The sequence below is a fragment of the Cylas formicarius genome, unplaced genomic scaffold, assembly GCF_029955315.1.
Source record: "Cylas formicarius isolate icCylForm1 unplaced genomic scaffold, icCylForm1.1 PGA_scaffold_10__41_contigs__length_53128322, whole genome shotgun sequence".
Classification (NCBI taxonomy): Eukaryota; Metazoa; Arthropoda; class Insecta; order Coleoptera; family Brentidae; genus Cylas; species Cylas formicarius.
Window position 1 is genome coordinate 43,675,625 of NW_026844214.1, and position 212,184 is coordinate 43,887,808.

The 212,184-nt window shown below is 35.0% G+C and overlaps 10 protein-coding genes across 18 annotated transcripts; 5 read left to right on the forward strand and 5 right to left on the reverse strand.

Annotated features, from left to right (window-relative positions):
* Positions 1-63,427: 63,427 nt before the first annotated feature.
* LOC132700383 (uncharacterized) lies at positions 63,428-144,815 on the forward strand. Of its 2 annotated transcripts, none has more exons than XM_060667667.1 (7): positions 63,428-63,776; positions 110,522-110,811; positions 121,042-121,295; positions 132,742-132,958; positions 135,343-135,544; positions 136,489-137,103; positions 137,686-144,815. In XM_060667667.1, the coding sequence occupies exons 2-7, from the start codon at positions 110,546-110,548 to the stop codon at positions 137,974-137,976; spliced, it is 1,845 nt and encodes a 614-aa protein (XP_060523650.1). In that variant the 5' UTR covers positions 63,428-63,776; positions 110,522-110,545; the 3' UTR covers positions 137,977-144,815. The 2 variants fall into 2 exon arrangements, with proteins under 2 accessions (XP_060523650.1, XP_060523642.1); XM_060667659.1 differs by having other exon boundaries at positions 63,428-63,718.
* Positions 144,816-145,979: 1,164 nt separating this feature from the next.
* On the reverse strand, positions 145,980-147,369 carry LOC132697940 (small ribosomal subunit protein uS17). Of its 2 annotated transcripts, none has more exons than XM_060663730.1 (4): positions 147,249-147,369; positions 146,747-146,863; positions 146,181-146,386; positions 145,980-146,127 (listed from the first exon to the last, which is right to left on the reverse strand). In XM_060663730.1, the coding sequence occupies exons 1-4, from the start codon at positions 147,300-147,302 to the stop codon at positions 146,004-146,006; spliced, it is 501 nt and encodes a 166-aa protein (XP_060519713.1). In that variant the 5' UTR covers positions 147,303-147,369; the 3' UTR covers positions 145,980-146,003. The 2 variants fall into 2 exon arrangements, with proteins under 2 accessions (XP_060519713.1, XP_060519704.1); XM_060663721.1 differs by lacking the exon at positions 146,747-146,863 and adding an exon at positions 146,908-147,033 and having other exon boundaries at positions 147,249-147,347.
* Positions 147,370-147,503: 134 nt separating this feature from the next.
* Positions 147,504-159,410, forward strand: LOC132697133 (ATP-dependent RNA helicase DHX30-like). The gene is made up of 11 exons (XM_060662429.1): positions 147,504-148,127; positions 148,266-148,993; positions 149,330-149,546; positions 150,584-151,006; positions 151,782-152,079; positions 153,082-153,452; positions 155,663-155,936; positions 156,368-156,560; positions 156,815-157,004; positions 158,892-158,974; positions 159,029-159,410. The coding sequence occupies exons 1-11, from the start codon at positions 147,600-147,602 to the stop codon at positions 159,192-159,194; spliced, it is 3,471 nt and encodes a 1,156-aa protein (XP_060518412.1). The 5' UTR covers positions 147,504-147,599; the 3' UTR covers positions 159,195-159,410.
* Positions 156,464-165,644, reverse strand: LOC132697145 (transcription factor IIIB 90 kDa subunit). 3 transcript variants are annotated; one of them, XM_060662447.1, is made up of 3 exons: positions 163,324-165,644; positions 160,141-161,416; positions 156,464-156,596 (listed from the first exon to the last, which is right to left on the reverse strand). In XM_060662447.1, the coding sequence occupies exons 1-2, from the start codon at positions 163,930-163,932 to the stop codon at positions 160,175-160,177; spliced, it is 1,851 nt and encodes a 616-aa protein (XP_060518430.1). In that variant the 5' UTR covers positions 163,933-165,644; the 3' UTR covers positions 156,464-156,596; positions 160,141-160,174. The 3 variants fall into 3 exon arrangements, with proteins under 3 accessions (XP_060518430.1, XP_060518438.1, XP_060518423.1); XM_060662455.1 differs by having other exon boundaries at positions 156,585-156,608; XM_060662440.1 differs by lacking the exon at positions 156,464-156,596 and having other exon boundaries at positions 159,984-161,416.
* Positions 165,645-165,877: 233 nt separating this feature from the next.
* Positions 165,878-167,381, reverse strand: LOC132702087 (glycosaminoglycan xylosylkinase homolog). The gene is made up of 4 exons (XM_060670549.1): positions 166,929-167,381; positions 166,449-166,876; positions 166,189-166,389; positions 165,878-166,136 (listed from the first exon to the last, which is right to left on the reverse strand). Exons 1-4 carry the CDS (start codon positions 167,337-167,339, stop codon positions 165,878-165,880), a joined length of 1,299 nt encoding a protein of 432 aa, XP_060526532.1. The 5' UTR covers positions 167,340-167,381.
* Positions 167,382-167,606: 225 nt separating this feature from the next.
* Positions 167,607-173,396, forward strand: LOC132707978 (transmembrane protein 214). Of its 2 annotated transcripts, XM_060680029.1 has the most exons (10): positions 167,607-167,683; positions 167,738-167,893; positions 167,965-168,137; positions 168,199-168,366; positions 168,426-168,729; positions 170,147-170,569; positions 170,877-171,019; positions 172,558-172,917; positions 172,972-173,090; positions 173,168-173,396. In XM_060680029.1, the coding sequence occupies exons 2-10, from the start codon at positions 167,758-167,760 to the stop codon at positions 173,286-173,288; spliced, it is 1,947 nt and encodes a 648-aa protein (XP_060536012.1). In that variant the 5' UTR covers positions 167,607-167,683; positions 167,738-167,757; the 3' UTR covers positions 173,289-173,396. The 2 variants fall into 2 exon arrangements, with proteins under 2 accessions (XP_060536012.1, XP_060536011.1); XM_060680028.1 differs by having other exon boundaries at positions 167,628-167,893.
* A 51-nt stretch (positions 173,397-173,447) lies between these two features.
* LOC132703293 (deoxyribonuclease TATDN1) lies at positions 173,448-174,953 on the reverse strand. The gene is made up of 6 exons (XM_060672454.1): positions 174,812-174,953; positions 174,583-174,762; positions 174,337-174,529; positions 174,087-174,281; positions 173,830-174,039; positions 173,448-173,564 (listed from the first exon to the last, which is right to left on the reverse strand). Exons 1-6 carry the CDS (start codon positions 174,834-174,836, stop codon positions 173,468-173,470), a joined length of 900 nt encoding a protein of 299 aa, XP_060528437.1. The 5' UTR covers positions 174,837-174,953; the 3' UTR covers positions 173,448-173,467.
* A 453-nt stretch (positions 174,954-175,406) lies between these two features.
* On the forward strand, positions 175,407-180,365 carry LOC132705750 (ubiquitin-conjugating enzyme E2 R2). Its single transcript, XM_060676621.1, has 4 exons — positions 175,407-175,850; positions 176,098-176,184; positions 176,246-176,478; positions 179,603-180,365. Exons 1-4 carry the CDS (start codon positions 175,671-175,673, stop codon positions 179,826-179,828), a joined length of 726 nt encoding a protein of 241 aa, XP_060532604.1. The 5' UTR covers positions 175,407-175,670; the 3' UTR covers positions 179,829-180,365.
* Positions 180,277-182,575, reverse strand: LOC132705745 (m-AAA protease-interacting protein 1, mitochondrial). The gene is made up of 3 exons (XM_060676608.1): positions 182,143-182,575; positions 181,922-182,086; positions 180,277-181,867 (listed from the first exon to the last, which is right to left on the reverse strand). The coding sequence occupies exons 1-3, from the start codon at positions 182,518-182,520 to the stop codon at positions 181,607-181,609; spliced, it is 804 nt and encodes a 267-aa protein (XP_060532591.1). The 5' UTR covers positions 182,521-182,575; the 3' UTR covers positions 180,277-181,606.
* A 453-nt stretch (positions 182,576-183,028) lies between these two features.
* LOC132704341 (CREB-regulated transcription coactivator 1) lies at positions 183,029-211,493 on the forward strand. 4 transcript variants are annotated; one of them, XM_060674287.1, is made up of 13 exons: positions 183,029-183,179; positions 190,956-191,117; positions 192,064-192,264; positions 192,645-192,778; positions 195,238-195,385; positions 195,442-195,543; positions 195,796-195,846; positions 196,294-196,407; positions 199,738-199,917; positions 202,162-202,224; positions 206,743-206,953; positions 207,101-207,263; positions 208,595-211,493. In XM_060674287.1, exons 1-12 carry the CDS (start codon positions 183,072-183,074, stop codon positions 207,256-207,258), a joined length of 1,632 nt encoding a protein of 543 aa, XP_060530270.1. In that variant the 5' UTR covers positions 183,029-183,071; the 3' UTR covers positions 207,259-207,263; positions 208,595-211,493. The 4 variants fall into 4 exon arrangements, with proteins under 4 accessions (XP_060530270.1, XP_060530286.1, XP_060530278.1 ...); XM_060674303.1 differs by lacking the exon at positions 202,162-202,224; XM_060674295.1 differs by lacking the exon at positions 195,796-195,846.
* Positions 211,494-212,184: the final 691 nt, after the last annotated feature.

The following is a 212,184-nucleotide window of genomic DNA, read 5'->3' on the forward strand; positions in this document are numbered from 1 at the left end:
AAGGAATTGAATATTTTGTTTTTTGCCATCCACACTGTCAAAGAAAAGCGAATTTATCTTTCAAATAACTATTATTGTATTTGAAATCGGTTAAAGACAGAATATTTCTATCTTATTTCAAATCTTTTTGACCGTGACCATGAATAAGGGTGAGGTTAAATTTAGGGTCAGCAAGTTTCTCTGGAGTGTCTAAAATATTTGTGAGGGGCTGTGGGTATTTTCTAATGATTGGTAAAAATGGAACGGGCAGTTTATAAAAGTTATCATTCTAAATAAAGAATCTTTTAGCGAATTCCCTTGGGACAATTAGTGCACACTTTCCGGCTCTGTTGTTGTGTATTAGATAATAGAGGATAAGATACACTTATTTAAGAGTCTCTGGATCTCCTACTTTTGTAGTGTCAAGTTCTGGATCTAGGTGGACCGACCTTCGGTTTTGGTTACTTCAGGTTTTGACAAATTCAAATTATGTACAAACCTGACAAGCTTTACTAAAGGCTATTGTGTAAAAATGTATTTTAAAAAGGCGTATTAGATCGCTCTTTGTTCCGTTTTTTTTATCTTCAACTATACCATAATTACTACATATTATAGCAGATGGTAATAATTAAAGGTACAAGATCAGGTACAGATCACCGGTAAGTCACATAGGCAGTGATTTCAAGATCGTTGTTGCCTCATCAACCCGGAACTATAGCCCGGGTCGCCATTTAAAAACGGAGATGATCTAAACGCGTCTTCTTCTTCGAGGTGTCTTCCATCCATTTAGTCGCCTTTGACAAGGTCACCCGGGTCTATAAATAGAAGGGGTGTTACGAGGCGGCGGAGAAAAGAAGTACCGACGACGAACTAAACAACCGGCAGATATCTACTGAGTGATGCAACGTTTATCTCGTGAAAGAAAACTGACATCGGCACGATCCGTATTTACGTGAATAATGACCTCATTTGAATACGAGGCGGCCGCGTCTACTTGGGAATCGGCCTTTTTTTTTTTCTCTCTCGATATCCTCGACGTCGGGGATGTTGTCCGTGAGCAGTTTTTTTCCTTGTCGTTCGAGCATCGAGAACGCGAGTATTTTAAACCGAGGTTTACTATACTGCGGCGAGGTTAATATGAGCTCATGAGGCAAAAATACCAAACTCTTTATAAAAACAATAATTTAAATTGTCTTCTTAGTTATTAGCGAAAATTATGGGCTTTACGCTGCGTTTAAGGACAATTAACTTTTTGGTTGGTGACATTTTGGGCAAATTAAGTGCTTTATTATTGTAATTTTACCAGGATTTGGTTTAATAAACATTACAGGTTTGATTTAGCACAATCGGAATCCAGAATGCGTGGCTAAAATTTACCGAAAACACCCGATCGCTTCCAAACCCGTGACTAAAGTGTCAAAATGTCCGCAGTGCCTCGGGACAATTTCCGCACTCCTGATCTATACATAATTTCGTATTTTAGAGAAAAAAAAATTTTTTAAATATTTTTTTTTTGCAGTAGTTAAGTGTTTTTATTGAAATCTTTTTTTTTTTGCAGTCCCTATAAATAAGGATTGTGAGGGTATTTTTTGAAATTGTTAACTGTTCTTTAATGTTAATGTTCCTTCTATGACAGAAATTTGCACTAATAAAAAATAAATGTGAGTTTTCAACAAAACAAGAGAAACAAACGATAATCTGGCTTGACCGTACAATGGAATATTTAGCGACAATATATCTGGTTTTGCTCGCAGGTTCCTCTTGTGGTTACAGAAAATTGTTTGACTGTAACGCAGCCAATATATTTATTAAAGTGTGTGCATAATAAAAAAATCAAGTATGGTAATGGATTATAATTAATGTTTTATTGTGGTTAATTTTCAATTTGCCATCGTCTTTACTTTTGAGCTTCAATGAGTTTTGGCTGCTATATATATTTAACAATATGTATTTCTCATTCATCATTTTCCGGAAATTTTCAGAAACCTAATTGTAAAACGCCATGTTTTTTTTCGAAAACTCATACAGAATGACGACATCGACTTAATAATTATTTAATGTGTTTTTTTAATATTTATATTAATATGCAAACATATGGTGTAATTAGCAGTCAGGAAATTTGCAAAGCCTTATTTCAGTTTTTTCTACAGTATTGCACATAAAGTGAAAAACAGACCTATAAGGAATAAAGCCCATAAATTATTTCGCTTAAAGCTTTGCAAATATTACGTGATATTTATGAAATTATGCTATAAAGTCTAGCTGCCGCAAGCACTTTAAAAATGCTGTAATTCTTTGGCTTTAGGTAGAGATTAACTTAACGCTAATCAACAATTAACAACATTTTTTTTATTTGAGCAATATTTTTTTTTATATAGTTAATTTAAGACTCACTAACCACTGACAAATTTTATATCTGTGACTCGGGTGACAATGAGTATGAAAACGGCGAATCTCAGGGTTCTTTTAGTTAAAGTTTGATTCCTTGAACTCGAGAAACCTGGCCGAATCATCTGGGCAGTCGGGTCAAAATATGAAGAAAAATAATTTTTAAAACTGTCTATGCATTTTTGTATTGTGCATTCGTAGATAAAGAGTCAAATTCCGTCTAATGTGCTGGCAACGTGATTCGAATGTGAACTAAATTTTCCCGCCAAAATATGAATTTGCGGGAATTCTAATAGCAGTTAAATTTGTTTTTTACTCCCATCTGTAAAATATATAATTATAATTTGGGAGCAATCGCACGTTTTCGGAGATATTACCGCAGGGCTTGAATTTTTTGCATTTGTCTTTTCTGACGGTCATGTCGTGTTGTCTTGCTAAGTCGCATGTCCCGGGACATGTGGAGGATATTCTTAGGATATACGTTAGCATATATACTAAGGATATACAGTAAAATACATCCCAGGGATATCCTCGCAATGGATAGCTTGCGGATTTACTGTACACGATATACCACAGACATCCTCGAAATAGATGGCCTGAGGATATTAGAATAGAAACATAAAAAGTTACATTTTGATCAACTGAGAAGGTGGTGGTATTTTGAGAGATATTTTATTGGCAACGTTTTTGTGCACATCTACATCAGCGTCAGTGTTGGCAAGGCCTAAAAAAAACGGAATCAAACCGTTAAAATCAACTTGTTTTTATTATTTTTGGACAACAACGAGACAAAAAACGCTATTTTAATAAAAATACTACAGAAAATACGGATTCATCTAAATGAAAAATTTACCAAAACGTAAAAATAATATATACTGTTGTTCGGCTGCAACCAATGACGCAACTACTCGCGGTCGTGCCGTGCCGGTCTCGCTCGAGTCTCGTCGTCCGCCATCTTTTCAGCCTTATTTTGGTTGGCGGTACACGGCGACTTGGCGTCTATTATGAGTATTTTGTGCTTATTGCTTTCAGTGCTTTCATTTCGGTGATTTTTTTGTGGTATTATGATTACTGAAGAACTAATAATTCTTATTCTGTCGTTTAACACATAATATGCATAATATACCATTTTTCGTAATATATGTAATAAAATAACTAGCATTTTCAACATTAATATGAGCTAAGCAACTTGACGTTGTCAAGTGGTGGTTTTCTTCTGTATAAGGGCCATTTGCTAAAATTGTAATTAATATAGTTTCAATAAAAATTGTACAGATTAGTCATAACAGAACAATTAACAAACAATTTAAAACAATTTTTATTAAAGACATTATTTACTTTACTAGAATCACTTCCTGATTCAATTATTAAGAGTTGCTTTGGGTTCATAATTTTAAACTCTGGGGATATTAAAGTTTTTGCAAAAAAAGTGATATCAATGTTGTTATTTTATTCCTGCGAAACGATTTTCTCATGCACGATAATTCTCGTAATTCTATTCTGAATCCAGCATGTTTATAAATTAAAGTACAATGACAAAAATCTTCCCTAGTTTCAGGAAGTGGCGTATGAGTGAACAGAACAACTTTTTGCAAGGTTGGTTCTTATTACAGATTCAACCACAATGTTCTTTATAATAGTCTTCTGTAAAATTGTCTAATTTGATATTGGCCATTTTTTAAAAATAGGACGAAAGATTCACAAGAAATTTGTGATATCTGCACTCATCTACTAGCTTACCCGTTTAAAAATACATAGTGTTAAATTTATAGTGGTCAGAAGCACATTGTATGATTAAATATTATAATCAGATTACCGTATATACTTGATTTTTTTATTATAGAATAATTTTGATTAATAGCTGCTATGTTAAAACCAAATACGGTTAACCACAAGAGATGCCATCAGAACCAGAGATTCTTTTTCGAAGAAACTTCCACAGGAGAGCTGTGCTATATAACCCAACACTTCAGCTTTCCGTGTTGCTATTGGCGATGAGAACAGCACAGTATCCTTTCAAGGACGCCGTTCTAATGGCTGACAGTTTTTTTTCAGCCGGATTTATAGCAGGAAAAAAAACGCGCACCTCCGAAGCAACATTAACGCATCGATTATGGTGTAATCTTCGCATCACCAAAACGAATTAACCGATCAAGGATTACCTACTAATTTGATAATTATTAGATCATACATCTCCGTATACCTGCGAGTATAACTATTTATAAACGCCAAACGGGGCGGGAAAAAAATCCGAAAAATAAAAAGTGACCTTCCCGTTTAACGTGGAGATTAGCGATTTAAAATCACGATTAGTTATTAATAACCATCTTGCGGATAATAATAATATGCGGCGCGAGGCTCGAAAAAAACACCGTTGTCAATCACCTCGCTTGAAATTATACAAATTACGAACACTTTGGAGCGAAGGAATAAAAGCTCTACTATGTTACAAAATGTTTTATTGGTTTTCATTTACCGCGAGTTTTTCCTTGCGTAAATTTTCGTTTAGTTGCCCTTTTTACTGTGCTTTTTTAGACAATTCTTTTAGCCGTTTCTAGTTAATTCAAGTTGATCGTAAATCACGACCAATTTTTTTTACCAGCATAAGGACATTATCTCGTGTACCTCAAGGAAGTATTCCGGGACTCCTACTGTACTTAAACATTTAAAAAATTATCTATATGCGGTCTTCCGGAAGGAAACTTTGATGAGTATTAAAACTAACGCCCAGGGCTCAGACAATATTGATATAAAAATGATTCTTTTGTCGATCATATCAATTTCCTTGTTAACAAGTGTCTTTTGTCTGCGGTTTTTCTGACTCTTGAAAGCAAGCTAAAGTTCCAAAGAAATAGTGTAAAAGTGTCATTCATGATTTTAGAAAAACCAGTTTGATCCTCGCCATCTCGAAGGTGGTTGAAAAAATTGCGGCTAAACAACTTCGTCACTTCCTATGCGATAACGAAGTTCTCCCAGACACTCATTCAGGTTTTCGACCTCTTCACAGCACTACTTCCGCTTCGCTTCATGTTACTGATGATTTGTTAAAAGCAGCTGATTCTAAATTAACATCTTGTCTCATACTCTGGGACTACAGTAAAGCGTTCGACTCGTTGGATCACTCCCTTCTCTTAGCTAAACTGAAATACTTTGTTATAAAAGCTACAGCTCTTTCATAAAAAAAAAAATGCTTTTTTAAAGATACCAATATGGATTCAATCTCAGGCAAGATAGAACCACCGAAACAATCGTATTCCATAGTAGTTTTACTTCCCTTTTTAGATCTTCCTATTTGTTAAGTTGTTCATGATATTGGGCCTATATGTTACAATTGTTTGTTACAGTTTATGTTTGTAGTACAGCTTATTGTTATCCTACACGATTTCAGATTTCATAAGTAGCTCTATATACCGTATTGTAGCGATCTGATTATGTCGTTCCAGGTATTTGCTCTCAGCTGGAGCTGGAGCTGGATTTGCTCTACGGATTTCTATTGAATTTCTGTATTAATCAGTGAGTATTCCCTCTCTTAAAATATCTAGCTCCTAATTTCTGGTTATTATAATTTGATCTTGTATACCAACCATAAAACATTCAGTTTCAGGGAGAAAACTTTCCGCCGTTAGCGAATTGGGTTTGATCAATTGTGTCCTTTTTTAGTTCATGCAGCCCATGCAGCTCTTCAGAGTCCCAGTTTTCTGTCTTCTCTTCGTCTATATTTATTTTTAATAGTTGCTAGTTTTCTGCACTCAGATTTAGTGGTGTGTAACCTGTGTCGACCTCTCTTATCCCTCTGCGTCATTTTTCTCTCGGTAGAGTAACTCTTCCATGCTTGGGTGATGTTTTCTTTACTGCATAAGAACAAATACGACACTATCAAAAGACCTAATTATTTCGAATATGGTTCCGAATAGGTATGAGCAACCCTAATGCAGTTTGATGGAAAAATTAATCTTGGACTTGACAACATTTAAAGTTACAGAGTGTTCCAACTTACGACGATGTTCAAAGTTGGTTAAGCTAGAAGCACAATTGCTTTTTCGACGCCAAATATTTCAAAAACGTTTAGGTATACATCAAAATATATTTAGAATTTCACACAAATCAAAATGTAATAATATCAATCAAGTTGAAGTTGAAATATTATAAAAAAGAAGTACATTTTACACTTACTTTAACCTCAAAAATTAATAGGTATTTCTAATTACATTTCAATAAATTTTTAATGAAGGGGTTAGGTATTTTTGTATAATTAATACTACCTTTATTTTATTACCTTTTCACAATGTTTTCTAAACATATCTAATCTTTATTCTAAATTATTGCTCTCAGTTTAATAATAATAAGATAAACGTCAACTCAAGCTCATCGAAACTGGTCTCTCTTGAATATCAAAGGTATAGTTTATCTCAATCTCAATCGTTATCAAAATAAATAAGAACAGATTTTCACAAAATTATATATTTTTACAGGACAATTGTTTCGACAACACCGTGTCTTTATCAAATGTAATATTTACAAACTACCTGCTACTATATATACCAAAAAATGACCATAAAACCTTAATTAATATTGTTGTGAGAATTTAAGTTCAATAAAGGAGAGGTACTTAAATCTAATTAATTAATACATTCACCTCCGTGGCTTCCAATAAATTTAATTTTGTACTTTTTGTGGCTATATGTAAAATATCAAAATTGTCGTCAAAAATGTGTTATTCTGTGTTTAAGTGTGTAGCATAATTAGAATCTAGACTATTGTTCTTAAACGCTCTTTTATGTTCGTTAATGCGTTTCTTGAAGGATCTACCTGGTTGTCCAATATAAATTTTAGGACAAGATCCGCATTTCAACCTGTAGACACCAGATTTTTGAGATTTTGGACATTTCATATGTGATTTTCAAACTCACCGTATAGACAATAGTGATCATGACAATAAGAAGGAAAATATATTGCTTTTATCAAAGCGAACTTGTTCTTACCTTAGATAAACTGTAAAAGAAGCTAAAAGAAGATGAAACCAATATAAATATAAGCTGTGCTACCCTCCACAGAGTTGTTTGTAAAATGCTATTTAAATACAGCAAAATAGACAACAGGCAAGTAGTAATTTAATCACGCAGTTACAAAAAAACGCACTTTTGGAAGTACTAAATTCATATGTAATTAAAAAAGAATAAGTATGCGATAATTTGCCTGAACACGCTGGGCATATTATTTTACGTCTTCATCCATGTCATTGTATGTTTAGCCACATAGAGCATGTGTGCAACCAAGTAAAATCAAAGATCGAAGTGTTATAAATTTGATGAAATATGTGTAATTAATAACATACCCATTGAGAGCTGGAATAATTCAGTACAACACGTTATAAAAATCGAGGACTCTTACATTTCTATACAAAGCAAACATAAATGCTATTATAAATAATCTCAATAACGACTCAGATAGTGAAACAGAATTAGATTTAGACATTTAGAATAAAAATGTAATTATGAATACCTATGAATTTATCGTATATATTTAACGCCATTGGTTTTTCTAAGTGTAATTAATTAAGATTATAAACATCCAAAATAAACAACAAAAAATTATATTATTACCAAAGCCTTTGAGAGTGCGTCCCCCCAGAGTTTTATTGCCGTCGGCAGGTAACTTCCATAATTGCGGGCGAACAGACTATATATGATTTGATATATTAAATGGTTTTCCGAAGAATTCAAAATGTATTATTGTTGATTATTATGTATTATTTTATATATAGTTATTTAAAAAAAAGAAAGTTGTTGGGTTTGTCTCTAGTTTTTTAGAAATTTTTAACAGATTTTGAGATAAAGCCTCATCCGATATCATCCGAGGGTGAATAATAAAACAGACTATACCGACAAGTTTGGGTTCGTTTTTCTCTGACATAACTCTACCGTTGACTTTCCGCTTTTGCCAGATGGCGCGAACAACATTGCCGGTAACGTCAAATTAAATAAAATCTCCGTTACGGCGGCAATAAATACCCGAACGACTTTTTGATTTTTCGCGGTCTCTCCGTCGTTATGCAAACACGTGTTCCCCCCTCCCCGGTCCCCCGGCGGATCGAATCGCTTGAACCCGGCGGCCCGACCCCATCGAAATAAATTAGAAATTACTGCCCGACGATTTTTGCGCGCCACGCTAAAATTCACAGATGAATGCAACGCTAATGATGTGGGTATTAAAGGTGCGACCCCGCGACCGAAAGGAATTACGTATACACATAGTTTACGTAGTGTGTGTGTGCCGTTATTTGATTTTGCCTCTCTGCCGCGCGCGCCTTTACGTGCATTATTCTTACTTTTACTTGCGTAATATAGGGGTCGACCTCGCGCGGAGACAAAAGAAAAATCCGGTCGAGTTATTTATTTAAAAGTCGCCACCGTCGTCGTTGCATTTTTCATGAAAATGTATAAGTGTACCGGTTTTGCGTGTAGATATTATGGTTACGCAGTTATTAATTTTTTTCGCCAGACACTCACACACACACACACACATTCTGAACGATCTGGAAAATAAGCTGTTTCTTGAAATTAACACTCTACAGTTACCATTTTTTTAGCATCTTTAAACAAATTTACCACATACACATTACATTATTACATGAATTTCTACCTTCCCCTCGAAGTTACCATGTTATAAGATGTATACAGTGTGTTCCACTTAAAAACTTTACTCCCTTGTAAAATCGTTGTTTATGGTTCGATTTTGATAATTTTTTGTTTGTTGGATACCCAACTATACCAATTTCTATAATGTTTCAATACAGGGTGTTTGAAATATCGTTTGCGCCCCATTTTTTATTGGATAGGTTTCTCAAAAACGCACGTGTTTCTTATTAAATCAACCTAAAGTCATGGCTAACTGGGACGAATGTTTGATGTCAAATATCGAGAAGTATCAACGAATGTTTATTCAGGACTACATAAAACCTAACCATACTAATTTCCAAGAAGTTCGAATACAGGGTTAAGCATTACTCCTGGAGAAAGTTTATTTATGGCTCAATTTAAAGAGATAGAGGTTAAAGCCATAAGTTTACCAAAACAAACGCTCTGCGCCGATTTACAAGCACAATTTGGTGGTAGACACTTTGTTATATTTTCATGAAAAAATACAAGCAAAAATACCTACATGTAGAAATTGCATCGATTCTACTGGGCTTAAGAATGGCTGTGCCGACGCCACATGGCGAAAAAGAACGATCGAGCACTACAGAAACGTCACTATTTTGGCTTAGTATGCGTTTGGCAAATCAATATTTGTCAGGTCTCAGGTCTAAGTTTTTCTAATAAGAAACGAAATAATAAAATAAATTAAAAAGATAGTTTATTATTTGAAACAATTTGAATAAAATATATATAATATATTTCTATAAAAATATATACTTTTTATGATATTCAATAAGTGCTTCAATTTTTTTACTATTCGTTTTAAACAGTGTTTTCTATGGATTTTTAACTATATATGATATAGATATGATTTTGATAAAATTAGTATCATTTCTAGACATTAAACAAATTTTTTTTTGTTAAAAACCTAATTACCAAGCATCCTGACTTACAAAAAACTTTTTTAGCCAGATATGACTGTAACGATTTCTTTATTTACATTTTTATTGTTAGCTTCCGGCCACCCCCTGTATTTATTTATTTTTAAAATATCAGAACATACTACTAGAGTGGATCCCTATAAGGAAATCAATCCGAAATATCAACAAAGACTTTAAGTAAAAAAAAAATCCAAAATTTCTCAGAAGCGGAAAAATGTTTAAAGTAAGAAAGTTGTTACTAATCCATGAAAATTCAATCACCCTTTATATATGGCAATATATTTTTTTAAAATTATAAGTGAATCCAAACATGTCTTTAGGTTTTTATGATATATTTTACAAGTTCGAAGATACAATTTCATAATTAAGGTACATTTTCAGTTCCTCGTACGTTAAATAAGTTTTGGTGGCAGGTGGAAAATAAAAAAAATCTATAAAAATAGTTCAAACCAGTCCCAATTTCAAAGTTGCTTCTTGATGATTTTGATGAATTTTTTAAATTTTTTATTGATTTCTCAGAAACGATGCTCATTTTTATTCAAATTTGAGCATATACGGAGTGCAACAATGAGACAAAGTTTTTTTTTCAAAAATTTGGAACACCTGCATCAGCGGTTGTAAACTTGAATCAAATTGGAACATGATATTTTCTGAAAGTTTTGTTTTTTTAGTCACCTGATGTGGCGCTCTGGTGCCAAACTGACTTGATCCATAAGGTAACAAATTCTTGTGCAATCCCACCAAATACAATTCACGGATCACAGGTAAAACAGGTCGGCGGCGAATGCATTTATGGATGTAGTTGAGGTATCATCAGTTGAAAAGAACTTTTTATATTATTTGTTGATTAATTGCGTTATAATTAATACAAATTGATTAATAAAACAATCTGTAGAGAACAAAAATAAAAACAAGCCTTTTAACGCACATTAACGCATATTATTATTATTTGACAAAAAAATACTAAAATAATAAATTTCATCAACTTTAAAAAAAATCAAACGTCAAATTGTAGAAAAAAAGGATTCTTACCCGAAAAGTCTCCGTAAATTTTGAGAGCGTTACACGATTTCAACGAAATTTTAATTTGCATATTAAAAGCGATTGTCGATTTTTTTTGTATTGTCTAAAACACCCAAATGTTAAATTTTATAGCCATGGAATAAAACAAACAACGACGTCAGTAATACAATAAAACGTGTAATAAAATATCGACTGTTCAACTTAAAATTTCCGTCGATTTCGGGTGGATCTGACAACGTCGCGTTGGTTAAAATATGTCTAAAAAATGGATCACCCGTATACTAAATAAAAATAATTTCTTTTAATAGGACACCATGTATACGAGCGTATATCTCATAACTAGATAGATACGGCGGCGTGGATCGGATTTCACGGGGGGTCATCACGATCTGACGGCGTTCGACAAGGTCCGCGGTTCACATATTTCACCCGGGGGCATCGCGCCATTTTTCCGCATCTGCGCGATATTTTTGTTACCCACTGGCATGGTAACACATTTTCGAGGGTGAAAAATCGTGTAGGCGGGGACGGGTCAGTCGACCGACCTGTAGCTCTTCCTCTCCCCACTCCCCTTCCATCAAACCGTTGATGGCTATCGAAATCGGTATAGCGTGCCACAAAGTACGAGGGCAGCGCCAAAATTTCCCGGCCTGAATATGAGAGAAACAAAGTAGAGTAACAATTTTTTATTATTTTTCAATATAATCCCCCTTAACTTCAATACACTTATTACATCTCTTTATTAACAACTCAATCCTTTAAAAAAATATATTCTTTTGGTTTGTCTGAGCTAAAACAGCTTCTTTTAACTCAACTTCGTCGTTAAACCGCCGTCCACGTAAGTCCTTTTTCAAATATCGAAAAAAAAAACAATAGTCGGACTATAGGGAGAATGATCTATCTGTTGGAACCCACACTCTAAAATGGCAGCTTGTGCAACACCAGCAGTATGGACAGGCGCATTATCGTGCAAAAGACGCACGCCTCTAGTCAGTTTTCCTCGACCTTTTACACGTATAGAGTCTCGCAATTTATGTAATAATGTTGCGTAATATTTACCATTGATAGTGGTAATAGTTTCTTTAAAATTTATTAAAAGAATTCCTTCACAATCCCACAAGATCGTGGCCATCACCTTTTTTGTTGACTGGCAGACTCTGAATTCTCTTGGAGGTGCTTCACCGTTACGACGCCACTCCATTGATTCTATTTGCGATAGAGGGTCATAATAGAGAACCATAGTTTTATCTCCCGTCAAAATAGTTTCTATCACAGGCTTCGGTTCCGACCCACAGAGTTCCAAAAAAGACCGCGCACACTCGACACGGCGTCGTTTTTGAATTTCCGAAAGGTTTTTAGGAACCCATTGTTAGGGACAAATCGCACGTTCCGGCAACGTCGCCTACAGCCGACACCGCAGCATCACAGCTGAGATGAACTGTCTAATTTTGTGTTCTGTGTTCGACCCGGGTCCATGCCCATATATGGTCAAGAAAAAATCTCGCAATGTCAACACGTGTGTGTTTGATTTCTACTCAAAAAATCACAAGAAATTAAGCTACGAATTTAGAGTTGTAACATTAAACGGCTCAACATTGGTCCTTCGATTACGGATATCAATCAGTGAAGCAAGAAATTCATCAAAAACAATCAAGAAACGAAGCCAACAAACAGGCGATTCCGAAGATCTCGTATGCACATCCGAGGGGATACAAAGCTTAATCCATTCAGGTTAGTGCGTTCCTTCAAGGTGTTCCTACCAATCCAAACGTTTTAGTCGATTACCAGTGAGCAAGCATGAATGAAAATCAAACAAATCTTCAAACATTGAAAAACAAACGTCGAAACATCAAATCGCAGTTAACAAGATTCAATACATTTTTCGAAAAGCTAAAAATCCAGGTACCTCCAGATTTAGTTGAAGTTGAAGTTCGCTTTACAGACATTCAAGACATTTTGGATAATTTTTGTCAAATTCAAACCCAAATTGAAAATTGTGACCATGAAACAGGTTTTGAAGTACATAATCAGGAAAGAACAAATTTCGAGGACTCTTATTACAGTATAATAAGTCAGGCTAAAGCATTTTTATCAAGTAAACAGCAAGTTAACCACCCAGAGATGGAAGATCTCTCGGGAGGGGTACACAGTAACATTGCACCAAATTCTCAAGTCGGCTACAATGCTAATATAAAATTACCGCCCATACCTCTTCCCTGTTTTGAGGGAGAATATGAACAATGGCCATTTTTCAGAGATACATTTTCTTCACTTATATGTGATAATGACTCAATACCGAACATACAAAAATGTCATTATTTACGTTTATCGCTTAAAGGACAAGCGGCTTCACTTTTAAGCTCTCTCGAAACATCTTCAGGAAATTACACAGTAGCGTGGAAACTTTTGTGTGACAGATATGAAAATAAATAAATTTTAGTCGGAAACCACATTAATGCAATTCTTGAACTTGAATCTCTAACTAAGGAAAATCATACAAATTTAAGAAAATTACTTGATGGTATGACACGGCATTTAAGAGCGTTAGAGGCACTAGGCCAACAAATAAATACTTGGGATGCGTTGATTTTACAAATCATGTCCTTGAAACTTGACTCATCAACTCGGCGTCAGTGGGAAAATGAATGCGTAAAACATGACAAGGTAACTAAAGACATTTTTACAAATTTTCTTGAACAAAAATGTAAGGTCCTTGAAAATTTAGATTTTGGAAACAACAATCATCAAATGAAATCAAAACCTCAGAAATTAGTAAAGGCTTATGTGGCATCGCAAACAGCAATCTGTAACTTTTGCAGCAAGGATCATTTAATTTTTAATTGTCCTGGTTTTATAGCGCTAAATCCAAATGCGAGATACACTGAAGCTAAACGACTAAAGCTATGTCTGAATTGTTTGTGTAACAATCATACATCTGATAAATGTAGATCTGTGCCTTGTAAAAAATGTGAAAAGAGACACAACACTTTACTACATTTTGAAAATAATAAGAAAATGAAAACACACCAACTAAACCATTGCCGATAGTTGATCACTCAAAAAATTCAGAAAGCAATCAAAATGACAACATTAAATCAAGCCATTTTAGCAATGTTAGTTTAGGTACAGTATTACTTTCTACTGCGTTAGTGAATACATTTGACAAACTTGGAAACTCACATCAAATTCGAGTACTTCTAGACAATGCAAGTGAATCAAGCTTTGTAACACAATCATTGTGCAAGAAATTGCAACTTCCCAAATCACAGGCAACTTGCCAGCTTTCACTATTGACACATCTTTCCTACAGATTCCTCCAAATCTTGTATTAGCTGATCCTACCTACAACAGGTCTAGTGAAATTGACCTATTAATAGGGGCTGATCATTTTTGGGAAATTATATGTGTAGGACAAATTAAGCTTGGGAAAAAACTACCAACATTACAAAAAACATCTTTAGGTTGGATAGTTTCTGGAACAGTGTTTCCTCGAAAATATTCTACTACTCACAATGAAATTTCTTGCAATCTTAGTATTGCACATGATCCAGATTCTCAATTGACAAGGTTTTGGCAACTAGAAGAGATTAATAATGATCAAAGGATTCTATCACCCGAACAACAATTTTGTGGAGATTCTATTGAAGAAGTCATTGAACTCAAAAATCAAATAATTGACATACTCAAACAAGGTGGCTTCGAACTTAGAAAACTTATGTCAAACAAAATGGAAGTAATCGAAAATTCTGCTCCAATGGAATTTCTTTCAATTGGAGACTCACAAAATAAAGCTCTCGGTCTATTGTGGGATTCACGACAAGATATTTTACGTTTTTCCATTAATATATTCACACACCATCCTTCAACTAAACGTGGTATTTTATCTTGTATTGCACGCATCTATGACCCACTTCGTCTTCTAGCACCTGTTGTTATAGTCACTAAAGTCATTATTCAAGAATTGTGGCAATGCAAAATCGACTGGGATGAGTCCATACCACTTGATTAATTTACAAAATGGAAACAGCTTCAAGATCAACTTCACCTTTTAAATGAACTTAAGGTTTTTTCGCCCCATACAGTTTCCATTGAAATTCACGGTTTTTCTGATGCCAGTGAGATCACGTATGGAGCTTGCATTTACATAAGATGTCTAGACAATTTTGGTAATTATTGCACCCAGTTGCTTTGTGCAAAATCCAAGGTTGCGCCCTTAAAAACTATTACCATTCCTCGTCTCGAATTATGTGGAGCTTTACTGTTAGCAGAACTCGTTGACAAGGCAAAACGGGCTCTGAACATAAATTTTGACAAATGCTACTACTGGTGTGATTCAACAATCACCCTTGCTTGGATTAAAGGCTCGCCACATCAGTGAAAAATATTCGTCTCAAACAGAGTGACCCAAATTAAAAACTTGACTGAAACTAATTCATGGCAGTACGTCAATACTCTAGAAAACCCAGCTGTTTTTCTATCTAGAGGATTAAGTTCAATCGATTTTCTCAAAAATAAATTATGGTTCAATGGACCAAACTGGCTATCTAAACCGACCGAAGAGTGGCCTATTTTTACGACAAATACACATTCATATTCAGACGTACCTGAAAAACGAGTTACTAGATCATTCACCCTTGTTTCGACTGCAAACAACTTTGATTTAATGAATAAATACTCAGAATTAACAAAATTACAGAGAATAACTTGTTATTGTCTAAGATTCATTCAGAATTGTCGTCTTCCCCAAAATCAACGTAATTACGCATCTCTTTCAACAGCTGAATTAAACAATGCGCTAATGACACTCATTAAATTGTTACAATATCAAGAATTTGCAGCTGATATTAAGGATGTTTCCAAATCAAGACAAATTAAAGCAAGTAGCAAACTGATAAAACTCAGTCCCTTTTTGGATTCATTCGGCACTTTAAGAGTCGACGGGAGATTAAAGCATTCCAATTTCAACTCCGACCAAAAATACCCCGCAATTCTGCCATCCAATCATCACCTAACAAAACTTATCGCAATGTATGAACATGGCAGATTGTTACATGCTGGTCCGCAAACAGTACTAGCATCACTGCGCGACAGATTTTGGCCCATATCTGGAACAAACATTATAAAGAGGGTAACACGAGAATGTATTCAATGCTTTGGAAGTGATCCAATTCCAACCCAATATTTGATGGGCAATTTACCGCAAGTTCGTTTAACACCAAACAGGCCTTTTCAAAACAGTGGCGTAGATTATTGTGGTCCATTTTTGTTAAAGGACAGAACAAACAAAAATTTCAAGGTAATTAAATCTTGGATTTGCTTATCTGTCTGTTTGTCCACAAAGGTAATCCACCTAGAACTGGTTACAGAATTGTCAACCAACTGTTTTCTTGCTGCTTTGCAAAGATTTTTTTCACGCCGTGGTATAAGCTCTCAATTATTTTCTGATCATGGCACTAATTTTGTAGGAGCAAAAAATGAATTAGAAAAATTAATCATTAAAAATAAAGACGAAATTCAAAGACAATTAAGTGTTAACGAAACTACCTGGCATTTTATCCCCCCTAAAGCACCTCATTTCGGTGGCCTCTGGGAGGCTGGAGTTCGTTCGACAAAACATCATTTAAAACGATTGTTAAGGGACACACCTTTAGCGTATGAAGAATTCTCAACGATTTTATGCCAAATTGAAGCTTGTTTAAATTCCCAGTCATTAACTCCTCTCAGTTCAGACCCCAATGATCCTCAAGCCTTGACACCTTCGCACTTCCTGATTGGAGAAAGGGTGACAAAAATTCTCCAACCAGACTTCACACCGATACCAGAAAACCGTTTATCGAAGTTTCAATTATGTCAACGTCTAGTACAACACTTCTGGAAGCGTTGGTCCAAGGAATTTGTTTCGGAAATGCAGCAAAGGCAGAAGTGGACTAAATGCTATCCGAAATTGCTAAAGCCAGGTTCCTTAGTTATCATCAAGGAGGACGATTTGCCCCCATTGAAATGGAAGCTTGGAATCGTACAAGATGTTCATCCAGGAAGTGACGCAATAGTTCGTGCAGCAACTGTAAAGACACCATACACAACTGTAAAGCGACCAGCAGTCAAACTTTGTCTCCTTCCGAATGATGACAATCAACCATCCGTTGAAGCCTAGCGGCTGTCAAGGCGGCCGGCTTGTCAGCTGAGATGAACTGTCTAATTGTGTGTTCTGTGTTCGACCCGGGTCCATGCCCATATATGGTCAAGAATAAAATCTCGCAATGACAACACGTGTGTGTTTGATTTCTACTCAAACAATCACAAGAAATTAAGCTACGAATTTAGAGTTGTAACATTAAACGACTCAACAGCCATCTTGCACTTGTATCAGAAAGCTTAGTAATTTCTGAGATCTTGACCTTTAAACGTCGATCACTCAATACCACTTCTTACACAATCGCAACAATATCTTCCGTTATGACCTCCACTGGTCGACCAGTTCTTGAATCATCTTCAAGGGCCTCCTGCTCCATTCGAAAACGTTTTGACTATCCTTTCACCACAAAATACGAACGAGAACTTTGGCTGTACACACCATCCAGCCTTTGGATGCTAACCCTTCTTTTGTGATAAACTCTATGGCTGCTTTATACTCAATTTACGTTATTTGCGACATTTTTTCGGACACGCCTTGTTTAAAATGCTGTTAATAAAAAACTGTTTGACGCAAGACTTCAATTTTCTTTTCGCAGTCTAGTATTTTTTTTTTAAACTGTATTTGTTTACGCAGTTTTAAATGAATGTTTTCTTCAAGTAATAAAAGAGTCAATTTCAATAGTTCTCTTCTATGAAACAAAACTTACCTACACAGAACACTACATAGAACTTAAAAACTTTAAATAATTTTCCTTTCATTATAAAACTATATAAACACAAACATTATGCGTTTTCATTTCATTTTTGCAGCTGCTTTAGTTCTATAAACAATAATAAAAATATATAAGAGATGACCAATAAACATAAAATGGAAACATATTGATGTAACACTTCCAAAAGTTTCACAAATAAATAAAATAAGCATTGCTTACATAACAACACAAAAAAAGTAACAAAAAATAAATAAAATAAGTAATACCTACATATTAAAATCAGATTAAAAAATCGCGAAAACAGTAAAATATTAAGCATAGCGCTGATATTTATATATAAATTGTTTATACTTTTCTTTTCAGTATTAAAGATTTCTTCTTCTTCCTAGCCGTCACATCTGTTTCATTTGTTTTTTGCTTTAGCTACCTCTTTTATTCCATTTCCTACTATATACATTTCTGGTCGTTGTTTACAAATGAAATTACTAGAAATAGCTCTTTTATCACCTAAAACATAAGCACACATAATATTGCAATACTAACCAACCAAAACTAACTATATTCATTTCTGGGGACACTAAAAACTTTTGAACGCAACACAATTCAGGAAGTGACTGTGATTGGGACTTTTTACTTCTGAGTTTTTTGTATAAATGATTATTAATTATCTTAGTCAAACTTGTTTGAACGCACGAAAATTAAAAATACTTACTGAAAATCAAGTGATAAGGAGACACGACAATTATTCACTCATCTTAATCGGTAGCCAATATTAAAAGAAAAACATTTATGAATGATCTGGTTGCCATGACAGAAGGGACTTTCTATGATTTGGTTAAGACAATCGTTCTACGTTCTGTTCGGCAGGTCAAAGCTTATCAAGTTTAAGTTCTGCTATGTCACCATAGGTGAAATTCTGAAATTAAGATGAATGCAACTCGATATCCCACGCACTAAACTAACTAACTAAAGTAACCAAAACCATTTTAATTAATTAGCTATATAGCTAGTAGATAATATAGCGGCCCTAGCATAGTAAAAATTGATGCGCCTCGGGGGCTATATTTTCCTATCGTTTTCACCCACGAACATTCACTTTGCACCATTTTTTTTCTAAATAGTGATCTCCACACCCATTTCACTAGATCCTAACGAGAACCTATTGAAGGCCGTTATGTCTTACTGGTTGAAAACGAGATTTCAAATGACCGCGCGCATATAATTTTTCATCGTCATAAAATTTCTCTGTTATCAGCATAGGCAAGGTGTCTATATCTTTAGCAACTATATGATATTTACAAACAAAACAATTCTCAAATTGCGAAATCGATTCGATATGTCAAAAATCGCAAAGCATCTGAACGTGATTAGGATATTATCCTAGCGTCGGCATGGAAATATTAAGTGTTTGTAGATATAATGTCTTCGGTACAGTTTCCAATAACCAGCTGCCGAAGTTCGTTCCTTCCTAAACATCGCGGAATACCATCTGGTATCGGCCCATCAGCAACACCATCGCGTTAAATAAAAATCGATACCCGGCGACGCGGATTACATTTGAAGCGGCCTAACGAACTCGGGTCGCACCTCTCAATTTCCTTAATGGCGATATTAATAAAATTAACAGTTAGCCAGGAACGTTCATTTTTCCATTTACGGAGGCTCCCTGTCCCCTCCTACGCCCGACGCCACCACGGGCTCGAGCCCGGTGCATCGCAACCAGCATTTCAAAGACATAACGTTCCTTTACGACTTTCCGGTCGGTATTGAGTCGAATACAAAAAGCAGAACGTTTGACGGAATATTAATGCATTTACAGCCCCGCATTAAGAGCCAGGAAGTTGGGGATCCCGATTATCGATCATGGTCGTGGTTATAATCTACATCTTAAGGAGAACTAATAGAGAACCTTTCCTAATGTGATGAATTTCGAAAGCGCTGAAAGGTCACCAAAAATTGAAAATGAAAAAAATTTGAAGTTCTGAAAAACTGAATTTAAGACAAAAATTCATGAAAAAAACGCAGAATTTAATTTTTCAAAGAATCTTCCACAAGCTACTGTAATACTTTTCATAAAACTTCTGGATTCCTCCTGAGTCGGTTTTTGTTGAATCGAACTAGCTAACGTTTCGCCAATCATCCTGTTGGTTTCTTCAGAGCTTGACTGAAACTGGCTCGCATTTTACTCTATACCTGCTTATATATTGTTTGAGGGGGCTGAACTAAATGACGGGAATCAACACCGTCTCGGATGACTGATTGCTATATTGGTGACAGGTAAAGACCTGAGCCGCTGTTAAGATTGTTAAGTTGGTTATGGATTTGTATAGACGTTCAGATTTTTCGTTGGTAGAAGAATTGATTACATGCTGTTAGTTTTATCGAATAAAATTTTATGTCCGATTTCATTATTGTGTTCGGCAACTGGTGTCTTAGTCTTAAGGCTCTTTCATGTTAGTTTAACCTAGTTAATATTTTTCGTCCGGAGTGGAATTTTGTCTTTGACGAGAGATTTTTGGACAAGTGGTAAATCTGGTTTTGATGTTATATTTCTTTAGAGCTTTTGATATGTGGTCAGTGATGTTTTGAATATAAGGAAGGACAACAGTGGCAAGTGTGGGATTGCTGTCGGTTTCACTGCTATTGGATGGTTGTGGTGAAGTGTATTTTGTGATAGAACGCTTAATATCTTTAATGTGGAAATTATTAGAGAGAACAGCAGAGTTAAGGTGTTTTAATTCTGGGTTCAATCCGAAAATCTGGAACCAAACCTTCTCACCTTAATTGAAAAATGCTTGTCTAGAACATATTTTTCTTACAACGGTTACATTTTTGAACAAACGTAGGGAACGGCCATGGGTTCTCCACTATCACCAGTCATCTCGAATATATTTATGGAACCCTTTGAGAAGAAAGCTCTCGACACCTTCCATCTAAAACCAAAATTATGGAAACACTAAGTCGATGATACTTTTGTTATTTGGCCTCGTACGTTTTTACTATTGAAATAGAAATAAAAACTAATACCATTTTTCTTAGACATTTGAACCCTAACATACGTTTTACCATTGATTTGGAAACTAATAATAACCTTCCATTCTTAGATATTCTTATCAATAGAAAATCAGACCTAACATTGGGTCATTGTGTTTACAGAAAACCTACGCACACAGGTGCATTGTCACATTACCATTCGGCCCAAAAATCATCGGTTATCAACTCATCTTTGCCCTTCTCACATATCAAAAGGTCTAAAGAAATAAGACGTCAAAACCTAGACTCAAGGAACATGAAAGAGCCTTAAGTCATCAGCAATGGCCGAACACAATCACGAAACTGGATATAAAATTCTATTCGATAAAACTAAAATTCTTGCATATAATCAGTTCTTCTACCAATGCAAAATCCGAGAGTCTATCTGTATGCAACCGCGACTCGGGTTTTTACCTGTCACCAATATGGGAATCAGTCACCCGAGACGGTGTTTATGCCCCTCATTTAGCTCCGCCCCCTCAAACAAAATAAAAGCAGGTAGAGGTAAAATGCGAGCCAGTTTCAGTCAAGCTCTGAAGAAGCCAATAGGATGATTGGCGAAACATTAGCTAGTTCGACTCAACAAAATGCAACACAGGAGGAATTCAGAAGTTTTATAAAAAGTATTTCTGACTTTAAGTTATAATTCAGATTACAATAAGATTCACTTTACTATGCAAAAGGATAGCTAGTTTTGTTCAGTTTATAATGTATAGTTCTACAAAAGCTACAAAAGCTCTCCAGCCTGCATTCAAACCTACAGTTCCATTATCTTCCACATATTCGCTCCCTCCCCAAGAAGAGTTCTTTACTCTTCAGGAAGTACAGCTCGTTTTGCATAGGGACTTTGTTGTCGTGCGTAGTTGGTTAGAAAATCAATTGGAGTTTCCATCTTATGAACACAGTCTACATGTACTATCGGCTCATGAGGAAAATTCCGATAACTCAGAAAAATAGAATGAAGAAATATCATTATTCTGTAAGTGTAGAAGTGTGAGTGAGTGAAGTGTTGAGTGGTTTGCAACACAGCACTTCAACGATCAAAGAATCGTCCCCCAAATATTGTTATTATTTAGGCTATGGCTTTAAGACACAATCACAACAACAAAAAATATCAGCGAATATAATTACAAACCAACATATGTCCCACCTGTTATAGGGCAGTTTTCTATTATGTCTTTCAATATTACAAGCATAGCAGTTTTACAGCAAAATTTGATTCTTTTGTATTGTTAACCTTTGACGTACCATTTGTTGTTTTTGTGACGTATCTGAATGGCCAATAAATTCTATTCTATTCTATTCTATTCTATTACTATTATTATTATTATTATTATTATTATTATTATTATTATTATTATGATAATAATTATTATTATGTCTATATACCCATAATTTATTATATGTGGTAAATACACTTTAGCGTAAAGTTTAGCCATTTAATTATAATTTTAGAACAAGAAAAACTACATTTATTAGGTGTCAAAAATAAAAAATAATCTTTGAAAAGCAAAATTCGGCAAAGTAATCAAACTTAATTTCAAAGAAAAGTAATGATTTTTAAAAGCCATTTTTATGTGATAAAAATACATGTATGTAAAAAAATTGCATGGTGTCTGTCGGGCTTTAAGTGCTCTTTTAGGGGTTATGTTGGAAACGACGTAAAGCGGAGTGACATCTTTTAATTTAATTAATATTTTTTTAATTTAACCTAACTAACCAAAGGTATTGTTTTTTGAATCATTGCATTTATGATTGATGAATATCGTGAACCTATACATTTTTGTCAGCATGTTATTGTTCTTATTATTATTACTCTTTCTGGGTTAGTTTTCGATTTGAAGAACATATCTTATAAGTAATTACTAAAAAACTGCCCATGTCCAAAACACGCTCAAAAAAACCGTCGAAAACTCGGACGATAACGATGAAATCTTTTTTTATCTTCCACCGGCACGCGATACGAAAATGCAAATATGTAAGATGGTCGGACGCGGTGAGCGAGAGGGGGGACAGTTTTGTATCGAAATAATAATCGAAGCCTCCCGCGGAATACAATAACAATTACGCTCACGAAGACAGCCTTGGAAACAAAAGAAAACAAAAGAAGAAGCGCGCTAGGCGCTGTTTTGTCACGGGGCACGGATATTTGATGCCGATGCTCAAATGTCGAGCGAAGACCTTTAGCGTATTTTCTGGGTTCGAACGCTGTGTCTACGCAACGTTAATTTTATAGTTGCCAAAGACCGTATAGCCGGTTTGAGGTTAAAAGATGCATTACAAACTTGGAAATTTTAGGAGGTTTTTTTCCGATTGATGTAGAAAAAGTAAATCTTACCAAATATATATACATAGGGCCTAACATTTGCTCATTTGCGAAATCATTTTCTTTGATACTCAAGTCCTTTTATCCGAAGACTGTACCTTACCACTAGTAAACTTGTTTTAGAAAATGCGTGGGAACGTTAAGAGTAGACGATAATTTAGTAAAAAACAAATAAACATAATGTTTCAAGAGGATGGTGAATTAAATTCAAGACTTTATCGTCCTTTATTTTAAGATTCCCGAGGTGGAATTATACATTTAGGTCGTTTAGTTAGCAACCGTTAATGTCATTATTGTAAATAATAAAATTTATCCGTTGTCTTCATATAATGTTTATGACTTTTTAATAAAATTTTCGATTACTGAGATTCGGAGACTTAATAATCTTTGTGACGATTTTTACAATAAAATGCAGTCATTAAATTATTATTGGTAGAATGATAGTCAAAGCATTAAACATGTTCCCCAAGATCCAATTTTTTTTAGCGTTATTTTCTTTTTTCTTTATTTCTTTTATTTTAGGTTAGAGTAAAGATATTGAGATGCGGTTCTCGCTTGATTTTTGGGCTCTTATTTGACTATTTAATGACTTTAAATAAATTATATCATTGCATTTATTCTTTTTTCAGGAAATTATTTTTTTGCGATTGTAACCAAACGCCATCTACTAAACTAAATGTTCGAACATCTTCGCGACTTTTTTAGAGTAGAGCAAACAAATTAAAGGAAAAAGTTTTGAATTTGTCTCCAGCTTAAAAATCTGTACTGTGGTTAACATTAAACATTTTTGTAGAAACCGAGTTTTAAAATTCATGATAACAATTAACATAAATATAAAAAAGTTTTATGAAAAATGTTTTTCCAATTAACAAATATAAAATAAATGATTTTACTATATCCATAAACTCATTTGAAAAACAAATCGAAATAAATAAATAATATATTTATAATTATATTATTTATTTATTTCGATGGTCTTTCACTAATGTAGGTAACAAAACATCTTTCTGTTCTCTTTTTTAACATTTCTCGTTTCTTTCTTTTCTCCTTATTTCTAATTGCTGTATTTCTTCTCTTGAGCCTTTAATGTTGATTTAATGTTTGGAATAATAGAGTTTATTATTATTATTGTTACGCTGACAGAAATTGACAGTCAAAGGTCCAATAAACAATTAATCACAAGGGTCACAGAACAGCCGAAGCACTCCCAGTGTCATTTGCTGGGAAAATCAAAACAAGACGTTAAGAGAGAGTCCGCCATAAAAATATTGATTGAAATACCTTTTGCAAACTGATAAAAGAAGTCCATAAAAAACCTTTGAGCAACATTTTTTTTGGATTATTTATTGACCAAAATCTGACATGGACATGTTAGTTATCTAGTAGGCAAATTGGGCTCACATTATTTCTATTAAAAAATATAAGAGACACAGTATGGATATGTTATCACTGTTATCAATCAATGTTATTTTATCACTTAATGTTTTGCGGAAGCTGAAGAGATTCTGGGAAAATATTTATTTTACATTGTGTGACATTTTGTGTGTTCATTTTTAAATACTAAGTTTTCCAAGTTGTAGTTCAGAGGAATTACTAAACGCTTACTTATTTACGCCCCATGGTGGCCATTTCCGAGACTCGAAAATAATTTCCAGCATTTTCTATTCGCCAATTTGCTTAATAAAAAAATTCTCTAACACAGTGCATCGTTGCCCGTACTGGAACACCCGGTATAGGTTATAGGTTAGTGTGTGAAATGTAGATGTATGCTCGTAAATGTCGTAGCCGCTTGGGATGCAACAATTTTACAGTCTTTATGACCCCTAAATTATCTAATAGCTATATGTTTCAAATACAAGCGGATTCTAAAATGTTACTCTATATACTTTTTTTCGTTTATTTTCGTTTGGGTTTAATTAAAAAACAGACACATACACACATAGACCTCCGGGTTGGATATTATGAGGATCGTAGACGAAACCCAAATGTAGTCCAAGAACGTTGAATGACTCGAACCAAGACGATCCTCTTTTCATTATTGTAAATCTAACGGGGAGCGGCTCGAGCGATTCAGGGTGTGAACGTCGTAATGTCACTCACAAAAATCATTATCGAACGTCGACCGTCGCCGCCGTCCAATTTTCTACCGTTATCGCGCTGACCTCTCGTTTTATTAATTGCCCGAAAATATCAAACGTCACAAATCAATTTTGACGAATGGCGCGGTCGCCGAGGCTGAGCTCGCTGCGGGCGTAGTTTCGTTGGGGCGAGGCCCCAGGCCATATACCGGGCGATACGGAATAGATGAACTCTAAATAGCAACTATACCGCGTACGTAGTAGAGAATCTGGTCTCTTCGGATCTAAAAGCTGGAGCTGGACTCGATTAAAGTCTATTTGAGAAAGGTGTCGGGTAATAAAACCGCCTTGAAGGTATGCAAAGGGACCACAAAGTGACCCAACGAATATTTAAGTCACTTTCATTGTTTTATCGAGTGCAGTACCACCCGGATTTGTTTCAATTTATGGGTTTTGGTTAGTCCCTGTCCCCTCGTAAAGAGTTTTATTTTATAATTATGCATTAAGTACTCCCATTTTTTATTAAACATTATACAAATAAATTAAGATACGATATATAGGGTGGATATTTCGTTGTAAAAATGAAAAGGTGAACTTTTCTTCTAATTAACACTTTTTTTTGTCTTCCGCAGACATCCAACCAAAAGAAACCGCAAAAGTCATTCATAAAATGAGTGTTATTGTGATTCAAATGTAGGAATTTAGGCAAGGGACCAGTGAAATTATAATTTAATAATATAAAAAATCTCATAATGACATTATAAATCCTTAAAACTTTTAGAGCCAACGCATACCGCATCCGATACATTTGAGCGTTCTTTGGAAATCTACAATAGATAGCACAAATACACAAAACAAGAAAGAAGTACAACCGCCATGGAACAAGTCTTCGATTTGTTTACATGCAGCCGTTCATTGCAAACTTCGTAAACACATTTTCACATTCAAAGAATTTCTTTTCTCATTCAAAAACAAAGAAAAACAAACGTGGTATAAAGTACACGTGAACTCGAGATTAACAACCCTACATAAACCGACCCTTAAACCCCTATATTGAGTGAGCGCTTATTCGTTGACATTATATTAACGTATATTGAGTTAAATTTCTAATTTACCTATACTTTTGAAAGCATAAAATATATGGGGATCTCCAGCACTGTCAACAATGTCTCATTTGATTATATATTTAGGGGTGTATTGATTAAGAAGTTTTACTGAATTAGGGAATGTAAGTAAGACACTTTGTTGTATAGTCTCAAAATATACATATCGTCTTGGTGCCTCACATCAGTTATCGAAATAACTTACCGATGGCAATTAAACACTTGACCAGTCACTATTGTAGGACAGCACCTCAGAAACGGACTCCTATCTTAATATAAATATAATAAAATCACATTAGAATAGTAATAGAAAACATGAGTTATCCATTATAATGACACTGTTGTTGCACTATACTTGGATGTTATAGCTATTAGAGATATAGTGGGCCTGCCTATAGTGGTACAGCAACTTGTGAAGCAACTACAAAAAAAAAATGAGAAGGTCCATTCAACATTCAGATGCTGGAGATTTAAAACTTAATTTTTAACCAATGACCTTGCTACATTAAACAACCAACTAACCAACCAACCGCTAAGAGATCATCAATAAGTTTAAAAGCATTCTTGCGGCAGTATTTTCTCAAAATATACGTAGATCTCGTTTAATGTTCCGAGAAAACGACTTAAGTTTGTGCATATCGATGTTTAGAAAGAAAATGGCCCAAAGTGCAGGTTCATGGGTGCAATGTGAATCATGTGCGGAAAATAATTATGGTCTGTTCATAGATATAAGAAAGTGACCAATTGCTTTTGAATGGGATTATCATAGGGTGGTCATTAACATACAATGCAACAAGATTATTACCTAAAGTTTCGGAATTTAAATTCAGGTAAAATTGTGGTGCGAGCAAGCAAGGATCTTTAGAAGAAACGGCCACATTGACGAAAATTCCAACATCAATTGTATGTAAAATTGTGAATAATCCCATTTCAGCGAGTGTAGATGAAAGTGATCAAGATATAATACGGTGTAAAATTTACCAGTTATACGAGGAACACAGCGTGCCTACATTAGATATGTTAATTAGGAGGCTTGAAAAAGATGAGATCGGTGTTAAATGTGGCAGAACTACCTTATGGAAGTGTATTCAACACACGGGTTTTAGATTTAAAAAAATTGACAAAAGGCAAATTTTAATGGAATCTTTTAAAAATCGGAAATGGCGACTGGAATATCTAGAAAAAAATTAGGATTTACAGAGAACAACGAAGGCTAATTATTTACTTGGATGAAACCTGGTTCGACACTTATGATACCCCGGAAAAGGGTTGGGTTGACTCAACTGATAAGTGTAAAACAAACGCGCCATCAAAAAGCGGTAAAAGAATAGCTATTTTGTATTTGCATGTATCTTTCCTAACAAAACCCCAAATAATTAAATTCTAAGCACAGTACGGACCCTTTCGGCCATATTTCATTCTTACAGCTTGCCCGGGTCTTTCCTTAATTCGTATCGGTTAGTCACTTCCTTATATCTATGAAGAGACTTTACCTTTTATACGAAAATGTCAATGCCGCCTGCGACCCATCAATTTTTACCGTAGTAAAGCCACTTTAACATCCAACAGTTGGATGACTTGTATCTTTATGATAGTCCAAGCTAGTGTCGTGTGTGTTGAACCAAACTCCATCAAGGTAAGTTATACATGTTTTCGGATTTTTACTTTTTAAATTCCAGGAGGTAATTAAATCGCCAAGAGCGCAATTTTCGCTAATAATTATATTGATTTCATGTTCTAGCTTCCTTTTTAGTTTATCCGAAGTTGGAATAATTTGATTTTGATAAAAGGAATATAATTTCTCTTTTATCATGTCTTGTTCAATATTATCTGGAAAATCACTAAGTTTTTTGTTTCATTCTATAATTCACTTTTAACAATATTCTTTAACGAGGTTCTTGGCGCTTTTGTACGTAAATAAGTCTCTTTTAAAGCTTCTTGTTTAATAAATTTTCTACTTATTAAACATGCATACACAATTTTTGCTCCTTGCCCCAAGGTGGCCGCTTTGCCCCACCCTCCCGTACTCGTAAGCGTTTTCGAACATTCTAAGTTTCCAAAAATGACGCACAATTTAATATATTTTCTAATTTTTGAAACAAACAAGTTTTACGTCATATTATTTTGATCTTATCTTTATTTTAGTCAAATTGAAATGTGTCACTACTCTCCAAAAACTTTACACATGAGGCAATCAAAACAAACTCCAAAATCTGAATGCGCATGCGTTGGTATTCCGAATATGTTCACTTCAGTTAGACAACAAAACCAAAAAATCATTTTTGGATATTTTTATGGACACATTCAAGCTTAGTAAAATCTCACTTGTTAAAATACCGGCTCCTCGAGAGCAATTGTGGCTAATGATTTGTAAACGTGCTCTTTCGATTAGAGCTGGTTTTTTTATTTTAATTTTCATGTGCGATAAAGATAGCGCAACTCTCGCGGCAAAATTATTACGTCATTGGTGCCATATAAGTACCTATCGAAAAAAACGTGGATACCGGCCAACTCGACAAATCGCATCATATCCGAGTACGCGCCGTTTCAAATCGGTTATTTTCTCATGCGTCTACCAAGCTCTCTCTCTCTCTCTCACTCTGCGTCCACGTTTTTACGAGTCCCCTTGTCATTTCCATATAATAACGTGCCAGTATATAATATATCTCGCCCGTTCTACGATTCTCACACTTTTGAGAAACGGTACCGTAATAGCCTTAACGTCCGTCTAGTTTACGAACCGATTTACTACTGCGATAAAACGTTATCTAATTTATATCTCTGTCCGGAGGTCATTTGGGTACCCTTACACATTGTTACGTTTTGTAAGCTGTCCCGGTGACAAAAGCCTATGGGCCTATGGGATACGACCCGATCGCCGCCGCTAGTACCGAGTGTTCGGCAAAAATCTACGTTACTATCTCAAAAAATATTAGGTTACGAAACTAATGGATCCCTTGCGTTTTGGGTCGTCCTAGATCATCTCCGACATCCCTGGATTAATCCACCTGCAGAAAATATACAAAAAATATTTCGCCTTGCCACGGTGAATTTGTCTGTTTATCCATAAATAAAGGAGGATATCCTACACCACAGCACTTAGGCCCCAGCAGGTCCATTGCGCTTACTCCTGGACAGAACACCAAGGCAAGTGACTCCAGCATCGCTTTACACCCAGCGAAACGTTCGTTTTTCTGGTCATTGTCGGGTATTGTGTCGCTGCTATTTCGTTTGAATGGTTCAATAGCTTTCCAGCTAGCCAACAGCCAACAGTTTCTACTCATTTTTATAAAAAGTGTTTCCGGGAGTTTAATTTACTACCTATTTATTGACTGACGTGGCCCTCCTGACCAGGAAGTCAACGGAATTTCCTCTGGATCATCAATTATCCAAGAAAACTCATTTTAACACGAGAAATTTTACTAAGCTTGAATGTGTTCATAAAAATACCTAAAAATGAGTTGAAATAATGATTCCACGGAAACTAATTACTAAGGAGATGAGAAAATTCAAAATGCATTTTTTTGCTTTTTTGCATTTTTTGTCTGTTTTGAACAAAACATGGATTTTTTTTACAATAATAGAGAATCTATTGCATTTTGTTGCCAAATAAAGACCCTGTCCGCCGTTTTCAACGCAGCACGTATTTATTAGTTTATTAGTAATCAGTAATAAATTACTACATTACAATGGGGCCTAGTTAGGTAGTTTACTGCTTTCTTATATATAAGTAGTTTCATAGAATCAGCCAGGGTAAACCAACCCTATAGGGTATTCAAAGTAAAAACTAAAGTTCGCTGTTCAATTATTGAAATAAAATTGCAAACAGAATCCGATTGTTCCAAGGTGTGGCAATTTTCAATATCTTTGATATCGTCTTTCTTATACGTTCTCAGGTGCCTTGCTTGTTCCGAAAATTTGACGTATATACCCCAGGTTGCAGTATACAGTCAAAAAAGAAAGACATATGTTTTTGGTATATAAGAAAATTTCGACTTTTATAAATTACGTATTCAAGCACATTATTGGTAGTTAATGATAACAATTTTAAAATATCTATAAAAATTTTATACTCATTTATTTTATAATAAAGGAAGAAAGATGTATTTTCAAAAATTTTCATGTCAAATATTTGGTAGAAATAAGACAGATTTTTTTAAACTTGTTTTTTTTTCGAATGTAAACCCAAATTCATTATTCCTTTTTTGGATTTTACAAATTCGTAGAAATAAAAAATCATTGTGGATCAGCATGTCAAATCAGTAAAACACCAGCTAAAAGGGCAAAAATTGCAACGATGGGAACTTTCCCAGCAACTATGGTTGATGAAACCACTGACTCATGTGGGAGATATATTGGACATACGCATTGATTGCAGTCTTGGGGGGAAAGCAATTCATCCAATGATTATTGAAGATCTTATTTAATTGCCTCTATGGAAAAAAATCAGCAATTTCAGTGTACTCACATTTGTCCAAAAAACATTAACCACCTTTTTATGCTCAACAGCGCTCACATTGCTTTTATCGAATTATGCACCCTATATGGTTAAGGTAGCACTAAATTTAAAAATATTTTATTTTAGGTTTTCTGTTTGGATAATGGTATCAGTAGGGTAGCATAATGTATAAGAGACCAGCTTCCATTGGTAAATGATTTAAGTATTTAAGTAAAAACAGGATTTCTAAAAGCACCTTGACTTGTTCAATTACGAAAATTTTGAAACACATTTTGTTATCGACTCTTTTTATAACTGCAAAGAATAGTTTGCTTATCTAATATATTATTATTGTTGAATTATTAATTTTATTATTTTTTTATAATGGCAAATAAATTTTGTCACTGTAAACGTGTAACAATGTATCAATGAATAAAAAACTTTTATTACGATTTTTTTGTTTCGTTTATATTTATTCAAATGGGGCTGTAGTATAACTAAATAATTATAGGATTTCTGAAGAACGGGTTTAATTATAAAGACATTGTTCTGGCATTATTTAAAATAACATTAATGTTCATAATTATCAATATAAAATAAATGAATATTTGTAATTTTTGTTTATTTCCATGCATATATTCCGAAAATTTTATGCATATATTGAGCGATTTTGCTTGCATTTTTTTCGCTCCTTACTAATCACTATACTGTGTGTAGGAAGATTTTAGGCACGAATTTATGCAAACCCTTTGTTTGGTGTTGCATTGCTTTATTTGAAATATATATCAACCAAACACCAACCGAAACGTTGCGATTTCATTCAAATAACAGGAATAGAAGTCCAAACACGCCGTTTTTAATCACTCTACGTTAAAAACACTCCCACAAAAGTTAATAATACTCGATATTTTTGAACGATCGCAACATATCTGAAAGCGTGGAGGAGCAAACCTACACCATGTTTGCAACGCTTGCTTCCAATCTTAGGGCATCCTTCAAATATTACCTGGCAACATTTGAGAGACATCATGGAGTATGAAAAAATTTCGAAAATCAATATGAAACTTTTTTTAGTTGAAGACAACCTAGGGATGTTGTACCCTACTACTGCATAAGTAACCGCGGCGGATTGTAGACAACAAAGCGTCGGACGAAATTTTTGCGCCTTGCGTTATAATAGTTAATACTCCAGATGATGCGGTGACATTTATTGTCGGGTAACTTTCACCACTAAAAGCGTTGACTAGAAAAAAAAATACAAGTAGAAACAAAATCCAATTTGATCACATGAGGATTTTAATTAAGTCGACGCAATGCGACATTAAGGAACATCAAAAATATATATACGATGTGATGTGGTTTATATCGTCATAAATGCATTGATTCTAGAACAGGAAGTAAACTATTAGAAAAATGTATGGGAAGATTGGAGGACCACAAGAAATAAATTTTGTCGAGGGCAAACCGTCGACAGTTCGTTGAAATTGAGGGGTTTAGATCGTTTCAACTTTTGAGGTGCTTCAAGGTTCTAACCTTGGACCACTTCCGTTCAATATATTTATAGACGGGCTCATATCTTTGATCATCGCGACAAGATTGCCAATGCGGATGACCTAAAACTATATCACTGCATTAAAACCGGCACATGACCCTACATGACTCTCCAGGACATCAATATTGTCAGTTAGTGGTGTACTTAAAATTAATTGCATCGTAACGTACTTCCACCGCACAAAAACATCTATAGTCTTTAATTACAATATGGATGATACTATCCTAACTAGACTTGGCACTGTAAATGACGTTCTCTTTTGTACCTCACATTACTAAAATGGTTTCCAGTGCAGTGCAAAGTTTAGGATTCATAATAAGCAATTGTAGGTATTTTCGTAGCTTAGCTACTGTTAAATTGTTATTTAACTGTTAGCGAAAAGGGAAAAAAGTGAAAAACCGTAAAACAAAAAGAAACCTAAAAAGTTAAATTTGGAGACATTTTATTTGCAACGTTTTTGTGCACATCTACATCGACGTCAGTGTTGGCAAGTCCTAAACCGGAATCAAATCTTTAAAATCAACTTGTTCAACGTGCCGAACTCGCTCGAGTCTCGTAGGCTCCTCCTCCGTCATGTAAGTAAAGCTTTATGGTAATATATAACAGAAGATTTGATAAATTCTAACCTGAACTAACCATTGTTGTGTAGTCTAATAACATCATGCCTAGTTTTTTATTATTTTGCTAGGTCAATGAGATAGCAAGATCAGGCGGCGGCTGCATTTGGGAGTGTGTAAAACAAGCTATGACCCCGCTGATTTCAAATGAACTTGCAATGAAATTCAATTGGTTGTGCATGAAGAAAAAGGAGAAATTTTCAAAATTAAAATTGGCCAAATTAATATTTGGTAACAAGATATTGTTTTTTAAAAATAAATAAAGTACAAGAAATATAATTTAATAAAATATATTATGGCGATGGCTTAGTTGATAGATTTTTTAAGGAGTCGATTGCAGCACCGAGTTAAGATAAAGCAGTGTTAGAGAAAATCTCCCAGAACAAAATTATATTGTTAACTATACAGTACAGTTAGTATATTTTTTTCTTAAAATAGATGCAAGAATCAGCCCCCAAAAACAAAGTATTAATTTTAGGAATCACCCTGCATGAAGTATAATTTTCACATTAAAATGGTTGTTGGGTTAATTCATGAAAACGTTATTCCTATTTTTTAAAGCTTGTTTTCATGATGATAGTAGGTATCATCACGAGCAAAAAAAATTAGGACAATTTTTAGGTTGACAAAAAATATTGCAAAAATAGGTTTTTACTGTCAAACTGAAAAGTCATATTTGTTCTAGTGTTTTTTGTGGCCGGTGAACCTGCTCTCATGAAAGAGATTTTACCGATGAGAGTTTAATGAGTTTGTATTTAATAAAATGAAATACATAAACGTATATATAGTTCTTGTCCTCGTTCCTTTTATTTTTTTTATTAAGTACAGATATATGTAACCTGTCTTTCTTAAAACTAACATATTTTCAAATGCTGATAAGAAGGCAAACACATCACAAACATCAAAAGAATGTGAGAATTCAATTGCTGCTTGGCTGAAAAGAGCTACTTTCACCAAAGAATGACCTGTCAAATATTAGTTATTCTTTCAGAGTTTAGTTCAAGATATAGTACCTTACTCTATTTTTAAGATACTTTAGGTTAGGTTGTTCATATCCCCAATAGAAAAAAATTTGTATAAAATATGTTTTATTAATGGTATCAATCGACAGTCCACTTTTACTATCAAAAGCAAAATTAAAGATTAAATATTAATTGGATAAAACTTGTGCATTTCAAATATTGCCAGCTATTCCAGTGATGACTTCACCAACCATACGCAATGCGCGACTATCAAATACTGGGATACAATTTTTGTAGTCGCACAACCAATTGGACTACCGTTCCAGTATTTCTCATAGGCTGTTGGAAATAACCTATTAAGTAAAGTGCATTGGTATATCTATATAAGATCATATATCCTCACAGTCGGATATACTAACGACTTCTAACTGGGATATCTTTAGTATGTTCTAACAATCATCCTACAGACATACGTATCTGGTATACTGTGGACGTTTTAAGGATTTCCCTTAGCTGAAACAGTATATCCCTAGAATATATCAGATATCAAGAGGACGTTTCACGAACGTCCTTGTTCTTGGGGATCACCAATATATAACTGCCACGCTCAGTCCATTGAGAGTATGCAGAGAAGGTTATTGCAGTATCTAATGTTCAGGGAGGAAGCTTCCTATTCTGACAGGGGAGTTAATCATGATCTTCTGCTGGAAAGGTTTCCTGTTCTGTCTCTGAGCTGGCACAAAGACTTGCAATGTGTTTTATTTCTCTACAAGTTAGTGTATTACGGAGTCGATTGTCCGTTTCCTCTGGAATTACGTTTTCATGTGCCCGGGTTCGAAGGGAGACATCAATCAACTATCTTACGGCAGTTACCCAGGTTCAATATCTATTTTCAAAACCCAATTTATAATTACCTTCAACAAACTATCATCGCGCTGTGATTTATCTTATGATGGTCTCCAAGCGATACTTCGGCAACTTCGATTGGCGTTGGGTTATCCGTACTGACAAATCCTTATCCTTTTCTTTCACCATTCTTTATGTCTTTTGTTTTCTATTTTTAGTTATAACATTAGTTTTTACGTCCCCTGTGTATATATATTGTATGATTTATATTTAGTATTCCCTGTAATTGGGTCATGTTATTATATTATATTATAATATAAAAGTTTACAAAATAATATATATGTGAAGTTGCTTCGCTCAAGACGGCGAACGAGACAAGATACCTCCTTCCCCGCACCGCTGTTGTTACAGGGGGGAAGCGCAATCCGTACAGAGAGGGTTTTATTTCTCGTAGTTTGGTTCACGCAATTATATAGTGGGTGCGCGCAAATAAATAGTGTGTTTCCTGGATCAAATGTTACAAAACCATATAGGGAGTTATTGTATTTTCGATACTTTCAGAAGGGTATTGCTCTCTAATGATTTTCTAAAAAATGTTGAGCAAATATTTAAACAATATTTCAAAATAGTCCCTTTTATTTTTCCTTGCGACATTTTTCCAGTTCATTATTTCGTATCATTATACACACGAGTTCGAATTTGCTATTCTTTGAATTTTATTGCATACAAACTTAAAGCTGTCTATATTACAACACGTTCCATTTTAATTAAAAAACCCTGGGTTGTATAAAGATATAATAAAAATGGTATTATTAATAAATTTACATGTTCTCCTAAAAATAGTTACTTTTACAACATAATCTTTTTCTAATCCGTTATTAAATATCTTAACCGCTTTGGTAAAAGTTCTCACATCAAGTTATTGAGCAAGAAGAATGCCAACAATTAGTTTTAAAACACCGAATCTTAAACACAGGGTAAGTCAACGATAGCGTTAAGTTCATTATACTAGTTTTCACACTTGCAAACGAATCACGATAGCGCCATTATTTTTGATGCTAGCGTTATTCGAAGATGACGTAAAATATATATGAAACGGAATTTGAACTAGATGCTACAGGGCGTTCATAATAGTTGGATACATTTGGATCCTTAAATTAAAAAATCTCAATTTTCTTAAATATCACATCTTATATATTATTCAGAAAGATCTTACAAAAACCTACAAATTTTTTTAAGTAATATAGGTACCTGTTTCCAATACTCTGCGATTTGTTTTAACTTTACCACTATTTACCCTCCTTTATGTCTGATTATATATATATATATATATATATATATATATATATATATATATATATATATATATATATATATATATATATATATATATATATATATATATATATGCTATAATATTAGTTGACCATGACAAAAGTATTAGCCAACAGGGCTCTGTTACGATTAAAAACTTAACAGGAGAAAGGACTTTGTTGGAGCCGTAGTTAACGAAACAGACAATTATTAGCAATTTTGGTTACGTAACGACCAAATTTTAATTTTAAGGAAAAATAAATAATAATAAATACATATGACTACAAACTAACTTATCTTATTATACCCTTCTACTTGGCTACATATGTGTAGTCTTTTTTGTATATTTTCTTGGACGTTCCTTAGCATAAACGGTGTTATTCTCCTGCACGCGTCCCGAATCCTATTTTCCATATCTTCTAGTGTTGTAGGAGGATTCACAGAAACACGATCAGTAACCCCACAAAAAGAAATCTAGTGTTAAGGCACATGATCAAGGGAGTCATCCAATGATTTCACTTCTACCGGTCCATGTCTGTGGGTAATGATTATTTACAAACTCTAGAACTTCTGCATGCTAAGGTGGAGGAGCTCCATCTTGCTGAAACCACATTTGTCGAATCCCAATATTATTAAGTTTTTGAAATAGTTGAGGTAAATCATTCTGCAAAAATTTAAATATCTAGATTCGTTAAGTGGTTCGCGAAAAAAATATAGTCCAATAACTTTAAAGTGTTTTATTCCACACGGCACATTAAGTGGCCAATGGTTTTGGTTTCGCACTTGTCGTACCCAGAATGGATTAACTGCTGAATAATCGTGCATGTTACGACGACTGACTGCACCATTAATTGGAAAACATTATTTTCGATAAAAAATATGGTTCGGCCTCTATTTCTTAATTTACAACGTTGCAGAAATTCACGCTTTGTCCAAAATCACGGTCTAAAAGCTCTTGGTGTAATTTCTTATGGAGAGATGAAATTTATATTTCCTAGTGATGCGATTAACAGATATATCACATAAGCTAGCTACTTGACGGCCACCGACCTGGGAATTATCTTGAACCTGAAGCAAAATTTCCAATTAATTTTCCTCATTGGTAGCATTCCGTATCAAACCGTTCCATTAAACACTGAAGGGATTGTCAAGTTGGTATACGTCTGTCAGGAAATTTATACTTGTAAAGTATTACTGCCAAAAAATTTTTCTTTTTCTCATCACCAAGTATATAAATCTTATAAATTAATTGAGTTTTAGGAAAATCCACCGATCCAAAATTCACCCAAAAAACTAACGGTCGTAGATGCAACAGGATTGGAAACATTTTTAAGTCACTCGTTTAACACTCGTTCCGCTGCGCTCCGCTCGTGCCAAATAAACTCGTGACTCAAATGCCGTTTAACGCACTTGTATTATAATACACTACTTTAATGTTGGCATCCGATTTAAATGAGTGAATAATTGTGGTGTCGTGTCTTCTTGTCACTTGCTCATAAGTACGTATTTTTAATTTTCCGTGAATATCTGCTATGGGAGGCGGATCATTTTCATCCCTCACGATCCTTACTCAGTCCTCTAATCATTCTTCATCTTCCGCTACCATTACGTTAATTGGTAATTATTTTACGATAACTACCACAACACGCACAAACAGGTTAATAGGGTCAATGCGCTAGTTCGCGATCAATTCTCGATCATTTAACATTTAACCGCAAATAATAACAATACTCATATCGTGCGTTCAAACAAGATAATCTTTTATACAAAAAATCACTTAGAAATAAAAAGTTTTAAGTGACGCCAGAAATGAATATAGTTAGTTTTGGTTAGTATTATAATATTATATGTATATATGGTTTAGGTGATAAAAGAGGCTTATCTAGTAATTTCATTTATAAACAACGATCAGAAATATATATAGTGGGAAACATAAATAAAACAGATGTGAATTGCTACGAAGAACAAAATTTTTAATACTGAGAAAAAAAACGTACCCAATTCATATATAAATATCAGTGCTATGCTTAATATTTTACTGTTTTCAAAATTTTAACCTCATTGTAATATGTAGGAGCTTCCTAATTTATTTATTTTGTGTTATTTTTGGACTCTGGTGACCTCTCTTACATATTTTTATAATTGTCCCACGAAATCCGAGCTCGTTAGGACATTTCGGGGATATTACCGTACAGGTTTGGCAGCAATCAGATGTTTTCGAAAATTTTACTACATAGCTTGAATTTTGACGTCTGTCAATTCTGACGGTTTTGTTCAAGTATTCAGGTAGTTTTGCAAAAAAGTACCCAAAATCTAACGGTCGTAGAAAAAGTACAGTATGCAACATGTTTGTTAAATTTTTTAGTCGCTCCGTTCGTGCCAAATAAACTAGTGACTCAAATGCCATTTACCACACTTGTTGCATAATATATCACTATTTAGGCAGTCCTCGGGAAAATTTTTGACGTCATTTTGTCATGGTCAACTAAATATTTGTGAGATATGTTTTGTAAGATCTTTCCGCAAAAAAAAAATTGAGTGCCACTTTTTTAGAAAAATTAAAATTTTGGAAAAGCTATTAGGTTTAGGTATCTGTTATTATTAATAAAAAAAGTTGAAAAATTTTAAAAGGATTTCAGAAAATATATATAAAAATAAGGTGATCCAATTAAAAAAATGTACCCTGTATACTTTCAAATAATTTCAAATTCTGCATCCTAACAATCTTTACAATTTTTGTATTAACATTTTCTTACAACTTTTGAAATCCACGAGATAATGAACTTTACTCCATCGTTGACTTACCTCGTACATTTATATTTTTAAAATATTTCACTTTACTATATAACCAAAACTAATATACCTCGGATCCGAGACGCCCGACAATATGGAATATCGCCTGTACCAGGCAGATATTATGTAAACTCTTATAATATAATGCACAGAACGGTCCAACTAAAATACAGACCATATGTGATGCAAATATAGGCATCTAAACAAGAAATGTAAGGAAAGTAAAGGAAGGTAACCACGTAAGTTGGGTGAAGATAATTCCCGAGAGGGCAATAAATCATTGTCGTGTGAAATTATAATGTTTCAAAAATAAAATTTTCATAATTATATTATAAATGGCCAACTTAAACGAATTTGACACACTTTTAGAGATAATGCAAACCATATCCGATGCATTTGAACATTCATTGGAAATTTGCAATAAATTATACAAAGCAAATATACCTAAAACAACAAAAAAGTACACCCGTTTATGAAATAAATCTATTTATTTACATAGACATGAAATGATACTGGAATTAGAACCTCAAGTTCATTGGAAACTTCATAGTTTTGCAGCATTTCTGCTATCAGTCTCCGTAACAGCAATTGCCAAAAACACTTTTTCATTTTCAAAAAATCATTTTTCTCAAAAAAATTGATAATGTTCAACAAAATATTAGCAAGACATTTTGTTAACGTATAATGAGTTAAATTTTTAATATATCTATGCTTCCGAATATATAAAAGTACATAATAGTATATTATGCAACAAGTGTGGTAAACGGCATTTGACTCACGAGTTTATATGACACGAGCGGAGCGAGTGTTTAATAAACGAGTGACATAAAAAGTTTACCGAACGTGTTGCATACTATTCTTCTTCTACGACTGTTACTTTTTGGGACCATTTTCGCAAAACAACACGAATGCATTCACTGACATGACCGTCAGAATTGACAAACGTCAAAATTCAAAACGTGGGAAAAATCTCCGAAAACATCCGATTGCTCCCAAACCCGTGCTTTAAAATCCCGGAAATGTCCGAAGTGGCTCGGATCCGGGGGAAACGAAACTGACTCGGTGAAATCACGCTTGCCGCACGCTAGATCGGTGTGTAATTAGGCATTTTATAGGTGGGAGTAGAAAAAGTATAGTATGCAACAAGTTTGGTAGACTTTTTAAGTCGTTTATAAAAAAATCGATCCGCTCGAGCAAAATAAATTCGTGACTCAAATGCCGTTTATCACACTTGTTGCATAATATGCTATATTGCCCTTCTTGCGAATTATTTTCTCCCTCGCTGCTCATATTCAGGCAACACTTCTCATCCTACTCGGTCGTTTTCTAAATACCCATTCTTGCATGCGAACCAAATCGTAAAAACCATTCTATCGTCACACAGGTTCCATCCTCATTTCCTCCACGCCATATAATACGCTGTGATGGATTCGTATGATTTTCAGTTTTTCGTGCACCCAAATGTATCCCTCCCCCACCACGGTATGTGCGCTTGTCGTGTGACGAAACGATCGGGTTCATTTGTCAACGTTCCCAAACGGTCCATAATCGATTAATAATTATTTACAGTTATGCATTACGGCCGCCGCGTTATAATCTAAATTTGCAATATGAGAGAACGGACGCAATACAATATAATGGGAGTGCCAACTGAAACCATTATACGTATGTATATAGACGAATAGAAAATGAACCTTTGTCTTTTGGCCGACGTCGGTGAAAACTGCAGCCGTTCAGGCGGCTGCGACGTTGAAAAATCCGTAATAAATTATTTTATTTCTTATACATTGGCAGCTGCGCTTAAGTTCTGTTAAAAATCTCGAGACAAGCAAAAAAATGTGTACAAGGTCCTCCCCGTGTTATACACGCCTTGTTGTTCGATTGCATAACGATAGTTGGGAAATAAGAGCGCAAACTATAGTTGACGTTGACGATCTTAATCTAGATGGAGTGCCAGTCGATCTCACTAGACTCGAGAATGTATAGGTGAAATATTTCCCGGTCTCGTTAAAGTATTGAAAAAATGTTGAAATTATAGATAATTTTATAACGGATGATTCAATAAGAGTTTCCACATTACAATCTGAAATATTTTTGAAACGCCACTGCATTTGTTTATTATCATATGAGATTTCTAACCTCAAAACATAAACAAAATTAGTCATGGAGCAATATATGACTGAACAACGTATAAAAATTGCGCAAGCCTATTATGAAAATGGTCGATCAAGAAAACATGCATTTCGGGCTCTACGTGAATTTTTCGGCGCGCAAAGTCGACCTTCTGCGAGGACAATTTGGACTGTGGTTCAAAAATTTGAGCAAACTGGATCTATAACTAACCTCAAAGTCCCTCAACGTGCTCGTGCAGGTCGCTCAGATCAAAATATTGTCATTGTTCGCGAAAGTGTAGTCGAAGATCCAAACATATCGATCGCAGCAATCTACATCCATATAAAGTACAAATAACTCAGGAGTTGAAACCTCGAGATCATCAACAGCGCCGCGTGTTTGCAGAATGGATACGAGAACAAAGGGTTCATTTTTCAACGAAAATCATCTTTAGCGATGAGATACATGTTCACGTTGGTGGCTTTGTAAACAAACAATGCTCGTTTTTGGGGATTAGAAAATCCAAGAGAGATTGTTCAAAAAGCAATGCATCCTCAAAAAGTGACTGTTTGGTGCGGAGGAATAATTGGCCCTTTTTTTTCCACGATAATGCGGAGAACAGTGTTACGGTTAATGGTTAATGGTTAATGATATCTGATCTTTTCTGGGAGCAGTTGGAAGGTATGGACATTGAAGATTTGTGGTTCCAACAGGATGGAGCCACTTGCCACACATCCAGAGAAACGATGCAATTGCTGCGGGGCAAGTTTCCTGGTCGGATTATCTCACGTAACGGCGATATCAATTGGCCGCCGCGATCATGTGATCTAACTCCCCTAGATTTTTTTCTTGGGTATCTAAAACGCAGAGTGTATAGAAATAAACCAAACACTATTCCAGAGCTGAAACAGGAGATTAGACGCGAAATAACCGGCATAGAACCTAAATTGTGTCAAAAAGTGATAGGAAATTTCAATAAACGAATTACGTCATGCCACATGAGTCGCGGGGGACATTTGAATGACATCATCTTTCATACCTAATTGTAATGCACTAATCTAAAATAGCAAATAAAAATGTTTGTATATTTTTATATCCTTCCGAGTTTTTTTTATTACTTTAATGTTGAAATCATTATTGAATCGCACTTTATAAACTAAAGCATTTCGGATAACTAAATTTGATTTAAAAAAGCCACTGCCTTATAGTAAAATATACAGCGATAATAACGTATAAAAAAGCTTAATTTAGTTAAAATTCAGTTAAGCACGGTGATTGTATTTTTTTTTAACCTGCCTGCTACCAAATTAGCTTTTTTTACTTGAAAATCGGCGATAGTTTTCACAAACCTCAATAAATTTGTAGTATATAAAAAAATAAATTAGGTAGATCCCACTACCTTTACAAATTTTTTGTAACTATTAGGAAAACTGATTAAGTACAATCGCTACAATGTTCAAGAAGCAAAAGTCAGCAATCTCATCAAATTGATTCCAATTAGTACAGAAAAAATTAATAATTTAGAATTAAATGTTTTTCTCATCCAACCTGGATATCGATGTGAATTCCAAATGAACAATTTGTTGATTTGAAAAAACTGTAGGACTATACAAAATAACATTAAACATTAATGCACAATTCAAAGCAGATGCCAACTCAAAAATATTACATAGAATCTACGAAACACATCAATATTTATATTATTTTTAGTTGTTGGAATATCAAAAGAGTTCAAAACAACCCTCAAAGACAGAAAAGCTCGAAAACAAAACATTTTACTTGAAAAAACTACAGCGTGTCTAACACCAACATTTTTACCATTTAAAAATTTTTGCATTGTAGAAGCAATTTTTATCTGCAAAAACTAAATTCATAAAAATACGTGTAAACATGTAAAAATTAAAATCGTTCCTATAGCATTGCAATATACTAGCTCCTTCCAAATGTTTTTTTTATTTGCCCACTGCAAAATTGGACAACTGGGATAGCTTCCAACAAGTTTTTATACAAAAAAAATTACTTCAATACGAAAAGGTAACTAACTTATTGGACCCTCAAAAGCGTGAAGATAATCTTTCATAGAGATAAAAATTAAAAACAAAAAAGGGTGACAAAGCATAAATATTTGTAGTAGTACATTCAAGCTGGGTTGAAGTGGATAAAGTGGAGTCGGAAAATTAGCGTTAACAAATAAACTTAGAAATAGACAATATGAAACTTGCAAAATTCCTTCAACACATGAGTCAGGTAAACACAAACACCAATCTGGGTAGGCTTAACACCTTTACGACTCGATGGGCAGGCGAACAGTAGTGGTTACTTATACAGAGTGTTACTGAAATTACATCATATCATTTAATGTATGAATACTTGTTAGACCGATTTCAGTCTGATATTCTGCAAAAAATTGTGCAATGTCTTATAAAATGCTTGCCATGCCACTAATGACAGCGATAAATTAACTCCAACTGATTTGCAAACTCACGAACGCGTTTACTGTTTTGCCTCCTCGACCAAACTCTTTCAATCAAAAAATAACCCTAATAATTGCCATCTAAACAAAATTGCCACTGGCATCTCAACAGTAATTTTTAACATAATTACCCCTATTATGGCGTCTTTGTGGTGTTATTAACTGGATCTAATGTCAGATATATTGAAGTTCAGAATCATGTGAATATAGGCGTTACTCAAGGTTCAATATTAGGGCTTGTAAGTTTTCTGATATACATAAAAGACCTGCCCCTTGCTGACCTCCATTCCAAGTATTCATTATTTGCTGACGATATAACCCGGTAGAGCTCATTCTCTGGAGGTCTCATTGGAAAGAATCTCGGTTTTTTCCGCAGCAGAACTTGACAAGGCCAACTCCGAGACAGCAAATCGCTGGGTGTTCATCTAGATCCTAGGATTGATTGGAACTTTCACATCCAGCATGTTGCTTCTAGGCTTCTTCGTAACCTGAATACGTTTATATACATACCACTCATATCGATCGACTTTTTGCCTTACATTGCACTTCGGAAACGGAGGCTGTGAGGATAATGGGATAGGGGTTTGGGGGCAAATGCAGGGACGCTTTCATATCTCCACGTAAATTTACCTGCCTCCGATGTATGTTCTGGAGAACTTAAAATTTGTTGACTATAATACAAGTTAGAAAACACAACTGATGGTGCCTAGCAAAATCTGTCACACTGGTGGTTCTGGGCAGCGAAATTATTCATGTGAATAAATAATGCATTAACTTGAATACATCTATCTATCTATCTAACCAAGATTTCATTGAAGAAGATCATATTGATTTTATTCGTTAGACCGATTTAAGCTAACCAACATTAAATGTTTCGAGAGTTCTATCTATTTACTTTTGTTGTTCTTGTGATTTAGTCAGTCCCATGCTATTATTTGACCTTTTTGTTCCTATTGAAAAAACTTTCGTTGTTCATTTGTTTATATGTTTATGGTGCAAGGTGTTATAAGTGAACACCGAGATACTACTGACATTAGGATATTGCATTGGGTAAACAAAACATAACCCGAATCATAACAAAACACATAAATGGTATTGCTGTTTAGTTCTCTATCACAACTATGTACCATGTGAAAGATAAATAGTCTAAATACGTTTTGCAGCTTATATATCGAAATTAACATGAAATATTTACCTGTTCCGATCATTTGACAAGGTTCGATCATTTGCCTATGCGATTATCAGTCTGGCAGTGAGATGTTAAGTTGCTGTAGTATCCCTTTTTTATAAAATTTAAATCGAAAAAAGTTGCAAAACTTAAAGATCAAATAACGTGCTGTGCAGAAAACTAAAAAATTCCACCACTACCGAAGATACACCAAAAAAACGGAATTTGCCAATTTGGTTTTATTGTCTCCTGGTGTTATTTAAAGAGAAAAATGATTTTTATTAATTTTTCAATGTTTTAGTGTAGTACGGGCTGACAATTAAAAAAAAATGAAGATGAAATGCTAAATAGGCAGATCAGGTCACATTTTAATTCACACAAATTATTTAAAAAGAACTACAAAAAAAAAAACAAATTATAAAGAATGTTCAAACATGTACTCATTATTTTGCGAACGCAGATAACACCTTGTAACTGTTGAATTTACTTTCTCAAAGCAGTTGTAATGTTTTGTAAGGCTTCAAGAATTAGTCTTCTCAGTTGACCGTCAGTCGCAAAACTCGCTGATAAACATAATTTTTGCAAAAATTGAACTGAGGAGGCTTTTACTTGATGAAAATCCATTTATCAAAATAAATAAGAACTAAAAGTTCCGATTTTCACGAAATTATATATTTTGACATGACAATTGTTTCGACAACACCGTGTCTTTATGAAATGTAATATTTACAAACTACCTGCTACTATATATACCGAAAAATGACCATAAAACCGTAATTAATGTTGTTGCGACAATTTAAGTTCAATAAAGTAGAGGTATTTAAATCTAATTGATCGTTAAGCAATACGTTTGAATGTCTCATTTTGTTAATCTCCATGGCTTCCAATAAATTTAATTTTCTACTTTTTGTGGCTGTATGTAATATAACAAAATTGTCGTCAAAAATGTGTTTTTCTGTGTTTAAGTGTGTAGCATAATTAGAATCTAGACTATTGTTTTTAAACGCTCTTATATGTTCGTTAATGCGTTTCTTGAAGGATCTACCTGTTTGTCCAATATAAATTTTAAGACAAGATCCACATTTCAACCTGTAGACACCTGATTTTTGGGATTTTGGACATTTCGATTTATTGTTTTTTAAATATTTTCCTGTTGTGTTGTTAGTTCTGAAAACTATTTTTAAACCACATTTTGACAAATGTTTTGAAAGTTTTTCACTAGGTTCTCCTATGTATGTAATTGTTTTAAATTGTTCGTGTTCTGTATGTACAGATTTAAAAAACAATAAATCGAAATGTCCAAAATCCCAAAAATCAGGTGTCTACAGGTTGAAATGTGGATCTTGTCCTAAAATTTATATTGGTCAAACAGGTAGAAACGCATTAACGAACATATAAGAGCGTTTATAAACAATAGTCTAGATTCTAATTATGCTACCTACTTAAACACAGAAAAACACATTTTTGACGTCAATTTTGATATATTACATACAGCCACAAAAAGTAGAAAATTAAATTTATTGGAAGCCATGGAGATTAACAAAATGAGACATTCCAACGTATTGCTTAACGATCAATTAGATTTAAATACCTCTACTATATTGAACTTAAATTGTCGCGACAACATTAATTAAGGTTTTATGGTCATTTTTCGGTATATATAGTAGCAGGTAGTTTGTAAATATTACATTTGATAAAGACACGGTGTTGTCGAAACAATTGTCATGTCAAAATATATAATTTAGTGAAAATCTGAACTTTTAGTTCTTATTTATTGTGATAATTTTTGCAATATCCCTATTTAAAAAAATCGAGTGGAGTGAGGTCCGCCGAACGAGGGGGCCACGAAACTGCTGAAACCAACAGTTTCTAACTTTCGCAAGCGGTAAGTTGTCTAAAGCTTCTTCAATGTCAAACCGTTATAAAAAAGGACCTATTAAATGTTTTGCAAAAATCACATCCCAAAACGATATTGATATCGATGGATATTCGATATTAGATAATATATACCATACTTTATGGGGAAAATGTACATCTTTCTGACACTTCCTAGTATATCATTCGTCAAATGTTCCTTGTCTTTCTTCAAGGTCTGAGTGTTTGACAAATTCTAAGTTCATTTTCTCAAAATGAAATGAGCAGTAGATTTGGCGATTCCAGTTCCATTTTTCTAACAGATTTTTAGTTACAGCTAACAATACATTATCTACTTTTGCTTTATTGCAGGGTTTATTTCTGGATAAAACTGCTTAACATTTATAGTCATCTCTCTGGGTAACAGGATGATTGGCGAAACGTTACCAAGTTTGAATCAATAAAGACCGACGCAGGAGGAATCGAGAAGTTTTGTAAAAAGTAGAAAAAATGCTATTTAATGGTGTTTTTTTCGTGAACCATATTGAAACATAGAGTTGATGACGATTGCAATATCGCCATGATAGACATCCTTACCTTGGACACACTGTATATCAATTCCGCATCAGGGTGGAATCACTAATGATTTTTCATAATGTCAATAAAATAAAACCCCGTCCTCTAGCATTTTTTCGTTTCATTTGAAAGAATGCTAAACGCCGCAGCCATCGGAGCCTAAATAATATCAATATCGGATCTAATCGACAAGTTAAAAACGTTGAACGCCCATTACTTATCGCGAATGCGTTTCCTGCTCGCACCCGGTCGTTTTGGGCCGAACGAAGGAAACGGCGAAACGGTCGCAATTAGACGTAACATCGTTTCGCACTATACCGATCGGCCGCATTACCATTTCGCGGCGATAAGCCCTGCCCGATCTCCCGGTAAACGTTACCTTATCAAATTATGTAGAGTAACGAACGCTACTAGAATTATCTTCATGCGGGCACATCCGCTTAGCGGTAAAATCCCTCCCCCCGAACCACCGGGCGAAACACCCAAGTAATTTTGGCAGGCCGGACAAAAAAAATAATTTCCAGTGGCGTTATGGTCCCAGCTTCGTATTGGTAGGTTGGTACTAATGATAACTAATGACAGTGAACTCGCTCTAAACTGGAATAGGTTCGGTAACAATAATAATAACGTTTATTATCCCAAATTATAGTATGTACTTGGGAAGTTATATGAAGCTATACAAAGGAATAATGGACCTTGACGCAGCTTCCTTCCCAAAGGAACGTGCCCTTGAAGCCAACTAAACTTATAACAAAGAAATAATACCTATAACATTTCATATTAGCCTTTAATATAATAATTGAAGTTTACCTTGTGTGGAGAACGGTACAGAAGAATGACAGGATGCAAAGAAATAGAAAAGAAAGAAGAAAGACAGGGCTACAGGAAAAGAGAAAAAAATATATTTATTTATTTAAGCAAAAGGCTTGGTTAATTAGTTAAATTTTTAAATGTTATATTAATTAAGTGTAAACGCAATCTGATAGGAGAGGCACTTTTTGAAAATTTCTTTTTTTGTGAATAGGTATAACAAACGTTGTCTACGAATATTTATGTTGCGAACTTGTGTTACTTTTTCATGAAGATAAGGAGGACATTTTGACTTAATTATTTTATAATACAGACAAACCGAATGCAAAGCACGTCGCTGAACCATGGAAAGCCATCCCAACTCTTCAAGCTTTGCCTCGGCTGAATTCCCAATATTAGCCTTATACAATAATTTTGGACTTTATGTATCCTTTTAATGTCAACAGAATTGAGAACGCAGAAGTGACTTAGTAAAGTGACGAGTAACTTTAACACTGAAAATGCTCCCCTCGTACATACAGTTATGTGTTTGCACTATTCCCCAAACTGAATTTTTTTTTAAGTAAATTATATATCTCCCATTTTCAAAAAAATAAAAAATATTTGTACCTGAAGCCTTTTTTGAGACATTACCCCTGAAAAAATGAACACGAAAAATTTTTTCAAACATTAAAAAGGACTTAATCATTTTGCATATCTTATATCGTATATATGTTTTTCGGAGGTGTTTTACTGAGAGATTATTATAAATTCCCCCACTTATATAACTGAGGAATAACACTGGGTAATTTTTTAAAGAAACTTCCACAGGTTTCTGTATACTATTTACAAATCTTCTGGATTTCTCCTGTGTCGGTTCGTCGACATATTCTCTAGCAAAATATCTAGTTTCTATATTAAAACTCATTACAGGGAAAACTGATAGTTTCTGGTTAATCTCGACGTAGAAACCCTCTTTACTAAAGTCCCTATTCGTGAAACCCTCGACATTATTTTTGAAATCTTCCTATATTAATTGAAAAATGCTTATCTGAAACATATTTTTCTTGTAACGGTCAAATCTATGAGCAAACGTCAGGAACAGCTCTGATTTGAGCTTTTGAGAAGAAAGATCTCTACACCTTCCATCTAAAACCAAAATTATGGAAACGCTATGTTGATGTTATGGTCAAGAGTCTCTCCGAAGTATTCTTACCCATTTAACCTCAAAAAACACTGACATACTTTTTACCATTGAACTAGAAACTAATAATAATCTCCCATTGTTAGATATTCTTATTAAAAGAAAATCAGAGCTAACATCCGGATAAAAAATCATCAGCTATCAACTTTAATGTGCTATGTCATGTTATCTCAACCCGAGTCACTGAACCCAGAATTAAAACACATTATACTGCTCTTCTCTCAAATAATTTTCAGATTAGAGATATTAAGCGTTCCATTAAAAAATACACTTGACCACAACCTTCCAAAGACAATGACTCCGAAAGTAACCCCACACTTGCCACTATTGTCGTTCCTTACATTGAAAACATTACGACCACATAACAAAAGTTCTTAAGAAATATAACTTTAAAAAGATGCAAGACAAAATTCCGTTCGATGAGGAGTTTACAGAATTCAGTGTATATGAGGCAAAGGATAGGTTGGCGAAACGGGACGAAAAATTTCAATTAGGCTAAAAGAAAATGAAAAAGAATTAAAATAAATATAAATATATAAATATAATACATAATAAATATAAATCTTATTCGATAAAACTAATATTCTACTGCAAAGAAAAATCCCAAATTGCATAGAAATCTGTTAGGAACCTAACCAATATGACTCGGAAATCAGTCATCTGAAACAATGTTTATATTCCTCCTTTAGCTCTGTTAAGCTCTAAAGAAGAAAACAATGATTTGCGAAACGTCAGCAATTTTGATTTATTTTCAAGTGCTAACCTCACGAGTTTTACTAATTTTAACCATATAGCTGACATTCTAAACCTTTTGAACTATTCTTGCCTAATTTAGTAAGACACGTAAAAATATTTTTCGACTCCCGTCTGTAAAATACCTAATTACACACCGATCTAGCGTGCGGGAAGCGTCACCGCATCAGTTACGTTTCCCACGGATCCGAGCCACTTCGGACATTTCCGGGATTTTACCGCGCGGACGTTTTCCCACGCTTTAAATTTTGACGTTTGTCAATTCTGACGGTCATGTCAGTGAATTTATTCGTGTTGCTTTGCAAAAACCGCACTTGTTGCATAATATACTATTTCCTACCAATTCGTGAAAAAAAATTGAATATTTACAAATTACTCTTAGGCTTTTTATTAATTCTATTTAACTTATTATTACCTTATCAGTTTTCGCCGTATGCATAAATTTAGTGGAAAGAGGTAAAGTTATGAAATTTACGATTTGAACGTCTCCTTGAGCAGTTAGTTGGTGTAATAAAATATCGTAGTCATAACAAAAATTTCGAAAAAATCCCTTCTAAAAAAAAGTAGTAGCTGAAGTCGAAATGTAACACGAATTTTTCGTTTCCACCACCCCATATTATTTGTCTCGCCGTTGGCACCCCAAATGGTATGCTGGAAGCATTTACATCCACACCCTCGCACTCACACCCGCGGGCGCGCAATTCACACGTCGTCGCCGTATGCTCACACGCATCGTCATCATCGCAGTAAGCATCAGGCGACATCCACAACCTTGTCTGACCCCTCTGTTTGCCATCGACCACGAATCCTTTACCTAAGGAAGGAAACTCGTCTTTACCGTTATCACAGGCGGATACGGCTCAGTGCCGTTGGACCCGGTAGGGCCAGGGTACAGGGCGTTCTTCCAAGGACCACTCATACGAGCTTCATTTTGATTTTTTTTTGCTACTAACTAGCTCATCGTAGTAGATATTTGGTAGAGGTGCAAAAAAACAATCGAAATGTTTCCTTGTTTCTAACACATAGTTTAGTTTAATACCTTGGTTTGAAATTACAGCTCGTATATTAAACTGGACCCCCAAAAAACGGACTGAAGATGCAAAAATAGTTGGTCCTTTAATATGATAGTACATAGAAATACAGCAAAAAACCAGTGTCACTTTACAAACACCGTTTTCCGTTCTTGCATAGCGAAATAAGCACGTTGACATTGACATGGACATGATATGTTGATAAGTAATTTATTGCGATTTTCAGATGCTGCAAAACAAAACTTCTCCGAAAGTGAAATATTTCAATCAAAACCGCGTATTTTCTAAAAATTCCCTTAAAAAATCTAAATTACATCTAATAAATTCATTCATTCACCAAGTATTGTTTCTGATTTAAATGTTATTTTTTCTACTCCCATCTGTAAAATGCCTAATTACACACCGATCTAGCGTGCGGGAAGCGTCACTTTACCAAGCCAGTTTCGTTTCCCACAGATTCGAGCCACTTCGGACATTTCCGGGATTTTACCGCACGGGTTTGGGAGCAATCGGATATTTTCGTTGATATTTCCCACACTTTGAATTTTGACGTTTCTTAATTGTGAAGGTCATATCAGTGAATGTATTCGTGTTGTTTTGCGAAAATCTAACGGTCGTAGAAAAAGTATAGTATGCTATACCTTCGGTAAACTTTTTAAGTCTCTCGTTTATTAAACAATCTCGTGTCAAATAACCTCTCGAATCAAATGACATGTACCTCACTTGTTGCATAATATACTATTATAACATTGTTCTTCTGCAATAGTCACATGCTCACAAATCTTTATACTGTGTTCGAATGAAAAGATATAATGCAAATGCAAAATGTTTGAGTGTATTGGGCCCTTATAACCGGAACGAAGAATTGTCAATTGGCCTAATATACTATTATTTTGTCCGGGAAATATTTAGTTGTAACAAATGAGCGGCACGGCACTGTGTAAACGCCGGGCGATAAGCGGGTGTCGTTCACAAAAATCGTGTCCGATTGTCGAACTGTACCGAATGCCGGAAGAAGAATTATGAACTTTTACAAAGGCCTTATAAACGTGTTGTTGATTTTAATTCAACATTTCATTACCGGTACCGCTATAATATAGTATAAAAAGCAGTTTCGGTCACGTTGTGCGTTAGCTAATAAACGTTAAAATAAGGTGTTCCACAGGGCACGTCCGCGTCGAGCTATAATATATACAGGGTGTCCCCGGGACCTTTTTTTTCCGTCTTTCTACAGTACACGATTCGGTTATGTGCTACATTTCAAATTATTATTATTATAGTTTACTTTTTGCACTAATATTCTAACATATCCGGTTATAATCAACTGGTGCGAAAACAGTTCAATTCCTTCCACTTAGTTTATGAATTTGCAGAATAGATGGCAGGTTTGCAGTAAGCCTTTTTGTCCGTACGTAGGTGCTTAATGCTATGGTTTTCAGAGGGAAGAAAGGTATAGAAATATCTATTTCCATTCCATTCTTTCTTCGTTTGTCAATGAGCACTAAAAAGTCCGGTCTTTTGTTATAAGACGGTCCGAGTAAAACTCCGCTGTGGGAGCCTCCAACACAGCCAAGGTTGGTATTTATAATAAGGGGGCATGTCTGTAGCAATCCATTTTTAAGTGTCAGTTTGCTGATGTATTATCTTAGCCAGTTGATTATGACCACCAAGATATGCATGTTCGATGGACTCTCCAGGCTCACCACACTTTCTACTCTCTTCGACATTGAGCCCTAGGCAATACTTTTCACAGTTTCTTATTCTAATAACTCAATTTTGCATAGCAACAAGCAACCCTTCGGTCTCAGCATAGAGTTGACCAGATGTAAACCATCTCAGAGATGTTTCATATCGATATTGTTGGTGTCTTTTATTACGTATTGCCTGCTCTGACCAATCAGCATATTCTTGTGATCTTCTTCTGCTGTCAACTGCATAAGTATATTGTTCAACTGGAGAAATTACGATCTCGTATTCTGTTCTTGCAAACGACAACTTTCTTCATCTTTGTCTTGGTGGTAGATATAAGCGTCTTACTGACGCGGTGAGATATAAGCAATGAAGTTTCGTTGTTGTTGGTCATATTAATCGTTCGATTTCGTTTAAGTCTGCGTCAGACGATTTCAGAAACGTATGAGTTAATACAGAAACAGCCCAGGCTTTGATGGCGGTGATCAATTTTTTTTTTCAGAAAGCTTGGTGTTCATAATTTTGGACTATACTTTTCTCCTTATTTGAAACTATGAGTGGCAATTGTACAAGTTTTCCCAGTAAAATCTGACGCTGCAAAATGTGCCTAGCGGTTTATTGTGGGTGATCGATTTTCCGTCCTTTAGTCAGCTATCTCAACATAATTAAAAATGTGCTTGACTTCGGAAAAGTTAAGTCATATTTTCATAGATTTGGAACCATGAGTACCATTTGGACAAGCTTTATCTCTAAGCTTTCTGTCGCGATTCATAAAATTGGTAAAAAATGTACTCACTAGCAAAATAGTGTTCATACTTATAAATGCGCGACGTCACATTTTCGCTGATTGAAAAATATCAGTGTCATCTAGGCAACAAAGCTATTTCAGACCTTTCTAAAGCAGTTTACAAAATGAGTGAAACATGTATATACTAATGCAATAATAATATCGCAGGCCTCCTCTATTTCTTGGTCCGCCATGTACATGTAGTTATCGATTTGTTTGTTTAAACTCTTCCTTTCTAATTAACAATCTCGCTGTAGCGGCGACGATTTTATTACGTGAAACGAGTTAAAAAGCCATTAGCTTTTTTTTTACTTGCTCCTTGACTTCCCTCGAGAAGGCGTCGTTAATTTTGTATTTTTGTAATTATTGTGCAGCATCGGCATCGACTACGTTGGAAATAGCTGTTATCGATATATCCGATGGCACAACTATATCTAAACTAGGCAACTTGAAATCAATTAGACTAATTTTTAATAATATAGGATGTTTAACATGCTGATGTATAAGGATATGAAAATAGTTAAATGAATTTACCAAAAAAAGAGTTAAAATAAACTCGAAATGTTGAAACTGTCAACATATTGAACAATTACATTACATTACATTAGATACAGAAGATATTCTGGTTAGTTTCGACGTAGAATCCCTCTTTGCTAAAGTTCCTATTCCTGAAACTCTCGTTGGAAATAGGTATGGATTCTCCACTATCGTCAGTTATAGCGAATATACTTATGGAAGCCTTTGAGAAGAAAGCTCTCGACACCTTCCATCTAAAACCAAAATTATGGAAACGCTACGTCGATGATACTTTTGTTATTTGGCCTCATGGTCAAGAATCCCTAGTAGGTTTTCTTAGACATTTAAAATCTATACACCCTAACATACGTTTTACCACTGAATTAGAAACTAATAACAGCCTCCCATTCTTAGATATTCTTATCAATAAAAAATCATACTTAACATTGGGTCATTGTGTTTACAGAAAACAGACCGATACCTTAATACATTGTCACATCACCATCCAGCTCAAAAATCATCGGTTATCAACCATCTTGTGTGCAAAGTCGTAAAACTATCTCAGCCCGAGTCACTGAACCCAGAATTAAAACACCATACTTCTGCTCTTCCCTCTAATAATTTCCACATTAAAGGTATCAGGCGTTCCATCACAAAATACACTTCACCACAACGTTCCCATAGCAATGAAGCTCAAAGCAATCTCACACTTGCAACTGTTGTCCATCCTTATATTCAAAACATCACTGACCACATATCAGAAGTTCTAAAGAAATATAACGTCAAAACCAGATTTACCACTTGTCCAAAACATCTTCGATCCGTCAAAGACAAAATTCCATTTAGGATGCCAAGAATTTAGAGCACATATATATATATATATATATATATATATATATATATATATATATATATATATATATATATATATATATATATATATATATATATATATATATATATATATATAACAACTAGGCTCAAAGAACATGAAAAACAAGTAAACTCATCAGTAGTTGCGGAACACAATCACGAAACCGGACATAAAATTTTATTCGATAAAACTAAAACTCTTGCATCAATTCTTCTACCAACGAAAAATCCGAGAGTCTATAGAAATCTATAAACTAACAATCTTAACCGCGACTGAGGTCTTTACCTGTCATCTGAGACGGTGTTTATTCCCTACATTTAACTCCGCCCCCCTCAAGCAATATATAAGCAGGTACAGAGTAAAATACGAGCCAGTTTCAGTCAAGCTCTGAATAAGCCAACAGGATGATTCGTGAAACGTTAGCAAGTTTGAGTCAACAAAAATCAACACAGGAGGAATCCTGAAGTTTTATAAAAAGTATTACCTGTAGAAATTTCTTTGAAAAATATTAAATAATTAAAAATATTAGTTAATCATTTATATTGTATTTACCTTGAACCTTGTGACAACTTCATAATGTCGATTACGTAGATAAACAGATTTCATGAAAAATTCCAATCGTTTAAAGATAATAGAAAAAAGAAAAAAGCAGAGTCTACAAGAGCGATAAGACGGTCTTTGGGACCATGCTTATTGAATTTTGAGATACTGAGACCATTTGACTTATTTGGTAAGTTTCTTAAAGCAGCTGCATGTCTAGTAACAAAATGATATTTCATATTGTCATGTCCTAAATGAACACTACAGCCATCATGCTTAAAATTTATTTTTTGGGAAAGTATCGTAGAAATAAATTGATTATACAAGACAAGTCAAAAAGCACGCGCTTAGCTGTAGATTCATCATCCAAAAAAAAGTTTTTGCCTAGTTTCCAAAGATACGAAGGTGGTAAATATTTAAAAACATAAAGAGCTAATTTTGCTTTAACCGGATTGAAATTGTGAAAGGCAGTGCCGTCTGAGTATGTGTGTTAACAAATAGTATCATCAAAGAGATAGATGCCACTGACTTTTCGCAGTTTTTGTTATTTTGAATAAGACAGGAGAAGTACGACTTTTTTGACTCTTGAGTTGTTTTCGTATCTTCGTTTTCGAACAAAACAAAAAAAAAGAAAATTGACAGAACATTTATTTTTAAATCATTCGTTACACTAAGAATTACGTAAGAATTTTCGCACTCTGTTATAAAAGTTTTTTTAAAAATATTTAACTCCCCTTGCTTGGAAAGTGAAAACCTACGTTTACATGAACGCGCATGTCTTTTGAAACATAGTGACAGACGATGGAGAGCCGTTCAAGTCACGGCTCTACCATATTTTCTAATTTAACCAATTAGCCGTCATGGACGGTCAAACATAAACTGTGACAGATCCAAGCCTTCGAATAACATTTTTGTCGGTTAATCATTCAACGCATCCCATGTATTATATATGAGTTTTAAGATTAGTAAACGTCCTTTTGATGCAATTGTCAACATGTTTTGTAAATCTTAACTCGTCGTCCATTACCAAATTACTCGCATTTGCAAATGGAGTGAATGTTTTTTAACTGCACATCCAAACAATAACAACTGACATTTTTTGACTTTTGCATTTTATAGATTTTTTAAGAATGTTATTCCAGAGTTCTTTCCTTTTGTACAAGTTCTTTGGTAAAATCCCGCTAAAAAAAAGTATTTTTGGTTAGTTCTATTGTAGATAAAATAAAACACCTTGGAAAAAACAATAAGGCCAAGAAAATAATGTTTTTAGCGTTGCTGGCTCGAATTAACTTTAATGATAATCAGTATTGCGCATAAAAAAATACATCAAAATCGCAAGCCGACTACCTGATTTAAAATTTCATTTACAAAAAAAGAATTTACCTTTCTTGGCTGCTTGGTTAGCTTTGAGTCGTATTACAACATGGCTAGTTTTGAAATCAAATTTCACTCGACCGGCTAAAAACGCCGGTTACCCCATCTGCCGAACGAAGAAAATGAAGATACCCGAAGCGAAATGATATGCAAACGGCTGTTCGTATTTCGACGCTACGGGCTGCGAGTTCGCCTGATTGGGCACTTTTTTTGTACACCAACAGGCCGAGCGGCTTTTTTTTCACAAAATTCGAAGAATTCCTACGTAACTTTTATCTTTGAAGGTATCCTAGTCGTCGTATTTGCGTAAGCGGTTCACCAGTTATTGGGTGCACTACTAGAAGTCCCTTATCTCGGCAATATTTCAGTCACTCAATTGATGAAGCACGTCATTGAAAAAGGACCTAAAAAGAGAAACTTCCATCTCCTCCCGTCGACAAATTGCGAATGGTAAGCCTCCTCACTCTTCTCGAGGTAGAGTGAGTTTCACAACGTGGAGGGAATGGAAGTGGACCATTTTTTTTTGAATTTTCAAAAATTGAAGACCTTCAAACCTAAACGTCAATATATCAATAAGGTGACGACACAATCTACTGAGGGTTATTCGTATGGAGGGCTGCTTATATATTGTTTGAGGAAAATTTGTCTTTGAGAGATCGAAGATGTTCAGCGATTTTTGAAAAGGTGGTAAATCTGGTTTTAAATTTATCTTTCTTAAGAACTTTTGATATGTGGTCAGTGATGCATTGAATGCACGAAAAGTCAACAGTGGCAATTGTGGAGAGAAGAGTAGAGGTAAGGTGTTTTAATTCTGGGTTCAGTGACTCGAGTTGAGATAGTTTTACGGCTCTGTAAAGAAGAGAGTTGATAACCGATGATTTTTGGACCGGAGGGTAATGTGACAATGCTTTAAGGTGTCAGACATTTTAGAGGACTGTCGCGGGGATCGCGGGGTCATGGGCATGCCGAGTGACGTCATGATCCCCGAGATGACCTTCATTGATAAATTGACTTTTCTCTTTCCATCAAGGGAAGATTGGAGAGAGGGCAGAGTCGGCTCCTGGGATGGACTTGTCTGGTACACGGACGGGTCCAGAATGGGAGATCTGGCCGGAGCTGGAGCGTACTGCGAGACAACGGGATCAAGCTTGTCGGTCCCTCTGGGTCAGTACTGCACTGTGTTTCAGGCGGAAATTTTCGCTTTATTGATGGCGACCAGAGAGGTGCTTCGGCTCAACTACGGAAGCAGGAGAGTCTTCTTCTGCTCGGATAGTAGGGCTGCACTCATGGCGCTGAAGTCAGTGCGTACGCGCTCCTTGTTGATAAAGGAGTGAAAAGGGGTACTGAGGAGGGTGGCTGAGGAGAGAAAGGTCACGTTGGTCTGGGTCCCGGGTCACACCGGTATCCGGGGCAATGAGGCAGCGGACGCCTTAGCCAGGGAGGGCTCCTCGCATAGGCATATAGGGCCAGAGCCCCGCTTGAGGATCGCTCCGTGTATGAGGCGGGGGGCTCTCGAAGCCTGGGCGAGAGACCGGGCCGCGGGGGGCTGGAGAGTTGCTCCGGGAATGAGGCAGGCGAGGCTTATGATGGATGGGCCCGCCCTTCCTCGGACCAGGGAGCTGCTTAGACTGACCAGGAGGGAGTGTAGAGCACTAACAGGGGCCTACACAGGACATTGCAGGCTTAGGAGGCATCTCTGCTTGCTAGGCATTGGAGACGACCCGGAGTGTAGGTGGTGCATGGAAGGGGAGGAGACCCCGTATCATCTGCTCACCGAGTGCCCTGCCTTGACATGGGTAAGATTGGGAGTATTCGGAACGGCCTTGATCGATCCGGACTCAGTGCACGGTATTGGGCTAAAGGAGTTGCTGACCTTCTATAGGAGGGGCGGCATTCTGGACGCCCTCTAGAGCAGCCTGGGGGCACAACGGGCCCATCTGGTGGCCTAAGTGCTTGGACGCCCGCGAGGGCGCCCCCCTTTAATACCAATACCAATACCAATACCAAGGTGTCAGACTGTGTGCGTAGGTTTTCTGTAAACATAATGACCCAATGTTAGGTCCAGGGGCAAGTTACAAAACAACAAATAAAATATTTTTTTTTATCAACAAAAAAATTCATAATATTTCGCATTCCCATAGTCATAATGAATAAAAAACTGCAATGGAAACAATAATAATGGAGTGCTTATTTTTTTATGTGTTTCTGATAATTCATATTCACTGTGAACTAATTTCATAATTGTGAAGAGATTTTTTAAATATTCATTAATTAAAAGCAAAAGCTAGGGCCATTGCCAAATGTTATCATGCAAAAAGCTGGTGTATAAAGAGGGAAAAGTTATACACGGAAATTTAGTAAAGAGATTTACTCAAAAAATGGATTTGTGGATGTAACAAAAAAGGTTCTATATTGTTTTCGCCGTTCTAGAGCCTTTAAGTTTGAAAATAGAAAAACGTGAATGTTAGGGTCTAATTAGATTCTGCCTTTTGGGTAAATATACAATAAAAATGTGTTAAAGAGTGTCGCAAATTTTGCCGAGGTTTTGAATTGTCTCTTCGGGGACATGATGAGAGCGAAACTTCCGAGAATCCCTGAATATTTCGTAAACTTTAGAATTAAATGCAATTCTGTGAGTGAGCACCAAAGAAATTCGGAATAACCTAATCACTATGTTATCATGTTTGGAATTTGTCCCGCGAGCCGCCACTGGTTCGGTCTGATGTTTTATTAATAAGAATTTCTAGAAATGAGAAATCACTATTAGTTTATAATTCAATGGTCAAACGTATGTTAGGCTGTATAGAGTTTAAATGGCTATGAAAACTTCGAAGGGGGATTCCTGATCATGACGCCAAATTAGAAATATATCATCAAGGCAGCGTTTCCATAATTTTGGTGTTAGATGGAAAGTGTCGAGGGCTTTCTTCTCAAAGGCTTCCATGTATGTGAGATTATTTGGAGATATTTTAAAACACAAAATAGGTAAAAGTAAATAAACAAAAACGTGTATTGCGTAGCTCATTATTTTCTTTAAAAAGTATGTGTAATCAATGCCTTGTTTACCCCTTGAACATTGTCTTTTTCTTTGTAGGTAATTAAATAATTTAGATATAGATTTGTAATTACTCCTCCTATTCGTCAAAGCCTTTCGTTACCAAGTATCGAAACCGTGTAACAAAGCACTTTTACAAAAATCAACTTTATTCAGTTATAATTTTAAATTATAAGGGGTGTTTTTTTTTTTCGATGTATAGAACTTTAAATTGCAATAAAACAACGAAGGATTATTCGATTGACATAAATTTCATTTATCCGAAAGAAAATCTTGTGGCATTACATTTTAAATATGATTTCTGGCATATGACCGCCACGGCTGGCGCAGATGTAGTCCATTCTGGAGGTCCAATTTTCGATGACTTTTTCCAACATTTGTGCCCGCATATCGGCAATAACACGGCGAATGTTATCTTCCAAATGGTCAAGCGTTTGTGGCTTTTCCGCATAAACCAATGACTTTACATAGTCCCACAGAAAGTAGTCTAGCGGTGTTAAATCACAAGATCTTGGAGCCCAATTCAAAGGTCCAAAACGTGAAATTAGGCGGTCACCAAACGTGTCTTTCAATAAATCGATTGTGGCACGAGCTGTGTGACATGTTGCGCCGTTTTGTTGAAACCACATCTCCTGGACATCATAGTTATGCAATGTAGGAATGAAAGAGTTAGTAATCATAGTTCTATATCGATCACCATTGACTGTAACGTTCTGGCCATCATCGTTTTTGAAGAAGTACGGACCAATGATTCCACCAGCCCATAAAGCGCACCAAACAGTCAGTTTTTTTGGATGTAACGGTGTTTCGACATACACTTGAGGATTAGCTTCACTCCAAATGCGGTAGTTTTGTTTGTTGACGTAGCCATTCAACCAGAAGTGCGCTTCATCGCTAAACAAAATTCGCTTATGAAAATCAGAAACAACGGCAATCTCGTTTTGGGCCCATTTGCAAGCGTTGTTCAGGCGTGAGTCTATTCATGTTGAATTGCCAAACCAAACTGAGAATATATCACTTGACAGCTGTTAAATCGGTCGCCATCTTGACCAGTAATGCCAACTTCAAGTTCTATACAATGACAAAAAAACACCCATTATATTAGCAAGATCCTTTGAGGCTGATGCTTAAAGCGCCTCTTCACGTCACGGCGGGCATCTCACTGTATAATATATGCATATCTATTTGTTTGATGATATGTATATGTTGATTCGCCATATTTGAAGCATTGCTTGTACTGTAAACAAGTCAAGTTTTGTCAGGTTGCCTCACAAATCACATACAAACCTTATTTGTCAGCAATATTTATAAATGACCTTTAAAAAACCGTAATTAGGAATGCCATAGGTACCTATAGAAAATACCGAATAGATTATTCATAATTTAAGTATTATCTCTAAATAATGACGCATAATTAACAATATAATGTTTACTTGCATTGAAATGATCTTCACAAAAGAAAAGGCATCATCAGTATAGCATAACTCACCAAAAACTCGAATCAGTATTCCATGGTTGATGTTTATTTAGTGTCTTATGGCGCCACTCAGGGAAGATACCGTTTTTCTCGGTTTGAAAGCCAATTTTTATTTGCTTTGTTCTTCAAAATAAGTAAGAGGAATTAAAATCATCGTCACTCCTTCCCGACTTATGTCAAATACCCTATATTCTTGACATGTGCATTTCGAATGTGACTTTGTGATTGGTGGCTATATTTTCCATGTTACCGTCTTTCTTTGCTTCTCTTTGGATCGGCAGGGAACGAAGAGACTCCTTCCCGTCGTGATGCAATACCGCAGGAAAATTTTCGCAGGATCCGAAGACTACAAACCAAAGTATACAATTTCGACCAGTTAGTCCGTCGCGAATACAAACGTCCGAGTTCAAGGTTCTTGAGAATAGTACGAGCGCGGACGTACCAACGTTGGCTATAAATTTAAAATGTTTTTGAGCGACCGTCACATCGACTTTCCGCTGCAACCAGCCGGTCTACAAACATTATTTGTGAAAAACAACAACCAAATGAAACTTTTGACTTTTGAAGTCTCGTTAGGTCATATTTTAGCTTCAATAATTTCAAGTGGCATGTGTTTCGCATATTTTCGAAACACAAGTATAACTCTACATAGTGCAACTTCGAAAAATGTCTTAGAAAAATAAAAAAAAAATCAAACCACAGCGGGAATTATTTTTCAAATAACATAAAACTAATAAGACTCTGAATTTTCAACATTGGCTTCACTGCCTTTAAAGCCAATTATTGAAGACTGTTAGCGACAAGAAATGAGATAACCATTCGACGTGACCCGGTATCATAAGATCAAGACCGAAACAGAACATGGCGGATACATCGGGAAACGGACTAAAACGCATTCTTAGTTGGTGACGGGCGTTCTGTATTCGCTGGCGGCCACTATTGAATTTTGGCTCGCCAAGTCAACTCTTCTGCTTGCCGAACTCAGCTGAAACAACGGCCGCCCGAAGCCTACTAAATGGCAGGCCTGGTCGTTTTCCCAACTTTGCGTTGCCATTTATATATTTATATTTGTTAGGAAATGGGGTAGGAAGGAGAAGGTTGGAGTTGGAAGGCCTCAGCGACTCAAAACAATGATACGCCTGTTTAGGCTATTTTTTGCATATTTTCAGCTTTCCCTTCTAGGTAGAAAAATATGACGGTAACATTGCGAATCGAGGTCTTTTCCATATACCAAATTTTGGAAAGTTAAAAATAGAACATAATTAAGACGGAGTTGCATTTTATTATTTGGAATCTTGAAATTAGAATGTTTTTTTTTTCATTTGAGCAATTTTTTTTGTCTATACCTATACAGAGTGTTTGCGTCAGTAAATTTTTAGTGTATTCATTGTAGGTCGGATCCCGAATTATAAAAGCTATGACAAAGATACATTAAGAAGAAGAAAAAGAGAAGTACGGAAAGAAATTGTTACAAAATTTATTCAATTAAATAGATTAAGATGTTTCTGATAGTATTTTTCATATATCAGTACTAGCACTTGATATACTTTGTGGATACTTAATCTCGGACCCATGTATTCAATTCTGGGAGTCCCTCAAAAGTAAAGCAATGCCGAAAAAAATGAATATTACGCGTAAAACCACAAACTCCAAAAGAAAAATACAAGAAACATTTACATTTACATCGTTAATTGATAATTGTTCCAGATTCCCTTGTGTACCCAAATGATCATTAAATAATGAACACTTTCGATAAATTAGCCATATTAAAGCATAGTATTTACAAATTGTAAACTAGAATAAGTAGATCCCAGAACAGTAAGCGTGTTAAAAAAAAAGTAAAATTGTGCAGTTCTTTAAATTGATTCTCCAAGCCTCAAAAAGCCATTTTTTTTTTATTTTAAGGTGTTGACAAGTAAAAATATCCTTTCTGATATATTTATGAAAAAAAAATGGGCGTTAGGCAGCCCAAATGGACCGCTTAAATTTAGGTATCAACTATAATGAGTTAGGGCCGACGAAAGCCTCCCTTAGCCAAAATTTAGGTTTCACCTACCCCTAAAAAAAGTTGGTGAAACAGCCGAATCCCCACAAGCCGTGGGTCTTACGTAATACGCTTACGCACCGCGCGATACACACGGAAAACAGGCTGGTTCAAGCCGCATATCTCTAGTCGGTCTTCGCTTACCTGTCCAGCGACAACTTGAAACTGGAGAACGGAGAGCCGCCGTGGCCTCAGCTTAGTCAGTTTAAAACGCGACACCGTGGGGTTGAGACGCGCGAACCAAAAGGTATTAATCGCCGCCGTTGCCGCGTCCAAACACCATAGAAAAAATCAAGCCGGGCCAAAACTCCCAGTTGCTTTTTTTTATTGTGACCCGCGTGTGCGAACCGTCCACCACGTTCTTCAGGTGCCATAATTCTTCAGGGATGCCATGATGAGTGGTTAAGGGAGGCATTTTTTTCTATTGGTTGGTGCGCGTATTAGTGACATCACGGTGACTCGAGACTGCACGCAAAGGGGTGTTATTAATGGATATAACATGTTCACGGCAAGTTTCGGAAACGTAAGTGCTCGAAAACATTGGGTTCCGACTGGTGGAGGGTTAATTTTAGTAAGAAAAGGTTTGTATTGTTCAAAAATGTTAGTTTCTCCATCCTCCAAAGACATCCTCTTCACTCTTCGTTGAAGGCGTGGACAATTTCAAGCATTTGGTGTTTGAGGCTCCAGTGTCCGGTATACATCCCTATCAGCGTTTTCAAGTTGGTGTTATGAATTTAATGGTGTCGTTTATTCGCTTTTATCAATAATGTAATATAATAGTGTAACCCAGAAATGCTGGCTAGCTGCTCTTCAGGAATCGATTGCATGTCTAACCGATCGCCAGTGGTTCTATCGGTGATATTGCTGCTCCTCTCTTTGATAGAGGCCACTCGATATTAGACTTGGCTTATTTCGCCTTCCTTTCAAAGCTAGCTTCCTGTGGGAGCCTTCACAGGATTGGCGGGTCAGTTCTACTTGGCTGCATTTCCGTCTGGAATATGCAGGGATTAACGCTAATTGGTAAGAAACAAACATAGAATATGCCGAGTGTGTATATATACAGCGATGTATTTGCTGCAAAAACCACAACACCCAGAAAAGTGAATCCAGTAGTCATGGTAGATGCGAGTTGAGTAGACGTGGTAATAAGAGATACAGTTGAATCAAAGCCGTGCATACCAACTGCAAGACAGGATCTCAAAAGGGTTAAAGAAATAGTCTTATAGACCTTATTAATCAAGTATGTAACCCAGACAACAAATAAAATTGATAAACAGTTCAAAGATTGTAAGCTCAGTTTGAAAGCAAGTTGCACTGTTCAAACTAGAGATATGAAGAAACCCTTTGTTGTTTTTCATATTTTTGAAGTTTGCAGGACAACTTTAAATTGTACGTTTGCCGGCATTTTTTGAGCCTTTACGATTCCAACAGTCATTCTGAGTCAACTGATTTATAATGATACACGATGGCATCACTATAAATGGGAAAACTCAATTTCATGCGTAATTTGTAGTTAGGTGCTTCTTTGGTTGCCTTTAGTTTGGCACTGATCGTCCAAATTTTAGTCAAACTGTCGTAAGACATTATTATTTCGTCCAATTTCATTTCGTTTCCCATCGCAACGAGCTTAGATACGCTGCGCGTCTATTAGAACAGAATAATTTCGAGTCGTTACGTTACCCCAACCTTAGGACTCGAATAAAATAAGTAAAAGTCATGTTCAGTCCGCACAAGAATTCAATATGTAACGTGAGCGCACTATCGGCTAAAAAAAACACCACGCCGTCAGATGTTATCTGATACCAGCCGCACAGCCATATGGACTTTTATTTCGACCTAATTGGCACGATATTAAACCATTATGTTACATATTTTCGCATTGTAATAAAATTATCTTTTAGAACTGGGACAGCAAATTGGAGGTCGTTAAACAAATGAAAGTGTTCTGGTGCTACGCGAGTATATACGAATTATGTGATTGCCGTTGCTGAACTAACTGGAGAAAATCTAATCGGTAGATTTTCTTCTGCTATATTTTTACTGCGTCATCGACTGAACTAGTGATGGAACAATATCACTTTTCTTCCCAGACAATTTATCGTCCAATATCGATATCTCGATGCGTTAGTGAAGTAAGGAACAGTGGTTCCATTTGTCGTAATTTTAAGAGAATATTTATCACATCCAAAGAATGACCAAACTTTGCTAGTGTTGATGCAATTAAGGCAGAATGTAGAAGACGACTTGGCGATGTATTCCAACGAAAAAATCTGTATTTCGCTAGTTTATCAAAAAAGATATTAAAGAGCAAATTAAACGTTGTGTAAAAAATGTAATAAAAAGGCAATGGACACTATCTATATCTTCAGAAGAATACAATAATATTCTTTTAAGCCGTTTACAACAAAATAGCAAGAATATATTTTCAACAAACTATATTGCGTGTTAGGACCTGTTTCAGAGTTTGAGTAAAAATATTACTCGTTAAATATTTTTTAATTCTTTTATAAAGAGTTTCATTTATGTAATGAAAAGAAAAGAAATTGCAACAACTGCCGATGTGCCTATATGTCGCTATCAATCGATATTGTTCTATCCCTAGTGATAAACTCTTGTACAAGTGGATGAAGTTAATTTTTTTAACGCGCCCCGTATAAAATGCGTATTTATAATCGTTGGAAATTTCGATTGAATCGATCTTTTGCCATAGTTTAAATAAAAGAAAATGTTTTTCTTCCGGAATGAACATATCCTGGATTTTGATAAGCACCTCGCGCACCATGTAAAAAACACGAATCTGAAGTAGAATGTTGTATGTTCAGTTTTTTCTATGAAATTTTCAATCTATTCTTTTATACGATTAGATACTGAGGTTACATACGTTTCTTTGGTAAGCTTTCTTCCCTTTAAACAAGCGCCTACGTTACACCGAGTCCACTGAAAAATCCAAGCAACTTTATCTGTGATATACGGTTTTATGATCCACCTTATATAAGCACGACGTAATCATGACTTCGTCGTGTAAGGCGATATTTACGAATTTTACGATGCAATAAGGGGGGGCACCCTTCGCCCACAACGCCAAACAAGGGCAGGACTTAGAAATTGTTTGCTTGGCTATTATATAGCTCGTGTTTACTGTTTGCAGAGGGTTACGTAACACCACAGGTTCACCAGACATCCAGTTCAAGTCTTGAACGGTTAATGGAATCCGTGTATCACATTAAATTCTATTATCGAATTAGATTTGTTAAATGTTATGCGAACGTGTCGAAACACTCTGCGTAACTCTACCTTTTGGCCGAATGATGCTGGCATTCTTGGCCAATAGCAATAAAAAAAATCCTACTTTTCACTCTTGTCTTTTTATTTGTACCATATCAAAGCATTTTTTGTGTGTTTATTCTGTGACCGTTACCTTTGTAGCGGGAAATACCAAGGAAATATTGTTTTTCATACCAAACTTTATTCTACAGACCATCCGAAAATTACAATAAGTTAGGTTTTTCTTGAGCAGAACGACAATAAACGAGCGCCTCGGCTGAAGGAGTTTAGCAACATGTTGCATTTCGTACTTTTTTTAGGATTAATGAAGTCGACATATTAAAGTGACTTATTTGTTCTTTTCTTATGGTGAGGTGTTTATCAATACGAAAATCTCCTTTATCAGAATATGGAATATTCTGACAAAGGAGCAAAGCAAGCAAAGGGGTGTCGCTTAAAATAAAATGTTTGTTGACTAAAATAACTTTAAATGCAGCCTAAAGTTATAAAACAATTATTAATTTAGAATCTCAATTTCAATCTGTATTACTAACTAGCTAAACACATTTTTTTGCAAGTGTTAACGGAATAATAAAAGAAATACAAAGAAAATAGAATAATCCTTAAAAAAAATTATTTCAAGGCTTGATTCTCCATTTATCATATCATAAATAATATATGCAACAATATGCAAGATCTAGAGGCCTAAATGTGCAAATATCGTATTTTCATTAATTTAATTTGTTTACTTATATATATATTATATATATATATATATATATATATATATATATATATATATATATATATATATATATATATATATATATATATATATATATATATATATATATATATATATATATATATATATACATATATATATGACACTATATTCCGGGATATCATCCGTTCGCTCGTTGAACTCCGACTGGAATCCTGCATCCGACTGGAATCCTGCAGACGTTTCGCCAAAATCTCACTTGGCATCTTCAATGCTCGCGCTCCGTGTTCGAATATGTATTTTCATTAATTTAATTTGTTTACTTAATAATATATATATATATATATATATATATATATATATATATATATATATATATATATATATATATATATATATATATATATATATATATATATATATATAATTTTTTTAGTATTATAATACTGTACAAACGATATGTATTAATTACATGCTAATATAATTTATTAAGGAGATAATGCATAAACGGCATTAAAATATAATTTTTGTGTTACAATCGTGCAGCAAAATAAAACACATGAAAAATTTACATTTTTTGCCAGCATTTTATTCACGAAACACATTGCGTACATTACCTACATTACAAGTGGAATTCGAGAAAATTCTGACGCTTTTTGGTGGAAACAGAAAACTGTAGAAACTTGGCAGTACCTTCATATATATATATATATATATATATATATATATATATATATATATATATATATATATATATATATATATATATATATATATATATATATTGTATTGTTATTGCATTATTTATTCAAATGGTATATCAAGTGTACTTAGTGTATGTTTGAATTAATTCACAGAGATAAAAAAAAATCACTTGGTAAAATATCGTATAATCACTATCGATTTGTGAAAGCTTTCGCGATTATAATGTGACATAATATCGAAACAAATGGTAAACCGTCTCCCAAAAATTGAATAAATATTTTCTTATGGGAATATATAGACAATATATAAAATTTAAATATATTTCATTATCGGTTTTGAGCCAATTGTCTCTCTGATCTGCGATAAAATCAACTTTATTTTGTTTATTTAGTTTGAAAACAGCGAAACCATATTAATTTTGGGTTTAGAGTTTACCAAAAAACGACTTTTCTGAATATTGGCATATTTGCAGTAAACTGAAACATTTTCCAATAAAATTTGTCGACATTTTTATAAATGAATTAATTTTCAAATATTTGTTATAAAAAATATGAGTTTTTTTATTTTTACCAATTTACCCGAAAATGGATATGTATTATATTATTCGGGTTTTAAATTTCTGCTTGTTTGAGCAAAATTTGAAATGAAAATCTAATGTTATTCTCAGATGTTTCCAATGTTTCTGTATGTCACTATATATTTCTCAATATTTCCCCATATTTCCCTAAGTATTTACTAGGTGGCTTAAAACAAGACGACGGACTATCGCCACTACTAATAAAACTGGAAGTGTTCTCAGACCAAGGCCCGAGAATGATACTAGCCTATGCAGATGACGTTGACACTGTGGGAAATAGTACAATCAAAATTAAGGAAATGTTTACAAGAATTGAGAAAGAAACAAAAAAGTGGGGTTAAACATCAACGAAGAGAAAACCAAATATATGTATGTCAACCGAAGAGCAGGTAGAGACCGAATTGGACACTATGGACACATACAATTTTGAGTGTGTTAAAGAATTTCAACACCTGGGAGCCATTATAACGCAGGGCAACGAGGTAACGGAAGAAATTCTGGTAAGGATGCAAAAAGGCAATAGTGGATACAGTGGATGAGGAAACAGGGCAAAACCGAATTAGAACCAACGAAGAACTGGAAAACTTGTACAGCGAGCCATCCATCATAAATGTTATTAAAGCACACAGGCTAAGATGGTTAGGACATGTCCACAGATCCCGAAACGAACGTCTTATTAGACGTAAGACCTCTAGGGAGGTCTAGACTGAGATGGAGAGACAATATTACCAAAAACCTGCACACCCTGGGAGTAGAGAATTGGAGAGAAGAGGTCACGGACAGAGACAAGTGGAGAGAGGCAGCACTTGCAGCAAAGACCAGCAAGGGTTTGTGAGCTACAGAAGAAGATTTACTAGGTGGTCTCCACTTCGTATGGAAATATGCAGGATGGAAAGGAAAATATAGTGCAATATTTATAAATATATGAAAAGGCGGGAAATATTTGTTTAAAACAAGCAATTATAGTTCAGACATTTTGCAGCGCATGAACTTTATTAACATTAAATAATATCCGGAGTATACTCTTTGCCTTTAGTTTAGTGACGTACTTGTGTATTCAGGACGATTCCCACGCGTAATCGCACAAATCGACCCCTTATTAGGTCGTCCTAATTGGATTCAGATCCGCGAGACATTTGAATCGAAACGATCGGGTTATGTCGGCAATTACCACGAAAAGTAACACCTTGACGTCCGTCGGCCGCTCCGGCATACATTTTTAAACAAATAGAAACTACTTATTATACTAATAGGCAAAAAGGTCAAGAACGAGTTAATATTGTTTTGATGTTCGCTGCCGGGCGCGCGGGCGTCTCTAACGGTTTTGGGAGTCAGTCCGGCTTTTTTTTTTCTTTTTTTTTTAATAGCACACAAATCGGAATTTTACTTGCGGAGGCGGTTTTATGAATATTACACAAACAGCGCGCAGCGGCGTTCGTCTGCAAGGATTGGTCAGCTGCTGCGCCTTCCCGGAAAATTATTTCAATAGTGTTAATGAAATTATCAGCCTCCCGTTAACAGGGATTAATAGCGGGATGAGTAAACAGGGTTCCCAGAAACTCGGAAGACCTGATATACCCGGAAAAGTGAAGGTACTGCCAAGTTTCTACAGTTTTCTGTTTTGTTTCCACCAAAAAGCGTCAGAATTTTCTCGAATTCCACTTGTAATGTAGGTAATGTACGCAATGTGTTTCGTGAATAAAATGCTGGCAAAAAATGTAAATTTTTCATGTGTTTTATTTTGCTGCACGATTGTAACACAAAAATTATATTTTAATGCCGTTTATGCATTATCTCCTTAATAAATTATATTAGCATGTAATTAATACATATCGTTTGTACAGTATTATAATACTAAAAAAATTATATATATATATATATATATATATATATATATATATATATATATATATATATATATATATATATATATATATATATATATATATATATATATATATATATATATATATATATATATATATATATATATATATATATATATATATATGATGACACTATATTCCGGGATATCATCCGTTCGCTCGTTGAACTCCTTCTGGAATCCTGCATCCGACTGGAATCCTGCAAATCCTGCATCCGACTGGAATCCTGCAGACGTTTCGCCAAAATCTCACTTGGCATCTTCAATGCTCGCGCTCCGAAAACACTTCGAACACTCACTAATTATTACTGACAACAAATTGGTTTATTAAATTTAGATAAGGATGTATCCATAAAGCAAAACGTTGAATAAGCAATACAATTCAATCTTATAAATATTTTTTTAAAGATTTTACATTAAATTAGTGTGAACGAGGACAAGGATGTTTCTTTTCTCTTATAAATATGTTTTCACGCAATAGCTTTTACCATTTACTATCAAACAAACCAAAACTATTTATTTTTACCATATGAAAACGATATTAATTTGATTAATTTGTTTGTTGCTACAGATCTTGTAATGGTAATATTGGGATATTCTTTGAGCAGCTGGAGTTATTGTTGAACCATTTTCTCTCGTTTAACACCAGAGTGGTTATTGTGGGTGACTTCAATATAAATGTGAATGTTTCATCTAACGCTGTCTCCGAATTTTTAAGTATTATAAATAGTTTTGGATTGAGGTTAACTATTTCCGAAAACACTAGAATTGCGCGCTCTTCTGCTACTTGCATTGATAATATAATAACAAACTTGAATGAAGACGTTTATGAGGTGGGAGTTCTTGACCCTGGCATGTCAGACCACAGAGGCCAGTTTATTAAACTTAGCATAGGTAGGGCGGATAGAGTCAGAACTAAAAAAACTAGAACTATTGCCAAATCAGGTATTGTGAATATATATTGGAATATTTGCCTTGGTTCTAACGATGTCAACTTTATCTTCATTTATATCGGACAAAGTTCAAGACTTGATCAAACAAAATTTTTCTGTTAAAAACGTTCCTCATAAAAAATCCCCGGTCAACTGGTTTGATAAAGATCTTGTAGCTCTTAGAAACAGAGTGTCAGTTGTTAAAACTCTCAGTAAAGTCTCACTGAACTCTCTATATACAGAAGTGTATAAATCACTAAATGAGGAATATAAACAAAAAATTCAACAAACCAAAAAAGCTGCCTTTGATGGCTTTGTCGAAAAATCAACCAATAAAAACAAAGATGTCTGGAAAATCGTTAACTATGAAAGAAATTGTCTTGGGAGATGTGATAAAGAATCTGATTTATCAGAAAACGATCTTAACAGTTTTTTTAGTTCTGTCTCGAGTAATATTATAAAGATCTTAACGGTGAATCACAATGTACAGAATGCGTGTGTTGAAGGGATTCCATTAGAGGAAACTACTTTTTTTTGCATCCGATAACTTGTGAGGATACGTACCGAGCCATACTAAGATTAAAAAAATGTTATTCTAGCCATGCTTATGATATCAATAGTGTCTTGGTGAAGGGACTGATTACACTGCCATTAACCACTTTATTTAATAAATGTATTGACACAGGTGTATTTCCGTAGCTGTTTAGGATTTCGAAAGTAGTTCAAATCCATAAGGCAGATGATATAAATAATGCTAACAACTATAGGCCGATTTCAATCGTGCCTTTGTTCGGAAAAAATTTTGAGATCTTACTAAAAGATCAGCTAACTTCTTATATTAATAAGATCGAATGTCTTTGTGCTGGTCAGTTTGGATTTAGGGGAAGGTGTTCGACGATCCAAGCAGTGTCTAAAGTTGTGAGTGGGATAGTTGAGGGCCTCGAGGGGGGTGAATTAGTTGGTTTGACCTTGTGTGATCTCTCCAGGGCCTTCGACTGTGTTTCTCACCAACTTCTTATTAAAAAGCTATATAGATATGGTATACGAGGTCTGCCCTTAGATCTTATAGCGTCCTACTTGCCGACAGCAGTTTGTAGAATACCAGGATGACCGTTCATCACTTGAATCAGTATTAGATGTATGAGATGTATACGTTGTGAAAAGTTGGTGTTTTATCATATCAAACCCAAGGATTGAACGCAATTTTGTTTGGAAAAAATAATTTCTTTTTCTGTGTAAAGCAGAACACCGACTTTTGAAAGTTTTCCAATTACAGGATTTGCAGGAATTGGCTGTGGAAACTTCCATTTCCGTCGCACGTAACCAATTTTCACCGACGAATTTCGCGCAGAAGTTCTAAACAGCTGATGATCTTTGGCGGAGATAGCTCGGAATTGTAAATGCTAAATTCGTGCACGGACCGCAATAGCAGGCCGTATTTTGTAAAAGTCTTGCCCGTTACACACACACACAGAGATAGATAAGCCATTTTCATGTTTAACGGTAATTACACACGAGCACAGATCCGAATACGTAGTAGATGTTATTTTTGAATGTTGCCGCCTCGTAGATACAAGGATAATAATTACCGGTTGCAAATGTCATTTGTCCCCCGCACCCAACCGCCACCGCCTAAGGAGAAAGAGGGTTAAAAAATCAAATACGCCAAGCCACAGGCGAGACCAATGACATTATAATCAGACCCGAGATTCAGATTTAGATAAATTATTATTCAAATCGGTAAAACATAGAAAATTGTATAGAAATCTGTGAAATCTTTATATAGAATCAGTGAAATCTGAATTCCTTTATAATCTTCTTGAAATGCGTGAAATGTGCGAAATTACATCGTTGCGTGAAATCTGGTATACGAATTTTGAATTGTGATTTGCCCCTCGTATATCGTTTGCTCTCTTTAGAATTCTGCGATGTTCAGAGTGTACGTCCAATACAAAATTAACAAAAAAAAAATTTTTTCGAATTTAATACTCTGTTAAATATCAGATATTCTGAAGAATAAGCGCTTTCAATTTTCATCACATCTTTCTATATCCAAGGTTTTCTAACATTTAAAAATATAATGTGGGAATATATGCCCGAATATTGATAGTGATAAGATATACATATACGTAACTTTGGAAAAAACTTTCACTATCAACTGCTATTTGTTTCTGTTTATTTTGATAAACAATGTGCCACAGATTCGCTTCTCTATACAGGGATCTCCATTCCTATTGTACCTCCAGCAGACGTTAAATGGGGAAAGTTTTTGAGGAAACTTAGTGCATTTGATAAGCGGCTTCCGATTTAAGATCGGTGTGGGAAATATCGACAAAAATCCTAAAATGGCACATTTCTGCCAGTAAATCCAAAACGGTTAAATTGGCAGCTGTCAAAATGTGACATTATTCAAAGACTTTTTTAAGGTATATATATATATATATATATATATATATATATATATATATATATATATATATATATATATATATATATATATATATATATATTTACATCCGTAATGATATAGCTCGTCCACATGTGGCGCAGCAATAGGTCTTCTCCCAGAAGGAGAGTGTATATTTAAATTTTTTGCACGTATACTGGATAATTGGGAACTATACAAACGTGTTCTACAAAATAATTGACTATTTATTTTTTCAATTTTCACATATTTTCCAGCGGATGCGTCTTCCTTATCCAACACAGTCAAGAATCCTCCTCATGTATAAATGGATTACATATTACGCAATATTGGTCTTCCGAGTATATTTAAATATTACAGATTACGGTGGATAAGTTCACCACCCGCGTTGCCAAATGTCTCAGAATTTGGAACCGTTTATTAGAGCATCGAAGGCGGTTACTTCTGTTTGAAGCTGTGTGCGTCCTTTAATTTTCACGTGTTTTTACGGTTCTGTGCATGTTTCGTAGTAGGAAAATTGTTAGGTAAGTAATTAAAATTTGAGATTGTGATCTCCATTTAGGCATTGCAAATTTGCTATTTTTTGTTGAATGATTTTAATTAAGTAAAAAATATTAATGGGATACTTATTTCAGCATGGCGCGAAGGTTATTTCCTGAAGAATACGCAAGTATTACATTATTGTTAAATATCCATATCTAAATATAACTTTTTATAGTATGCAGTTTGTGGTGCAAACTCAATAAAGAAAAAAAATAGGTGGTTTTGTAACAAACCCCTGGACGAACCATCACCTCTTACACCGAATGCCGTTTCAAAAGATCTAAACACAAATGATTTTGAAAGTGTAAGTGTACGTTTTGAAGAGATAGGAAATTGCAGATATTTTTATAAATTCGTATTTAAAGTTTTTGAAAATATTGTTAGATTTAGAAACAATTAAGAAGTTTTAGCAACTATTTAAATATTCTTAAACATTCTCACCGATTGTTTAAAACCACATCTCATAGTGAAACGCAAGTGAACGTTGAATACGTTCTTCCACTATAGCTTCCAATTTTCAGATAAAATTTTAAGGATGGATATTGCTTTGCTTTCTCTTCCGATACACAGTATGTTTTTATTTATATTTGCGTCTAAGCGATTACTTTTGCTATAGTGTGAAGAAAGTAGATTATCAAACCAGCAACCAATGCAGGATTTTGGAGCTTCATTTTCATTTAAGGCAAACATCAATGACGTAAGTTGTCCTATTCGTAAATTTATTATATATATTCAAAAGAGAATATGTTTTTAGGAAAACGAATCCTCTTCTAATTCTTTGCCTTCAAATAATTCCAAAGCAGATCCAGAATATCTTCCTAGTGATAATGAGTCGGTTAGTAACTTATGCTACTTGAAAAACAAAAGGCATGAAATGATATAAATTACTAAAATAAAAAAAAAACATATTTTATTTCTTGAAGTTATATGCGCATCTCTACAAATTTTACTTAAAAACTAAGTTACCATCTTCGGAGGAAGATTTATGATATGTTCAACCTTATATAATTAATCTGTTCAGACTTATGTTTCTCCGCTTTTGTTAAAATGGAAACATTTTTTAATGTAATAGGCGCCTTGATTCATTTCTCTACAATAAATAAGCCACGTTGGAGAGCGTTTACTAGAAATACACATTAGACAGAGAGCGATAAGAAAATACTGGGAACAATTTTTAATTTGACGTATGAATTTTTTTACTTTTATTGTTGTTTTCTAATAGACCACATCAATTCTCGTAGATGAAATTTTCCTTTTTGCTGGGATATCTAATAAATTTTCTATAATTTCACTAAAATAATTTCACCAAATCCTTCATCTGCGTGAATATTCTCAGAGTGATTATAAATATTCACCAAACTAGCCTGCATACCCTGCTTCCCCGGAGTAATCTGTTACGTTAGATTATTCTGCACTAAAGAAAGTTTTCCTACATCTTTTACAAACAATCAGTTTTATTTAATATTTAAATATTGAAGAATATTGACGTGGAATATTAAGGTTTATTTATACTAAGGCTTGATTAGAAACATAAAATTTGATAGCGCAACATAGTTTCGAGATAGTGGCCGGTAATGAACGCAGAGGTGGGAATTTGTATGTACTTTTGCTCTTCTTGTCTCCAACTAAAATCTGACTAATTTGTCAATTTGTTTTTGAAGCCACAAGAATCGAATGATTTATGGTGGTACTATAAATTGTCGAATAAATAATATTCATAATTATTCAATCATACTTGGATAATAACTTGTCTCTCTTCTTAAACAAATTCCGAATTCCTTTTTTTTACTATGCTGATCTGGTTGTAAAACTTGTCGTTCCTACATCTATTTCAGATTTTAAAATGTTAAGAAGGCGTTTATTATTTCACAAAAAATGTTATCTCATTAAATATAAAAGTATAAAAAGTATAAAAGGGAACGTCTGAACAAATTAATTGCAAAAATAAAATCTTCAATAAAGTAAAAAAATATTTGCAGTATAAAATAAAACCATCCCACGCAATTCATGGTAACCTATAACCCAAGTATCTTCATTTTAGAAAATCTTATGTATTTCATGAAAATACCAGCTCAATCCTCTTTCGGTCCTAAACTAATTTTTACCAAATTTTTAGGCAGCATTAGTAATAATAAGTTGTAAGAAAAATCAAATGAATGTTTTTTCAGGAAATATTTTCTAACGTTAGTTCCCCTTTAATCTGCTGCACGCCACCCGACAGTCCCTTAATCTGCGAAGATTTGAATTTAGATAAGGATATTAGCAATACGACTCCAACTACTGTAACAACTTCTAAAAAATTACCTGCAGAGTAGGAGCGATATCAGTAAACCAGTTAGAAAAGGTAATGAAGATACAAATTATTTACCATGCGTACATTTCCTAGGATATTATTCGTCTAAAAATTTATGGAGACACCGCAAAAATTGCAGCGAAAATCCAAATAAAGGATACTCTATGAGAAATTCTCAGGCTGAAGCTCAAAACTTTCTAATTCGGAATTTAAAAGTGGACTCTCAACTAAAAATTAATGTTTTCCCAAGAATGAGGGCCGATAAGATATCGCTAATTGCTAAGAAGGATCCCTTAATATGTGCATTTGCATCTAGATATTTAAAAATTCACAGAGAGAACCATTTCATTCTAGTGGCTTCAAGAAAAATGAGAGAATTAGCCAGATTATTATTGGAGATAAAAAAAATAAAACCCACTATTAAGGGCCTCTTTGAGGCCCTTAAACCGGATAACTACGATATTTTAGTCTCGGCAACTAAAGCTGCATCTCGATTTGACAAGGATTCCAAAACATATCAAGCTCCAACATTTGCATTAAATATGGGCACTACATTGAAACAGTGTTGCGATATCGCACTAGTATACAGCTTTAAAAAATCTGATTACCTTGCATCTACATATTCTGCAACACAAGAGGCTGACCTTAAAACTCTAATACAGTTAATAAATGGTAACTGGAAATTTGATGTTTCCAACCAAGCTTCTAGTGATCTTAATATAAATAAATGGAATAAAGTCACTCTAGTACCCCTTGCCACTGATCTTAAACTACTAAAAGATTACTTGATAAAAAAAGCTGATGATGCACTCTACAAATTGCAAGAAAACTCCAGTGATGAAAAATCATATACTACTTTAATAGAAACCATCTACTGCAGAATAATTTTACTGAATAGACGACGTCCGGGAGAGTTGCAGAGACTTTTAGCAAACACTTACAAATCAATAATTCATCATGAGAATTCTCAGGCATATGAAGAATTTGGCGAAGTTATTTCAGAAACTGAAAAAATTCTAATGAGCAGTTTTAAGCGTATTGTCATAAGAGGTAAAAGGGGAAGGGGAGTGCCAATATTAATTAGCAAGGATGTACAAGAACACTTAAACATAGTTTTAAGGTGTAGAAGTAAGATTCTGAAAATGTCCAATATTTACTTATTCGCAAATCCTAAGTCATCTGAGCCAATTGTGGGTTATAAAGCATTAAGAAAACACGCTTCACTCTGTGGAGCTAAAAACTCGGATGCTCTAACCTGTACCCGACTTCGAAAATATTTGGCAACTTTAACTCAATTATTTAACATGTCTGAAAACGACATGGAGCAATTGGCCTCATTTATGGGTCACACTTTGGATATACATCGACAGTCGTATCGCCTACCCGACGATATTTATCAAACTTCTAGAATTTCCAAATTACTTATACTTATGGAAAATGGTGAAGCTGGTCATTTTAAAGGCAAATCGCTAGATGAGATTGAGATAAATTTGGAAGAAAATTTAATGGATATGTCTGATAAAAAAAAATCAAAAGAAAATGAGCATGGAAACGAAAATTGGGAGGCTACTGAAAAACAAAATGACGAGACACATCTAGACACGTCAAATGCACAGGATCTACTTGAAAATTCTGAAAAAAGTAAGCTGGATTCGGACAGTATTCAAAAACCAAAAATTCGAAAGCTAGTTCCATGGACAACAGAGCAGAAAAATTTAGTTATGAATTTTTTTAAAGGTCACATTAAAATGAAATGTCCTCCTAAAAAAGGTGAATGTCTAAATCTTATTTCTAGAAATCCTAAAATTCTGCACAATAAAAACTGGTTAAAAATAAAGGTTTTCATTCAGAATCAATATAAAAAAAGTAATCTATAAACCCATTAATTTAGAGGAATTTTTCATTTCAACAGTACTTATGTTAAGTTCTGCAATTTTTTTAATATATGGCCTCAGTTTAACTATTCTCTCGGTATATTGTATATGTGTTGTATTTGGATTATATGGCATATTATAGGTACTTTTATTATATACCATACCCTAGCCACCAAAAAATCCAAAAGGATATCTGTATTTTATTTTTTATTGTGTTACAAAGACAAATTCTAAATAAAGATTCGTTTATTTTAGATGTTAGTTCATTTTATTTCGTCTCTAAACTTTAAATAACAATATACCTACCAATAAAAATTTGAAAAAATGTAAATAACAAATACAAAAGATGCATATTTAAGTATAACTCGTCAAACAGTGTTGTCACTTTTATGGAGGAGTAACATACTGTAAAACGACAATTTTGTATACATGGGAGGACCTATTCACCGAAGTGTAGTTATAACATATACGCATGAAAATATACGAGCGCCGCTAGCGACGATCGTCGAGGTGTCAAACCGCTGAACTAATATATACAAAATAGCCGAAAAACAGCTAAAACTCATCCCTCTCAAATTTTGGTAAACGAACCAGATCGATGTTTCGGTTGTTTTAACGTAGGATGCGTTAGGTCTTCCGTATACGGAGGACTTAACGCAACCGGAGGAGCTATTCAATGTAAAAGGTCTATTGAAGGAAGACTTAATATATATATATATATATATATATATATATATATATATATATATATATATATATATATATATATATATATATATATATATATATATATATATATATATATATATATATATATATTAGATTTTCCTATTTTTGGAACGTACATAAAATTTCCATTTCAGTGATGTCTCACAAGTGCAAAAAAGATTTTATCACACTTCATAAAGTTAGATTTTAATTATTGTCACGTTTTTATATCTAAGGAGGGCTCTGAGTTTGACGTTAAAGAATTCAAACTTTCAAAGTTGCATTCTAATAACTCTAAAGACCATTGAGACAAGTCATATATAGTCGTATTAAAAGTGTCAGAATAACCCATTTTTCGATTTACTGGCGATATTCCCCAAACCAATTTACAGATGATAAATTTGAAACCGGTCGTCAAAGCCAATAAGTTTCCTCTAAAACTTTTCCTATTGAACCTTGGCTGTTAGTATAATAGGAGCTTAAATCCCTGTATAAGGTAGCGAACCTGGAACACATTGTACGAGGGTCACTTGAAAAGTTTCCGACATAACAATGATACAAGATTTTTTCTCTTTTCTTTTGTTATTTCTCAACATAACCTCCTTATAACTCTATAATACACTTCTCCTAGCGATGCTCCCATCATTCTAACCTGTCCAAATAGTACCCAGCGTTTTTCTCAGTGAAATAATTGTTCACGAAGGTGATTGCCTCCTCATTTGACGAAAATCTTTGTCCTCCGAGCGCAGTTTTCAGATAGGAGAACAAAAAGAAGTCGCTTGGGGCTAGACCTGGTGAGTAAGGTGGATGGTCAAGCAGTTTAAAAAGTAAGTCGTGGATTTTCGCCGTGGTAACCGCTGAGAGAGATTGTGCGTTGTCTTGGTGAAACAGGATTTTTTTTGCAATTCCGCAATTTCTGGTCTCAGTTTGTCAAGCGGACAGCTTTCTCATGTTTAAATCTTAATTTAAAATGTGACATTTAGCAATATTATCATCTCTTAAGCTCTTACGTTTAAATTCAACCGCCCAAAATTTCAATGTGGTAAATGACGGTGCAGAGTCCCCAAACACCTACATCGACTCACTCGAACGACTCTCAACTAAAAACCATGCGACCAAAATCTCTGAAATTTTGGTAAGTAAGAGATGCACAACTATCACCAGCTTTTAGTAACCAGTGCCGCTATCGACAGGGTGAGGTAGAAAACTTTCCAAGTAACCCTCGTATAAAACCAAAAAGTTACAGCGAATTTAAGTAAAGATGAATCGGACGCAATATCTAACCAAAAAGCGGGAATAAGCAGTCTAATCACTTGTCAATGCAACCGCGAGTAAATTTGAAACACAGAGCAATTTAAAGCGGTAACTAGGGAATTTAATAACAATATCTCACCACGTCTACAACATCGGCGAAAGGGCAATTATATCGCGAAACTTTCAATTCGACTGCGTTTAGCGAATCGGACGAATAACTCGGTAAGACGGGCAGAGTTAAAAAAAAGTCGCGGAAAGTGACAGAACTCGGCGGGCTCGAACAACCGCAAGTCGACGCGACGTTGCGTAATTTACATTGATTTATATAGAGTGATTGATTTCAAGTATTATTACCGGTTCCGTAAACCTAGGAAATTTTTTCAAATTTAGTATAGGACAATATTAAGAGATGCATATTTCATATGAAGAGGTGTTAAGTCTAAAGCGTTTTGTGCCTCCAATTACTGGTTTACCATGGAACCAGGAAAATATTTTTTTCAAAAAATTGAGGCTTCAAAAAGTTTAGAATTCGGATTTTAACGATTTTTCTTAGAGGTTTATTCTACTCTCCGATTACGATGTAGTTATAGTAAAGTTCTTCCCTTGGGAAATTTTGCCAACCCCCAAAAAAAAGTCGTTCGATTGCAATTGTAGATTACATGGATTGTCAACCAATTCTTAAGAAGTTGGTAATTTGTGGTATATATATATATATATATATATATATATATATATATATATATATATATATATATATATATATATATATATATATATATATATATATATATATATATATATATATATTAGATGAAAATATACTAAAATACCACATTAAAAAAACTGTCAACATTTTTTTTAAAGACGCTACTGCTTCCACTCGGTTGTTAAAGAAATGAGTGTGAAGGGAGAGACCACTTAGTGACTTTCGATGTTGTTTTCTTTGTAGTGCTTTCATAGAAAGATATTTGTAGCTTTACACAATTTTTTGGTTTCTATGTATGCGATATAGATTGTGAATCTTTAGGACGTGGCCAATACATTCTATCTATTCTATCAAAATGGTATAATTTTTAGTGTACAAATTTTCATGCCAAAAAAAATTGTTATTATTATTGTTGTAACGAATTGCGCCCTATAGCAATTTTATTTCAAACTATCGAGTACCAGTGGACACGGTATTTGAGAATAATTGCAGTTTTCTGTCAAACAAGCCTGATCAACTATGACAAGTGGTTTATATATTCGGGAGGTTCTCCCATTTTGTTAATAAGTTAGAGTTATTGCTTAATTTAAGAATTCTGGAGAAACCTTTTTTTATGATTTTGTGATCCGCCCTATCAATTTAACATAACTGTATTGTTTTTTGTACACTTAATAACGAGTAGTTATGTAAGATTAAAAATTAAAGACAAACTTAAAGAGATCTCTCTAGTATCTCTTGGTATTTCTATTTGTTGAAATTTTAGTGACGTCGATCTAATATATAGCCACAACGTTTATTATTTAAATTAGAGAACCAATTATTTTACCAATTTGCTAATATGCTGTGCACTTGTTTCCCTAGTGTTTTTTGTCAAATGGAATACACTATTAATTATCAAATATTCTGGACAGATAACAAAAAGCGCTTTCAATTTATATGTATTATTTTGACATACTTCTAATGGTATGACATGATACATGTATTTATGAAGAACTAACAATTGTCGTTGCTTTACAAGCAAATGTTTTATTAACGCCAATTAAAAAGAGAAGTGAAGCAAGTTGTCCCAAAACGTCTGATGTTCTAATATACACAGGCCATTCCATTTACAAATGTATAATGTATATGTTCCAAAAAAAAAAAGAATTTATTCTTTTTATATGAGACTTTGAAAAAAAAACTTTGCTAATAACCCAATACTATCTCGAAATATTAAACCAAAAAAAGTCAGCGAATCAAATTTTTGCGAAGGTAAATTGTTAAAGTTCGCTTTTTTCAATTCTCCGCAACTTTTAAATCGCTCGTCGTGAATCGTCCGGTATAATTACGCCTGCGGGTGCGTATATGCACGCGGGCGTTTTTGAGAAATGCGCGGAAGAAAGTCGTACCGTACCTAATTAGCCGTAACAATATACATACGTTGACCTCGATCGTACCCGTCGCGTACCCCACGCGTACTACGCAACCTTATAGGCTTAACCGAATTTGACGTATAGGAAATGTCTCGGAATTTTTCGTGAGGCGGGTCCGCCAATGTCGCGCAATCGACTCCGGCCAATGCGAATGCATAATTCATGCGTTCGCGTAATCTAGTCGCCTTGTGCGTGCGGTCCAGTTTCTCGCCAATGACACCGTATTGAAATCCCCAAAATCGCTAAAAACCGTCGACCGACGTAAACGGAGCAGTGAACTTGATCTAAACTGGCATGGTAAAGACGTAAAGCAAATTTTACAATAGAAAAATGCTATATCAGAACAGTGTAGAGCAATAAAATGGGAAATTCTTTCCAGTTCCGCTTAATTTCGGTGTCGGTTTTGTTTACCATCTTGCCCTTCATTATTACTTTACTATGGAGTAAAGCGAATGACACTTTGATAGATGTTTTTGGAGGCTGTTTTGATGTCAATCAGTGACGTGAAAATGAGGTCTGACCAAAGCACCTCTAATTTACTTTAAACCGAACCTTAAAAATTGAATATAGAATAATAAATGTGGGTTTGTTTATCACTAGTCCAAGCGGATGATGAAATAAATACAGTCCGACGTTGTGGAAAATTACGCAAAACTGTATTTTGTCTTATTTACACTGGACCTCGTACAACAAATTCGTCGTCATTTGGCATACAGACAATAATAATTAGTCTACGACGGGCCTTTCGTCTTTTTAAAGAAAAAGAGTAAGCGGCACGGCTTTCCGCGTTACCCACGTCTTTTACGTCTTTTTGGTCTAGCCGTCTAATATCTAATGCCCGTGGTCAAGCGGTACGCATCAAAAACTAGTCCCAAACTCAAGGAACCACCGTAAAGCGGCAAATAAATATTGCACTTGCGAAAACTAAATTAAAGGATATGATATTTTATCTATATAAATAATAAATACAGAAATGCTTCGGAGCCACTCCATACGAAGATAGTAAACTTTACTACGTTATAAATGTTGTCTTTATGTGATTTTAATTTATGTACTCTTTTTCTGTTTATCATAAAAGAGCTACAGGGAGCCCTGCCTGACCATATAAATCCTCTTACAAAAAATTACAGCAATGCAGTTTTTAATTTCGCAGAATTTTTAAAATCCTGTGATGTAAGTTGTTACACTACGCAAAACAGGTCCCGTCTCTTATACTGATTTAAAAATGCTTGCCTCTAAACCAATTACTATTTGTTGCCAAAGTAAGGGTTATGTAATAATCCAGCGTGATAATAATCGCCAGTTCTAAGTCGCAAGGCATCTCTTCAACTCATCATGAATAAGAATGTTTCTAATGTATTTTTGTACCATTTGTCTCGTCTGTAATAATGAAAGGCACAAAAATAACATTTGTTCTGGCTGAATCAATAGTAGTTATGGAAGCAATTTTAAAAATACTGTTTTAATTTATTTTTTTTTTTAACAGTTTTGTTTACTGTTTAAAAGGTGTGAAAACTGCAATATACACTAACAAGTTCGAGTTTAATTTTGAAATTCCAAGGCAAGTAAAAAAGAAAACAGCTTCTCTAATTTTTTTACATTTTATTTAGTTGGTAAGACTTTGGCCATCTTTTAAACTGATAAACTCCCGATCGCCGCTGGTTTTTACTTTCTTCTTGTGTAGTGTGCGAATATCATAAAATGGCAAATTTAAAAATTAAAAAATATCTTATTGCATGTCCATTTTTCATAAAAATATTTTTTATCATTCGTCATAAAAATCACTTAACATCGTACAAAAAAATTACAAATATCTGTTGAAAGTGACCAACTCCAGCTCGGATGCAGTGCAATGCAATACATTTTATAAAGTTGCCTTAACGCGACTGCTTAATTTTTATGTAGTTGGAACCAAGTGAATTAATTTTAAAAAATATTAAAAAAAAACTTTAACATCCTGTATCTTGGAAACGGTGCATTTCCGGACCTACTTTTATAGGAACTTTTTTTCATAAAATGACCTGAGAAATCACTCCCTTAAATATTGCCGCTTGTTTTTCAAACACCCTGTATACGTTTTTGCCATTTTAAAAAATGCACATCAACACCAGCACGAAATTGTTGTTATCATTAAAAATAGTAAGACCATATCCCAACAACTTGTTTCGAATAAGGATAAGTGATAATTTTACAAAATATCCTCTGGTAAACGATTTACCAAAACAGAAATATTGAAAAATAAACAATCTTGCATTAGAGTTTATCTGCCATTAGTACAATCGTCATTACTACCCGCCTCGCCTTAAATAAAATTTGCATCGCCATATTGTTACAGGGTATTTCCCGGTCGATAGTACCTTTACGTTTACGGCAAGCCGCTTCTTCGAAAAAGCAGCAACAACATTGAAATTTTAAATGGGATCCGTTAATGCTCTATGATTGAATGTTAAGATCAAATCATTTATCCCTCTTTTTAATATTTGAAGGTATTTTGCAGCATTCATCGTAAACTAAAGAACTAACTTTATCTTCTTCAAACAAGAAAACGTACTAACTACAACTAAATTTTCTTTGAAATCGCATTCCTTTTGTGGCATGACGAATGTCGACAGACCAAAAGTGGTCATTCCTTCAATTAAAAACACCCTCTGAAAATTTTGCTTCGTCGGCCACCTAAAAGATGAATTATGACGAAGTAATAGAATTTTCAGAGAAACTTGCTTCTGAAACCAACCGATTTGGGTATAGGGATATGATACACCATTTCAAAAGGAATTTAATTTGCTCTTAGAGTATTGTGTTCCATTAAAAAAAAAAGATTTCACCAATTTTGTATCTCGTATACAAATCATTAGTTTTGACGCTCCCTGTATGATACAGAAGTAATTTCGATATTAAGAAATAATGTATCGTGCGTTCAATTTGTGTTGATAACGTTTTAATTGGCTGTAACTTTTTTGTTTTTAGAGAAATCAAGATAAACAAAAAACACAATGTAGGATTAGTAGTCAATTTTTTTTTCAAAATGACGTATAAAACAAAAGACTATCAATTTTCTGACATAAAAGTCTACATCATATTTTTTGTAATGGAGCACTCTGTATATTAGATATGTGTTTGATAGAATATCTTATTTCGATTACAATGATGCAACACACTTTATATTTTAGTTCGCTCGTTTTTGACAAATCGGCAAAAATAGGAAATTTTTATATAATTTCAGGGTGCCCTGACTGAATAATAAAAGTGCAATCGCAGCTCGTCGTCAGTATATTAGACTTTATGCAGAGCGCCAAGTTTCTTCGAAACAAAAATCAAACAATTTTCCAAAATATTAAATGCTAAAAAGATATGGCGGAATCATAATGTTTTTAATGAAGAAAATAAGGCAAACATATTAGGATTCTATAAAGCATGTCCAATATAATGCATTTAACTTTCGTAAAACTCAAAAACTAAGGAAAGAACAATGTCTAAGGACGATGCAGTTTTGGTTGGATTTTTTAAATAGACATGATGAGAATAATAATTTTTTGAAAAACATTTTATGGACCGATGAAAGTTCGTACACTACAAGAAAAGGTTGTAATAGTTTACTGAAGATTATTATTTGCATTGATAAAGCACCAAATAGAACAATATATAGAAGATTTACCCCCTAATATATCAACGCTGATTATATGGTAGCTAGACGCTGCCTCTCCTCACAATGTTGTGCAAGTTAAATATTTTGTTAACATGGAAATATCTCAGCGTTTGGATGGGGAACGACGGAATTATCAGGCAACAGCCCCGACTTAAATTTAATGGATTTCATCTTTTGGGGACACATAAAAAATCATAACTCCTGGTAATAATGTCGTGGAACTTCGGCAGAGGCAATCAAACAGTTAATAGACAATCCGGAAACGTTACTAAATTCAACTAACTCAATTCAATCATACTATTAGAGTGTATGTAAATGTGTTCAGGATAATGGTGGTCACATACAGAAATATTTGGTTTAAGCATTTTTTACTTTAATATGTTTCGTTATTTTTAGTGTTTTTGTTCTAATTTAATTTGTAAATAATTATTGTTGTTGCAGTCAGTCACGGCATTCTTTGAGATTATATAAAAATTTCCTATTTTTGAAGATTTGTCAAAAACACATACATAATATACAAGGTGTTCCATTTCAAAAAATATGATGGAGACATATATGTCAAAAAATTGATAGTGTTTTGTTTTATACGTCTCTTGGCTACTAACCCTACATTTTGTTTTTATGTTTACCTTGATATCTGTAAAATCAAAAAAGTTACGGCCAATTAAAATTTTATCGAGATAAATTGAACGCACGGTACAGTACCTCCCTAAGCTACCTCCAAAATTTTAACCGTCTACTGGCTCCAGTATCGTAGTAATAAAAATTGATACGAAGCTATATTTTGTCAAAAAAAAAATTAATATCACGAAAACCACTAAAAAATGATATAGGAAGGCATTATTCAAAAACAATCATAAACGATGATAGTGTCCGATTTATAATTTCAATAGAATGCGACTTTTTCGAAGACGCGGCAACGTCGCAGCATTAAAAATTAGATCGCTTACGGAACTAACCAAATTTTTGCAGAACAATCTAATATACCGTTCGCCGTAAACGTCCAAGGTACCTTCAACCGTGTAACACCCCATATAAAACTATAAATATAAATTAAACGACCTACTAAACTAATTCGCGCGTTTTGTTTAAACGTTTATTTAATAAGCAGTTCAGCTATCGTATTGTAAAAATCAACTTCAAAACACGCGTTCGAAATATCTAAGACACCCTCGTATGCTAATGAGAACTTTAGAAAGGAAATTTGCGTTAACGTGTTAACTACAACTCTCTCATTTTTACTGAATAAGTTAAATGCCTGACGTATGTGCCCCTGCGTAGGAACGTTTCACTGGGCTGGTGCGGACGATTTCTCGGTGCCGAAAACAACGTTAAATTAAACGAACGGCATTCCGCGCGTTTAAAAGCGAAATGTGACTCACATGTCGGGCATGATGCGATATTCGTTATCGAAAACCGGCTCCGTATCATCGATGAATTTTCCAAACCGGCCGTTTGCCGAGAACCCGACCACCTCTGTTAATTGCCTAATTATTATCCGACAAAGAGGTTCGATTATGAGCGACCGTCTGACGAATATGAACTCGGCTGTGGTATACCGCGTGTCACACAGAATTCGACAATAATGTAGTAATTTATTTGTCTAGTTGTTAATAACAGTTACACCATTGGAATTCTAATGGGATAGAACAAGAGTAACAAAATAAAAAAAAATGTTGCCGCAATGCAACAACTAACCGCTTTTAGATCCTGATATTTTTATCAGCTCTAATTTTTGAGATACAGGTTAAATTTGATATTCATTCAGATAAAGGATCCAACCTTCCTAACATCGCGCGCACATCGCGTTGATTCCAAATTGATAAAGTTCCTCCTTGGACGTCAGAGCTGAAAATGGGCAATGGGTTAACAAAAATTGGCCTTCAAGGGATGTCATAATTCAACCAAAACGGGATCAACGAACACTTTGGTTTCAACGGAAAAGATCTTAGTTCCGCCCTTGCATAGCTGGCTGGGTTTTATGAAGCAATTTGTTGAGGTTTTTAAGTTGAGATGGAAATCGTTTTGGTTACTTGTCACGTAAATTTTCCTAGGATTGTCCGGGAGAAATTAAAAGCTGGTATATTTGATGGTTCTCAAACAAGGCAACATGTTCAAGATCCACAACTCAAAATTGTTCAAGTAGTACTAACTAAGTATAAAAGTTTATTACCTCCTCAATCACCTAGATCGCTTTCCAGAAAACTCAGGTGATTGTAGTGAAGGACAGGTGAAAAGAAGATCGTTATCAAGAGCGATCTGATACCCACATGATGGCCAACTAGGTACTACTGGAGTCTTCAGCTGCCTTATTAAAATCGATTTCATGAAGTAGTATAAAAGAATTTTTTTAAGTGACTAATGTATGTAGATCTAGTTTTTGTAACAAATACTTAAATCCATGTGTTTTTTTTAACTGGCGATAGTAATAAAACCTACCTCAAACTAAATCTGATAGACAAAAACTGCACCCAAAAATTACTCAGGAACTGAGGAGTCGGAAGCACCAAAATATCTGTTGGTCTATGTAATTATTGATACTTACAAGAACTTAACTAACTAAACTAAATACATCGAACATGCTATAGACTATTTTTAAAAAATTAAACAAAAATCTGCATTTTTAGAGTATTTAAATGTACTAAGTTTAATCAGAGCATTGTAATCTGTATGATTATAAACTTGAGTCCTTTTAATCTGCTGGAAATACTCTGCTCGCTCCTCATCAATAGAAAGGAGATGAAACCTGGATAGCATATTGCAATACTGAACGGTAAAAATACATTACAAAATCTCTGTTTTAAGTGGATTCTCATAGAATGCTTCAGAATATTATCTGAGAAAAATGCTTCAGTTCATGTTTCGAGCACTCAGCTAGCGCCTAAAATAACATATTTAGAGATTCGAGGGATTAACTAACCAAGCAGTAAGCCTTACTTATAAGATAGAGCAGAAACTGTTAACTAAAGTTATTCAAAGAAACTTCCACAGTCTCCTCCTTCGGTTACTTTTTACAAAACGTCTGGATTTCTCCTGCGTCGGTTTTTGCTTAGTCGAACTTGCTGACGTTTCGCCAATATAGTAATAGTAATATAAAATTTTATTTATAGTTTAAAATGTATTTCCAAAAGTCAAAATCAAATTCGTATTCAATTTATTAGAGATCACATATACTTAAAATCGTGTTCTAAAATGAAGGAATGTACAACATTACAATATTATAATATAAAAATATTAACAAAAAAAAGTAAATGTATGTGGAACAATACAGATTAATATATAGCTATTCGTTTTCCGTCTTGGTTAAATATGTAAAGAAACAATTGAAATTACCAAGTACAGCTAAAAGCAAACTATACTCACAACAAGGATGATTGTCCCTGTTAATATATTCATTTTTAAATTACTATTCTGATCTTTCTAACCGCAGGGTATCGTATACATAATTGGAAGGAAAAACGACTACAAATAAAACTTTTTATTTTGAGAGAGCTCTTAAAAGCTAAAATAATTAACTTGCCCAACTGTACAACCGATCTTCGAGATTATATGTTAAAAAAACACTCATTCAGGTTTTCAATATCTGTTCTCCTATTTAGGTAATTAGGATTCTTTTTAAAATATATCATCTCATCTAAAATTATTTTGTTTACTTACAATGGAACCTTTATCAAAACCAAATGTATAAAGAGTATCGGATGCAGTATAGTCTGTATCAATTTTCATCGTGCTGACGTTTGCCCGCAATTATGAAAGTTACCTGCCAACGCCACTAAAACTCGGGTCCGGCAAGTATTAAATAACAGACCATTAGGGAAGGATTCTCAAAGGTTTTGGTAATAATACAATTTTTTTTTAATTTATTTAGGTGGGTATAATCTTATCAAATTACACTAAAAAAAAATGACATTAAATATATACAATAAATTCATAGCTAGGAATATATATATACATAATTACATTTTTATTCTAAATGTTTAGATCTAATTCTGTTTCACTATCACGGTCGTTATTGAGATTAATTAAAATATGTATAGAAATGTAAGAGTTTTTATAATGTATTGTACCCAATTTTTCCAGCTCTCAATTGGTATGTTATTAATTACATTTTTTATGAAATTTATAACACTGGGACTTAAAGTAGGAGCAACATTTTCTGTTCTGACCTTTGATTTTACTTGACTCCGCAAATGCTCTATAACGGTATGCCCAGCCTCTTCAGCCATGGGTACTGTTTTCCACATACATATGAATTTGGGACTTCCAAAAGTTGCAATTCTTTATAGTTGATTTAAAAATTAATATCATTTTCTAACAAATATTCCTGGATTTCGGGTATCGAAATTGATGAGGCTAGTGCTCTGTGTAGCTGACGACTGTGGTAGCTTGCGTTATCCATGACACTAACGTTGTTATTGGGAATATTTTTTAGAAGATTGTTTTGAAACCAATCAAACCATCCTCCATCATGGTATCTATATCTTTTAATTTCTTGAAGGTAATTAAATCTCCAAGTGCGTATTCTGCGTGATTCCATAACTACTTGTCTGTTGTCTATTTTGCGATACTTAAATCCCATTTTACAAATCACTCTACGGAGGCTAGCACGGTTTATATTCTTTTTCTTCAATTCTTCACTATTAATAATATCTCTTTTCGACGAGATTGGCGTTTTTGTAGACAGGTTTCTTTTAAAGCTTCTCGTTGAATAAGTCCCTCTACTAATTAAAGTTTCATACACATTTTTCACAACCTGTTGTGGATCAACCGATAAATGATTTCGACGTGACGTTGTTATATTGTCGTAAAATAACCTTTTTCGAAACGCATAGTAAAAACCATTATTCAACACTGGCACAAGTGGTCAACAGTCAAGAAATATATCAGAAAGAAAGAAATATACCTGGCCCACCCCTACCTTGTCACTCAAGCAAGAATAAATTTTTTTGTTAACGGCTTTACCCAATAACAATAGGTAATAGAATCGGTTTATTGGGGAGGGTCCGTCAACAGCCAACAAGATAAAGATTGAGACAGACTATCTCATTTATGTTCTAACGGTTTTGTTTTAAAGTCTTTACCAGGTTGTCCAATTTAAATTGATTGGTATTGCTCACACGGTGTTTAGTAAACGAGGGTTTTACCTTAGTTTTGGTGAAAAACTTTTTTGTACGGATTTCTTACATTTCAATGAAATTTTTGTAGTTGCTGTGGTTAAGACACGACTTACTTGTTCAGAAAGACCTTTATTATATGGATTTTTGTTGTATTGAATGGTAGTATTACTACGTTCAGCAGCTGAAGTTTTTGTGTTGTCCTATTGACATAAGAGATTGTTAATCATATTAGGAGAGTTGTTTTTAATTAAGTACTGTTTTGTCTAGATTAGTTAGTTTTGGTTAGTTTTGCGAAGATAGCTTTTAGGTTTTGTTCAATATTGATGTTCTAGGAAAACAAACGATGTGAAAGTAATTTAGGTGAAGCTTGTTCATAAATATAAGAAAGTGACTAACTGATACGAATAAAAGAAAGACTTAAGAAAGAATTAAGGAAAGACCTGGACAAGCTGTAAGAATGAAATATGGCTGAACGGGTCCTTACTTTGCATGGAATTTAATGATTTGGGGTTTTGTTAGGAAATATACTAAACCATTTATTTATGTATGTATTTATGTCAAAATCTAAAATAAAATTACAAATTATTTTTATTACCTACTTAAATTACTTAAAATTATTCATATAATATATCAGTATCTCTATCGCTATCATCGCCTGTTCTAATTATTATTTGTTCTATATTATTTGCAATATGCATATACGATTGTTCTATATGTTTAGAGAATTTGCCCAATCTTGGTGGAGGGATGTTAAAAACTTCGGTTTCTATAAGTTTGAGGACATTGGAGTTAACACGGGGAAAAACATTGTTACGAATCGCAGATTTCAGTTGGTGCCAAACATGTTCAATGGGAATAAATATACAGTGGTAAGGTGGAAGCCTTAAAACTGTATGCCCTAGATTTTTTGCATAATTATCACAGATGTATTCCTTTTGTAGGTTCAAGCTTTGTAGAACTTCAATTAATTGCTTTTTGGTATAATCTTCGTGAAGATAAATGTCGTTATTATACATGTAGTTTTGGTCACATGAGGAAGGGGTTTTAGTCATCTGTCTACTGTGATAACTTGCATTGTCCATTACAATTACGCTATTAGGAGGAATGTTTGGAACTATAAGGTTGTTCGGAAAGTCATTTCGTTTTTTCCCGTCAGAGGACTTAATTACGTTTTTTCGAAACCAACTTCACACTTAAGCCGCATAACCATTATATGTCTTGAGAGCTGATATTGCAAGGCTTGTGTGTGAAAAAGTTCTATTAATTCTACGCAGTAGTTTTTCGTTGGTGCCCTTTTAAATATGGAGAGCAATAAGCAGCATTTTCGTCATATTTTACTTTTTTACTTCAGAAAAGGTAAAAATGCTGTCCAAGCGAGAAAAAAATTGACGGATGTGTATGGAGAAGGCGTGTTAACAGTACGCCAGTGCCAGAACTGGTTTGCAAAATTTCGATCCGGCAATTTTGATGTCGAAGATGCACCACGGTCTGGAAGGCCGGTCGAAGCTGACAAAGATGCGATAAAGGCATTAGTTGATGCAAATCGGCGAATAACCACACGAGAGATCGGTGAGAGATTAAATTTGTCGAATTCGACTGTTTATAGCCATTTGAAAGGCATGGGCTTAACCTCGAAGCTCGATGTGTGGGTGTCCCATGTCCTTACGGAGCGAAATTTGTGTCGTCGCGTTGACGTGTGTGATTCGCTCCTCAAACGTCAAGAAAATGATCCATTTTTGAAGCGGATTATTACTGGGGACGAAAAATGGGTTGTATACAACAATGTTAAACGCAAGAGGTCATGGAGCAGAAAAGATGAACCGGCTCAAAGCGTGTCAAAAGCCAACATTCACCAAAAAAGGTGATGCTCTCCGTTTGGTGGGATGTCAAAGGAATCGTTTTTTTTGAGCTTTTGCCGGACAATACAACGATTAATTCAGAAGTCTATTGTCATCACCTGGACAAATTGAATGATTCACTTAAAGAGAAGAGGCCCGAATTAATTAACAGGAAGGGTGTAGTGTTCCACCAGGATAATGCGAGACCTCACACAAGTTTGGTCACTCGCCAAAAAGTTTTACAGCTTGAACGGGACGTACTGCAACATGCACCATATTCTCCAGATCTGGCGCCTTCCGACTACTATTTGTTCCGGTCCCTGCAAAATTTTTTGGATGGCAAAACCTTTACCTCAAATGAAGATGTCAAAAACCACCTGAACCAGTTTTTTGCCAGCAAGGACCAAAACTTTTATGAGAGGGGAATTATGTTACTGCCAGAAAGATGGCAAAAGGTGTTGGACCAGAATGGCCTATATATAATTTAATAAAATATTTATTCATTATACGAAAACTGTCTTTCATGTTCCCCAAAAAAAACGAAATGACTTTCCGAACAACCCAATAGTTTGTTTTTAAACCAACTTTCAAATAAATTAGCGGTGGTGTCTTGGTGGTAATCCAGAGAAGAATATTTAATATTTTTCGCAGACAGAGAAAGTCCATTTGGAATCAACCATCTTTATAGCCAGCATGCAAAATAGTTATTCTTTTAACTCTTTTTGATGGCGCGTTTGTTTTACACTTATCAATCAACCCAACCCTCTTCCGGGTATCATAAGTGTCGAACCAGGTTTCATCCAAGCAAATAATTGGCCTTTGTTGTTCTCTGTAAATCCTAATTTTTTCTAGATATTCCAGTCGCCATTTCCGAATTCTAATAGATTCCATTAAAACTTGCCTTTTGTCAATGTTTTTAAATCTAAAACCCATGTGTTGAATACCCTTTCATAAGGTAATTCTGCCACATTTAACACCGGTTTCATCTTTTTCAAGCCTCCTGATTAAGATATCTAATGTAAGCACTTTCATCTACACTCGAGAAAATGTCAGCATCGCTTCTTTTTTTCCTCGCTGAAATGGGATTATTCACAATTTTCCATACAGTTGATGTTGGAATTTTCATCAATGTGGCCGTTTCTTCTAAAGATGCTTGCTTGCTGGCACCACGTTCAATGAGAGTCAAATAAACATTGTTTATAACTTCCTTATTGTCAATAGAATAGTGTTTTCTACATTTGGGCGGGAGCATCTCCTGAGATACACTAGACTCGCACATATTTTGCATAATTCGCACAAGAATTATTACTAATAAACTTAAACTAAGTAGTATACCAAACCAAAGAATATTAAACATAGGTACGGACAACAATTTTACCTGAATTTAAATTCCGAAACTTTAGGTAATAATCTTGTTGCATTGTATGTTAATGACCACTCTATGAACAGACCATACCTTTCTGAAGAGGTTAGGTTATGATACAAATCTGTAATAATAGCGTTATTCCCTATAGTTACCAACACGTCTAAAAGCAGATGCTTTTTTTTTTCGTCGTAAATTGTAATCTTTTAAATTAATTTGATCTAGTGGTGCCGCTTTAAAAATATCTTCAACATGTCGTTAGTATATCGGAACAGTAGACAGCGTACAAGAAGTGGGAAGCCTGCTATAACAATGTGAGAATAACATGATATTTTTTCTCGATCATTGAAATCATGAAGTATTAAAGACCTGAAGTCATTTGCAAATTCAAAAGAATTCCTTTAAAGAAGATTTATTTAAGATATTTTGCAATAGTCAGTTTTTGTAAACGTGAGCCAACGAAGTTTTTAGAGGCATAAAAAAAACTTCTCGAAACGTCGTCCACATAAAAATTTGATATTTCATAAACCCAGCCCAGGATTCTGGATTAGATTACGCGGTTTTACCTGTGGAAAATAAGACAAAAATTTATCTGTCTTGGTTTTAACTTGTATATGTCGTGCTCCGTCGTCATCGATTTTTTTTTGTCACGTAAAACGCTTATTTTGCGACCGAAAGCCGGCCGAACCGTTTCGTTCGATTATCGTTTCGATTTCTAGCGCCAATCGAATCAGAATCCGTACCATTGTATAAAGGCGAACAGAACGAAGATTCGTTCCAAATTGTTCCGTTCGCGCCGAATAGTCATTACAAAGAAAACAGTTAAACAAGTAATAACTAATAATAGTCCAGGTAATAATAGGTAAATTCCGTTTGCTTATTAGTCATTACGGGTTACACGCCGTATTTTACAACGAAAACGGATCGAGCGGGTATAATTTATAAAATATCGTGCGAATGCGATAAACTTTTGAGCCGACGACTGCGGACGGCTTCCTGATAACGTACCGTTTCGAAAAAGGATTTTTTTTGCGTTTTGCGAACTTATTATAGAGGAAGGAATGTCGTGCGTAAGTGTACGCATTGATGGGCACTCGACTAAGTATGTATTACGTATAATCTAAGCTAAACTTGGGTCGATATCGATACCGGATCGACACTTAGCTCGGACAGCGAACTGCTCTTCACTCTCTATTTGCCCATTGTTGCGATTACATAAAAAATTGCTAGTAAATCCGAAGCTGCCAACTAACCAAAACTCACATATAATTTTATAATCCGACTTTATTATCACTTTTAAAAAACTTTATTGTAAAATAAATATTCGATTTGAAAATTTTAACAAGAATGTGTTTTAGAATGCACTTTTAATTTTTTTTATAGTGCTATCTTGTTCAAATTGTTTACAGACATGCTTTTTAATTAAAACAATAAGCATTTAAACCGTTTAAATTACTTATTTTCTGAGGTTTGTAAATATTTAAAGCAGATACGCTCCAATAATGTAACAAAGTCTTTTTTAAAGAAAATCATTAGTTAAAATTAGTTTCAATTCTTAAAAATTAATAAATAATTTATTTTATTTGTTTATTTTATTTTAAAATTGAATTTAAAACAAACAATTTGACAAAATATATAAGGCAAAAGGAGTGGCCATTAAATAATAATTAGTTCTGTGCTTATTGTACGAATTGTTATAACTCTAGACATAATCTGTCACATTTTTCGGTATCACTTATTCTATTAGCTACGTATTTTACTTATTTAAGTTAAATGTATAAAAAACCACTCATTTCCGCCAGGTATTGTAAACTATTAAAGGTTGGGCATGTTTGAAATGCGCCATTTTAGTCACGAGTTTGAATCGAGTGCTTAAAAAAAACAGTGACTGAGAAAAATTATTAACGTGTTGGCATATTATAGTTTTTCTACGACCATTACTTTTTGTGCACATATGACGTGAACATCAAAACTGACAATCGTCAAAACAATATAAGTGGCTAAAATCTCTCGGAAACATCTGATTGCTACCAAACCTGTCAATTGCAATTGCAAAATCCTGTTTTCCATAATTATAATAATTTCAAGATTTTGAGAATGTTAAATTGTTCAATATTTGGGTAAAATTACGGCTTTTGGATAATTTTTGCGGCGATAAATTTAAATACTATTGAATTAAATCACGTACTTGTTCACTGTGTTCAGTAAACCCAGGAGTTGTTAGTTGCGAACCTCAATCGCAGAATTACGTTTGCATACACATTTCTATGTAGCTACTAGGTGTATAGAGGCCTTGCCTATGCTATGATAATACCTGCAGGCACGCCCGAATTATTTAAAATGTCGTTTTCGATCAAGTCAATTCGACAGTTTTCAGTCTAGATGTGGCTTAGATGGTATCTTATCGAAATGTGAGTAAATCATATTAAATTTTCAAGGAAAAAACAAGTAAGGTATCTAGAGATCGCTGTTTAAACCAAAACTTCAGGTTGGTGTGTAAAATTTAGAGACATACGCGGAAGGTAGCGAAAATATCATAGGGAACTTGAACACAATTTTAATTTGAAAAATATTGCGTGTAAAAGTAAGTTTACACTATTATATGAACCAGAACAGTTCACAAAAAAATATTTTGGTAGTTCTATTTAATTTAAATCCTCTTAGAAACGCGCTGTAATTGGCTGTGACCGGTTGTGACGTCAATTCGCTAGTTTGAGACCGACAACGCGTTCGCCTTGGTGGTTTTAATTTTAATTTTAGTCTTTATCCTGTCGCTTGTTTTGTGTTTAGTATCAAAAAGAAAGTTTTCAAAATACCTTTAGTGGATATGTTTATTGTGACATTATTCAGCAAAAAAAAACAAAAAGGATTTCTTGTAAACTAGTGGAAACCTAAATACTGATTTTATATTATTATATATTGGCATTGATAATTTTAAGTGTTCTATATTTTATATAGATCAGAAAGCATGATGCAAGTTCGAAGATTTAAAAATGTTTGCTCGGTTAAGGCTAAAGTGACACCTAAACATAATGTTAACAAAAAACGACGGCTTTTAGTTTCTGGTAGACGAATGAAAAGTTTATCTGGCGTTTTACGGGTTGTACTCAAACACGATGGCACGTTTCGTAATATTGTTTTTGTATTGCTTCCATTATAATCATGTAAAGTACAAATACAAAGTGGCGTAGATTAAATACAAACACACCTTTACACGAGCCAAAAATAAACATAAATGATATAATTTTTGAACCATAACCTGAGAATAAGACTATAACATGTCACCGTAACGATGGAAAGGCAGCGGTATGACGTCACAATCATTCTCGCGCGTTTTGTTTCGTTTAAAAGGTGTTACAACTTGAATTATTTATTGTAACTGGGTTTTGAGTTTTGATATTTATAGAATTAAATAAATAAAAAACAATGTTCAAGTTCCCTATTTTGCGGTGCCTACTTGCGGCTCGTATTTTTCCGAATATGCAATTTTCTAAATGAGATTGTTTCACGACGAGTCTCCTACCCTCCTGCCGAAGCCAAGGCGATTCACGCACGACCTGATGCGATCTCCAGCATAAAAACGCAAAACGCGAAAATATTACGGACGACGGAAAAATTACGGTCAGCTGCCGTGACAAAAAAATTATTCTGGTTTGTTAAATTCATCGTTTTATTGCGGCGAAACGCATTTGACTTAAGCACCGTGACGTTTATTAATACAAAAACCGCACGGATATAGCCTTCGCAAACTATTCGTCCCCCAATGAAGGTGAGAGAGAGGAGGCTAGAGCTCCGATTACTATCGTCCCTATTTTTTTGCGCAACCTTCGGGTGAAGCTTTCGATAAGCGGCTCCAAACAGCACAACCGCACGCATACACAGGTTGTTATTTAATAATTGTCTGATACTTCACAGAGCGATTTCTCAAGTAAAACGTTACTGTAAACGGGTTAAAATTTTATTTGTATTTTTTCTGCATATTGTCTTAAAGAAAATTGTTTCCTGAGAGTTTTTTGCCATGAGAAATTGTTTTCATTTAGCTTTTATTTGAAGGAGGCAATGCCTGCATATTTTTTCTCATTTTCAAGGCCTGATGGGTTTTTGTACAAGCTTGTATTAATTTTTTGTGGCCAAAAATGAATTCCGCAATCCTATTTACCTGAAATAGGTCCTCTTATTAGGTATGGCTAGAAGCAACCGTTTTAGAAAGACTTTTGGTAGAAAATGTTAGTAAAATTGTATTTTTAAAATAAAATAAATTTTACTAATGCCAAAGTTTTCCGTCTTTAACATAGACGCCAATATTTTTAGTGGCCAACTGGCGCTAGATAATATCTAAATTAAGGTTAGGGAAGACTTTGGCGTGCTAGAGAGAAATTTTACTAGTCCGCTAAAAGTTTAATATTATCGTAAGTAAATGATAATAAAAATGTTACAATTAAATTATGTGGTAGTTCTTTAATACCCAGCAAAATTTTGTTGCTAAAGAAATATCACTGGTCCCTGAAATTTTACTGGTCCGTTTGAGAAACGCTGTACTACTAAAGTCAGTATAGTGAATACCTAAATTTGAGTGAAGAACGGACATCCAATTTTAGCTAAATCTAAACCACAAAATTATGTTTAAAATGTACGAGAAAACAGTCATTTGCTTGCCAATACACTAAAATGAACATGGAGCTTGGTATTTGCAAGATTATCTCTAATTATTAAAACTATTCAAAGAGTTCCTCGGAGGATTTACCAATGAACCACTTCAATGAAATTGAACATTTCACATTTCTTAACACTTGTAATGTTCTGCGATCCACATATTACGTTTTATACATTCTTTAGGAGGCTTGCGAAGTGTGAGCTAAATGAGCATTGGAAATGTATGCTTTAATATGACTAGTGTTAGCGAACGTGTCAGTAATAATTAATGATCGTTTGGGTACAGAATGGAAGAAAAGAAATGAACATAACGTAATTTAGAAAAAAACTTACACTTACGTTGTTAGACATTTAATGTTGATATCTTCATATGTTGATAATGAGATTTTTAGTTATAAAGAAGTGTAAATAAATTACATATATCATTCGATATAGGTCAACAAAATGGCGTATTTTCTTTTGTCCTGTTGGATTTGTGACTTATGATTTCCATTTACATTATCTGCACTTACAGCAAACATATTTTTTAGTTATGTTAATGAAATTTTATCATGTATTCGGGGTTTCATTAAATAACCAGCGAACTTTAATGTCACGAAGAAAAAATGGTTTCTTAGGAACTCTTAATTCTATTTTTAAAAAATCTGAAAAGATATACTCACCTATAAACTACCACAAGATCATTTTTAGGGGCAATTTGAAGTTCTTATTTCTGGTGAATTCCCAAATTCAGGAGTCACAAACAAGGAATGCCGTTAATTTGAAAAATATTACCATATTGACAACCTCCTATCACACAATAACCATAAGTGAAAATAATGAGCATTTGGAAGAATATGACATTTACAAAACATATCAAGAAAGAATAAAAGAAAAAATTGACAAATATGATTTTTTTAATTCTATATTTTATGTAGAAGGTATTAAAAAAATATGTTGCTTGCTTAAAATGTTTAGAAAAATTTATAAATTTAATTAAAGCATCAGAGGTTGTAAATAAAATGTGAAACTGCCGAGAATTTGTTTTTGTTTTTACAAAAAAGTAAATGGAATTTTGTGCAAGAAATGCGACACACTGCTGGCTTTCCCAATTGTACCCACATTACTAATGTTGTATCCACAATATTAAATAAATTTAGTAATCATTTGAATGACCACGATCCCATTGAAGGTCATGGTCTAAGTTTGATCACATTAATTTTAATATTCATATTCATTACGAAACAAAAAAAGAAACGATATTCTAAAAGATAATAAAATTTGAAGCCTCAACACAAAAAAAACATAATTTTTAGGTTAATTATTGCAATAATCTGATTGTGATTTTAGCAAATTTTTCCCAAAAATTCATTTTTATAACAAATTAGCCTGAGCGATATTTCATATAAAAATAAAATAATTATGAATTTGATAATTTATATCTGGCACCCCACTGATTCCTGGACCCTTTCAGGAATTATTTTCGCCCACCTTCCATAGTTACCATAGCAACCATTCATTTTTAGGCAGCACCCCCGCACTCGCCTAAATGTATATATTGTCATCATAACAATGGCAATTTTATGAATACCCTTAGTTGGACGTCTGTGGTTTACATATACACGAAATGACCCTTCCGTATAAACCATCAAGTTCATTGCAAACTTCACAGTGTTACGGCTTTTTTGCCATTAGCAAGACATTTAATACGTAAAAATATTATTCTGTGTATGGTGTCCCGATTAAGCGATGTCCAGCACTGGCAACATTGTCTCAACCCGTCAAGATATTCGTATCATGGTAAAATCGTTGTATATCTACGGTTAGATTTTGTTGCTGGTTTGCCATATTGGCATCGTCAAACTAAAGGTTCTGTATAGAGTTAAAGGCAAAAATACGGCGGCTGCAGAACAGACGTTCGTAAAAGCGGGAGTGCGCGGCGTGTTAACCCACGTCTGCGTGTATACACCGAAGATCATCGACCAGCGGAGCAAAGCGACGCGTTGCAAAGATGGACGACCTTGGGCTGGTCACACTTCTGGTCAGTAATGGACAAGGTCCGGCCGGTGAAAATGTGGCCTTGACTTCGACGATGAGTTTAAACTGACGCCCGATCGCACTTTCTAAACGCAACGCTATCGCTAATTCTACACGAGTCCGCCAGATGGCGACTCGCGCGTCTAGGATTCTGGGAAATTAATCCATTACGATAACATCTAAATGGTTAAAGTCTGTTCATAGATATAAGAAAGTGACTAACTGATACGAATTAAGGAAAGACCCGGGCAAGCTGTAAGAATGAAATATGGCCGAACAGGTCCGTACTTTGCTTAGGATTTAATTATTTGGGGTTTTGTTAGGAAAGATACTAAACAATATTTATTTATTTATGTATGTATTTATGTCAAAATCTAAAATAAAATTACAAATTATTTTTATTACCTACTTAAATTACTTAAAATTATTCACATAATATATCAGTATCACTATCGCTATCATTGCCTGTTCTATATTATTTGCAATATGGATATACGATTGTTCTGTTTTTTCTATATGTTTGGCAGAATTTGCCCAACTTAGTGGAGGGATGTTGGAGTTAACACGGGGAAAAGCATTGTTACGACGAATGGCAGATTTCAGTTGGTGCCAAACATGTTCAATGGGATTAAATATACAGTGGTAAGGTGGAAGCCTTAAAACTGTATGCCCTATATTTTTTGCATAATTATCACAGACGTATTCCTTTTGTAGGTTCAAGCTTTGTAGAACCTCAATTAATTGCGTTTTGGTATAATCTTCGTGAAAATAAATGTTGTTATTATACATGTAGTTTTGGATTGTTGCTTTTGTGTCACATGAGGAAGGGCTTTTAGTCAACTGTCTACTGTGATAACTTGCATTGTCCATTACAATGACGCTATTAAGAGGAATGTTTGGAACTAGTTTGTTTTTAAATCAACTCTCAAATAAATCAGCGGTGGTGCCTTCATGGTAATCCAGAGAAGAATCTTTAATATTTTTCGCAGACCGAGAAAGTCCATTTGGAAACCAACTATCTTTAGAGCCAGCATGCAAAATAGATAACTATTTTGCATGCTGGCTCTAAACCTCTTTTTGATGGCGCGTTTGTTTTACACTTATCAGTTGAGTCAACCCAACCCTTTTCCGGGGTATCATAAGTGTCGAACCAGGTTTCATCCAAGTAAATAATTGGCCTTTGTTGTTCTCTGTAATTTTTTCTAGATATTCCTGTCGCCATTTCCGAATTCTAAAAGAATCCATTAAAACGTGCCTTTTGTCAATTTTTTTAAATCTAAAACCCTTGTGTTGAATACATTTCCATATGGTAGTTCTGCCACATTTAACACCGGTTTCATCTTTTTCAAGCCTCCTAATTAAGATATCTAATGTAGGCACGCTTTGTTCATCGTATAACTGGTAAATTTTACTCTGTATTATATCTAGATCACTTTCATCTACACTCGAGAAAATGTTAGAACCGCTTCTTTTTTTCCTCGCTGAAATGGGATTATTCACAATTTTCCATAGAGTTGATGTTGGAATTTTCGTTAATGTGGCCGTTTCTTCTAAAGATGCTTGCTTGCTGGGATCACGTTCAATCAGAGGTAAATAAACATTGTTTATAACTTCCTTAGTCTCAATAGAACAGTGTTTTCTACATTTAGGCTGGAGCATCCACTGAGATATACTAGACTCGCACATATTTTGCATAATTCGTACACGAATCAACCAACACACGCTGTATTACACACGAAATAAGAATGATTACTAATAAACTTAAACTAAGTAGTATACCAAACCAAAGAATATTAAACACAGATACCTGAATTTAAATTCTGAAACTTTATGTAATAATCTTGTTGTATGTTATTGACCACTTTCTTATATCTATGAACAGACCATACCCCTTTAGCCATTCATTGGTGCAAATTTACTGCTTTTTCCTGTGTTTCGAATTTGACTCACAACACGACTAACTTGGAAACGGTGCGGGATATAGTGCGGCTTAAATAGGTGCGTACCACTGAGCCCGGTAATATTCTGTTAAAAAATTAGGCGCTCTCGTAACTACGGCGGTTTTCCGGAATTTTTCTAACTTTTTTTTTATTTTCCTCTTTTGTACAAGTAAAAATTTTTTCTTATACTTAGTTGCCATATTGGGCTTATTACCTAGTGAATTCTAGTGACAAATTCGAAATATTAAAGAAAAATATATATAAACAACAATTTGATAGATTATGTCGTTAGAAATGCATTGTACAAAATACTGAACTACTTATTCAAAAAACGTCATCGAATTAATCGGATAGAAATATCGCAGAGTTTGGTTCGTTATTACGTGAGTAAAATTGAAATCGAAAAATAAGAATGACTCATAAAAAATTACCATAATGATGACTGATGAATATATTATTAACAATAAATCGTAACAACATAAAACTCTTCTTCCTAATCTGCGGTATTACTTTGGTCTACGTTCTCGATCTTAGAAACATTTTTCCAAAAGTCTGTTTTTCAGTTGTAGGCGCAATTCTTGTTACAAAATTTCAACATGCCGTTAGAAAAATCCTTAAATAAACTTAATTTTACACTATATTCCCAGTGGCGGATTTACATAAGGACTTGCAGCAAGCTGAAGCACGGAGTATTAAAAAAAATATGTATATTTATTTTATTTTTTTCTATTTTCTTTTCTGCCCTGCATTTGATTTTAGAGCCAAGCAAAGCCATTTCTGCCCATACCATTTAAAATTTCAAGGATGTATAATCGCAGCTTATTTTCCACGTAAAAACAAACCATCGCATTTTGCTTCTTAACGGCAAAAAATATTTGAATCGTTTCACTTTTTACCACTCAAAGAATCACCTCCTGTTTGGCCGCGTTTACTTATATTCATACATAAATAAAAAATAAATTTATAAATACATATAAATTGTTCTTTTTTTTGGGTCACCGTGTTACGGCGCTTTCCTAAAAATCCAAAAGAGTTGAAAGCTAGCGTTAAATCGAGACGACATCGCGACGACGGAGTGTGTGCACACAGGATGTTCGATTACCGCAAGGCCTCTTGAATACATTAATGAACGCGTCCAAGTTTAATGTCCCGTCATTACAAAGAATTTGTCCTTGCCGCGTCGTCGACAATTAGCAAATATAGTAGTAACACTCGAAATTACTACGAAACGAGCAGTTTGTTAAACCCGTCGCTATACCGTACGGAGCGACCATTGTTTTCATTTATTGACCTCGCGGCCGATATCGTTTCTAACGCACTCCGATGGCTCATGGGGCCGCGTTAGAAAAACCGCAATTTGGTATCGTGGTCTGCGCCGAGATTTACACACCTGGCAGTCCTAGAATACTGAAAAATCTCTTTATAACAGCTTTTGTCTCTTTTTACGGTTAAAACACTTCTTCTTACTTTTTACAAAACTTCTGGATTCCTCCTGCGTCGGTTTTTGCTGAGTCGAACTTGCTGACGTTTCGCCAATCATCCTGTTGGTTTCTTCAGAGCTTAACCAATCCTTCTCACCTTAATCGAAAAATGCTTGCCTGGAACATATTTTTCTTATAACGGTCAAAATTTTGAACAAACGTCGGGAACAGCTATGGGTTCTGCCCTATCACCAGTCATCGCGAATATATTTATGGAAGCCTTTGAGAAGAAAGTTCTCGACATCTTTCATCTAAAACCAAAATTATGGAAACGCTACGTCGATGATACCTTCGTTATTTGGCCACATGGTCAAGAAACCCTAGTAGACTTTCTTAGACATTTAAACTCTATACACCCTAACTTACGTTTGGAACATAGTTGGAAACTAATCTTATCAATAGACCATCAGACCAACATTGGATCATCAACTATGTCAGCCCGACTCACTGAACCCAGAATTAAAACACTTTACCTTTGCTCTTCTTTCTAATAATTTCCACATTAAAGATATTAAGCGGTCCCACTTACACACTTCACCACAACCTTCCAATAGCAATGAGGCCGAAAGCAATCCTACACTTGCCAGTTCCTTACATTCAAAATATCAATCACTACATATCAAAAGTTCTAAAGAAGTATAATGTCAAAAACCAGGTTTACCACTTGTCCAAAAATCTCTCAACATCTTCGGTACGTCAAAGACAAAATTCCATTTGAGATGCCAGGAGTTTACAGCATTCCACGCATATGCGGCACAGAATACATTGTTGAGACCGGACTAAAAATATTAACTCATCCGAGAGGGTGATTATTCCTTCCATTTAGCTGCGCCGCCTCAAACAATACATAAACAGGTACAGAGTAAAATGCGAGCCAGTTTCAGTCAAATTCTGAAGAAACCAACAGGATAATTGATGAAACGTCAGCAAGTTCGACTCAGCAGCAGGAATCCAGAAGTTTTGTAAAAAGTATTACAGTAGTCTGCGGAAGTTTCTTTGAAAAATTAACAAAACTTCTTCTTTTTTTTTCCTATTTAAAATCTCGTGATCTGTTATTTGGTAAGTTCCTCCGTATCAGTTCCTGGGGCTTCTCTTAGGTGGTCTTCCGGGTGCTCTTTTCCCTATTGGTTTCCTTTCAAGTGCAATGCGTGGCAGTCTCATCTCTTTCACTCTTCTCACGTGTCTTGCACCTCACATCGATCCCTGATATCAGCGTTCCTAATTCGGTCTCTCCTTGTTTTTCCCACTATAGTCCTGAGCGTTTCCATTTCGGCTACTCGAAGCATGGTTTTCGTTTTGTTGGATTCTTCTCTGGTTTCTATTCCGTATGTCGTGATTGGCTTGTTACTTGTCTTATAAATCCTAACCTTGCTATCCTTTCGCATGTATCCGTTCGCCCCTATTATCTGCCTTAAGCAGTCCGAGATGGCAGTGGCTTTGTTTATCTGGCTTCACTGGGTCGTGATAACTCGACAGATCCATACCCAGATATTTAGATTGTACCAACTTACATCTTACGGGCTCTTTAGCAAAGGTCATGTTTTTCGTTTTTTTCTGTAGATATGGCCATGTTCATAACTTGGCTGACCTGGCAGAATTTGTGTAGTTGTCTCTGTAAATCGTCCTCCGTTTCCGTGAAAAGGGCTACATTATCATACCATATACCATGCTGATTCTTTTATTCTCTCCCATTCGATATCCCATATTCAGTGGTGATACTTCCTCTATATTTCTGTTCATTAAGAGATTGAACAGACATGGCCTAAGGCTGTCACCTTGTCTGATGCCTCCTGGTGTCGGTATCTCTTCCGTATAAGTGTCTCCGGCCTTTACTTTAGTCATGTTTTTGATATTGAGATTGCGGACTGCTCTTAGGATTGTGTCTGGCGTTTCTGTCGCTATCATTATATGTCGGAGATGCGAACCCTATCAAATGCCTTGGTCAAATCGATGAAGTAGACATACGCTGGCGTATTATATTCGATTGACCTTTCTTTTAGTTGTTTGATAATGAAACCTTGTTGTTCCTCTCTGTTTGTTATTTCTGTCTCAAATGTTTCCTTCATAAAGAGTTTCGTGTTTATGTTCAACAGAGTTATGCCCCTGTAGTTGTCTGGATGCGTCTTCTAAGTATACTTTTATGCCATTCCGTAGGTATTTCCGGTGTTTCTAAAATTTTCTTGTAGAGCATTTTTAGATGTTTTCCTAGCTCAGATCCGGAGTATTTTAATGTGCGTGTGTGATGCGGTCTGTTCCGGGAGCTTTTCGGTTTTTCAATTTTTTGATGTTTGCCATTAGCTCTTCTTCGTTCAGTGATGTTTAAAACACAAACAATTTTATTTATGTAGGAAGTACCATCATCATACTTATTTTTTTTTAATTTAGCTCTTTTTAAATCTTGTTGAAATCCACTAAACTCTGATCACTTTGAAAACAGATGCTCGAGAGACTCCTCGGGGTTTTCCGTTTTTAATATAAAGGCCATTTAGAGCGAATTAATTTTCTATATCCGTATGCGCTACGAAAGCAAGTCAAAATGAATGTGTTAAATCGCAATTTCTTCAATAGGACTGGTCTTTGGTTTAACTTCTAGATAGCGACGACATCGTCCAAGAATATGCACGATTCGGTTTCCAGATGAATATGCAAATAAAACTAAATGTTTTTATATTTGTTTTGTATAAAGGAAGGCACAGATTCCCATAAGGTCAACTACTACTTTTATTTTTATTTGCTTATGTAAATCCAGCTTTAAGCTCTTTTGTGGTAAAGTAACCTGTATTTTAGACCCTGGAATAAAGCTTCTGTCCACTTTTTGTTTACTTCTTTTCATTTGCGATCTATTTAAAACGTTAAATTTTTCAGAATTTGTGTTTGACAACATCGATTTAAAATCACTTGACGCTCCACACACAGGAAAATTTAGCCATTATAAAACATACAAACAAGAGTATGAATTTTCTTATATAGAGTTTTTGTAAATCATGTATTTCTTTTATTTATTTATTTATTTATTACTAGCTTGTATTTTTTTATGGAATACCATCAAGGAAAGAACAATTCAATATTCAATTCATGTGGTAAGACGTGAGGGATACGAATTACTTTTGTTGATGATAGAGGGAAAAGTACAGGGAAAAAGAGCAATAGAAAGACTTGGCTACAGAAATTTTTCGTGCTACAGTTTCAAAAGTTATAATCTCAGGGAGAGGGTGTGAATTGAAGAAGAAGCCTTATTTACAGTTTGAAATCTATTACTGCTGGAATAAATTTTATACTAATTTTGCAAACAATGTGTGGGCATTTTAACTGGTAATTGGTACTAACGGTACTTTTAGTGGTAAAAGTCCTGTAGCATTTTAATCTTTATACCGAACTCAATGTTGATTGTCAAAGGCTAGATGATTAATGATTTTAAAAAGAGACAGTAAGTGAGTCACAACTTTTCTGTTGTGCAATATTAACATTTTTTGAGTATCTAAGTTGTTGACACAAGCATCAGGCTCTCTTTGTAATAAAAAATATTTCTATTTTTAAGCTGATCATTAACTCATTAATTACTGCAACTATCGGGGATCAGTCCTTACAAAAGAAAATGGTCACGAAATATTTGTTTACCCAAATTTAAAAATGAATATTCATGAACCCAAGTACAAAAACAGTTTGTACATCGCTTTTCTCTTTTTATAATCGCTTCTCCGATCCATACACACAATATTTTTACTTGAAACTTCCCGCTTTCAAAAGTTAATACACCCTGTACTATTGATTGCGTTTCCGTCGCAATCGATATGCCCCAATTATCGGAAAATTTTCGAAGCGAAGCCAAAAACGGACGAGTTTACGAATTCCATTTCTAACTCGTCATGATTTGTTCCGGATGCAACACCGGAATACGAAACACCCAATCGCATTCAGTCACCGGGAAGTAAATTAGGTTCGTATATAACGGGTTCTCCCATCTAATCGACAAAAATATTTGTTCGAGTCAAACAACACGCTGCAATCTCGGAAACACTGAAAACATTTCCCGCTAATTTGGCCTTGGCATTGTTCAAAAAAATCTGTGTCACACGCAGGCCGATAATTAAAGTAAATTGGTTCGATTGCCACGTTCCCCAGTGTCGGGTTTGGCCGTTTTCTTTTCAATAACGAAAGGGGTTCGCGAATGAACTGGAGATCTTTGCGTATTGTTTTTTTTAAATACGCAAGACAGCCAATTTGATGAATGTATTAAACCCTCAAAGGATGGGTCCGTGAGAAGGGAGTGATATATCCTGTCATCTCTCGCCAATCCCTATAGAGTTCGAAATCAAAACCAAAGAAAGGGTGCTAACTTCAATTTCAAACCACATGTTTCCAAAAATCGAGAAATATTTGTAGCTTTATTTTGAGATGGGGGTCACCAAATCACCACAATCACAAATGGGTAGGCGAGCAGCAACTTACGTTACTTCTGAGGAGGCTACTAACTAACTTGTGAAAACAAGGCTTAGTAGGAGACGTATCAAAGTGTGAACTATTATGACGCGTTAAGCCTTCCAACACAGGCAAAGATAATTTGCAAATATTTTTAAGGGCCCTTCGGGAGTCCGAAATAATAATTTCTTAGTTGATGTTACCGAAATCAGTCCAACTTGGTTCTAAACCAACACTAAAAGTCTCCACTCAACAAATAGATGCTTTTACACGATGTCCTTGAGCAACCCAAATGTCGTTTCTACTGCTGAAAATTGCAATGATGACTCGACCGTCCTCATTTTTCGTTAAATCTGCTGGTGGAAAATTCTCCGGAATTGGTATGATTTTTACTCGGCTGAAAATCGTGTAGATGCAGTGAAGTCAAAAGTATGGAGAGGCATGGAAACACACAGTATCAGAACAGTTCTAGGATAGCAACCAAACCAACTTCTGCTCATAAAACGGAACGTATTAGCCTAAACTTTTGCTTAGGTCTTGGTCTGAACCTTCATTGTAGACTGTCCAACATGTGTTCATTTGCGTTCTATTTTTTGTACATCGCATTAAAAAGAGGACGGAAATAATAAATCATATTACTATGCCTGTTATGAGAGTTTTTCCTTTTCACAATTAGTTTAGGAAGACTACTTAAAAACAACAGTGTTGTGTGTTTTTTTTTTCGCCAATAAATTAGTTTCTTCGGCTTTAAAACTCATATATTAATTTTCCGAGCGAGATGTAAATAGAATCAGAACTTAATTGGTAATGATTACCGTTAAGAACAAATTGAAATAATTAAAACAACCTCCAACCGAGTGTTCAGTTTACCAGATTTTACACGCGTCCATATTTATTATACGCACCGCTATTTATCAATTTTTGTTTTAGTTCTTTTGGCACCGCGTTACTATAATTTAATAAATTACGCCTTTACACGTGTCTCTGCCGATTACCGATAAATTTTAACGATTTAGGAACAAGGTTATGTAGATAATTCCGACATTTTGGTTCGTTAACAAGACTTACGACGTTGCTAAATTTCGGTTAGTTTGCTTCTTAACAAACGCACAAAAAGTAACATCAACTAAAACCAATCGCAGCTTTCAATTACAATACATTGCGAGTGTACGTACAGTGCGTTCCGTCCTGATTAAAATCAAGATCAGATGAGAACTGTCCAACCACTTTACAGACGCGAAAACAATTCATTCCAAACCATTTACTAACGTATTAATACTGTGCTTAATTATAAGAGAATTTTAAAAATGAACGTGGCCGCTTGATCTTCCTTCGTACTTCCTTAACTATCATTTGTACGTTGCGAGTGTACAACATTGTATCGGTAGCTCGCTGCGTTTACATTCAACACCCAACGCGGTGTTGCCGTATAATCGATTTCCTTACAGTGGCGTTCGCGAACATTATTTTGCCATTCTGCTCTATGACACTTTTATCAGTACCATTCGATATTTAGTGACTATTGACAATGATTTTCTGATTTCTTTCCAGAGATGAAACACGAGTAATGTCAAGATGGCGGCAACCGACGGTCAGATCACAGTGGCTGCTGCCCGATGGGCGGACGAGGGAAACTATCTGCGCGAATACGTCACCAAGTACCAGCTGCCAGCGGTCGTGAAAATCATCAAGGGCCAATATGGCGGTCTCGGCGTACCTACGTTGCCGAGTCCCGGCCTGCATTCGACCGCCATGCTAGTCTCCGCAGGCCGGAGACAAAAGATTATCGCGCAGGCCGTCAAAATCAAAGAGGGGCGGAGACTGGTGTGCGTGGGGCCTAGGTAAGGTTAGATCGTAGACGTTTAATTAGGGAAGGGGTCTGTCAATGTTTGCGGCGATGCCAGATACAGTTTATTATATTACATGCATCAGCATTGCAAGCAATTAACCATTTACAAGATGTCAGCTGAATTATGAGACTGCATTTGGAAAATATTATGAAGTAAAATTAAAATGAATCGTTTATTAATCGTTAATTATTAGTTTGAATGATTTTGAATCACTCTGGGCTATTAAATAGGCTACAAACATATCAAGAAGATGTCAGCGCCGTCATCAACCACATATTATCATCTGTCTCTTTAAAATATACCATTTAGCATCGTACTAAAGACAGAAGGATATTATTGCTTACTGAATAATTAGCTTTATTCACAAAAGTATAAATGTGCTCTAAATATATATATATATATATATATATATATATATATATATATATATATATATATATATATATATATATATATATATATATATATATATATATATATATATATATATATATATATATATATATATATATATATATATATATATATATATATATATATATATATATATATATATATATATATATATATATATATATATATATATATATATATATATATATATATATATATATATATATATATATATATATATATATATATATATATATATATATATATATATATATATATATATATATATATATATATATATATATATATATATATATATATATATATATATATATATATATATATATATATATATATATATATATATATATATATATATATATATATATATATATATATATATATATATATATATATATATATATTCTCACGTATTGATTCACGGATGGAAAAATGTGATGACACTATACTCCGGGATATCATCCGTTCGCTCGTTGAACTCCGACTGGAATCCTGCAAATCCTGCATCCGACTGGAATCCTGCAGACGTTTCGCCAAAATCTCACTTGGCATCTTCAATGCTCGCGCTCCGAAAACACTTCGAACACTCGAAGTGTTTTCGGAGCGCGAGCATTGAAGATGCCAAGTGAGATTTTGGCGAAACGTCTGCAGGATTCCAGTCGGATGCAGGATTTGCAGGATTCCAGTCGGAGTTCAACGAGCGAACGGATGATATCCCGGAGTATAGTGTCATCACATATATATATATATATATATATATATATATATATATATATATATATATATATATATATATATATATATATATATATATATGCAGTGCGAAGTCTAGCCTAAGTCTATTGAAAATTAACCCTGATGAACCAAATATCATCCTATCCAACTAAAATCCAGTTTAGCACTATCTACTGTTCCCATTGCAATAAATATACTAACAAATTTGTGCCTAGACAAAAATATATATATATATATATATATATATATATATATATATATATATATATATATATATATATATATATATATGTGTGTGTGTGTGTGTGTTAAAAATTTTAATTTATTTCTGATGTCTTTGCATAATAAAAATGAGAGAGGAGCTCGCACAACGGTACTTTCATTTTGGTACTTAAAAAATAACTGGAGCACCGTCGCTTAAGGTACGTTGAGTAAGAATTTTTATATATTCGGTGAAGAGTAAATTGTAACTAAGGCAGACTACATGTTAAATTGTGGCAGTCGATAATGATTCTCAAATGTCTTCTTCCCTTCTTCCCAAAGAAGACAATATTCTGCAAACTGAAACGTCATTCGTTTAAGAACACGATAACAATTGAAACTTAACTGTCCTTGATGGGGAAAAAGTAGATCGATTCGGTTTAAAACGAACAGCGATTTAATTACACGTTTTCGGTCTGGCCTACCGACTTAATAACTGGCCAAATGGCATTTTGCCACACTCGTCGAATAGGCAGGCACGTATAACCTTAATCGTAGTATCTTGTAGTGTTAAGTGCTGTAGTTTTTTTAAACGCACGTTGTACGGAGCAATGTTTTCCTTCGACAGTTTACTATCAACGAATATAAGATTTGTGAAAGGAAAAGTTTTTACATTTTACATTTATATTAAATAGTAACGGAATTAAGGAAATTATAAAGCTTTTTTTTTGTATGTTAAAGTCTATGTTTAAACCTATGTTTAAGCTTGTGCGTGCTTGCTGGAAACTTACCGCAATACTATTTATAGAATAAGAATAGAATAAGGATGAGACACTCTGTATAAAGAATATTATTAGAGCCAGTAAATATTTATAGGGAACAATTTTATGGTATTTTTTACAATAAGAGGAATTTCAGTTTAAGATGCACATGTTTTTTCTCAATCCTATTCAAAAGTCAAAGTTTATGATTTTTATTGATGGTGACGATCGGCCTAGCGACCACTTGTCTATTAATTTATTACCGAAAACAAGGGTTCCTCCTAGGGCATGGTTCAAGTGGCTTTTGAAGTAGTGAGTTAAACAGATGTGTTTTACTTTTTAGAAAACTGAATTTTAGGACTTTAGTATCGTTGAGGATTTGGCAGGCATCGAAAGCCAATTTTTTCAGACGAGTTCTTTTTTACGAATTCGAGGCTTTGCTTGTAGAATTTATAACTTATCACTACTTATCTATCTTTGTTATTGTACATATTTTTTTACGTTACTTGTTTTTTTTACTAATTTGGTGAGTTTACTGAATTAAAGGGTTGTGTGTAAAAATACTGCCTTTTATTTCAACAAATCGACCTGTTGCTGAATCGGGCAGTTTTGGTGACGCGCCAAATATTACTTATTTTTGATTATTGCTAACGGCAACCATGACAGAAACATTAAAATTTTTAATGATATAGGAGCATGCTCTTCGTACATTTGATATATTACATTACATCAAAGTACGTATGTATTTATAGTACAAGTTAATTAAACATTTCTTTTGCAAAAATATTCGATAAGACGATCCATTGCACCACTGTAGCAAAGAACACAAGCATAATATTAAGGTGTACAGGGTGTTTCAAAACAAATGCGAAAACCTGAAGAAGGCGATTCCTTGTTTCAAATTAAAGGTAGTTTATTATATACAGGTCGAATCTAAATGAGATATGAGGTTAATAATATGGCGGAAAATAGTTCGATCTCGATCTCGAACTTGAGGCTAGCTTAGCCAAGCAATATTCAATACTTGAGAGTGTGTTTATACCACAGTTCAATTTTCGTGCATTATCGGCTAAGCAATGACTGTTTAGTAATATTTGTTTTTGCAGGAACAATTGCTAACATGAATTAACCTATTTTAATTCTACGTTTGTCTACGTAGTGTCGCGTGAGATTTCTTTTCTTATTGAAAAAATGGACCCACAAGATATTCAGGATTTCGTGGAGATACGCACGATAATATTAGAACACCCAAAATTTATTGTAAAGAAAATTTTATTACCTCTGATTTTTGATCGTTTTACTCGTGTAAACAATAGAGGCTTACCTATAGTAGCCTTAATTTAATTATTAACTTGTTTACGGTACGGTAATATTTCAAAAGAATCAAAAATGTTGGGTTGTTACCAGTCGTTGGTATTTTAACTCCTTTGTCATGTCCCTTTTCCTACAAAAAAAGATATTTGTCATAAGTGATAGATTCCTGGTCTTGTTTTCTTTCTTGTCAGTGGAGTCCCTTTAGAAAAACAATAAAACCTTTAACTATTAAAACTATTAAAAATACATTAGTTTTAAAATAGGTGGATACAGATTAACAAATGGTCCGATTATTACTAATAAAAATTTCAGTATTCAGTATAGTTTTACTTTGGACCTTACTCAGAGATAATTTTTATAGGAATTTTTAAAAATAATGTTAAATCTGTATTGATTAAAGTTACCTTTGTTTTAAATTAATGCACAATTTTTTCAACTGTGCAGCAGTTCGCCTGACGCCTATCAGGTTTGAACATTATATTCCGCAGAAATTTTTTTACCATTCTTGATACTTCTCTTGAATCGAAGATGAGTGCGTTTCTTTGTTTTCTAGCATATTGTTGTGCTTGTCCAGTAATGACGTCAGCAAATAACTTTTTTAACTATTTTTTTCAAACTTTAAAGAAAGTTTTGCTAAAATCCCCTGTAGTACTTACCTGAGGTCATGTTTAATACACTACTAAATTAATGGAAGTTAGGGATCTTTATTTTAAATAAAATGTTTTTTCAATACATTCAGCACACAAAATACAAAACAAAATGATGATCAACCAAGGCAAGCGCTGTTTGCAACTTTCTTGGCCAAGACGTCTTGAGTTTAATTTAAGACTTCAACTATAAGTACGGCCACACATCTTTTGGATTATTGCATCTGAGGATATTGAAAAGAATTACTTTGCACTGCCCCAAAATAGAAATTCGAAGACAAACAAATAACAATGGTCTCTTAGCATACTACGGCACCCCAAAAGTATGGTCTGTTCATAGATATAAGAAAGTGAACAATTGCTTTTGAATGGGATTAGCCAAGGGTGGTCATTAACATACAATGCAACAAGATTATTACCTAAAGTTTCGGAATTTAAATTCAGGTAAAATTGTGATCCGTAATAGAAAATAAGTTTATACCTACCTGTGTTGGTTTTTTATACTACTTAGTTTAAATTTGTTAATAATTATTCTTATTTTGTATGTAATACAGCGTGTGTTGAATCGTGTGCGAATTATGCAAAATATGTGCGAGTCTAGTGTATCTTAGGAGATGCTCTTGCCCAAAATGTAAAAACACTATTCTATTGAAACTAAGGAAGTTATAAACAATGTTTATTTGACTCTCATTGAACATGGTGCCAGCAAGCAAGCAACTGTATGGAAAATTGGGAATAATCCCATTTCAGCGAAGAAAAAAAGAAGCGATGCTGACATTTTCTCGAGTGTAGATGAAAGTGATCGAGATATAATACGGCGTAAAATTTACCAGTTATACGACGAACAAAGCGTGTCTACATTAGATATCTTAATTAGGAGGCTTGAAAAAATGAAACCGGTATTAAATGTGGCAGAACTAGCTTATGGAAGTGTATTCAACACATGGGTTTTAGATTTTAAAAAATTGACAAAAGGCAAATTTTAATGGAATCTGTTAGAATTCGAAAATTGCGACTGGAATATCTAGAAAAAATAGGATTTACTTGGATGAAACCTGGTTCGACACTTATGATATCCCGGAAAAGGGTTGGGTTGACTCAACTGATAAGTATAAAACAAACGCGCCATCAAAAAGAGGTAAAAGAATAACTATTTTGCACGCTGGCTCTAAAGATCGTTGGATTCCAAATGGACTTTCTCTGTCTGCGAAAAATATTAAAGATTCTTCTCTGGATTACGATGAAGACACCACCGCTGATTTATTTGAAAGTTGGTGTAAAAACAAACTAGTTCCAAACATTCCTCCTAATAGCGTAATTATAATGGACAATGCAAGTTATCACAGTAGACAGTTGACTAAAACCCCTTCATGATGTGACACAAAAGCAACAATCCAAAACTACATGTATAATAACGACATTTATTTTCACGAAGATTATACCAAAAAGCAATTAATTGAGGTTCTACAAAACTGGAACCTACAAAAGGAATACATCTGTGATAATTATGCAAAAACTTTAGGGCATACAGTTTTAAGGCTTCCACCTTACCACTGTATATTTAATCCCATAGAAAATGTTTGACACCAACTGAAATCTGCCATTCTTCGTAACAATGTTTTCCCCGTGTTAACTCCAATGTCCTCAAACTTATAGAAACCGCAGTTTTTAACATCCCTCCACCAAGATTGGGCAAATTCTCTAAACATATAGAACAATCGTATATCCATATTGCAAATAATATAGAACAAATAATAATTAGAACAGGCGATGATAGCGATAGGGATACTGATATATTATGTGAATAATTTTAAATAATTTAAGTAGGTAATAAAAATAATTTGTAATTTTATTTTCTATTTAAACATAAATACATACATTAAAAAATAAATATTGTTTAGTATCTTTAATAACAAAACCCCAAATAATTAAATTCTAAGCAAAGTACGGACCTGTTCGGCGATATTTCATTCTTACAACTTGAACGGGTCTTTCCTTAATTCGTATCAGTTAGTCACTTTCTTATATCTATAAGCAGACTTTACCTATTAATGGTTGATCCCGGTTAAATGAAATGGCAACATCAGCGCTCACTCGGTATATATCACTAGGTTCGTTAAAATTCCATAAATCCTGACGCCGGTGCGGAACAGTTGGTGTTTCTTTTTTTCGCGAGCAAGTCCGTCAACAAAAGCTGTGGGCCCGGCTTGGGAAATAAGTAGGTCTGTCGTGTGGGCGCAGTTTAGTCGCAGATTTGTTGAATAGAAACGCTATACGGCCGGAGAGATGACCTATGACAGCCTGGCCCGGAAAAAAGCGACCTTATTTCATACCTCTTCCGGACACCTGAAGGTTAACATAGGCAGGGCATTGTTTTAGCGATAAAAGTCCACTTTGGAAATCGTATCTGTCGATCGACGAACGAGACAGTTATAATTGGGCGCCGTTTTGTTTTTTAAGGAAGGAGCATAGATATGTAGAGTGATTGTGCGAAAATTAATTACACAACCTTGACCATAATTTTATGATCTTCTTTCTGTTGATAGGAAAATGCAAGTCCAATGCAAAATGCAACTTGTAGAAGTAGAATTATGAAAAAATTGAAATTTTTTAGAAAATATTATCATAAATTAAGTGAGAGCGATAGTTATAAACAAAAGTTTGCATTATTTTTGTATTTAAAAAATCAAAGTCAATCACATTAAATTACATTAATAATAAACAATGAACTGCAAAATCAGGACAACTGAGAGTGCCCGAAAATATTATTAACGGTACGTTTTTGACCACGTTGTAGAACAAATTATACAGCATAGTGATGGCGTGCATACTGGCATTTTATAATCTAATTCTAATTCAATATGATTTACCAAGGTAACCAGAGTGACTTAGAATTGAATTTGAAATAAAATTGGGCGTGTTCTATTGGAAATTCCAGTGGCCACCTGGCAGCGCTACATTTATAAAAAACATTTTTTAAATATACATTTAGACCAATTATTTTCGTAATCCGAATTTAATAAAGATCTTTTTTAGCTGCCAAAAAGGTTATTGCTTCGAGTAATTATTTGGTTTCTCACTTATTCGCATAGGACAGTTTCGTGCTGCTGTGTGGGTTATTGTAGCTGATATTGTGAAAAACATGCGTATACGAGAGTATGGGTTAGGAGCTGGATTAAGCGTCGGAAAACTTTCAGAGCATCTGTCCAGCTTTAAAAAAAAATGCAAATAAAGATCCAGAACATAAATAGATGAGATTATCTCCAGCAATGTTTCAGAAATGATTAAACCAAAGCTGACAAAATCAGTATAATGACTGCTATTTCTGCTAGGAACCAGTTGGAGGTAACATTGCGATGCCTACTTAGTGGAAATAGTTTGGCTTTACTTTTTTACCAGAGATCCTTTTGGCAATTTATGAAGCTTTTTAATTAATTTATGTGATACTTTGAACATATATCCCATGATATATCTATATATTTCATAAAAATTAAGGAATGTTGTAGATAACCTTGTCCATTTCATAATTTTAAAATTATATGTAATATAAAATTCAATCGATTTATGTATGACTATTTTCTAATTTTTATTGGAACTGAGAAATATTCACCGCAACTATCTAAAAAAAACGGTTTCCATGCAGGCAGCTATTTGTCGAGACACGCAAACTAGCCACAAAACTAGCCGGCGCATACTAGTGCGAAATATGGAAATAACAACTTACCTTAAGAATTGATCCATGTATCAAGCTAGGGTTGATCTTACTTAGTTTGAGATGGAAAAATATATACAAGAGATAGTGTAACTAGAGTTTAGGCCGACGTAAGCTCACCTCATAAAATATGCGTGGTACAATAACAATTACTTTGAACCGCTTTGAAATATATAGTTTAACTTGATCGCTCCATTTTAGTGGCACGTATATTGAACTAAGTTTGAACAACCGGGAATATATACAGACTGTGCTACCCTAGAACGTAGGTGTCGTCAAGATATTTCCATTAGTTTAATCAAACTATTTTTTTTTGTACTCAAGGGCATTTTTTTTGGCCTATTTTGTGTCACTATTTCCTGCGCCTGCTATATTTCGCTGATGACGCACAAAACAAAGTAGAAACAAGTTTATTTGAAGAGTTAGAATTATCTAAAACCCCAATATAGCATATTTTGTGTAATTTTCAAAATACCTTATTTAATTCTATTTTTTTAAAGATTTTTTTTATTTTTAATTAAAATTTGGAATTTTCGAAGAATTTTTTTTTGGATTTGGAATACATTGCTCATGGGGATCGTTTCATGGCTGGCGTTGAAAATATAGTACTTAAAATCAACTAAGTAATATATAGTAGATAAAAATGCTTTAAAAATTCCTATAGGTCAAACATAACATCATGTTTAGCGAAATTTTAAAATCCGAGGTCCTGAAAATTATAAAATAAGGAAAACAGCTGGACCAGATGATATCTATGTAGAAACAATAGAACTGTTAGACGATGATAACAGATTTTAGTGTAAATGCTAGTAGTTGCTATAAAAATAATTCATGGAAGGATCTACATTAAGGTTCTGAGACGTATGTGAACGGTAAGGAAATTAATGCAAATAATTTCCTTACCTGAAGTAATAATTCCTGAAGTAAATAATGGAAGTGAAGACTGAGGGAAAACGCGAAATCGTCAGTAAAAAATGTTCACGGTTTTAACATTTTAAAGACTGGTATCGATGCTTACTCACTCTTTAGACCTGCACAGGACCGTGAAGAATTTACCAGAAATGTCGCCAACTTCCACTAAATGGATATTGCACCTTAAGAAGAAAAATATAAAGACAAAAATATTGTTTTATATTTTTGAGGTCTAGTATTGAAGAAAACAAACCGCATCGAGTAGCTTATTAATCCTAGGTAACAAGAAAGTAAATTCGAAAACTGTTATATAATAGACTCCATGAAATTAAGTTTATCAATTTGAAAATCGCGTGTGGCATCACCCTGAAATATATGTGATTTTATCAAGCATTTTTTAATGCTTCTCAAAACATATTTCAGTCAGAACTTTTGTAAATAGATATTTAGAGATATCCACACCAGAAAACGAGTTCGATTTTGCTTTAAAAAGTGTTTTACCCATTAGAAACATCAATTTATACCTACTATGGCGAACTATATTATCTAATGGCTATATGGTTTTCCCCCTAAAGCTACTAGACACATAGAAGCCCTCAATTACGCTGACAGGAACTCATGAAGCAACCATGTAATTTTTTTTTTGAGAAGATCCATTCATTGTGCGCATGCGTGAGATTTAAAATTTCGTTTTTAACTAATGGCAGCTCTAATGACAATTTTGAACAACATGGCCGCTGACAGATCGTCTATGTTTGAACGCGGCATATTTGGGCAGCATTTTTTCAAAATATATCAAAATCCTACTAAATTTTCAGACAAAAAAGGAGTTGAGGTCTGAAGAAGCATTGCAGAATTACAACACCCACATGGGCGTCTGTATATTCTGCAATTAATTTGACGTTTTTGTTCTTCAGGCCCTGTAGATACGATGCAATTTGCAACATGTATTTTTTTATGGTAGTTTCATAAACTCATAGGTTTAACCTCCATTGAAATAACTTTGAGATGCTAGATATCGCACATGAAACATCTAATTGAAAAAATGTTCAAGAAGCGCCTCCTACATTGACAAGGGATATTTCTTATGCTTGTTCTGGCAAAAATTCAACTTGCAGCTTAATTATTACCTGTGTACCTCAAAATTTAGGGAATTCTGTTTAGTAAACTCACATGTAAATATTTATGTACGTCTATTTTCCAACTTGTTAAGTATCAAATATCACTGTTTCTTTAATATCCTATTAGGTTCTCATATTTGCCACATTCGCTGTAATTTCGTGAAAGAACAAAATATTGAAAGAACAAATTATACAAGTTTGTGAGTACGGACACCAAAAATGAAAACAGCAATGGCACAGGGCACAGACTGTTCCGCGACCATAGTAATAACTTAGGTCTGCGTCGCCAATTATGTTCGGATTTCAGCGATTGATGTTGCGTTCTTATAAAAACTAATCAATATTCCAGAAAAATTACCGCAATGTTTTACGTCATCTTTGACAGGTGCGCGTTTGTGTTCCAGATTGACAATTCCCGAATCGTACTCGGGCTACTTCGAGCTGCTGAGCGAGGAAGGTCGGGCGGTTCGGTGCATCGAAAGCGTCGCCGAATTGGCGAGACGCAAACCCGAAGAGGGTTGCTTAGTGAGAGAGACGATTAGAGGAGTACAAGCCAAGACTGAACTGGATGGTTCCGTAGTACCGGAAGGTGCCCGGACCATTCCCGCGGGTGAAATACTAGTCCCCACCGGCGAAGCCGTTTTGCCAGGATCCAAAGGTATGGAATATGAATATAATATTAATAATAATAAAAAAAAGATGAGATACTCCTTCTATAGCCACAGGATATCCGAATCTATAACTAACTAAAATTCTTTATAATTCAATCAATTTGAAGAAAACAAATTCCAAAATTCAAAATCTTATCTTCAGGGAGTTCTTTTTTTTCCAAACTCAATAAATCTTAGCTACAGTTGATATTTGATATTGTATTTAGGTATAGTCTGTCTCAATCTTCATCGTGTTTTCTCTCGACGGACTCTCCCCAATAAAATTTTATTGAGTGAAGCCATTAACAAAAAATGTATTCGTACTTGAGTGACAAGGCCAAGATATGCCAGGTATGGTCTGTTCATAGAGATAACAAAGTGACCAATTGCTTTTGAATGGGATTATCCAAGGGTGGTCATTCACATACAATGCAACAAGATTATTACCTAAAGTTTCGGAATTTAAATTCAGGTAAAATTGTGGTCCGCAATAGAAAATAATTTTCTACCTACCTGTGTTTAATATTTTTTGGTTTGGTATACTACTTAGTTTAAGTTTATTAGTAGCCATTCTTATTTCGTGTGTAATACAGCGTGTGTTGAATCATGTGCGAATTATGCAAAATATGTGCGAGTCTAGTGTATCTCAGGAGATGCTCCCGCCCAAATGTAGAAAACACTATTCTCTTAAGACTAAGACTATTAAAACTATTTGACTCTCATTGAACGTGGTGCCAGCAAGTACCACGTTCAATGAGAGAAAAGAAACGGCCACATTGACGAAAATGCCAACATCAACTGTAACGAAAATTGTGAATAATCCCATTTCAGCGAGGAAAAAAAGAAGCGGTGCGAGTGTAGATGAAAGTGATCAAGATATAAATACGGCGTAAAATTTACCAGGTATAAGAGGAACAAAGCGTGCCTACATTAGATATCTTAATTAGGAGGCTTGAAAAAGATGAAACATGTTTGGCACCAACTGAAATCTGTCATTCGTCGAAAGCACCTTCAAATAAAGGAAAACGCGTCACCATAATACACGCTCTCTCAGAAGACGGATTTGTCCCAAACTGCTTGCGGTTTTCGGTTTTCAAAAACTGAAATCCAGGAAGATTTGTTAGTAAATGATATTTATTTTGAATTCAGTTAGAAAAAAGCGTAACTTTGCGAAGTCCTACATTCATATGCAATTAAAAAACAGTATGTAAGCGATAATTTGGCTGAAAAGACTGGCCACGTCTTCAGCCATCTCATTGCATGTTTAACCCCATAGAGCATTTGTGGAACCAAGTAAAATCAAAGGTCATAACACAAAATGTTACTCCTCTTTTAATTACCAGTGTTATAAATTTGATAAATAACATACCAATTGAGAGCTTGAAAAAATCAGAAAAAAATTGAGGACTCTTACATTTCTATACGAAATAACATAAATTCTATTATAATCAGTCTCAATGATGATAGTGAAACAGAACTAGAGATTTTGACATTTAGAATAAAAATGTAGTTATGTATAGATATTCCTAGCTATGAATTTATTGTATATATTTAATGTCATTGTTTTTTCTTAGTTTAATTTAATAGTATTATACCCAACTAAATAAACGTTTGAGATTCCGTCCCTAATGTTCTGACCCTTAATTCCTACCGGACCCGAGTTTTATTTCTGTCGACAGGTAACTTCCATAATTGCCGGCAAAAATCAGCACGAACTATACGAATAAAATGTAATAAAATATTTAATAACAAAAACGTTCCGCTAATTTGTATGGTAAACAAAATATTAAAAAATAACATTAGTTTAGTTACACGTGTTCCTTTGTAAAACGTGTGTAAACATGTATAATAAGTCATTCTGAAAATGGCTCGAAAAAAAGGAACCCATGGCCTGGAAAAATAGAAAAATATTCTATACTATCAGATGAGAGATGTTTAATGTCCATTAGAAAAATAAAAAATAATAATAAAATATGTCTATCTTTAAGTCGGCAGTCTGATATGTTTAATGGGCTAAAAAAACATTGACGTACCCAAAGTAAATACGGAAAATATTACTCACTTAAAAATGTTGAACTTAATTAAATATAAACAAAAATTATAAATTTCGAAAAGATCTTTATAAGAACCTGAACTTTGTTATGTTAATTGGTTGTCAAATATGAACAAAGCTTTATTTAGATTGCTTGTTTTCTTTTTAGAATATGTTTCGGGATTTATAAATTTTCTAATTTTTTTTAATAAGTATAGTAAAAAAAAAGTATTTTGTTTCGATTTTTCCTTTAATTGTTCTTATTTTCTTTATTGTCCTGCAATGTATGTTAATATATAGACTGTTTAATTTTTTTTGTTAGCGGTTATTAGTGGAAATTAGTTGAGATTTAAGTGGTATTTGGTGGTAACTGGTGGTAATTAGGGGTAATTTTTGATATGTTATTTTTATGTATATCCAAATTTTTGCAAATTCGAAACAAACAGCAGAATGACTCGGGTTAAAAAAAATAATAAAAATAAATTCATAAATGGCTGCTAGGGGGCCTCTTGGTCACGAACACAATATAAATCAGGTTTTCCCTATAATTTGCATAGGTAAACTATGTCGACACTAGTTTTACTCGATTCTCACGTAAACCATGATCAATTTTTGTAATCTCTTCAAATAAAGTAGTAGATGAGCGTGAACTTGAATTTAGAAAAACTCTCATAACTTTGGTCTTATTTGAAAGACTGATTTTTTTGTTTCGTCTTTTTAAATTATACTATTGCCGCTAGATGGCCTTAACTGTCGTTCTAACTTATTAATGCATTTTTTCGAGAAAAACAAATCTAAACATATATTTCTACACATTTCGCTAAGAAAATGTTCTCTCTAATTTCTTCAGTGGGGTACTGGGAGATATTTTAACAAATTGTATTAACAAAAAAAAGGTACGCCACTGGCTTTTGGTATTTTTATTTATTTGTTTACATTAAGCAAAGAAAAATAAAACTTTTTTTATGTCTTCGATTATTTTCGAATATTTCTTCGTTTACGAAAAATAAGGCAGTTCGAACATCATCAAAATTTTTATTTTTATTCTAGAAAACGACGGAATACGATAAGAATTGAAGAGATAAAAAAAGTTTGATTTTAGATTACTCATTCCAAAAAGGAACTAAAATCGCAAAAGGGTCAGTGGCGTGTATTTTTCTGTTGATAAAATTTCTCTCGTTACGCCACTGAAATGCAGAATCGATTTTTTTGCTCAATGTAGAGAATTTAATTCTTATTTAAACTGAATAGAAACAAATGTACCATTACACTTGTATTACACAAAGTTTGGGTGCCACTTAGCGCCATCTAGCGGCAGCGGTATAATTTAGAAAGATGTAACAAAGAAAGACTTGTAGTTCCAATTACGGTCTTTCATGTGGCACCAAGTGCATTAAAATCGCTTCAGCTGTACCGGCATTATGAGAATTTTTCTAAACTGTTAAGGTTAAATCTCCCCAACCCACTTTATTTTACATCGGATAAAAATTTTCCGATGTTTTCCATTCAGACAGTATTGAAGGTTTTGCGTTCTCTAGCGACCATCCCACGACCTAAAAAATAATTTCCAGCATTTTCTTTTGATCACTTTTATCTTTTTTTTTTTAAATAAAACATGTTGTAATGTTGACTCGTTGCCGAGATACAGTCGCTTACCTCGCGTAATTGGCCATCCTACAAAAACCTACAACTTTTACTAAGTATATCAAATACCTATTTTTAATACTTTGCGATTTATTTTAACTTTTTCAATATTTAGTTGACCATGACAAAATGACATTGTCAAATTTCTACCTGAGAACTGTGTAAATAATAGTATACAACAAAGTATACAACAAGTGCGGTAAACGGCATTTGAGTTACGAGTTCATTTGGCAGGAGCGGAGCGAGTGTTTAATGTAAAAGTGACTTCTACGACCGTTAGTGTTTGCCTACATTTTTGCAAAACAACACGAACACAGTGACTGGCATGACCGTCACAATTGACAAACGTCAAAATTCAAGCCAAAACATACGATTGCTTCCAAATCCGTGCGGCATTATCCCGGAAATGTCCGAAGGGGCTCGGATCCGTGGGGACAAGAAACTCACGAGATGGTCGTATTTGTCCAAATGTTCATTTGTCCAAATCGTATCGGAGCGTTCGAGGCCAGCAAAGCGTTTACGTGGAGAAATAATTTTCCTCAATAGAGAATAATTATGATTTGTTTACATTATAATGTCTATTTAATAATATTTATAATGATTCAGCTTAGAAGATTCAGTTGCATTTTAATTAATCAAAGAGCCAAACCTGTCATAAATGTGTTTGTTTAAAGGTTCTCAATTATTTTAAATAAATCATTGCGGTCATAGTAAAATTGTATTTAGGTAACTTTTAAATTGCATACGGTGATTATCACGATTCATGAAAGGTTAATAAAAACTTGTGCCCAATTGTCCTCATAGCTAAAATTATTGATGATTTTTAAATTTATTCAATAAGCAATATGATTTATCAATAGGTAATAAAAAATTAAGGGACCAATATTTAAATCACGACAAATTATTTAGTTTGGTTTAGGCTTTCACTTCTCATTAGGTATTTTCATTTCACATTTCACGACAACCTAATTAAAGTGAGAATTATTTATTCCGATCTGTATTGACGGCTTTGTTCATCTTTGTCCAATATTTGAAATAGCGGTGACAACAAGTAAATTCTTTATTCACATTTGGACAAGTTAATCTTATGGTTTTTGATGCGTCTCAATCTACAAAACCAATTTAGTAATATCATTTGACAACGTTCTACGAGCCGACTCCTTGGATTAGAGTTGATTTCCCCACGTAAGGCGCTTGTATCTGTATGTCTTCGCCTAAACCTCCCTCTTTATTTGGTTAAATGTTTCGGGTGTTCGTCGCCGGTGCCTCGGGTGATTTGGACAAATGCACATTACAGCATTTGTGGTTTTCCCAAAAGTGATGTTTTCCGCACGCTAGAGCGGTGTTTAATTAGGTATTTTACAGAAGGGAGTATAAAAATAGTTTTCCTGGTGCATTTCGTGAGGTACTAGGGCAATTTGGAACAACAATTCCCATCTATTTTAAATTATTACACTCATACTCAACTCATAAACTTGTATCTTTGCAATTAAGCGCGCTCCGCATGTCGCAGGGGCATTACCGCCGATTCTGGTGAAAGAAATGACGTCACCGCGAGGCCACGCCCCAATTCTTTAATTTATTTAAGGGCTTCAACTTTTCAGAAACAATAAATTTTGCATCGCTATAGAATGTGCTATGTGGTATAGAAAATTTAAAAGAAATGTGAAACAGACGCATTCTGTCAACCCAATGGCGACCAATACCAAAAGTTTCAGCCTGGGTCGCCAGAGAAATTAGAGGTGAGAATACGTGGGACACTAATAGAACAAGTTAGTAGCTTCCAGTACTTGGGAATTATGTTCGAAGAAATAGGAGGACAGGACACTGAATTAAATAATAGAATAGAAAAGGCAAATAAGGTATACTATGCATTGAGTTAGGGACTCATAAATAAAAAGGAAATTTCTAAGGAAACTAAAATGACCAAACAATTTACAGACCAAACCTTACATATGGCTCCGAATCTTGGATATTGTCAGATAGGGACAAGAGCAAAATTGGAGCAGCAGAGATGAAATACTTGAGGAGAGTGAAAGGAATAACCAGAAGGGACAAAATTAGAAATGCACTAATAAGACAAGAGTTAAAGGTGGAATCCATAGAAGAATTTATTGAAAAGAAACAACTTGGTTGGTGGGGCCATTTACAGAGATTGCGCAGCACTGCACCGGTTGAAAGAGCTTGGCACAGTAAAATGCAGGGAAAGCGGAAAAAAGGAAGACCCAGAGAAACGTGGGGCAGCACATTGGGAGAGAGTTTGAAAAAGAGGGGACGAACATGAGTAGAAGCTAAAAACTTGGCACTAAATAGAAAAGACTGGAAACTTTTTATCGATAGCTAAATTGCATGCAGAAATGTCACCGTTACACCCTACGGGTAGAAAGGGACTAGATTATAGATAGATTATCCTTTATTTCTGTTGTCAGTCTGCTCTTTAAGTCGCAGGAGAGTGCCTTATTTAAAAGGGGCTGGAGGATTCCATCACCCACCAAGAAGATAGAATAAATTAATTCAAAGTGGATAGCTAATAGCAGATACACTATATTGACAAAGCACGCTTTAAGAAATTTCAAATCGAGCTAGATACCAGTTTCGTCTGGGATAAGTGAAATAGAATAATGTTGTATAACAATGGCCATGTCAGTAAAGAATCAAGCTACTCATACAAGCGGAGAGAATTACCCCAGTGCAAAAGACAATCAAACAAGATGTGGTGGAGACCTCCTGGTTCTCTGCAGACTTCCTTGAATCTATGACGTTTGCGGCGCAAACCGATCGGGTGTTCTGCGCTGCCAACAAATTTAACAGAGCGCGCGTGCGCACGTCCCGCCGAGTTTTCGATTTCCGTTTTCGTTTTAATTGCACGTTCGACGGTTAGAGAGCGTTAAATTTCGCGCGTTCCAAGGCGAGAAATGTTTCGAAATCGTTTCGTTTTACGCAACGCCGACCGCCGCCGTGGAGCGATTATATTCCACGCGTTGCAGAAAAAAATAAATAAATAAAATCATAACGAAAAAACGGCGACGGCGGAAGCGGCTTAATTTCTGTCGACCATAAATTTCAATAAATTGTCTAGAACGGCGCGGGCATTGTGTTTTTTTTTCTTGCCGATATCCGCGAGTTACCTGAAATGTAGATGCGACACTATGTGCCGCGGTGCGGCAATATCGGGAGACTTTTGACATTTGCAGTAATATATGTTACGGAAATTATTCATTATTCGTATTATTTGTTCGTATTTGTATGTAGTAGATACGATTTTATTTCGTTTTGTTTAGTCTACTTGGTTATATTCCGAGCCAATAAATAAAAAAGGTATGAAAATCACCCTTCTTGTATGAGTGTGGCTCGAAAATTGTATAGCCAAACTAAATCATGCGGTTGAAGACGAAACAAGTGTTTCAATTATTGGTCGCCGTAATATTTAATTTATTTTTGAATTAGTAAACATTTCAATTTTTTTATTTTCTTCGAAGGGTACTTAGATTAGCACTGAATCATTTTAAAAGTTTTTTTTTTCATTTTATTAAAAATGTTAAGCCCAAGCATTTCAGTTTTAAAGCCACTTCATGTACCACAGCAAGGAGAAGAATTTACTCTATAAATTTGTAATATATTGTTGGTTAAAAAAAATACCAGACCCTGTGGCAACTAATAACAATGGCCGTTGTCTAGTTGCAACTAAAAATGATTACCATCATGACAATATGTCATGGACGGTGGATTAAGATGTGTCTTTTGCTTTTTAAGACCGATTTCCGGAAGGCAGAAAGTCTAAACAAATATTTTTGTTGAAAGTCTAAAAAAGTGATTTTTGTTAATGACCATGCCATAAAATTCGCGTAAAACCAAAAAAATCAGAGGATAAGAAGATAAATTAGAAAAGTAAAAAGAGAAGGTCTACCAACTAACCAAAACACGTTTTTAGAGGATTATATTGAAAAATGGTTCTATTAGAAGCAGTACACTTAAAAAGCCACTATGGGATATTTCTTAATTTTTCTCCATTCATATAATTTTGTTTCTAAATATGTTACATTTTATTTTAGAGCACGGGGGAGTTTATTGGCTTTTTATCTTTCAGAAAAACTTTAATTTTTGTGTTTCCGGCTCTGCATATAATGTATCTCAAAGTATATCATTTGTGGCTTTTGACGGACACTCCTCCAAAAAATAACTACGACCTTCATAGCCATTGTGTAAACCCCTATATCTATTAGATATATACCGTAAAAATTGATTCTTCACAAGCGGCATTAATATTTTCGTAGCGCATACGTCTACATTTCACCCACTAACTTGAACTTTGCGCCATATTCCGGCGATTTCCACACACTTAACTCGGTTTTCGAGAACATCTAACGAGATCTAGGCATATTTCAATAAATTACTGCCGTAAAAATACCACACCTATACTTATTGACGTTTTGTCAGGGGTCAAGTTGGTTGTTGAATGCATCAAGGTCATTGGTTAAAAACGAGATTTTCAATCTGGCGCATACGTATGTTCAATGGACATTCTCAAAAAAGGTTTTTTAGTTGCTTCATAAGTATTGTCCTTTATATATCTAGTAGCTTTATGGGTAAACCCAAAACTAACCAAAACTAATTCAGAGGTAAGGGACAAGACAGGGACAAGTCAGGTAGATTTCGGAGACGTGGCGGCTTCTCAGTGGAAGTGTTGAATAACCGTTTCACGGTGCGTCTCGAACTATAGCTTGAAGATACAAATGTACAACTTTTTCAAAACTAGTTCCAAAATTATCTTTTAAAAAGTATTTACCAGTGTCATCGAGTACATAAATTGAAATTCAAGAATTTTTGTTAATTTTGGTGAGTTTTTTTCGAACTGACAAAACGTATTTTGTCGGAAACCTCCCTACCATACCTTCAAGATTAATCAGTGGAAAGTGGCTTGACAGCTACATATAAAATGATAGTAAATTACGTGCCTAAATTAATTGAGGAAATATTTTTTTTTCATACATGTTTTCTTTAGAAAATTAAATTCATAATTTAAAAAAATAAAAATAAAATAATTTTCCAAAAATCTTGTAGTGGAGAAAAATATTCGTAAATAGCGGACACATAGACACATTATAAGACATTGTATGATATTCATTTCCAAAGAGTTTTTATCTTCTTCGTCGTAAGTAACTGCTAGTCAATAAACAGGTACAGAAGTAATGTTGAACTCTCCAGAACTATTGTTCTATCTTAATGTAATGAATTATATATTATTGGCAGTTTCATCACGAAAAAATAGTACATCGCTTTACTATAAATCCACGAACTCAAAGAAAAGCACTTAAATCACTTTTGACTGAAAATATATATAATGTCAATAAGTGTGATGAAATATACCTTATAACAGAAGTTTGTTTTGACACTAGCGCAGTGGTTAATAAACAAGTGATCGAAGAAGTTAACCTGTTGCAGACTATACTTTTTCTACGGCCCTTAGTTTTTGGGTAAACTCACAAACGTGACAATACCATCACACATATGACTAAAATACCGGAAACGACCAACAGGCTGTAATAGATCAGACGTCTTAAAGTGTCACTTTCAGCACGCCACATTGGATATTTTAGCGAATGAAACTATCCAAATTTCGAACTCGACTTAACTCGGTTATGAAAGATCAAAAGCATTGCTAACATTACATGAACCTGTTTTTTTTGTGAAACCACTATATTACTTTGGATTAAACGAAATTAAAAAGTATTTTGGACTAAATCAATAAAAGTCAATAAACAAAAATTTCTCTTGCCATTTATTCCCACAAAAGCTTTTGCGAATGATTCTGAATAGTTAAACAGCTCTGTAACAAAAAATCTAGTACAGATAAGCACTTATTTTTAAAAGCAAATTATTTATTTTAGAGCACGGTGTAGGAAAAGTATATAAAACAACAGAATTAATTTCTGTTCCAAAATCATGCTGTCAAATATTAAAACAACTTTTATATGACATCGGTGCTGACCAACCAAACTTCAATAAACTAATAAGTGTAAGTGTACAAAAATTATTATAAATTTACATGTGTTGGTTTCATGTCCGTCAAAAATCACAATTTCAATGTAACTCGGATCACCCTGTATATGACCAACCTTTCACTTTTACCGCGTTATTATCGCTGACAAATTCCCCACGCCATACGAGTCAACTTCTTAAGATAAATTCGAACCCGACTACGACGACGGCAGCGTGACAAGCCGTTGCTGGAACAATAGACATTCCCGATTTCCATTCGTTTATAGTTCAATAATCAAGAACAAATATATCGTACAGTACGATAGATACAACAGTATATACCCGGTACGACATTAAAGCACTTTCTCCTATATCCTTGGCATTACAGCCACAGGCTCACGCGGTAGCGATAGTCTAGCAAAATATTAACGGTAGCGTTTTGCTTATATACAAATTACTCGAAACGGACAAATGAAAAATATAGACTGTTTTGTGAGATCTACATCTGCAAATCTGAAAAATATTTTTTTTTACTGCCTAGCGTGCGTTTTTGTTTCACGGATCTGAGTCACTTTGGACATTTCTGGGGTATTACCGCACTTGTTCGGGAGCAATCGGATGTTTTCGAAGTTTTTGCCGCATGGCTAGAATTTTGACTTTTCAATTCGTGTTAATTTGCAAAAATGTATCCAAAAACTAACGGTTGTAGAAAAAGTATAGTATGCAACACGTTCGGGAAACGGTTTAAGTCACTTCTTTATTAAACACTCGCTCCTTTCGTGCCAAATAAACTCGTGAGTCAAACGCCGTTTACCGCACTCGTTGCATATACTATAAAATGAGTAATAAAACCAGAATTCCGTACAAATTTAAGGGTGCTAGTTATGGAATAAACCTTATCACTTTTGTATTTACTATTTATCTTGTGTCAAAATATAGGCGGACACCCATACGTTTCTATAATTTTTATTATCAATTATCAATTTATCAACAAACGTTAAATTTAATGTTCTTATAATAAGCATTGCATTGTTATACTCCCTACTCTAAAATACCCAAATTTGGACGTGCACAAACGGTTGCTTGAAGAAACATTCTCGCGTTGCTTTAGCAACGGGTTCGAAGCTATCAAACTCTTAACTAAAGCAAAGCGTATATAATAGCGTATATAGTAGTGAATCGCTTGCAATATTTTTAAACACTTGTTGATCTCAAACTCGTCGGGTAGTGACTCCGAACATGACACACAGGACCTGTAAAAATTAACTTTCATTTGTAATGAAAACATTTTTATAACTGCAGGCAGACACAGTTTGTGTTTTGCAATTTTTTTTTTGGGATTTTGAATTCTACTCAACTCTTTTATTATTTTGGTTTTAGTCTATTAATCTTTTCAACTGTGAAATAGAAAAATAGTTTGATACCTGTTTTTACAAATGCCCACCAATTTTATCTCACCCTAGACACGATATAAAAATATGTAAATAAAAATCATACAATTTAAATAATTATTGTTTTTTGTTTGCCGTTATAGTTTTGCAGATTAGTTTAATAAAACGTAAATATAAATACTAATAAAAAATAAATAAATAAATAAGATAAGCAAATAAACATCCATCCTACGTTTGACATTTATTTACAGTAGCATGACTTCACCGAAATGAGACTGCTTTTTTGAGGTAGTAGGTATATTTTTATTTTTTCTATTTTTGTCAGTCACCACCTAGGATGTAATTGTAGTTTTTTTTTCACCCTTCTTCGCCGTTTCTGCCGTTAAAATCTGCTTTTCCTTGTTACAGGACGATACCTCAAGTGTTTGGACACGCGAGGCGACACGATTCTATTGGGTCTCGAGCAGCGCGGGAAATTCTCGGCGCTGGCGCGCGAAGACAACATCAGTGGCGTGCACACCGCGCGGAACTTACTCAGCAAACGACTACCCCTCACGGTGCGTCTCGTGCACGGCACTGGCCCGCGAGGCCTGAAGAGTCCCAGTCATTTTGTGCCAGAACTTAGGTAGGTAACTTCAAAGCTAATACCTTTTGTAATTCTGTATACTCAGTATACTAACAAGACTAAACCAATGGGTACTTCGTCACTGCCTCAAGAAATGGACGAAAATAATCTGCAAATATTGCCCAAAATTTATTCAGAATGTTACCAGAAAATATTGACGTTACCTGTACGCGTCTAGTAAAATGTTATCACATAATGATCGATTCAGAGATTTTGTGTCCCAAATCTCAAATTCGGAGCCACCATTCGGGTTTAAATTCAGAATTTTAAAGTGAGTATGTGTTTTTATTTAAGCGGCCTAAATTAAGCAATAAACTTTTCCTGTTTATCTTATTTGAAATATGTACTTGTAAGTACGTATTACGTGTGTGACGATAACGTTTTTCTTTCCTCGAAACGTCGTGACACCCTCCGCTCATCATTTATTTTTTCACCGTCGGTATTTAACTCCAAATTGTTTGAGGTCGCGTTTATATCGATCGATGGCCATTTCCGCACGTGACGTCAAAATAGGTGTGGGAGTGAGGAAATACCTGGAAGATAAGTACGAGGGCGCTCCGTTCCGTAATTTCTAATTATAAAGTGCCCTTTTGCGTACGCTTTCCGATTCACCGGTTTTAATTGACGTACGTAGTTAATAACAAGGACAGCACTGGAAATACTGCTCGCGTTTGCGTGTGGGATTTTTTTTTTTAATTTAAACTCGTGCCATTAGAGCGAGGCATTTTCTAAATCTATACATGAATAGAGTTTTTCTCCATTTGAAAAGCGCTGAAAAGAAAATATCTGGAAACAATTTTATACAAACTCTTCAGAAAGTCAATATGTTAGACACCCTGTATAATTGTACTGGTAAAAAAACTATTTTTACTTTTAAATAGTTATGTTATTAATATTTTCGCCCTGCTTAAGTATTATGCTTATACATGTCCGGGAGTGTTTTGGGGAGACTCTAAACGAAAATTCCTAAAAATTGATCACATTATTATAGTTACTGAAAATACCAATCAATTATTTTATTAATAATTAATCAATAATTCAAGGAATTTCTTATCTTTTGTTTGCTTTTTGCCGATTAAAATTGTTAAAAAGGATAATATTTCGTCTGCTTGGTTGGTATTGGTACTTTCGAATACATTAAGAGTAATGGAAATAGATATAAATCACACACCACCGTTCTGGCAAAATAAAATCGCTGTGCTCTTGACACCATTCTAAACATGCAACGTTCTTTCTAGGTAAAAGTGTAGGTATAGGGTATAGGTATATAGGGAACTCACTAATAGGTAAATACAAATATATTTTGGTAAAATAATAGCACTTCAGTTAAATTTTGATTATACGCACCCGTCAATTCGGCTTTTCAAATAAGTCTTAATATATGGTGCGATTTTATTTATTTTTTTAAAGCGACGTGTTATTTAAATTTCTCTCCTTCTTGAATTCTTTGGAATATTATTCAATACGTCAAATTGTGCAATCGAATTGTTTTTAAATTGATTGAATTACGAAATCGGTCATATAATTCCGTTTGTATATCTACTTATACTGATATAGAGGCCGTGAAAATTAATGTAATTTATTCTTATATTTTTGTCAGGCGCATAATACACAAGATAATAAATTACCACGGATCTGACCGATCTGTATAAATTAATAATTTGTATTCGTAAAACTATAAGAGGTTCTTTAACGAGAGAGCTCGTTTCTTTTCCAATGGGTTCGTTAGGTACTTTTATTGTTCGAACTCAGTTTTTCCATTGGCGCATTGTGTTCTTAATATTACGCTGTGACCTAATAAACGTTTTCATAAAACGGGACTTGGATATTTTTATACATATATTACTGCCTTGTATAGTTTATACCGTTTTAACATACACGTTTTTATATTCCACGTGGGTACCGTAATAAATTGAATAGCGAATTAATTTTCGCATACGGAAAATGTTTCGTAGTAGTCCACAATTTGCTGCAGTTTTCCATTATTCGAATTATTACTTTTCAAAATGCTGTTTGTATGCAAAAATGTTTTTTTTTGTTATTAGCTGTGGCAAACCGTGGCGGCCAAACCATCTGGATGAGCGACGAAAAAAAGTCATACGAATACCTAAAATTTCATAGAAATTATTCACCGTATTTTATTAACGAATAATTTGTGTTTTACGTATGTCGGAGACAAATTGAAAACCTGGCAACACGGCAAAAACGAATCAGTACATCGAAGTAGTTGTATTAGCAATATTTGACTACTAAGTAGTTTAAATGAAAAACTTATTACATTGCTTATATCGTTTTAGTTTTTCCTGCACTTTTTTTTTAAATTAAAACAAAAAAAAGGTTTTTCCACGTTTTTTTCAATCTACCTTTCCCTCTCCCCGTTTCAGGTTATTGTCGGTATACGAGGAGGAACACGTCTTCGCGTTGCCGCTTCAAAAGGACGTCCAAACCGTGACGGCTCTCCCGCTGGCGGCGCCACTGAAACTACTGCGGACGCGTAACGACGACCAGCTGCGGAACATGGCGGAGTTCACGCGATTGGTGGAAAAATGCACCAAATTAGTAGCGGATGTCGCCGATAGGATACAGGCAAGCATAGGGTCATTCACGCTTCGAACCATGTTAAAAGTTTTGGAGTACCAGAAAAAGATGACTTTTCCAAATTTGGTATACCTACTACCAGACTGGATGAACCTATACCCAAGAAATATTTTCGATGATGCTGGCTTGCTAGATAAATTCCATAATAATTAATAGCTGTTAACATTATTCGGGTAGCTTGGGAAACATAAAAATATATTCGTCGGCAATGCGATTGTTATACAAAAGTTTACTTTTGAGAAATTAAAGGTTGGTGTAATCACGTAGGTAAAACTTCCCTAGCATTCGGATAGATTTGAGCACGCGAAATTTGCGAAAATATAGCGTGGATTGCCACCGAATATGGCGCTACAGTAATATCGGAAACGTTCGCTTTATTGGTTCTTTCGAATTTTTTAATGGAACGTGAATCACCCCGTATTACGCAATGTGACGAATACGCAACGCAATCTAGTTTGGGGATAAAAAGGGAGTGGCGGAATTACCGACGCGGTCACTAATTAGATTTGATTAACGCCATTTAATCGTCGCAATAAAGTTTGCCCCATAATTCACGCAAGATCTCTGTGCGGTCAGTGATCTTAGATACCCTGAAGGTGCTTCAAAAAGTAGACTCTAGGAACATCTCGTCCAAAACAATTTCTCTTATTGGTCTAGTCTAGGGTCCAAGCGCATTTAAATTTAATTTAATTTAAACTCTTCCGGTATTTTTCTTTTTCCTCGGACACTTGATTTATCTGAGCAAATTGTTATAAAAACTTCATTTCACAACGAACACTGACCGGAACCATTTTGGTCGCCTACACATTGGCAGCGGCGTTGGCGTCATATATGGAACCAAGATAACCCTGCGTTTACCTTGGTTCCATATATGACGCCAACGCTTCGGTTCCCGTCCGACCTTCACGCAAGCGCAAATCGTTCGGTTTCAGGTGCTGGATGGAAAACTAAGCGAGTCGAAAAAACAGTCTCCTACCCAGCCGGTGGCTGAACCGAAAAACGGCTTCGCTCTGCGTCGTAGCGCGTCATCGGATTCGGCCAATCACAGAACGAAGCACTCGCACCACCATCGGAAAGACGAGAACCGAATTCCCGTCTACAGCAAAGACTACGACGAAATCGACCAGATCTACGACTACGTCAGAGGCTTCGCTCCTCTCCCGAAAAACATCCGCGCGCCGTTCACCGACCCATCGCCGTCATTGACGTCACACAGTTCCGCTCCTCCCCATTCGACCCCACCGGATCTCACAAAACCGGAACCACCCCCTATCGAGACGATCCCGACAAAAAAATTGCAAGCTGAAAAACGGAATCGAAAATCGGCGTCGTCGACGATCAGGGAGGCACCCCAAAAAGTCCACCAGATCCAGAAGACACCTCCAGGTCTACCGAAGCTATACGTAAAGAACGGGCACTCGCAACGTAGCCGACTGCTAAGGCAGAAGAGCGCGTCGCCGATGAAAGAGACTCCACCTAGTCCAATTTCCAAGTCCGGCTCGCCATTGTTCAACATACGGTATAAGTCGTTGAACAATCTACAGCAGGTGAGTGGTCTCGACTTAAGGGCTATAGACAAGTAAGTCCTTACAAGCCTTAAAACTGGTACGCATTGCCTTCACTTCGAAACGATTAAAGTATACATAATTCATTTTTAATTTGCGGTAATTCATAGGTCATTCACATCACAAATTACATTTGAGAAATAAATGCTTATAAATCATCGATTAATTGTCGTAAAACACAGTAAATCTTGGCAAATCTTTCATATATCACGGATTACATCACTTTTTACGCATAAATGCTTGTAAATCATTGATAAATCATTGTAAACCGCCGAGACAGTGCTGTAAATCTCAGCTCATCTTCGGAAAATCTTAATAATTCACCGTAAATCAACGTATACTATCATAAATCACTTTTGACTAACGAACCATTAATGGATAAATTGCCATAAGTTTCGCTAATTATTCGAGAATCCTAAATAAATCACCGCAAACCATAACAATTTGAATGGTAATGTACATAATAAAACTTTTCGCAAACAGATGTGTATAAATCCCCTAAGACTCGGGTAAATCGCCAATAACCAAACTAACTATAGACCGACTATTACGCCATTGTTCCAGGCTATGGAGCTAGACGGAACTTTAGACTCGAGCAACTCCGGCGGACGTGCTTCGGGCGATTCAGGTGGCGTTGCTAAACAACCGGAGAAGAGATCGAGGAAAATTTCACGACCTCGCAGTCTGACCAACCTCGTGTGGGAGATCAGAGAACACCCGGATATCTCAATGCCGCCGGTGATCACTGACAAGCCGAAAAAAATCGTCGACCCGGCCGCCATAGTGTACGCGTACAAGAAACACTTCAAGCACTCGTTGAACGAGCAGAGGAACAGAGGTACTCTTTATTTGTAAACTTAGAGTTTTTCAAGTGGTGGCGATATTCGGGTGGGACGTTCGGTTCTATCAGTCCGAGTGACTTTGAAGGTCATTTGCAAGAAAAATTAGTTTTTACTATGACTTACTTATGGCCAATGGGCATTATGTTTGCGCACTCTTTACCTACCGATTTGGTGGAATTGTTTATTTTCTACCACCGCAGATTCGATACTGGTAAGGATAACGCGTAGATATGGAAAAATGTGAAGTATAGATTACGTTTTTCATCTCTCTCCAAATAAGCATTGACAACTACATAGTTTCAGCACGTAAAGGCTGACCCTTTTCATTCGTACTAAAAATATTATAATAGATGAGACGAAAAAAAAACATTGGTTGCCATATAAATCGAAAACTACGAAATAAAACACGAAAATGTTGAGACGGTGCCATCTACGGAAATTACTAATAATTCACCGTAGGTTTACTAGATTGTATATCAAAAATAATTAATACATCACTATAATAATTTAAATACAGTTGTGAAAGAGTGAAAGAGACGATTAAAAATATAAATCCAAAACTACGGAACAAAACACGACCGCAGAAAATGAATTCCCTACTTCCTTGGCAAGGTAATAAGAAATTGTTCCACATGTTCGCCCCTTACCAGAATCGGGTCTTCTTCGGGGAGGGAGGAAAATGGTTTTCGGGACTGCTAAAACCGAACGACCCCCCCACCACCCCCTACCACCTTACTAGTACCGTCGCCAGTCGCTGACGACACATGATTTTTCGCTATTTGTGATTTTACGTATAATGTGTAACTTTTAAAAAAGTAATTTTCCGTTTTTTTTTATTAATTGAGACTTGTGATTTGTAGGTTTAGGGTTTTTGTTTGTATTTTTATCGGAGTGCGTTGGCAGTACTGTTCCGCTTGAAGTTACAATAATGGAACCACACGAATGTGTTGAAGTACCGGCGGAATTTATTTGAGGTTTTTATTAATTAAATTTTATTAAAGTGATTGGTTTATACATAAACTATGGGTCGGAAAAAAAAACATGAGAGGCCTAGGGGCAATGTTTATTTGTCGGCAAAGCAGAAGCGTGCCATTTTATAGTTCGAAAATGTTAAGTCCGCCGCTGGTCAAATTAGATCCTTTTAGTTTGTTAAAGTTGGATGTCACTTCCCAAACAATGTTTCTATGGGGATATTTTTATTTTTTTGCACAAAAATTACATATTTTAAAGAAATTTCCATGAAAGAGCAATCTTGATAGTAAAAAAAATACTGGTTTTGGAGTTATTTGTGGTTTTAGCAAGTAATGCTGGCCGAATTAATATATTATTTTATGTAAGAAAATAAGGTAATTGTGATTGGTTCATAAACAGCTAGAAAATGAAAAAAATGGTTATGATTTTGAACTTAAATTTCAGAAATTATGCACATAACGATTTTTTAGACCCCTTTCATAGGCATTTTCGGGCACATCTATTAATCTAGGGTTATTTTTTAATATGCTTACGATGGAGTATAACTTACATAAATTCCTCTCATTATATACGCCTCTGACGCCGTAAATACTCGAGCATGCACATTAATTTCACACAGTACTTCGCAATTTTAATATTTTGTACAGAATTTTATTTTGAACACACTTTCTTTATGGGCTATTTTTAGGTCCTGCACAAAAATTAAAAATTTCGAAACAATTTGATATAAAAAGTCAAAAATTACTGTTGAGGAGTTTTTCTGGTCTAAATTTATTATGATTTTTTTGTGCCCTCGTCTCTTTTGGCACTTTCGGACACATTTATTAATGAAACTAATGTTATTTGATAGTATTCTATTTATCCTTGAAAGTAACTGAACGTTTTTTGAAACACCCTATACTTTAAATTGGATGAAAGATAACCCAGACCCATAATTTAGAAATCAAATTTCATTTGGTTTTTGAGATCTATCAATGGAGCTAATTTGGTTCACCGAGCCGGAAACACCCTGTATATAGTGGAATAAATTTCCTATCGGTCTGACCAAATAGGAAATCTAAACGAACTTTTTGCCGTCGTTTCTGAGCATCGAGCATCGTTCACGTAGAGTCCCAGCCCGGCATGGCAGGCGAATTGACATAAAAATCGTATAGGAGAAACAATTTGCCACCGTGCGTACCGTGTAGGAATAATAAACGTAAATTCATTATGTCCAGCACGTACTACGAGGACGACTCGACGATCGAGTCCAAAGACCCCGGCCAGTTCCTGCCTTCGGTCGGCTGATGGTATACTATAATAGTACGCGCGTGCAATACGTGCGTTTGTCCGTTTTTCGTCTTTGCGTTGGCCGATTTGGGGTATAGACCATAGAATCCCTAGTAAATATCGGAACGCGAATTAACCAAGACTAACTAATTTTCTGGCGTTAGGTGGCGGTAAATTTGAATTATTACAGAGAAAACTAATATAATTGCAATATTTCCCAAATACACAAAATATTGTTATGGTTACCCAGTGCTACAGATACACAGGGTGAATAAGATAATGTTGAATTTTTAGACGGCCAACATATCTGGTCTGGATATAACTAAACTTCTGTTTTTTAAAATGAAACGCCCTGCATGTTTTTTTAAATAATTTTATGCTTGTTATTAGCTTTAAAAAGATATAAGATATAAACCAGCGCAGGCAGACTAAATTCAAGAGAGGAGCTTTAAGAAAAAGGCGAACAATAATAAATAAAAATTGGATAGTTTTCGAATTTTATGGATCCATCACGAATTTATCCTGATCAATAAATACCCCCAACGTTCTACCCAATTTCAACTATTCCAACTGGTACAGATATAGATGGAAACGCAAAAATCCCTCACTCTCTATTATTAGTTGATGCAGACAAAATATTTACGTCCGTAGAACAAAAACAGAAATGCACATCTAAACTCCGTATCTGCTCGGTGGTAATGCAAAAATTTCAAATGCCAAATATCAAACAAAAATGTTCCTAACCATTTTGGTAAATTTCATACCTAAAACTAAACACAATTGTCAATATCAAAAAGTTCGAATACTGGCAACGTTGCTGCCAGTGGCTCCGGGTTTCGCTGACATTTAGTTAAATAAATATATTGAAAAACGCACATTGGTAACGCAAAGGCATAGACCGGTTTGTTTAGTCTGTGATGGCGGGTAAATATTCATTGGCGTACGTTTTTTATTTTTAAAAACTTTTTTGTTTGAATGGAGTATATAATCTTAGCATGCAACTTTTGACTTCCTGGCTTTAGTACATTTTTCGCGCAATTCTCGGCCAAATTAAAAAAAACAATCTTCTGCTGAGAATATTTCTTCGCCCCTATCGATATGAATAAAAGCTTTAGGTAAAATCTTCGTTCCTTCTGTTCCGCGGTTCTTAAAAATATTATGTATTCCATCAAGATTAAGTTTGTCCAGAGGCGATTATAGAGATAAAAACTGGCAACTCCGCAAGTCAGATCTGTGATTGTGATGTGTCATTTAGCTTTAGCTTTTTAAACTTCAATGTCTTGTAAGTATTGCAACCTATCAGGAATATAAGAAATTTGATAACTTTTTGAATAGCGATTTAGTCATTTTAGTTTTCTCGTTTTTTATACCATAGAAGGGGAAATTGGCTCACCTAGGAATTTCAGTTATTTGAAAAAATAATTTTAATATATCAATGACCAAAAAACTACTTTGATAGGTTATATTATCAAAGTTTCTTTTTATTTTTACTCTAATGACCATGATAGCTAAGATCATTCGACCAATCTTATCGTAATAAAGTTGAAACCATAAACTTCAAATGGAAATGGAAATGGAAAGAATTTCAGTGTATGCACGGGCATATTTATTAAGCCAACCTTCCACACCGACGAAAACCGAAAGTTAGGTTAGGTACGCGCCTCATCCTATTTAAATAAAGTCCAACGCGTGACCGTAGATACCCAGCCACCTTCGATGGAAAACCGGTCGAATGAGAGAACAAACCCAACGTAACACATTTACACGCGCACACACACACACCACTAAAATTATAAATTTAAATGCGATGAGGGGCTCGCGCTCCAACTCAACCCATGTGGGTAATACATATTATATTGTATGGTACGTCTTACGCCCATGCTATATATGCTTATTATACATACATATATATAGGTAGGTACGTATACGGTCCGTGGCTGATTGCAATGCAAATCGCTCGGTGAAACAATAGACAAAAAGAGAAACAATTAACGAGACCCATCGCGATGGAAACGAAAACCATTGAGAATGGGCAAGGCGGAGAAAGCAGGATGTCGAGATAAAAGTGTTTTTTTTATCGGGTTCTGTTGCACACGCACACCTCTGTAACCGTCGAGTAGTACACTGAACGTAAGTTAGTTGCGTCCGTAGCTGACGGCAGAAACATTTAAGTCAACTTAAACCACAAATGTAGACAAATTTGTCCTGTGATAAACATTTCGCATTCCACATCTCTAATCTTCAAAAAATTTAACCACTAACTAAAAATTTAGCGCTGACGTGGCGACTATCGTCACCAGCGTGCTGTCACTCATTAGCAAACCTTTTAACTAAAATTGAACCGTATCCCTGTGTCGTGTACTTTTCTATCTATAATCTGCGATCCGGATCGACACAACTACACGTGTACTGGCAATGTTGTCGATTACTTTTTGTGGGACCGCACGCAACACACGCTCCAATCAAAAGTTTTTATGCTCCGCGTTTGTATAATAATTGCACACCTGAACATGCGAGATCACGAACGTATTCGCCGCCAGTTACGTCTAAAACTTTTTCGTCGAATTTCACGCGACGCACAATGGGACCGGAAATGGGTGGCTGTTTCTTTTTTTTGTTGGTGCCGTGTTTTTTTAAAAGCAAATTGCTCTCTTTTAACCTTTAGATTGGCATAATAGTTAGGATAATCTAACATAACCAAAACTAACCCAAGTATAGGTTATGTTGGCAACGTAGAAAATGAATTGAATGATGACGGACCATAACGTTGGCGCAAAAAAAGGAAAAGGTGTAATTTTTGTTTTCCGTCACCTTTGAAAAGGAACCCTTTCAAATAACGCACGGTAATGGTGTATGTGATTACGTGAACACCTTGTACCCAACACTTATTAATTATAATCACTAATATATTTATATTAAACAAAATTTATTGACCGGAAATTATCATAAAGCGGAGACTGAACGGGTCCGCAGACGTAAAAAAGACTGTTGAAAATTAGATTCAATACACTTTGCCGGTTCGTAGGCTGTTTTTGCTACAATGAATAAGCATAATATTAATTCGAAGGTGTAAGTAACAGTAACAGTACTCGAATTTTAATGTAAAAGTTGTTCTAACCGCGTTATGCAACGACCAGGCAATAGGTAGTCGGCTATTATTGCACCAGTGATCTTCGAGGCATAATATCCTCAAAATTAATTTGATCTCGTTTCTCTTGTGGTCTGTCGTTCGTTCTCGCCGGGACACAGAATAGATTAAATGTCAAAATGTCGCGGGGAGGCCAATCCGTCTCGACCCGTAGGTAATCTAAGTTTCATTAACCCGTTTGTCCGTTTTTTCACCTCGAGTTATCTGATATCATACAAATTAACGATTAGTATTCAGAAAAACGGCCTCGCATAGTTTCAGGAAAAATATCCGGGCGACGATCTATCGGATGCGTTTTACATGTTAATGGTATTCAGTGGTATGTATAATCAGAGAAATATATTTAAATAATTGTCCCGAATCCTATAAGCAGTGTACGATAATTTCCCCATTAAATTGGCGGTTATTTTGAGGAACTGCGCCGAGGTTATAGCCATCTTGGTACAGGTGTTGAATATTTATGGGTATCACAAAAAAGAGTGAATATTGATAATTAATTCTTACAAAACGAAATCGAAAACCATGGTGGGAAAATAACTTTGTTATTTCCTGGAAGATCCTTTCGGTATATAAAAACATTTGTTCTTGGTTTTCTAATGATAGTCAAATATTTTACTTATAATTATATTACTAATATAATTTTAAATTGAGGATCTATTTAACAGACTTACTTTATGCTGCTTAATTTTAATTCGCCATTCTTCGAAGTTTTAATGTGTCCCTCGACCGCAAACGATACCCTACAAATGAAATTTAACGTTTTCAATGCACTGATTTCGTTGTGCAAATTCTAAATTCGGTTTGGCCGATATACGTCATAAACGACACAACTTAGACTGGTGCCGTATTTCGTAAATTACGACTGTCGCACATATCGTGGGGGTTGCCGTTTATGACGCATTAATTTGGCAATCATGATGCGGAATAAGCGTGGACCATAAATACGTCGCAAATGAAAATCGTTTGGAGACTGACCAAAAGAGTTCTGCCTTTTCCTATAATTGTGATTTTTAAAACGGAACGGTACGCCAACAAAGCTGATTGCCATATGTATTTAGGCAAGTTATCGAAGCTTACATTTTCATCTGTGATGAAACAGTTATACCGTTTGGTCTTTCTAACTCAGTGTCACAGTTAAGTTCATTTAGGATGTTTTTAGACGAACTGCTGTATTTTCTACGACGCATGATTTAGAATGCTTGTACATTTTTTCTACGTCATCAAACAACGTTATTTTAGGACGGCGAAAGGGTAGCTAAAACTTAACCGCAGTAGTTGAAAGAATAATGTAAATGAATTTAAAAGTATGTTATATCCCACACATCAAGATGCCTTTAATCTGTGCTGTAATATTTTCGAAAACGTATTTTAATCAACATAAAAGCGCTCGCTGCATGTATTTTGGTATTTAAAAAATTTACTACGCACCTATTCTATTGTTATTACCGCATATTGATAATTGATCAGTGTATTTATTTACTTTGTAAGATAATAAACAATTTGATGTTTCCAAGTCTTTTTATTTGAAAGGGTTCGTTCACCTGGAACAAAATTTGGTAACTTTAATTTTAAAGTATTGTAAATCGCTTAGGTGGGCTTCACATATACGATTCTACGGGTTTCACAAAGAAGTCTGAAAGCTGAAAAATTCGGTCAAGTTGGATTGGATTTCTTTTATTGTGAAACGCGTCACGCAGTGCTTGAATTAAAATAAATGGCGATGTTTTGCGACTTTTTTGAGACAACAGTGGCACACCAACCTTGGATGTTAAATATAGAAGAATCACGTCGAAAAAGAGGGTAGGTCCGCGTAATGAAACACGCCATATTTACCCAGTTTCATTAAGTTAATGGCTTTTTCTGCGCTCTATGTTGATATGTAAGTATAAGTGTAATAATATGTCCATTAAATTAGTGTCCGTAATTGTTGCCGCGTTCATTTTCATGCAAATGTCAAGATTCGTCACGTTTTCTGTATTAGAATGTGCACCCGGTGCCCAACATTTTGAACGTGCCTTTGTATTTACGTCTCCAAGCAAACAACGATCAATTTTTTTTTTATGAATACGAGTTAGTTTGTCCTCAATCAGTAAAACGAAAAGACGTAAATCCGAGTGTCAAACAGCAACAAGGTGTCATATTAATTATAATTGTAATAACATGAAGTCTCCTCTAAAAAAGTCAGCACAGAGCAATAATAGTATTCTGTCTTGTCCGAAAAATATGCGCTCCCCCTACCGTTCCTGCGAGAAAAAATCATCCGCTCGACATTCTCTTGTGTTCCGCTACGACTCGCCAGATGGCGGCGTACATTTTATAAACAAAAGTTTTTCACAGAATTTTCAATATCTTTTCTTGAGTAAAATACAGTTCCAACCGCAACCATTCCTATTCCGAAATTTGACACATATAGCTGTGAAATATCAAGACAAAAGTTAAAGCTCATATTTAGGTTTAGCATACCACTATTTATGGTAATAATTTTGCTAAATATCTACTTACTATCTTGTGGTGCTGAAATGAGAACCCTTTTAACTTTCCCCAATTCGATTTTCTTTATATTCTGTTTTTTTTAAGTGCCAGTTGTAAAAATATTTCTCATATCCAGGAAATACAAAAATACTACATTCTTAATAAACAATTTATTACAATTAGAACTTCCTGAAGCTCTTCTTTGAACCGATACCCTTTGACACCTTCAGTACATTAAACCTGACAGTTTTCGATAAGGGTCTGCATTCACCAATAGTAACCACATCCCCAATTTCAACATCTCTAAAAAAAATAACCAAATTAATTAATTGATTCCTGTACCTGCTTCAAAATACCTGAAGCATGGAGATAGATGAACGGACATGTTTCTGTGTCTCTTCTCGAACCGATTGTATTTCCTGATGTAATGCAAATAGTCACGCCGAATAACGATTGTACGCTGCATTTTCATCTTCTGAACGACACCAGTCAAAATACGACCCCGGATGGACACATTGCCTGTGAATGGGCATTTCTTGTCTATGTATGATCCTTCAATTGCCTAAAGAAGATCACAGTCCTCAAATTACTTTACACACAATTTCTATTGTGAGATTCTACTAGTACCACACAAATATTACACACTGCACCTGCTGTTAAGACCAGGATACTAAAATGACACCCTACCCTCAAAAAGCAAACCGCATGCAATATTGTTTCCTCAACTTGAGTAACAATTTCATATTCAAACTTATTTTATGTATCATGCAATACTCTTTGAAATATGATACAAACTTCTCTAATAAAAGTCAATATCAGCAACACATAGAACTGCGACCAACCAATACCAGATAATAGTAGCCAGAGAGCGATCCTTGCACCCATTAGCCCGATTACCAAAAAAAAATATATCCCAACAAACCTCTCTGGGGGTTTTGAAACCTAACCCGACGTTCCTCGACAATCGAGTAACCTTCTTTTTCTTGCCTGGTTTTGGGTTTAAAAATACGGTGGGTTGCTTTTGAAATGCTCTCTCAGTCTAAACAAACAAACGCAAAAGATTAAATCTGGGTAAAACTGTACCTCCCGGGGCGTCTTAAAGCCCAGTCCAACTTCGCGGTGGTATCGAAGAGATTTCTTCTTCTTGCCACCGACACCCTTTTTACGGTTTAAAAATATCGTAGGTTGTCGCTGAAACGCCCTTTCGTTCTGCAAAATCAATCGGATTAAGTGAGACGCTAGTTTTCGCGGTTAGAAACCACGTGCGACCAAAAATGGGCAGACTATTACACTTAAGTGCTTAAAAAATACTTTAATTAGAACGAAATTCCACGGCGGACGACCGTGGCGAAATTTAAAGACATTTATATAAAATGCTACCATAAAAACGAAAAAAATACATCCGAAAATGTAAGATCACATACCTGATCCGCCATTTTGCCACTAAAAAGGAGAATGTCAGAGATCAAAACTACCATTTTTGCACTAGATTGAGAGCTCTTCTTCTTTATACGTAACTTGTGAAAACATCTCAATAATCTTGGGAAAAAATACTGTGCAACTTCAGGTTTAAGTTTCGGTTAAAGTGGTTCCAAATTTTTTCTTACGTTTTACTTTTTTGTCCTGCATAAGTATCTGTCATCTTCAAAATTAAGTTAGCAACATAACCCCGATGGAAACCAAGTACAATAACCGATTTAAATTCTATGTGACTAACCAAACTATTTAAATTTTTGTGTGTGCTTTTTCCGCTTAATTTTTTTTTGCTATTTAAAATGTTCAGAAAGCACATACGCGGTTTGTTATTGACGGGTGGATGCTTGATACTACAAGGTTGTGTTAGAACAATTAGAATAATGGCACAAAATAAAATCTTAATGTTTACGGACGTTTGCGGAAAGAATATCAAGATATCCGAAATGTATAAGAGCTATGGCAACACACAGAACATTTCTGCAAAAATGGAAAATATTTTGAAAACGAGAGTCCATCCTATCAACACTATTAATATGGAATTTCATTACTCGCGTTTATGGACTTGCCTGCTGAAGCTGTCTCTGAAAGAAGAACTTACATTTAAAGGTTTAGGAGTTACTAAACGAACCGCAGAGCACAATAGCAGATTGGCCGCACTGTTGTGGCTCGAAAAATCTCAGAATTTAATAAGTCATGAGGAAACGATTACAAATTTAAAAGTGCCTCAGAAAAAAATTGGTAGAGTTGTAAGTAGCAGACTCAGGCAGAAGAAACCTAAAAGTTTGTTCAAGCTTTCTGTAAATGACAGACTTAAAGGCTACAAGCAGGTGAGTTTTTTAAAGATAACTTTTATTTTCAGTACAAGATTGTAAATAATTATTTATTGTTTTTACTTTATCAAAATAATTAAATTAATATTTACTAATTTCCATTTTTTGTTTATGCAATAACTACAATTATTGTAGGATATCAAGGGTGATCTGGATAAGGCTAGCAAAACTTTGTTAAATAGTAATTTAAGAATTAAACTTATGCAAAATAGGCACATGACCACAAATGCAATTAATGAAGAAAAAATTCAACCTGTAAATGAAACAAGAAAAAATGATCTTGTTTATGTAAATACTCCCACCATTCAAGAACTTCACCAAAAATTCCCCAATCCCAAGCAGACTTTAAATAACTTCTATCAGATAGTTACAGAACAAAGGAAGGATAAGTCCCTGAAACCCTCTCCCATCTACAAAGCTGTCAAGGAGAAAGGGGTGTGGCTTTGCACTTACCCAGTAAAGTGGCCTACAGAATGCAGAGTATGTGCTACTGGCAAAACGAAACAAACTGCATCTACACATGCTGCCTTACGGACCTTGCAATTCCTGAAAGATGAAAAAAGGATTACAGAAGATGGGATGCCCATAGTATACTCCAAGGAAGATGTGAAGAGAATTATTAGGGAGACTCACGAAGTGCTAGATTTGTCCAACGTGTTGCCCAACATGCAGAATATTATAGATATCTATACAGAGAGAATTTTGCCACGCATTAAAGATACAGAGGTGGTTGAGCCTGAAATTAGGAAAATTAGCTCCACTGAAGACAATCTTGATATTGCGGGTAGCCACAAACAGCGTTTTATGGGGTTGAAGGAGTATTTATCCAGAGAGAAGGTGGATTTGCCTATTGCAAGATACAAGTAAGTTTTATTTGGTCTAATTGTGTATGCAAGTGTGATTGATAGTGATTAATTAATTTCTGCTGATAGCTTCAGGTTAGAGTATATATATACTTTTAAAAACTTTTCCATATATTAAAGCAACATATAAGCTTTGCTCGAGATAGATTCAATGTTGCTGAACTTAAAAACTAAAAGTTTTTAAATTTTAAGTTTCTAAATTGATTCAATGGCAGAGAGCATCCATTTTAAATACATATTAAATTGTTTAAGCACCAAAATTGTTGGTCAGGGAATATTCTAGCATGTCAAAAAAGCTAACCCGGAATTTCTGTAAAAATCCATTTTCGTTTTCAGGGAAAGCTTCATGGACCTGATGCGCGATAACAGCGTGATTATAATAAAAGGGGAACCAGGGTGTGGCAAGAGCACTAGAATTCCCCAATATGTTCTGGAACATTGGGCCAGGGAGGTGTACCCCGACAATACACATTGTCGTATAGCTGTGGCCCAACCACGCAAAATTGCCGCCATTTCTTTGGCCGAGCGGGTCGCGGCGGAAAGGGATGATGCGGTGAGCCTTCTTTTTTTTCCGCACTGGGGCGGGCGCTTTTAAAATATTTGATCATGAGGTGAAAGATGTAGATTACGCGTTTTAGGAGCCATTCGCATTGACATGTCTATGAAATAACCAATTCTAAAAAACTAACCTTTCTTTAGCTGGTCACGTGATTGAAACACCCCTGAGTGGCTAAATCTATGATGGAGTCACATGCGGTTAATACACGTCAGGCGTTTGTGCTTTTTTAGCTACATATATATCTAACTTGTCGCTCGTTTTCATTTATTGTCTGTTTTCACATTTTTAAAAATGTTCTTTTTTATTGGTTTTATTCTCATTAATTAATTGAAATTAACCGTTTTTTGTAAGATTTTTTGGCATTTTGTAGGGCACATTTTATATAGAGGAAAATGGGTGGTCTTTTCTTTGTCATATACGTTACTACTAATGGCAGATAACTGTTTAAAGATAATTTTGATATTATTTTTCAATTTTTCTACTACTTCGGTAAAATTGTTTATTAACGATAATTTTGTGAAATTATTTCAATTGTTTATCGGTCTTTGAACTAAGTGGTTGTGATATATTTTGACGGCGACAATCTTCCGTATGTGGAATACCTACTAATAATTTTATTTTTTTGGGTAAATAAAGCATTTAAAGATTACATGGTCGGATTTTGGTTTATATTTATATTTATGCGAATGGAAATAAAAAATAATTCATTTTTTTGGTATTCTTTATTTTTAGTTTTATTTTATTTATTTAATACTGCTGAAAAATAAATCATTTTCTCATAATTAATAAATGAGAACACCCATTCTTCTATCATTATAAATAAGCAAGAAAAAGACAAGTATCCTCATTGGTAGCAGTCGTTTTGTATTTTAAAATTTGCCTCACTTTTCTGGAAAATTCGCAGTGCTGATTGACAGCAAAGACAAAGATAAACAAAAATGACATCATTACAAACAGGTTATAATTTACACCATAGTATGAGCGCTTGTCTATTTCGGTGACGTTGCATTCCGTTTGATTCCAAATTTAAGGTCGGTCGTATAGTGGGTTACCAAGTGCGCTTCCAAAACGACTTTAACTCCCACACGGGCAGGATTTTATACTGCACGTCCGGAATTTTGATCCGACACCTACAGTCGGACCCTTACTTGCGTAAATTCACACACGTCATCCTGGACGAGGCTCACGAGCGTGACGTCAACATCGATCTGCTGATGAGCCTTTTGAAGATCGCGCTCAAAGCAAACGCGAAATTTAAACTCATCATCATGAGCGCCACCATCGACACCGACGAGTTCCAGCGGTACTACGAAGGCGCGGCCGTTTTGAATGTGCCCGGCTTCACTTACCCGGTGACGCAGCAGTTTTTGGACAATTGTCCGTTGGACGTCTCTATGACGTTGAAAATGTGCGAGTCCGAGTATCCGAACGTTTGTCACGAAGACATCGCAAAGGTAAGGAAATGCCATATCAGTTGAAAGTTTTGCTGTTTAGTAGTATACAAAGTATTTTTTAATATGAACATCGCTCTGCAGAAGCTTTGTTTTTTCTCAAGAACGGCATTTTATTGCAAGGGGCATCACCTGCAAGGTAAAAAAAATAATTCTCGACACGACTCATCTCAAAAACGGGCCGATGTTTATTCAAGAATCTTGAGAAATCGCCGTTGGAAATTTTTCTTTAAAATATTTGAAAAAATTGTAATAACAATAAAAGACAGCCTGCATTTTTTTTTGGCTACTACTACTACTTGCTTACCCGGTGAGACTGTTGTTGAGGTGGCGCTTTACTTAATTATTAAATTAATGTAAAAGTACGGGAATTTTGTTTTTATTAAAAAAAAAAATAAAATAAAAAGAACTGAGAAATTCATTCGAAAATTCACATGAAAGAATCTAGAGCTTGATGTGCCTTGTCAAGTTTATCTAAGATAAAGTTGATGGATTCCAGGTTATTCTTCCTAGTTTTATACTTTTTACTTTTCTGTTAATTCTTTTGATTATTATATGTATGATTATTATTATCACTTGTTTTAAACAACTCGAAATGTCACATTGTTCCATAAATGTTAGTAAAAATAAGAAAATCCCGATTGGGAATCAGAAAATATTAATGTGCCCCGCATAAATTGGCAATAAATTTTCATTTTGGATTTTTTTCTTTAAATCGTCAGCAACGCGTCGAAAATTTAATTAAATAATGGGGAAAAGTGGACGTTTGGTTTTTAAGGTGGTACATCACATTCACCAAACGAAAAAGGAAGGCGCCATCTTGGTATTTTTGCCGGGCTGGGAAGATATAACGAAGGTCCAGGCGCTGCTGCCCCGACGAAACGACATGGCCGTCTACTGCTTGCACTCGAAGCTAAAGAACACGGAGCAAATGAGGATATTCCGGAAACCACCGCCCGGGATACGTAAAGTAATCCTGTCGACCAACATCGCCGAGACTTCGATCACCATCGACGATGTGGTCTACGTGGTGGACAGCGGAATATTTAAGAACAAAGTTTTCGACTCAGAACGAGGTATTTTTTTTTAAATGACACTTTTATTTGAAATGAATTTGTATTTAATTTCCGGCAGCTTTCTTTTCTTTAATTGATATTTATTCGTTCCTTATTTTTGTTTGCTCATTAATTAAAGTGCCTACAGAGTGGTATTTAAGAAAGTTTTAGGAAATCTTCAAAATTAAAAAAGTGTACACATACTTTGATTTTATTTATTCATTTATTTACGTGCGTCATTATTTTTTTGTTCAGTTTTGAGATTGTTGGAAGGGCTTTTAAATCCCAAGATTATATAAAAAAAATACTTGTCACTCACTAACCAAAGGAAAAAATCTGAACAAAAAAATAATGAATTGAAAGGACCGCCCGCTTACTATTTTTTTGACATAATATTCAATAATTATTCACACTTTATTATTATTTTGAGTTTGTTCTCTGTACTCGACACACTTTTGAAGAGTAAACAAAAACAAGACCAATCATGAATGCAACTTAATTCCGAAGTGCTATATAAAAAACAAACAAAACAATAAAAACGTCCATGAATGAAGAGACTTACTGAAGTGATTTATTCAGTCAATATATAAAGGATCGTGATATTTGACACATTGTTCAAGTTTATTTAACTATCTGCTAAAATATGGCCGACAATAATTTGTGTACCTCCTTAAAACTTTATATATATGTACATTCGCAACTGTCAATGAACATTCGAAAATGAATAAAGCAGTTTTGGTATTTCATACAGCAGACTCGCGATTATATGAACTAATTAAAACCTCACATAATGGAGATTTCATTAAACATGAAATGTAGAAAAGGGTTATTACATACATACACAAAAAGATTTATTTTGTATGTTTTTTTTTAAATCTGTTATGTTTTGTTGCTTTAATTTTGCTTTTGATTTAATGTCTTCTGTTGGTGAATTGCCGAAGCATATAGCTCGCTATAGATGTTTGAACCTTGGCTCTTTCTTCTTCTGTTCGGACACTCTTCCCTACCAATGTTACGTTTCAGGGATAAACGTAATGGACCAATATTGGATCGCGAAGGCGAACGTGACCCAACGGTCCGGGAGGGCGGGTAGGTGCCGTCCCGGCGAGTCATACCACATGTATCCGCGGTCGAAGTTCGACACGTTCCGGGACTACAAGTTACCGGACATTTTGGGCACGTCGCTGACGAAAATCGTCCTGGATTCGAAAACGTTCCCGGGTAATAGGGACGCGGTGGAGTTTATGAATGAGCTGCCGACCCCGCCCGAAACGTCTGCGGTAGTGCAGGCCGTCCGCGAGCTTAAAGACATGGAGCTGCTCGACGCCGACGAAAATCTGACACCGTTGGGACGCACTCTCGTTCACTTCCAGCTGGAACCCAAGCTGGCAAAGGTCAGTGATCTTGTATAGAAGAGGCACCCAGCATGTCTGAAAAAAACTGACCATTAGCATTAACTCTTCACTTTTTGTTGCATTTGGAAAGATTTTAAGTCTAAACCACCAATAAGTGTTTCAAAATTTCGCTACGCTAACTAAAGTTTTCTACAAAAACTAGGATACGGACTTGGTTACGCTACGCTACTAAAGTTTTCTACAAAAACTAGGAGTACGGACTTGGTTAGGGTTAATTGATAGCCACATTTATGGATACAGTATAATGATACATGGAAGTAGAATAGTCATGACAATTCAACAGCAATTTCGACCGTTTTTACATGTAAATTGCCATAAGAAAATTTAAGGTTCATATTAGCGGAAACTGGTCCGCTCAAGGCCATTCGATCCACCCTCTGGGCACCAACCTACCTATCCTCAACCCCATCCGCTCCCACATAATTCATGGCGCCAAATCCGCACCATCCATTTGAGGCTGATACAAAAGAAATTAAGGTGACCATTTCTCCTAGATATGATCGATTCTTGCGGTATGCGGTTAATAGTTTATTAGATTTTTCTTCCCCAGCTTCTATAACATTTCCGCACTTCTACCACGGCCAATACGTATTCTGTTGGCAGTTTTCCAAATCGTTCTATTGCAGTCCTGAGTTGTGATCCTCTGGATTTGAATTGAACTGACATTATATTCTCAATGTCTTCATAAATTGGTAGTTTTGATCCGCCATTATCTTTCAATATTAGTGGATTAGGACTTCTTGTTGTCTTCTAAGATAGGGTGGGGCAATATGACTAAGTATCGGAACCCAGTATGTCGGTGTGAATTTCATCTACCCTGTAATTCTGCCCATAGTGTGGTTCAATTGTGTATCTGTAAATAGGTGTTTGCTTAACCGCTAGAACGATTTCATCGGCGTAAGCGAATTTCTTCTATATGGTTTCAGATATTTCCAAGATATAAATATCACAGAGCATTGGTTTAAGGATCAAATGGTAATCCTACTGATATTGTTATTCATAACCACTTGGAATATTTATTCGATCAGCATGTTGTTCGGCAGCGGAGTTAGTTCCTTTTTGGGTATAACTCTTAGGAATTTGTACAGCAGTCGCTACCTCACGATTGTGTCATAAGCAGCCGTTAGATCTACTGTCAAAGCCGACGTTTTAAGGCTCTATTGAAACCCCGCATATTTCGTTCAATTTTGAATATACTTTTTTTTGCGAGAAATTCCAAATTGTTTTGTTTTTAAAGAAAATACCTATTCAAAATTTGTAATTTTCCGCGATTTTTTTTTTTTAGAATTGGACATTTCTTATGTTTTAGATAATTCGAAGCAACTTTTATATCACTTTGTGACTTTGTCAAGAATTTTTTTAAATATATTTTTGTAAATAGATATTTACGGATATCCTTGTTAAAAAACGAGTTCCAAAATTCCAATGTTCAAGTTTTTTGCGCCATTTGAACCGGTTTGATATCACAAATTTAAAAATAATATGCTAAAAAGTAAATGTTATCGAAAAAGATAAGAGTTATGAGTGCTTCATATCTCAAATATTGATTAATGAAGATTTTAAAAAGAGAATATTTTGCACTAACCAATGACCTCAAAACTCTTATACCAGATTATCAATATGTAGATTAATGCGTGGAATTCTTAATCGTGGTTGACTTACATTAAATACATTAATTCCTGAAGCTTTTACTGCCGATTCTCATTAGGATAATTAATTATCGAAACCTTTAATCCTGAATCTCATTAAATAAATTCATGCTTGACTCTATTAATCTTAATTTAATTTTAATTAAATAAATCAATATCAGCAACTTTTAAGCCCAATCGAGGTTCATGAACTAAGTTATTTCCCGAAACTACGGATCATTCTAGTTAAATATAATCCGTAGCTGGTAATCGGGTTTCTCAATTTTTAAGGTGAAACTCTCAAATCTAATTCTCAGTAAACCTAAATTTTTGCTTGCAATTGTTAATACGGATTTTCAGTAAGTGTATATAAACTTGTAACACTCCCCTCATTAAATAAACTGTACTGGGAGACTCTTAAGTCAATAAATTAATGTAGGGAACTCTTAAAACTTAAATGTGTCGGCTGCTGTCATTTGTTGTTCGTCATTCGGATATAACGTCATCGACGAATGACGTAGCAGCCGCCAGCGTTCCTGGGCGATAACGGGAAATTTTCAGACGATGGTAAATTCGGTGGTATACAAATGCGTCACGCCGATTGTCGACGTAGTGACGCTTTTCTCGTCGGACGTCGACATCTTCGCATCGACGCTGACCGACAAGGGTACCGTCCAAGCCGTTAAAAAACAGTTCAGCAAAACCAGTGACCATTTGGCGATGATGAGGCTCCTCGAAAAGTGGCTTGAGCTGGTCGAAGAAACGGACGACGTCACGGTGGAGAGGTTCTGCTCACGTTTTAATTTGGCATCCCAGAGGCTCGAATACATTGCAAGTAAGTCGGTCCGTACCATTATGTCCTCGCGTTCGCTTTATTTTTAGGAAAATTGGCAACACCGATAATGTGGGAATCTTATCAGATCTAAAGTTCGCGAAGAACAAGAGGAAATTAAAATTTGGTTGATAAGAGGGTGTCGGAGAAGTAATTTGACGAACCTTTAGTTACTCTCAATATTTTTCGTTTTTTTTTAAATATTTTTTGATATTTTTGTTTTTTTATAATATCAAAAGACAAGAAATATTTGTTTTGGAACTCGGGGAACCATATTCTGATTTTCAAAATTGTGGTAGTTCAAATGAACCTATATGTCCGTCGATTCTAGTTGTCTTAAGTAAACGTAAAGATATTTAGCGAATATGAGTTAATTATCAAAAAGTGTGGTTTTATTCGGAGGGTGTGACGGAAAGCGCGGTGCTTTTTTTCAGAATTAAGGGCCGTTCATTTTGATTACCTGTACAACGGCCTGTACGAGGCGATGCCGATAGCAGACGACCTTTCGGACAACGACGCCCTCGTGCTGTCCGTCTTGTATTCGGGTGTCGGCACGGTTCTGCAGCATCGCAACTGGGACGTCAGCAAAAGCAGACTTAAAACCAATACCAACCGTTTGATTACAAAGTGAGCGAATTTTTTATGAGATGTGTATTTGTTTTCCTGCAAAAAAAGCTGTTAAATAATTGACATTTTGCAACCTTTAAAGGCTATGATTATTAATAGATTCAAAGAAACACGATTATTCACACATTCAAAATTTGAAAAAATAGATTTAAAATTTCGTGAAGCCAAGCAATACGGAGCAGGTTTGTGTCTTTAACCGTGTTTTTTCTGAAGCTCCTAGACGATGGGATCAGCTCTATTTTCGTTTGCTTTAGAAATAATCACAAGGCTACCATTGGCTCGGAGAGCGTGAACTTCAAGAGACACGCGTTTCCATCCAAGTATTTAGTGTATATCAACGAGACCCGATCGAACTTCCGAAAAACCACCTTAGTGCGGGAATGTAGCCTCATACCGACGGTCAGCGTCCTGCTGTTCAGCAACAAAGACGTGTATATAAAAACGGTAAGGCTAAGACCAGAGCGCACAATACACGGTTGTGGTAAGATACAGCTCAGGGTGATGCGCTATAATACGCCAATAAAGCAACACATCTACTTGAATATTTATGTACTTCATTACAGAAATGTCTAATGATTTATTTCCTCCTCTCCTTCTTCTTTAGATGCCAATCCATTCACTGGATGTTAGCGACCACATGTTGGAATCTGTCTTTGTCTCTTGCTGTGTTTATGAGCTCTCCTATCTCTCTATCTTCAGACCCGTCCATTGTCTAATTCCCCGTCCATTCCCCACTTGCCTTCTATCTTTCCTTCGAGTATGAGCTGTAGGATGTTATATTTTTCATTTCAAATTATGTCTCCCAAGTGGGAGGTTTTCCTTTTTTAATGGTACCAAACAATTCTCTCTTCTTCTGCATCCCGTTGAGTACTTCTTCATTTGGTACTCTGCAGCTCAGTATGTTTCTAAACTTAATAAATGTTGCACGTGCTGAGTGTTGAGTTAGCATTTATTTGTTGTCTCAGCAAATGATCATCAGTTTTCTTGGAATTGATGTTTTGGCCAGTAAGGTGTGCATGTCTTGTAACTCATACATGTTGTTTGCAAGTAGGGAGTCATCCGCGTATCTCAGGTTCAATATTGGGATTTCATTAACATTTATTCCTTGTTTGGAGTTTCCAAACGTTTCATTAAAAATCTCTTCCGAGTAGATATTGGATAATAGTGGTGAGAGTACACATCAATGTCTCACGCTTCTACATATATGGATGTCTTCGGTTATGATTTTTTGTGTTTTTATATGTACTCTTTGCTACTGGTTTAAGTTTTCTATACATCTGATGTCTTTTTCATCTAAGTCTGTTTCTCATAATATTTCACTGGGTTTTCCATGTACTCGGTCAAAGGCCTTTTCATAACCAATGTGTTAGTACTTGTATGCTGAACAGTGCTTCTCTGTTGCCCATTCCAGCTTTAAACCCGCACTGATTTACACTTACATTACGCTCACATTTTTTATACATTCTGCTATGTAATATTTTCAGGAATATCTTAAAAGTATTATACTTATCATTATACTTATTAGCCTATGGTCATTAAAGTGGCGTGCATTGCATTTCTTTGGAAAGGGGATGAAGGTTGAACTGTGCCAGCTTTCAAGAATTTGCCCTGTGTTATAGATATAATTGAATACTCTTTGTAGAAGTAAAATGCTTTCATCGTCCAATAACTTCCATATTTCCGCTGGTATGCCGCCTGTCCCTGGTGCCTTGTTCTTCTTAGCAGTTCTAATTACTTTCTTTATTTCCTCATGGTGTTGGGATAATTTTGCGAGTTCTTCTCGTGAGTCGACGGCGAATAATTTGTCAATGTAAGTAGTCCACAATTGCTTTTTGCCTTCCTCTTCCATTATGATTTCATTTCTTTCATTGACTAATTGGTCACTTTGCGTGACATCTTTCAATTTTTTGTGTTCTTCCAGAGATTCATGTAATTGTTGTAAGGCCTCAATTTCTTCGCATTCTCTCTGTACCCAGTTTCTCCTAGCTTTTCTTATTTCTGATCGTATCTGTGCATGTAGTCTTCTGTATGCTCCATTATTTTTGTTTTGATATTTACGCCGTTTTTGCATTAGATTCATGATTTCTTCTGTCATCCATCCCTTCTTACCCACCTTCTTTTTGTGACCGAGTTTCTCTGTTGTTGTCTTTAACAGTTTTTCTTCAGCTTCTCTCCAGAGTTCTAGTTATTTCCTCTAAGTATGACTATAATACTTTAATAACCAGCCTCTTATATATATACTACTAAAACCGCCATTGTTATGTAGAATGTAGTCTCTATAATATCCTTGTGTCAGGGTATGGCATCAGCCCAATTATTTTCTATTTGCAGTTAGGTGACGAGGAACGAGCCTCTGAAGAAATGGCGGTGATCGGCGTAAACGACAGCCACGTGACGTGCACGTGCGACAAGAGGTGAGCGGACGTGAAGCAGCTTTTTTCTTTATCTGGTTAACATTCGGATTTCAGCCAAGCGGAGATGCTCGCGCGGTGCAAACAGGCTATGAAACACACTTACGACTTCCTGATTGGTCAGTTGACCCGAGTGGACGGTGACACCGGTGCGGTTGGCGAGGCGTGGCAGGCAATTTTGAAGGAGGTCGACACGATACTTCACGCGTTTAAAGTAGACTAGAAAGGCGGTTCGAGCGTTGAGTTTTGTGATATAGTCAAAGTTATGTTCAAGTTAAGTGTCATCCCGTTGGTTAGCGTTGTCCAAAGTTGTGTTTAAGTTAAGCGTAATACTGTTCCGTTAAAAAGATCGAGAAGCGACGAATGTTTTATCCTTCCGATTTGTCTAATGTTTTTGTATTTTGTTTAAATGAAATAAATATTTGTTGACATATTCTTGTTTTAGTTGAGCAAGGGCCGTAAGATTTACTTTTTTTTTGTTTGGCGTGATCATCGGAAACACAGGGTATCTAGGTGATTGTGACTGTATTTCCATATTTTTATTCTTGTTTATAACTTAGAGGAAAGTGTAGATCTAATAACTGCCCAAGTTAGAAGAAAAAATCTATTCAATGTGGATTGAAATCCATAAAAAACAATATAAGGTTTTAGATCCATAATTTTATTCCTAAAAGTTGCTTTCTATATTTTGCTTTTTTTTCTTTTCTTTTATAGATGGTATGGTAAATATCTCCACTCCCATACTGGTTTTGAAGATATAAAAATAGGTTGGTCTCCAAGAATATCTTGGTAGAATTAGTGTAAACTATCACAAATTACTTTCAATAGACGAATCCGCTGCCCTCTCGCTAAGTGTTAGTTATATCAACAGACAGGGCATCAGAATTTACTATCTTTTTTGTTGAAACCATATTCCCGACCATTTGCAGGATTGATCGCCGACTTCGATTCAAATTTAAAAATACTCCGTTATAGTTTTATTTTGATGCGGCTCGTCCCAAGGAATAAAATGGTCATGAAAATGCGTTTATTATTAAAAAGAGATTTACAACTAATAATAATTTAAACATATCTACAACAATGAATTTAAAGGCAAGGTATAGGGCGCAAAAATTCGGAAGATCTCAAAATACAGTCTTATAAGAGGAGAGAAGGAAATAAAAACTTACAGAAAAAAGTTATATCATTCGCGCACCACCTGGATTAGTAGTCCTCTTCGTAATACCCGTACTCGTAATCATCATCGCCCGCCTCGTCCTCCCGATGCTGCTTCAACATTTCCAGGACTCCCATCGTCGACTCTTTCTGTGCCGGCTCCTCTTCGTAATATTCATCCAACTCTTCCTCTTCCTCTTCAGGCTCTACATTCATTTTCTCTTCTTCTTTCTTGTCTTCCTTACGCTCCGCGAACGGCAGCCCCAAACCCGAGTCAAGTCTTTTATTACCCCTGTGCTTCTTTGGACTGGGCTCAGTGAATTTCTTCTCCATATTATCTTCCGCTTGCCTCGTTTCGCCCGACGTCACGGAATTTAAACTCTTCAATACGTCGTAGTTAATTTTAGACGATATCTTCTTCTCCTGGATGATCTTCTCTATCGCCTCGCCCGCGGAATTTGCAGGCCCGATTTTTTTCCTGTTCGGCCGTTTCCGTTTCTTCTCCGGTTTCCCTTCCTCTGCTTCGCGTTTCGCCTGCTCCGCCTTCGCTTTCTGTTTCTCCAAATAGTCGGCGTTCAGTTTCGTCCACAGGCCGTTCTTGCTCCTGTACTCCTGCTCTGACATTATGTAAGAGTCCAGTTCCTCGTCATCCAGGTCTTCGAAATCGAGATTAAACACCACCTTCTCTGGCTGAGGGGCGTTGCTCGTGTCTTCCAACGAATTCGCCAGCCCCATACCGGCTATATTCGGACCCAAGGCCTTAACCTCATCCGCGGCAGTGGGATCGTCGACCGCTTCTTCGATTATCTTATTTATAACATGCATGGTGGATTCTTCCGCGAATTTTTCCGCTTCCGAGTCCTCTATTTTCAACGACAATTTGCCGTTTCTCCTACGCCTCTTGCGATTGATGTCCAGCTGCGTCTCTATCTGTTTCTGCAATTCGGTCAAAGTGTCAGCTTCCTCTTCCATCAGTTTCTGCAGCCTCTCTTTGTCTTTTTTACGGGCCGCTTTGAACGAGGGTGGGTCTTGTTCCTCCTCTAAATCGACCGTCATGAATTCTTCCAAGGTCAGAGTGCTGCTGGGCGTGTCTCCGAACTCTATGAGTCTTCGCCTCATCGTAGACTCATGTACTTTCACTACTTTCAAAACGTCCCCCAGGGTTCGGCTGAACTCGTGCAGTCGAGCTGCTATTAGTAGGGCGGCGCCGCACAGACCCGACGGCCTTCGTCCCGAATGAATAGAATCGCGTTTCATTCTCTGGACCAATCGGAGCGCAGTATTTGCCACCTGAAATTATTATACAGAGGAGTTAGCGAAATCGATATTTCGTTCTGGTAAAAAAAATTTTTGAATCTGACAACACTGGAAATATTTGCATTATACAAGTCTATTGTTCCGTCTATTATAATGTATAAATCTTTTTTATTAATAAACCATTAATTAATTAGTATTTAACAATATGCAGTCTTATCACAGAATGGATATTGAATATTATGTATAAATGAACTCAGAACCCAGAAGTTTACTTTTATACTTTGCTGCACAATATTTATTGCGCCCTCTGTATTCTGGTTGAATTGAAAATCAAACACGATAAAATCTCACCAGTCAATAGTATTTTTGGGTTCAGAATATAATCATTTCTTTCAACTTTAAGCATTACTACATAAAAGTCATTGTCTATTTCTTTCTATTCGTATATGGTGAATAGGCTTTGAAAAATTGTGGTGGGGGCAATAGGAGGTAATGATCTCTATTTTTGAAATATTTGGGGCACTGCAACATCTGCTCCGACAACACCCAAATTACTTTTTTTTAATGGAATCACATGACATTATTAGCAGCTATGAAAAATTCTAAAACTTTGCATGCAACAGAGAGCTCCCTTGAGTTTTTTTTGAGATAAAAATGATTTTTTAGAAAATTTGACTATCTGTCAACCGTTTTAGATAAAAATCTGAAATTTTATTTACGCCTTGTCAATAGTCTGCTGTTGCATATTATGGCAAAAGATTAAAGCTATCTCATACAGAGTGTTCAATTACAAAACCACATTATACAAAATATGAAAAAGAAATTTATACGCGAATTGTAAGTGGAACCGACTCTATTTTATTGTAGCAATAAAAAGAACGATTCCATTCTTGAGCTAAAAGTATTATAACAGAGAAAATAGAATAATGCAAATATAACTGTCTTAGTAGTAGGCCATCGCCATATATTTTAACAAATAAAATAGTATTTGACACGTAATTTATTAAGAAATTTTATGTTATTTTGATAACGCGAATTCATATTCAAACGATTTGTTAATGTAAAATCTCACCGGTCAGTCCAAATAGTTCTTTTTAAAAAGTTTAGATCTTTTTGATATTTATCGAAATCTGAGGCGGGTCGTCGGGTTGAAAAAAAATTAATAATTTATTTGTCTTAAATTTCGCTCTATTGATGTGTATTTAAATCAAATATTGTTTGCATAAAAGTTATAGTAAATTATAGTTTATAAAGCTTTACGCTATTTCTCAACTGCTTTTTATTTATAGGCGTCAAATTTGGATAGAGCTCATTGAATTTACTGCATGTTGAATGAATATAAAATAACTTTAATAGATCGAGTTAGATTAATAAAGAAAATAAATTGTTTGATAAATACTTTGCATTGCATTTGCATTATTCTAGATTTTTTATTTTAACACCAAAACTGTTATGCCATAGGAATCGTTCTTTTTATTGACGCAATAAAATACAGAAGATTCAACTTAAAATTAACGTTTAATTTACAAACACATATATTAAAAAATGTGCCTAATTTTGTAAACATACTGTATGCAATAACATTTTATATTTTTTCCTGAAATGGGTGAAAGGTTAATTATTTCGATTTTCACAATATTTTAGAAAAATAATTTCAGAAGCATCCAAAAATACAGTGTATACAGTATATTCAATTAAGTCGGCACAATAGGGGAAGATTCTTTATTCTTATGAAATTAATTAATTAATACGACAACATACAAACAATACAAACCTCGTAAACCGTCGACTTAGACAATTTTTGAATTTAAATTTTTTGAAATTAGTGACTTAGCGAAATTGAAATATACAAGAAATTTTAAAGTACAGAGAGAAAAAATTGTAAAAAAAAATAATTTCATAATTGGACATATTATATATATACATAATCATTGTATTACCTGCTGCGTTTTGTCCCCAAAATCTAACTTCGATGCAAACCTTAAGATATAAATACAGGGATCAACTGAAGGAACGTTGATGCATAGCGCCTGCGACAACTTTAAATATGTCCTTCCCAATTCATAACAACAAATTTGCAACACATCACTTATATCGATAAGCAAATGTGCTGTACCTTCTGTTCTACAAGTTAAATAAACACAGGCGGCGTGGATATGTGTATTTCGTCTTCCTCGGGTCAAATTTTTTGAGAGCGCCATTTTGAAAAAGCTACAAGCTGTGTCTATGCAATGCTGGTTTAACTTGAGCTGATTGCCTAGATGCGTGATCCCACCTCGTGCTTTTCGGAGGGTCAGTTCCCTCGATTCGAGTAGACCGACGACATGAAAAGCGGCTCCAAATTTGGTTGCGCCTCCGCTGGAATCTGCGGCGACGAATTGTCCAATGGCGCTCGTTGTCCCATGAGCCCCCTCTTCAAATTGTATTTCCGATACAATAATACTGTCTTCCAAGACAGACCCACAGTTAGTACACACCGCATCTCCCCTTGCGGGATCTACTTCAATCTCCGAGCTACCGCAATTCTGGCACTTCTTCCCAGAAGACATAGCTTCGAATACCGCGTATTTTAATTTATTGCGCTACATTAACTAGATGACACTTTACTGTCCATTACTGCTCTTACTCTTGACCTAACCCATCCTTATATACTTCAGCTCAGTCTGGTTTAGCTTATCACTAGACGACGCGAAAATTATCAATATTATTTACTTTGTGTCTGTATAAATTTGATAACTGCTAATTATATAATCTGCCCTTTCGAATTGTTATTTGAAATAACGCCTTTATAGCGTCGATATTAAGTGCTTGATAAATTATTTAATCCGTGATAACTACAGCAGGAATCTATCGTGATGAACAATATGAGTGTCTAAACAGATAACTGTTTTACTCAAAAGCAGCTGATTCCCGTTACCCACAGAAAACTAAGATTGCCATCGCTATATGCCATGTTAAGCTGTGTCCACACTACGTCAAACGATGAATCGCATTCCTGTTTAGCTTTGACTTCGTCCACAATCGCTCAGTATGTACAGACCTGTTGGTCCACATACATTCTATCGCCAAGCTTAGGAATTATAGTATATATTCTATTAATTATTATGAGCAATACTGAAGATACAACAATTGCAGCAGTAGTAAACCAGAAACATCGTCGTCTTCAGATGTTTCTATTTTTACACTCGGGATCAGTTGTATCCCACAATACAGGGTGATCCCAATACATTTCTATTAAATAGATAGTTTGACATTGCTCCAATTCATCACTTACATTAATTCATAGATTAAACAACTACACTCAGGATCACTTGCATCCCACAATATATAAAATATATTCCAACAAATATAAGTTGTACAAGAGTAGACTTCAAAACAAATTTAATTTCGCTTTAATTGATGAGAAATAAATGACTGATTGCATCATCAGCTGAAATGTTGCGTAACGCGCTCGAGACGTCTACACTACTTGAGTCCTTTCAACTTCATTTTGTTCGTAGCGTCTTGATTCGAGTTCTACATAGTGCGGACACCGCTTTATTGCAGTTTGCACGTCGAAATGTTATTTTTCTACTTCTGTAAAGTACCTAATTACGCACCGATCTAACGCGCGGGAAACGTTTCTTTTCCCACGAATCCTAGCCACTTCCGACATTTCCGGGATTTTACCGCGCAGGTTTGGGAGCAATCGGATGTTTTCAGAGATATTTCCCGCACCTTGAATTGTGACGTTTGTCAATTCTGACGGCCATGTCAGTGAATGTTTTTTCTTTAGGCTTAATTGGGGCTCACTTTCCGGCATCGGCGAAGGCAAATTGACCGATAACAACTTTTTACACACACAACACCCAAGGCGCCCGGTGAGAATCGAACCCTCAACCTACGGCAAGTTCGAGTTGGCAGGTCAACGCCTTAGCAACCTCGGTGTCTGTCATTGAATATATTCGTGTTGTTTTGCGAAACTGTACCCAAAAACTAACGGTCGTAGAAAAAGTATAGTATGCAACACTTTCGGTAAACTTTTTAAGTCACTCGTTTATTAAACACTTGCTCCGCTGCGCTCCGCTCGTATCAAATAAACTCGTGAATCAAATGCCGTTTACCACACTTGTTGCATAATATAATATGAAATAAAGCTTTTACAGAGGTGATGTTAATTGCTTGATAAATTATTTTATCCTTGATATCACAGCCGGAATCTAGCATAAACTCAAACGTAAAGTAAAATTAGCTGATTCTCGACACTCACAGAATACTAAGATTACTGTTAACTCTTTTGTCACTACTATGTTGCAACATATGATTCTGCCTATCTATGTCTCCACTAGACTCTGCCCCAAGATTAAACTAGTGATACCAACAACTTGAACTATCTAGATATTTCGTTTTATTATTCTCTATCGCTCTTTGTCAAATCTCACTTAAAATGTCGATAGGAAATAAATTCATCGATTCGAATTTTTTTTTGTATCATTCTATACAAGAAAGAGTAGGTCATCCATATGCACCAAAATAGATAAATGGCTTAATTGTGTAATGGAAAATGACAAAAAAACAATAAATGTAATGAATTACAAGTTTTTTAATTTGTTTGCAATATTCTACAGTCGCAAAAATAAGTAATAATCTTTGATCCATTGCTCTCCAGTGAGAAACTGCGACAGAACTCTCAATATCAGGCACTGTTCTTATGTATTCTTCAATCTTCCCACCAGTCAACCGCAACAGACTTTTCCAAGTTTGTTGGCGGATCCTGCAAACATGCTCCACAATAGAAGGAAGCACTATGTTATTAAAATATTTACATGCAACACTGGTACAATGGTGCCAAAATATCAAGGTGATGAACTCCTGGATCCCCAAGACCTTTACCATTATCTAATAAAACAACCATCTCATCTAATGTTTCGTAATGATGCCTATCACCATTTTGTATTAAGAAGTCAAATATCGCTGTGTCAATTAGATCTAAAAGCCTCTGTTTTGATAATTTTTTGGCAACTGTGCTAAAATGAGCAAAGTTCACACAACAGCCAATAAAAAAAAATTACCACATATACTTTACCTACAATAGTTTTCGGACTCTTGCCATAGGGCCATTTTGCCTTTTTTATAAGTCCTCTGCCAAGGAGATCTGTGGCTTTTCAATTGCCGCTTAATATCAAGTATAACAGCCCCCCTTAGCAAATCATTCTCATTGTCACAAATAGGGTCCTCTCTTTTGCAGTAAAAACAAGAACCATAAATACAAGATCGGTTCAATTTATTAGTAAAACTTGTATTTAGCAACCTTTTCGTTGCAGCAGGAAGTACATCCTTTTTCAAAGAAATATTCCTTTCAGCAATTATAGGAGTCAGAGGTTTTCCTATCAAAATGGATAAGTAAAATGCTACAATTTCAGCCCCATAACGGTCTTTCCCTGCATAAACTTCTCCCCTGATTATTTCGTCTTTTTCATACCATTTTGGTTTAAAAATAACATCCTGGTTTCCCTAAACACAATTCATTTTATGGGGAATAACGATTTTATCCAATTTTACTCACTTCTAATGTTAAAAGTAGTTTCAGTTGAGTGCCTCTATTATCTAAGTCAGCTTTAACAATAGGTGCATGCTTCAATTCATTAATAACTGTTCCTAATTTTGGATTAAGTGCATCAAAAAGCTGTTTGTCAGAAATCCAAGAACTCACTTCAGCCCAAAGATTGGGCAAAGCTTCGTGATCTAAATAAGATAAATGTTTCACAAATTTCAAAAATATTCGCTCTGAACTCTTTCTTGCTCTATAATAAGAATTTAGCTTTTGGTATTCAAGCCAAATGAAATCTTCTACAGTAGGGACATGCTCAATATCAGTCCTAGTTAATGTCAATATTGATAGCAAATAGTAGTTAATCAACAAAAACAAAATTGCAATTACTGCAGTCCCAAGAAGTAATGTTTTTCTACGAAACATTCCAAATTCCGGATCATGTATTAAAAGGTTAATTTCACATAATTGTTGAAATATTCCTGCGAAAAAATCTCGTGACATTTCTTCTTTTTGCAGTTTAAGTTGTTTGAAGAAAAATATATATTTCATCCGATTCAATTCCTTTTTACTTTTTTCGTTATAATGAAGCACCCACTTTTGCTGTGTTTGATCTCTAATAATGGGTAAATGTAAATTTTTATTTCTAAAAATAATTATAAAGTTTGTGGCCTATTGTCAAAACGAAGAAGATGATGTTGTGGCAAAATGTGGTAAAATATCGATAGTGGTTGTCGACAACACTGTCCACCGTGGAACTTTGGCGGAAAGTTGTGATTGAAGTTTGTTTGCTTTAGTAGTTTTTTGGTATAATTTTTTTTTAGCGTACATTTTTTTGTAAACCATGTCTGGGCAATGGGAAACGGTAGTAAGGAAAAAAGATAAATCTAACAAAACTGCAAGTATAGACAATAACAAACCGAAAAATTTCAAAAACAAGCAGAGCAATATCTTAAATAATGTTAAAATCGAAGAAATTTGTAAGTACAGCACCACTCGGGTGGTTTTAATGGTTTTAACATATAAATACATTTTGTGATTTGTTGTCCAGTACCGAAATCGCAAATGAACAGCATTTACGCAAACGTAAAGGGGAAGGAGGAAAAAAATACCCAAAAAACTAAAAACCCAAATGTGAAAAAGTCGGAACAGAAACCTAATAAAATCAACAAAGAACCGCTGAAACCAAAACCTCCTAAATCCATCGAAAGTGCTCTTACTTTAGTAGGTCTTGCCCTTTGTTGTAAAATTCACATTTATTGGCTTTCATTGAGTTAAATTTCAGATTGATGTTACCGAATTTAGTTCAATTTTTGAGAGGACCAAAAGTTTGTACCCCGACGCGCCTATTTTATGGCTCAAAGAATTAACCGACTATTTAAACCACAAAATACCAGTAGAAGTGCCTGATCCAGTATTTTCAAATAAACCTTCCGGTTTTCCTCTTTCAGCGGTACATTGTTATGGTGCGTCAGTATTTTTTTTCTTAACTTTCACTAGTTTTATTTTTAGGCCCCGTCCGAAATAAAACTTGTCATTGAAAAATCGGTAAAGGAAGCGGGAAAGGGTAACATTCAAACCTTTTTTGACATTGCTTTAACTTCATTGGCCACTGATTTGAGTAAGGGACTTCCCGCCGTAGGATACCGGTTTTTCTTGCAACATATCGCTACAAAAGAGCCCCAATTGGTGTTGCTTAATTTGGGGAAACACAAATTGTTACGCAACTCTTATCAGAATAGGTCAAACATTACACTGCCGATATTCTGGGCACTGGGGCATACTGGAATAGACGATTTGCACAGTGGTTTGAAAGGTGGGTGATATTAATAAATCTTTGTTAATTTTTTGCTGGAAAGGACATGCTAAGGTTTTGGTTTGTAACAAATGTGCCGAGTTTTTTTGGCGCGAAAAATGGATTATTCAAATTAACTTAGGTGGTACATATTTCTCAGTCTGGCAAATCACATAGCAAGTTGGAAGTATGGTTTTAGGAGGTTTCTGTCTTTTAGTTTATATGATATGATATGATAAAATAAATGATTACACCAAAAACCATTTTAAACTACATTACAAAATTCAAAAAGGTTTTAAATTTTCCAGAAATGTAAAGTGGTAAGTAATGTTTTTGTTAGTAGCAAGCCAACTTAAGGAACCACTTTTTAAGAGGGGTTAGTAAAAAATTGATAAACCAATATTGTAAAAGTTGTTAAGTTCAAATATTTCCTGTGTTTAATATTTTTAACTAATTAATTGAACATTTTTTTTAATTAAGAATTTCTGATCTGTTAAAAAAGGGATAAATTTTATCAACCAAATTTTTGGCTGTCCTCGCGACCGAAAATTTGTGAAACCAAAACGTGGCGATAGGAAAATCCAATTGTTGAATTTTGATTGAGATTTTCCTGGGGATTTTGTATGGCAAAACACATAGATGGTTTGAATATCAGTTTTAATATTAATTATTAATTAATTAATATTAATTAATAATTAATATTAATATAAATGTCGTTAATTTGCAGTATGGGAAATATTTGGGAACTGTATTAGATCAACAATTAAACTTCTATCAACATTCTGATTATGTAATAAGTAAGTTTTCACAAAAGGTGGGTTATATATCTAGAGCAGGCAAAAATTTAACATCTTATATAAAATTGTTACTTTACAATAGCTAAGATGTGTCACATTTGCAGTATTGTTCAACTTTAATGTTTAGTATACCTAATTATACACTAACAGAATTTCAGAGAATACACAACAGATCAATGCGCGCAATTCTGAAATGTAATAGATATACACAGCTGTCATGACTATGTTAAATGTGTTAGAAATATTGACTGTAAAGCACAAAGTAATGTATTTGTATTTATATTTAAGACAAAAAATAAACTAAATATATTAGTGATAGAGTTAATTAATTTATGAATTTTCATGAGTATAATACTTGAGAGCCTAGAAAGGTTTGCTAGAGTTTAATCGGCTGTCAAAAAAATATTAAAGAGTGTGATAATTTAAATGCAAAAACTATGTATGGGCTAGCCTTTTATATTGATTTTTTATAATTGTTTTGTGGTTATATGTTTTTTTTTAATATATATTATATACTTTTATATTTGTTATGTATATATGTATGTATTTTATGTGGCTGGTACATTTTCATTGTAAATACGCTTGTTTTTAATATATAGCTCTTCTGATAAATAAAGTATATATTTACTTATTTATTTCAGTTTTCGAAGAGCTGATGTTGCCAACGATAGACATGAAAAATTACACTCAGTACGTTACAAAATATCTGATCGATTTGCTCGGTTATAATCACGATACGTCCATATCGAATGACCAATACTTTTTGATTTTGGACGCTCTGTTGTCAAATAAGAAATCGTCGGGGTCGAAGCAACTGACGAAGCAACTTGGCGACACGCACTCTTACGTTCAGACTCTGTTGTTTAAAAACATGAAGGAGCTCAACGGCCAATTGGTGGAGCGGTTTCTCAAAAAGATATCAGCCAACGGCAACAAAACCTACCAGGACTGCCTTTGTGATACCCTAGTCGCACTGTTTTCGAGGGATCACAATGCTTTGGGTGAATGGCTCAGACTTTACCCAAAATATGTTTCACCAAGTGCCGTTTTGTTCAATTATATAGGTAGGTGTCTGGTCCCAGGAGACCCAACAAGCCCCTAATAAACCATATTGAAAGCACATAATTCCCATTCGCATCCTTTTCTAGGACGCGTAAATTTTTTACTTATCATTACTTGTTCTTTGGCTGGCCGTGCTGATTCAAAAGCTGACCTTCGACGTTTTTTCATATTTGACCTTTAACGATATTAGCAACTTGCAAAGTAATTTGTTTTTGTTTTCACTTTATGTTCACCAAAGTAACTTGTCAGGTCTCCTTATACTAGGCCAAATGGGATGGGATTTATGTGGGAAACTTTGTCCAATTCCAGATAGAAATTTTGATAAACTCAAAAATTTAATAAAACAAGGTGCGTTAAAGGAGTGCCTGTTAAAATTCGAGCAGCAAAATGAAGAGCTGTCGTTGAGGAAAAAGAAGGAGCAGGGATTGGCTGATGCAGTTTTGTTGACTCGGGTGAGTCGGTTTGAATTTTATTATTGTTTTACTGATTAATTTGGGCTATTTTGATATCAATGAGAGGTACAGATTCACTCATACCTCTCAAGATTATCGATTACATATTGTGAATTGATCCGAGCATCCATTAATACTAATTTCAAATTTTGAGTAAAAAGTTAAATGTTTCTTTAGTAAATCCATGCGACATTAATTTCTTAAATGAAATCAAATACTTGCGTCCCGAATGTGAATTTTGTGTGCAAAAGAATTTTTGAAATATTTGCTATTTTCTGTAAAAGACGTTAAGAATGGAATCATGTACTAAATAGTAGAATAACTAGAATAACTTTTCAAGTGAGCATGCGCCATTAATTTTTAAGTTATTCACTAAATGCCACCGTGAACACTTGTTTTCGTAATTTTATTATAATGTTAAATTAGTACTAAATCAATATTCATGTATGCTGTTGTGAAAAATATTTTTAATTTATCAATTAAGCAAACATTTGAAACCGCATGCGCGTTTGTCGGAGCGGCATCGTTACACGCAAATTAGATGATTTAAGGAAATCCTTGATTGAAAGCCTTCGTATATATTTAGAACTCTCGACAATGTAATTCAATGTTGTGTATTCTGAAATAGGACAGAAATGTTTTACTTGAAACATATATTAGGGACTTTTTTTTCAAAGAAACTTTCACATGCTCCTGCAATACTTTTTACAAAACTTCTGGATTCCTCCTGCTTCGGTTTTTGTTGTTTCAGTCTAGAAGCCAACAAGATGATTGGCGGAACGTCAGCAAGTTCCACTCCAAAAAAAAAAAATTAGGGACGTTCAATTCAATAAAAATTCCCAACTACTTAACGAATATTACTTTTAATAATCAACCGGTATAGCTTCTCAGCCGATACAAGGCTTCCTTAATCTTACTGGTTCTAAATATCCTATGCCTTAACTTTCAATGAAACCAGCGCGATTCTTAGATGCGTGGTTCAGCATCACCATTGGCGTCGTCTATTTGTGGCGTCAAACGAACCATATATATCACAAATATAAATATTCGGCGGCGTCAAAGTAACCGCTTTTCAATATAAAAAAATTGTCTTACTTTTGAGATACCCCTCGTAATCGCGAAATCGCCTATCCAAATTTTCTCACCTCCTTCCTAAAAACGTTAGAATTAAAGCGTTCATATTTTAATCTGTGGTCATCTATCGATCGATTGCTGCGCGGTGGCGATTTGAGTCGATTGGGAACCGCTGACAAACGTTTTGTTTTGTTTGTTTTAAAGTGATAATTTGAACGAAAAGGGACGGCCAGCAAAATAAAATACCCCGATTATCCAACAATAAACATTACGTTGCGTCAGTGCATTTTATCTGTTCGTCGTATTCGTTTTAATTTTCCTTTGGGTTCCGTACCCTACAATCGTTTTTTTACTTTTTTGAGGTAGTGTTTGAATTTTAGTGTTGAAAGTGGCGAGTTTTGACTGTCATTAAAGTTTTGACCTTGTAAGCGCTACGAGACACAAGTTCGTTGTTTTTATTTTAGAGAATATTGGAAAGATTAGAGAGACAAAAGATGCCTCGCAGCTCGGGTGGACTTTTAAAATTTCTGGTAGTTTTGGGGCTTTTGGGGGCGAGCCTCGAAGTATACATAAAGATGCGACAGGGTCGTTTCGAGGAATCCTCTCTGTATAAAGCTAATACGGTGATTATTGACGGGTCTACCTGGGTTAATGCACGCGCCAAAGAAACCTTCCCTGAGCAGTATAAGTTGGTAGTCACATTCGTCGAACCCTATGCGGACTTGTTTAGAGACGTGGGCAAGGTGTTGGGGGTAGCAGTTTTGAATTTGTGGAGTTCCGTAACGCCCCACGTCAGAGACCATTACTCATCGCTTGAAAAAACGGTGAGAATTAACATATTTAAAGATTTTGGTATTACCTTCAGTGTAACATTTTAGGTGGAAAAGCATTTTCCCGGTTTAGTTAACCAAACGGAGAATGCTTACAACTTAGTAAGTTCCAAGGTGGTTTCTTATTGCAACATCACTTTAGAGTATTTGCAAACAAAATTACCTGTGTAAGTATGTTTTCAAGTTAAGAATTTAATTTAAAACTTCTCATTGATTGATTTTGATAATTGTGTTTTGTTTATAGTGACCAATTGTCGACGACAAGTGTTCAGAGGATAGTGACAGAAGTCAGCAAAGTTACATTCCATAAAGTCACAGAATACTATGTGTGGGCATTCGAAAAGGTGCAGTCAATCGTGAAGTAACTAGACTAGTAATTAGAGGTTAGGTTAAAAATTGTTTTTAATGAATTTTTGGTGATTACAAAATTGTTATCAACTAAGTATAATTTTGTATGGAATAAAAGTTTTTTTTTTTTCAAGAATTCGGGGTTTTTCTGTCGCAGCAAGAAAAATAAACTCAAATTGTTTAAATAACTTTATTTTCAACTAAAGAACAATTTGTTTGTGTTGTCATATATTATTTGGCACAGAGTGTCTGCATCTGTTTTTCGGACTGAGGACAATATATCCAAAATTTGCCTGTAAATAAAAATTACTTGTCAAGGACAATTCATAATTTAATTGCAATAAATAAAGAAATCTATGAGGCAGTCCCAGGACTTGCAAAAAAGCAAATCGCATGTGATACGTTTGCAACATCAAAATTTCCAAAAGGGTGGTGAGAGTGCTTTTCTTTTAAGAAAATTGATCGCTGTCAACTTATTTTTAAAAGTGACAGGACACAATGCAGTGATATCATTTGACATAATACCAAAGTTGCTATAGAGTCGATTGTATAAGATACCTTATGTTAACAGGTTCATTTCGGCTTTTAATCAGCTGATCTGACTTCCATTTCTCCTTTTTTACCGACGGCAAGATATTCTGGGTCGAAATGTATTTATACCCTGCGTGCGTTGGTCTCACTTCGCACCATGGGGAATCTGTTTCCAACAGAATTTTATTTTCCGGCAATGCGGCAACCGTATTTAAATTTTCTAGAGTTTTTAGAGAACTAAAATAAGGCGCTATAATGGATATGGGCAGTATTTAAATGCGCACCATCCATTTATTCCAATATAATACCCCAAGTCAATGAATTTATTAGCTTCTTCTATAGTCCCATCAAATGAATGGACGACTCCTCGGAAGTTGTACAGGGAAAGGATTTCATATAAATCCTCGGCAGAGTTGCGACAATGCAAAAATAGCGGTAATTTGAAGTCTTTATTTACTTCTAACTGATATTCAAAACATCTAAGAAAAAAATACCACTAAGAGTAATAAAAACTAGATTTTGTTGAAATTATACCTTTTTTGCACCTCTTTAGGGCAAAATTGTAATCTGTCATAATCTAAACCGCATTCTCCCAGTGCCACCACCTTGGTGGTATTTGCAGTAATTAAATTTTTCAGTTTGTTGATATAGCCACTAGGAGTCTCGCCATCTCTTTCAAATTCCAGACATCGTGTAGGGTGGCAACCTACAGTGGCATACAACCTATCTATGAAAAATTCAATTGAACTCACATTCGGCGTTGATAAGATACTTTGATACCGTCAGAATTTGCTAGTTCAATCGCCTTTTGACTTTCTTCCAAATTGCCTCCCGTTATGATCGTTTTAGTCAGGCCGCAATCCCAAGCCCGTTTTAGAACGGCTGACAAATCGGGTTCGTGTTTTTTACTGCCGTTATAGATGCCCCAGTACATAGAATCAGTTAAGTTGGCCCCGATGTCTGAAAAACATGTTTCAGCAAGTAAAATAAGACTGTAATTTCAACAAACCAATGAGCTTTCGAGTATTTGCCATATTAGGTATTAACTATGATATTGGTTTTTATTTGAATTAAGATTTTTATTAAACGCTATATCCACATTCGAGTAGGTTAAGTATAAAGATTAAGAGAGAGCAAGAATTACTAATTTTCTCTTGGTTGGCCTAGATTGCTATGGTCACTCGCCCATTTTCCGGCATCCGCTGGGGATTACGTGACAGACCAACACGTAAAAATCAACAGATCAATCGCGAAAATGACAAATAATTTTAAAAATCGTCTAGATTTTGCAAATGTTGCTGTTCAGTTGAGTACTGTGTTTTCGTTACATTTTTTTAATTTTTTTTTCGCACATAACATTTGGAAGCATGTAATGTACGCTTATTTAAATTGAATAATGCGCAAGCCGCAAAACGTAATGGCAATTTCTGCGGAACACTTAAAATTTTGGATATTTTCACTTTTTAACTACAGTTGATTTACAGTTTGTTTAACAGTTTAAATGAAAAAATAAAGCAAAACTTACCGAAAGCGAATAACGCGGTTAATAGGTTTTACCAAGAGACAGGCGGTTGTCGTTGTAAATTCGCCTTTCCTTTGTTTGTCAATTATGGTCTTCCGTCACTCTTTCCACATGTTCTCGAGTAGCTGGCTGTCAGACAGCAGGTCAATAAGGCTCTGCGTTGGTCGTCGTTCGTTTTGGGTAGCTGTCCGGCAATTATATTCGACGTGATCGTGATCGTTTTTGTTATTCGGTTTGGCGCTTTCCGTGATTTTTTTAAGTGCGCGTCGAATAACAGTTTGCCGTCGTTTCCTATTGATTCTGTCTGCGATTTTTCAACCCGTTATTCTAGTAATTAGTGTTCAAAATGGCAGCAACAAAGGCAACTAGCAGTGCTTTGCGCGCTTTGGCTGTGGAATATAAGAGTCTCCAGGAGGAGCCAGTAGAAGGTTTTTGCGTCAAGCTCGTCAACGACGATAATCTGTTTGAATGGGAAGTGGCTATTTTTGGACCTCCTGATACCTTGTATATGGGAGGTTGTTTCAAGGTAACATAGTTTTTTTTTCTGTATTTTTAGTTATAAAACTGCGAAATAAAATCGGGTTAGGTCGTAAAACAATGACTCGAGCGTTTACCTTTGTTTATATAGATAACATATTGGGAAGGTATACCCGAATGTAAAAATAAACGTCAGTAAATAAACGAATCGCCTATTTCCGTTATAATTGGGGATCAATTTTGTCATTAACTTAAACTAGAACTGATGTAGTGATTGCTAAGGCTTTCGTTTTCAGGCCAGGATGAAATTTCCCCCGGATTATCCTTACTCGCCGCCGTCTATTAGGTTTTTGACGAAAGTGTGGCATCCCAATGTATACGAGGTAAGGACCACGATAAAATCGCAGTGTAGAAATCTCGTGTAACAGCAATTTCATATTGTAGAATGGCGATCTGTGTATTAGTATACTTCACCCACCAATAGATGATCCCCAGTCAGGGGAGTTACCCTGCGAACGGTGGAACCCGACGCAAAACGTGCGCACTATCCTACTATCAGTTATATCACTTCTTAACGAGCCAAATACTTTTAGCCCCGCTAATGTTGACGCTTCGGTCATGTACCGCAGGTGGCGCGACTCCAAGGGTCGCGACAAAGAATATGAAAACATTATTAGGTAAGTTTTGTTTTTTTTTTTAAATATTTGACAACAAAACACCGCGAAGTTAAAATGCTTAATTATTACTTGAATAAGCCAACTGAAATTTTAAAATACAATTGACCAAAAGTTCATGAGTAATGTTTGTCAATTGTAACCTTACTTTTTTTACTTAAATCTTATGGCAATGACATATGGACGGCTTGCCTATGCTGATAACACAGATACTTTTGAAGCAACTATGACAAAGATATTGGGAAGGCCATTCAACATGCGCATGCGCGAGATTTAAAATCTAGTTTTTAACTAGTGACACCTGTAATTGAAAATTCTGACATTCTACCATCTACCAATAAGACCTTAAGGCATTCTTCAACAACTAACATGCCCACTGACAGATCATCAATAAGTCCATTAGGGCAATATTTTCTCAAAATATGTCCAGATCCCGTTCCATTTTCAGGCAAAAAGGAGCTAAGTATCTGCGTAAGTTGAGGTCACTTAAACACGCAGAAATTGCTCAGACATAATTTTTCTTTATAAAGTTGTCAACCATCTTATTGAGTTGCCTTCCTGCGCAAGTCACTATTTTTTAATGCTAGTACTTATCAAGTTTTTCTATAGACAGATTCAGATCTAACTATTTCTCCAACTCTCTGCTTATTAGATGCGCTTAGATGTATAACATCTGTTTTTTTATGAGCAGCAAAGATATGGACTTATTCTACTTAAGCCTAAAATTGCTTTGGTAAAGTCTGTTCATAGATATAAGAAAGTGACTAAATTAAGGAAAGACTCGGGCAAGCTGTAAGAATGAAATATGGCCGAACAGGTCCCTACTTTGCTTAGACTTTAATTGTTTGGGGTTTGTTAGGAAAGATACTAAACAATATTTATTTATTTATGTTTAAATCTAAAATAAATTTACAAATTATTTTTATTACCTACTTAAATTACTCAAAATTATTCACATAATATATCAGTATCACTATCGCTATCATCGCTTGTTATAATTATTATTTGTTCTATATTATTTGCAATATGGATATAGGATTGTTCTGCTTGTTCTATATGTTTAACAGAATTTGCGCAACTTTGTGGAGGAATGTTAAAAACTTCGGTTTCTATAAGTTTGAGAACATTGGAGTTAACACGGGGAAAAACATTGTTACGACGAATGGCAGATTTCAGTTGGTGCCAAACATGTTCAATGGGAATAAATATACAGTGGTAAGGTGGAAGAATTAAAACTGAATGCCTTAGATTTTTTGCATAATTATCACAGAGGTATTCCTTTTATAGGTTGAAGCTTTGTAGAACCTCAATTAATTGATTTTGGTATAATCTTCGTGAAAATAAATGTCGTTATTATACATGTAGTTTTGGATTGTTGCTTTTGTGTCACATGAGGAAGGGGTTTTAGTCAAGTGCCTACTGTGATAACTTGCATTGTCCATTACAGGAGGAATTTTTGAAACTAGTTTGTTTTTAAACCAACTTTCAAATAAATCAGCGGTGGTGTCTTCGTGGTAATCCAGAGAAGAATCTTTAATATTTTTGACAGACAGAGAAAGTCCATTTGGAATCCAACAATCTTTAGAGCCAGCATGCAAAATAGTTATTCTTTTATCTCTTTTTGATGGCGCGTTTGTTTTACACCTATCAGTTGCGTCAATCCAACCCTTTTCCGGGGTATCATAAGAGTCGAACCAGGTTTCATCCAAGTAAATAATTGGCTTTTGTTGTTCTCTGTAAATCCCAATTTTTCCTAGATATTCCAGTCGCCATTTCAATTAAAACTTGCCTTTTGTCAATTCTTTTAAATCTAAAACCTATGTGTTGAATACACTTCCATAAGGTAGTTCTGCCACATTTAACACCTGGTTTCATCTTTTTCAAGCTTCCTAATTAAGATATCTAATGGAGGCACGCTTTGTTCCTCGTATAACTCGTAAATTTTACGCCGTGTTATATCTGGATCAATTTCACCTACACTCGAGAAAATGTCAACATCGCTTCTTTTTTTCCTCGCTGAAATGGGATTATTCACAATTTTCCATACAGTTAATGTTGGAATTTTCGTCAATGTGGCTGTTTCTTCTAAAGATGCTTGCTTGCTGGCACCACGTTCAATGAGAGTCAAATAAACATTGTTTATAACTTCTTTAGTCTCAATGGAATAGTGTTTTCTACATTTGGGCGGAAGCATCTCCTGAGTTCACAAACCTCGCACATATTTTGCATAATTCGCACACGATTCAACACACGCTGTATTACACACGCAATAATAATGATTACTAAGAAACTTAAACTAAGTAGTATACCAAATCAAAGAATATTAAACATAGGTAGGTATAAAATTATTTTCTATTAGGAACCACAATTTTACCTGAATTTAAATTCCGAAATTTTAGGTAATAATCTTGTTGCATTGTATGTTAATCACCACCCCTGGATAATCTCATTCAAAAGCAATTGGTCGCTTTCTTCTATCTATGAACAGACCATAATTGAAACTGCGAACAATAAGTAATTTCCGGAATGGCCTATCTTTAATTTACAATTTCTCTGTATTTTAAAAAAAAGTCTTTACTTTATGCTTTGTAGGTTATGGGGTTGAAAAGTGATCTCCATTAATTTGACTATAAAAAAAATTAGATGGGTTAGTCAGGTGACAGAAATCGTTCAGATTGGCTAAATATGTGATGACGTCATATGTCAGTATATAAGTTTCGCTGATGGTTTCTCTATACCATTTGAGTTCAATTTTGAAACTCTAATAACTAACAATAAAATATTTATTTACATACAAAAAAAATGTTATAAATGAGAATTATTATAATTGTATTTAATATGCTAACAATAATTTTAGAGAAATATTTCCGTATTTTTGCCCGTCGCTTGGTTTTAGGTATAATTTTTCCAAAAATACGAATAAAAATTATCTAGTTTTGTTAAGTTCATTAATTTAACTTGTTTCTATGTTTGACTTTTGTTATTTGCCATGACACGACGAAAGAGGACAACCTTTTTCTTTTTTAAGCAAAAGTAACCTCTAAATAATGTCGAGATTTTCTTGGTTAACCTATAGAATAGTGCTCGTCTACCTCATCCGGTGTTGACAGTGATTTTTGATTGGCAGGAAACAGGCAATGGCGGCAAGGGCGGAAGCCGAACGTGACGGCATTCAAGTGCCGCTCACTCTCGAAGATTACTGCATCAAAACTCAGGTCAAACCCAATACGTCCGACTCGCAGGTCGATATGACCGACTTTTACGACGACGACTATGACGAGGACTACGAAGATGTGTCCGACGGTTCTGACTACGCCGAAGACGACAACGACAGTGGCAATGGCGAGTCGTGATGACGTCATCATCGTAATCGTCGTTATCGGCTCTCGGTCGTTGTACATTAATTCATTTAACATAAAAATGCGTGTGTGTTTGTAGTGCGTCGGGACTTTTTTTTTCGTTTTTTCCGGGGAAAACGCGTGCTCGGGTCTTGTATATATATGTATATATACAGGGTGTTTGGAAAAAGAGGCGGAAATATTTAAAAGGGTCAGTCGGGTCGTCTTGTGTGAAAAAAATCTGTAGCTGCGGAAACACATCCTCATCAATTTTAAGTCATGAGAGGTCAAACGTGTGTGCAAACATTGAATTTTGACGCGGTACCTTAAAAACATAGTATTTGTGGCCCTATTTATACACTGTTTTTGACTCTAAAGGACCAAAATACTTTGGGTGCATCCATCCTAATACCACTCGCACTAATTTTTTTGCTGATGTGTTTGTTAGGTGAACAACCAAAAACATTTCACTTTCTGTCCTATAGTCTTCCCTTTTCAAAGAGAAAATAAACAATTTTATGGCATATTTTCAAAAAAATAAGGAATGAAATACACCAAACAATTTGTTCAAATGTTCTTGCGGGGTAAAAAATCAAAAAATTGGGCCGATATTTTGGAAATGGTGCAATTTCCTCCTAGAAATTTTTTCGTAAAATGACCTGATAAATTACCCGCTTTGAATAAAGCGGCGTCTAATTTTGAAACCCCCTGTATATGTTGTAGCCGCAGACGGAACGATTTGGCCAATTCTTCAAAATGGAGTCAACTGTGATATATATAACCCTTGTAACCAGATATTCGCATAAAAAATAATAAATAGCAGGGAACTCTGAGGAGGCTTGAATTATTATACTTTAGGTGTTTATTGGCAATTTACCGTCTCGAGGAGTATTTTTTTTGTTAGCGTTAAGGTTAATTTTTACCTGTTAAAGCTTGTTCTGCACATGTGAAGTTGTTGGTGAGCCTATTCATGAATTTATTCCAACTGATCAGTCGATTGTTGACCATATTGGAATCTAACCAGCTGTCTCTTTTTAGAGCTTATACGGGATGCTAAGTTGCTAAAGTTGTATGGCTTACATTGCATTTTTGCAGTTCATGGTTGAAATTTAATCCGATTAATTCGAATAATCTGGCAAGTGTAAAACAAACTTTAGAACTAACAACAATTTTGTTTTGCTTCAATCTCACCGGTCGGGAAAATCCGATCTTAGTTAATTCATATTTTGTTGTTGAACAGATCGGAGTGTGCGCGGTGGCGTTAACGTCGGACCGTCGAGTGTAAATAAACTACAACTATGGCTATCGATCTCGAGAGGATTAGGTTTAGGTTTTGTTGTTTCAAAAACTCCATGTATAATTTTCATTTTATTAATAAAGTACCTTGATTTTACCCATTTTGTTTTTCTTCTTTCAGTAGCAAATGTTCAAAGTAACTTACCAAATTTAGGTACCCTCGCGATTTATGCAGTGTATTTTATTATTTTTTGGATTGTTATTATTAATTGTATGATAAAATTGAACTTCTACATTGCTTTTTTGAAAGAGGAAGCAAGCAGTGTTCACACCATTATACAAAAATTAGACATATCTTAAAATTAATTGTCATGGATCCCTGCCTGTATAAGATGTGGACAATTCCAAAAGTTTCATTTTAAACTAGCCAAGGAGAAACAAAGTTGCACAGGCATTGCAAGGTTAACATGATTTTATTAAAGAAGTTTTGGAGGTTAAGAATACCCTAGTAATATTGTATGTTTCCATTAGAAAATTTTTTATTTGGATGTCTAGGTTTACATATTGTCAACTGGTCTGAAGTGATTCAAAAAGTTTATTGTCCAATCTCCGTCAACTCCTTTTGTAAACTCCCTAATAAACCTATAGTTGCATATTGATATTCTCGACTGATACTCTGGCAACATGCCCATATTAATAGGAGGTTCTTCCCCCCTTGCCTTCATGATGGCAAGGCCCTTTAAACAGTGATACACCATTGTGATTTCGACAAACCTTTTTTGAACTGCAGATTCTTCATCATTAAATATAACCCCTATCTATAATTTCATAAATTAATGTATAGATAATATTTGTAAATTAGATGTGCATACTTGGTAAGGAAATGAGAAATAGATATCTTCCTCATTTACACCTAGCTGTTCTCTCTGAGACGAAGTCATTAAGGCAACACCTTTCTCTAATGTGGGTATAATATCCGATGTTACCAATCCTTTCAATGAAGCAATCTCTCCGTTGGCCAACTTTTTGGATACCACCTAAAAAAAGACAATAAGCGAATAACAAAAAAACAGCTACGCCCTTGTATGCGCACCGCTACGGCTTTCTTTGATCCGACATTAAAATCAGGCAGGCTAAATTCAGCATCAAAATAGGGCCTGATAATAAAAGTTACCAGTAAAAAGTTCTTTACGGTTTTCAGAAATGACGGCCACGTAAGTTGGGGAAAGTCCATCAAAGGAGGTAACTTTTTTGCGGAAGCGTTTGTTGGTCTATTATCCTCGCTATATAGGCGCTTACAATGGTTAAGGGAGCTAAAGTAGGCCCCGTTTTCATTGCCACTGGCGTAACTGACCGAATAATTAGTTTTCGAGAAGAGGCACTTGTATATTTGTCTTTGAGATATTGAATTATAAAACCTTTTATTACGGTAACTTACAAAAATACATTGTCTTAAAAAAGAAACATTCATTTTAAAACTTTATAAACAAACCACAGATCGCGTATCGGTTTTCCATAGTATTCTAAGGTTATTTTTGGTTAGTTCCACGGTTAAAAAAGATTTGATTTAGTAAAATTAAATTTCGAGGCGAAATTAAAATTCTGTGTTCAACTTTTCACGGAAGGTTCGCAATGGTTTGATGAAAACGGCTGCCAGCGAATGTAATGTTATGCGTCATAGAGGCATTCACGATTGAAAATTGCGCTAAACCGGATATGCTTGTTATTTTGCTGTTTAAGATTAAAATTTTTGTGTGTTATATACATACAGCAATACTGTAATATTAGGCGTAATACAATTACGTAATATGTAAGATTCTCAAGATTCAAGTCGTAAACAGATTGGTGACGGGAGTCGATCCAGAACCGTTCGGTTTGCGAAACATCGATTAAACAATCAAATGCAGCGACCCGTATTTCGGTTTGCGTTTTGAACGTAATAAAATGACAGCCGTAACTAAACAGTTGGCAACGCTGAATCGCGCAGTGCAGTGGCGTGAGTTTGTGTGTGTATAGAAAATCATGGCGAATCCGCGGAAATTCAGCGAAAAAATCGCCCTCCACAATCACCGACAGGCCGAGGAGACTGCGGCGTTCGAAAAAATCATGAAAGAGGTCCTGGATGTGAAGGTATGCACCGAAACGTTAACCTCCAATTGCGAGTCCAAATTCGAATAATTGGGGTACGACGTAAACAATGGTCCTCTCTGATCAGCATATTCCGCTGGTGTGTGGGATATGTGCGAAAAACGACGCGCCGCGACGCCCCCTTCATAAAACACAGTCCGTACATAATTTAACGATATTGCAACAATCAATATCTGGGGTTTAATAGGTATGTGCGAGTGCTTTTGACAGAAGAGAACACGAGCAATAACAAAAACAATTCTGCACATCTGACGATGATGGTCTGTTATTTGTTTGTTTGTTTCGTGGTGATGAAATTGGTTAGAGGAGCAGGCTGCTGTTCGTTTGTTTTAATTAGCGAGGCGCGATTGTTTATACGTTTCTAGAAAAATTTGGTTTATGTGAAAACTACGGCAATCTGGTATTTGTAATGTCTTGTGTTTGGCGCATTTTTTGTCTATAGAAAAATGTGACTCGCAAATGCTTTCGGGGTCGTACAGTTTGTCGATTGTTGATAATTTTTTTGAGGAAACTTTATGGAACATCAGTTAGTCTGCTGCTATCGTAATTTATAATAAAACTGTGAGCAGTTACAGGACCTGTTGGTTGACAAAATCAGATTGTTTAGGTAGTTTTAAGATAATAGTTTTTCTTGGTCAAGTTATATTGACTTCTTCGCAAACGTTCTATTAAGCTGGGTATTTTTCTTTGGTTGGATAAAGGAAAAATAGCCCGAATCCGTCTTCACAAACGAAAAAGATCTTTCAAATTTGTGGACTTCAACCTATTGTCACGCCATCTGGCGGACTGGGTCTTGCTTAGCGCAAATACTTGCTCCCTCAAACAATAAAGCACCGAACATTCTACATATTATTTACTGAAAAGATTGAGTGTTCATTTGGTGTTAAAGGACTTAATCTTCTGCAAACATCCGTGTGAATCCTGTCCTCGTTATCTCGATGTCGTCGTATTTTCTAATTTTCCCGCCTCGTGGATTTTTAGCTTAGTAACCCGGTGGTCAGGTAGATTTATTTGAAAAGAGTTTTGCGGAAATTTGGTCTAGTAAATAATATTGCCGGAAGGGTCCCGCGTTTATGTTTTGACACGTGCGGAGAGATTCAAGGTCGACGCGATTCCGGGCAATAATAATAATTGAAAATGTCTGTTACGTAAAGCCGGTTTTGCGACTAATGTAATCGGCCCAGATGAGGGAAACGCGTCGTTGAAATTTTGGAATTTTTTCTGAAATTTGACCTTCGTTTACATAAGGAAATATTTAAAAATTCAACAGCAGTGAAAAACACCCTGTACAAATATCTATTTCCGCCCTTGCCATATCAAGCGTTACGACATTTTACAGTGTTTATTGTGTTGTTAATGACATACCGTGTCTTGTCGGTTTGAAACGCAACCGAACATAATAATTAGACGCCATGATTAGTGGATTATTTTGCATATTATAAATTATTATTATTATTATTTTACCGCGTGACTCTTCATCGTCTAGTAATTTTGATCGAATAGTTGCTTACCTTAATTAACTTTGGAAAATAGTGTCTGAAAAGTATTGCATCTGAGCTAAAACTAATCGAATTCACGAACTATCAGCAGCTTTGTTAGTTGTTGAACGCCGCTAGGTTTATACTAGTTTTACACTGACATTGTGATTACGAAATTATTCATGAAATTACTTCACTAACAAATTTTGCGAATGTAATGCACCGCCCGGATATCAAATACTCCTCAGACAAATTCACGAAATTCTTCATAAATTTATTCACGGAGTAGAACTTGTTCTAATATTCGTCATTTTTTTTTGCGTCAATTCAGCAATATCATGTAGCTATTAGATAATATAGGCCTAAGGTAAAAATTGATGCGACTCAGGTTTCCATGATATTTTCGCCTTAACTAACTAACCAAAAACTAACCACCTTTTCGATGGTCAGTAGCAAAAAATTATCAACAGTAATGATAAGAACTGCCTGGGGTTTAAGCGTTGCAAATAAGTAGTCATTCTTATGAATAAACGCTGTTCTAAAGCAACAAAAGCAGTCAAACATAACTAAACTAAAACTAGTATTATATATAACAACAAAAGCAGTCAAACATAATTAAACTAAAACTGGTATTATTGATTGGTTTGAAATGCTGTTAGGTTAAAACGAGATTTCAAATGGCACCGCTTCTTGTGCATATGACACAGGACTTCCCAATATATTTTTTTATTGCTGATTAAAAGATCTCATTATTTCATCTATTGATCAGTAGTGGACCTACAGATGGTCAAAGTTTAATTATTACAATATCTCGCTCGCTTTTAAAATGTCAATTAGAAATTTGGTATGGTTAATACTTCTTAGAATATTTTAAGCGTTTTAAATATATTTAAAATCTACAGTAGTACACGTCTGGTACTTTTCAATTGCGAAATTGGGTAGCTCATTCAGTTTAGAGGGTTTTTGTCTTTCAAATTTTATCGAGAAACGAATATTCGTTCTAAAACATGTTTTTTGGTTCAAATGTTTTAGTTTGTGCTTTAAAACCTGAACACTAGCGGCTATATGGTTTAGTTTTGGTTAGTTCTCTAAAAAAATTCTAAATTTATTTCGCCGGTTTATGTTGCGTTTTTTTTTTTTTTTGAGAATAGGAGTGAAGGAATCTAAATTTTGGCATGTATATCCGAGGATATCGGGGTTTAGCTAGTTTAATGCGAAAACTTAATCGCACTGACGGTATATTTTATAATCAGAATGATGAACTGATTTTTAAAAAAATTACTATAGGTTTTCCAGCAAAAAAACTGCCGCATTTCATTTGTGTGTTTATTTTGAGTAGATGATTGGTTATTTCATTTGATTAAAAATAGTCGTGCGCATTGTTTTGCATTTTCAAGTTTGAAATCCAAAATTACACCCGCAGTGTAGTTTCTAGATTTGCCTTTGGATATAAATGCGATATCCCAAATATTCGCTCACAGAAGACAACAGTGGAAAGTTACCAAACACGCGCGCAAAAAAAAAACTCAAAAGCGGACCCCTCCCTCCGAACGTTATTAATAGACCAAAAATGTTAATTGCCGCGTAACACTTGCACAGCCGAATATCTAATTAAACCGACGATCTTATACAAAAGTTTTCTGAACGTTGCCCCAAAACTTTTATTGAACGAAAACAACAATAACAATGTCGGTTGCCGAATAATTTAAGAAAAGTCAAAAACATGCCGATCGAAATTATGGAGAATTGTCGTAAAGGCGTCCGCACACGTGCAATTAACCGCCTACAACGCTCTAAAGTCATCCACACATTATACGCCGCCCCGGAATTTCGCAGAATTTTTTTGACTATTGCAGAGCTAATTCGGCATGACTTTGAAAATTTGGAATAAAATCTAGCATACTTATCTCGAAGAATTAAATTCCAATCAATGCAGATTTTCCGCCTTAAAAAATTACAGTTTGTTCCTTAATGCTGCGTCAACATTGGAGGGGAAAATTATAATTATAATAATTAATGATAATGGTTTTATTTTATTGTTGTTCATTTGATGATAATATAAATATTAGGAATTAGCAATTACGTTACAACAATTCAAACAATTAAGGGTTGTTTCCTTAATTTAAAAGTCATATTATAGAGCTTTTATTATTATTTTCTGCTTTATTCCAAATAAAAATCAAAACCGCTGAGCCTAATTCAGTCAGGTAACTCTTTTATTATATTTTATTATATGATTTAACTCTTAGTTCAGGAGGCAGAGTATTGAACACTTTTGGTCCAGTACAGTATATGTATGGTTCTGACACGCTACATGTTTCGGGTTCCGTAGAGCCACATCGTGCTGGGCAGCAGACCTTGTGTTAATGTTATGATTTATTTTGGTTTTATAATAGCTGGTTTTTAACATAAATCTTATCACTGATTTCATATAGAGTTGTCTAAAGGTAAGCAGAATGCTCTCCTCAAAAAGTAAGTTAGTCGAGTATCCATTTTTTAAAAAATGTATTGTTTTTATAATCCGTTTTTGAGCCACCAACAACCCCAGCACATGCGTCCCGTAGGCATTATCCCACACCACTAATCCATAGTTCATTATAGACTCTAGTAGTGAAAAATGTACCATTTATAGTCCCTCCAAAGATAATATATTACGTAATTCATAGAACTTATATATTAGTTTTCTGACTTTGCTAGTTACATAATTAATATGATTGTTCCAAGTAAACAGTTCATCAATCAGAATGCCCAGATATTTTGTAATAGTTTTTCTTTCAAGAAAGTTGTTACCTTTACAGTCTACGTCTTTTTCACAATGAGATTCAAGTTTGTGAATATTGGTAGGTAGAGATTTTCTCGATAACGCTAAGTTAACAAATGTGTTTTGTTTATATATTTGATGGTCTAGCCATTTCTTTAATCCTCTCATTCTCATTCTAACGGCATTCGCCCAAGATCACTGCTGTATCATCAGCAAAACAAGTTAGTGATATCAATATCAGCGGACCAAGCACCGTGTCCTGCGGCACACCCAATCCCACCTGTAACCTATCACTGAACATATCAGCAACTATCACAAACTGATTGTCATTGAATAAATTATTTTTTTAGATGTATTGAAAGCTTATACTTTATACGCTTTTCAATTATTTTACTAATAGTGCTTATTAGTGCCATATTTGTCTTTAATAGAGGAACAATGATTGCATTTTTGAGAATATCAGGGAAGTCGGAAAAGTGCTTAAAAGATGCACAATATTTATTTTTATTTTTTCAGAGCTTATGTTATTCCCGCCCTCCTTCACACCATTTTTTAAACTTTATATTTGATCCAAAATTTCATTGTTGTTAATAGGGGTAAAATAAGTCTCATTAAGGATAGGACCGACCAGATTACAATTAGATATTCTTCCTGCTAATTTTTGACCAACATTATAGAAGTGGGAGTTAAATTCATTTGCTATTAGTTTTTCGTCAGTAATTTCAGCATTGTTTACCAACTATTATTTGTTTGATTTCGGAATTATTAGTTTGATCATTTATTGCTTCTTTAATTAGTAGTAGTAGTAATTTTTTATAGTGCAAATATTTGCTTTTTTATTAACTTTGATAATTCGGTTCTATACTTTTTATAATCATTTAAAATCTTTAGATTATTTTTGTTCAAAACGCATTGCTTTTTTAATTTGTCCCTATTGGGAATAGAAATAAGGAGACCGCTTGCTATCCATAGTTTTAATTTAGTTTTTGTACTGATCACTATTTTAGTCACCGTCGCTCTACCAATACCAATAAGTTATAATCGTTGCAATAAAGGTGTTTGTAGACACGCAAAGTTACATTTTATTGCACTTTTGGATAGCCATTTCAAAGACAAATTCAACGATATATATGAGTATGGGTCTGTGATGCACCTTTTCGAACTTATTAGCAATCATCTTCAGAACTGGGGTTTTCCATCTATTATTTTTACGAAAATAATGCTTTCCTTTAGGCAACGATCTAATTTAAAATATTTTCTTAAAATACGTGGTGTTGCCACGTTTCGTAAAATAATTCTTCTCTCAATTTTCTTAAGTTAATAGCAATTTCAATTATATAATTTAGTACGGGTCTCTGACTTACCATTTTGACTGAATTGGCAGATAAAATTATAAATTGGGTATAAGATTTAAATTATTAAGATATGAAACTGGGAATCAGCTCCTTATCAACTTATTCACAACCGTTTTAGAGAATTGTTAAGAAGTCATATTAAAAGCAGAATATTAAGCTTTGCACAGTGTTGCCAAATTTCGCAAATTACTTATTTCTACGTTTGAATGTCTACGTGAAATGATTACAAAAAATTTACACTAATTTCTAATGCATATTACTTACAAGTAAAATTAATTAAATTAGTTTTTCAATATGTCAGCCGTTTTGAAGAATACAAGTAGCATATTCTAAATGGTGTATGGCATTTGAGAAGTAATTCGTTTCATTCTGATAGTGTATTGTCGCGCGAACTCACTTCCAAAACTGTTTACGGTTTATCTTTGTAAACCATATTTTTCAATGTGCCCCACAAAAAAAAAGGCCAACGGGTTCAAATCTCGACTCCTCGCTGGCCAGTCCACCGTCTGAAATTTTAGTTTAAAAAACGAATGCACTTCGATTGTAAGGAGCGCCATCTTGCTGTCAAAAAAAATTGAATTCTGTCTTTGGGGAATATTATTATGTTATAAGTGGCCGAATTTCGTTCCTTCATAAGTTTAAATATCGTACGGATGTTAAATTTTGTTGGTAAAATATGGGTAGTAAAATTCTAGGTCTCCAGATTGCGCATCATACTTTCACAGATCTTCACCGGTGCTTGTTTACTTCAAAAACACATGTTTTACTTTCTGAACTCCAACAATGCGTATTTTTTCTATTAAATAACACCGCGGACTGTAAATATTGATTCATCGGTCCATATTATATTTTGAAATATGTTATTTAAAAAATGCCTTTCCATCATTATATTGCAAAATTGGTGACTTAAGTTAAAATCTGTTTCTTGTAGTTTTCGTACTGGTGTGAATTTAAATGGCTTATAACTGTTCCGTCTACATATGAAACGGCAAAGCGGGTGGAGGTCTCTGTAGTATTTTGAAAATTCAAAAGAAGATCTAGCTGCATATTTTCATCCAAAACTGTTCGGCTCCTACTTTTTTTGCCATTTGTTCAAAACTGCTGACAATCGCCTATGGGGAAATTTGGCTCTATATTTTGTGAGAGAAAAAGCCCGACTTTTGTTATTGGCGATGTAACACTTTAAGTGGAAGTCCGAAAAAATACGCTTAAAATATTATAATACACTGATACCTGTCAAAAAATCATTAATATTACCACAACAGAGAGCTACTATTGTTTTCGAAGCTACTGCGATGCTTATGTCAAGGTCAAAGTTAATAATAATATCATCAATTTTGTGTTTGTGCCTTTCAACAGGCAGGTTTCTATATATTTTTTAAAGACATGCGGTCTATATTATTAAGAATATGAATATATTTTTAAAGTTTTTTTTTTCCATTTAAGGGCCTTATTTACAAGATCCTTAAATTATGAATGCAAAAGAATGTATGTATTATTGGAAAATAATTGCCAATTAAACCAAAACGGTAAGTCAGAGACCCGTATTATGTTGTATAATTGAAATTGCTATTAAAGTGGTTATTCGAAAATCCAATAATATACAGGGTGTCTCATTTAAGAAAATCGAGAAGTGTCATTTTGCGAAACGCGGCAACACCGCGGATTTTAAGAAAATATTTTAAAATTGACCATCGCCTAAAGAAAAGCATTATTTTCGTAAAAATAATAAATCGAAAAAAGTTTAAAAAGTTAATAAGCAACCTAACAATGATGGATTAAACATACCCGAATTCTGAAAATGATCGCTAATAAGTTCGAAACGGTGCATCACAGACCTATAGTCATATATATCGTTGAATTTGTCTTTAAAAGGACTATCCAAAAATGCAATGAAATGTAGGGTGTTCTATTAAAAAAAATGTAACTTACCATCCTGTATATAAAAAAGTGATGATTAGGAAAATAAAAAAAAATAAAGGTAATTTTAATAGAAACAACTTTTGTATTCAATTTTTTTTTGTAAGCCCCTTAGGTTTCGAGATAAGGTATAAACCCCACTTAAACGGGCCACCCTGTACGTTAATATGAACTTTTTTTATGAGCAGTGCAAAAATTTAATTTTAATCGAATCTAAAAAAAAATAAAATCGGGAAATTTATAGGTGGCCACGCCCATCGTTGATCGAAACATGAAAAACACACTTCGGATAGGCGGCGGATTGGGGCAGACGTTAGGCGGCTCGCTGCCCGACGTTTCGGCCCCGCGGCCCATCGTCAAGGCGGCAACGTCACCCGCCACGTCACCGATCAAGGATCCGCTCAAGGTGACTCGGACCGTTGTTGCCTGACGCACCCCTTTTCTGTCCGCCTTTCTTTAGTTTTTTGTTCGTTTCATTTTCTGCGTTCAACTTTGTTTTACGCTTGCAATTTTTTTATTCGACAAATTTTTTGTTGTTCTTTGTTGCACTTTCGTTCGCGAATGACGACACCTCCCCGGAGGATGGCCGTTGCACGAGTAGAATCAGAGATGGTGTTTTGATAGTGTAAACAACTCCGGCACCGTGTTAGGTTAGGTCTTCCCTGCGACCTAGTGGTGGGAATGAGTGCACTTATGTTTTGTAAATGCGCTTTTTGTCGCATACTTATGGCAGGTCGTTTTGGAACTGGAAAGGTTTGTCTAAAAATATGAAAAATATAAATATAATATTAAAATATAAAATAAATCGATAATATAAAAATATATATAATATTATTAATAAAAATGGTAGAAAGAGCGTAAAATAAGTTCAATAGTAAAAAAGTAAAAAACACGTCTTTTTAGCAAATATTTGGAATTCTTGCAAATTATGGAAACACTCATTAGTTAAGAATGCTATTATTTGCATTTAAATTTTTTTAAAGCTTTCTACAATATGTGAGAAAAACTAAGTACACTTATACATAGGGGATTTTTTGGAATACCCACAGGATGGTTTTGGGTAACAAAATTGTTGACAGTTCCTTGCCGAATATGGATGTATATCCTCTTTTTGTGAATATAGAGGAATAGTTTACAGAAAAGAAGTGCGGGATCAATATCAAAGTTATATTGCTGTTCTTTCCTAAAGAAGTAGAAATCGACACACGTAGTGTTTTCGGCATTTATAAATACCTCTATGTGTAATCACCAATCAATAAATTGCTGAATGCATAACTGCAACTCTTCTCCTGCTGTATAGCCTGTTTCTTTCATTATTTAATTTCCATTATCCAAGAATGTCAATTTTTCAGCCGAACGAGGAACCACTTCACGCACGCATGGTACCGGTGTCGGGACGTCAGAGCCGCACCAGGTCGCCCGTCGGGCCCATCAGGAGTACGCGCGAGAGGAAACTGTCCCCTTACTCTAGCGGGCCTTATCTAAGTCCACCGTCGGATACAGGTTGGAGACGCACCAACAGTGACTCGGCTCTGCACCAAAGTGCCATGCAGGTACGTCATTGTTGAGTTATGTGGTTCAGTTAATTTTTCAAAAATAATTTTGAGCTGTTTGTGAGCCTGCGGTCATTTAAATGGGTAGCAATTTCCAATAAACAAGGAAAAGGGAAGTGGGTGAGTGAGCGGGAGAATGAATGACAGCACTGCAGCGAATGGGTCAGATGAAGCAGAGATAGAGGGTGAGAGAGAGGGGGACAGAGAGGGAGACAGAGAGAGGGAGAGGGAGCAAGAGAGAGAGAGAGAGGGCGGGGGTGAGAGGGAGAGCGAGAGCGGTAGGGAAAGGGATTGAGAGAGAGTGGAAGAGAGACAGGAGAAGGGGGGAGGGAGATTCAAATATGAGTTCCAAATTCGCTATGTAATCCGATGATGATTAGGGAATGGCAATGGACAGAAATGAGTCACCGAATCGGACGTCATGGGGCATGCTGCAGGGTATGGGCGTGCCCGATAGGAATCCTAATGGAAGACCAAGATCTAGTTGTGATGTTCCTCGAGTACCTGGAATTCAGTAAGTCTCTTTTTTCTGGCTAACCAGCTCTTCTATATCTGCAAAAGGGATTATCAAAAAAAAAGTTGCGAGAACGCAACGGCTAGTTGTCCCAGTACATAAATATCAAACGTAATAACAACTCGGGTTAGCATATTTCTGTTTATGTTATTCTTTATTGGGTTGTACAGCTCAGAATGTATTTTAAATGTGTAGTGTCCGGCACTATAAAGTGAAAATGTTGTTTTATTGTGATTTTCATTTGGTTTTTTATTTATTACTTGCGTATCAAAATTATTTACTGCATCCTCGACAATGTTGTTATAAAGACTCGTAAACACAACATTGCAAAACAAATGATATTCATAATTTTAAAAAAATAATAATAAAAAATATTGCACAATTACATTAGAACAAAAAATGTTTAACACCGTGCCTTTATCCTAATAAATAAAAAATACAAAAGCAGATAAAAGAAGGACAGTCATAGCTATCGATTCTCTAGAATATATAACAAAAACCAAACAGTTTCTTAAACCAGACATATACCAAAGCATACAATATAATCCCACTGAATTATACCAAAAACAAATCAAAATGGTACAGTGAAAAATACCAACTAATAATTATGAATTCTCAACCTCCAAAATTATATTCTTCAATTAAGTTACACAAACAGGATATGCTAATTAGGCCTGTAGTTTCTTTTGTAATAGCACCATCAGTTAAACTTTCAACAAGATTAATAAAAATTTTAAAATATCATATTGCCTTTAAATCTGGATATCTTATGAAAAATTCGTTCGAACTCATCAACAAGCTTAAAGACATTAAAATTCATGCTCAGGCAATTTCAGTTTCCTTTGACCGATTGCATTATTCTTACTGAAAAACTTGTCAACCCTATCATAAAACAAGACTTGTTAGATCTTCTAATAGTTTGTATAGATCAGAATTATTTTTAATTTAATGAAGGATTAATTATGGGAAATACAGTTAGTCCATTACTTGCAGAAATTTTCCTGGACAATGTGAAAAATATCATACATAAACATCCTCTGATTAAAAGATTTTTTTGGTGGTATAGATACATAGATGATGGTTTTGTTTGTTTCACTGGAACGGAACGACAATTACAGTTCTTTATGAATCATATTAACTCCATACATAAGCGTTTAAATTTACATGCTAAATAATTCTTTAAACTCTGTGTACTTAACTATAACTAAATTGCAGAACAAATTACATTTTTCCATTTACCATAATAACCTCACACCCGAACACAGTAATAGATAATAACTCAAATCACCCTCACACACACACACAAAATGGCTGCGTTTTATTCTTTGATCCACAAACTACTTAATGTACCACACCCACAGAAATTTTTGAAAAAGAATTAATGGCATTTAACAATGGTTACGAAGCCTCTTTTATAGATAAAACTATAACTAAAAAACAGTTTCAAATACCTCGGAAGTCTATCTATCCCATATTAAATACCGAATCCAAAATTTATAAAACAATAAAATACATAGGAGAACTTAGCAAGAAAATTTCGAAACATATATTTAAATTGGGTCTTACGATTACTTTCAAAACTGAAAACACAATTGGCAAAATTTTAAAAAACAATTAAACTAAATCGCGAAAAAATCAAAAGTCCGGAGTTGAAATGTCCCAAAATGTATTCCGGACAATCAGGTAGAACATTTAAGAAACGCATTAACGAACTTAAAAGAGCGTATAAGAATAAAAGTTGTGATTCTAACTGTGCCATTCATTTAAATTCAGAAATACACAAGTTGGACGATAATTTTGATATTTTATATTATGAAACAAACAGCAAAAAACTACATTTGTTGGAAGCTATGGAGATTAATCGAATCTATGACTTAATGACCAATTGTTGACCGTGTCGGTTGTTAAATTTAAATTTATAACGCTACACCCCTAGCTAAGAATTTATTACCACCTGATTGTATATATAGATGTCGCAATATTGTCATATTTTGTATTTTGTTGTCGAAACAGCTGTCATAAAGTAATAAATTACTGTGAATATTTGAACATTTTTTGTTCTAATTGAATTGTGTTAAATGGATTTTTATCAAGTAAAAGCTCCACCTCGTTTAAAAAAATATTGCTTTTATTAACATGCAACAGAGTTTGAAGAAAAAATGAAATGAATCAAAACCGTGAAAATGTATAGCATATATAGCTACTCACGTCGTACTATATACGTACTATATATTTATTTGAAATGGAAAATGGCGCAAAAATGGAAGTTTGTAATACATTTTCAGTAACAAAAGAAAACAAAGAAATGTAGAAACCAAAATAAAGCTTATGTAGAAAAAACTACGACAAAAATAAATATAAAATAATGAATAATCAATTTATTAATTTATTTTGGTTTCGAAATTAAAATTTGTGGTGGGTTGTGAATATACGCTACAGTCTCGGTTGATCTTTTACAGTATATGTCCGTCGGCTCACGACCCCGGAATCGTTCAGATACCGATCGGGAACAATACCGGTTCATTGCCGGACTTAACCAATGTCGATTTTTCTTCGCCTATCCATATACCCCTCGACCAAGACCAGGATAGTTCACCCTACAGTTCTGTGAGTCTAAATATATTTTTTTTGTGCCTAGGTTTTCACTCTATTTTCATTCGCAGAGTCCCTTAAATAACAGCCCGTCGACCCTGTCGCCTACCAACGCACTGCCCGGCATGAGGCATCACGGGCGTTTCAATTTTAATCCGCCCATATCACATTCGGTAAGCCCGTTTGGCCGTTTGAAGTTTTATCCGAGCCTATTTTTTTTTTTCAATTTTGGCCACAGTATTTTTTTCTTTCAATACGGGGTGGTTTTTCGTTTTTCGAGAAAAGCGTCGCCACCCTGTATATTACGTAGTATTTTTTGCCGCTTGATTGACGCCACTATTTTATTTCCTATTGTCTCGATTTTTTGTTTGTATTTTGGCATGCGCTTTTTACTTTGTGCATATTTTTTTGTCGTTTTGTTGCAGAATCATTTATCAGTTCCAAGTAATTCTAGGTACCAACATCAGCTCTCCCAGGTAGGTGGTCGAAACATGCAAAAAAAGAACTTGTCGAAAAACGTCGACTTTGCTTGCGGGTCGAATGGAGGACCCAACTAGTCATTCATTCATTTATCACTTTTATTTTTATTAATTCCTTTACAATTAAGAAAACTATAAACTATGAACAACTAAATATCTATGGTTGTCTTTTGAAATTGGTGTTTTAGGTTCTTGAAATTGAATGAAATTGAGAAGTAATAAACGTGTGCTCATTTCATAACCATAAGAAATTTCCACAACATAAACGTCACGTTGCCATACTAGTGAGTTTTTACCGAAACTGCGATCTATGATCCTGCTCTTGTGGTATGGTGGGTGGTTCATGTATATTTTTAGCTGGTCTGTTTTTCGATAGGTTTTTTTTTGTTTGGTGTATGAAAATTAAAACTGACGTAATTTATGTTTGTCACTGTATATTTGCAGAGCGTTCCGGTGGAGAAAAATAGTATAGGGATCTCCGACAATGATTTCTCGAATTTAAGCGGTTTGAGCGGCTTGTACCAGCAGCCGTGTTCACCTACGTCACCATCACCGACGGTAAGTGTGAAATTTAGCCGAGTTTAATCGGCATTAAAGAACAATAAATAAAACAAATTAGTCCGACTCGCAATCTTAGTTAAGTAAGACGTTACGTTGTTCAAATACGAAATCTCATTGTTCTCTCATTTGCTTTTATTGTGTGGGCTTATCCAGTCGGGGATGACGGAAGCACAGCACATCTTAATTCAGATGCGACGATACGCTCAAGGAACCGGAATTTGCAGTGGCTTTGTAAAATAGTAAAATGTAAATATGTCGTGTTTTAGGGTGTTTTCAAAATATGAAAATTAAATATTATATTATGTTTATTTAAGTCTAATAAAACCAAATGATTACTATTAGAAAATATTCTATTTCACTCTCAGAGTCGTCATAAGGATTAATTGCAATTGGCTCTATGTTATTGTGTATATAAGAAGAGTCAATTTTACAAATGTACTGTATTTTTCTAACTTTTAATAGGTGTATTAATAACTTCTTGAAGTAGTAGCAATATTTTCAGCTCTTACATTTGATTTTATTTGGTGCTACAAATGTTCTATGAGGTTAACTATATAATGATGTCGATGAAGACGTAAAAAATGTTACTTCAACTATCACGTATATATTGTTTTTTAATAATATATAAATTTAACACTTCCAAAAGTTGCCCTTTCATGTAATTGTTGAATTTGGCGCTTCTTGTGGTAACTTTTTGACGCTATTGTCTGGTTTTTTCTTTAAAAGATAATTTTTAATCCAATTGTTTTCATGATGCTCCAAGTTAGGGTCCTTAATATTCTTCACAGACAACAGACAGCAGTTTGGAATAAATCGCTGTTCTATCTTCTTCTTCTTCCTTGTTTTGTTTAGCCAACTGTCTGTTGTTTCTTGGTCCCTTACTCCCCGTCGGGTCTTAAATTGTTGCTCCATCTTTTTCGAGGGTGCCCTGTACTTCTGCGGCGTATAGGTGATTCATCACGAACCATTTTAACTATTCTCAAGTCATACATGCGTTTGATGTAGTACTTCCATTCCACTTTTCGTTTTAATATCCAGTCATTTATGTTATCCACTCTACACATTTCTGTGATGTTCTCGCTTCACTCTCTGTTCTACAACGTTTTTCGAGCAGGCCGTGTTTCTTTTGTGCAATGTTTCTGTTCTAATATGTTTGTTTTCCCAAATGATGTTATTTAAGAATGCTGCTTTCTTTGAGATTTCTATTCCCAGATATTTAAATTCCATCTTCCGTCGAATACAAGTTTACACCTGATCGGCAGTTTTGAAGTGGTCGTACATTTTCTCTTAGAGGCAGATACAGGTGATAAGTGATTTAGCTCTTAGTACAACGTCGTCTGGAAATGTTAAAGACATTCGCCTTGTCTGATACCTCTTTCCACCGGTGTTAATTCCGTAAGTTCTCCTTGGCTCTGTTTGCTTAGATTTGATTGGTTGAGTATATATTTTCCATAGTTTTTGTAAGGTTGTGTGGTATCTGCCTATCGTAAAGAAGATGGAATATATCTTTGAGTTGGACTCGCTCAAATCCTTTTTCCAGGTCTATGAAACATATATATGCTGGCTTGTTGTATTCGATAGATTTTTCCATTAACATTAATATTAAAGACATAAACCACATTGGTGAATGATCTGCCTGATCTAATTCCTTGCTGTTCATCTGATAATGTGATTAAGTTATTGATTTTATTTGTTGTGATCTTCGTCGGTAATTTTAGAGTTGTATTAAGCAGTTTTATTTCTGTATAGTTTGATGCAACTTTCCTATCCCCCCCCCCTTAAAACATAAGAATCATAGTATTTACCATTCGTCCATGATTTTGTTTTGTTTTGATCTTTGAAATCAGAATTGTTAGTTGACCTGCAAGCCTTTCTCCGCCATATTTGAGTTCATTTGCGGTACCGTATAGACCGGGGCTTTTTCTGTTCTTTGCAACTCCTTTTGCTCTCTCATGTCTTTCTATCCCGCTGAGTGGGCTTGATATTGTTTTTGTATTTTACCCTTGATTCTTGTTTTTTGAGGGTTCAATTATCAATGCTGTGATTGATGGCCTTTCTTTTCCATGTCGCGAAGCATGGAGTAAATCTTGTCATTATCCTTTTCTTTGCATGAGTCGTCATCTTTGTATCTGAGGGAAGGTTTCGGTTCTGCGAGCATGCCTAGTTTTTACTTCAGGTAGGGTGCTAACGTGGCCCGAGAACCCTTCTCCTTTATCTGGGCTCGGGACCGGCAACGCTGCCACTGGCTACTCAGTTCACCAGAGATAATACAGGCGCAGTTTGATGTGTTTTTTGCTTTATTTGAAGGTGCTCTTATCTCAGTTTTTACTGGAATCAGCTCATTCTTTGGACACTGAATCGCGTGTATCGAACCAAACTTCATTTAGATAAATTATACCTACATCTGTTTTTGGATCTACACTTTTTAATTTACCGAATTACCACTTGTTTTTTGTTTACATTTTTGAATAAGTCTATGGAAGGTGGCACGGCCGCATATTGCTTTTATCTTTTTCTAACTTTTTTTTCAATTTATCCAAATTAGGAATTTGGTTTTGATAAAGGAACTATATTTTCCTTCTCACCATATTTTGTTCACTATTGTCCATTCACTGTTAATAATATAATTTATCGAGGACATTGGCGTTATCGTAAGTAGTTAGGTTTCATTCAAAGCTTCTTGTTTAATGAATTCTCTGCCTATTCATTCATACACATTTTTATAATTTGTTTTTCCACTCCCTTCTGTAGAAGAGAGTGGAAAAACACCGATTATTAAATCTTTATTAATAAACTCATGACTCAAAAGCCGTTTACCACACTTCTTGCACACACACTTGCATCTGAAGTGATATATGCTTAAGAAGTTTTTTCGAAATGCACTGCAAAACGCCCCTTGACCCTTACCTATGAATAAATTTCTGGTTTGTTGGGTTTACTCAATATAGGTGTGAAAGTGGTAATTACTTTTTCATGAGGGTGCCTCAAAAGCCAGGTCGAAATATTTTGAGACACACTTTACTAGACTGGAATGCCTAGAAAACGTCAAACCAAAATATCATTTTATTATGTAGAGAAAAAGTTAGTATAAAGTTTTACCCATTTGATGCATTCCATTTTTTTATTATGTAATAGAAAATGTCAGAATTTGTTGAATGCTGGAAGGTTTTTTTTCTTTATTTAGCTGAAACGGTCGTGTATTTCAATATCTAAAACAAAAATGGCGGGAGTGCGCTGTGGTTTGTGTGGTTTCCTTTAGCTTTCGCATTTGTAATCTGTCACGGGGCGGTACGGCCTTGGGTATTTCAAATTTTTGGTCGGTTGCAGCTGCAACAGTTGCAAACGGATGGTTACCGGAGTCCGAGGCCGAGTCCGCAGTCGTCACCCAGTCTGGGGGGGAGGCACTCGGCGCCCTGCAGTCCGGGGGCGCCGAGCCCTCTGTCGAACGACTACCACATCCAGCACCAGAGCATGCCGTTCCAACAGCACTTTGAACAGCTGACGGTGGTAAGTAGGGGTCAGCGTTTTTGTTTGAGTGTTCGCGGGGAGGGACGAATATATAGGGTGCGGACATTCGTCGTCAAAAAAAAAAAAAAGTCATCTAAACGTAGATTCGGAAATGCTTAGTTTCCAAGATACAGAGTGTTAAATATTAAAAAAAAAAGCGTCTTTGGTAACAGGATACGTTGTGAACTAAATTTATTGTGTATCAAAGGATCCAAAATATAAAAGCTGTACTTTTAATAGCTTATTCGCAATAAATAACAAAAATTGCAAAAAAAGTAAGCGACGTGTATGTCTTTGACAATAGTTTTCGCTAAAACACCTCCCGGGACGGCACTGGACTTAACAATTGTACTCTATACTCTGTTTCTTACTGCGAGAGAGTTACAAATCATTATTGAACTGTACCTATGATAATTGTCAAGGAATCCGAAAGTGGCATGCGGTGGCCAGATCTTTTTCTTAATTGACGTTTACTGCCACAATAAATACGTTTCACAGCCACCTGGACTTTTTTAATAATAACATTAACAGCCGAACGTAATACTGCAGCAACTAATTCAATAAAGCGGTTTCTTATTGAATGGTCTTTAAAATTTCAAATGCTTGTAGCTCAGTTAGTTAATCACCCTGGCAACACATTCTCAAGCTATGGCAGTCATGTCATGGGACACCCTGTATATAATAATGACAATGGATTATGAAAAATGGAGTATGTGTGTCGAAAATGTGATTGAAATAGTAGGTAGAATGTGAGAAGTTGACAACATGCTAGAAGACATTGTAGAGTCCCTTACTTTGGACTCCAATGACTGTAGTTTATATGGCCACTCGGAACATATTTACTAAAATTTACAAATTAAGTTGTATTGTAAATAGATTTTATCTTAAATAATAATATTTATTGCATTTTATCTATCTTCATATTATTGTTACCTCTATATAAGTTTTTAATTAATTAATTTTAGAATAATGAATATCTTAATTATCTGCCCATCTCTATCATGTATAATTAATATTATATTTATTATTGTAATAAACGCCTCTGTCGCGTTATTTTTATTTACAAAACTCGTCTTTTTATTGTGTGTAAAGTATGGTGACCCTATCTCGCATTAAGAAACGAAATTATCATAAATAATATTTTCAAATTTCAACAAAATCGGGCAATATAAATTAAACTTAATTTAAAAAAAGAGGTAAGGAGGGAGGGAGGGAGGGTGAGCGAGGGAGGGAGGAGGAGAGAGAGAGAGAGATATCTTGATCTTGTTTGAATCTTTAGTTTTATAGAAAACTTACAAACTTGAGTCCAAAGCTTCTTCGTTTTTAAGATACAAGGTGTTGATTGTAAATATTATGGATTATTGATTGTTAATTTTTAATAATTTTGACTACAAAATTTAGAAATGTGAAATTTTTCACAACAAATACCAAACAATTGGGTATATTTCAATAGAGCGTAGACAGTTGAGGACTCAATTTTATTTTCGTTTCGAAAATACTCCTTGGCGCCTTGTATCTTATAAACGAGTTGAAATTTTGGCCGACGTAGTAACGCATAATTTCCAAATCGTATGCGATCGTACTCTCCCCGGGTACATTTTGACCGTTCTTTAACGCACGGTATAATTTAATTGGATCGTTAGGGGAACAATATCAAGTAGGGTAGCGAATGATTGCTAACCAGGTATCGGTAATTTACGCTGTCTGTAATAGTGCTATCAAAAGCTAAGTTATATAGATTTGGTATGTACATAGTTTTCGACAGAACCATCCATAGAGGTATCATGGTTAGATCGGTTTCATACTCGAGCTGGTTTACACACCACGTAGCATTGAAGACGCCGGATACGAGGTGTTGCGACAGAAATGTTTATATTTAATCAGTCGATATTTTTTGTCTACGGTTTAAACGTCGGAAACTCTTTCCTCCAAATTTAAATGTAGAAATTAAACATTCTAAAGGACTTAAAGATAAAGATATTGAATAAAAAAAACCGTAGCAGCAGGTCCGTGTTAGTTTGCTTAAAACAGTTGTAACTGTTTTAAGTGATGACTGTTTTAACTGTGGCAGATATTTAATTATGAAATTTGCTCTTTGCACTTATTGCTAACGGCGTTAGTTTCATAAATTTGCGATCGCGCGACATCTTGTAACCGACGATCGAACCATCATCACCCCGCCCACATCTCATATTCATAAATCTTGGCCGGAATGTGGGTCTAAATGTGTGTGCATGTTATTAGGACTGGGCACAGCTAGTCGCCAGCCTGATGGAGTCCGGCTGTACGTGGAGCGCTCACTTGGAGGTACTAACAATTGAGAATGACAGCTCTTTTCTTTTCCTTGCTCGTTTTTTTTTATTCTTTTAATTTCTCTCGGACGCTCTGGTTTTGGGTATAGAATTCTGGATTTGGGATTTTTACCCAAGAATCAATGCGGTTTTTGGCTTATAAACAAGACCTGTTTAAAAACACATAGGACGGGATTCCGAAGGCTAAGCTTTTTAAATCTTAGATCATGGAAGGGACAGCTAAGGAAATTGTCTCTAGTCTGATGCGCGTGGATCAGATGTAAACAAATTTGTTACGTGTTGTCAGATTGTAGATTCAGAGATGTGAGTTTGGAAATTATCATATCGGTAACTTTTGATACTTTTTAAGACCCAAGCAAAATTCAGCTGCCTTAGGAAATTTGACAGAAAAGGAATATGGCATCCCCAGATGGTCCATATAATGGAAATTCATATTATGAAATGTAAATTGATATTACAAACAACAAAGTAGTAGCAAACATTTTATGTGCTATGCAGGACGTTTTCTAATCTCATCAGCAACTAAAGTAGTGAATTCTAGTTCGATTTTAAGTAGGTATAGGGCAAAAAATGGACTGAAATATTTTCTCAGATTCTTAAGTTTATTGCAATATTAATTAATTTAAAGAAAAGAGTCTACAGGGTGTCGGGTATAAGATGATGTACTTGGGGATATTAGAAACTGTAAGAGATACAGCGTCGCTTAAATGGAAGAAAAGTAGCGTATGCCAAAAAATAATCTAACATTGTTTTAGTTGAAATCAATACCATTACGTAGATACAGGGTGAAAAGGAAAATGGCCATTTTTGAAAAAGCACAATATTTTCATTATTATAGGAGCTGAAATGTTCAAACTTTCAGGATATAGGTGAAAGGATACGGCGATGCTAAAAATGGCATAAAAAAATTTAGGTCGAAGTCAACTGTTGTATTTCTTGTGGAGGTTATATTGAATTTCTATATTTTTAAACTCCTCTTTGAAAATGCCTTTCAACCATGTGTAACACATTTATGTTTGGCCGAGATAAATTTAAGTTAATAAATTTAATTAAGTTTTAACATGAATTGCTTTTGAAATAGTGTCGTACAGTCGGTCAAAAACGTCTCCGTTTCTTAAGTCTAATATTTTGTGCAATTGCCATTTGCTTTCTTGTAACGTCTGGCGATATGTTTTCCCACTCTTCTCTTATCCTAATTTTGAGGTCCTCGTTACTCGTAACTTGATGTTTTTTCACTCGTCTTTAATTTTTCCCAAAGGTGCTCTATTGTTGTTGGCTTACACTATGGATCATCCAGTGACGTACAAGCGTAGCAGTGTGTTTGGGATCGTTATCCTGTTGGAATAAATAACGCCCCTCAAGGTTAAGTTTTTTAACACTTTGGTTTAAATTATTCTTTAGGATGTTCATAAAGCCATGTTGGTCCATGATTCCGTCAATAAAAGCTAAATTGCCTGTTCCATTAGCCGACATGCACCCCCACAATAAAACATTACCTCCACCATGCTTAATCGTAGGACAGACATTTTCGATTTTTAGTATTTTTTTCGTCCAAACTTTATTCCTACTATCTGACCCGAAAAGATTAATTTTTGTTTCGTCACTAAAGATAACGTTTCCCCAAAACTCCCTGGTTTTGATAATGTGTTCTCGGTCAAATTCCAACGTTTTTTGCGAATTTTTTCCGAAATTAATGGTTTCCTCCGCGGCCGTTATAACCTGCTCGACGCAAGCAGTTTCTAATAGTTTGAGGGCTAACATTTTCTGAGAACCCTTCCCTGATTTCCTCTGCAAGTTTTGGAGCGCTTGTTTTAGAATTCTATTTTTTTTCTCAACAGAAGACTCTTCTCATGCAGTTAACTTGCCGGGACGACCAGAGCGTGACCGCACTTTATAAGATCCGGTGGATTTGTATTGATTTCTTACATACCATACAGTCGAATGTAATTTTTTAATTATTTTCGCAATATCTCTAAAGGATGTTTTCTCTTTCCATAAATCTACTATGATTTTTCGAAGCGCAATTGGATTTTCGCAATTTTTAGCGCTCATTTCGCTTTTACTTCAAAAGCAGTGACTTAAAAGTGGCGTCAAAAATAAACAAGTATAACTTATTTGTTTAAACGAAATTTGAAAAAAGCTGACTTGATAAGATATTGATAATTAACGGTTCTATCTGCAGTTCTGAATAGTGATTAATTAAAGTGTATGGAGACTTATTTGACATACTTTCTTGCTTCTAAAACTGCCGAAGCTGAAGAAATGTATTTAAATAAATATCCTGGAAGACGTCAACCGGTTAGAGCCGTATTGAGGCGTCTGAAAGGCAAGGTAAATGAAAATCTTTACATCAGTTTGAAGAGACAACAGGCGTTGTTCGGTCATCATTATCTTGAGGATGAAGGGGCAGGATGGCGATACTGTTGCAAGAACGGCATTGTGTCAGTAGTTTATTCAGAAAAATAACGGGATACCAAACTTTTTCTTAAAAGTCCTTTGGTGGGACGAGTGCCGATTTACTAATTACTCAATTGTGCAATCGTAAGAACACTGCATTTTAGGCCGATGTAAATCCAAGGCGAGCTCGTGAAGTTAGGCATTAAGTGAGGTGGATATTTAACGTTTGGTTTGGTGTTTTGGAGACCCACAATAATTTTAATTCTGAGAGATATTTAAACCTTGTACTAACAAACCCAACAGAAGATCTTATGAATCTTTTACTAGCAGCTCTGCAACAAATGTTTCTGCAACAAGACGGCGATTCACCTCAGACATAACCCCCTTTCATGTAAGTTGTTACCTCAAAAATCAAATATACAGTAAGTCCCATGGGAAAAAAATATCATTCCGCAAATATTAAGACAGTCCTCGGAAGCAGTGTTTATTATTTTTTTATTATTTTTTTATTTATTATTTATTATTCGAACGTTTACTCTAATTTTGTTGTAAAATGCTGTGTATTTTCTTAGTTATTTTGTGCGTTAAAAAAATAAAGAACCTTTAAAGGTATATAAAATTTTACTCACTTCTTTTCTCTGTCCTCTTTCTTCAATTTCATTCTGATTTCTTGTTCACTCATTATTTAAATATGTTTTAAAATTGATTGGCAATATCCACTACTATCCTGAAATCTTATTTTTATTATTTCTCGGGATTTATCTTGACCAAACATAAATATGTTACACATCGTAGAAAAGAATTTTTAAATGAGTTTAGCAAGTGCAGAAATTCAATTTGACGCCCATAAGAAAAACAAAAGTTGACATCGGTGACACGCCATTTTTAGCACCGTTGTATTGTTTTAGCCATATCCTGGAAATTTGCTCCTATAATAATTAAAATATTGTGATTTGTCAAAAATGCCCATTTTCCTTTCACCCTGTTGCTATGTAATGGGGTCGATTTAAAATAAAACAAAGCTAGATTATATTTTGGAATACGCATACGCTACTTTTCTTCCATTTAAGCGAACTATATCTCGTACAGTTTCCAATATCCCCATGTACATCATCTTACAATGGACACCCTGTATAGTACATGTTTGTCTTAAAATTATTTATTATTTGAGAATTCTGCTTTTTAATAACGACTTGTAATAAAATAATGCAAAAATAGCCACCCAATTAATCAATTAGCTTTGGTTTTGATTATTTGAAAACTCTGGCAACACTTATATACAAGCAAGCAGTTTGGAAATAATGTCCCTTGAATTTCCACATATATCCGTTTTTAATGTTTTAAGTTTTAAATTCATCACACCTATCAGGGGCGCACGTGGTCCTTTTCAGTTTGTTCAGTAGCATGCTTTTATTTTATTAGTTTTTTTATTAATATTTTTCTTGCCGATAAATTTCCGATTCCTGTTTTGCATGAGGGTTTCTTCGCCGTAAATATTTTGATTGCCCTTGTTAGAATGATTACAATATTCGTAGAGGTCGTTGGCATTTTGTACTTTGAGAATTTTGTTTCTTTTATGAGTGTAGGCGGCCTTCAATAGATTTTTTTTGTATACTGCTACTACTATTACTACTATTACTACTACTACTACTACTACTACTACTACTACTACTACTACTACTACTACTACTACTACTACTACTACTACTACTACTACTACTACTACTACTACTACTACTAGACGACTGTACCGTCATAATATGGAACTCGGACACATTTGTAGATTGTTAACATTGAAGCCAAATGAGAACTATTCCAATCCAAAGGCAAACAAAAAAAATCGAATGGAAAAGTCTTCGATTTTTTCAAAAATTTGTCTTCGTTATTTAAGTTATTTGTAGCAAAGCAAGAAAAAGTTTCACGTGAATTACGTTTTTAAACATTTTATTGGCTAAATTTGTCGTCTGGCAAGCCTGGAAATGGCAGGGATCTTTTCTTTATTTGGCTGTACCAATTCTGTTATTGGTCTTGTAGTTTTATTGAAAGTTTGTTATTTGGGGGTGACGCGTTCAGTCTTCCGTCCGGCTTGTTGCACTTGTCTCTCTTGTCTGTGTAGTCGGACTCGCCGGTCGGTGCCATATCGTACGTCGACCAACCGGCGACCAGTCCCCAGTTGGCGCAGTCGCCCAACTTGCCTGACGTCACGTCCGACGCCAGCTACTACAGCTCGTCGCCGTCGCACCAGCTGGTGTATCCGTCGACGTCTCCGGGTCTGCACACTACCTCGCCGAACACGCCCACTAGTCTGCCCGAAATTACCCTTACAGGTAGCGTTGCGTAGGGTTTTGCTAAATTTTACTAATAACCCTAAATGCGATCTATGTTGTTTACCAAAAATCATTTTTGTTGATTCGGTTTCGAATAAAGAAAATGTATCAATATATTTCCGGTAAAAAAATACGAACGCCCCGTAGATTTCTCGGCCGGACAAGATTTCAGCAGGCAGCTGGAGAACGAGTTTTTCACGGACGAACAGCTGAAAGAGGGTCTCGGCTCGCTGGACTCTACCGACTTTCAGATCTTGAACAACTCGATAGGGATTTCGGAAATACTGGAAGATTATAGATCGTAACAAAGGTGAGTCTTGGGTCCCTCCCCTGTCTTTTGGCGGCGTATGCGGAATAAAGTGAAACGAGATTAAGATGTGAGAAAAAAACAAGATATTTACTTTTTCAGAAGGAGTTTCGGAGGTCAAAAGTCTAAAAAATGTTCGCTGAAACAAAAATTAATTTACCTAGTTGAAGATAAATTAGAAAAATGAAAAGGGAAGGTCTACCAATTAATCTAAAACACGTTTTTAGAGGGTTTCTTAAAATGTGCGAGGTTATATTGAAAAATGGCTCCATTAGAAGTAGTACACTTAAAAATCCACAATCGGATATTGTTATATATGTTATGTTTTATTTTCCAGCACGGATGAGTTTATTGGCTTTTTATATTGTATCAGACAGACTTAAAGTTTGGTTTTGCCGATTCTACGTATAGTGTGACTCAAATTACGTATACCGTTTCTACTTTTGACAGACCCTCTCCTACAAAGTAATTATGATCTTCATACCTGTTACTGGGTAAACCCAATAAATAATACTTTATTCATAGGTAAGTGACAAGACAGGGCGAGTCAGGTAGATGTCGGCTGATATCAGTGGCAGTGCTGAATAAGCCGTTTTCGAAAAAGACTTCCTACTTATTCCGCGATTTTAATCAAAAGTGGCGAAAATGTGTGAATAGTTTAGCCGTTTACCAGTCTCAGAATTGGTGTGTGAGATGCAAATATTTGTGTTATCTTTATCAGTGTTTTTTATATGATGATGTTTACATCATCGTTTATGTGTGCGAGGTAGCTCCCAATTATTTGAACTAGGGACTGTGTTTCGTGTATATAATTATGACTGTTTTCTGCACTGTAAAGAACATTGTAAATGTGGATCAAAGGTGGAAATTGGAAAAACGGATTCGACCAATAAAAAAAGAAGAGTTGTTCATTCCAAAATTCCACCAAATAGTGTTGTGATGTTGTGATGGTGTGACCATAGTGATTATTTTGATGTAGAATACCATTTTTTGATAAATATTCTAACATTCTTTTTTAGGAAAATTTACTTCTTCATTTATATTTATAATAAATATTTTAAAGTAAGAATGGATTTTTCACTGCTTGAACTAATAATAATCGAGGAATCTCACCGATGAAAGTCCACAAACTACACAAATCCGTCGCTTCAAGCGAGGTAGGTCTGCGGTTAGATCTTCATAAAAATTTACTAATTTATTAAGTTATTATGTCGTAAAAACGGTATATTGTTCTGCGAACTTTATTGTCCGTTGCGAATATACGGTATGGTTTGGTTACGGTGCTGGCCTGTTTAGCTGTCTATGACGCGTCAACATTTCGTTTGTTGTTTCAGGATCCCTCACTAGACTAGTACAATGTGTCCAGTGCGCTAAAACTTCACAACCGAACTACCGTAGTGGTGAAAACCGGATTTTAAACCTTTCTAAGTGTGATTGTTAGATGTAACGGACACCAATCCGCCGGTCAGTGTCCGGTACGTGACCAAACGCGAAAAAAAAATCTATATGACGAATTTCGGAGGGACGACAGTGGCGTTCCAGTCGTCGCGAGAAAATTAACAGACATAAAAAAATTACCACAAAGACTGAAGAAGGTCTTGAAACGACTGTTAATTCGTTAATTAACAAAAACGTTTTTTATTTTATTTTATAATTTCTTTTTTCTTCTGGGATGGTATGGCGTAAGTTTAATTAGAGTTTATTTTGTGGAAAGTTTACAAATTGGTTATATTTTGCATATATTGTATAAAACAGATGTTTAAGTGATAAAAAGGAATGTATAAAAGTGATTATATATGTATATGATTGTTATAATCGTTCTCGGTGGAGTGGGGGGCGTGGCCCGGTCGGCGGCGGTCGGCGCAGTTTTTTTACACTGGTCGTTCGGGCGACGTTTTTTTTGTATTCACTAAAAATTTCAAAAATTTACAATGCGTTACGGAAACGAATAACGGTTATTGCCATTTGCTCTGAGAACGCAAATGAACATAAAGATCTAAAATTCTAAACAAGTGAAGAAGTGGTGTACCAATTGTAGGTTTATAGTTTAGGATTGTACCCTTGTATGCGGTCTCCCAATGTCAGGTTTTGCCGACAGTGCATGTCAATCTTCCTACTCCCCCAAACAGGGATAAGAATTTTATAAACCAGGGTCCACAACTTCTTCGTTTTTAAGATACAGGGTGTTAAAGTATTTCAGTTTTTCGTCAATATTTATTTTCGAAACCGACAAGGTCAATTTTTAAAAAATGGCACCGTCGCAACAACATGCCTGCAATTATTATTATCGCCAGACATTTGACACATACAAGTTGGCTGTGAATTCCGAAGACCGTTTGAAAATGTGGTGAGCCCCGCCTTAAAGCACAGAGAGTCACGGGTGACAGCGTTGTTCGTGTTCGTGTTAGTTTAAAATCGCCAGTGAATTTAACTCGCCTGCAATGGTCGGATAAATTTGGATTTTTGGTGTTATTGGTATATACGTGACGTAATAAGTGTTAACAATTGAAACTGTAGATTCCTTATAAAAAAAGGAGATTTTTTCTACAATCACTGTGTAACAAAAAGAAACATTTTTTCTTTCAATTTTATTTTAATGTTATGAGTGTAAAGTTCAAACAGTGACATATCAGAATTTTATCAAGGCAGTATCTATCCTTTTCGCTTGTTTTGTTTATATCAAATAACACCTACATAATAAGTGGTAACACTGTTCAAAATCACCCAAAGTCTTTCACTTTAAATTACTTCTAATTCGAATTCATTTAATGAATAAATTATCGTTTAACTAGTTTGTAACGATGTTCTGAAAGACTATCTATTACGATAACAAAAACATTGCACTGAACCGCAACCGTAAATGTCAAGAATTTATTGACATATTTTTTTGTATTTAATAATAATCTTAGTCACAATCCAAAAAATTCTCGAAGTTCTCTCGGTTCGGTCCTGCATTGCGCTACCGCCATGATTCTCTGCGCCTGAGATGCATCTTTCCTTTGTGGTATACGTACTTAATACCCGACCGTTGCCGAACTAAGGGGTCGGCCTCAGGCCCACGTTTAAATATTTTTTTTCCGCTGCGAGACTCTCGTCATTGTCATAGCGTTGATGATTTTAATTTTTGATATACCCACACCGGCGTAAAATATATATTTGTAAGTCACCTTTGAAAAAAAATTCTAAGCTTTACATTATACATTACTGGGTGTATAGGGGGAACAAGACGAATATTTTCAAGAACCGAAAAATGACTGACAATGATAAAGTGAGCATAAAAAGGATCCTTAATTATTTGTAAAAAGAAAATAAAATTGAAAAAAAAATGGCATACTTTTCTTGTATCTCTATCTCTTTGTATAGATGTAATTTTTTTAAGTGCAATACTTTTTTATTTTTTTTATTGTTACAGAAAAAAACAGAAATTTTATTGATTATATAAGTTTTAAATAAATTTTGTGTACTTCCTAAAATATAATTGGGAACGTGACGAAAAATTTAGGCGGCCTTTTCCTTCACCCCACCGTTGAGGGATTCTACTGGGAAGGTAAAGTCTGTTCTTAGATATAAGAAAGTGACTAACTGATACGAATTATGGAAAGACCCGGGCAAGCTGTAAGAATGAAATATGGTCGAACAGGTCCGTACTTTGCTTAGAATTTAATTATTTGGGGTTTTGTTAGGAAAGATACTAAACAATATTTATTTATTTATATATGTATTTATGTTTAAATTTAAAATAAAATTACAAATTATTTTTATTACCTACTTAAATTACTTCTGAAGATGCTTGCTTGCTGGCATCACGTTCAATGAGAGTCAAATAAACATTGTTTATAACTTAGTTTCAATAGAATAGTGTTTTCTACATTTGGGCGGGAGCATCTCATGAGATACACTAGACTCGCACATATTTTGCATAATTCGCACACGATTCAACACACGCTGTATTACATACGAAATAAGAATGATTACAATAAATTTAAACTGAGTAGTATACCAAACCAAAGAATATTAAACACAAGTACGTATTAAATTATTTTCTATTACGGATCACAAGTTTACCTGATTTTAAATTCCGAAACTTTAGGTAATACTCTTGTTGCATTGTATGTTAATGACCACCCTTGGATAATCCCATTCAAAAGCAATTGGTTACTTTCTTATATCTATGAACAGACCATAAGTCCTTGGAACACACGCCTTACCGGCACCATTAAAATTTTTAATTTCCTTACTTTAATTTCATTGCTTCTCTCCCACAACAACCAAGACCATTCCACCAAAATAACATCTTTTTTATTTCCTTTCTTTTTGCCCCCTGCCCTCATTATCTACTCAAACAGATTTCATCAATGTGCAACAGAGAAGAGCCCAGTGCCGTCAGATGCGCAGAAGATTAATTGTGGGTGCTTATATTTCGTTTATTTTTGTAGACTAAGGTAAGGCATTTTACTGAAATAATATTATTTGCGACAAACCGGTACAACTTTGTTTCACCTACACTATAAAGAACGCAATAACCCGAATAGTTAGGACGCTTATTTCGCGCATCCAACAATGGCGTCACTGAGCTCTTTATTGAGACAGACTCTAGTTTTGACTCGAAGATCCGTAAACAATGGATCTTTATCCGGACCAACGAAGATACTCGATAGTCTATTCATAAAGTGCTTACAAATCTGGTACGCTTATGAATGAAGAAGGAGCTGTTTCGTCATAGTTTTGGCGCTATAGAATGCGTGTATTGTGTAAAGCTTGAAGTCACTTCCAGTTTATTTTTTGCCCTTTAGTCTGCAAAGTTTATTTTGCAATAGAAAAAGACGGCATTTAATTGGGATCTTTGTCTTGTACCTTGTATAAAAAGATCAGGGAAAGTCACATACAAATTTTAAATACAAATTTTTTAGGAGAAAAAGTTTAT

Excerpts from the sequence above, each read along its gene's own strand:
- LOC132705750 (XM_060676621.1), top strand. The coding sequence starts at position 175,671 with ATGGCAGCAACAAAGGCAACTAGCAGTGCTTTGCGCGCTTTGGCTGTG. Across the intron at positions 175,851-176,097 it reads ATATGGGAGGTTGTTTCAAG|GCCAGGATGAAATTTCCCCC; the intron begins GTAACATAGTTT and ends TTTCGTTTTCAG. Across the intron at positions 176,479-179,602 it reads GAATATGAAAACATTATTAG|GAAACAGGCAATGGCGGCAA; the intron begins GTAAGTTTTGTT and ends TTTGATTGGCAG.
- LOC132697940 (XM_060663721.1), bottom strand. The coding sequence starts at position 147,302 with ATGGTAGTTTTGATCTCTGACATTCTCCTTTTTAGTGGCAAAATGGCG. Across the intron at positions 147,034-147,248 it reads GTGGCAAAATGGCGGATCAG|AACGAAAGGGCGTTTCAGCG; the intron begins GTATGTGATCTT and ends TTGATTTTGCAG. Across the intron at positions 146,387-146,907 it reads GCTTTAAGACGCCCCGGGAG|GCAATTGAAGGATCATACAT; the intron begins GTACAGTTTTAC and ends GATCTTCTTTAG.
- LOC132702087 (XM_060670549.1), bottom strand. The coding sequence starts at position 167,339 with ATGTTTCGTAGAAAAACATTACTTCTTGGGACTGCAGTAATTGCAATT. Across the intron at positions 166,390-166,448 it reads GAGTCCGAAAACTATTGTAG|CACAGTTGCCAAAAAATTAT; the intron begins GTAAAGTATATG and ends TGCTCATTTTAG. Across the intron at positions 166,137-166,188 it reads CCATTGTACCAGTGTTGCAT|GATCCGCCAACAAACTTGGA; the intron begins GTAAATATTTTA and ends GCATGTTTGCAG.
- LOC132697145 (XM_060662447.1), bottom strand. The coding sequence starts at position 163,932 with ATGTCTTCTGGGAAGAAGTGCCAGAATTGCGGTAGCTCGGAGATTGAA. Across the intron at positions 161,417-163,323 it reads TTGGGGACAAAACGCAGCAG|GTGGCAAATACTGCGCTCCG; the intron begins GTAATACAATGA and ends TAATAATTTCAG.
- LOC132700383 (XM_060667667.1), top strand. The coding sequence starts at position 110,546 with ATGGCGGCAACCGACGGTCAGATCACAGTGGCTGCTGCCCGATGGGCG. Across the intron at positions 110,812-121,041 it reads CTGGTGTGCGTGGGGCCTAG|ATTGACAATTCCCGAATCGT; the intron begins GTAAGGTTAGAT and ends TTTGTGTTCCAG. Across the intron at positions 135,545-136,488 it reads ATGTCGCCGATAGGATACAG|GTGCTGGATGGAAAACTAAG; the intron begins GCAAGCATAGGG and ends GTTCGGTTTCAG.
- LOC132703293 (XM_060672454.1), bottom strand. The coding sequence starts at position 174,836 with ATGGCAAATACTCGAAAGCTCATTG. Across the intron at positions 174,530-174,582 it reads TGAACTAGCAAATTCTGACG|ATAGGTTGTATGCCACTGTA; the intron begins GTATCAAAGTAT and ends AATTTTTCATAG. Across the intron at positions 173,565-173,829 it reads AATGAACCTGTTAACATAAG|GCAAATTTTGGATATATTGT; the intron begins GTATCTTATACA and ends TTTTATTTACAG.
- LOC132697133 (XM_060662429.1), top strand. The coding sequence starts at position 147,600 with ATGTTCAGAAAGCACATACGCGGTTTGTTATTGACGGGTGGATGCTTG. Across the intron at positions 149,547-150,583 it reads CGGCGGAAAGGGATGATGCG|GTCGGTCGTATAGTGGGTTA; the intron begins GTGAGCCTTCTT and ends TCCAAATTTAAG. Across the intron at positions 155,937-156,367 it reads GAGGCTCGAATACATTGCAA|AATTAAGGGCCGTTCATTTT; the intron begins GTAAGTCGGTCC and ends GCTTTTTTTCAG.
- LOC132705745 (XM_060676608.1), bottom strand. The coding sequence starts at position 182,520 with ATGAATGTTTCTTTTTTAAGACAATGTATTTTTGTAAGTTACCGTAAT. Across the intron at positions 182,087-182,142 it reads GATCAAAGAAAGCCGTAGCG|GTGGTATCCAAAAAGTTGGC; the intron begins GTGCGCATACAA and ends GTCTTTTTTTAG. Across the intron at positions 181,868-181,921 it reads ATTTCTCATTTCCTTACCAA|ATAGGGGTTATATTTAATGA; the intron begins GTATGCACATCT and ends ATGAAATTATAG.
- LOC132707978 (XM_060680029.1), top strand. The coding sequence starts at position 167,758 with ATGTCTGGGCAATGGGAAACGGTAGTAAGGAAAAAAGATAAATCTAAC. Across the intron at positions 167,894-167,964 it reads TGTTAAAATCGAAGAAATTT|TACCGAAATCGCAAATGAAC; the intron begins GTAAGTACAGCA and ends TTTGTTGTCCAG. Across the intron at positions 172,918-172,971 it reads ACTCATCGCTTGAAAAAACG|GTGGAAAAGCATTTTCCCGG; the intron begins GTGAGAATTAAC and ends GTAACATTTTAG.
- LOC132704341 (XM_060674287.1), top strand. The coding sequence starts at position 183,072 with ATGGCGAATCCGCGGAAATTCAGCGAAAAAATCGCCCTCCACAATCAC. Across the intron at positions 192,779-195,237 it reads CCTCGAGTACCTGGAATTCA|TATATGTCCGTCGGCTCACG; the intron begins GTAAGTCTCTTT and ends GATCTTTTACAG. Across the intron at positions 202,225-206,742 it reads CGTGGAGCGCTCACTTGGAG|TCGGACTCGCCGGTCGGTGC; the intron begins GTACTAACAATT and ends TTGTCTGTGTAG.